A 288358-nucleotide genomic window follows, 5' to 3' on the forward strand; every position below is an offset into this window, starting at 1 on the left:
GCGTGGTGGAATACACAAAAAGGTGTGTAGCGTGGTGGAATACACACTTCTCCACAAAAAGGGAGATTCACAGGCTATTACTACTAAACAACAGTAAGAGGTTAAATTAATAAAGAGATTAAAAACAGAGATTCGTGAACAACAATTTGTGTATTATTATTAAAAATAAATTAATATTTTTTACGAAAACTATTTGTCATTATGTCTATGTGTTATAAATACCATTATATATAATACATAATCTCAAATTGTAACCGATATCAATTTTTTTATTTCACGTAACTTCCTTGTTCAATTTAGTTCATTTTATATGTATTTGAAGTATTTTAATGACTATTTTTCGTTTAGAAAATCTTTAGTTAAGTCAAGCCAAGTAATGCGATTATGTGTGGTTTAGTCACTTTTGAGGGAAGTAATTATCAAATGACGTCATTAAGCATCTTAAAAAGATTTTATAACTAGGAACTATGACAAAATATAACTATTTATCTATCTATATTACTAATTAATCAATAAGTTTTGAACGGTGAGTGAGCCAGTGTAACGACTTGCACTAGGGATTTAATTGGCGCATTGTCCATGTTAAACATGGTTAATATTTCTTAAAACACCAATATCTATGGGCGGTGGTGACCATTACTATCAATTAACCTATTTGCCAGTCTGCTTACCTGTATAAAGTAAGTTGATAAAAAAACAAGTTTTCGTTTTAATATATTCATTTAAATCCAAAAGAAAATATACTGTTTATAGTATTAATTTATGCAATGAAAATATTCGAGGTATTCCAGTCGCTTGAAACAGAATACGAATGAAAAATTGTCTTAAAACGAAGTACTTCTACAATACTATAAAGTATATTTAATTACAATGTTTAATTTATCTTCAATTTGTTATTATTAAAATTCTTACTAATAGAGAAAGAAAGAGAGAGATAGAGAGATACATCATATTTGCCAGAAGAAAATCGTATTAAATTTACGATATGCATTAATATTAAATTTAGGATGACAAATAAGCCATCTTTCTGATAATAAGGTAACCTTCAATTCAACTGCCTCGCTGGCCTAGTGCTTATAAGTTTAGTTTATAAAGATACAGACCCCGATTTACGAAGTCCAGTCATGGATCGCACTAATAAGAAAATGTTGAATTATTCTGTCAAATAATTAAGAAGAAAGAACCAATATGATCATTGCATTGCCGTGCTTCAGAAAGCACGCATAGCCGTTGCATCTAAACCTAAAGTGTACCTGGTCTTGACCAAATACCGCTTATAAGAGTGAAGAAATAGCGAGTGTTTCTGAGTTTGTGTACAAATACTCGCCATTGAGACTCACCTCCGTGAACGAAATCGCTCAAGAGGACTTCTCTTTGTTTCATATATAATACGTATGATATACGTAAATTATATGCGTATGTACTAAATAGTTGGAAATTTCTGTGTTCACAACTTTTTGACCAACAATTATACAACATTATATCTTAATACCTCAAATATATAAACATTTTTCACCAACATAAGTAGCCAACACCCAACTTGGTTTCAAATTACTCAAATTCACATTCTGTCTAACAGAATTGAAAGTCACATTAGGTATTTTAAAATCAATCAATTTTGGACTCCGGCCATACTATGGCATAGAAAGAAATTAATAGGCTTTGTCAATTTGCCAATGCCAAAAATAATATCAATCAAGGTCACTTTACTTGGCTCCATTATAAAGACCCATCGAGTAATACTTTTTACGTATTAGCATTTCAAACATTTATCTTTGTTCAGGGAGCAATTGATATGCAAATGAAATGGAATAAATATATTTATGTGTATTTTATAAAATTGTTTATTTTCATTACAAACATTATTAATTTGTTTGCGTATATTTTTTTTTATTTAAATGGGTCTTAGTAGTTGATGAAATTTTGACTTGAAATTGATAAATCTAAAATCTTCTATTATTATTTCAACAGACATATTGTTTCATTTCTCTAAAATAGAAAATTTAAATTTTACGTAGTATTTAAATACATAAATATATTAATTCAAGTGTAATAACAAGTTTGCCCCAAGATTGGAAGGAAGGAGGGCGGGTGCTAGGTACTCCATATCATTTTCTGGACTTCTGACAATGTGTAAACAAAATTTCATTATGTTTATGTAGTTAAGATGTGAAATCGTAACCAACAACTCACTTTTGCATAATATTGGTAAGAATTTAGTCAAATAATAAAGTATATTTTAAGTTTTGTATTCGATAATTTTACAAAAGGATTAAATTTGAGTATTTTTTATCAGGATCGCAAGGGTTATAAAGACATTTGTTTTATATATTTGTTTCTTTTTATTTATGTACCATACAAACACCCAAATGGTCATCTACAAAGTCTTACAATCAATGAAAAACAGATCCCAATGAATTTTAAAATTGGTTTTAAAATATAATTAAAAAGTTTTATAATCTTATTTTCTTTTGAAAAATGAAAGTGCTTTAATCTTGTTGAAACTATTTCAGTGTCAGACTACTTGGCTGCTCATTTTATTGGGGACATTGACGTCAGAACTTTGTCAGTATTATTATAAATTTTTGGTGAAAATGTTTTGTGAAATAAAGCCTGAATGGCTCTCGGTGTCGAATCACAAATTGTTTCAACTTTTAAGTACTACGATTTTGTTGAGCATTGATCTCGTAAACAAAACATTGGAAACAATAAACATTGAAAGAATGAGAACTTTAACAATATACGGAATGTCGCATTAACGTTATCATTTTATGATATACATTTTTGTAGTACGACTCGGTAAGTAATTGTCTGTAAATTTGGTGCAGGTTGGTAGACCAATGTGGCGGAATTTCATTTGACACATGAAGATTTGATCAAGATAAGAATTTAAGAATATAAAAAGTCAGTATTGCTTGTAAGCGTTGTTTCAAGCGTCAAAAGCGCAATGATTTATCTAAACTATAGGCCTAGCGATGTAAAAATTCGCAGATTCAGTTATTGTCGTCCCTACTCCAGCTTTTTTTAGTAATGCATTAAAAATAGACTTTGCTATTATTTAAAAAAAACATATTTATAGTTTTCTGCAAAGACATATCCATTGTGCGCCCGTGTTTTGAGTTACAATGTTTTCTTACTATTTCTTCAATTTTGTTCAAAAAGTTCATATAATTTAACAGCTACGCACTTATATTGACGTCTTATACAATTAGATGCTTTTAAATGCATTACATACAACTAGGCTTAATTTCTTATTTATAGCTTTCTAAACATATTTCCACAATAATTCATACCATCAATATTAAAAGCTTCGCTTGCTCGGATTATGACCTTCAACCTTCGTTTAAGATTCACGTCCCTTAGCAAGTTTTTATATAATATTTAGCTATTATTTACTGTAATGCGTATCACAGATACACACGTACGTGACGTACGTGTATATGTGTGTATCATGTACGTGATACACACGTATCATAGGTATGTGCATCACACATCACAATCGGAGTTTGTACTCCGATACGTACAATCCCTATGTACTACTTGGTTCTAAAACTTCTAAGATCCTTTTAGATTTAGAAATAGCAAATGTTAAGAAATTTCGAATTTCAAAATGTATTTTTTTCCAGTCTCATTGAGTACTAAAAGATTTAAAAAAAGAACGGGAAACTCGCTGGAAAAGAAACTTTGGCTGTCATTTATAATTGATATCATCAAGGAATTATTATTACCGTTCTTCGAGTTAAGAATTATTTACGAGTCAAAATAATCTTATAAAGGCGAGACAAAGGGCAAGTCTCGTCTGCGTCTTATAGAGCTATGTTAACTTTATTCAAAATTAATTAATTTCATAAATGTAGTAAGCTTTAGATAACTTACCTGTCTCTTATAAATCAGTCTAAGAACATAATTATATATTTACAAATAAAACTTATGTCTACACTATTATATCTATCTATTTATATTACTACTACGAGATGGCCAAGTGATAAGAACACGTGAATCTTAACCGATGATCGTGGGTTCAAACCCGTGCAAGCACCACTGAATTTTCATGTGTTTAATTTGTAATTATAATTCATCTCGTGCTTGACGGTGACGAAAAACATCGTGAGGAAATCTGCATGTGTCTAATTTCACTGAAATTCTGCCACATGTGTATTCCACCAACCCGCATTGGAGCAGCGTGGTGGAATAAGCTCCAAACCTTCTCCTCAAAAAGGGAGAAGAGGCCTTAGCCCAGCAGTGGGAAATTCACAGGCTGTTACTGTACTATTTATACCTATCTTACTATATCATTTGTAGTCTTAACGGTAAATAATTCATCGCATCAACAGAATATTCTAAAGAGAGAGAATTTCTATTTTGGTGTTTAACCTTTAAAATGCGATTCCTTAAAGCGAAGCTGGGGATACTCAGCGTTGGTTCATTGCGGTTCAGTGTCTTTCAGAATAAGCTGATTATCTTGAGCTTTTGAGAGGATAAAAATAAGCTAACCTAAGAGTGACTTGATTCTTGTTAAGACTAAATAATACAAGACTTACATCCATATCAATGGTATATGCATTTAATGTATATATAAGTGTTGGTAACTTATTTAAATACGAATATATTTAATAATATATCGTTATATGTAGATTAATATTATCATGAATTTCATTGTAATATTGTTTAGATTAATATATAAATATTATATAATAACAAATATGAATATAAACTTTGCAAGTAGTGTTACATTTTTTTAAGTTATATTAGATGGTATGTAAAAATTATTTATATTCATAGTATTGAATTCAAACACATCTCCGATATCTGAGATCAAAGTCGAATGAACTAATTAGTCTCTAATTTGAATGCTCATTGGTCGTAGCAACTGATGACGCAATAGGCAGCCAATGAGCGTTAAGATTATAGCCCAATTTGTTAATCTCACTTTGACTAACGTTCTAGAAGTTGCATTAGTGTTCCAATGAATGATGATGAACAAATGCCGAGATGGCCTAGTGGTAAGAACGCGTGAATCTTAACCGATTATGGTGAGTTCAAACCCGGGTAAGCATCGCTGAATTTCCATGTGCTTAATTTGTGATTATAATTCATCTCGTGCTGATGAAGAAGGAAAACACCGTGAGGAAACCTGCATGTGTATAATTTCACTGAAATTCTGCCACATTTGTATTCCATCAACCCGCATTGGAGCAGCGTGGTGGAATAAGTTTCAAAAACCTTCTCCTTAAAAAGGGAGAGGAGGTCTTAGCCCAGCCGTGGGACATTCACAAGCTGTTACTGAATACTGTTGTTTAAAAAAGATAAATATGGGGGTAAGTATTAATATTTTCATCAATGATGTTCTTTATAATCAATTTAATAATACATGGCTATCTGTTATATGACTTTTTACAAAACATAATAAGTTTTCTAAGAAATTGATATAGGATTTCGTTAAAAACAGTGAAACTTTTTTGATTTAGTAGTAAGTATAGTGTTTACAAGAGACTGTAATAAGTAAAATATAATAATACAATAGGCTCAAATTTTTATCTACGTTTACAGGTCACAAGAGCTCGATTTTGTATTTTTTAAAATATCTTTTAAGCCATACATTACTTACTTAATTTTTATCGAACAAAGTCTTATTAGAACTTTTTGTGACGTTTAGTAATTTTTATTTGATTTTTTTTTTGCTATATTTTGACTCTATTCTAATCTCAACTTTACGAGACAAAGTTTCTAGTCGGTTCATCTCGGTAGAATCCACATTCGTGGGAACTTGTAAAAGTCTATTTGAATAAAAATATTTTGATTAGGTTTTATTTGATTTGTGTTCATAAGTAAATATAACAGCTGATTTTTTAAACATATTATTTATTATGTGATAATTGGGTCATGGCGTATAATAAATATTAACTATAAAATTATCGTAATGATACAAACACAAAATACCCACAAAATGAAATATATTTTTAATTCCGTAACATCCTGTGAATGTCCCACTGCCGGGGTAAGGTCTCCTCTCTCCCTTTTTTTTAAGAAGATAACATTTTTAAATAAATGAAGTAAAATTAATAAAATTGAGTTTCTTTAGTAAAATATTATTTTTATTATTAATATATTAACTATAAAATGAATATAAAAAATATGAGAGCGTTGTCGTTACCGTCACGGTATACGAGTCGGTTTTATCCCCAAGGTACAAATACATGTTTCAAATCAAAACAAATGAAGCTTCATTATCACAATGATATAATGGTTAAACAAAAATAATACACATATCTTTCATACACCAATTTCGAAGGAATCAAATTATGCTATTAAACATCTTTCCCATTCAGGACGCTAAAATCTGGAAGTGGATCTAAGCTGATTTACGTTGGGAAAAATATAGGCCCATGTTGCATTAAGGGCGGTTGGTAAAGAGATTTCAAACTCATAAAAGGTTGTGGTAGGGTGACCACAAGTGAGATACGCCATTAGCACTTTAAATTTATTAATAATTATTTAAAACAAAACAAAATGAATCTATCAATTAAATCTGTTTTTTTTTTTAAATGTTATATGATAAATTGTTTTACCGATAAATATTGTTCAAAGTTATTCGTGAAATATTGCCGTGTCCTCTTCATTCGAATGTCAAATCAATGATGACAGAAAGAGAGAAATCATTGTTAGTCGTCAAAATGAAATTAGTATGAAATTATTGGATTGTCATTGTCTTTTAAAAATTACAAGTCAGGAAATCGAAAAATCTATCGGTAAAAAAATATTTGCTAGATTTTGAATAAAATATAGTTCAAAAATTTTCCACTGCAGTATAAAGGTACTCATCTTGATTACAATGTTTGTAGCTTATTCCTCACCGCTGTTCCAGTGCGAATTGGTGATCAGCTTTTAGGTATACTTAATATAGTCACTTTGTCTAGTGGCTTGATGCAGACCCGAAGGTCCTGGGTTCAATTCCGAGGTCGGGCCAATAAAAAGTTATTGGGTTTATCGGTCAGAAAATTTTCAGTAGCAGCCTGGAGTCTGGAAGTTGGAAGTGGGTGCCTCGGAAAGCACGTAAAGCCGTTGACCAACGCCTGCGCATGAACTCTTTCCGGTCGTGTCGGATTGCCGTCCCATCGGATTATGAGAGTTAGGGAATAGAGAGTGCACTTATGTTTGCGCACACACTTATGCACTATAATATCTCTTGAGTAGTTGACCGTGACCGAAATCGGTCTGGAGGACATTATTATTGTAATATTATAAATATTTTACCTATTAGATATGTCTTATATCAATTAGTAATTTCATTTAACCATATATGTAAGTGAAGATAAAGAAAAGTCCGTTAAAATAAGCCAAATTGTATGTACAATATTTATACTATATGTTGAATAATTATTATTTTGCACAATAAATAATACTTAATTCCATTTGAATTAAATTAAGGCTATGTTAGAATAATGTTTGCTTACATTCATTTATGTATTACATATTTTTTATAATTTTTGTGAAATGAATCATTTCGAGTTATTTAAAATTCAATCAAATGTTTATTTTTATTAATAAAGTATATTACAAGGATTATTTTGCAATTTGTCTGTTATAAAATAAGTTATCAGTTGCTAATAATCAGTAGATAAAAGTAAGTCTTTTCGAATTTATTATGAGCCAAGCAAAGAAGTGACGCGGTTAAATTACTGAACGATTCTGTAATTGGAAAGAAATAAACTAATGTTGAGCGTGTGTGTGTTTTATTACGATGGACTCTTACCTCGAAACTGAAAACTCTGGAGTATCGCCGACATATAGTATCGCCGAGTATACAAATAAAATATAATGTTTAAAAACATTCTTTGCTTTTTTTTATAAAAGAGCTAATCCAGAGCTCATTTAATTAAAAACTTTATTTTGGTACAAAATGTGTTTATATTAAGCTCACTATTTCTACAAAATTTTAAATTCGTTTAATTTACGTAATTAAAAATATGATTGCAAGAAAAACAAATTACAGAAATGGTAATATATATGCAAACTCCTATACTATATAACTATAATAAATATATAACTATAAGTGGACAACACATAAGACATCTGCGATTTGCCAACGACATTGTCATCATAGCGTAGACTCTGCAGGATTTAGAAGAGATGCTGAACAACCTGAGCGATTCGTCAAGACAAGTAGGTCTGGGGATGAACATTGAAAATACCAAAATTATGGCAAACCAACATGTATCTCTGAGACCAGTGGTCGTAAATGGCTCTCCACTTGAAGTTGTGCAGGAATATATCTACCTGGGCCAAACTATACAACTTGGCTGGCACAACTTTGAGAAGGAGGCTTCAAGAAGAATACGTTTGGGCTGGGCGGCATTCGGGAGGTTGCGTCATATTTTTGAATCACCGATCCCACAGTCCCTTTAGACCAGGGTCTTTAATCAGTGCATCCCACCTGTAATTCCTTACGGTGCCGAAACGTGGACACTCATCGTAGGACTAGTCCACATATTTAAGGTTGCTCAGCGAGCAATAGAACGCGCGATGCTTGGGGTTTCTCTGGCAGATAGAATCCGAAATGAGGACATTCGCTAGAGAACTAAAGTCACCGACATCGCGCGTAGCTCGCTAAAGTGGAAGTAGGCTGGTCATGTTTCCAGGCGTATTGATGGCCAATGGATCCGACACGTGTTAGAGTGGAAACCACGCCCTTGGGACTGCCTAAGATGGGGATGGTTGGCGTTCTATGGGGGAGGCTTTCGTTCAGCAGTGGATGGCAAAAGACTGAAAAAAAAATGCAAACTCCTCCATGCACTCAATATTTATTTCACCACCAAATCGAACAGCTGTTTATTGCTTTGTTTTGAAGTCAACAACTAAACGTATTTCCCAATGCATGTGAGTGTTAAAAATGACATTTCTTAAACTTCCTGATGTGTAACTTTATTGGTCCGATCAGGGGCTTGAATCCCAAGAGCCTTATAAGATATAGCTTATAAGGCTCTTAAGGCTGTACATGTAGCTACAGCCATCTTGGTGTATTGTATACAATCTTCTTCTTCTGGATCTTTAAATTTTTTTTGCTTACATTCGATGGGTCAATGAAACTAACCATCAGAAAGCCCTGTTTCTCGTCTGTCGTCATTAAATAAAATATATTATTTATTGTTAGCTTATCTATTAGTTGTACAAGTAACTTTTTAAAATATTATTTATTGTTTATGGAGTTATTGACATACCTTTATTCTTGGCCCGTCTATATATACTTAAGAAATTTCCATTGTAATCTCTTTTTTATTTTTAGAAAAACTACCTTATAATATTTTTAAGAAAAAGTAAAACATTTTGTATAATAAAAATATTCCCAATTTTAAGCAAAAGAAACATTTATAAACATACATACACATAAATACTTTACTGGTGGTAGGGCTTTGTGCAAGCTCGTCTGGGTAGGTACCACCCACTCATCAGATATTCTACCGCAAAACAGCAATACTTGATATTGTTGTGTTCCGGTTTGAAGGGTGAGTGAGCCAGTGTAATTACAGGCACAAGGGACATAAAATCTTAGTTCCCAAGGTTGGTGGCGCATTGGATATGTAAGCGATGGTTGACATTTCTTACAATGTCAATGTCTAAGAGCGTTGGTGACCACTTACCATCAGGTGGCCCATATGCTCGTCCGCCTTCCTATTCTATAAAAAAAATAAAATAACGTATAATTTGACTATGACCTAAAATTTGGGGAACGTGGTGTATTGCTTAAATTTGAACTATTTGTACAATTGTACTCTGTCAAATGAAAACTTGTTAATAATAGAAAATACTGAGAAATATAGTTATATTTATGAGAAATATAGGTTGGTTACCCTACTAACGAATGGAATCAATAGCTCACAAGGGTGAAGGGCTCAAATCAGAATGATACGCTTCAACATTCAGCCATTTAAGGGTTTCCTTTGGCTGAGTAAGGTTGAATAATGCTTTTTGATTTGTGTTTTAACGTTTAACGTCAAAATCATTTTATTCTTTACGCAAATCGCGTCAAACTCGAAGTGAATATTGAAAAGAAAGAAGATTAATAATAAAATAAAAGAATCAAATGCCATTCATAATTTTGACTAAAGCTTTCGACAGTTAGTTTAGTCGATGAAATTTGGGTGTTTATTATAACAATATTGTTATTGGTATAGCTTTAACTATTAACTATTATTATTATTATGAACTTATTAAACTTAAACTATATGTTTTGAAGTCCTTGGATCGAAGTCCAGGAGTTGGAAAGCAGGCAGAGGAATTAAACTTTATATTATTAAGCTGTTGGTTCTTCGCCTGATCTATTCGATCTCACTTGACTATTACTAAGTAAGACAATAAAGGAAATAGAGCGAGCACTTCTGTGTTCGCGTATACTTATGTTATAACACGCGTATAATTATGTTGAACACACTTACCGTAATTCGTATCCATTTAAAATCCATTGCTGTTAAATTAGTAAGCTGTAAAAATAGAATTATTTATTGGGCAGTTTGAAAAACCAAATTGAAACCAGATTTTTTATCCACTTTGTACAATTTATTATATTTTTATTATTTATTGTGCTTTGAAGTCAAATAATACTGTAGAGTATTGTATTACGGTCACCTGGTTCATATATTTGGAGAAAAATGTCACAATTTTTTTTTTACGATGTTCCTATAGTTACTCTGCTTCACACGCTTCAAATCAGTTCAAACAATAAGTAATAATATTAAGTATTGCTTTTGGCGGTTGAAATATGTCATAGTGTTACCTATTCAGATGGGCTTGCAGAAAGACCTACCACCAATAGTCGTTTATTGTCTATTGTGTCATCTACGATCTTTAAACAATTTTTACCAGCTTTATATGTATACGTGAGAGAGGATTCACGTTACCTGTTCCAATTCTGGGTCTCTTCTATTCTTAATTAGAAAATTTTGGAGCCTATTCCATCAAGTTGTTTCATTAAGGGTTGGTGAATTTGCTGATAGAATTTCATTGGGCACATGCGAATTTCCTTATTAATATTAATTAATAATGCCTCAAGCTAGTTAATTAAATAGAATTAAAGTCAAAAGTTTATAATTTGCTAGCTGACCAAATTACTGACTAGGGAATATTACAAAGTTAGAATAGGTTAATAGGCTGTTAGAATACATTTCACTTGAATTTGTAACCAAATTTGCCACCAGAGACATTTATTCCAGCCACGACGCCATTCCTAAAGGTATTAGCTCTTTAATGCGAACGATTAGTGGTTTTGACCCGACCCTTATCACCATGGTTACGAAATCTTCTAAATTATAACAATGTAATTGTTTTGTATTTTCCTGTAACAAAAAGCTGTTTATGCATTAGTAGAGTCGAAAGTAAAGAATAGTCTTAAATTAGAAATTAATATTTTTTAAAAAACAAGTAATAATAATGATTTTAATTCCCCAAACAAGAAAATGATATAATGTAAAAAAACCATCATAATTTTCGGCGATAAGTTTGCTTGGACTGGGCTTGTAATTGATGTCAGACACGCATATGCTGCCAACATGACCGATAATTTGCATAGTATAAGCTGAAAATAGACATCAAAATATTTTATAATATAAGTAGGCGGACGGGTATGGGGTGCATGTCAGTCACCTCCAATTGGTGCACCCCGGGCAACGGGGTCGACAAGCAATCCGATGTTTTTTCCGGATTGCTTGTCGACTGACGCGGCGGAAGTTCCACGGGCCGCTCCTGGTACTTCTCTGTTTAGCAGAGTGGAATAGCGAGCGGCTTCGTGGCAAGTAGGTGGACTCCGGGGCCCTTTTGGGCTGCCGGAGGCAGGAGGAGTTGGTCTCTGGGATCATTTCGGGCTGCCGGAGACAGGAGGAAGTTGAAGGAGAAGGTATAGATACGGTAAGTAATATTATCCAATCCAATAAATATAGCCATTAGACAATGTGCAATTAAACTTGGGAACATAAAAGTTATGTCCCTTGTGCCAGAAGTTTCAGTAGCTCACTCACCCTTCCAATCGCAACACAACATTACTAACTATTGCTGTTTGACGGTAGAATATGATGTAATGAGTGGGTGGTACCTATACAGGCGAGCTATAAATGGGGGAATAATTCAATATATAACAATAAAGAAAGTGGAAGAAATCAGGCGTATCTAATTAAATAAATAATATAACATAAAATATTTTATTTTTCTTGTCTTGCGTATTGTTCTATTGTTGTAATTAAGTTTTAGTACATAGTTACTTTACTACATTCAGTTTTATAAATTTTAGTACGTTAAGTTTTAGTTTATCTATATTTAGTGTTACATGAATTTGCTGTCGCTACTTTTTTCTTTTTATGTTTAATTACAAGCGGTGTTTACCTATAATTTGTTGTTACGCTATTCTATATATATATATATATATATATATATATTTTAATGTATTAAGTGTTGTATTCAGTATATACAACTGTTGGTAAACCTCAATAAATAAATAAATAACAATCTTTGCAAACACAGCATGATGATTTTCGCAAATTCGCGATTCTTTGTAATATCTAACGAAGCAAGTGCCTATTAATGTTGAAGTATCAGTAATCGTATTTTGTTAAAGCAATCACGATTTATCGTCTAAAGCCAAATTTCTGCAAATCATTCATCGCCTTAGGTGAGTGGCAAAGCGTGTACCTACGATATCATTACGTGACTTGAAAAAAATCTCGGTAACATGGAATCGCTTACACTAATACGATACAAAATAGAGTATTTTTATGAAAATAATATTTATTTTAATTGTCTTGATATTAACAATATTTGTATTTGATTGTTGACTAGTTGCAAAGAGGTTCTGGCAGAGTGTAGTAGTGATACCGTCACAAGCTGTGGTTGTCGTGGATATCAACTAATGGAATAACTCGTGAGCATACCCATGAATCAACTACATAGCCTTAAGTACCAATATAGTAGCGGCCGCCACCAAAAGTATTTCAATGACGGTTGGTATCAGGCCGGCAATTGGCTATAAAAGTAGCCAAATCCTTTTTCTTGCATTGTTAAAAACACAATAGCGAACACACATTAAACGATCGATGACTTAGATATCAGGAAATTTTATCCATTATAAGTATTTAGTTTTCATATAAAAATATATACAAATAATAATGTTCAGTAAGATTTATTTAATAAAATACTAATATCACAAAAATAAATTTCTAAGATAATGGGCTAAAATTCTGGCTTAACTTTTCAGGTTGGCTGACAAGTTAACACTAAAGGTTATAAGTAGGTCTGCTACATGAAAGTCAATTTGAAAATTCAAAGTCAAGTCAAAGTCTATTCGAGTAAATGAGTTTTGAGTATTAAAGAGTTTTTGTATTATTACTATGTTGCTTTATTTTGAAGCAATACAATTTTATCTTCATTTTCAATAAAAGGTGAAATCATATGAAGTGAATTGATATATTATAAAGTCCAATGACGCAAATCAATTATCAATACTGTGCTAATTTAATATGATCCAGTTGCAGAAAAATTTTAAATGCGTGCTGCGTACAGCATCATACTTTTAGCTATATTCTCGTATGATGCAATGACTATAATCTATATATGTATATACATTTATTATAAAAAAATATATATAGTAAAGCAATGTAGTTACTGGAAATAAAAAAACCCTAAAAACAAAATTACCGATTTACAATTTTTTAAATTAAAATTTCGTGGATTCCGAATTTGGAAAGAATGTGCAATTTTTTGGATATATGCGATTTCATTAGCATATATATTTTTAAAGTTTACATTGCTCGTTGGAATCTATATATAATTTTAAGCTCAACCTAAGTTAACCTAACCAGGGTTATAAATATTTGGAGCTGAATTATTAAAAAGAACCGTGAACATATAAATTTGAAGACGAGCTCGTAGAATAATGATTATTACATTAAGTCTACAAGTTTTAAAAAATTAAGGAATTATTTATAGAAAGCAATAAAAGTCAAAAATAATAATGCGTGTTCTCTTTATATTTAGTTTAATATTAACTCATTTGAAATTAGCACTGATTTGAATAACAAACAATTTCCATTGAAATAGCGAACTAAAAAGCGCGCCCACAAAACAGGTACGCTTCGTGAAAGCTCGTTATATCATAGCCTTAAGTTATATATTTTAGTTTGCTTATTATAATTAACATGTATACACGTTTTTATAGCTTAATAGGTAACTCAATACACTTATTTTGTGATTTTTACCAAACCATCAGGTATTATTTAACCATCATCTATTTAAAGATTGGAGACATATCGCATGCCGTGACTGAAGACACGCTCCCTTATGCCATCATACACTCTGAATACTATATTATATTTCGTTGCTATCTAATAATAATAAAAACATCCTGTGACATTTTTCACACACGACCATCCGATTCCAAATTAAGCTGAGCTCGTACTACGGAAACCAGAAAATTGATATACTACATATACTGCTTTTCTTTTGTAAATACATACTTATATAGATAATTACACCCAGACTCAGAACACACAGACATATTCATGTACACAAATATCTGTCCCGGGTGGGAATCGAAATCACAACCTTCGGCGTGAAAGGCAAGTATCTACCAACCACCCGGTCCGTCAAATATGTAAAAATATATGTAACTGTAATAATAAAAAATATATATTTTATTAACAAGTAACAATCATATTTTATATAATGATTATATTGTCATGATTATATATGTATATATAATTATAGTGCTAAAACTTACATCAAACATATTACGCCCCGTCTTGTTGCCTCTACTGGTGACAGGGGGGTTGGTTCATTTATCGTCTAGAAAATCAGAATTATAATTCAAAGGGGAAATGCTGCTAGCATTCTTGCCACCATTCCACGCGGTCACGATTTGTACAGTGTTTTTTTTAATTTTTATTTGTATTTATTTAAGGCTTTAATGTAAATAAATGTTTTATATTTAATGTTGATATTGTCCTCCTTCTACAGCTCGCACATACAAACGGAGTTGATTCCGAGTGCAGTGACAGATTTAGCGTTGAGAAAAACATAGTTTTTACATATTTTTTCCAACATCCGCAGCGTCAAAATAATAAATAAGATACAACATAATATTTTCGCTTTTACATAGGCGAATAGACCACCTCATGGTTTATAATAAATAGTCAATTCCGCTCATAGAAATTGCTTACTTAGCTAAAGTGCCCGAACCTTAAGAAACCTTTGCCTTTTAAACTTACAACCACTATTACCAGATTACGCAGGGTTAGTAAGTCTTTAATGAGACAGTGTTTACGCTTTTACAACAGAATCCCAGAAAACGTTCAAAGATATTCAATTGTGAAATTTAAAAGAATCGTTAAATAACACTCGTGTGCTAAAGTATATTACACAGCCGATGCCTTTTTAGATAACTGCACACCTTGGGAATGAAACGATCGCCAGGTTATTTAAAATAAAATATATATAATTCTACTATTGTGTAAATTGAATATAATTGTAAAGATGAAATATATAATAAAACCCGTTTGGGTATCTTTCGCCTGTTCTTCTCAGGTCTGAGGTGTTTATTTCCGAACTGGTGGTGGATTTATGACAATCAATGAGTAAGTGTAACGTTTCTATATTGAATAAAGATTTTTGACCTTGATATTTGACTTTTGACTGTCCTCTGTGACTGTAGTTACACTAGTTACTCACCCTTCCAACCGGAACACAATATTACTAAGAATTGCTGTTTGGTGGCAGAATATCTGATGAGTGGTACAGCTTGAACAAAGTCACACCAACTAAACATAACAACAATAACATTAATCATCCAGTTATCTAGTCTCAAGAGGATAGGTTTAATAATTTGTATTGTTTATGTATTACAAGAATATATTAGGTCCTTACATATGAAATTAGCGTTTTGTCGTACTGACCACTTTGATCTGTAATGTCTCCTCTTTGGTTAAGAATTCCAAATTTTAAAATTATAAATTAATTTAGCTGGTACATTTAAGTTTCGAAAACAGTCATTCATTTGTTTTTTCCTCATTTTTTTTTCTTTGGCGTCGCTTATTACCACATAATGAAAAACATGAAATATCGGTATATTTACGAGTACGAGTTCTACTGTGGCACCAGTGCTGCAGAAACAGCTCGAAGGTTTAATGATGTATTCGGTGCTGGTGTCGCAAAAGAAAGCATGGTACGTTTTTGGGTTCAACGTTTTCGTTTTGGAAATTTCAACCTTCAGAACCAACCCCGTGGACGGCTGGAGACCAAAGTGGAAAATGAAGCAAAATCAAGTCGATATTAATTATTACATAAATTTAAATATCTTATGTATATATATGAGTCACCAAGATGACTATATATTAGGTCCTTACGATATGATATGAAATTGGCGTTTTGTAAAGTCAATTTTAGGAGGAATATAAAGTCAATTTTTTTTTGTTAAATATATTTAATTAATCAAAGTATGCACCGTTGTTATCTATGCACTTTTTCCATCTCATAGGTAGTTCATTGATCCCTTCAATAAGAAAACCATGGGGGCGAGAATCAATAAATTACTTGAAAGCGGTTTGGACTGCCGCATCGGAGTTGAATTTTTTTCCTTGTTGTTTGTAAAAAGTTGTCCAAATTCCGGAAATTTTATTTAATTTAAAATTTTTTAAACCTTCATAGTACAAATATAAATAGTGAACTCTTTGTTAAATTACACATTAGTTAATAATTTACTTTCATAATATGTTAAAACTTCTGCTATCCGCTTACTGAATCACGTCATTAAAGCAAGCTAACTGGCCCCGAGTGCTGAACTAATATAGCTTAGTTTGAATAATAAGCTATGAGATTACACGAACTATGTAACTTTTCGTCTGCAAAACCTCATACTCGGATTTTGTTATATCTTGATAATTTTTAAAATTATACGCAAGGTTTTATATTATGAAAATCATGCAAATCGATTGATTTAAAATGTAAGTATTTTGTTAGCAATGTGTACAGAATTTAGAGAATTAATTAATAATATATAATTAATATATATACATATATCGTTAATATATATGTAGGTCTAGTGATACATGTAAGGCCGCGGACCCGGATTCAAATCCCAGGTCGGAACAATAAAGTTATTAAGTATTCCTGTCGAAAATTCTCAGTAGCAGAAAATTCTCAAGAAGACCGAAAAGAGTTCAAATGATTTTATAAAAACCTCGAATTGGTCTTTTAAAAAATATAACAGGAAATCATATAAATTTATGTAAATAACTCACTCAATTAATTTTAAAAATCCAAACAACACATTTTAACACATTGAACAAATTACAATTCGCGCCAATATTAAATTAAATACTGTACCTTTTTACCATTAACAAAATGGTGGTTTTAAATTAGCGCGCGTTTGTATTTAATAGCTATTAAATATTTCAAAAGCCAAACGAATTAAATATTCAAGAAATAACAAAATAAATCGCAGCAAAGCAAACCATCAACAAACAACAAAACAAGAGTATAGATTTTTTTATATCTCATTTCTACTTTCATAAAGTTTTTCTTTTTATTTTATTATTTTATTTTTAGGAAAAAGATAAAATTTATTGAAAAAATAAATATGTCTATACATAAAAACAAAAGCGTATACTAAGAAGGTCTTGTTACAAAAATTTTATTATGGAATTTTACGAAGAAAAACTTACTTTTAAAATGAGCCCACTACGTGATTTCCCGTGCCCGCAATTGCGACAAGAGTGAGACCTCTACGTGGGTCCCTGGCGTTGAATGGGTTGAGCACAAATGTTTTTATAAATTTAATCCAGAAACCTAGAGACATTCTGCATTCTAAGCTCTCCACTATACCAAAGAGACAATATTATATACATATATATGCATTTTTCAAAAATAAATTCTCTCAATGAAATTAGAATAATAGAATAAAACAAGAACTATTCACGATCAATAAGTTTATTTACTTAAATAACATCTTAAGCTACATATTTACACAACCACATCGTTTCGGAATTTAATTAAAAACAAATCGTCCACATAATTACAATCTTAGCCTTATTAATTTAATTACAAATTATATCTATCGTTTTATAGCATAGTAAATAATTATTACTTTAAAATTATTTATATTCTAACGGTTAATTTTTCATAAATGCCTTAAATGATTTTTTGAATCGACAAACTGATATCAGATTTAATCTCATTTTTATAAGACCTACATTCATTATGATTGTAGTAATCATGTTTTTATACATTGTGCTTTGCTTGGCAAAAACCACATAGAAAGGTTACAGAAAAAAAAATCAATACATATGACTTTTTAAGCTATACGTACTAGTTTGTATCAGCATAATACTAATGAATCTCACGATAATATTAATGTAAATGCTTCATTAAATATATCAAAATTAAATTAAGACTTAGCTTCAATAAACGTAAGAGCTATAAGAAGCATGGCCTCCTTTCGATTCGATTCTAGATCCACTATAATCTCGAGAACCTTCAACGAAAAAGGCTGGCGACTTAGCCCGAGTTCGCCATTTACCAAACCCTTACAATTTGCCTAAAAGGACATGTCAATTTTCGTGATTCCGCCAAATATCTTAATCCCAAATGGATGCAGACCAAACAAACGGCAAAACTTTCAAAAAAAAGGTACGAAAGACTATCTTGATAAACGAATAATTTATATCTCGTCAAATTTTCTCTCAACATCAAATTCAAATTAAGAACTTAGTTAAAAAAAATCACAATTAAAATAATGATACACTTTTGTTAAGTTGTTTTGTGATTCAATCTGTCGATTCAATGTTTAAAGTAACGTTAACGCTCCATTACAAGATTAATATTTACAATATTATTTAAATTCTAATATTTCTCTATTTATTAAAATTAAAACATAAATGACGAACATGACTGTTTTATTCAAGCCATTATATTAAACAAATAAGAATCGCTTATTATTCTTCGAAAGTCTAATGAAATAATGACAAAGATTTAAAAATGCGTAATACTAAACGTTCTAAGCATTGCCATTTAACTTATTTTTACATAATATTACAATAAGATTGTAAGTATTAAGTAATTGTACTTTTACCATTTTTGTGACGTCTGTATTTGTTACGTGTAAGGAAAGCAATTGATTGGTGATTACAGAAAGAATATCTAAGTAATAAGAAATATTTTTAGTTTATATTTGATTTTAACTCAATTTAATGTTTTTAAAAATAACCTTCGTTTTATTGCATTAATTATACTTAAAAGGGATAGGAAACCATCGAACATATGAAATGGTTCTCTTAGTGTATGTAATGACTGAAATTGATATCTCATCAATATTTCAAATATTCATTCTTCTATTGTCAATAGTTTGATTAAACAGTTGTTTCTAAGCAAATTAAAATGAGATTAAACTAAGAATTCGAATGAAAAATATGACCTGCTGCAATGCAACCTTAATATGTCTACTAATAACCCTTGAATTTAAAGTATCCAATAGCATTGCTTCGAGCTGCAGACATTACATTTCCTGAAACACCTCTCTTAGTGTAATGGTTTTATAATTAATATTGAACTTTAAATGCTTGTATTAAGGTTTAATTTTGTATGTTGTAAAATGTTTCATGTAATTTGAAGTAGACTATGGCTATCCTATTATGTACGTTGAATGATGAAGTTGCTAATATAGAAGCTTTCGGATCTTGTCACTTTACCTGGTAAATTATTACGCTTGCTATTTATTTAATAGAAACATTTATGACTTTAGAAAATAATCTTGACTTAAATTTAATTTTTGATAATATCAACGAAATGCTTTTTGTCTAATAACAAAAAACCGTTTAATTTTAGCATTAACAAATCGAAAAATCGATGATAAAAAAAACATTTTAAGTGTTAGTTGTACATTTATTTTGTGTTTTTTTAATTTTTTAAAGCAACTGTTGTTGCTAATACCACCACCTCCTACCATTTTCCGTCATTTTGCCACGGCCTGATTATTGCTTTTATCAAGATTTGGCAGGTGTTCAAATTTTATTGTAAGTTTGCCATCCGACCCTTTATTGGATAACCAATACCAAATTGTATTAGAATAAATTTAATCAGATATTTAAGACTGCCTTAATCTCGAAATTGTTTTGGAGAGATTCAGATAAACACCTGCGAGTTTCGTATATATGTATACATAATTATATATTCCATTCAAGAATCAAACGAAAATCTTCATTATTGATGAATGGTATTGGCGTTTCGCCAAATAGTTAATAATATAACTCTATTATGACTACATTAGATTGATATATTAATTGTCATAATGAAATTGTATTAGTATAAGTATTTACTGATGTGCATACTAAATTCCTGCATTAGTAAAATTACGTCAGGGACTTGCCAGTGTCATTACTTACTTTATATTTAATGCTCAGTCTACCATCGTAACGTGGAAATATTGTAATAATTAAAAAACAAATTGATCTTAAAATTAATAAATAATTTAAATTCAGAACAAATAATTACAAAAGAAAACAATGTACGTTGTTTAATGTCATAATAACTACTTCACATGTGTAGATATTAGAATCAAGTAGGGAGCTATGCGGAGCAGGATTGCAAATGACAATCGAGAAGCACTCGTTAAAAAGACGGCCGAGATACCCTCTTTTTTCCGTGTCAAGGCCCTGAGGCCAGATTTCCAAGTATTCAAGAGTCGATGTTTTATGTATTCCCATTTCTTGGAAAGGTCAAATGTTTGTTGCTGTCAGAGCGTTATCGACTTTAATGTCTTGAAATAAAAAGACATTTCGTTTCGATTTTTGTTGCGTCTTGTGTTATTATTTATTGTTCGCGAATCGCTATTTGTTATTCAAAGTTTTTCGTTTGATATATTTGTTTGAAAATATGAATATCAATGTGTGACGATTTTAGTCGAGAACAATTAAAGCTGATGGTCTTGTTCCATTTTAGTCAATTCGTTCGAAATTTGAAATTAAATTCGAAACATTTTCACTATTTAAATAATAAAAACGTATTTTCATACGTTATTTAAATTTTGTTGGTTTCTGCATTTAAACATTTTATTTTTTGTTGAGTTTGAAAGTGTACTCTGAAAATTGAGGTCGATTCAACATTTCTTTGTGCAAATCACATTGAAACGTACTGTATCAAGAGATTTACATTTATTCTGTTTACAGATTTTATTTTCGATTCATTTTACATAAATATTCATGGTTTTCTCTCGAATGAAATTCGAAAACCGATGGATCAATTTGCGAACCCTTGCTTTGCGGCCATATTCGATTAATTATAAATTGTCAATTAAAAGATGAAAGTGAACTTAAGGGTTTTCAATTTAAATATATATCAATTTCATAGCTTTACGTTTGTTTATGACACCATTAATTTAACTGCTTAATTATTTCCAAGTACTAACTCTTAAAAAATCCCTGTGCAAAAAATCACAAGGATCCGTCGCTTCGTTGCTTAAAATAAGGACAAACAGGCGAATGCACTTTTGCATTCAATATATCAGTAGTTACTTATTTCTTCTATTAATGAACAAATAACATTATATTAATTAATAATTTAGATAATATTATAATCAAATTAACATCTCATTGCGTTACTTCATAATTCATCTGAATCATTAAAATAGCTTAATGACACTGATGGAATTTATACCAATATGACTTTGAAAATATACGACTGAATATATTTTCCTTTGTAAGTTGAATAATAAATCTGATAAGATTTAATTTCTTTTTATTCTGTTTAATGTACCGCTAGGCTGTTTTACATAATATCTTTAATAGCATTTGGGAGTTGAACAATGCAAACGAGATAGATTTCGAATATGCTAATATATTCATTTACATATTTAGAAAAAAACATTCAAATAATCATCAAAAATGATTTAAATGAAGAATATTTAAATGTACCTGTTTAATAAAAAATATTATATAACAAGTTATAATTACAATTTTTCAATTAAATGATTATTTATTGATCAAAATATTAATACATATATACTTATATTCCAAATTGGTTCACAAAGTATACTATCGTATATAAAAACAAATGAAGTCGTATTATGCAATAATGTGTCAATAAATGCATTATTATATACATTTCTTATATCATCGTCAGCTCTGTATATTTGAACCATTTATATATTTTATTTATTTAAATAACGCTTCAAAATAACTCGTTCTATTTGTTATGTTTCTTGGCATATTATTGCATAAAACCATTTCTCAAATTATACTAGCAACCCATCAGGGTGACGATGACGCTGAGCAGTGCTGCTGACAGAGGGTATTGAAGGCGTAGTTGACCTCCATGCTGCATCGCTGCCGGATGCTCTCCTGTTTGGGTTGAGATATCAGAATAATCTGGTTAAAATATTCACAGGAAAAATATAAACGAGGTATTAAATAGTTCTCAAATTAATATTACATTCATTATAAGCCATTATTACATTATTTAAAGCCAGGCTTACTATATTAAAAATAATTCGTTTTGCTTACATCATCGAATTGTCTAATTGACGGTTTACATTTTTATCGGAACACATAGTACGTTCCGTTATTCGTAAGTAGCAAGCAAATTATTATATATCTTCTGTATGACGCCTCATATACAATGATACGCACCGGAAACCAAACGAATCATTTCCACGATAATCATTATAAGTTGATCATATTTTCACGCATCAAATGAATCGATTTTCTGTTAAATTTATATTTAAACAAGTTACATAAAACACATGGAAACTGGTATAGAATAATATGTATTATCTGATTCTTTTTGTGCAATAACACAATCGTAAATGATCTTTATGAGTACACTGTAATTCAAGAAAATTTGGCAACATTTTTGGATATCTCTCTGCAATTTTTGGACATGATCCAGTGATAAGAACTTGCCCACGAATCGTAAAAGAAGGTTATGGCAATCGCATGTATTCAATTATATTCCTTTGTTATCTTGTCATTTATAACATGTTCTCTTTCAAAAGGATTTTGGCAATGTATTTTCATGGATAACGAGTATCGTTTCAAATTAAAATCAAGTGTAATTTTTGTTACAAATACTTTATACGTACTTAGTCACAGTACAGTAATGTTATTGTATTATATCCTAGAAACAAACGTATGTACTTCAAACTCTTGGTTGTTTCTTAAAAGCATTCATAATTTATTTTATCAAACAAGGTAATAAAGATCAATTAGAATCTTAATATATATGTTTTTTTTATTTTAATTATCATTTAACTTACCACTTAATACATGAACGAGAACGGATCTCGGGTTAGCATTGGCCGGTGCACAGGTATACCGACCGGAGTCAGGTGTTCTCGCCTTCTGCACCAGAAGATGGGATGTAGTCATTTCCCCCTTTTCGGTGATCACCGACACGCCACCACGGGGAGAGTCATAGTTGATTTCCTGTAAATATCTTATAATTGTACGTTTCTATATGACCATATTATCTATTCTTGCCTTGTAGACCCGGATACCCGGACTCGACTTAGAATATATAGTTGCCGGAAAGACATTTTACACCATGCATGAGAAATGAAGAAATAACAAGACCTGATTTTGTCACTGGAATATTTTAATGGTGAATTATAACGTCGAAAGCTTGTAAAATTAAACGACGTAAATATTCTTGATATAGTTAATTAGTTGAAATAACACGAGAGAAAATTCGCAGGAAGTAGTTAGTTTTTCAAAAGATTACACAACAAGCTTGTTGAGTATTTTTTGATATCAGAAACTCGAGAAAAGATGCAAATGACGCTTTCATTTTCTCATCAATTTTCGTTCAAATTGTGCTCTGCTGAGAAGAATAATGCTTTTCATAATCTATTACCTGCAAGGAACTTTAACGATGTTGAACGTAAAATAAAAACAACTAAATAAAACTTAATGTCTTTCATATTATTAAATAAACTACCATTAAGACGAATATATTTTATTTAAAACCTTTGCACATAAACAAAAGCAATATACCAATAATTAAAAAATCTATAAATTTCTTTCTAAGTTGAAAACAAGAATAAGAAAACGCACCGGAACGCAATAACAAAGCAACATAATATATATAATAGGTAATTGTATAATTAAAAGTACAGATATAAATAACTGACAGAAAACAAAGAAAAAATATGAATTAATCTTAAAATCTAAATATAAGCAATGTCTGCAATTGTGGTGTGTCCTAAATAGTTGTACCCTTCAGTTTCTATGGTGGTATAAAAACCGAACAGTGATTAACAATGGTACCTTTGAGGCTGTGACAGGCTGTGACAACGTGTAAATAAAAAATAAATTATTAATAATTTCGTATTCGACATTTAATTTTACCGTAAAAACTAAAACGCGCACACAAAATTCGTATATAAAATTAGCTTTTCATGTCAAATTTAAGTATGAATTGGTTTTTCGTGATGAATTAAAGCAGAAATTGGTACTTAGCAGTGGTCTCATAAATCACTGATGCCTGAACTATTTGATAATGTACACTCAATGTGCAGTCAATGTGCTGCAAACTATTTCATGGCTAAAGACTGTAATTAACAAACCAAATGCATGTTAAAATTAATTTACTTTATAAATCTAATGTAAATGCAGATCTACAAGTAATTTCTTCGTCAACATTGTAATTGGCTTAGAAATAGTTTCAATAATTCTTCAAAGCAATATCGCCAGATGTCACAAGCAGTTTCCTTGAATGAGATCTTTAGAATAAAGGCATGCCCGAGAGACATGTCAATATACGTCAGAGCAAGCTTGAGCTGGATTCGATCTAACAATGGATTCGGGCTTTATTTTATTTTCTGGCAGCGCAATTGCGAGGTTGCTTGCAACTCATTTTGGCATGGATTCAAATAAGCCGTGAGTTTCTTGTGAATAAATCCAGAGGAACTTTCCTGGAGGGTGTTCGCCAAATGTTCTGCATCTCTGATTGCGTAATTCGATGCAAACAGATGTATGTGTGGTGGCTTATATGTGATGTAAGCGGATTTACGAGAACGCGGGCCATTTGACAAATCTCTTACTGTTAAAGTTGCGAAGTTGGAAGATTTTTCTAGAACGATACTGCTCAGTTGAGACGATATATGCGTATATTGTTTGAACACATTTTGTAATATGCACTTAGTAGAATGAGTTTTGTTGAGTGTCATGAATTTAAAACTGAAGTACAACGAACTTCTAATATATTGATTATACGTTTTGATTTTATATTAATATGTGTGACTGGAAAGGACATAGCGGCTGATCGACGTGGATCTTACTCTTTACAGTATGAAAGAAGACAAAAACGATTTAGAAATCCATTGTGAGAACATTTTAACTTTCATTAAATAGAGTAAAATTTAATTTATGCTTGTTTTTCTTAAGAGTTTCTTAGGTTTTCCTTATTATGTATAACGGATGACCTCAATTGTATATTAATTACGTAACGCATTAGATAAGGAAAGGTCACATAAATCTGTTATTATACGACGCCCTCCTGACCAATTTCGGCCAGGAGAGGCCATCTCTAGGGAGATTAGCCATCTATGCAGAACACATTATAGTGCACAATTATGTACGCAACCACAAGTAATCTCTCTATTCCTTCAATCTCATAATCCGATGGGGTGAGATATCTGACTCTACAATAAAGAGAATGTGCTTTCTGAGTCACAGAAGTGTAAGCACCATGTGTGCGTGTAGGTGCCATCTTTTAGTTCAATAATTTCTCAAAAAGAAGTTGAATAACTTTTCTATAGGTCCGATCTGGGGCTTTAACCAAGAAACTTAACATTTGTGGCTTTTTAAGTTATCTGCTAAGCCAACGAGGTAGTCATATAAGTATCAGTTTTGCTATTAATATATACTTTTTGCTAATATTACTTTTTTCCAATTTGATGAGCTCCGAATCCAATATAAGAATTTCCGTCAATAAAAGATTTATTCCCGATGTTAATTCTGTATAATTGAGCAGTAGCTGCAGCGTTAAAATTTATTCACCAAAATCTCGGAGACAATTAAGCATTGCTTGCATGAACTAGAATTCACAAATTTTGTTTCTAATCGATGTGTTCTATCGAATATCAACCAATCAGCTCTTGTTCTATCTATTTGGCAATCTCTTATATCATCCATTCTCGAATATAATCTGCTCCAATTTATGAACGAACTTTGTCAGGATGTTGACTTTTATCTGTGTTATTAGAAGCGAAAGTTGGTCTGTTTTCGGAACTCATAGATGTTATTTCTGATGTGATTCTATATAACGTATTCGTGATAAATATTATTTGATGAACTTAGCTATCATGATTTCTGTTTACGTAAATATCTCACAATTTAGCAAAGTATCTACTATTAAGGAGAATGATAAGATTATATATTATGAAAAGTTTAAAACGATGCTCCAAAGCGCTTATGGGATCCACGTTTAGCAGAATATATATTTGAATATAAGGGTTTTAAAAATATATATATTTATAATACCGAAAATTAATACTAGAATTGTTATCATTACATTTCTATACTACAATTAAATAATTTATGCTATTAATTTAAAGTTATTTAGTTAATTGAAAGAAGTGATATAGTTAATCGTTCATTACCTCATCATTGTGGGTCCAGCGTATCGCTGGTGGCGGTTCCGGCGAATGTTGGACGACACACGTCAAGTTGATGGTACTGCCCATATTGATGAACAACTCTGGACCCCCCAAGATCGTTGTAAGCGGTTCTGTATAAAAGCAATTTTTTATGCATACAACTTATTATTTATTTATGAATGCTGTTGTTAACTTATAATTATTTTTTATTCATTATTTATTTTATCATTAGCTTAGAGTAGGATGGATGGTATATTAAAAACGTACAAAAGCAGCCTTGTCGTTTACAGCGATTATTTCCGGGCAACCGTTGTGACAGCATTTATTTAAATCTTACAATTCAAAAAAATATGATTTATTATTTTTTTGTAGCAAATGGTATGTTTTATAAATTATTGTATTTCATCCAATTGTTTTGTTATATCAGCAAACATACCTTCGTCCTAAATAAACATGGCCTTATTCTAAATTTAAATTCTTAATTTATTCTAAAACAATGAATATAATGTATATTGAAATTTAATTAAAACGTAAGGAATTTATATGTAAATCTGGTGTAAATAAAATTAATGGATTTACCGACAACAGAGAGGTACATTCTGTGACCGATGGGAGGGGTGGTGCCGACTTGGCACTCGTAGATACCGGAGTCACGCCGTTGTGGAAACCTTATCTGTAGATATTATCAAACTCACAATTTATATAAGGAACACTTTAATATTAAAATAAACATTTATAACACTTAAATATAAGAATAGCACATTGTTAGAAGTCAAGAATAAAATATAAAAAAACACCTTAAAAAAAGAAAGATTTAATTTAAGTATTAAAATTAATAAAATAATGAAGAGTATTCAATATTTTAACTCGATCCGCTGGGACGGGCTCAAAATTTGTTTGCAAATTTTTTTCCACACACAATTATTAAAAAAAAATTAAATAACAGTACAAATAGCATCAAAGTCGACTTGAATCAAATGAAGTGTATCGAGAGATTTGATCCAGAGTACACACACATTCATGTCGCTAAATTAGTACACACCCTTGGGTGTTATAGTCGAGATTTTAAGTAGTGCTGTGTTGCAGCTTTGATAAGATTCTCAAATTAACATATTATCTTTAGATGTTACGTTTATTAACGGTCAGCTAGAAATTGGCTTGGAATTTGGTTAGTGAATTATTTAGCTTGCATGCGATGTGTAAAATACTGAAGCTGGGTCACAGCCAAAAGACTCCACCTGCTGGTGAAGCAGTGAAATTTGTGACCAGCCATTAACATCTATGAGACAGGAACTAGTATGATTTTATAGACGCAAAACACAAAATAAAAAGAATCATAACAGAACTAAACGACATTATAAAATCAGACATATAAACTAAATACATTCCCATTCAACATATTCGAAAATCGAAATAGAAGCAAAAAGTTATGATAAAGCTACTTGTATTCAATATTTTGTAAAAAAATTAAGCGATTCGAATTATTCAGCGTTAATTTAAATTACAGAAATTGAAAATCAAAAGGAGTAACTCTTCATTTATTTTAAGTTAAAATTATAATAATTTATTTAAAATTGCAAAATTAGGAAAACGTCTATCATTGTCACTGAGAATTATTCGAATGGAATCGAATCGTTCCAAAAAGGCGAAGCGTAATAATTATTTATTAGTAATAATTTTATTAAATTCATTTAGTTTTACGAAATGTGTTTAAAGATTACGACTGCTTTGAAACTGTTGAACCGGGAATGTGAATTTGTTTTTAATTAAATGAAACATAAGGCATAGAAACAATTTCATTTGTATGTGGTTTTGAAATGGAAGCATTTATTAAAATAGCTATTTAGTGAAATATCTGAAAAATTAAAACATTACATAACAACTAATATTAATCTGGATGCAATTACCGAACAAAATCATGGATGTCAAAGTTTCAGCAAAGCATCAAACGAGTAATAATATTAGTCGTGAACAAACGGAAAATGAAATTCAACTGAGGAAGACGCCATTTTGAACGGTCCGTTGTAAAGTTGGAGATAGTTTGGCTTACTTGTAAAGGTTCGTGGCGTTAGTTTCAAGTTCTATTATACAATCTTTAACCTAATGTTGGCAAACGACTGAACCACGATATTCGCCTAAGTTGGACACCATGTATTAGCTTATTTGAGGAGTTGGCGTAACTTTGTAGAACATATCTGATGCTACCTCATTGCGCAGTGCAGTACTTATATAACTTACAATAGTAATTGGTTAACGATCACGAAGACAATTGTATGACATTATTTGTTTTATGCCTATTTTGTATTTTTATAGCGAAATCCTTTGAACTTATTAATATTTCACCTTTAGTATCCAGTCTTCAGTGTGAGGATTGTGAACACTGATGAACCTCTGGTCTGAAGTGTAGGTCATCCTTCCAGAGGTCAAGAGATGTATGTCTCGATGCCTGATCCATGATACCTTAAAAAAAGTTAAGATATATAAACAAACGTTTATTGGTTTTATTAAAAGTATTTTTGACTTCTATTCGGGAGTGCTTTTTAATAAAAAAATTAAAAAGAGTATTTATTGAATTGAGTATTGAATTTATAAATTTTAATTTGTATGATTATTAAATATATGTATATAATTATGAAAACGAGTAATGACTTATTTTCTTGCAGCTATTCATCGTAGAATCTACATATCACCGCACCAGTGGTATTTTTACTTAAACTTATAGCGTTAAAGTACTTGTAAAGAGCCTATTTGAATAATGTATATTTTTGTTTTCATTTTGAAATAGATTTTCGGAATTCGATATTTTGAAATCTCTTGGATTCCAAACTCAAATTATTGAACCTCTTCTTATCTTTTCTAACGCATATCATGAAATTAAATGGTGATGTCAATTTAAAACATAATTTAATTTGAATTGTAATAGTATTAAAATGTTTTTATTCAATGCATCAGTTTTTATACTTGAAACCTCCCCACAAACTAAATGAATATTCTCTCTTATTTAAAATGGAACGTTATTAACTAAAACTGCGATAAATTGATAGTACTTCTGTGCATAGAGAAAATTGGAATTTCAGCACTATTTTCTGTTCTTCAGCAAAAATTATATTTCTAATTTGATTGTACATCAAAATCGAGCCAAAAACGTATGATATTTCAGTTTTAAATCGAAGATAAATATAAACAAATGTTGAGAACGTAATCCTAAGTAACCGATAAAGATAACATTGAATAATAAATTCTGCGAGAAAATTCAGGTCACAAAACTGGAATAAGGATTATTCTTTTATCTTAAATTGTAATATGATTGTATCCTTTAAGTGGACCCAAAAGTATATGGCATTAAATGGTACTTCTGAACATTTTATACGAATAAACTATTATTCGTTTAACGAATATACAACTAACCGAATTTGAATGCAAGATGAAAGGGCTCAGTGGTTGAGCACGTGAATGTTAACTAAGCATTAGAGCAGCGTGTGTGGAATGAGCTCCAAACTTTTACGGGAAGAGGAAACTAGTAACTATAGAGTTTCTTGCTGTAACTTTCCAAAAATATGGTAACTTTTAATTGAATCTCAATTCAGTAGTTGCCAAAAGAAAAAAAGCTTATCTTGATTTTAAATTATTGCATATAATCAATCTTCCATACCAACATATTACTTCTTATGACTTGTAAACAAGAGCTTAACTTGACTTAATGAAGACTAGTATTAAATAAAAAATAAAATATTTGAATTTAGAAATAGAATTTTTTTAATTAAACTATATACTGAATTTCCCAAGCAAGAGATTATTGCTTTTCTTCATTCAATCGTGTTATTCTTTTCCTTATTCAAATGTGAAATTTCACGAACCAAAATTCTCAAGTTATTAAAAACCTATGTAAAAAATATTATAACCGAAGGATTATTCAAATCTTGACAAGTATCATTGAATTTATTTTAAGTGATAATCATTATTCTCAGCAATGAAGGAAAATTGTGGAACAAAATCATTATTTAAGTTAAGTAAGTAAAGAAATACCTCAAACACGAGAAAACAACTTTGAACTTTTTATTTACAGGAATATTTTTTTATTCGAAACTCCTTGAAAAAAAAAAACGATTCCCTCAATCGTTTTTTCCAAGGCGCATATTACAACCTATAACGTCGTCAGTCACCTTTCGGCACAAATATTCCTAAATAGTTTGTCGAATTTTTGTAATAAATTATAAACGTTTTTTTAGAGGCGAAGCAAATACAGAGATTTCACTACTTCAGTCGAAACATTGTTGTTATGGCTTTTGAGTAAGAGAGACAACAATTTAATATTATTGAGAAAAAGAAAGAAACAAATGAATTAATCAATACAAAAAATAATACGACGAAAATAATGACATGACATAATGTTAAACGAATATATAAAAACAAAACATGTGTACTATATCGTCTGAGTGTGATTTACTTGGTGCTACCGCCTAACAGCAATATTTAGTATTGTTGTGTCCCTGTATGAAGGGTGAGTGAAACAGTGTAACTACAGACATAAGGGATGTAGCATTTTAGTTATGCGATGTAACGAATTGCTTATATTTCTTAAAGCGATAATATCTATGAGAGATGATGACCATATACCATCGAATGGACCATTTGCGAGGCCATCTGCTATGAATAAATAAAAACAATGACAAAATTAACCATCACTGTCTGATAAAAACTTCATGTTTTTTTTTTTTATAGAATAGGAAGGCGGACGAGCATATGGGCCACCTGATGGGAAGAGGTCACCAAACGCCCTTAGACATTGGTATTGTAAGAAATGTCAACCATCGCTTATACAGCCAATGCGCCACCAACCTTGGGAACTAAGATTTTATGTCCCTTGTGCCTGTAATTACACTGGTTCACTCACCCTTCAAACCAGAACACTACAATAACAAGTACTGCTGTTTTGCGGTAGAATATCTGATGAGTGGGTGGTACCTACCCAGACGAGCTTGCACAAAGCTCTACCACCAGTAGAGGTTGTTAAAAGGTTACTACCACTATGTTAAAAGGTTTTATATAACGTCAAATGGTGTCGTTTGTTGCAGTATAACAGTGTTTTTTTTTCAATTTATCACCCTTTAAATAATAAATAGTAAAGTTGGGGTTATATACTAATTCTTATATGTTCTGAAAACACCATATCTAAAAAAAACGATAGAAAACAATCACAAAATTATTATTGTTATTATATACACATATACAATGAACAATATTATCTAAATTAATTTCTATATAATAAAGGTACTATGTGATTTATTTTTTTGAAAAGATGTTTAATTTTTTGCAAGATATTAAACTGAAAATTACGTGTAATACTCAACTGTCCCTTACTCCTGACCCTCACAGCCGAACCAAGTTATTAGCCCCGGGCTTCGAATAGGGAGCTAGTGTCGCTTGCGCAAACGAGTGTATATACATGCGTAGTGCGTATAATAAGTGACATTTATTTGATGAACGAGACATGACCGCAATATAAATATAAACGACGGAAATGGAGAACAGAAAATTTATTGATATAACAAAATTGTATGAATTATTGCACCTGCCGTCTGTTTATTCAAAGTAAATGCTTGCATGGTGCAAGAGCTCATAGCTGCTAATGTATGGGCGTGAGGCGGGGTAAAATTTCAATTCAAACTGTATAGACTCTTAAGTTTAATGAATTAATAAATTAATATCCTTAATCAGCATATAAACCAGGCCACCCTTTAAATGAAGAGGCTCCTTCAAAATGACTAGCAGTTGTGAGTAATGGGATGTTAAAAAATATATTAATAAGGGCAACGGGAACCATACACTTCATAATACCTCGATTTAATAGCCATCATAAACTTAACGTCTAGTTAACGGACTGATGCCACTCAGGAAATATACTCGTAGTCCATAAAATTGAAAATGCTATTTTAAAATGAATTTTTGCTAAAGAAAACAATTCACAACCTTATTACATTCAAATTAAAATTTCTGAGCCAAAATAAATTTGCACATGAGATGACTTTGTGAGTTTTTATAAGTTTAATTTTTGTTTATAATTCATCTTGTGTTCAGCGTTCAGGTAAAACGTCGTGAGGAAACCTGCCTTTGTCACATGCAATTCTGTCATATACGTAACTACGAGTACTATGACTAAATAAGCTTCAAGCAGTAGTTCTTTGCACAGCAGATAGACTTGAATTAGCTATTACTTGAAAAAACTAAGTATATTGATTAATTTGTTTCATATTCTAACTCATTAATTTCTCTCTTTCTATCATAAAGAAATGAAATTTAACATTTTAAAGAAAACAAAAATTACGAAGCAAAATTTAATAAACTTAAATATAACAGAAGTGCACTAAAAAGTAAAAAAAAAAATCAAATTGCAATTCTTATTAAAAGGTTTTATATGTAGTACAAAACTGTCTGAAGTTGGTGCCAAGATATTTTTCCATTTTTAGAGTAGGTATAGAAGTAGGCTATTGTAGTTGTTTCTCTCGTAATATAATCAAATGCAAAATTACCATGAAAAATTCAGTTAGCTTATTAGTAAAGTTTTTTAACTATATAATGCTCGAAGAGTGAAAAAAAAAATTGAAATTTGTAACTTATACGTAAATTACTTAAAATACCGTCACAGCGACCTACGTGGACGCCATTACGTTACCTTTATGTCATATAATTACAACGGTATGACGTTTAAAATCGATAGAGTTAGAATATTTTAAAACAATCTGATTTACCAAGCGAGCGATCCGCTTGTAATGACGTGACGTTTCAAAAAACGTATAAAAATGACGTGGATCACTCCTCGTCATTTTTTATACGTTTTTTGAAACAACGTAAAATACTCGTATATTCGAAAGTAATATCCTAAATTTGAAAGTGTAAACGGTATTTTTTGTTCGTTTCACAAACATTGTAATGACTAACTTAATAATTAAAAAATACTTATTAATTACTAACCGCCTTACTTATAAGCGTTGCTTAGTGACTGATTAGTTAAACAATGCTGTCTTCTTCTTTCGATTGTCAATTAATAATGACAGAAAGAGATAAATGACTATCAACCATCCCTTGACTTGGACTATTCAAGTGTGAGACACTCCCAAGAAGATGTGTCTTTACGAGTAAGAGCACGAATTTCGAGGTAACCCCTTTCTATTCATTATAACACAGTCCACTTATCAACTGAGCTATTGCGAGTACATTGCTTGTTAAAAAAAATTGAAAAGATATTTATTTTTAATTCAATTGTTTACAAAGACCATCTCCGGAATGTTTGAGAGCTCTTTAATTGAAGCAGAAATGTTTTATTCAAAGGTCGAAATGAATTCAATAGGTTTCAGAAATATATCATTTACAGAGTGTTTTGTAATTGTAGCTTTGTATTTGTATTGTATATTAAAGTTGGCTTTATTATTTGGTTATTTTATGGAGAGACTAGATTTAATAGAAAGCAGTCAGTAGTTCCTTATATATAAACCTAAGTGCTTTAGTCGAGGGTAACGAGTTGTAACTTCTTCTGAATAATAATAGTTGTTATTATACTGATAAAGGCGGGCATAGTGTATTTTAAACTGGTAATAGGCGGGCTTCATCATTTTCAACCAGTGAGGAATATTCTATAATGCAAATAATGACGTGAAATAACAAATATAATACGCCAGAACCTTAGTAGTTACTTCTGACAAATGAAATACAAAGTATATGCAATTAAATTTAAATTTCCTGTAAGAAAATCAAAGAAATAGGAACTTTACGATTTTTATAATTTATATGATTTTGTATTATGTAATAAGCATTATATATTATTATTTTAAAATAAGATTTAAATTCAGGTACATTCAGGTTCCGGAGTCACCATCTTCGTGTTATATGTTGTTTGTGTTCTATAAAAATCGTTGATGGGCCAGTTGGCGTGGTTGGATGACTTGCCTTTTGCCGAAGTTTGTGGGTTCGATTCTATCCCAGGACAGACATTTGTGTGCATGAACATGTCTGTTTGTTCAGAGTCTGAAGTGTATTATATCTATATAAGTATGTATTTACAAAAGAAAAGTAGTATACGTAGTCTATCAGTTGTCTAGTTTCCATAGTACAAGCTCTGCTTAGTTTGGGATCAGATGGCTGTGTATGAATAATGGATCCCAGGATATTATAGTGTATATATAAATAAGGTTACTATAAAAATATTGCGAAAGAACGCTAAGTATTCTTAATTTGAAATATAGTTACGCAAGATATAGCCAAATATTATTCTAGAATTTTATTAGAAAAACACACTAACCGTTCTGTTACCAAGATCATGGACTCTGCAGTTCAACTGTGCTGTTTTTCCGACCAGAGCTGTGACATTCCGTGAATATGCTATATCGAAGTGTGGTCCTCTTTGCGTAAGTCCAAGGTCCACGTCTGTGTACTCCAACTCTTGGACACCATCTGAGCTAAGTCCATTTGTATTGTCTGTGCAACCTGGTGAAGAAAATAGAAGATTAGAATTATAAATACTTCTAAATAGAGATTATGCTTAAGTAATTGTATATTTTTTTAATAATTTAATCAATTGTGATGATTTGTATATTTTAGTTGGTAGTAAGGCTTTGTGCAAGCCAATACTTCGTATTGTTGTATTCCGTTTTGAAGGTTGAGTAAGCCAGTGTAATTACAAGCACATTGGCAATGTAAGGAATGTTTGATTTTTCTTACAGCGCCAGTGTTTCTAGGCGTTGGTGACCACTTACCATCAGGTGGCCCATTATCGGACCTTGAGAATAAAAATCTATAAATATAAACCTGAAGTCCTAAACTAAGAAAACCAATGAGTTTTACACGAGGAAATGAAATGACCAGAAATTATCTAATGTGATGAAAATACAAGTTTTATTTAAATACATATAAAAGCGTTTGTCTCTGATACAATAAAATGTGTTGTTAATTCTATACTCCAAGTACTATCAGTCCAAGTTCCTCACGAACTGTCAACGTCTCGAAGATATAATTCGAAATTCGAAATGAACTGCGAAATGATGAAAAATGCATTAGCAAGAAGAACCTCTGTGACATATCCGATCCGTTGTAGAATCTCCAATCTCCTTTTCACAGATAAAGTTTTTCCATCTCGCGAGATTAACGAGCTATTACAATTTATATCGGATTGTATACTCGCACAAAAATCTAATTCATTCGAGCATACATTGCATTGAAACTTTTTACTTGTGTATAGAACTGGATTTTTATGTCGGTTTTACTACCTTTGATATTTTTACGAATGTCTATTCTAGGTAACTCTCTAGTTAACGAGCTATCTCTATGCCAAAAATAACGTAAATAAGTTATATAGTTATATTAGCTATGTTAACTTTGGAGAAATACAAACTATCTACTCTTTGCGTTTATAATAATAATTTGAATAACTTAAAATAAGTGTGAGTTTTATTTTTAAATAACCTTTTTTTTAAAACTTTAATTTTAAATTAAGAATAATTTAATATATGTCTCACAAATGAAATTGAGTTATGATTGTATTTTATGTGTTTAACTGTTTCTATGATTGTTTTTTATTATTTTAACTTTTATTATTTTTAAGTATTTGTTTGTACATGCACACAGCATGTACAAACTCATATCATGGTATTAGTAGTAAGCTAGTTGGAATGGAACTTTAATTGTATACGTCCTTACCTATAACGTCCTTTAAAAGATCTTTAGTTAAAAAATATATTTCACTCTTTCTGCTATCATTGATTTAAAATTCGGAAGAAAAAGACAGCATTATTTAACTAAAAACCCCCTAATCACCATGAAAAAAACTTTCGAGCAAAATACACGAATGTATAATAATACATTCAATATTTTAGATAAATATTTTAGAATAAAATTATTGAACAACTTTAATATCAACATTCCATGCATTGTTACTTAAACGACATCGTTTATTTATTTATTTTTTTATAGAATAGGAAGGTGGACGAGTATATGAGCCACCTGATGGTAAGTGGTCACCAAACGCCCTTAGACATTGGCATTGTAAGAAATGTCAACCATCGCTTATAGCCAATGCGCCACCAACCTTGGGAACTAAGATTTTATGTCCCTTGTGCCTGTAATTACACTGGCTCACTCACCCTTCAAACCGGAACACAACAATATCAAGTATTGCTGTTTTGCGGTAGAATATCTGATGAGTGGGTGGTACCTACCCAGACGAGCTTGCACAAAGCCCTACCACCAGTAAAATATTTTAGAATAAAATTATTGAACAACTTTAATATCAACATTCCATGCATTGTTACTTAAACGAAATTGTTTAATATAGAAGAAAGAAAGCCGCTTATATAGTATTTTTTATTAGTAATGGAAGAATTCAGAATAAACAATTGTATACTACAAACGGTACTTAATAATATTAGTGCTTGAAATTAAGACCATAACCATTATTGATAATAATCTAACTACGTCTCCTCTTTGATGTTCATTTTGATTCGATGGCGTTCACAAAATACACGAGGCACTCACTTTTTATCTTGATTTGCAACAGGAAATCCCAAATAATGATATGCACTTATTAAAGATCCTACGGTCTTTTCTTTTTTTTAAATATAAGCTGTCTACAAACGTCGCAAAAACGACTACAACTTTGTTTACTCTTTCTACTCGACATTTGAATTTAATCCGAAACAAGATATTTGTCGCTTGAAGCGAACAAATGAATATTACACTGACGTCACCAAATAGGGGTAGGTAGTTGAAAAAAAAATTGATTTCAGAATGAAACTGTTACTTTTTTAGGCTTAAGGAAGGTAGGTTAACATATTTTTATACATTTCTTTCGGGGGTATAAAATTTTGTAAACTAGTGTAACTAGAGGGAAATGTATAAATTTACATGTTTTCTTCCACTATTATTTTTAATTTGTTGGTAAATATACGAAAGCACTAAGCTGCTTTGTCTTTATCCATTAATATATAGTATATATACTAATACATACTATGGTATAGTATCTATTAGTACATATTTTCTAATAAGAAATTCTCAGTAGAAACCCGTCGTCACGTCGCCTGTTACAACCCCGTGACTTGGAAATCATGTCAATTCCTTGGTCTGATTTCTCTTTGGTCGCTTCAGATTGTTATCCCGTTGGGAAATAAGATTGCATGTGTTTCCACACGTACACTTTTTGAGGAAAATTATCCAATATCTACATGATCTATCGGTTTTATTCCAAAAATGTTCTAAATGGTACAAATTTAAAAACGATATAATAGAATAAAAATAAAAAGGCGATAATTTTTAGCCTTAAAACGCGTTATATTACTTTTAATTTAAACGTAATTTTTTGAAAGTATAGAAATGGATTATTGTTTATTTGTACATCTATTTGCGTTAATGGCTAATTCTATATTTTGTCATGATAATTATTAAAATGAGCTAAAAGTTTAACATTATTTACATAGTCAGTGAAACACACAACAAAGAGATCACTAATCTAGTACAAAAGAGCGAACAGTTATTAGTAGTAGAACACGAGATATTCTTTATTTATCTCGTCTTCCTCCTTCGTTCCTCCTTCGTCCTTCCCAAAGGTTATCTGGAAGAGATCGCTCTTTTAGCGATAAAACCGCCGATTGACCGCCCTTTGCACATTAATAGTTTTCTTTTTTTGTGTTTGTAACTGTATGTTTCTGTAACTCTTTTGGTGTACAATAAAGCATATTCTATTCTATTATGTTCTAACGCCACATAATGATACTGTCTTCAGTGTCGTCTGTTTTGATTGACGCCAACGTTAACAAGCGAAGATGACCATTTAACATATATTTACTCGACTTGTCCTATATAATAAATAAAATGAAAATGCATATATTGTATATTATATATAGAATAGGGCTAGTTCATATTTGACCCACAGAAACTGCGTTACATTTCAACGGAGAAATGCTGTGAGCATTCTTGTTACCAGTCGCGGTGTCATTATTGTGTCATTATTATATATATATATATAATAATGTATATATAATCAATACTTATAATATTGAACACGTTGAAAACATTATTTTGATAAGTGACTTTTGTCTCAGCACAACATTACGGGACTATTCAGTGCAAGGACAGCTATTGTGCCGGCTGATTCATGGGGCAATACATCTTAAAATATAGCTACGACTGTAGATATTAAGGGTGAGTGTCCTTATAAACAGCAGGAGATAGCGTAAGGAGAGCTACTGGCAAGACGTTAATACTTTTTGGTTTATTTTTTTTATTGTAATATACTTATGTATGTAATTTGTTATTGTACATGCTGATTTAAAAATGTACAATGAAGAAATATTATTTTACGTGACTCACTCATATTTATTAGTTCTATTTCTTTTATTATTTGGGTTTTAAGTCATTGATTTTTTATTTCTTTAAATAGGTGAGCAGATTGACTAATGGATAACTTGATGGTAAATGTAAACCACTTTCAATTATTTATGATCGAATCTTTAATTAATGCAAAGATTTGTCCAACAATATAACGCTTAATGAGTATATCAAATGTAAATATGTTAAATTAATCTTCACCATTTGAATATTTAATTAATTGTATTTTATCTAATTATATTATGGATAACACTAATTTAATTATTGATCATAATTATTAAATACATTGAAGTAGTGTGGTGGAATAAGGTCTTAAATCTTTTCAATAGGAGAGGAGACCTTAGTTAAAATATTTACAAGCTGATATTAAACGCTTGTAATGATTATATAGCTGCAAATCGTGCGATGTACTGCTATATCGAATGGAAGCTTACTTTATCAGTTGTAATAGATCCTAGCTTTGTCGGACTTAAGTTGTAATCGCGCCAGACTCGTAGTTGCATAATGGAGAATTTGTAAGTACATTTGGACCGGAATATTTGCTTGCGATAAGCTTAAGAATATAAATAGACTCGGAAAGAAAACTTATTGTTACAAGTAATTAGGATGGAATTAACTTTGAACTTTAATTATATGACTTTAAAACATTTTTTTTTTTTTATGCAATTACATCCGGGGTTCTGTGAGACCGATTGAACCGTAAGCAGCATTGATGAGAAGACCGACACGCTGGTCAAAATACTGCAAAACACATCCCGCTAGTGTTTTTCGCCACAGAGAAGAGACAACGCACCAAAACTCTGCTGAGACACTCGAGCTCAAGAGAAAACGACGAGAACTACCATCGTTTTTGTCAGATAAGGCCTTAAACAAACAATAAAAACGCTGACGCGACGTGATCTCCGACGCTCCAATACCCGTGCCATCAAGGCTGCGATTGAGCAAAATCGGGGATCGAAAGTGTTCGCTCGCAAGTTTGGGAGGCCGCGTCTGACAAAACTTAAAACTGAAAATGGTGGGGTCGTTACCACTAGGCCTGAAATTGTCGGAGAAGTAGAGAGGTCTTATGGGCAGTTGTTCTCTTCAAGATCGGATAAGCCCGTGGGAATCAGTATTGATGACCAGCGCGCCCCTCTTATGCGCCATTACTCCGAGGAGCTCCCGGTCGTTGACCAAGGCGAGATTAGGGCGGCTCTAGAACAGCTTAAAAACAACAAAGCTCCGGGAGATGACGGAATCACAACAGAGTTGCTTAAGGCAGGTGGGACTCCGGTCCTGAAAGAGCTAGCAAGCCTCTTTAATTCCGTCATCCAACATGGCAAGACCCCGGAAACGTGGAGCGGGAGTGAGGTGATACTGTTTTTCAAGAAAGGTGATAAAACCCTCTTGAAAAACTACAGACCAATCTCCCTCCTGAGTCACGTGTATAAGCTGTTCTCAAGAGTCGTCACGAACCGTCTCGCCAGACGACTTGACGAGTTCCAGCCCCCAGAGCAAGCCGGCTTTCGATCAGGCTACAGCACCGTGGACCACATCCATACTGTTCGGCAGATTGTGCAGAAGACCGAAGAGTACAATCAGCCGCTGTGTATGGCATATGTGGACTACGAGAAAGCCTTCGACTCCATCGAAACCTGGGCAGTGCTCGACTCATTGCAGAGATGTCATATCGATTGGAGATATATCGAGGTACTGAGATGTCTGTACAACGCCGCTACAATGACTGTCCACATCCAGGACTGTAAGACGAAGGCGATCCAACTGCGCAGGGGGGTAAGACAGGGGGATGTAATATCCCCGAAACTGTTTACCAACGCCTTGAAAGACGTTTTCAAGACGCTGGATTGGACTAGTTATGGAGTCAATGTAAACAGCGAGTACATCTCACACCTTCGATTTGCCGATGATATCGTCATCATAGCAGAGTCGCTGGAACAACTTACCGAAATGCTGCGTAGCCTAATGTTGCCAAATGCAACAAGTTTGGCAGCAAGTCGTCTATACCGCAATGTTTGAAGACGAAAGTCTTCAACCAATGCGTCTTACCTGCCATGACATACGGTGCCGAAACGTGGAAACTAACTGCGGGACTAGTCCACAAATTCAAAGTCGCTCAGCGTGCTATGGAGCGAGCTATGCTCGGAGTATCTTTGAAGGATAAGATCAGAAATGAGATTATCCGGAAAAGAACCGGAGTCACCGACATAGCTTGCAAAATTAGCAGGCTGAAGTGGCAGTGGGCTGGTCACGTATGTCGTAGGACCTATGGCCGTTGAAGCAGACAAGTCCTAGAGTGGAGACCGCGAATCGGCAAGCGCAGCGTAGGGCGCCCTCCAGCCAGGTGGACCGATGACCTTAAGAAGGTGGCGGGCACCAACTGGATGCGGAAGGCGGAGTACAGGGAGCTTTGGCGCACCTTGGGAGAGGCCTATGTTCAGCAGTGGACAAATATTGGCTGTTGATTTTGATTTTTTTTTATTCCATTATAATAATAATGTCGTCTAGACCGATTTTGGCTACGGCGGCCAATCTCAAAAGAGATTAGCCAACTATGCAGGAGATATTATAGTGCACAAGTGTGTGCGCAAATACAGGTGCACTCTCTATTCCGGGCTGCTACTGTGAATTTTCTGACAGAAAAGCCCAATAACTTTTTATAGGCCCGACCTGGGAATTGAACCCAGGACCTCTGGGTCTGCAGCCTTACATCAAGTCACTAGACCATGGCAGATTATATTATACATATTTCTCATATCTACCTTTAGTAAAAGCATAACGCTTGAAAAGAGCTTTAAGAGGGAAAGAGAGAATAACAAAAAGAGAAAAAAGGCACTTGAAAATTATTATTACTTACTATTCATAATTAATATACTTGGTAGTAATTTGTAAAAGAAACTTCAAACCGAATATAATTCCCATTTATAAACAAGGAACCCAATAATAAGGTTTGAAAGAATTCCAAGTAAGTAGTAGAATTCAAAAACATTTTATCCAAGTTACGCAAACAGCATACTAAATTGCCGTACACTTTGATTATATTAAAATTCACGAGTGAGCTGCGACAAAATCAATTAGAACAACCTCGTAAAAATACGACTCTAAAAATATTGTTTCAACAGATTTTTCGTTTGAATAAAATAATATTTGACAAAAATATTTTCATTTATGTATATGTTATAATAATCTTAATTTTATTGGATGAATTGATATTCGAAAGTCAAAATAATAAATGCTAGGTTTTTTTTTATTACAGTAAGGCAAAGGCTATTTTTTTATTTATAAAAGTATGGACTAAGTATGTCTCCTCATATACGCCTGTAGACATTAAGCCATATGAAAATTTCACTATTCCTCATCATCAAAGCGTCACCAACCTTAGGAACTAGAAGTTAGATGTCCCTTATACCTGTAATTAAACTGTCTCACTCACCCTTCAAGCCAAAACACAGTAATACTAACAAAATGTTTGCATACAATCGAATCTAATTCATAGCATGTTAAAAGGTATGTTCACATACCCTAGACGCGACATGTGAGCGATATCATGCGAGACAGAATTTTATTGTTATTTACAATCACTGAATATTATTCTTATAACAGTCTTAACAAAACAATCACTATTCTTTCTATCTTTTATATATAAATACATAGATTTTCGTTGAAAAAATAACGATGTTTTACATATATGAATATTATATACAAAGTAACAGCAATAATAATAATAAGTGTGCTTTTACAAATAAATAAATAAATAATAATTGGAATATCTAATAATTCCGTATTGATGCGAACTATTACTCCGTACTTAATATGCTTAATCAAAAAATCTTTTACAAAAGCAATTTGACTATAATTATGAATCTTCATATAAATTACTTCTGTACACTTTTTAATATTTTTTTTTTCAATAATAAACACCAAAGATATAATATAAATATATATATATGTTAATTAGAAGTATTACTGTTTAGTGGTTTTAGGGTTCTGTAGAAGGATACTAGGACATTTATTGTACCGTCAAATAACATGTATTGCTATGTATGGCTTAAAGGGTGAACGAAAGGTTGGAACTCGTGAATCTTAAGCGAAAGGGTTCAAACCTAGACAGGGACTAAGCACTACTAATATTTATGCTAGTGCCACATATGGTTAATATCATCGTGTACTCGGTGATGGATTATATCGTGAGAAAACCTGCATATGTCTGATTTGGTGGATGGTGGTCCACATTGGAGCAGCGTGTTCGGATAAACTCTTAACATTTAGTAGGATATTTAAAGGCTTTTACTTTAATTTTGGTCCTGTAAAACTAAAGTTGATAATGCGTGGTCAGAATTGAGCCAACCATCTACTCAAAAAGGTAATGTCATGTATTAGGTCATATACATTACCTCTATGAGTAGATGGCTCGCCGAAAGATATATGGCTTTTGATTATGTTTTATTTTGTAGTCGGATCGTGACAACGATACATTTATAATATTCAACTTTGTCAAAGCGGACAAAAAAAAGAGCCATATAAAATGTATTGAAAAAATCTAAGCCACGTACTAAATTATACTAATCCTGAAATCGACAATACTCCTACTATTCGAAAATTCGCTTTAAATGAAAACATTCTAATTTATTTCTTACAAAAGACTGTAGTCCAATTTCGCTTCCAGCCTTCATTGTTATTTCTTTAAATTTTCGAAATCCTTATCCTGTCTTGTAATTTCCGCTTGAAATACATTTTCCATTTATCCTTAGATCATTTGTTCTTGGTTTTTTTTTATAAAGACTTATTTCACAGATATTAGTTAACTCAACTTGATTAAAGTGGTCGCATTTGTAATCCAGCAGCTTTAAAGACGCTTTAGAGTTTTAAAGCTATCATTTTAGGCGAGGATTCGTTTCATTAAGTCGTTTTAAAACCTCAGTTATATTTCGTCTCGCTTACTTAAATTAAATCCTTTGTAGATTGAGATTAGTTCATAAGCATTTTTTTCATTGACAATTTCTGTCTGTTGAGCTTTCATAGCTAAAAAACAGGCAGTCATAGGGGCTGTCGATAGAAGTGAAAACTTAAAACTGTTTAATATATTTACTACCAATTACTCCATTATATATTCGTGACTTTGCGTCACCGTTTGTATTAATATAATGAAATCGTTGTTGTTGTTCAAATTTACCTAAATACTAAAAGTATATACAAATAATATAAGTGTACATTAACTATTATTTTAAGTAAATAATAGATAAAATAAGCGGAATTAGTATTTTGTACTAAGTTTGCGACATACTGTGTATTTTGATAAATAATAATCTATATAATTAAAAAGGATAGAATTATTACTTGGAGTATTAAAAGTTGTTGAAATTGGACAAATATATTTAAAAGTTTTCATCATCATATATCATCTATTATCTGGCAGTCCCTAAAGTCCCTTAAATTTGAAGAAAAAGAAAATCACTTCAAAGTTCAAGGAAAGATGAAAACTAAACGAAAGCTGTCATCATTTGTTGTGTGCATATTTCTCTGTTTACTCAGTTTGTGAACCGATTTTATATACATTTTTTTTATTGAATTTACTTTAAGAGTTCCATACAAAATCAACGAAAGGTGATAAACTTTTCATTATTTATTTTTGATTAGAAAAGGCTGTTTCAATAGAAATTATATAACATCACACTTAATTAAGCTACTTTTTTTCTAATTTATTGTTTTAACAAAGAACACTGATAATCCAAGCACGCTGAAAATTAAGTCTGAAAGGAAATTCATCGTGTAAAATTATCAGTTTCATAGTTTCATCACGTCATTTTATTTCACGCTTCTATAGAGGAGTCTCTAAAAAAGGTGAAAAAATGTGTAAGTGTTAATACGTACTCTGTAAAGGGTTTGTTTACTCACCCGTACGGCTGACAAGGGCTAGCGCACCCAGCGCGCCGAACAGAAAAGCCATCGTCATAGCTAGATCACGTGTCCGTTCATAATCCCACTTTAATGCTTCGCTACACACTTATAAACCTCCAGCATATCTGTAAACAAAAATGAACTCTGTTATTAAAACATTAAAGTTAAATTTCGAAGGATAATATCGATGTTACGGTAATCCTAGCAGCTTTGTGTTATGTAGGCGGTTCCTGTTTTAGATTAGTTTAAAATGAGACTCGGTTTATGAAAGCCTGTTTTATTTTGTTCATGATGTAGTTATGTTAAGTTTGTATATATTTTTTCTTTTTATTTGTGTGATACAAAGATAAATGTATTCCTATCTGTATATATTTGCATTATGTTTTATTAAGGCACAAACAACATACAATAAAATAAGATGCTACTAAATTGATAAAAACTTAAGAAAACTCTGAATGTTATATTTCTTATTTCATAATATAATTTTATTATCATTATTTATATTTAATCATTTCTAATAGTTTTAATTGCATAACAAAGTTGCTTTACTTTTTCAATAAGATATAAAAGGTAATAGCATCCCTTTAGGAGTACCATACATCATTCGGTGCAACTAGTTACAGGTTAAATACCTAAACAGTCTTATATGATTTTATAAATGTATCTTACAATTTATAATCTATGATAGTTCATAGATTCGAGACTTATGTAAATTACACTGGCGGTAGGGCTTTGTGCAAGCTCGTCCGGGTAGGTGCCACCTACTCATAAGATATTCTACCGCAAAACAGCTGTACATGGTATTGTTGTATTCCTGTTTGAAGGGTGAGTAAGCCAGTGTAATTACAGGTACAAGGGATATAACGACTTAGTTCCCAAGGTTAGTGGCGCATTGGTAATATAAGCAATGGTTAACATTTCTTACAATGCTAATGTTTGTGAGCGTTGGTGACCACTTACCATCAGGTGGCCCATATGCTCGTCCGTTTACTTATACTATAAAAAAAAACACGATTATACGTTATGTAATAAGTAATATTATTTGTGTTAGTAAACTTATCAAATTAGTTTCCAACTTTTTCAATACATCTTTCCTGGGGCATGGTATTCGTTTTTATAATAAGTTTCTGTTATCTGTATTTCTGATATTATTTAGTTTTTTTTTCTAATTAATAAATATAAATTTCAGGTAACAAAATATTGATAAATAAGACTTAATCAATAAAACATTATAATATAGAAGAATCATTTTCCCTCATTACGCGATTTATGTCTTTTGACAGACATATAAAAAAAATTATAGTTTTTCTCAAAAAATATTTTGTGATACTAGTAATTAGCCTTATTAGCATACTAAGCTTTTAACTTTTGATAAAAATTCCATAATAATTATTGCATTGATAGAATTTTAAGCAATCAATAAGTATATATATCGCATAATATTTTTGTCAACATTGTCAGTTCAGTATTTGCGATTTTATTCAATTCATAAATTATATTCGGGTTTTAACCGCAATCATACGCACAAAATTCGGAAACTAACCACTTGATGGACCTTAATTAACGTTTAGAAAATTAAACATTTAAAACAATCACGATAATTTAATTGTTGACTACCTGGTACTAAATAAATTTCGTAAACTTTATGTCTCAAATAACCTTCGGTTCGATTCGCAGAAAAATACAATGCAAGTAGAGGCATATTCGTGCGGGCGACAACGTCATACAACGTACGAATCAGGCAGTTCGTGAATATAAGGTACTAGAATACTACTCTATTACTTTTATATCCTCTTTCTAACTTGTTAAATAGAGCCCAGGATGAAACACTTTTAAAAGCTTTCATTTAACTTGCAATGTTTGTTAGTTTGTTTAGGTCAAAACTTGCAAACTGAATCAGAACTTTTTATTCTAAGGTGTTGAAATTTGGTATGTTTGTTCATCTTCAATGAAAGTTATGTTTATGGGAAGCATGGCCTGGATCCAAACTTAGGATCGGCTCCAGACGAAGGAACTTCTCAAAGGTAACCAGAATGGACTTGTATATAAATCTTAATGTTATATAAGAAATTTATTAATTTTAGCTCTTTAATTATCATTTTTAACTTGTAATGTTTTTAATTTGAATTTAATAATTTATAATATTAGCTGTTAGTTGTATAAGATGTATGATATGGTTTCCTATAATTGAAGGAGCACATGGACGTAACTAGTGTAATGTGTAATGTAAGATTGTGATTCTTTGTGTATTCCTTGGAGATTTTTATAATATAAAAATAAAAATAGCATCAACCTGTTTATGTTGGGATATTGGAGTATAAAAATATTAGAAATTTTTAATCTTAAAACATATAGATGGAGAGTGTTATTACTTGTTACGTAACAATATAATTTGTTTTTCCGATGTATAAGACGGCAAGGAAACAGCAGAAATGTTTTTTTTTTAACAAAGTGACAATGGCTTCACTATATCATAAACAATAAAACTTGGAATCGTCTTCCTAGTGCGAAATTCCCGCTATAAAACGTGACCTTTTTATGACACGTTTTGTTTTTCGTTCATCTATACAAGATATTGTTAAAACGTCATATAATAAAATGTTTTTATATGTTGCAATACATAGAGGGAGCTGTTTCGTTGGTTTATTATTGGATGGATGGAAGTCCAGAGTTTGAATTCGGGTTCAGAATACAAATATAAAACTAGTAAGATTTTCTGTCAAAAAATCCTCAGTACTAAAGCATTTAAAAGCTGTTACTTTACTTTACTTTAAAATACTATATTACCTTAAAACTTAATCAGTGGTATTTGTATTCTTTCATTGTAAGAAATTCAAGTTACTTATGTCTCTTTATATTTTGCAATATAAAAGAAATTAGGCATGTAATTTTTGAGCAAAAAATATATACACGGAAGCCTGGAAAACTTTATATTTTGCGCTACACCTTAATTGCTGTAATTATTTAAATATTACAAAATATAATATGCGTGCTCACCTTCTAAATTCGCAAATTCAAAGATTTCATAAGGGTATAATCCTAAATAAATATCATATTATGTATATTCAGCGTTTAAAGGACCTTTTGTAAGATAAAGGAATTTATATATTCACAAAATACAATAGTAACAATGGTTGTCGGATATATTTTTAGGAAGACGGGTCTCTGTTGAAAGATAATAAACAATATTCACTATAAATATTTTCTTAACGCAAATAATAAATCAAGTAAGTAACTGTAATACCAACATATACCTCAAATATGAATAAATTAGGTACATTAATTTTATCTGTGAAAATTTCTAGATTTATTGTTGTTTAGAAATAAAACTATATTATTTTTTCTTCAGTTTTAAATACTATCGAGTTACCTTACTCTTATCTCATTTCCTTATGATTTGAGGAGAGTCTTCGAAAATTTAATAAATTTAACTATACTCTAAAGTAAAAGAAGTTGCCTACTGCCTTGTGCCCTTACATCAAACAACAGTAACATCCTCCTGACCGAATTCCAATCAAGGCGTCTTAACAAGAGCTATTAACGAATTTGATATTAGAGAGAACAAATATGTGCGTAAGCACAGATGATACTATGTTTCTTCATTTTAATGTTCGATGGTATGGCAATCCGAAATAAACAGAGAGAGATGACATGATACTTGCGTGCTTTTCGGGGCACGGAAGTGGATAAAGAGGAACTTCTTTCAACAGGATACCAAACAATATTTTTCTTCGTCACTAAGCAAGCGATAAACAACATGAGTTAAGCACAAAAAATATAGTAGTCTGAAGGTAGTATGCAACAATCGTTCATATATGTTGAATTTTTCCTCTTTCTTCCATTTAGCGAACTCCAATTAGTTACAGTTACTTCGAAATCCTAACATTGCTTTAAGCAATTTGTTCGTGTCGCTTAATTGCTCATGAAAATATAAAGTTACCAGAAATAAGCAAGTTTCCATTTAATTAATTTAAAATAGTCTCAAATTAGATTTCCCGAGAATTTTACCTTTGTGTAGTTAAATAATATAAATATAAATTGGGAAATGACGTCTAGTATAGTGAATGTAAACACTACGATCAATGTGTTCAATTTAAAATCACAATAAAGCGAATCTATTTGCTGTTCGCATTCAAACCTACAATGGAACCGGGATTGCAGCGGAATTAAATTCTTAACGCAATAAACAGGATTTCCCTTTTATCTTTTTTTTTTCCTTTGCTCTTAGGATTGAATATCAGCTCAATCGAGGTCGAGTGTACCGGACAACTCAATTTCCTTTTCGTCTTATTAACATAATAAGCAGAAATAGCCCAGTGGTTAGAACAAGTGAATCTTAATCGAAGGTTGCGGGTTCGAGACCGGGTAAACACCACTAAATTTTCGTGTGCTTGATATGAATCCCACATAACCTTGGTGCCGGGTAGCTAGACCAAGTGAATCTTAACCGAACCTAAGATTGCGGTTCAAGACTGGGTAAGCACCACTGAATTCTCATGTGCTTAATATGGGTTTATAATTCATCTCATGTGTCGATCACCAGCCTGCATTGGAGCAACGTGGTGAAATAAGCTCCACACCTTCACCTTAAATGGAGAGAAGCCCAGCATTGGGACGTTTACGGGCTGTCACTTACTATAACTATTATAAGAACTACTCGATAGCAGCAAAGTAGATACAGACATCTACATAATAGCAATTTTCCAGGAGATCTCATTAAGTAAAAAATAGTAACCATTTCGAGTTTTATGTACCAATTAACATGAAATTTCCCATGATGATTTAGCATAACATTATTTATTTTTTGTATAACGGGTTTTATCCCTATGTCGTTGTTTCTCTGAAATAATGTAGATGTATTTTTTTACTTTGTATAAGCCTCAACGTAGAAGAAGACATCTGCCTGATATCCGTTTATTCGTTTTATTCAAAATAGTTCTCATTCTAATTAAAATATTTAATAAATAAAGGTAACAACCTCCAGAACTATTTTTATTGATATTTAAAGAAATCTGAGCGACATAAAAATAGTATTTAACATTTTTAGACTAAAATTTTGTAGATGTCTTCATTAAGTAAATTATATTAGAAAACTATAAAACTATATAAAAATCAAATTTTTATTAATTAATACAAATAAAGTATAATGCTAATATACAAATAATAAAATGAATATCACTTTTCTTGAAAGTTAAATCAGCCTTGAAATTTACAGAATATCAGGCTATTTTTAATGACACAATTAAGTGTTTTATTGGTAACGAGCGGTACCCGCATATAACTTAAAAACATGACTAAAAGACGACTTATAATATTTCAGTAATAGCATCATTTTTAGTTTTATTTTCGTGGGATTAGTATTTATTGGTTTTCGCCGCATCCAGATCTAGATAGGGCAACATACAGTTGGCCATGAGAAAAACAGGTTTCCCTTAAATCTGTTTTAACGTCTGTTTCTGTGCTTTATTTGTTATGACTGCAAACGATACATTCATAAGGAATTGTATCCTTTTAAAACTGAAAGGTAAATCTATATTTAAAAAATAAGTACTTATGATTAACTAACTATTTAAAAAACGAGTAATTATAAATTTCACAAAACAATAAGAAGAAAATCTACGTAAATAATGGATTATGTGAGTTATCCTTAAACGAAACACATATGATATCGTGGACGCTTTTTTATATTTAAAGAAAAACAATTTTGGCATACGTGATTATTACTTAACTTTAACAGCTTAGACAGCGCACGCAACGGAAGCTCTCAAAAATAATACATTTTTCAAGTGTCTGCAACATTTTTTATTGGTGCTTAGCTCCTATTGGTTTTTGTTTTTGTTCAGCTTGATGTTAAATATAAAAGCCTATAGACTACTTTGATAAATGAGCTATTCAACACTAACATAATTTTTAATTAGAACCGATATTTCTTGAGATAAGCGCGTTCAACCAAACAAACTCTTTAGCTTAATAATATTAGTAAATATTAGTTACCAAGTATAAAATTTAAATAAATAATTCAATGGAAAAAAGGGATCAAAACGTTAACCATAAGGTGCGAATAAACTAAGGTATTCTTTAAATTTGGCGTCGTCAATTGCTCGATTCGTCTGTTGATTCTCCTACGCTACTGTGTTTGATATTTAAAATCATGGTAGGTATCTTGATAGAAACTAATATACATAATATACATAAATATAGAGTGCGATAAACAACATAATTTTAGCCATAAGTGCGATAAATTAACCGCGTACCCGCGTAACCGCGTATGCGCGTAACCGCGTATGCGCAAAAGTGTGACAGGTGACTGATGTCCTTGTTTGAAAAGCGGACAAATTTAAATATCAATTTCTACTGCGGCGTTTTTAAAAATTAGAGTGTAGATGTATTCATTTACGTACCATATAATTTTAATTACTTAGAAAATTTAAAAAACTTTAATACAGACTTGTAGACTTATTTAAAAAATAATGCACAAAAATGCAGTCCGTATCTACTTTGCTGTCACCGTACTTAGCGGGTACTAACTAATCCATAACAAATATTTTACTAAATAATATACGGAACCCTTACATGATGATATATGTGTTGTTTAGGTATGTGGACGTATTTCCAAGCAGCAACGGTTGGCCAGTTGCAAAATTCAGAATATCTCTGGAAATATTCAGATATTCTCACGAGGTTTAGCCTTTACTGCGAAACAGAATAGTTTTGAATTGCAAACAGAAATTAAAACAATTTGAAAAAAAAAATGTTGTCTCTATATAATTTGGTTTTGTTAATCGAGATCGCTTCAGCTAAAAACCATTATATAAGACGTAAGTTGACTATTAAGAATCGTTTCTAAGAGCCATTCTAAACAAAATAAGTTTAAATATTTGATAAGAGTTATCACAATTTATAACTGTAATTATATTCAATATATACAGTACAGTTGAAGTTCGATTAAAGCTTGTAAATTTGTAGAAATTGTAAACTTGTAATTTGTAGAATCACTGACTATGTTATTCTTTTATTTAAAAATAATCAAAAGTTTTCCACAAAGAAATTCAAATTCTTATCTCCTCGTATCTTACCGAAAGTGTTCAGCCATTAAGCAACGTTTTCGCTTACCTGCAGCGGTGAAATTCTTGATAAGATCATTCTAAACGATCTACAAATACCGGCTCGATCGTTTAGGATCTTCGTGTAAGAGAACTTTTTTTTTAAATTAAAAAAAATAGTATTCTAACAGTTACAAGCAATTAAGCCAGTATTTATACCTTAGGAAGTTACTTTTATTAAATTTTAGTTAGCTAGTAATTGCTATTGGAATTAAGACAGGTGGCCATGAATATACGTTTTTTACAACAAAAAAGTAATTATCTACACAGTCTGTTACGCTTTCACGGATACCCTCTATACCGATTTCGCTGAAATTTATGATGAAACAAGCTTGTACACCTAGATAGGACATAAATAGTTTTTTAAGCCAAAAACCGTCTCCACCCCCTCTAAAAAGCCACTGGAGGAAACTAGTAAATAATATATCTCTGACGAGTACGTATCATTCAATAAAATTAAGAAATTAAATATTTTAGTCTTTATATTTAGACTTACAAAAATGATGATTATACTTAGGAAAATACAATATTAGTTCGTATTGATTTCATAATTCTTTGATATTTTAATAATAAAAAGGTAACGTTCGAATATAATGCTTAGCTTCGACGCTAAGCATCCAATTTAAAAAATTCTCTCTCTAATATTTAGGATTATATAGGCATGACTACATCTGCCGGGCTTAAGTAGTAGTACTAATTTCTTTTGAATATATTTTCCTAATTTCTTTTGAAGATCAACCGAAATGGCCCTCCGGGTAAAAGCCGGCGATCTTAACTGAACATCGCGGCTTCCAATCCAAGGATTTATTATTTATTTATTGTGCTCATTTTGTACTTACAATTAATGTCGGTGATAAAAACATAGCGAGGATTTTTTGATGAACGATTCGAGATTTTAACTCATAATATACATTGAATGCGCTGCGGTATAGGCTCTAAGCCTAAAGATGAGATATTGTCCCACGGTGAGACATTAATTATCGGCTGTTATTTTTAAATAAGGATAGCCTATTTCCAATTGCAATTTTGTTTATCATTGTATAGGTAATATAATAGGGTTGGTTGTTGTGAATTTACTAGGATTCTTCAATATACAGTTCGATCATTTCTCTATTTACTTTGTATAACAATAAACATCGAACAAGTTCCATTTTTAAATCTTCTGTCATTATTTTTGGACTTATAATAGCCAGTACTAAGTCCTTGATATTTGCATTTTATACTTGCTTATATATCTTCTATAATACGGTTAATGGTGAAATCCTTTGAGAAATATAATACAACACTTAGAACGAATATCCTAAATAAATAAACTGAATTATAAGAGTAGTCTGTACTAATACAGTAAGAGTAGTCTGTACTAGTATTAGTACAGACTATCTAGACTATATATATATAGTAGATATATCTGTATAGATATATCCTTGATATGAAATAACTCGTAACTATTTTGTTGATAAATTGAAATACCAAATTTATTTACAAAGGATAATGTACATAATGGACATATTTTTAAATTGGAGGATTGATTGACTAAATAAATTTTTGTATGGTAGGACATTTTGCAAACTCTCAAACACAGACTACCCATTAGAAATACTGTGGATACTAATTTACTATAAAACAAAAACTACCTTTGACTGCCTCGTTGGTCTAGTGGCTTGATATAAGGCCGCAGACCTGGAGGTCCTGGATTCAATTTCCAGGTCGGGCCAATAAAAAGTTATTGGGTTTTTCTGTCAGAAAATTCTCAGTAGCAGCCCGGAGTCTGGAAGTTGGAAGTGTGTACACTCCCGTGCCTCGGAAAGTACGTGTAGACTACCCATTAGAAATACTGTGGATACTAATTTACTATAAAACAAAAACTACCTTTGACTGCCTCGTTGGTCTAGTGGCTTGATATAAGGCCGCAGACCTGGAGGTCCTGGATTCAATTTCCAGGTCGGGCCAATAAAAAGTTATTGGGTTTTTCTGTCAGAAAATTCTCAGTAGCAGCCCGGAGTCTGGAAGTTGGAAGTGTGTACACTCCCGTGCCTCGGAAAGTACGTAAAGCCGTTGGTCCTGCGCTTGAATTCTTTCCGGTCGTGTTGGATTGCCGTCCCATCGGATTAAGTTGGCTAATCTCTGTTGAGATTGGCCACCGTGGCCGAAATCGGTCTGGAGGACATTATAAAACAAAAAATAAAGTCTAACAATATCAATATTGAACGTAATTACTTCAGCAATGCTGTGTCTTCCTTTTACGAATGTCAAATCAATTAAGACAGAAAGATATAAAACTGCCTTAATAACACACCTTTATAAGTTAGGTCGTAAGTTGTGATATCACATGCAAAAAAAACTATTAAAATTTCTGTTCGTTGAGTCAGACCAGTAAAACAATATTTAACTTTGTATTTGTTGTATTTTCTCACAATACACAATTTTAATTAGTGACCATAAAATCAGTTCCAAAACCCTGAAACTCCCGCCTCTCGCTAAAAATGATCTTTTTCTTGGTATCCCTACTCAACAACTACTCGTATTATTTAAATTTATAATGAAGCATAAATTATTAACATTTAACATTTATTTTACAAACAAAATGCTCATAAAAAGTTTAGATACAAAAACGTTCACAAAAGTTAAGCAGTTAAATAAAGGCAGCACCTGCTGAGCCAGTTTTCTTATTCTACAATAAGTAGGGACAAATTTCGGCCGTAAAACACATTTTTGAACACTGAAGCTGGGCACTTTATAACAAATTTTCAAAAGTAAAAACGCTTTCTGTTTTAACGCATAAAACTATTAATTATTTTATCAATCTTTCGTAATTTTGTAATTGTAATAGTGTTAAAATTGATTATTATAGTATAGTAATTGTAAAGCGCTAATATTTTATTGGAATACCCTCTTCTCGCCAGATAATTCACGCCATATTATACAATCAATTACCCGTACCGCAATATGACAAAAACAAGTTGAGAGCGAAGTCTTTATATATATTATTGGTTCACATTTTAAGATATTCAGGATGAAGAAAACAATAAAAAAGTAAAACAGATTTAACAAAAAAAACATTTTAAAAGCATCGTGGAGATGTAAATACCTTCCTTATAAATTTTATTTCAATTTCTTATTAATTAACGCTTATATTCAGAATACAAAACCACGATCAAAATTAAATACCTGAAAAACTCACTCCATTAAAACTTAAGCCGCAATTATTTTACCGGTGTTATAAAGCAGTTAATGAAAATTTCATACGTTAGAACTTTGGAAAAAATCTAATAAAAGCAATACGACACGAGGATGAGAATTCCGAACATATTTTTATTGAATATACCGTCCGTATAAAGGTCAGTCCACACGAGGATCCAGCCATTATGAACTGTTAACGGTATAGAATGTCCTATTAATACTGGGAAAGTTCTTAACAGCGTCTATTGAAAGACGCTGAACGCTAAACTAGTTCAGAACTCTATCTGTGCTCGCTATTGGTGTGTGAATAATCCTTTGCAATGCAACGAAGTGGGTATTTGATCTAGAATGTGGTACGGTCTTGGTTTATATAACTGGGCTTACATTAAATGTTAACTTTCAAATTTTGTATGATCTTATACATTAAATAAGACTTAATTAATTAAATTAATGTGCTAATAATCATAATGGAATAAAAGTAAGCTGCTTGTGCGTGAAATATTTTTTATATTTTATTAATGGGATGTTTTAACAACAAATTGGCTGAAAATAAATATTTCTTAGTATATTTTGTCTATAGAGTGGAGACCGCGAATCGGCAAGCGCAGCGTAGGGCGCCCTCCAGCCAGGTGGACCGACGACCTTAAGAAGGTGGCGGGCACCAACTGGATGCGGAAGGCGGAGGACAGGGAGTTTTGGCGCACCTTGGGAGAGGCCTATGTTCAGCAGTGAACAACGATTGGCTGTTGATTGATTGATTGATTGATATTTTGTCTTGAACACAAAACCTCTTTATTATTTTTAGCTAACTTCAAACGTAATTTATAGGATATATATGTTCAATTTTGTGATAAGAAGGATTTTAGTAATTATTAACTGGCGAAACCTTTGTAGGCTTCTTCTCCTAATAATATAATTTTATAACAATGTATAGTTTTTTTTTATAACAAAAACTAATTGGTTTACCTCCTTGGTGAATATATAGATTATTATAGATTCAAACCTTCTACGAGTAATGGTCTCACATAGTCTAGCTGACGTCATTAGTGATTTTATCCTTTTACTATATTAAATTCTTGTGCTTCAATTATAAAAAAAAAAAACATTATATATATATATTATTTTTTACTGTGACTTTCTGCTTTGCTCCTTATTAAGTGCATGTGTGTGTACGTGTGGCTGTGTGTATTACTCCTTTGCCTTATGTTTTTATGTAAAGTTCGTTAGTATAAAATAAAATTTACATGGCGAACTTATAATACAATCATCAACAATTTAACATTCGATATAACTGACGATCACGTGATTTGATTCACACTAAATTTCGGTACCATGTGTTTACATTTGGAGTTACGGGTACAGTTTTATAAAATTAAGTGAGTGATATCTTTTGATAGTCGTGTGCCCAGGGAATACGACACAAAGATCTCAAGATAGAAACGCAGGTTAACAATCACTGAGTGCTACTATGCTTGAAGATGACACGTGACGTCATTGAAGCAGTGTAATGATATAAGCTCTTAAACTACTTAAGTTGTTTTGAAATAATTATGATAGATATGTTATGTATATGATATGTTTTACTTTGGTTTTTATATCGATTGCACAGTCACACTGTTTTTCAGATTCACTTTTACGTTTTTGAGGAAAAATTATTTGCATACTTATCGATCCACATGATGATGAAAAGTGAAAAATCAAGCTTCTTCTATATTTCATCTAAGCACCACCACAACCAAGCATTGGTTCATTTAGTAGCATTTGAGTCGTTAACTTTCTCTGGTATTCCATTTTTTATTTATTTATTTTATAGAATAGGAAGGCGGACGAGCATATGGGCCACCTGATGGTAAGTGACCAGAGTCACCAAACGCCCTTAGACATTGGCATTGTAAGAAATGTCAATCATCGCTTACATAGCCAATGCGCCACCAACCTTGGGAACTAAGATGTTATGTCTCTTGTGCCTGTAATTACACTGGCTCACTCACCCTTCAAACCGGAACACAACAATACCATGTACTGTAGTTTTGCCGTAGAATATCTGATGAGTGATTGGTACCGACTCAGACGAGCTTGCACAAAGTCCTACCACAGTTGTTCCAATAATTTGTCGACAATGATATTATTTTACTAGAACTTGATAACAAGCTCCTGTTAAACATTTTCACTCTTCTTAGAACTGTCGTCTCCAAATACAGCTCGTATCTTGAAATTGGTAGTTGTATCAACAAACAATACTGTTTTCCTTTGTCTGCCATATGTTGTTGTATCGGACGTAATGGAAAATGTTTGATTGGTGTATTGGTTTCCTTTGTGTTCGATTCTGAGTAAACTTTGCTTGATCAATTTTATGAATTACTTGATACCACATTACAATCGGTATAATTCGTTTGTCGTCTGTATCTGTGATAGATAAAGAGCAATCATTTTTTAGATATTTTTGTCACAACTCTATCAATTAAAACGATAGTTAAATATTATTGTAAATTTAAATCGTTAGACTTGGGAAAGGAAATTTACAAGTTGTCTAATGAATCCTGAAAATCATTTTGTGTGAAATTCGTGCTCTTTAAATTGAACTATGTTTAATTAACGCGTCGAAACTACACACATTGAAGAAAATTCATTTAAACCAGCTATAAAGCGCTTCGATTGAACTCTGAAGCGATTCTCTTTTCAACATTCCAATTATCGGGCTAATCTAGTTGCTTCCGAAACTATATAATCAACACGAACATTGGTGTTTTTAACAATCTACGCTTTCCGATTCAATTACTAGAGTTATTCACACAGGAGAAAAAAACAGCTTTATTAAGATTATAGGTAAAATGTATGTGATGAGTGGGTGGTACTTATCCAGGAATACGGATTTGAACGAGATATTACACCCTGACTAAGTTTATAAGTATTTGGTAGGGTTTTTACTGGTGGTAAGCCGAGATGGCCCTGGTAAGAACGCGTGAATCTTAACCGAAGATCGTGGGTTCAAACCCGGGCAAGCACCACTGAATTTTCATGTGCTTAATTTGTGATTATAATTCATCTCGTGCTTTACGCATTGGAGCAGCGTGGTGGAATAAGCTCCAAACCTTCTCCTCAAAAAGAGGAGAGGAGGCCTTTAGCCCAGCAATGGGACATTCACAGGCTGTTACGGATTACGGAGGGCTTTGTGCAAGCCCATTTGCATAGGTACCACCCACTCATCAGATATTCTACCGCAAAACAGTAGTACTTGTTATTGTTGTGTTCCGGTTTGAAAGGTGAGTGAGCCAGTGTAATTAAAGGCACAAAGGGGCATAACATCTTAGTTCCCAAGATTGGTGGCGCATTGGCGATGTAAGCGATGGTTAACATTTCTTACAATGCCAATGTTTATGGGCGTTGATGAGAAGATGAGAAGCTAGCCAATACCAGATCCCTTCCACTCCATACGCGGGCAAAACCATTGGCGCAAAATATTCTTAATAGTTAAAAATGAAAGTTTGTATGCTTTAATCTATGCGTTCCTGAAGTATGCGTCCGATTGTGATGAAACTTTTGTGAGGTTTTATGTTTACGCATGAAAAGGCCTTGACCCCAAAAAATAACAAGTTTTTTTTATTTGTATGTTTGATGTATGTTTCAATATAGACGTTTTATGTAACGTTTATCCCCATCCGAAGCTGGGAAACGTAGCTAGTATTTAATAAAAGAATCTTACTATTAAAATCATATAAGCAGTATACTAAATACGACATCAATCAAGTAAATATCAGCTGGAAGACAAAGCAATTCCAACTATATACATCATAAATCATTAAGAAATATGACACATTGTTCAAGTAAACAATTCCTATATATATATAAATATAGTACTAAACGAATATTCATATAACACTCGGAATTCCCTGCAACAATATAATTCAAGTTTTAAGCATAAATATTTGTGTCAATAGAAAAAGAAAGATATACAAGTTTCGTGATAATTGTACTATACAAATGTGTTTGTATTTTGTTTTTTTTTAATTTAGTGATATTACGTGTATGTTGTAAAAAAGAAAACAATTTTATGAATATTGAGGCTACACTTATATGTTATGTTATGGATATACAGGGTATCTATGAATGTACTTATTATTTGAAATAAATATATTTTATCTAAAACAACTAGTCGTGAAAAGCTAGACACGATTCTTTGTAAGAAATTGATATAATGATATACCCATATACTTGATGTAGCTTACTTAGTAATAGGATTTTGTGCAAGTTTACTGGTGGTAGGGCTTTGTGCAAGCTCGTCTGGGTAGGTACCACCCACTCATCAGATATTCTACCGCAAAACAGCAATACTTGATATTGTTGTGTTCAGGTTTGAAGGGTGAGTGAGCCAGTGTAATTACAGGCACAAGGGACATGAAATCTTAGTTCCCAAGGTTGGTGGCGCATTGGCTATAAGCGATGGTTGACATTTCTTACAATGCCAATGTCTAAGGGCGTTTGGTGACCACTTACCATCAGGTGGCCCATATGCTCGTCCACCTTCCTATTCTATAAAAAAAAGTCCGTCTGGGTACGTGGTACCGTAGTAGACAGTCATCGAATTCTACCACCAAACAATAATATTTAATATTTTTGTGTTCCTGTTTGAAGGTTGAGTGAGCCAGTGTGGACCTAGAGTCTAACTAATACTGTAAAAGCATCAGGGATACAGAAAAGAACAAAATGTACTTCCTCCCATTTACAAATGAAGTCGTGGGCGGAAATACACTTATTATCACAGACGTTTCAGTGTTTAAAATCTCATACAACCCAGCCCCAGGACTAGAGTTCCCTGGTGTCAAAAAAAATACAGAAGAGATCTCTTTCTTAAAAACACTTTTTATCTTCGTTTTAGATAAATTCATTGCAAATCGAGCGGTTAAACAATTTTACCCTTGTAAAGTCGAGACGGGTACATAAGCACGTTATGTACATCTGGCGCAAGATAGCGCTACCGTTTAAATTTTCCTTCCGTAACTTATTCTATCTGTGCCAGAACCCGCATGATCACGAATCTCATTTATGTCTGAATCTAACAAAGCGATAAGACTTATGTATACAAACCAAACTGATCTTTATTAATAAAACAGATACAGGTTAAAAATATAATAGAATTACATTAATGGAAAAACAAAATGACAACTTACTTGACTTCTCCCTTTGAGGTTTGGAGTATACGAGTATTTTACCGCCAAAATAAGCACATAAAAATTATGGGTTTGAACTCGCGATTAAAGGCCTTATTACTTAGTTGTCTACTGTGTTTTATAAGAGCATAGAAAGTTTTAATTGTTTTTAATTAACGTATTTATGTTATTTAATTACTACAAAAAATCGACTAAGTTTCTTGTTACTTCTCTATAAAAACAAACATTCCGCTATGGTTTTAAATATTTAATTAATTTTTATAAATGCCTATCCAAAAGGTCTCACAAGAAGCTACTTCAATTAATTATATTTGGTTAATTAAACAAATAAACAAAACCGTACCGGCTTGTAAACTGAGAACGTTCAAAACGTTTTATGGATGTTCTTCATTTTGGGACCATTTCGTTACGAAAGCGAAAAATTATTCCCCTAACTATATATTGCACTCGGGACGCATAATTATCTATTCAGAATCTGTACCTTACCGTAACAGCCTGTGAATGTCCCACTGCTGGGCTAAAGGCCTCCTCTCCTCTTTTTTGAGGAGAAGGTTTTGGAGCTTATTCCACCACGCTGCTCCAATGCGGGTTGGTAGAATTCACATGTGGCAGAATTTCAGTGAAATTAGACACATGCAGGTTTCCTCACGATGTTTTCCTTCACCGTAAAGCACGAGATGAATTATAATCACAAATTAAGCACATGAAAATTCAGTGGTGCTTGCCCGGGTTTGAACCCACGATCATCGGTTAAGATTCACGCGGTCTTACCTTCCCAGATCTAATTAGAGACGGATTGCTTTCGAACAAGTTGCTACAAGTTGTACCCTACGGTAAAATAGGTATTAGACTAAGAGTTCTATAACGTTAGGTATTCAAAGAAAACAGTTTCTCGCGATTAACTGATTTTGAACCACATGGTCCAGACAATAGAAGAGAAATTACAAGCGCAGAATTAAAAATTATTATAGTTTTATTTTATCCCATTATCTATTTAGCATTTTGTACAATGAGGAATTTTTTTTAGTAAAAATTGTTCACGTGATTGTGGAACGAAATTATCACTGAATATATACATAAAAAAACCACAAATCTTTCTTTGTAGTCGGTCAGTGCTATCTGTTACTAGTAAATATATTAATAAATATTCCAAAAGCATATTGTTATTATTATATTTATTATGTCTTTAATATTAAGAGACATTTGAAGTTAGTATATTGTAATTAAGCAACACGAACTGCACACATATTTCTCAATTGAACTCCTTAATTTTCTCGAATAATATCGGAAATTATTGGTAACACTCGTTTCGTTTGGTTACGATAATGGACTTTTATAACATTCCCTGTATATAATATGTAAGTACACATACAACAGTATTCATATATATTAATTATACATGTGTGATTATATTTGCTTGTTTTTATATGTAAAGGTTGTCTGTGTGCATACAGACAAAAATTGGATTGGCCTATTGGCGCAGTTGGCAGCGATCCCCACTTTGGGGTTACGGTTTCCGCCCTGTCTTCCCGGGTATATTACGTATAAAATTATATATTAATATATAAATTTATTTAAAATTATATTATACGTATAAAATATCTATATCGATCGGCTGATACCTATAACACAGGCATTAAATTGCCTACCTTAGGGACAGACGACCGTTTTTAAAAATATATTAATATTATTAGAAGGGTGAATCGTTGTATGTGTTTGTGATGGAGCGCTTTGCATATGTCCTAGGAAATAGCGCATTTGTAATGGTAAGGCATTCGTATAATACTCTCTGACATCTGTGTTTTAAAACGATTCTATTCAAGGTTCCATCCGTATTATTATGTCATGTTACGTCATGTTTAATCATTTGTATACCACATAAATACAATAATGTCGAATGTATTAACGTACTTCAAATTTTCAAAAGTAAAAATTAAAAAATACTTTATTATGCAAGTACTTTTAAATTGTAATTTTTCGATATAAGTATATATATCCCACAGCTGGGCTACGATATCCTTTCTCTTTGAGGAGGTTTGGAGTTTATCCCACCATGCATAAATTGTAGATATACATGTGGGATTTTTTCAGTCCGACATTTTTCGAAGCACGAGATGAGATTATTAATATATTAATTATTATGAAAACAAATTAAGCCAATGAAATTTACTGTTGCTTGTTAAGGTTTGAATCCATACACCTCAGTTAAAATTGACGTGTACATAACACGGGGCCATTCCAGTTTTATTCAAGCTTATATTGAACCTAGCAACAGTTCGGAATGAACAAACCCAGAAGAAACGCAAAAAGAATCCGTGCTTACTCTATTCTTCCGTTGCCATTTATTAAAGGATAACAAAGCTACTCTTAAAAGCGATATTATTATAAACGTCAACTAAATAATATGGGCAATTGTATACATAATATATGTAATCTTACTGTACCTTTCATCCAGCGATGCTATACGTAATTCAACGTTGAATTTCAACTAAACGCAATGCCAACGTCTCAACAAAAGTTGTTTCAGATAACTTCAGCGGGACAAGTATGAAACAGTATCCTTAATGTATATAACTTTACATCATGTCTTAAACGAAAACTCTGTTATAAGACTAATAAGAGTGTTCTTAAAACTTGTAAGGTTATTAATATGTTTTATAATGATAAAACTTTGTGTATTATCTAATTTTAACAGCAGATATGACGTGTAGGTGATTTTGTGACAAGTGATATGATATATGAAATATAACTGCAGTCGTGAAGCCTCAATGGTTAGAACACGTCAACCGTAAACGAAAGTAAAGAAGTATTGAATTCCGAAAAGACTAAAATATAGATCATTCTAGAATTCAAAATTAAGATTGAATGAGATTTAAGGCACATTAAAATAATGAAAATCGAACCTTAGATAAGATACAAAGGCACGGACAACACGTCTGTGGAGATACAATCACTCTGTTCGTCTGTGTGTCTGTTGCGCTTTCATGTCAAAATCACTGTACTGATTTTGATGAAATTATGTATGAAGCAATCTTGAGCTGCAAGGAAGGGAATAAGCTTTTTTATGTCTAACACCTACAAGCGCTCCTCTTCCCACAAACATTCGGACGAAGTCACGGGCGATAACTAGTGATAAATAATCCTCTGAATATCCACGTGGTTAGTCCGTGTTTCAATAAAAAAAACTGTACAATTATACCTTTCTACTATATTTAAACAAAACAGATTGTTTTTTTTTAATAGTAAATGGGGCTTAAAGATTTGACATTAAAATATACTCAAATTATTAAAGAAAACATAATAAATCAAATATATAATATCGTTGAATGTTTTGTAAACAATTCCCAAGATTTCAACTTAAACTTCAACAAGGTGATAAAGATATTATTTCATAATACCTTCACATTTTACGAGGATGCGTCCTCCCATCACGAAGTAAATGGTTAAGATAATATCAACGTTCCCACTGATGGCAGTGTTCAGGAAAATTAACAGCTCAATTGTGACGTAACCTGTTTTTGTTATACGAATAATATCAAAATAGAATCAAAAATATTTGAAGAATTATTGGGATCAGAAACTGATATATTAGTCCAGTTACCATAAAAAGCTTGTGCTCAATCGTGACGTAGCCTATTTTCGTAATTGGCATAATATCAAAATATAATACTGATATACTAGACCAGAGGATACCGTAAAAAGCTGCTGATCTCAATACCTTGGGTTCAAGTCCCATGTGGGGCCTAAAAATGTAACCTTTTTATATATATTTTATTTGATCATATTTTTCATTCCGTAAAAACGTAACTCACTAAATAAACTGTCAAAACGCCAGAAAAAAAATTAAAAGTATGATCGCTATGAAGATTTAAATTAAATATATTTTTGAAAAACGAATTAACGAAGAACTGCCTGGTATCAGACTCGTTAATGTACGTTGATATTGCCTGTTTTTTAAAAAACACATGTCAATTACATACAACCTTTTTTTGTAGTCATCTTAAACCACGGATCGATGAAACAATTCATCACAAAACTTTGCACAGTACATCATCACTTGTAGACCGCGCAATATCTGTTAGCACAATCTTGAGACGCAATCTCCCTTTTTATTGACTTACAAGAATATCTGGTTAGACTTTCGTAGCGCTCCTTGTGATACGTTGTCAAATGACATATATGTAACGGTCGTCCCAACCCACATGAAATGAATATTATGACGTAACTGGAATATTATTTGAATATCGAATGCAATTTCTCGTAACGCACTTTCTCAATCCGTGTAAACGTTATGTAGCTATAAAATATTGTTAGCTACGCCTACAGCCATCAAAATCATGAATACGGCTATTATTTATTTATTACGGTATATGAAATGTCGACGAAATAACTCTGCAAATTGTTTCAACGCACGAACACAATTTGCTACGGTGGCAACCCGTGCGTGTTGTGTCTAAGGTTATATATACACGATGGCATTTTTTCGCTGATAACAAAATCAAAATGTTCTTTATTTAGAAAGGTATAACATATACATCACTTGTTTGGAATTTTATCGAGAATAATCAGCAAGGAATAATATCTCCTGCACGAAAATGAACGAGTGCTAACTTCAATCTTTATCGTCATCAATATAATCTTGTAGCTATACAATATATTATATTAAAATCTGTTTTATAAATGACAGGTAATATGTATGACATTAAAATGTGGCCTTTACGGGACGATCGGTTGATATAAATTGAAATTGATGTTTGTTGCAATAATATTGTAATTGTAATTTTTTTTTTGTAACAGCCTGTGAATGTCCCACTGCTGGGCTAAGGCAAACTCTCCCTTTTTGAGGAGAAGGTTTAGAGCTTCTTCTACCACGCTGCTCTAATGCGGGTTGGTGGAATACACATGTGACAGAATTTCAATGAAATTAGACACATGCAGGTTTCCTCACGATGTATTTCCTTCACCGAAATGAACGAGATGAATTATAACCACAAATTAAGCACATGACAAACTTCAGTGGTGCTTGCCGGGTTTGATCCCACGATCATCGGTTAAGATTCACGCGTTCTTACCACAGGGCCATCTCGACTTATGCAATAATATATAAATACTGAAAACAAATAATTATGAGTAAGGGATTTGAAAAATATTTTTTTAATGTTTATTGAATCATAACTGACTTTAAATTAATTCATACGACGTCACATGTATATTTTAAATGTAATAACGCAAACATTCACAATTTAAAATTTATTCATTTAATGTAGATATTTTTAATGATATATGTTTACGTTTGAGGACCAATTCTGTTTTGAAAACTTTATTTTTAATCTTGTTGCTTCTGCATTTTTGCTTAACAATAACTAAACTGTTGCTTTATATATACATTTGTATATGAATACTAAATAATAATTCAATTAAATATATAAACTGCACTAGTTAAATGTATAATAATGCTTAAGGGATCGCAAATTGAAAGGTTTTTCAGAGTTCGTAAGGTGTCTTGGTTAATTTAAAAAAAGAATGGTTTTGCTTACAAATAGTAAAATAGCAAGTAGAACCAAAAGGCGCGGATAGTATACTCCTATCCGTTATTCTTGCCGTGGAGTACCGGCTTAGAATAGTACTCCCCCAATCTCATCCCGTGGGTGTCGTAAGAGGCGACTGAGGGACGGGGAAAAGGGGGGATGGGCAGCAGCGTCCCCCCTCCCATAAACATCTTACCCCCCCTACTGCGCTCGCCAACACGCCTGCCCAGCGCGGCGAGTATGGGCAAACCCCTCCATTAATGGCAGATGCGCCCAAAAAAAGGCCCCCAGTTACCGGCAAGCCCGCTAGGCCCGACCAAGGTAGCGGTCGCGGTATCGGCAGGGCAGGGGGTGCTAAGAATCACCGGTTCACGGCAGGCTACCGTATAAAACGACTGAACATGGCAACGTATAATGGACGCTCGATGAGGCTGGACCATCACCTCGCCGAATTAGAAGTAGAGTTAAGTCATATAAACTGGCATATACTGGGGTTATCTGAAGTCCGAAGACAGGGGGAGGACACGATAACTCTAGAGTCCGGTAACTTACTCTACTTCCGTGAAGGTGATAACCTCTCCCAGGGTGGTGTCGGTTTTCTAGTCAAAAAGGATCTCATTAGCAGCATTGTGGAAATCAGTAGTGTGTCGAACCGGGTAGCGTACCTTGTCCTAAAACTTTCCGACAGGTACTCCCTGAAGGTCGTACAGGTATATGCGCCAACTTCGACATACTCTGATGATGTGGTCGAAGCGATGTACGAGGACATCGCAAAGGCCCTCAACGACACCTCGAACGCCCACTACAATGTTGTTATGGGAGACTTTAATGCTAAAGTGGGAGTACAAGATAGCGGTGAATCGAAAGTCGGACCTTACGGCTTGGGCTGCAGAAATCACAGGGGGCAAATGCTGGTAAACTTTCTCGAAGCGCAGGGGCTTTTTTTGATGAATTCTTTCTTTCAAAAGAAGCCTCAGAGGAGGTGGACCTGGCGAAGCCCCGATAACGTGACAAGGAACGAGATAGACTTTATCATTTCGAATAAAAGGCACATATTTAGAGATGTTTCAGTGATCAACAGGTTTAATACCGGAAGTGATCACCGCTTGGTTCGAGGCACTCTAAATATCAACTTAAAAGCCGAAAGATCGAGAATGATGAGGTCTACTCTCCGACCTACCATGCTCCAAGCTGCTCAAGGCTCCGAAAAGTTCCAAATGGAACTTCAAAATCAATTCACCGCGTTGGAAACCATAAGCAGCATTGATGAGAGAACCGACACGCTGGTCAAAATACTGCAAAACACATCCCGCAAGTGTTTTCCGCCACAGAGAAGAGACAACGCACCAAAACTCTCTGCTGAGACACTCGAGCTCATGAGAAAACGACGAGAACTACCATCGTTTTTGTCAGATAAGGCCTTAAACCGAACAATAAAAACGCTGACGCGACGCGATCTCCGACGCTCCAATACCCGTGCCATCAAGGCTGCGATTGAGCAAAATCGGGGATCGAAAGTGTTCGCTCGCAAGTTTGGGAGGCCGCGTCTGACAAAACTTAAAACTGAAAATGGTGGGGTCGTTACCTCTACGCCTGAGATTATCGGAGAAGTAGAGAGGTTTTATGGGCAGTTGTTCTCTTCAAGATCGGATAAACCCGTGGGAATCAGTATTGATGACCAGCGCGCCCCTCTTATGCGCCATTACTCCGAGGAGCTCCCGGTCGTTGACCAAGGAGAGATTAGGGCGGCTTTAGAACAGCTTAAAAACAACAAAGCTCCGGGAGATGACGGAATCACAACAGAGTTGCTTAAGACAGGCGGGACTCCGTTCCTGAAAGAGCTAGCAAGCCTCTTTAATTCCGTCATCCAACATGGCAAGACCCCGGAAACGTGGAGCGGGAGTGAGGTGATACTGTTTTTCAAGAAAGGTGATAAAACCCTCTTGAAAAACTACAGACCAATCTCCCTCCTGAGTCACGTGTATAAGCTGTTCTCAAGAGTCGTCACGAACCGTCTCGCCAGACGACTTGACGAGTTCCAGCCCCCAGAGCAAGCCGGCTTTCGATCAGGCTACAGCACCGTGGACCACATCCATACTGTTCGGCAGATTGTGCAGAAGACCGAAGAGTACAATCAGCCGCTGTGTATGGCATATGTGGACTACGAGAAAGCCTTCGACTCCATCCAAACCTGGGCAGTGCTCGACTCATTGCAGAGATGTCATATCGATTGGAGATATATCGAGGTACTGAGATGTCTGTACAACGCCGCTACAATGACTGTCCACATCCAGGACTGTAAGACGAAGGCGATCCAACTGCGCAGAGGGGTGAGACAGGGGGATGTAATATCCCCGAAACTGTTCACCAACGCGTTGGAAGACGTTTTCAAAACGCTGGATTGGACTAGGTATGAAGTCAATGTAAACGGCGAGTACATCTCACACCTTCGATTTGCCGACGATATCGTCATCATAGCAGAGTCGCTGGAACAACTCACCGAAATGCTGCGTAGCCTAGGCGAGTCTTCCCGGCGTGTCGGTCTCGGTATGAACTTGGACAAGACCAAGGTCATGTTCAATAGGCATGTCGTGCCGGGACCGATATACGTCGAGGGGAAACCGCTCGAAGTTGTTAGTGAATATACCTACCTAGGACAGATAATACAAGTCGGTAGGAACAACTTCGAGAAGGAAGCCGATCGAAGAATTCGCTTGGGATGGGCAGCATTTGGCAACCTTCGTCAAGTCCTCAAGTCGTCTATACCGCAATGTTTGAAGACGAAAGTCTTCAACCAATGCGTCTTACCTGCCATGACATACGGTGCCGAAACGTGGACACTAACTGCGGGACTAGTCCACAAATTCAAAGTCGCTCAGCGTGCTATGGAGCGAGCTATGCTCGGAGTATCTTTGAAGGATAAGATCAGAAATGAGATTATCCGGAAAAGAACCGGAGTCACCGACATAGCTTGCAAAATTAGCAGGCTGAAGTGGCAGTGGGCTGGTCACGTATGTCGTAGGACCGATGGCCGTTGGAGCAGACGAGTCCTAGAGTGGAGACCGCGAATCGGCAAGCGCAGCGTAGGGCGCCCTCCAGCCAGGTGGACCGACGACCTTAAGAAGGTGGCGGGCACCAACTGGATGCGGAAGGCGGAGGACAGGGAGCTTTGGCGCACCTTGGGAGAGGCCTATGTTCAGCAGTGGACAACGATTGGCTGTTGATTGATTTGATTGATTGAAAACAAATAAATATAAAGTAAAAGTAGTAAAAGTAAAATTACAGACTTTCGTGTAATTTTACTATTAACTATTTTTGCGGCATATATAGCCATAAAAGAACGTCACGCCGTGTGCCATCACGGCATACGAGTCGGTCTCATAGCCTAAGCGCACCAATGTTTGTTGAGTTAATCAATTAAAAAAAAAATTGTGTAGTCGGGGAACCCACGTACCAGGAACGCAGTTCTTTGCGATATATTTTCGACTCGAGATTTTAATTGATTATATTTATTACTGTATTCTTGTCACACCTAAAAGCGCCTCAACCTCTTTTATTTAACTTTCTTTACTCAAAGAAGAAAATTTATAAAATTAATTTAACATATTTTTTAGAAAAATATTAATTTATTCAAATTTAAATAGAAAATAACTAATAATAAGTTATAAAATTGAATCGTGAATAAAAACTAAAACCCACTTAGTTTATTTTTTCACAATTACACAATTATTTTTTAACAGTAAAATAAATATTTTAAAAATATAATAAATATCAAAAATGTATTTAAAAACTTCAAACAATCAAAGCAGATTCTACTATAAATTCAATATTAATAGCTTAATAAATAATTGTCGAATATTTTCCAATAACTATTCGAATATATATTTCGTGTTTTAGACATTTATAAAATAAAATCATTTAAATGATAACTTAGAACAAAGAGATCAATAATTCAATATTCGAAACACTGGGAATCAAAAACCAAAATGATTTATGAAAATCCAAAGAGATAGTTTTCTTTAAAATTACAAATATTTGCATTAATATTATATATTAAAATATTATTCTACCTATCTACAAGATAAAGAGGCGAACTGTTTTGGTATCTTGTTTATTTATTTAGCCTCTTGGAAGTTTTGATTTACTTTACATATTTATTTTATATTAATCAATTTTTGCTAGTCATAGATGAAAAGCGCCATGTATGACATACGAACGCTTGTTCAAAAAAAGGTTATTATACAAAAAACGATTAACAAAATAGCCAGGAGCTTTTTTTTATACTGAAAAGTTGTAAGCAAGACATTTCGTTTCTTTCCTCGGTTCCTCTCAGGTCAGTGTATTTATTTTCCGCAACTGTGGTAGTTTCTAATTTGAGTAACATTACAATAAGTGTACTGCTGCTATGTTGAATAAAGTATTTTGATTTCGATTTATTTCACACAAACAAACAGTTGTGAAATCCGAATTATTACAATAACAGAACGTGGCTTTGTAGCAGGTTAGCGGTCGATGTTGGTTACGTCAGTGTAACATTTCACACACGTGATCGGCACATCAAAACGTTGTAATGTATATACGCCCTTAGGATTTACAATCAAAGGAACTTTGAATAATATTGAGGTATTGATTTTAGGGTTCCGTCATTGAATATAAATCATTGTCATTTTCTATGAAATAGGTAGGCGAACAGATAAATGGGCCGATGGTAAGTGGTCACCACCGCCCACAATCACTAGAGCTGTAAGCCATGCGCCAATCATCTTGGGAATAATCATATCTGTGTATGCGTATACGTATGCACGCAATATTAAAATTATATAACGAAATAACTATTTCTTATATTCAGATGTATATGGTAACAATATTTTAAAGATAAAGTCGCGACATACGTACGAGCTACACCGTGAATACGCTATGCTATCGTCTCAATCATGTCACCCAGTTCGATTTAGAAGATTGTAGTGCAAAAGTAAATTGCATCGCGCTAGCAACCATTCCACTATTGAATTGTGACTTTGTTGTTGCGATTTTTGTCTGTGTATAAAAATCTGAATTTATATAATCTCTGAGATGTGGTACAAGGAAAATATACACATAGACAAAATATGGACTGATTGAAAATATATTGGCCGTGTGGTGACGGTGACGAATATCACCACCATATTTCATCCCGTGGGGGGCGTATAAGTCGACCCGAGGGAATATACACCAGAGAATGGGCAGCAGCGTCGCTCTGAGTACTATCACCAACTTACTGCGATCGCCAACCCGTCTGCCAAGCGTGGCGATTATGGCATACCCCCCAATGATTGTTGCAACAAAACCACGGCCCCTAGTCCCCGGCAGCCCTGCTAACAATGAACAGTGTATCTATTTTACCGCCTAGTTATATGCCTTTGAATTATATATTGGCTGGTATTTTATATGGTTGCAGATTCTAAGGCTTAGGTTTAAACGCCCGGAGCGGACATATAAATCGTTATTTGGTTTTTCTGTCGAGACATCCCGGACTCTTGAAGTTGCCACTCCCGTGAGATACCGCTACCACGTAATAGGGGTGTTTCACGGAAATTTGGAACATAATCGTTTTACAAGAAGTTATGTTTTTTTATTTGTGGTCTTTTTCTGTTTTATATAGAATATTTGGTATAATTACTTATTTATATATATATTTATATATTTGCAACACATGTTTAGGACGCCCATGTGATGGATCGACCAAATAAAAACAACTATTGGCGGACCTTTGCACGAGTAAACTAGGCTCACCACTAATAGGGAGATATAGCGAAGGTTCCTGAGGCGAATAACATCTGCGCCAAACTACTCATAATACTACGACTGCTCTGACGAGAGTGTCACGAAGAAGAAGAAGAAATACAGGTTTCGTTATTAAATATTTCCTATTATTTTTCTTCTACTTAGATTGCCAACAGATTACCTTGGCTAGTTTCAATCAGCTATCAATTTGCAACAATGTTGATATCTATGGTAGACAATTAGCATTAGCTTTAGCATTTGCACTACAAGGATCTTTAAATTGAAAAAAAAAACATAATTACCAATTGTTGTATTTGTAAATTGTAGCAATTGAAGAGTGAATTTAGGTTCGAATTGGAAGACGCCGCTGGTTGATTTAGCAAAACGCTCACGTAAAAATGCACACCACAACGCGCTTCCAGTGGCTTTATTTGTTCTCACACTTCCTTCTACGTCTAGAATGTTAAGCATGTATGAATTGTATTTTACGATAAGATGTAAATTCGAAAGAGCTTATAGGTTTTTTTAGATATTCTGTATTGGAATGTTTGCAATAATTATAAAAATTAGATAGTTATATTTTGGTTTTAATAAATAAGAAATATTGAACATAATTCGAACAAGTTTGCATACTTACAGTAGTTTTACATTATTTTTCGTCCTTACATATGAAATTAGCGTTTTTTCGTACTGAACACTTTTATCTGAAATATCTCCTCTTTGGTTAAGAATTCCAAATTCAAATTTATAAATTCGTTTAGCTGGTACATTTGAGTTTTGAAAACTTTGTTTTTCATTTCAAATTCATTTGTTTTTTCCTCATTATTTTTTTCTTTGTCGTCGCTTATTACCGCACGATGGAAAATATGAAATATCGGTATATTTACGAGTACGAGTTCTACCGTGGCACCAGTGCTGCAGAAATAGCTCAAAGGATTAATGATGTGTACGGCGCTGGTGTCGCAAAAGAAAGCACGGTACGTCGTTCTGGAAATTTCGACCTTCAGAACCAACCCCGTGGATGGCCGGAGACCAAAGTGGAAAATGAAGAATTAAAGGCTATTGTGGAAGCGGATCCATCACAAAGTACTTCTGAGATAGCTGCAGGCTTCGAGATAAGTGATAAAACTGTATTAATCCACTTGAAGCAAATCGGGAAAGTAAAAAAACTTGAACGATGAGTACCTCATGAATTGAGTGAATCGAACTTGTAAACACGCGTCGACTGCTGTGTTGCTTTGCTCAACCGACACAATAATGAAGGGATTTAAAATGGAATCATTACTTGTGATGAAGTGGATACTGTACGGTAATCGAAAGCGCACGTCGCAATGGCTGAACCCTGGAGACCCAGCCAAATCATGCCCTAAACGAAAATTGACTCAGAAAAAGTTACTTGTGAGTATTTGGTGGACTAGCGCCGTTTTTTATTACAGCTTACTAAAATCTGGCCAAACGCTTACGGCGTATATCTATTGTCAGCCACTGCAAACTATGACGGAAGAACTAGCTGCTAAACAACCGAGATTGGTCAATCGCTCTTGGCCACTGCAACAAAAAACATCTAATCTCATTTAAAAATTTAATTTTAAGCTAATAAACACCCTGTCCATTGCCACCTTCTGTATTCGTATATTAATCTCAATCATCAATTTTCTTTATTTTAGATCCTCACGATCGTCATATGGGGATGATGATATTAGCTAAGTGCAACTTAAACGCGAAGGGAAAATTTGCACTGTGAAATGCACTGAAATGCCACTTATTTCTCACAATTTTCTTGTTTGGAACATACACAAACAATTTGTTACATGTTGATATGGATGTATTTTTACACAGAGGGAACGCACACCACTTGTAAACTTTGTAATTCATTTTAAACCTTAGGAAATACGCAATACTTTCTGATTTTCTTCGTCGAGTATAGACACAATACAATGTTTACTGTCGTTTACTGTGGCGTGACGTCACGTGCAGGCGCCATGACACCTGCGGGTGTTTTGGAGCGAAATTCAAAATAGGTAAATGAAAATGCAATTATTTGCGTAAACAGTTAGTTTATTACTAAAATAAAATGATTTTCAGTAATAGTAGACGTGTACCTACATTATAAAAGGTTATTTCAAAATCATTCATCATGCCTATTGAGGTTATTAGAGTTAACTTTTAATGTATCAAAACATGAAAATTATTTCTGAATTAGCAATAAAATATTATTACAAAGCAAGAACTATATTTAAATTAATGAAACAAGGCTTTTAAACAATTCGAATCACTTTAGGATTCGACCCAGGTCACTTTTACAAAGTCTATGTTCAGTTTTTGAATAAAATATGAAGAAATTGATAAAAATATATACTGAACCACGTGATGTATTGATTACATAATGTAATTTATGCATCAACTCACCTCAGGAGTGTTTAAATATGTAGAAATAAAATAATATATGACTTATATTGCAAGTGGCACGGTTTCGATACAAGGACAGGAATTAAACGAAGAATCGATTAAATACTACTCAAATAACAAATAATATGCCTCGACTAAAGGAATTTAATGTTATTTAATTTTATAATGTTAACATTAACATAATTACTTACGGTTTGGTAACCCAAACCTCTCAAACAAGTTTTATAAAGTAGATGACGTAGGTAACCCTCCATTAATACAATTTTGTATATAATCTGAAACGAATTTAAAAACCAATATACGAAATGTGCAAATAATATATTCAATGCCAAAGATCCACTATATGCAACGAATATACTTACAAAAAGGAATATATTTAATCGTTTAAAACTGACAGCGTCGGTAAGCGACCGGCGCCTGCTCAACGTTCAAAAGGTCGACCGACCGGCGAACAACTTAGTGCTGTCATCTCTCAAACCGCACAGATAATAAACGTCGAAGCAATGAATGCCGATTCGATAACCGTAATTTATTTTATAAACCGGTTAGGTTAGGTAAAATAAATATAATATTTTAATAAAATTAAAACTAGGGTTACACAGTCCAAACCGCCTTCAAAGAGTTTATTGATTCTCGCCACCATGGTTTTTTTAGGAAAGGCATCAATGAACTACCTATGAGATGGCAAAAGTGCATAAATAACAACGGTGTATACTTTGATTAATTAAATATATTTTACAAAAGAAAATTGACATTATATTTCTCCCGTCCAAAACGTCAATTTCATATGTAAGGACCTTATATATCAAAATAAATACTGGTTGTTAAAATAAGAACAGTGAAGATCATTGTATAAACATAAAAAGTATAGAGATAATAAAATACCTACTATGATATTTAAGGAGCAGATATAAAAATATCAACTGTGTTTTTTCCCCGTTTTTATCGGTAGAAATTAATATTTTATATCACATAGTATGTTTTAATAAGCGTTGTATTTTTGAAAAATCCTAATTAAAATATCTTATGGACTAATGGTAACAAAGATTACAATTCATGGGATGTGTTATTTCATAATTAACATTTGGATCAGCAATTTTCTTAAATAAAAAATAAATACTCGAGTTTAAGAAATGAGAATTAAGTACTGTTGGTATAACAAAACGCTCTCAGAGAAATTGTATTTATCTAAGATTGGATTCGAATTAAATAATAAATGAACTTCGGTCTACGATAAATTTAGATTAAAATAAAATAAAACTGTTATAGAATAACGTATCCTAAAATGTTTCTCAATCAATCAAATCAAGTCAATGATTGTTTTTCTGCGTTTGTTTATTTAGTACGTTTGTTTAATTTATATAATTATGACATATGTACATATTAAACAATTAAATAAATATTTGAGTTAAGTATTTCATCTGAAACTATACTGCATTGCGGTCTATTTCAATGCCCTCAATTTCGTCGGCGAGTAATGAAGACATTCTTTGTTTTTCTTCTTACTCAATTGAAGATACGCTTCTCTTTATTTATGGAGTTTAGTTTTAATTGACTTAATTTATTATATTATTTATTTTTTACAAGTAATGATTTACTTTAATATGATATTATTAATATTTAATATGATATTAATAATAAATATAAATTTTATATTAATAAAATTGAATTACTAGTTCGAAGTTAGATATAATTATTTACTTTAAGCAATTTTAATCTAATATTTATTTTATACAGAAAAAAAATTAAGGTCAATAAATATATAATACTTTACTGGTGGTAGAGCTTTGTGCAAGCTCGTCTGGGTAGGTACCACCCATTCATCAGATATTCTACCACAAAACAGCACACTTGGTATTGTTGTGTTCCGGTTTGAAGGGTGAGTCAGCCAGTGTAATTACAGGCACAAGGGACATAGCATGTTCCCAAGGTTGGTGGCGCATTGGTGATATAAGCTATGGTTAACATTTATTACATGCTAATGTCTATGGGCGTTGGTGACCACTTACCATCAGGTGGCCCATATAATCGTCCGCCTTCCTTTCTATAAAAAAAAAATAATAACACCACGCGGTAAAATTATAATTAAATATTCTTATCTGGTAAAAAAATCCTAATTTAATATATTTAATTTATGTTTATATATGATCTCAATTTAAACAGTTATCATGAGAAAATCTATATGCGCGGAATATTTTCTCCCGTATTATATCCAAGTCTTGTTACTAAGACGAGTGAAAGCATTATTAATTTTACGTACACTAACAGATTAAAATAAAATACTAGAAGATTAATAAAAAAATAGAGATCTTTGTGATACGGGATCATAACAGGACAAAGCGTCGGCTTGGCACAACTGTTTGTCTTTTCAGTGCTAATCTCAGGCTAATCATTAATCATTAATATTCCTCACCTTTGAGTATTAAGTAATTAAGTTAATTGACCTCTATATATTACAATTAATTATTGAGGGATATCATTATCTATCATCTACTTGATTGATAAGGCTCTGAATATAAATATAGTAAGTAACAGCCTAGTAGTTAATGATGACTGGTGAACAGAAACTTCTCCATTTATTTAAAAAAAAATGTTGACGCTATCAATGAGGAAATTTGTATCATGTCGGAGGAAATTCTGCTTTGAGAACTTGCGGTGTAGTTACAAATCTTCTCCATAGGAGGAGCGAACGTCTTTGCTGGCTAAGGAATATTTGAGGTATGTTACCATTATAAATAAATATGTACGTGTAAACAAGCCTCATTGTACCACAGCAGTACCACTGTTATGGAATACGTTCCAAATCTTCTTTTTAAGCGAAGAAGTGGCCTACGAATTCGAACATATAAACACTACTTTTTGTAATTTTAAATATAAATCTAAAATCATCTAAAAACATTAAAAGAAAACATTTTAATAAAAGTGATATGAATTCACAAATTTAAACAATGTTAATACATGTAAGAAAATACGATATACACAAATTTTTATGAATAAAATAAAGTATATAAAAGGGGTCTAAAACGTATTTCGAGATCAGTTTATCGTAACGCTGCCGGAAGGCTACTTAGTCGTGACAATATAATTAAAGACTAATAATTGTGAAAAAAAACCGTGTTATAATTGTATTGTCATTTAATAAAGTGATTGATGTGTGAAGTAATTTAAAAATAAAATCGTGTGACATTAAATTGATGTTCTGAAACTATAATCGCAACCCTCGATAGATATTATTTTTTACATTCATAACCATGCTATTTATTTATCTTGAAGAAAATTCTAGAAAAATGCTAACCAAAATTCTTTCAAACATTAAACGTAAATTATACCGAGCTCGGAGTGTACTGAAATTGGCTCTACCAGTCTTTTAAAAATATTTATTGTCTCTTAACTTCGCTGAATTACGCTTTGAAGATGTATAAGGGAGATTCAAATGATGATAAAATATACTTCTCGAAACTTTTTATTTTGATAATAAAGCGTTGAAATAATCAATGTTATGATCAAATTCATGAAAATATGCAGTCTATTTGACTGCAAACAATTGGATTAATTCTGTGAGACCGGTTGACTGCTATTTCAACGCTGGAAAATTGCTATCATCGCTTAATGTCCTGTTATTATTATAAGAAACGATTCGTTTGACTTACGGTTAGAAGAGTTATCTTTACTTTTTTCAAATGACAAATGGAACTATAAACGTACATAACATTTATATACTCAATGCGTTTTGCTTATATCTTGGCCGTATTATGCAAAATACACAAGCAATAACTATGTAAAACAGCCTGTAAATGTCCCACTGCTGGGCTAAGGCCTCCTCTTCCTTTTCGAGGAGAAGGTTTGCAATTTATTCTACCACGCTGCTCCAATGCGGGTTGATGGAATACACGTGGCAGAATTTCGATGAAATTAGACACATGCACGTTTCCTTACGATGTTTTCCTTCACAGAAAAGCACGAGATGAATTATAAATAGAAATTAAGCACATGAAAATTCAGAGGTGCTTGCCCGGGTTTTAACCCACGTTCATCGGTTAAGATTCACGCGCTCTTACCACTGGGCCATCTCGATTTTCGATCTCGATTGATATATATTTATGTATAATATAAAAAATTTCCTGTTAATAACTTATATCAATTTATTTTACTTCAAAATTTCTAATGAAAAAATTGACGTAATTTTTTTTACAAATCCACAAAGAATAACACGGATTATTTAAATCAGCCCAGCAGCGGGATTTTAACAGGCGCTTGCTCTTTTGTTATTTTTCCCTATAATGATTTCACAAATATGTATACCAAGTGACATTCGTTAGAAAGTCACAGAATGATGAACATGAAATTGATATGGAATGCTATTGGAAGGAGTAGTATTGATTTTATTCAAATTTAATATTAATATATGTATTTCAAAATCTACTAACTAACAACTTTATATAGAACACTCTTATTCATCGTTTTCCATAATCTTTAGGTAAATTTGTGTTCTATCGTTTTTTTAGAGGGTCGAAATTCAAATACATAATTCGGAAAGTGGACAAAAATATTTTAGGTCATAATAATCATGAATGGCAAATTTGAATGGTACCATTACTACGCAAGTGTACCCGCAAAAAATACTTGCATAACAATGGTACCATTCAAATTTGCCATTTCATATTAAAATGTCGAATATAACCAACGCACAATCTCGGAAAAAAGGTTTCGTTAATGGAAAATCGATACACTGAAAAGCGATATAACTTACACGATCAAAGCAAATAATATTTTGAGGCAAATTTTCGACACACTTCATGTATATATTGCATATATATCAGGGGACCAAGGACGGCTCCTTGCCAGACCCTTTTAGTTGAGTGTAATAAATCAGCTCATAATGGAGTGTGGCCTTTTGGTGAGGTTTATACGCATATTTCTGAATTTGAGCCTGACCGTTGGACGTATCTAGTACTAAATGACCTGAATATTGAGTGGATTAGTGTCGCTATTAATATACTCAGATTAGGTAAAATTAGTTTCGATATAGTTTAGTTGGAACACGTGAATCTTTACCGAAGATTCCTGGTTCAAGACCGGGTGAGCACCATTAAAATTTTGTTTAATTTGGCAATGAATGAAAACACATCATGCATCGTTTCACATTTATCATATGTGTATTCGTCAACCAGGATTGGAGCAGCGTGGAGGAATAAGATCAATATACGAAAGAAAAATGTTAAGAAAAAGATTAAAGTTTTTTTTTTTTAATTATTTCTTTTAATATCTATTGAAATGACCAGAATATTGTATCAGATACATGATGCTATTGCTTTTACATAGTTGAAAAATAGATTATAACGAAACACATGTAAAAAAAGCTACTATTAAAATTGATTTCAATTCAAACATTGTAATATAGAAATTATAAATTTCTCACATACATCATTTTCTTATAGAAATAATAAAAAACCTTTAGAGCCTTAACCCACTAAAATGGGGGCTGTTCAAATAAAGTGAATGTTCTTTCATAAAACGAAAAGTTCGACGCTTAAGTGCGAAAGGAGCTCAAAACTGTCTTTATAAAATTACATAATGAAAGTGATTACATAAAAGATACCGCATTATGAGCGGCTTAAAATGTTTAATAACAAGTAAAAATTAAAATTTGTTATATATAATGATTCATAAAATATTAATAATAAAATTAATCCAAATGACCCCGTGGTTATCCACGTCCGCAATGTGGATCTATATTAAAAATATAATAAAACTGGGTTATGTGCTTAATTTTTTTTTATTTACTTGACGTGACAGTTTTGTCAGCATTTAAATTAAGTGTTGTTGAATTATTATGCTTTTGCAATAACTTGGAGTGTTAGAGCTTCAAGTTATCTGATCAAGAGTACAGTAGGGCTTTTCCCAGAAGTAAAACATTTTTTACTTCTGGGACACAAGAGATTTATTTTACATTAACTTGCATTAGATCATGTTCGCATTAAAACCTTGTAAACAAACCTGAACTAATGAACTAACTGTTTTTAAATGTTATCATTTTTAATGTTTATATTTTAAATGAATATTGACAGGAATATTAACGTTATTAAAAGTTTTTGGTTGATATTGGAAATATTAATTCTATCATATTATATATTAATAAGTTATTAATGTAATAAAACCCTCACATTTAAAAAAAAAACCTGTATTTGCTTTAATCATATCGGGCCAAATTTAAAATTTAACAGCTCTTAAGGTTTTATTTGGGAATTTGAATTTGGAACTTACTTGAGGTTAAAACTTTTTGCAAGCCCGTGATAGTGGGAACCACATACTCATCATATATTCTACCACCAAACAATACTTAGTAATATTGAGTTCGTGTTTGAAGGGTGGGTAAGTAGTAATTGATACAGTGTAAAATATATGCGTATACTTAAACTTAAATATACGCTTGTATTTGAAAACATGCCTAATTTGCCATCAGTAATTTTGTGCCATAATATAGTAAAATCACCAGTAATTTTATATCAAGCTTATATACAACACTAAAAATAAAACCGATAAAATATTAATACATACAGTACTGTCAATCAATCCATCAACAGCCAATCGTTGTCCACTGCTGCACATAGGCCTCTCCCAAGGTGCGCCAAAGCTCCCTGTCCTCCGCCTTCCGCATCCAGTTGGTGCCCGCCACCTTCTTAAGGTCGTCGGTCCACCTGGCTGGAGGGCGCCCTACGCTGCGCTTGCCGATTCGTGTAATTTAATAATTTAATTCAGTACTGTAACAGCCTGTAAATGTCCCACTGCTGGGCTAAGGCCTAATCTCCCTTTTTTGAGGAGAAGGTTTTGGAGCTTATTCCACCACGCGGCTCCAATGCAGGTTGGTGGAATACACAAGTGACATACAGAATTTCAGTGAAATTAGACACATGCAGGTTTCCTCACGATGTTTTTCTTCACCGTTAACACATAGCACTGATTTATTTCTTATAAGAAAATTATCAGTGAAATGAATATAAGGTATAAATTAATATGGTTTTTATAAAATTGTCCAAGTCGCTGTTTATATTGTTATTTGTCACTCAACTTGTTAGGATAAAACCTTCTCCTCAAAAAGGGAGATGAGGCCTTAGCCCAGCAGTGGGACATTAACAGGCTGTTACTCAACTTGTTAATTGTTGATTTATTCTTATTTTATTCATAATTGTGTTCTTTTGAAAACTGTATTGATCTATGTTTTGTCTTTGTATTTCCTTGTATAATTTCTGTATGTATGTTTCTTCATACTGTTTGTTTCCTAAATAAAATAACCACAATAAAACATATTCGCAATTTAAATACTATTGTTATATGTTATACTAAACATGTTTATCCTTAATCTGAACAACAGTTATGTTAAAGCAAGGGTCTGTTTATGTTGGTATATTATAAACAATGTAGTTTAGGTTAATTTATTCAAATCTAACTTGGAATACACACATAGTTTCATATTTCGCAAATCGTAGCACAGTTATTCGTAATTTAAACCATTTCTCTATTAGTTACAAGACAAAATAGACTTTATCCCAACTACATAAGTATTGAAATTTATTGCATTCAGCAAATTACAAAATATAGCACATCACAAATTTCAGGGTCCAAATTTAAATCAAGCATGAGGAAGTTTTAAAAGGAGACGAATGTACGAGCTTCGTAATAATAATATGTTGAAGATGTTGATTCCGTAATAATTCCTAAATTTACAACCATTTCTGTGTGTTTAGGAAACGAGGTTTTCCTTTGTTTGTGATTTTTATTATGTGAAAGGTAAATACAAGCTTCACTCGTATATTCTCTTATTTATGATATTTAACGTATTTTACCTCGAACAAAACTCTTCTCTGTTTTATTAACATTTTAAATTTGTTTTAATTTGTTTGATTAAATTATTATTTTAAGAGATTAGATGAAAGTTTAAATAAAACCAATTATTACTTAGCCTAATATTATAATTAACATCAAACATTCATTAATGGAATTTAATTTTAGATTTTTTTAATGTAATTTTCAAACACGAACCGCCTAATGGCTTGTCACCTTCGTCTATAGATACACTGTAAATTCAAGCTTCGTCGTGATTGCGTTGCCAGTCATGGGCTTTACGATTTTATGTCTGTCTTTAATTATAGTGACTCACTTTCCATTAAATTGGAACACAGCAATACATACCTTAAGTGGTGGCATCGCTTTATGCATGTACATGTATGGACCTGTGTAATAGTTAAGGTATCATGTAAATTTTTAATGTTAAATTTTAAAAGTTGCTTGCTTTTAAAAAGGCAGATTCGGGAGTTATAATTCTAGGCCAGGCCAATAAAATTGTTAGTACTGTGCCTGATTAATCTCTGATCGTGTATTATACTATTATTATTTTGAAAGTGGTAACATACAAAGTGTACTGGGTAAGTGGTCTGGGTACTTTTGTAATCTCCTGCGTAGTTGGTTAGTCCATGGAAATGATTGATCCAACTCTACTTATAAAAATTATATTTTGCTTAAATATATTCAGTTTGTCGAACCATTAATATTTTAAGTCCCCATCTTGTTTTATTTTATTAAATCTTTCAAACGTTCTTATTTCAGAAATTTAACAAATCAAATAACATTTATTAAAAAATATTACTGTTGATTTCTGTAAATATTGAAATAAGTGAAGTGAGAATTACTGTATTCATTTAAATACAGTTTATAACTAGTCAAAGAAAATGCTTTAGTTTAAAAACTTTAGTTAACGATAACATTTTCAGCAACTTTGCACGCTGAACAAAAAAAGCCCTTGAAACTGAATTTATTTATTATACTGAATATGCTTGAATTGACCTCAATGACAAGAAACATCCACAGGCAACTTGCCTCTAAATCTTCCACTGTTGGTTTTAGTAAAATATGCGGAATAAAATCTTATAAAATAATATAGTGTAACTATTATAATATAAAATAAAATATAATAGTTAAAAATAATCCTCGATAAGAGCAACTATATTAAGTAACTAACATTAATTTTTATTTAATTAGTACCACTTAAATTAAACTACATTTTAAAACACTTAAAACTTGTGAATCATATTTAAATCACATCGAAAATTTTAGCAAACAGTTTTGCAAAACCGTAACGAGTTGTTCGAAATGCAACTTTTGTAGAATATGAAATTTTAAAATAATATATTTCACCAAAAAGTTTCATTTAGCCTTGAATCAATATTGCAATAATTTTTTTATTATATTTCGATTCCTAGATGTTTTTTTTTATAGTATAGGTTGGACGAGCATATGGGCCACCTGATGGTAAGTGGTCACCAACGCCCATTGGCATTGTAAGAAATGTTAACCATCGCTTACATCGCCAATGACTCACTTGTGCCTGTAATTACACTAGCTCACTCACCCTTCTAAACGGAACACAACAATAACAAGTACTGCTGTTTTGCGGTAGAATATCTGATGAGTGGGTTGTACCCACCCAGACGAGCCTGCACAAAGCCCTACCACTAGTGATGGTATTTTATAAGTGTCAAACGTTGACGTTTAATATATATAATATTAAGTCTATATACCGATTGTGCACTACCACAAACTCAGAAACGTCTCCAGTCTGATTTTGCTATAATAGGTTTAATCTTCCGTCGCCAATATTGTGATAAGTCTCGACAGTTTTAGGCTCCAAGAGTTCGATTATTAATTTTTAAGTCCGAATACCGTTTTATAGAAGTTCAATCATTAATAGTTACGTCTCGCGTAACATCGAATGTGAGGAGATTGGAATCATCCGTGCAGTGACGGAGAAAGAATACATTTCACTGCCCCTCTCTTTCCCATGGGTGTCGTAAGAGGCGACTAAGGGATATCTGAGCGACCATCTGCTCATCTGGTGGTAGGATGCTAACATCCGCCTGGCTTGTTACCACCGTACGCATGGTGAAAAACTCGTGAAGTGGCTTGCAGCCGCGTTTCGAGGTCAGCCAGCGTACAGCCAGAGCCCGAGCGAGTATTGCCGCGATTGGTGTTGGTCCAGTTGCTGACGGCTGTTGAACCAATGCCGGGGGAAACTGTATTGACCTGCCGGTCAGGGAGACCCGAAGAAACGGCTGTTCCGCTGGCCGCCCGTGGCATAGTACAGGGGCCCGAGCGTGCCTAACCAGCTCGTGAAGCTGCCCCACCAGACCACGCATAATCTCGGGGTGGACCGTCGTGCCGGTTGGTGACCGATAGGTGGGGTCCCGGTGGCCACTTCCGGGGGAGTTCGGGGGCCCTTCCGTCCGGCGGGTCAGTGTATTTTTCCTTTTGGCAACCACTTGGGGAAACACGCCTCCACACTTTGCCCATCCCTATCGTGGCAATACATCGCTCGCTTCACGTCTCTTTTCCATTTAATTTTTCCCAAATGGCGCAACAAAAAAGAAATAACGGTCGTACAGCGGTGCACACCCCCACCATACCCTCGCTGTTTGAGGTCGAGTTCTCTAACATCCGAGGACTCCACACTAACCTCAACGCTGTCCACCACCATCTCGAGACAGCACGGCCAGCAATGTTGTTTCTCACGGAGACACAAATACTCCGTCCTGCCGATACCAGCTACCTTAATTATCCCGGCTACACGCTTGAAGAATCCTTCAAAGCGAAAGCCGGAGTATGCTTGTTCGTCAGGACGGATGTTTGCTGTCACCGACTGCGCTGCTTGGAGGACCCCTCCTTCTCCATGTTGGTGGTACGTGTGGACCTGGTTCGTCAGAGCCGAGTCTACGTGTGCCTCTACAGATCCCACAATGGTGACTTGGAGACAAGCCGATTATTTGACCATCCTAGTCGGGTGGCAGATGCTGCGCAAGAGCAATTTCCTAACGCGGAATTGGTGTTTTTGGGGGATTTTAATGCTCACCACGAATCCTGGTTGAAATCCCTCAAAACTGACCATGCTGGAAGGACTGCTCATGCTTTTGCTCTCACACATGACTTGACCCAACTGGTTGATCAGCCCACCAGGATCCCAGACATTGATGGGCAAGCACCTTCTCTACTGGACCTTCTGCTGACTTCTCACCCGGTGGAATATCAGGTTGTGGTTCAGGCTCCTCTTGGCTCTTCGGATCACAGCCTTATTTCTACCAGAGTGCCACAGGCCAAGCTGCCGCCACTAGCGGTATGCAAACGTCGCGTTTGGCACTATAAGTCGGCGGATTGGGACGGTATGCGCGAATACTATGCGTCGGTCCCTTGGAAGGAACGTTGCTTCAGTGGGAATGACCCGACAGCTAGTGCCGCTGCTGTTGCTGGCGAGATCATGCTGGGAATGGAATACTACATTCCTAGCTCAGATCTCGTCAGTAGGAGTACGCGTAACCGTTGGTTCACTCGTGAATGTGCCGATGCTGTATCATCTAAGCAGGCGGCATATCGCAAGTGGATCAACGGCTGTATTAGCGGGGCATCTAACATTGACTCACTGAAAGCAAACTATAATAAAAATTCCAAGTCTTGTAGAAAGGCATACACGAGAGCGGATGCGGATGATCTCCTGGCTAAACTCTTTGCCGACAATTCCGTCATCGATGATTGTAGTGCACTGCCACCTGCAATACCTGCATGTGGCCATACGATGCCTGACATTAAAATCAGGGAACGTGATGTGCGTGCGGAGCTGCAATCACTTGATGTACGGAAAGCTAGCGGTCCCGATGGAATACCAGCCATAGTGCTGAAGAAGTGCGCAGCGGAGCTGTCTCCTATGTTAACGCACCTGTTCCAACTTTCTCTCTCTTCGGGAAGTGTGCCGGAGGCTTGGAGAAGATCTAATGTGCAAGCGGTTCCCAAAAAAGGTCTGACCCGGCAAATTATCGGCCAATAGCTATCACCTCAGTACTTTGTAAGGTGATGGAACGGATTTTAAACAACCAACTGATCCATTACCTAGAAGATCACTGTCTGATTAATGATCGTCAGTACGGATTTCGACCAAAACGGTCCACAGGTGATCTTCTAGCGTACGTAACACACCTCTGGGGTGAAGCTATCGACAACCATGGATCGTTGGCTGTCAGCCTCGATATCTCCAAGGCTTTCGACAGGGTCTGGCACAGAAGTCTTCTCTCCAAGCTACCGGCATATGGTCTGCCTGCTCAGCTATGCACCTGGATTGCCAGCTTCCTACACAAGCGTAGCCTTCGTGTTTTAGTAGATGGTTGCGCTTCACAATTCTATGTAGTGAATGCTGGGGTCCCCCAGGGATCTGTGCTATCTCCCACACTCTTTCTTTTGCATATCAATGATATGCTCTCCCTTGGGAACATACATTGCTATGCAGATGATAGTACAGTGCATGGTGGATACCACGGACGCGCAGTGGCTGGGCGGGCGGAAACTGAGGAGAGGCGGGAGAATCTTGTCATTGAACTCGATAGGACGTTAGAGCTCATCGCCAAATGGGGCTCTGATAATCTTGTTGAGTTTAATGCCAAGAAAACACAGGTATGCGCTCTCACGGCGAAAAAGTCAACATTTTCCCCTCTTCCCTCCCTCTGTGGTACTCCGCTGGTGATGCAAAGCAAAATCGCCATGCTGGGGATTGACGTTCGCTGCGACCTTAGTCCAAGGGATTACATCGAGGCTGTTATAAAAACAGCTTCACGGAAACTCGGAGTTCTGAACAAGGTGCGGCGCTTTTTCACGCCACAACAACTGTGCCTGCTGTACAAAACACAGGTACGGTCTTGCGTGGAATATTGCTCGCACCTTTGGGATGGCTCCGCTAAGTACCTACTTGAGGCCTTGGACCGGTTGCAGCGACGTGCCGTACGCATTATTGGCGACGTAAAGGTCACAAACACCCTTGAACCTTTACAATTGCGTCGTGAGATAGCAGCACTGAGCGCTTTCTATCGACTGTATCACGGCGAGTGCTCTGAGGAATTATTCTCTCTAATTCCTGCTTCCCCCTTCCTTCTTAAGTCCACGCGAGCTGGTTCTCGATGTCACCGCCTAACTGTGACATCAATTCCATCGCGAACAAAGAAATTTGGCAACTCCTTTCTTTGTCGCACTTCCAAAAAATGGAATTCCTTACCAGCTCACGTGTTCCCCTCCTCTTACAACCCGGGTTCCTTCAAACGAGGCGTGAAGAGGCATCTTGCGGGCCGGCAAGGCGACGGCGGCTAGTGCAGAACGTTTTTCCCGTCTGTACTGGCCGTCGTCGCGTTTGGACTCTACTACCACTTACTAAACTAAACTAAACATATTCACTTAATTTGAAGAGAAATAGAACAATAAACCTGTGATTAGATTTTTATTGTAACAAAGAAATAAGACAAAGAAGTTGATAGTGGGAACTGACATAAACACACTAATATTATATAATAATAAAATTGATAAATTTTATACTATTTTTATTTCCTTTCAGTGTTCAAACACTAATGAAAATCAGATTTAATAATCCGGCTAAATATCATTATTTATCATTCTCATTCATCATCATCATCACATCATCATATCATCATCATCATATCATCAATTTCGCTCATTGGCTAAACACAACAATTAACTAATTAGAATTCGGATTAAAGTAAAATTAGTTAACTTAGCTATGATTACTTTTCAGAAAGTAGAGGTAAGTATTTTAAATTTGTTTAAGTATATGTATAATATGTATAAAAGTAACGGACGCTTCAACACAGGCTTTAAGATTAAAATAGCAATGGGCTGGTCATATCTCAAGGCTTAAAGACAAAGATGGACAACAAAAGTGACACGATGGAAGGGGATTATTCCATCAGGGAAAAGAAGCATCGGCAGACCAAAAAAACGGTGGGCTGATGATATTGTTAAGAAAGCAGGGCAAGACTGGATGGTTCTGGCTCCAGATAGAGGATTCTGGAAGAAAAAAGAGGAGGCCTTCACCCAATCAGTATCCACATTTTTAGAAAATAACTAACCACACTAACACTAAATTAAAAAGTTAAAATATATACTAACACGACTAAGAAACATTTGAATTGTAAACATTTTAATGTGGAATACAAGGCTTATATATTATTCAAAAAAAAAATACTTCTAGATTATTTGGTTATTACGCATTTTTAAGAACATATATTTGAAGCTCGAGTGAACGTAAATAGAATCTAATTTTGAAATAAATTGAAGCAATACTTCAGCGTTTTAAAGGAGATTTATGCAAAAACCAACGAAATAAGTTATACTTAATATTACCTACGTAATGACAATCTTTAAACATTATTGCGTAATAAATTTTCCTTATTCCTGAACGAAATGTTCGAACAAACAAATGAAACAAATGCTTTGATGTTTGACGAGAGTCCGATGTAAATGCGTTCGTTAAAGCCTTTGAAAATCCTTTAATATTATTCATCTCGATGTCGCTTTGTGAATATAGATGTAGAAAGCTAAATAATTGTTCCAGTTTCAATGTAATATTCTTTGTCAAAATATTAAATGAGATAGTTATATACTAAAATTGCTTTGTACTTCGTACAAAATCGTCGTAAGTATAATACTGGAATCTGATCGCGGCGCTACCTACCGGGGCTCAATCTAAACCATCCAAGAACCCATTAAAAAAAATTAAAACACTAAAAGTAATTAAAATCGGTCCATTCGTTCATGAAGAGTTCAGGGACTCACCATTCCGATTTCGTATGGATGATTTTTTTTTTTAAAGCAAAAACCTCTTTATGCGCGTTGCGCTGGCTTGTCGTAGGGGATAGACTCGTGGCTTCGTGACACCGACATGCTAATGTTAATATAATGAAATCGGCGAAAGTACAAATAATTTAAGAATTGTGGAAATTAATGAGGATAATAATTATTGAAATTTATGTAAATACTAATGTATATAAAAATAATATAAGTGTACTTTAACTATTAAATGATTTATTTAAATTAAACTGTATTAATATTATGTACCAAGTTTGTGACATACTGTGTATTTTGATGAATAAAAAGCTATATAATAAAAAGCGATAGAATTATTACTTGGAGTACTAATAGATGTAGAAATTGGACAAATATATTTAACAGTTTCAAGTTTTCACTCGGTAGTTTCTATCGGTAGTTTCTATGACTGCCCGATTCTTTTTATATTTTTGTACAAAGGTAATCCTTAAACTAGGTAGCAGCGCCACTGGTTGAATTTTAGTGAAACCTTTATATATGTAGCATTAGAGTGTAAGGTTTCAGGGTAATATTAAAATTCTCTCGCGTGTACTAATCCAACTTTTACGTCCTGTCCTAATTCTTAATGTAAATTTGCCGCAATAGAACACGTGGTATGAATGATTCGGAGGTAAAAGCAGTTAAAGACAAGAAATTTCATATATAAAATTTGTAGTCATAAACATTTTCATATTTTAAGAATTTATTCGCATCTATTTTTCTCTCGCCAGTCTGGATGTTTTCTCTCTCAAACCAAATATAGTTTCAACTTATCAATATAATAATTTATGTAATATTTTATATTTGTAAGTTATCATTCGTGTTTCTCGTGTAACCAAAATAGATATTCCAGGAAAAATATTTATGTCTAGTATTTTTATTGTCAACATCTGATGCCTTTGTTGATATAAGTTTCCATAAATAGGACACACAGCCAGATTAAGTCTAGTTCATTCAGGGCATCGGAACACTAAAACTATTATAGTCTATATAAGCCGTAAAAGTAGTTATGGCTGAATGAAGTCATATTGGAAGGAGGGCTAGGATGATAGAGCGCATTTAATAAAATTGAATTATTGTCGTTTGAACTAAGGCGCTCCCTCGGTTTATTTAATACTAGCAGTTGCCCGCGGCGTCGCTCACGCTTAAGTATAAGTAAAGGTTAACTGATTGTTTGAAATCTAGATTGATCTGTGTGTGAGTAAGAAGCGCTAAAATGACATTCTGGTTAGAAAAAAGTATATTAAGGGTATTTTTTTATTTTAGAATGATGATTATTCTTTGAATAATCATCAGTGAACTTACTGTGAATTCCTAAAGTTTGACTTATTATATTTTATAGTGATTTAAATGGGTTGAAGAAAAATTTTTTTATACAAATATGTATTTCGGTCTACAGTTCTGTTGCTTATATACCTCGGTCATCTATCAACGCCGTTGAATATAGTTAACACTGTAAATGAGCAAGCACACGAATATATTTTTTTAGTATATAAAACTCAAATTAAACAAAACTATTCAACTCAATGAAACCTTTTTTAATAAATAATAATCGAAGTACCTGTATGTGAACGGTGGTAGAGCTTTATGCAAGCCCGTCTGGAAAGGTCCCAACCTCTCATCAGATATTCTACAGCTAAACAGAAATACTTAGTATGGTTGCGTTCTGGTTTAAAAGATGAGTGAGCCAGTGTAACTACAGGCACAAGGTACATAACATCTACGTTCCCAAGGTTATTGGCGAGGTGAGAAATGGTTAATATTCTTACACCGCCAATGTCTATGGTCGATGGTGATCACTTAATATCTGGTGGTCCATTTGACCATCCGCCTACTTATTGCATAAAAAAAGTTTGCAGTTTTTTTTTTGTGGCTAAAATTGCTTCAATCAATCAATCAACAGCCAATCGTTGTCCACTGCTGAACATAGGCCTCTCCCAAGGTACGCCAAAGCTTTTTTTTATAGAATAGGAAGGCGGACGAGCATATGGGCCACCTGATGGTAAGTGGTCACCAACGCTCTTAGACATTGGCATTGTAAGAAATGTCAACCATCGCTTACATATCCAATGCGCCACCAACCTTGGGAACTAAGATTTTATGTCCCTTGTGCCTGTAATTACACTGGCTCACTCACCCTTCAAACCGGAACACAACAATATCAAGTATTGCTGTTTTGCGGTAGAATATCTGATGAGTGGGTGGTACCTACCCAGACGAGCTTGCACAAAGCCCTACCACCAGTCAAAGCTCCCTGTCCTCCGCCTTCCGCATCCAGTTGGTGCCCGCCACCTTCTTAAGGTCGTCGGTCCACCTGGCTGGAGGGCGCCCTACGCTGCGCTTGCCGATTCGCGGTCTCCACTCTAGGACTCGTCTGCTCCAACGGCCATCGGTCCTACGACATACGTGACCAGCCCACTGCCACTTCAGCCTGCTAATTTTGCAAGCTATGTCGGTGACTCCGGTTCTTTTCCGGATAATCTCATTTCTGATCTTATCCTTCAAAGATACTCCGAGCATAGCTCGCTCCATAGCACGCTGAGCGACTTTGAATTTGTGGACTAGTCCCGCAGTTAGTGTCCACGTTTCGGCACCGTATGTCATGGCAGGTAAGACGCATTGGTTGAAGACTTTCGTCTTCAAACATTGCGGTATAGACGACTTGAGGACTTGACGAAGGTTGCCAAATGCTGCCCATCCCAAGCGAATTCTCCGATCGGCTTCCTTCTCGAAGTTGTTCCTACCGACTTGTATTATCTGTCCTAGGTAAGTATATTCACTAACAACTTCGAGAGGTTTCCCCTCGACGTATATCGGTCCCGGCACGACATGCCTATTGAACATGACCTTGGTCTTGTCCAAGTTTATACCGAGACCGACACACCGGGAAGACTCGCCTAGGCTACGCAGCATTTCGGTGAGTTGTTCCAGCGACTCTGCTATGATGACGATATCGTCGGCAAATCGAAGGTGTGAGATGTACTCGCCGTTTACATTGACTCCATACCTAGTCCAATCCAGCGTTTTGAAAACGTCTTCCAACGCGTTGGTGAACAGTTTCGGGGATATTACATCCCCCTGTCTCACCCCTCTGCGCAGTTGGATCGCCTTCGTCTTACAGTCCTGGATGTGGACAGTCATTGTAGCGGCGTTGTACAGACATCTCAGTACCTCGATATATCTCCAATCGATATGACATCTCTGCAATGAGTCGAGCACTGCCCAGGTTTCGATGGAGTCGAAGGCTTTCTCGTAGTCCACAAATGCCATACACAGCGGCTGATTGTACTCTTCGGTCTTCTGCACAATCTGCCGAACAGTATGGATGTGGTCCACGGTGCTGTAGCCTGATCGAAAGCCGGCTAGCTCTGGGGGCTGGAACTCGTCAAGTCGTCTGGCGAGACGGTTCGTGACGACTCTTGAGAACAGCTTATACACGTGACTCAGGAGGGAGATTGGTCTGTAGTTTTTCAAGAGGGTTTTATCACCTTTCTTGAAAAACAGTACCACCTCACTCCCGCTCCACGTTTCCGGGGTCTTGCCATGTTGGATGACGGAATTAAAGAGGCTTGCTAGCTCTTTCAGGACCGGAGTCCCGCCTGCCTTAAGCAACTCTGTTGTGATTCCGTCATCTCCCGGAGCTTTGTTATTTTTAAGTTGTTCTAGAGCCGCCCTAATCTCTCCTTGGTCAACGACCGGGAGCTCCTCGGAGTAATGGCGCATAAGAGGGGCGCGCTGGTCATCAATACTGATTCCCACGGGTTTATCCGATCTTGAAGAGAACAACTGCCCATAGAACCTCTCTACTTCTCCGATAATCTCAGGCCTAGAGGTAACGACCCCACCATTTTCAGTTTTAAGTTTTGTCAGACGCGGCCTCCCAAACTTGCGAGCGAACACTTTCGATCCCCGATTTTGCTCAATCGCAGCCTTGATGGCACGGGTATTGGAGCATCGGAGATCGCGTCGCGTCAGCGTTTTTATTGTTCGGTTTAAGGCCTTATCTGACAAAAACGATGGTAGTTCTCGTCGTTTTCTCATGAGCTCGAGTGTCTCAGCAGAGAGTTTTGGTGCGTTGTCTCTTCTCTGTGGCGGAAAACACTTGCGGGATGTGTTTTGCAGTATTTTGACCAGCGTGTCGGTTCTCTCATCAATGCTGCTTATGGTTTCCAACGCGGTGAATTGATTTTGAAGTTCCATTTGGAACTTTTCGGAGCCTTGAGCAGCTTGGAGCATGGTAGGTCGGAGAGTAGACCTCATCATTCTCGATCTTTCGGCTTTTAAGTTGATATTTAGAGTGCCTCGAACCAAGCGGTGATCACTTCCGGTATTAAACCTGTTGATCACTGAAACATCTCTAAATATGTGCCTTTTATTCGAAATGATAAAGTCTATCTCGTTCCTTGTCACGTTATCGGGGCTTCGCCAGGTCCACCTCCTCTGAGGCTTCTTTTGAAAGAAAGAATTCATCAAAAAAAGCCCCTGCGCTTCGAGAAAGTTTACCAGCATTTGCCCCCTGTGATTTCTGCAGCCCAAGCCGTAAGGTCCGACTTTCGATTCACCGCTATCTTGTACTCCCACTTTAGCATTAAAGTCTCCCATAACAACATTGTAGTGGGCCCTCGAGGTGTCGTTGAGGGCCTTTGCGATGTCCTCGTACATCGCTTCGACCACATCATCAGAGTATGTCGAAGTTGGCGCATATACCTGTACAACCTTCAGGGAGTACCTGTCGGAAAGTTTTAGGACAAGGTACGCTACCCGGTTCGACACACTACTGATTTCCACAATGCTGCTAATGAGATCCTTTTTGACTAGAAAACCGACACCACCCTGGGAGAGGTTATCACCTTCGCGGAAGTAGAGTAAGTTACCGGACTCTAGAGTTATCGTGTCCTCCCCCTGTCTTCGGACTTCAGATAACCCCAGTATATGCCAGTTTATATGACTTAACTCTACTTCTAATTCGGCGAGGTGATGGTCCAGCCTCATCGAGCGTCCATTATACGTTGCCATTTTCAGTCGTTTTATACGGTAGCCTGCCGTGAACCGGTGATTCTTAGCACCCCCTGCCCTGCCGATACCGCGACCGCTACCTTGGTCGGGCCTAGCGGGCTTGCCGGTAACTGGGGGCCTTTTTTTGGGCGCATCTGCCATTAAGGGAGGGGTTTGCCCATACTCGCCGCGCTGGGCAGGCGTGTTGGCGAGCGCAGTAGGGGGTAAGATGTTTATGGGAGGGGGGACGCTGCTGCCCATCCCCCCTTTTCCCCGTCCCTCAGTCGCCTCTTACGACACCCACGGGATGAGATTGGGGGAGTACTATTCTAAGCCGGTACTCCACGGCTAAAATTGCTTAGTTACTCGCAGATCTCACCCTGGAACGTACAACATAAAAACTGACAGTGATTAGCTAAACAATCATGTGACTTCTTCTATCTAATGTCAAATCAATAATGACAATCAACAATGACAGTGATCAGCTAAATAATTATGTGACTTCTTCCATCTAATGTCAAATCAATAATGACAATCAACAATGACAGTGATCAGCTAAATAATCATGTGACTTCTTCTATCTAATGTCAAATCAATAATGACAATCAACAATGACAGTGATCAGCTAAATAATCATGTGACTTCTTCTATCTAATGTCAAATCAATAATGACAATCAACAATGACAGTGATTAGCTAAACAATCATGTGTCTTCTTCTATCTAATGTCAAATCAATAATGACAATCAACAATGACAGTGATTAGCTAAACAATCATGTGTCTTCTTCTATCTAATGTCAAATCAATAATGACAATCAACAATGACAGTGATCAGCTAAATAATCATGTGACTTCTTCTATCTAATGTCAAATAAATAATGACAATCAACAATGACAGTGATTAGCTAAACAATCATGTGTCTTCTTCTATCTACTGTCAAATCAATAATGACAATCAACAATGACGGTGTCTAACTATACAATCTTGTCTTCTACTTTCTAATGTCAAATCAATAATGACAATCAACAATGACAGTGATTAGCTAAACAATCATGTGTCTTCTTCTATCTACTGTCAAATCAATAATGACAATCAACAATGACAGTGTCTAACTGTACAATCATGTCTTCTACTTTCTAATATCAAATCATTAATGACAATCAACAATGACAGTGATCAGCTAAACAATCATGTGTCTTCTTCTTTCTAATGTCAAATCAATAATGACAATTAACAATGACAGTGATCAGCTAAACAATCATGTGTCTTCTTCTTTCTAATGTCAAATCAATAAAGACAATTAACAATGACAGTGATTAGCTAAATAATGTGTCTTCTACTTTCTAATCACAAATCAATAATGACAATTAACAATGACAGTGATCAGCTAAACAATCATGTGTCTTCTTCTTTCTAATGTCAAATCAATAAAGACAATTAACAATGACAGTGATTAGCTAAACAATAATGTGTCTTCTTCTTTCTAATGTCAAATCAACAATGACAATCAACAATGACAGTAATCAGCTAAACATTAATGTATCTTTTTTTTTCTAATGTCAAATCAACAATGACAATCAACAATGACAGTGATCAGCTAAACAATCATGTGTCTTCTTCTTTCTAATGTCAAATCAATAATGACAATCAACAATGACAGTGATTAGCTAAATAATCAAGTGTCTTCTTCTTTCTTATGTCAAATCAATAACGACAATCAACAATGACAGTGATCAGCTAAACAATCATGTCTTCTTCTTTCTTATGTCAAATCAATAAAGACAATCAACAATGACAGTTATTAGTTAAACAATCACGTGTTTTCTTCTTTATGTAATTCTTAATGAAGACTGTCTCTATTATATCGTGATTACAATTACCATAACAAGTAGGTTACATATTTACCTCAATGAAAATTATATAAAATATATATACTGGTACTCAAAACTATTGAAAGAAATCTTCAAAAGTTTTATCAATCGACTATCAAGTCTTTCAAAGTTACAAACGATGACAATTGCTTGTTATTAGATAAAATATATTCGAGAATATTTATTCTGTAAAGGCATAGAGCTATGATTACACCTCACGTTCACAATATATGGTAATCAGGAGGTCTTTCGTCCTCCAGGGATTTGTAAAGCCCAAAAATTTGTCCGGGATTTATGCTTAGAAAAACATGAATGATATATTTTTTTATTTATCTATGACGTGTAAAATAGGATCTTATTGTAGTTGCTGATTATTTCCTCACTTACTTCACTTTAGGGAGATATATATACGAATAGACATCACCTTCTAAATATAAATAATATTAGCCGTTAGAGACTTTTTGTTCATTCGGCAAGAACTGCTACTTTTCCCCTGCAAGACAACAGAAATCTACATATATATCATCGGATAATTGTAGGAGCACTGTGAGTTTTTGTTTTTAATGAGATTGTTAGGTGAATAAAAATTGTAGGTGTTGGATCACGCTATCGCTCTCAGAGGAGAGTTCCACCGAGCTACGAAGAAAGCACAGCACGGAAGAAGCTGTGTGTAAGCTTTATATTTGAACGATACGTGCTGAAAACGGTCATTTAAAGAGTTTTTGAAAGTGAGAATAACATAACCTATTCCGAGGGCCCCGTGTACCTGATGAAACACAGACTAGTTAAGATTTAACTGAAATTCGCTCGTCATAATAATGTATGAAGTAAGAAAATTGGTAAAATTCATGCATTTTCAAAATCACTAGGAAATATTACATGCGTAACACGCTCACATATCACGCCCTGACAATTGATCTAGCAAACATGTGATATGGAACTAAGTTACAAAACAAGTCTCTTTTAAATAACCTTAAGCTTTAAATTCGTTGAATTCATGAAGCGTTACGTAAGCATTAACTCACTTTTCACTCGGAGTTATCAAGTTATCAAACGGAGGGCGCTCCGACGGTGATTAATTGAAATTCTGAAAACAGCACGATTCGAAAGTTCTGAATGTGATTTGAGTTTTAAAACTTTCTTTATTCGCGTTCAATAACTGTTCGCGTTATGTTTAATGAGAACAAATAGACGCGTTTTGTTTTTTAATTCAATTTTATAACTTCCTTTTCTGTTTAATCTAACAATATTAACTTATGACATAAAATATACGGAAAGACAATATTATTCTGAGGAAAACAACATTATTATTTTTCAAATAGCATTCATCTGTTTACTTATCCCGCAGAAAACGCCAGAGGATTTTTAATAAACTCGGTAATATTGTTATAGTCGAATAATATACTTTTAAGTCCATCCCTAGTATATAGATTAAAATAACTACCTCATTTGTCTGAGGTGTAGCTTAGGATAAGGTTGTAAATTCTGTGGTCCTAGGTTCAAATCAAAGGTTTGAAATTACTATAAAGTCTAAAGTTTAAAAGTTGGCCATTAGTCAAATAGGGTACGCAATATTATATGGAAAGTGTGTGAATGATGTGTAACGTGGAACTAACTTATCAACGTGGCTTAAACGTAGAATACCCAGATGAGCTTGCACAAAGCCCTACCACTAGTAAGCCCTACCACCATATCATTTAACGTAACGTTGTAACGAAATTGGCCCACTTCTGGGAAAAAACCTTTTTTTTTTTTTTATAGAATAGGAAGGCGGACGAGCATATGGGCCACCTGATGGTAAGTGGTCACCAACGCTCTTAGACATTGGCATTGTAAGAAATGTCAACCATCGCTTACATATCCAATGCGCCACCAACCTTGGGAACTAAGATTTTATGTCCCTTGTGCCTTTTGTCCAACACGTTTGAAAACGTGGATGAATAAACTCCAACCCATCCCTTTCGTAGAAGAGGTAATTTTTACCCAACAGTGGGATTTCACTAGCAAGAAATCTAAAACCGTTAACAAAATATACACAAATATAAATGCATTTTGACATAACAATATTATGATCAGATACAAGTTTTAATAAGTTTTATATGCAAATAAAGGTTATATCATGAAATATATTTTATTAAGCATAATAATTGGATGAATATTTGTTTTGTTGCCGCTTTCACCAGCGTCATAGCTAAGTTATTTTTATAACGAAAAATATATATTGATGCAGAGTATTTTTTCAAATTCCTTGAAAGTATTAGGAGACATTCTAGGATTGAACTATTTTCATTTTAATTTTTATTTATTAGCAGTGATTTCGACCGCTATATTAATAAACATTTTTTTAAAATAAAGCCGTTATTCCCTTTAGTTCTAAGAGATCAGATGACTGAAAATCGATACTGATAACACAAAGCCCGTTCTACGAAAAACATTTTATTAAAAAATTGCGGTACAAAAGTGTAAAGGATCATAATCAACACAACTTTATCGCTTATTTACCTAAATAGGGAGTCACGATTTTATTATCAGTTTAAGTAACTTGTGATTTTTTTAATTATATTACAAATATAAATAATAAATTATCGCAATCGATATCGAATTTCATATTTATTTCATTACGTGATTAAAAATCTGAACATGTCAATCATTTTGACACCTTTTTTCAATTTCCTTTAAATTTAAATCACATTATTGATAGAACATATCTCATCTGCTTTCAAATTCGTTACTTTTAAATTTCCGTCATTTTGTTGTGCGCCATACGCCATCCGAACTTGCTCGTCCTTTATCCCTGAGGAATCCACTTCTGGCATTGTGAAAAGTTCGCTTATTTGCTTCTATAATAAATAGATGTTTTTTAAAATTTGAGAAAAGTTAACCCCTCAACTGCTGCGCGTCAAAATAGCGATCCAACCATCCCAATCTGAACGATTGTCTTATGTCTCGTTAAACGGCAAAAATAACAAAAATAGTATAAGATTATCTTACTCGCACCTATTTCAATGTGCATGGGAAATAACAAGCGAACAAGCAAGCCAATAGAGACTTACAAGGAGGATTTTTTTTAACTGTGGACAACGTAAGCTTGCCGTGTGGCGCGAAATTTTGAAGGAAGTAGTATTATTATTTATAGTGAATTTTAATTTGTATGGTCGTGTGTAGCGATAATGATTTTTTAAATATAAGAGAATATAGGATCGTTGACGAGCCGGCTGGCGTGGTTGGTAGATACTTTCCTTTCACGCCGAAGGTTGTGTGTTCGATTCCCACCCAGGACAGATATTTGTGTGCATAAACATGTCTGTTTGTCCTAAGCTTGGGTGTAATTATCAATATAAGTATGTATTTACAATATATAAGTAGTATAAATAGTATATCAGTTGTCTGGTTTCCATAGCACAAGCTTTGTACAAGCTTAATTTGGGTTCAGATGGCCGTGTGTGAAAAATGTCCCAGGATATTATTATATTTAGCTATAAAATAAAACAATAACTGTACATGAAACAGATTTAATTTTAAATATTCTTATTATACTCAAATTTAATTTATTGAATTTATACTTTACACTTAATTACCAGTGACAGCAATATGTACATGCATACATATATATATATATATATATAAATACACAGAGAGCCACCAGATGCGAGGGAAAGGCAGATAGATAATAATATTATTTGTTATTTAAAATTTCAATTTTATGTAGAATACTTTAACTTAGAATTCCAGGCTTATCTTTAAAATCCCAGTATTAATACAGCACAGTCATTGTTTAGTTGTCTGTCTGGTTTTTGACAAATCATGTTTGTAATTACGAAAACGTAGATCATAAATTTTAATAAAACTATGAAACCAGCAACAATGACTTGGGCAATTACATACAATAGAGTCTTTTGAAGGACGATAAAGTGGCAGGATGTCTAAAATATGTTTCAAAAATTCAAATAAATGGAACGGAAAAAATGCTTGGTCATCTCATCCGCAGATTTAGTATCTAAACGATCGTTGGATTCCGTAAAACGTGACTATCATTATGAGTTGATTTATAGTCAAAATTGAGTTCCGTCCCTTGTCTACTGTAGCTAGCTTTTGCTCGACGTAAATTAATGTTCACGTCAGTTGTACCTTTTGAATATCATATCAATTTAACGACGTTACTCTTGTGCTACATATCCGTTGAAAATTATCACAGTCATAACTCTAGAAGGATAATTTAGTTTCTAAAAAACATGGGTACACTGGTGATATGAATGAACTACCTCTTTAGCTTAGTGGTTAGCTTTTAAGACTGCAGGTCCCATGATCTACGGTTCAAATCCCATATCGGACAACTTAAAAAACTACATTCTGGTTGCTTGATAGATATGTAAAGCTGCTGCATCTGCGCCTGAACTCTTTCTCCATTTGCCACACTGCTTTATTACAGTGTAGTTAAGGTACTGCGCTTATACTTGTGTTATGCGCAATAGTTATAGGTAGGCTTAAAAAATATGCACTGGCCAATACTAGAACATCACCATCTTTGTAATATACTGCTTACGCATTCTACATATATACTCGATTATCTACTGCAATTAATAGTGTAATAAATTATGTAAATAGACGTTCAAAAAATAATTTATCAAAAATATAATTAAACATATTTTTTTTGTGATCAGAATATTTGAATTTAGATATCTGAGAAATGATTAAGGTTTAATATTTATTTATTGCAAACGAATTCAAGGTTTTTTTTAGCTCTTATATACCTAGTACCGATGAAGATGATTTATTCTGTTAAAGTCGTCATTTTTGTCAACGCCAGTTCGAGAGTGTGGTACCTGTTTTACTTAATGGCCAACATTAGTAATGTCCGTCTCGATTCGTTTTTAGAATATGTAGACGATAGTTATTCTTATAATATTCAGTGTAAAGCTTATTTTTCTCTGGCTTGGTTTTGAAAAAGACTTGTGGGTAACACGTCTTGACATAATGTGTATGCGATTATAATAATCCTCTGTCACTTTTCCGAGAGTGTGCTCCAATTTAAATGAATAAGGCAGTTTGAGTTTTCGTGAGACTTGCTTCGAGTTAGATATACGTGTCAACGGCTTCGATAAAAGAGAAAGTAAAGAGAAGATATGACTAAATCATAAAGTATGTTGTAGTTAATGTATTAAGGTATAATTACTATCTTATTAATCACTAGCTTCTGCCTGCGGCTACCCGCATAATAAAAGAGGACGAGGGCAGCTATATAAGCTATCTCTTTTTCAAATTTAAACCAAAATCATTCAGGAGTTTTTCATGAAGTGACAAAGATCCATCCTTCTTCAAAAACTTTCACATTGATAATATTGGTACGATTTTCCATACACTGGTGGTAGAGATTTGTGCAAGCTCGTCTGGGTAGGTACCGCCCACTTATCAGATATTCTACCGCAAAACAATAGTATTTAGTATAATTAGCCAGTGTAATTATAGGCACAAGGGGCATAATATCTTAGTTCCCAACATGTGTTATTTATTTTAATAAATAAATAATATCCTGGGATATTATTCACAGACGGCCATCAGATTCCAAGCTACTACTACTATGGAAAGCAAACCACTGATATACTACATATGCCACTTTTTCTTTTGTAAATACATACTTATATAGATAATTACACCCAGACTCAAGACAAGCAGACATGTTCATACACACAAATGTCTGTCCTGGGTGGGAATCGAACCCACAACCTTCGGCGTGAAAGGCAAGTATCTATCAACCACGCCAACCGGCCCGTCATTTATTTTATACACATATGATACCGTCAGTATAATAAAAAAAATGATGCATATAATTATTATAGTAATTAGTTTAATTACTCTATCAGTTATTGAAAACTGATTCTTAAAAACTTATTTTATTATTTATATTTTAATTAATATTTCTTTATTTTATTCGAGATTATTCCACAAGTAAAATATTATTAGCTGTTATATTCGTTTATCGATAAAAACGAGTGCTGAATAGTTTTATAAATCATTAATTTCTGAACTGTCATAGTGTGAAGATCAACTGCAATAAATTATGGACGGAACTCTGTTTTATATTTATCATGGTACCAGAAACTCTTACATGTTTATTAATACTGAATATTATATAACAATGTAAAATAAGTTTAAATAAAGCTATAATCGTATAGTTTGAAGGGATGGGATAGATATATACAGGCAAATAATATTAAAATGTTCCATAATATTTATAAAGTAATAACCTCTTCGCCTCTTTAGAATAAAGATTGCGGTTTATTCCACCACGCTGCTTCAATGCGGTTCAGTGGATACACATGCGACCGAATTTTGTTCGACATATGAAAGCTTTTTCTGGATTTGAACTTGAATTTTTCATCATCTCGTCTATGAGACAATATTCTCCGAAACCACTGCGGAGTACGTTTTACACGATCTCATTAACTGAGTTGGTTTGCGAATGTTAAACTCGATTTACGTAATACTTAAGTATGCAATTAAATTGTTTGTTTAAATGCTTATAAAATGTTTATTTCATTGTACTTTTATAGGTTCCTTATGTATATAGCCATATAAGGAACCTATAAAAGTACAATGATTAAATTTTTATCGTAATAAAGATTACTGAATTGTAAGTATTCAAAATTTAATCGATAATACAATCATACAAGATTTAATCGCTTATTTTATTATAACCACTAATTAAATACCAAACATTTATTTCTTTTATATTTTTAGATATCACATCTGGATGTCGAAGGTGCGTCATCCAGCAGTGGATTAAGATTGACTGATGGCGATATGTAATAATGTTTCTTTGTTTACCCCATAGTCGTTCCTACTATTCAACTGATTGATTTGTAGCTATGTACATTTATATATTATTTTGTATATATTTCTGGTACCACTAATTAACAATAGGCACCTTATGTGCTTTAAGGTCGTTGCTTGGAATGTCTATAACACTAGATAATATTTTTTCTCAAAAATCAAAATGAATATTGTATTCAACTAAGGTCATATAATAATATTGACTCATTTTTTTATTTATTTCCAATAGATAGACAGACTGGGCTACTTAATGGTACACACATCATTGCTAAAGACATTGGCGCTGTAAGAAATATTAAATCAACTTTACATCGTCGTACGCCAACAAGCTTGAGAATTAAGACGTTACGTTCCTCTGTGCTTTTACAAGAAAATTTAATAAAAAGATTCCAAATATACAGATGTATAAAGACTCTTTTTTATCAAAATACCAGTTTAATGATTCACAATTTTTATGTATATAGTATGTAAATTAAGCGAATATGCGCATGTCTAATGCGACGCAATATTAGGTCACAAGGTTGTCAGTATATTAGCAATTTTAGATAAACGGAGACATTTTCTTTTAGCAGAATTTGGAACACAGTTCTTTAGAAAAGTAAATTTGTTTTATTTTTTACAAATAAATGAGACTAAGACTTTCTTTAGCTATGCCAAATAATAATTTATTGTGGATTGTATGTATTTGAATAACGAGTAAGATGTCATACCATATTTACTTAATATTTGAAAGTCCGATCAGTCATTTGCACTGTTCAATTATTATGATTTGTTGTTTTTAATAATTATTTATTTTCTACGGATTTAATTTTTACATTGAATTTGCAATGAATCAGCTGTTTTTACCGTCGAAATATAGTTTATAGTGTGACGTTTAACCTATAGATTCATTAATTCATTATGTATGGACCGAAAATTAACCACTTCAAAATCATATTCAATTCGATTTTCAACCTAATTTAGGTTAGATATGCCCAGGAACAATAAAGCATATTCATGAAGCGCTAGAGTAATTGTTTCAATGGCATCAAAATTACGTCTATCAGGTGATAGCATTCGCCAGGGTAATAAACATTTCATTTAATATTTTGGTTTGATACTAAGAATATGTACGTTAGTAACAAAGTTTTTGGTAAACAACTGCATAAATTCGCAATATGCTTTTAGCCCAAATTATTGGGATATTTTTAAACTTCTATAAGATTAATGATAACATCAATTGTAAGTAATTGGTGTTGTGTAGATGGTTGCTTTAGATTTACTAATGACTAAGAGTTTGTACCGTCTACTGAATTAGTCATTTTACTGTCAAATGCACTGCAAATTTCATATTGATTCATGTATTCAGCCTTCAGATATTTGTCAATAAGGATATATAGTTAATGAGTTTTAAGCATATATAAAAAAAATATAAATAATAATGTTCTCCAGACCGATTCCGGCGACGGCAGCCATCTCAATAGAGTTGGTCAACTGCACTGGAGATATTATAGTTCAGAAGTGTGTGCGCAAACACAGGTGTGTTCCCTAACTCTATTCCCGAACTCTCATAATCCGATGGGACGGCAATCCGACACGGCCGGAAAGAGTTCAGGCGCAGGGCCAACGGCTTTACGAGCTTTCCGAGGCACGGGAGTGTACACACTTCTAAGAAAAACCCAATAACTTTTTATTGGCCTGATCTGTGAATTGAATCCAGGACCTCCAGGTCTACGGCCTTACATCAAGCCACTCGACCAACGAGGTAGTCACCAGGCACCAAAAAAAAATCACCCAGACTACATATACAAAACTTTTTAGTTATGGAAATTACGAGATATAATTTAATTCCACAACAATATGCAAGATATAGCGAGATGCGTGTTCAAAATGAAAATATGAATACACATGAAAATAAACCGACATCTATGTAGTGACAACACTTGTATGAATATTGTTCAAAGTCACTAGACCCGAGCGTAATTTAATCATAGGCTAATGCTGTTCCTACCCTTATTCAATTGTCCCGTCATCCTCTATTCCACAGATACCTACATGGAAGCATACTATCTAGGCTTTTGTAATATAGATTGTTGTGTCCGCAACTCTTCACATAGACTTTGTATATAAGTTATAAATATTTATCACAAGGTCTTCAGTTCTATTAGAAACCATAAAACAGTAAGCAAATGCATCTTGATGGTAAATAGCACTCATAGACATTGACGCTGCAAAAATTTTTATCAGCCCTTGCATCGTCGATGGGCCACTAACCTTGAACTCAGATGGTATGTTCCTTGTGCCTCTTACTCTGGCTCACTCACCTTTTAAACCGGAATATACAATAATAAATTGCTGTTTGGCTATAGAATATGCGATTAGTGGGCGGTACCGCCTAGATGGACTTGCAGGACGCTCTACCAACGAGTAAAGAGATAATTGACAAATAATTAATCCAAATACAAACTATTTCTAATGATTTCAAAATTCATAATAATTTCAAATGAACTAAATTACGTACGTAAATATTCTATTTACCGGCTCCATAGTCATATATTTGACATAATATTTTCCCATTATCCACTGTTTGATATTAGATTTGTTTGCTATGAAATATTCCATAGGCAATAGATAAACAAATCGATTTCCCGATAAATAGTAATGAATGCCAAAGTATAACGTAATATATTTGAACGGGAGAATTCGTCCTGTTTTTATTGTATGATCAATTTGATTTAGATAAACGATTTGCTACTAACAAAATATTTTTCTCTCTCACATTTGTTTTGTTTGAAATGTTGATTTATGTTGTATAGTATTTTCGCCCGCGGCTTTACTCGCGTATTGGAAGAAGGCAGGTTTTAAGTATAAAAAGTATGTCCTATGATTCAATCCAGATTGTTTCGCATAAAATGTTATTAAAATCGGTTCAGCGATTTAGCGGCTAAAGCATAACAGACAGTTAAAAACATCAAGGCTTTACACTTCAACGAATAGGTTTGCGTGGATTATAAAATACGTACTAACTATTCATACCATTGTTTCCCAATCGATTTCCTTTTTTTTATGGTGGCGATTGATAGGATTTAATATTATCAATAAAAAGTGGAAATAAAATTAGAAAAAAACTGTCGAAACATTTTAGTGTCAATATGATTGTAGCCTGCAATGTTATCATTGAGTTATAATAATAATAAACATTTATTTCGACCAACACACATCTCAATTTAGAAATAACATACAGTATAAAACACAAATAATGCAAATAATAATACTATATGACAAAAATATTAATTGTATGGAATTTTATGGATATGAGATAGAATTGAGTTAATTTTATCTTTTATCCAACGAATATGAATTTGCGGGGCGGGGTTTTGAAACATTGGGTCCATGGTCATCCGATACAAAAAGAATCATAAATATATTTCTAAGAAACTGGTCCACACTTCTGATGACCCAAGAGCTGGCGCTTATTTAGCCCAAAGACTGAGTCTAGTGGTGCAGAGAGGCAACAGTGCCAGCGTCTTGGGTACAATGCCACAGGACAATCTTTTAGACGGCGTGTTTCTGCCTTAAATTTGTAATGTGTATTTAGTTTTTTTTATTTTAATTTTGTATTTTATAAAAATGTCTGTATAAACCTAAAATAAAAACTTAAATTAAGTTAAACGAATTAAATCAAATCAAATAAAATCTATCTAAAAATAAATCTCTTTAAATAAGATTATTGTTATTGTTACTTTCAATCAATTTAAAGATAAACCATTCAATTTAACTCAATTTAAGTACACATACTTTTATAAGTCTTGTAATATCTCAATGTATTATGTAAGCAATATTAATGTAAGCTTACATTTATAATACAAAACATGAAAATAAGTAAGACCATTTAATGCCGACATAATTGCCTCCCTAAACCACTAAATAAAATAATACTTTGATTTCACACAGAATACTAAGCAGTAATTGAACAGTTATGATAATTTTATCGACTTACCTCTATTATTAATGAACATTACTTAGTTAAAATTCTTTGTCTTCTTCTAACGTATTGATGACTGAAAGAGTTAAATTGCTGTGTTATTTTTCTCTATGATACATTCTTTAATTATTTTAAAGAATGCAATTCCAGTTTTGATGAAAATTACTAACATTTCCTTTTTATCCATCCAATTAAGCGTGAAGCTTGTATGAGAAATGCGAGTGACAATATCGATCGAACCTGCGACTTATTTAAAAGTCGCAAGTTTGCTAGGCGGCCCGTAAACGATTGGGTTACTGACGCTTCTATTAATAAATTAACCACAAAACTAACTATCACCACACTTTTAGTATGATGAATAATGTGATGAACCAAGATTGCTTAGAATATTGCGAATTCAAGCCTCTGAGTTTTCATTAGTTTAATTTGTGTTTATAATTCATTTCGTGCTGCGCGATAAGGGAAAACATCGTGAGAAAACCTAAATTTGTCGCATGAAATTCTGCCACATTTTTAACCTGTAGCCCGCATTTGCAGCGTAGTGGAATAAACTTCAAATGTTTTCCTCAAGAGAGGAGTTAGCCCAACAATGGGACATAAGAGGTTGACTTATTTTAATATTTTATAATATAGGTAAGTGGACGGACAAATAGCCCACGTGATGAATGATAGTAAGTGTTGACCGTAGATATTGGCACTATGATTTTTTTACCAATATTTATGTCACCAAAGAGCCACTTCCTTAGGGAACTATGATGTTATGCCTTCGCTTTTTTTTTCACGCAGTGAAAACCATCTCATCTTCCTAACACAACAAATCAAGTATTACTGTTTGGCGGAGAGATAGTTTTATATATAGATTGAATATATAATGTAAAGACTTGACAATATGACCTCAGTAATATCTATTTATTTATTTAGAAGCAATCAGACGACGATGACTATTATATAGATGGCTATTATACATATATAGACAAAGCTATGAGCTATGATCACATGGCTTGTTTGATTGCCTGATCTAAATAATAATACTGCAATTGTACTTTTTAATGACTGGTTGAACTATGAAAGAGAAAGATAGCAGCAGTGGGAGGTGTAAAAGAAATGTAACATTTTGGAAAATTTTTCATTAAATAATTATATATAAAAATATAACGACTTAATTCCTAGTTATTTTATATAGAGATAAATAGACTGTAAAACTAAGTTAGCTTGAGTAACTTTAGTAAATAGCAATTCGCTGTTTGAGTTAAATGGAATGAGCTTATAATTTTATGTAAATATTAATTTTATTCGCTTGCTATATTTCCCTAGACTGTTTCATATTTAAACTTAAAGCAATAACAAAGTTGTTTTGAATTTGTATTACTTGCGTTTATTATTTCCTTTTGATGGGAAAACTTATTGTTAATAAATATCCTTATAAATAAGACCTCTGTTCTTATGAAATACCGGTAGGGCTTTGTTTGTACGTCTTGTTGAAGGGTGAGTGAGCAAATACATACAAGGGATTTAATGGATTAAGTATGGCAACTCGAAACGATTCGGAACTAGCAGACGCAGGACATGTTTTCCGAGTGTAAGACTATCTATTTTCATTCCCCGTAGTTTCTCCGTAATGCTACGAATACAGAAGAAACCAACAACTTTTTTAAGATTAAGTCGTTTTTTATTATAATTTTTAGTATTATCTTATATTAATAGGTAGGGTTTTGCGTAAGCCCGTTTTTTTAAAGATATTCAATTACTAAATAGCAATACTTAGTTTAGTCGTGTTCCGGTTTGAAAGTAGTCAGTGTAACTACAGGCACAAGGGACATAACATCTTAGTTCCCAAGGTTGGTTGGGCATGGCGATGTAAGCGATGGTTAACATTTCTTACAATGCCAATATATATGGACGTTGATGACCACTTACAATCAGGTGGCCCTGTATGCTCACCCACCCACCTTTTCTATAAAAAAAACAACTTAATCATTCAACTCATCATCATGAAATTTTGTAAACTCGTTCTTACATAAAACCCTTATGTCTGCCATTCTTAACTAAACATCTATATATTTACATAAAAAATACATGATGTTTACTTAGGTACTCGACATAAGTGAGGCAATAAATTATACGCCCTACGGTTTATATAACGATTAGTGACATTTATATTAATAACTTTATTAACTTTATAAAAATTTATATTAATAACAAAATCGAATATATTATATAAATGAAATATAGCTGACTGACTTATCACGAGGTCTTCAAATCAAAGGTCCGATTGACTTGAAAATTATCATAGTTACTCCAGCTTTCACGGAGACTTTCTATATCTACAATATGTAATGTAGAAATAACGATATAGTACCTTATATACTTGTAGTTTTATATTTTTTATTATTTAGCCTAAAATTTTATTAAAAAAAAAACATAAATGTTTAAAGTCGACTAGGTATACACGAACGATATATATACATGTACATGTATATCGATTCACACGAAGCCAAAGGCACCGAGTGCGGAATTAATAAAAACTTGGAGATCACAATACCTCAGCAAAATACGCGAATGAAAATAGTTCGAAATCGATATCAACATTTGTTCTCAAGATATGCGATATGAAATTAACTTTCACGAACACGCTAACTCACTTTACATACTGATATACATATTCATTCACACAATGATGAGAGCCGTTATGGACCAGCGGTTAGAATACGTGTATTTTAGCCAAAATTTGTGGGTGCAGATCCGTGCTAACTGTTTTCAATTCATGTCTTGGTGTGATAAAAACCTGTCACATACGTATCTTCCAACAGGCTGTAGAATAGCATGGTGGAAAAGCTCCAAATCTTCTTTTTAAGAGAAGAAGCTTTAGCCCAGCAATGGGACATTTACAGACTGTTACTGATTACACATTATTTAATTAATAAGCCTGCATTTTACAATTAAAAGATAAATAAACATATTAATATAAATACACCTTAAAAAATAAAATTAACACACTTTTTTATAAAGTGAATACAATTTCTATCAAATTGTAAATGAATAAACATTTGATATTGTGTGTAAATTAATACAACTAAGCGATTTTAATTATAAATAATGAAAAAAGTTTCATATAAATTTTAAAAATTATGTATATTATATTTGAATAAACGTTGAAACTTTATTTATAAATGTTAAAACGTTGATATTAAAATAAATAAAGAACGCAAATAAATTGCATGATAGAATTATTATAGAATGTTTCTTAATATTGACTCTGGCTCAGTGAAATGAACATAGCTGCTAATAAACGTGAGTAAAAGTGTCATAAAAGTCTTTTTTTAATATAAAAAAACAATGTGTTAGAACAGAATAATTACGTACACAATTGCATATAAAAACACATTTCAACCTCAACTTATTTATACCAATAATAAAAACACTGAAGTTCCGCGCTCAAGCTATAAAAACGCAATCATTAGAATTGTTATAGTTCATTATATACTCGGGAAGCACGTTAATGGCGAACCTTGTGCCCGAAAAGCCATTTAACGAAAAAAAAACAAAACTTACATGCAGTTAAACGCAAAATTAAACAGATACCTTAGAACAGAAGTATTTTAGAAATGCCAAACACTTTGAAATTATTAAATCACACTACGTGTTCGAGGAGCTGACCAAATCTATAGTTGAGTTTCATTCTTCATTTCATTCATCTCCCTTAGCGTATGTTTAACTTGGAACTCATAACCATAATATACATAAATCTGATAACAACAAGGAAAACAAAATATTATTGTTTTATTGCCTCTACTGGCGGCAGGAAGGCTGGTTTAATTTTCACCCAGAGAAGATCGGAATTGTGAGGTTTTCGCACTGCTAGTATTCTTGCCACGATTACTTACCATATGTTCATGATTTGTATAGTAGCTATTTTTATTATTATACCATCGACGTAGACATTTAGCATTGTAATAAATATTAATCACTATAGCGCCATCAGACCTTGGGAACTAAGATGTTATATTCTTCGTGCCTTTATTTTCACTGGCTCACTCATCCTTTAAACCGGAACACTAAGTACTGCTTTTTACCTTAGAATATGTATTATATATTTATTTGTATATACTTAAGGTATTAATGTGTGTAATTCTTATGTTATTAAAATGATTATACGAATGTAACGGAGATAAAATATCAATATATAATAGCAATATATTGTTAGCAACCATATAACGACCTTGAAATAGCTTAAAACACATTTTTTTTTTTTTACATTTGCCGGGAGGGCAAATGACTCTACTCCACCTGATGGTAAGTGGTAGTAGAGTCCAAACGCGACGACGATAATCTAAAAAATATTACAATAATAAAAAGAAAATACATTTATTCGAGCTCCACATTAAAATTTTAAGACAAACTTTACTAAAATGAATAATAGAAATGCCCGTTTTAAATCATTACTAATATTCCTATTTACTCCTCCAATTAAGCGTAAAGCTTGTGTTAGGATTGGAGAGGTTATCTTAAGGATCAAACCTGCGACTTTTACATCGCTAATCGTTTCATAAATCATTGCACTAATGACGTTTTCTATATATAATATTATATTGTTATATATGTATATTATTATATTATCAGAGAAACCCCAATTTCGTCTTCGTCAGTAGAATTGCTCCGATCATTCACATTTTGTAATAAATGACGTGCATTACAAGAATTGATAGTTGCGTCATTTGTCAAAACATTCTCGTGATAAATATATCATATCACCAATAAAGGCGTGTTTAATACACACCAGGCGAACACTTATAAACGTTTGTTAGTGGCTGATTAGTTGAACATTGATTTCTTTCTTTCTAGCACTATTAATTTGACATGCAAAAGAAGAAGACAGCCAATTTAGAATTATAGGTAAGGTTTTAATTCGGTTTTAGTCACTGTGTGTATAACACAACTACAAACACAAAAATGTCTCCAAGATTAATGTGTAATTGCGAAAAATCCATGACATTTTTATCAATATCGTTACTGTTAAACTTTATCGTTTTCAAGCAAACATATCTGCAATTACATAAATTTAACCAACCAATAACAGACAGCACGATACGATTCAATATTCCCTGAAATTCACTCACCATGTATTCCAGATTCAAGCAATTAGACTTTGTATTCGTGTGCTCGAATCTCAAGGCAATGCAATTAAAGACAACGTCACATCCTCGAAATTCATCAATGCGCTTGGCATTATTTTTTTAATACTCAAAATATTTTCAGGGTTATAGATGAACTTCCTTTGTTTTTTGTTATTAAAATGGTAAGCCATTTGCAATACAATTGGTCTGATTTTTCGTATATGTGTCTTTTTTAGATCTTCGTTTTTGTCTCGTGTATCTTAATGTGTTTAGTTTTCTGGACTTTAGCAAGTATGTCTGGGTCGATGCCACCCACTAATCAGTAATTTTAGCGAAAACCATCAATGTATTGCATTGCTGTATTCCAGTTTGAAAATAAAGTGATTTGCAAGGCTTGCTAGACTAAAACTCAATTTAAATTTTAAATAGATAACGACGTCATTTCTAAAATTCTCAATTCTATGATTTACTTCACCGCACTTTTCGGTACATAAAAGATTATATACAATATGTCATAACGTTTAATGGCCCGTGGTTATAACTTTAATCGCGGTAGACAGCATGGAATAGGATGAAAGGCCTTGCCTTGCTCGAATTTATATACTTGAAAACTGAAAATGCTACTAAATTCGTAAATCTAGCATGTTTGCTGGGGAAATTGAATTTTGCGAACATGAACTTTATATTTATTCAACACTTAGTGGTCAAACTTAGTTTAGTTTGAATGTTTTATGATTCATAATATACGATGATATTCAATTTCATTATGTTAATATGTTGTCATGTTGGAATTTCTTCGTCATAGATAAATTATTTTATTTTTCGTATTACTTTAAATGTCATTTTTGACACGTTTTGTAAGAAATGAACGTTAGATTGTTATTTTAGTGTAAGACGCTAAGATTTGAAGTTGGCCTTACAACTTACCGTGCCTTAGAAGTCTTTTTTTATAGTATATAGTGGGTTCAAGCCCGGGGGAGCATCACTGAATTTTCATGTGCTTAATTCGTGATTATAATTCATCTTCTTCTCGACGGTGAAGGAAAACATCGTGAGGAAACCTGTAAGTGTTTAATTTCAATGAAATTCTGCCACATGTGTACTCCACCAACCAGCATTAGAGCAGCGTGGTGGAATAAGCTCCAAACTTTCTCCTAAAAGGGAGAGGAGGCCTTAGCCCAGCAGTGGGACTTTCTTTTTTTTTTTTTTATATTCACCGGGAGGGCAAATGACTCTACTCCACCTGATGGTAAGTGGTAGTAGAGTCCAAACGCGACGACGGCCAGTACAGACGGAAAAAACGTTCTGCACTAGCCGCCTTCGCCTTGCCGGCCCGCAAGATGCCTCTTCACGCCTCGTTTGAAGGAACCCGGGTTGTAAGAGGAGGGAAACACGTGAGCTGGTAAGGAATTCCAATTTTTGGAAGTGCGACAAAGAAAGGAGTTGCCAAATTTCTTTGTTCGCGATAGAATTGATGTCACAGTTAGGCGGTGACATCGAGAACTAGCTCGCGTGGACTTAAGAAGGGAGGGGGAAGCAGGAATTAGAGAGAATAATTCCTCAGAGCACTCGCCGTGATACAGTCGATAGAAAGCGCTCAGTGCTGCTATCTCACGACGCAATTGTAAAGGTTCAAGGGTGTTTGTGACCTTTACGCCAATAATGCGTACGGCACGTCGCTGCAACCGGTCCAAGGCCTCAAGTAGGTACTTAGCAGAGCCATCCCAAAGGTGCGAGCAATATTCAATATTCAATAAGTCTTATATACTAAGCCGCCAATTATTCATGCTTACTTATTTTATAAATAGCCTAGTTTTGTTGTTATTTTTTCTATTTACGAAAAAGTTCTCATCCGATTACAGTGGAACCGTTATTTTACGAAGTGGTTGTTGTTTGTGTTTTTCTCCAATTCAGTCATAAAATGATAATTTGTTTAACTTAAACATAAAGATAAATTATATTAACGAGATGGAAATAAGTTATTAAATATCTTAATATATCAAGTCAATGGTATTTTATTAATGTACCATAATATTCAATAATAAAATTATTGGATAAAATTTACTTTTCTTATTTAAGTTTTTTTGTAGGTTCCTCTTGATGACATATTTTTTTTTTTTTTATAGAATAGGAAGGTGGACGAGCATATGGGCCACCTGATGGTAAGTGGTCACCAAACGCCCTTAGACATTGGCATTGTAAGAAATGTCAACCATCGCTTATAGCCAATGCGCCACCAACCATGGGAACTAAGATTTTATGTCCCTTGTGCCTGTAATTACACTGGCTCACTCACCCTTCAAACCGGAACACAACAATATCAAGTATTGCTGTTTTGCGGTAGAATATCTGATGAGTGGGTGGTACCTACCCAGACGAGCTTGCACAAAGCCCTACCACCAGTATATTATACTGAATCTGTGGTAGAATTAAATTTAATATAATCTTGGTAAATTACGGTACACAAGTAGCTTATATTTGTTATAAATTTCAAGTGCGTGCAAAAATAACAGTCAAAAATTTTCTTTAAAATTTTAAATACGTTAATATTGTGGCTATATAGAATCATACTGAAATCATTATTTTTTTTATAACTTGTAAATAGGTGAGGAGGCTGGTGTTTTGAGAATTTCTTTGATAATAATTTATCACACAAATATTTACACAAGTAAAAAAAATTCCATTATTAATATTTATTTAAAAATATATACTTAAATTGAACTAAGTACAATTAAAACTATTGATAAGATATGAAAATTCGAAGGAATCGAAGGGAAAAACAAAAACTCATCGGTTTTGAACATACAATTTCACACAAACCCAATCGTAAACATAATACGTAAATACAATTAAAAGACGCACAGCTTTCAGATCTGAATCGATTCCGCCAATGTACACATCGATAGCAGATAAAGCAACAAATTTATCACAAGCGTACTAGTATTTGCGTCCCATACAGGAATCCTTTCATTTGTTATCGGATCGAAGAACAGACAACAATACCTATTGGATATTATGACTTTCGGGCAATATTTTCACAGAATGCGCTTGGTACAAAACTCATTGTGTTCGACGTCAAGGTTTTAAGCGTTTAAGGTTTTTATTTCAATTAAAAATTTATCTAAATATTTTTTAGGACCGGGATAATAGGCGCGCCTGTGAGGAGGCCTATGTCCAGCAGTGGATTAATGTGGGCTGAATATGATGTTTTGTGGTCTACAAATTTTGTATTTGAACATAAAATAAAATAAAAAAATAAAATGTTACTTTTAAAAAGAAAGATTTTTTCTTTTTTTAGCTATTCTTATAGGTTCGGTTTTTATGGTTTTAGGTTCAAATAAACATTCGATTTTTAATTTAATATTGTAGCATTATTTTTGTTTATTGGTCAAGTAAAAAATACGAACTAGTTCAGAAAATAAAACACCCTAATATAAGAAGAAAAGCGAAAGAAACTTAGTGTCTTTTGTTTAGTCGGAATCGTACATAATCATTTTCAATATAAGAAATGGCCTGGAACTTTACCAGGTTTAATTGTAAAGATGTGATATATGTGTTCCGTAATCGTTATAATAAATAACGTTATACAGAAAACATCCCTTTATATGTTTTATGAGTAGCAAAAAAGGATTTTTACTGATAGTTACTCACTATATGAAGTCGAGTAAGATGTAGTATGTTAATCAATTATTTTAGCCTATTTAAATAAATTATTTTGATTTGATTTCTTCAAAACAAAACATTGATTCTATTTTTAAAAATTAAATTTTATTTGTAATTGGTAACTTCAATATTGTGATACAATTATAAATTAAAAAGATAACATCGTGAGGATAATGTGTCGAATGAAGATGTGCTACATATGTGCGTTGGGGTATATAAAGACTTACTTACTTAGTTATATTTTATCAATTAAAACTCAACGCAAGTATTATAACCTACAAGATATATTATTCTTAAATCAATGCATAAAATAAATATAATGAGTCTTGATGAAAATAAATATATTACTAGTACTGGCGGTAGAATGTTTTATACATATATATTACTTTACGTAAAGAAAATATATTCTGTTAATGTTGAATTCACGTTAACAATATTCAAAGATAACAAAAATAATTTTTATTAATTATTACTTTCGAACATAAAGGAATTTTTTTCCTAGTGTAAATATTAAAGAATTTTTCATGTATATTCTTAAACGAAATATTAGAATCCAACTAGACTTTACAAATATGGTTCGTTCACCGCAGATACAATCCGTTATCTAGGAAAGCCTGGTAAAACGTGAGTAGCTAGAATTTATGACCATGAATAATGCAAAAAACTTCCTAACGCCACGAAAGAAGGGCTGATTTTTTTGGTCGGCATTTATATTTGCTGATGTTTTAAAAAAGCCGCTGATTTAAAAAGTTAAAAAAAAGTATATTGAAACATAATATTCACTTACTTACACATAAAAAAAGTTTAGAAAAGTTTTATTTGTAACTCAGAAAGTATTATAGAAAACATATAGCTAATACCCTGATTGTCTCAACTTTGGTAATGGTTAGCTTAAGACATGGGATTCCGAAGGCTTGGGTTCAATCCCCGGGTCGGGCCATTAGATAGTTCTTTTTGGTTTTTAGCTGAGAAATTCTCAGTAGTAATCTGGTAAATGGTAGTATTATAACACTCAAATGTCTTATAAAACGTTGGTTCTGCGCCTGAAGTATTTTCGGTCATATCGGATTTGCCATATCAAGAGAGAATAAAGAGAATGCTCTTGTGTTTTCACACACACTTGTGCACTGTAAGTTTTCCCGCGCTAGATACTCTCTTGAGAATGGACTCCCAACTGGCAACGCACCCGCAAGCCCTCGGGTGTTGCAGGTGTCTATGGCCAGTGGTATATTTCCATCAGGTGAGCCACGTGCTCGTTTCCTCTTTTTACATAATAAAAAAAAGAAATTGGTCAGGACGAGTCAAAACTATAATATGATAGGTGATAAATGTAATATGTGTATGCTGATAGCGTCGTTGCGCTTCTTATTATTTTCCTTGGAAAGCTGCTCTTACTAATACATATACATTACATTACTAATAAGAATACATAATACGTATACATAGATCTAGAGATATAGTAATATCCTAGTCCTAAGTATACTATTCCTGTGAACGTAGCTCAAGTGCGCTTCAGAAAATGTATGTAACAAATTCAAAAACTGTACATTAGTCGGTACGAGGTAGTTCAAATATTTAATTAAATTTATGTAATCTCGCAAATCCACTAAACATGGATTACAAGGAATTACTAAAATTTGTTAAGTCTCTTTACAAGTACTAATATATTTAACGAAATCAATTTAAGACAAAAAAAAAAAAGGAAGCTTAAGGAATCTAGTTACGACAAGAGAAACATATTATAATTTTTCCTTTGTAATTCTCGAAAATAAATGTCTCGTAACAGTCTTTCAACCTCATAATAAAATGTAAATTCTGAAATAATAAGTATAAGTAGATCTATTCTATAAGAACAAACTCAAAAGGCAGTGTAATCGTGAAATATCAGGAAGTGATATACGATATTGACTAAAATAATTATAGCATGTAGAATATGACAAAATAGCGAGAGGGATTCAGAAATGAAATCACTGGTAGTAGGGCTTTGTGCAAGCTCGTCTGGGTAAGTACCACCCACTCAAAACATATTCTATCGCAGAGCAGTAGTATTTAGTATTGCCAGTGTAATTACAGGCACAAGGGGCATAATATCTTAGTTACCAAGGTTGGTGGCGCTTTGGCGATGTAAGCGATGGTTAACATTTCTTACAATGCTAAAGTCTATGAACGTTGGTGATCTACCAACGTTCTATATATAAAAAAAAGAAATACGAAGTGACTTCTTACGGAATAAAAATGCATGTAATAAATGTTTCTTCATGCCTATAAATATAATATATATAAGCGCATTCATCATTAAGCGCGAACCCAACTTAAAGATTTCAGATAAAGTGTGCCCTATGCTTCAGTCCATTTTTAAGCGGAATACCACAATATAAAGTACTATTACAAAGCGATATTGTATAATTAATAAGTGGGTGTTAATAACCCAGGCGGGTATTTACAAACCAGTCTACAAAATAGACCGTTTGTCGTATAAGGTTGTAAATATTATACGTGCAATTAAAACAGCTATGCGTTTGGCCTTAGAATGAAGATAATGTGATATTGTATGTACTTCTTAAATTCACGACTTATGTGTAATACATTACTCTTAGTGATAAGACTTTTTTAAATATTTTGAATTTGGAAAGGTCACGAAAAAAACTAGAGTTATTTCAAATACATTTACCAAATAAATAAAAACAAAGATAACCAGATACATTGAATAGGTTCACAAACCTGATCGTATTTCTTTATCCAAGTTGATACCGTCATTTCATGTGGCTGAATGTGTTAATGTAATCAAGACAAACCCTTGGTTCATTACCCTATCTGAGTTATCAAGCCAAGGCTGTAAAGGAAATGGAGCGTATAAGGTCACTCACACACTAAAATATTATACCCCAATATCAAATGGAGAAAGGGTTTAGTTGGATGATATTCTGTTGAAGGTATTTTTTACTTATATTATAATTTATACTTATTAAATAAGTATTTTTTCTCTGCCTTATGATATGATTTAATTGTTTAACTAAGTTAAGCCCTTCTCCATTATAATATTAATAACATTCGAAAGAAAAAGACAGAAAACAGTAAACATTTAGATATAAGCATAAATCAATCGAAATAGATCCGAACGATTATATAATGTTATAATTATAATGAAGAAACATCAAGCTTAATACATTAACGGCCGCTAAAATTAACCCTTTATATAAAAACAGTTAAACATCGATTTGTTTCCTTCTGATATTAGCAATTTAATATTCGAAAAAAGCATTACAATACAACCACTATACAACATTGATTTGTAAGATCGTTAAAAACATAATAGAAAATGTCTGTCCTGGATAATACTATATTGACAAAGGAATATCGGACACTAAAAGCAGTCTGCTATTCAAAATAATATGTATCGATCTGGACGAGACTGTGCTAATAACGATATCAACATATTTTATCTAATATATTTAGTTCAATTCTGAAGGTTGACCTCGAAACTACTTTGAAATAAAAATATAATTCGAAATATAATTTGATATCGATCAAATCATTGTAAATAAGAAACAATTTTCATTACAACATATATATGTTTGGTTATAAGTAGATCCATTTCGATTCTTATATAAAATATTTTTTTATGGTAATCAAAAATTCTAATAAAAAAAGTCCCGCTAACAATTTAATATTCGTTAAAATCTACATTTTGAAAACGTAGCTTTAAATGTAATATATTGTGTTAAATATCTAAGCAAAAGAAAAACTTGAATAAAGTATATTTTTGATATAAATTTCGACTTTGGCTTAATATAAAAAAACTTAAGTTGATAACTTAATAAATTTGGTAATTTGTAAATGCTAAATGTAATAAAAACTATCAAAGGCAAATGAAATATTTCCCAATTCTTCTCTTCTTTTGAAATCTCAAACGTCCCCATGGCAATCATTTCTATTCCTTACGTCCGCACTTAATGATATAATTTCACCCGATTTGATATTCAAACAGAATTAAAATAACGTTTTCTCGAAACGTGCCGAATTATCCCTTAAAGCTGATAGCGCAGTCGAGGCGAAGCTAAACACAGTAATGGTGATTTGATTTTACGAAACACAAGCAGAAGAAAATCTTGTGTGAATTTTAACTTATCTTAATGAACTCATAATCATAATGCGAGTGGAGTCATTTGATCTTCGTTGGGAGTAAGGTCTTAATTATAACCACTGGTAATAGGCAAAGGTTTTGCTTTCAAATTTAATCAGTACGAGAAGTAATTTTACTTTTTTTATAATAGAAGCTTTTTTATATTAGAATTTATTTTAATATTCACATATTCAAATTACTACAATTATATCTATCTAATATATATTTTTCTTTTTAATAATATGTATTTTTCTAAATCTTAAATCCACGCTTTGTGCATTCACGTCTGTGAGGGTACTACTATTTATTCTTTTACCAAAAAGGTACCTTCTTTTGCTGTTCCAGATTGAACTATAAGTCAGACAAGTAAAGGCGTGTTATTCTGTGACTTCAATACCCGTGTCTATGGACGATGCAAAAATAAAACTGTAAAAAATATTATTTTCGGTATAAAATAAATTTATTACAAGATTATATTAAATTTAATTTACCACTGGATTTAAATCTATATAGTAAAATGACGATTAAAATGGTTTCCCCTTAACACCAGCTGGAGATTTTGCTCGACTGACTTCCAAAAAACGATTTAAAAAAAATTACAATAAAATAAAAGTAAATTAAAATTTATAATCTGTATTTTGGAATGATTGTTTCTTATCTTGATATCTAGTGTTTGTGAAGGTTTATTTTAAATGATGTTAAGATGGCGGGTTTCAGTGTTACCAGTTAAACATCGAGGAAGACGCTAAATATTATGTAGAATTATTTTCTCAGAAATTGGGTTGCTTGGGTTTGTATCGCTATCGTTCTTAATGTTGCGGATCACATCAAATTATCTTGATTCGTCAATGTTTCTGTAAAATCATCATTTCCATTCCCGTTTACGAGCCTAGATAACCCAATGGTTGGAACACGTGAATTTAACCGGTGGTTGCGGCAGCCAAGTACCATTGAATTTTCATGTGCTTAATTCGTGATTTATAGTAAAGGAAACATCGCGTGGAGACCTATATATTTCGGATGAAATGCCACATTTTTATCTACCAACCCGCATTACAGCAACGTGGTACAATAAGCTCCAAACTTTCCCAACAAAAGAAGAAGCTTAGCCCAGCAGTGGGGCATTTACAGGCTTTACTTTCCAATTTAAGTAATGATCACTTCTTATTATATTTCGATCGATAATTATAAAATTTAATAGAACATTCGAGAGCTGGCTGATGTATGTACTTGATAAGATTGGAGTATATCTAATACTTTACAATTATTAAGCTTGTATGTCAATTACTATTTTTTATACAGATTTTTTGTTTTGTTTCAATCTAGTAGCAGAAATTCAATAGAAAAAATTATATACCTAAGTACCTAGCAAAGCATTACAGATATATCGTCTTGTTTACTCATTCGTAACTCGTAAATAGATTTCTTTAGAAATAACTCGAGCTATTGATATGTAGGGCATCCGATACATTGTCCAGCTAAGGATAGAACAGATTTGCCTTCAAATGTAGGTAGGTATAAACAGATAAATTAGATACTTTCTCGCAAGAATACAAATTTTCTAGGTCATATTGACTTAATGAACATTATTTGTATATTTCTGTTAGCTAAACGAGTTACAATCATGAATTCATAATATGTAAATTTTGTTAGACATTTTTTGATAACAAATGATTAATTTATTATAATTATCGTATACGTTTATTGTTTTAATATGTCAAAATTGTAGATTTTAATCATTCCTTACAACGCCAATGCGCCACAAGCGTGCATGTAGTTCACACCTCAAGCCGGAACCACATTATATTATTGGCGATAGAATATGTCATACGTGGAAAACACCTACCCAGATGGACTTATACTACCAAGTGCATACGATTTTGACGACCCAGTTGGCGTGGTTGGCGGATGCTTGCCTTTCACGCCGAAGGTTGTGGTTGAACGAACATGTCCGTTTGTCCTGAGTCTGGGTGTAATTATCTATATAAGTATGTATTTAGAAAAGAAAAATAGTATATGTAGTATATCAGTTGTCTGGTTTCCATAGTACAAGCTCTTTATAAGCTTAATTTGGGATCAGATGGCCGTGTGTGAAAAATGTCCCAGGATATTATTATTATTATTATACAAATACAAGGAGCATTTGAAACCATGTCAATCATTAGATAATTTATCCGCTAAAATTGCACTTAAAATTAATGTGCTCGTCACGAGACGTCCAATAGATGTGATTTTTTTTTTTTATAGAATAGGAAGGTGGACGAGCATATGGGCCACCTGATGGTAAGTGGTCACCAAACGCCCTTAGACATTGGCATTGTAAGAAATGTCAACCATCGCTTACAGCCAATGCGCCACCAACCTTGGGAACTAAGATTTTATGTCCCTTGTGCCTGTAATTACACTGAAAAATCGAAAATGGCTGTATAAGACCATCATGCCGTATGCCGTGATGGTACACGAGTTGGTCTTACCTCTAAATGCGCCAATAGATGTTTCACATCCAAAAACCAAATGGACAAATTCAATAAAATCAAGTACTGACTTTTATACGCTCCAGAATTTAATTTTCTTTTTCTTTTGTCGAGTTTGATGAAGTGATCTTACGTTTTATTAGTCTAGATGACCCGATGCCTTAAATTTTTAACAAAGGTCGTGAATCCTCACGAACAGGACAAGTATCATTATGTTATTTGAGAGCCAAATTGTTTCAAATGAATTTAGCGATTTCTCATTCTTGTGCATCCGTGAATTATACAGGTTTTTATTTTGTTATTTTATTTTACTTCATTGCTTTAAAATTTGTTAGAATTTTGATTTATTCACTTTATTTTACTGTCATAATCGAATGGGACACAGACCAATACAGACAGCAAATAGCTCTTTGAGGTACAGGGGTGTAAACACTGTTTCTTATCAATTCCGGGCTTCCAAATAAATATCTCACTGCTGGGCAAATGACTTATCTGATATTGAGTAGAGCGTTTCTCCAAATGCTCACTCTATCACGCTGCTTCAAATCGAGTTAGTAAATGCAAATGTATCATAATACCGCCAGACATGCACAGGTTACCTGGCTTTTTTGGTGATTTAGTTTTCTCTTTATTTAAGCACACAAAAATAAAATGATGCTTGTCCGGGTTTGAACGTGCACTCATCTAGCCACTAGGCGACGAAATTATTTCGACATAATTCTCATGAATAGCTTTATTTCTGTAACATTATTCAAATTTGCACTAATCGCACCACCGGAGAGACTTCTGTCCGTGACTGCACATTTCAATTCAAAATTTGCAGTATTTTAACAAGTTTTCTGAATAAATTAATAATTTTCTCGCTCTAAGTTAAATTATATTTTTAACTACCGTTTTACAATTTTTAATTAAGCGGTTCCAATTTCTAGACAGACCGATTAATGATTTGATTACAAATATCCTATAGACGCATACTAACCTATTCACGGTACTATGTTATGTTTTTAATATGTACTTAATATGTTATGTTTTTGTATTTTAAAATTTAAATTTAAATAAGTTACATATAATAATAATCATCTCTTCTTCTCTCGTCTTCTCATAGTTACTTATTTAGTTATCAAGGTCAGGCAGATAAATGTAGTGTTTTTCTGTTAAGTAAATTTTAGCAGCAACATTCATTTCTAATGTTTGTCGTGTTTATACACCCATGCCTCAGACACACACTAAGTTTCGCCACCTGATATCCAAGAAGAGTATTGAAAGTGTAACTATGCTTAGACATACATGCACACACACACACGCACACACGCATACAAACAAACACACACGCATATAAGCAACATCTTCGCACTGTAAGAGACAGTAACTATTTCTTACACCGTCAATACGCAACTGACCTGGAACTAAGTTATTATATCCCTTATTACACTGGCTCACTCATCGTTCAAAAAGAAATATAACAATACATATTATATAAACAAATGCTTTATTTATCGGATCTTCGTCATTTTCTTCGTGAATTATATCTATGTACATAGCTCTTTGCGAAATAACCAATGTACGTGACGTTTAGGCTAATGGTTGGTTAATTAAGCTAGCCCCGTGTATTTTGCAGTCATCGTCGACTAAACGTGACGACGAGGAAGCGAAATGGTCGTTCAGCATTACTAGTAATCCCTGCATAATTAGTTTGATTTAACGTTAGTTAAATATGTTCGTGTTATGCATATATTTAAAGTTACGGAGAACTTAGTATCGATATTATTTAATATTGTATAATTTTGATATTATCGACTGCCTGGCTGGTCTTGTAGCTATAATGCCGCAGATCCCGTGTACCTGGGTTCAAATCCCAGGTCGGGCCAATAACTTAAAAAAGAATAGATAGAAAAGAGAATAGAGAGTGCACTTGTGTCTGCAAACGCACTTGTGCACTATAATAATATGTCCTGCGCAGTTGGCTAATCTCTCTTGAGATTGGCTGCCGAGGCCGAAATCGGTTAGTAGAACATCATATAATATTTACCTAACTACTTTTATCTACAAGATTACATTATTGAGTAAAAATTTATTATTTTTATTTATTATTTTAATAACAGAGTAAAACTTATTATTCCACCATGCTATTGTTGGTATATTATTATTTCAATGCGGTCTAAACAATATAATATAAAGTTAAAATTAAAAATAGCTACTGTACATGACCGCGATGAATATTGGCAAGAGTTCTAGCAGCGTTTCCCCATTGAATACCAATTCCGATTGTTGAAGCGCAAAATGAACCAGTGATCCCGCTTCCAGTGGGGAGACAATAAAACAAAGTGATATATGTTTTAGAAAAGTTTTTGCTCTAAAAACAAAAATAGTCGGTTTTCAACACTTCACGAGTGAGATAAAGTGAGTTCTTACAGAATAACACTGCTGTAATATTTTTTTTTTCAGCCTTTTGCCGTCCACTGCTGGACGAAAGCCTCCCCCATAGAACGCCAACCATCCCGATCTTGGGCAGTCCGCATCCATCCCGAACCTGCCACCTTTTTTAAATCGTCGGCCCATCTTGTCACAGGGCGTCCTACACTACGTTTGTGGCTGTAATATTACCATCATGCATTTTATGATCACCATAAATCAAGCAATAATCACGCAATATATTCGTATTAGATTGTTGATTACCATAATTATCGAATCATTGTACTACTAATGTAATAGATCACATTGCCCCCATAAGTCACTGGGGATTGATAGCGCACATGAAATGAGTTATGACAGTAATAAATACACGCTTGTGTAAATGTAACGAATTTGGTCACTTATAAGCACATTAGCTCAGCACATACTTTACTTGATTGATTTTAAACATGGATATTCTCTCACATTGCTTCTAATTTAATGCAAGAACAAAAAGAACTGGTTCGTTCCGGTTTTTCTCTGGCTCATGGCAACTAATCGAAATATTCTCTTTTACGCACGAAGAATAAATAACAACTATATAGAATATATGTCAAATTTCATAAATTAGTATTTATGTTATGTACTAAATAAAATAGAACAGCAAATTTTGCTTAGTCCAAACTGTCGTATAAACGATTCTACGCAAGGACAACTATGCGTATCAATAAGCCCACAATAAAGGCTACGTCGTTAATCCTTATCATAGGAGCGAGTTTATTATTAAGAGTTTTCTATTCGAGGCACGTTCCACACAGTTATTGAAGGGAAGTATTGTGTCCTAACAGTTTTTCTAGTCATGACTGTGAACGATTATGTATCCGTGAGCTTCTGACAGCAAAAAGTTTCCTATAAACGAATTTAATTATCATAAAATCATAGTTTCATTAATAGTTGGCTTGCATAAATTATAGCTATTATTAACGTTTACATTAAATTGCTTAGTTTTACTTAGTTTAATCGATATTTATAGAAAAGTGAACGAAAAAAAACAGTGTAACTATCACAGCCTTAGTTTCTTGCTTTCTCGCTTAACCAACTGCAAACAAGTTTTACATTTCGTTAAAGAAACAAATATGAATACATAATGTATTTAATGAAAATTTTACTCTAAATCATTATATTTAGCAAATAATAAAATAAACTAAAATATTAAATTAATAGAAATTAAAACGCTTCCCATAATTTCAAATACTATGAGTTCATTGAATAGAATATGATGAAGCAATTGATACTGTTAATGGGATAAATAAAACTATGAAAATAAACAATAATACTTTACACACAACAAAATACAAATTTACTTGAAAACGTTGGATAGTCCATCCAACGTATTCAAGTAAATTTGTAGAACAATTTCTACATATGCAATGAAAATGTATACGCACTTCTCATGGGCTTGTTAGCCTTGGGGTTCGCTAAGGATCTTTCGTAGGTACAATTGAATATATTATCTTTGACAATGATATCAAAACATAATGAGCGAGTTTATCTTTTATGTACTTTGTATTCGTAAAACGTATTAAAATATATCTCAAGGGATCTTAATAAGAATATAATTAAAACCATTTCACAAATTTCTACCATAATTCAATTAAATAAAGAATGAGATAAAATTGTCGAATAAATCTGGAACAAGATGACAAAACTGCTATCTTACTAAGGTATTACATATATATTTTGGTATTCATAATGTCAAAAATCTGAAACGGTCGGTTTTAAGGCTAAAATCTTCATAACTGCTATTATATAAGCTTATAAGCATGTATTATATAGAAATTATCTTATTTTACAAATAATTATGTACTACAATTGTAACAAAGATTTTCTCTATTTAAAATCATACATTGTTACCTTGAGCAATTTTCTTTAATCCTAACATAGAGCTTTGAGCCTAAGAAAGTCTTGCTCCACATTACAAGGCACAATTAACAAAGCGGTTTGTAATTACGTTGTGTGTGAAAAAAGGTACAAAGGAAACGTATAGACGTATTATTACACCTACATTCTTATACTGATGGGAATTAAGACTATATTTGTATAAAACCATGTGCTTTCACGAGGATCATCGTACAAAGGCCTCGATGTCGGTCTAATTTGAACGTCAAATTATAAAGCGGATGCGTGGTTCTGTCTGCTAATAGAAATTGGACCGTGTGGTGCGTTTGACATACTAAGTTAATTTGTATTTTTTTATATTTAATCAATAAATTACGCCGATATAACTTAGTTACTAAGCTATTAGCAGGTATAGATTTTCACCGTACTGTATACATAAACACAATTGCGTCATTAAAATTCATAAAATTTTATTTCAGTTGATTTTGTTACAACAATTTATTCTTATAAAATAATTATTTTAAAAATATCGCGTTTCGTAATTAAGGTATTTATTTCAATAATTAGCCCAAAATATGATATTATTCCTACTTTTATTGATATTATTCCTAGAATCGTTAATAAAAATAAAATCGGTAACATAAAAACATTACATCTGTATTTTAATAAAACAAATAGTTTAACTAATCAGTCGTAAATACCGTTTATCGCTAACAATGATTGCGATAAGGTTCTTATTTCTTTAAATAAAATTTCAACATTCCATTGTAGGCCTAATTAAGTTATCCCAAAATCTATTAATTTCAAATAATTAACAATTGAACGTATAGTAAGGTATAAGATAAAGCTTTTTATGTCCTCGAAAACAATATTGTGAATTTGTAAACGAAAATAATACATTTGCCTCGAATGTTTGCAAGGCCCAAAAATCTACATAATATCCTAAAGGATTACTTGGTGATCATGATTGTGTTAGGGAAATTCGACTTTAAGCGATGGAAATATAGTTTACATCTGTTTAAACTCAAACGTAATGTATAGTGCTTTTAACGTATTTTATGGTGGCTTTTAAAACTAAACGTCTTGGGAAAGTGGTTACGTGGAACATTACGTGGTTTTAAGACGGATAAATTAAATAAACTCATGTTAAATAGTAAAGATAAAATCTTTCATTCGTACTTTGAACTTGTTAAATGTAAAATATTAAATATTGATAATGACTTTATTTTAAATATAATTGAATTACGTTAAAATTGTCTATTTATGAAGATCATAATTACTGATGATAGATAAGAAGTAGGAGGCCATCGTGGGGATTATTGGCTGAACTTTGAAAAGCCCTTTGTACATCATTAACATCATTACCAATCTAAAATACCCAATGCTGGGTATATCATTATTTTATACCACACCCACAATTTTTGTAAGAGCATAGACCCTCGTATAGAGGATCTTCAGTCCTCAGTTGTTATTCGATTAGGATCGTGATAATATATATTTTTATATTTATCTATACTAATATACATTAATAAAACAAAAGATTTTTGCAATGTATGTTTGCAATTAATAAACTCAAAATCTACAAAACCGATTTTAAAATATCTTTCACCTATAGAAAGATAACACTATCAGCGAGCAACATAGGCTATTTTGTATTTTCAAAAGATTTTTGTGATCCCTACGAAAATTACAATAATATATCACATTTTTCCTATAAAAGTCGTTATTGGCGTTAAAAGATAATTGTTCAACCCGAAAGTCGGGGCGGGCCGCTTGTCAAATATATTATGTTTTTAATTTTGTTATTTCTATTACACAATTAGCTCATATAGTAATAGAAACGCTCATACAGTTTAAAGGTTCATTATTATTTCGTTTACAGAATCGGAATTGCAATACATCAGGGAAATACTGCTTGCAACTATTTTCCGCTAATTTGCACAGTAATGATTTTTGAATGTTTTTACCATTCCAGCTTAATTCTTTTTTCAAAAGCTATTAAATTTTAAAATTCTCTAATTTTAAAATAGATATTTCTATATTCAGTATATTATATTATCAAATCGTATAAAAAATTTGGAAGAATCTTCATAATCCCCCATAAATTTATCGTTTTCAATTAAATTAAATATTCTTACGCTTTTAATGATGGATGAATAATGGTATTAAAATAATCTCATTCAATTAATATATCACATGCTTCAACCGAACCTTATTTACTTTTTTATTGAATTAATCATCTAACGGTTTTATTTTTTAGAAATTTTATTTGAATTTCGAATACTACATTCGAATTCGTAAAATAATGATGGTTCTTCGAAAATCATTTCCAAATTATATGAAACCAACAACAGAGTAAACGTAACAGATGTTTTAAAATATCGCATTTAATTAAGGCTTTCTGAATAAGACATTTAGCTTCCAAGTTGTTACGGATCTTGGAGCCAGCGCTCACATAAATCACGATGTCTTAATACAAACCTTTGAACTTACAAACAGCTTAAGCGAATTATAAGCTGCAATTATTTACTGCTTACCTTTTATAGTATCAGTTTTCTGATTGAATCCGTTGTAATATTTATGGACGCAAATTATTCGCTAAAAATAGGAGTTCATTGCAGGACTTAAAGAGACATGGGTATTGTAATGTTACTTATGATAAACATATCAATATACAAAACATAACGATAATAACAATGATGCTACATTATAAATAGTATTTAACAAGTTATTCAAATCAGCTTTTATTTTATTGTTGCTGAGTTAGATGTGAGTACCTAATATTTTCCCGATTTTATAGTCGCTTGAATCCAATTAAGATAAAACAAAAAAGTATTTAAGAATGAAATGAAAAAATAGAGAATATTTTGGAATTAAGAAAACCGTAACTATAAAGTCATACCTGGTGTTATGGGTGCGCACTTTCTTATACTGATCGAGAAAACAAAGAAATCTCGATTGCCAAAGCAATTTGTGCCTTGATTAAAATTTATTGTTTTGCCTCTGTCTATTTTTGTCGCTTGATGAGTTTTTTCGGTAAAGTATAAATTAGAGATAAGCTACGCCCTTTGTTAGGCAAAAATGTAAGGATTTTGTTTCCCTTATTTATATCCAAATTACAATTTTCTCTCAGTTGGTAATTAGGAAACGCAAAATCTTATTTTATTTAGTTGAGATTATTTTATCCTTATATTAATATAAGTTGAAATCAGGCATTTTATGAGGTGGTGTAGATGTTATGTGAAGTTACCTCGTATGTCTATTGTTTTAGAAACATATTTTTTTTTATTGATATAATAAGTGAATCTTAACCGAAGATAAGCGGGTTCAAGCCATATCGTCTCCAGTAGGTCTCGTTCCGTTTGGTTTCCTCACGATGTTTACCTTTATCGTCAGTGGTGAACGTTAAGTAAAAAAGAATGTAAAGGTTTTATATTTATATTGATGTATTTATTAGTTTATTCTGTTATATGTTTATGTTATTTTATTTACTATTATTACATGACTAATTCTTTACGCCACTGATTGCCTGGAAGAGATCGCTATGTAGCGATTGATTGATTCGGTTGTATCCATGTTTTGTAAGTTTTTTAACTTTGTGGTATATAATAAAGTATAAAGCAAAAGTAAAATAAACCAGCCATAATTTTTAATAAACAAATCTTCTTCTCCAAAGAACGGGCGGCTTTCACCAAGCAGTGGAACATTTAATAAACTTTAATATTGATTGATAATTAGAAATAACTTTAATAAAATTAAATATATATTTTATGTTTCCTTATATATTATAATCAATTATTCAAATGATGTATTATTTTTTTAAGTACCTAATATAAATAAATATTCGAGTTTACTTTTACTTAGCGAAATACATGATAAAGCAATTATTCCCTAAATGATAAGAAATGGCGTTTTGCTTCGGAACGATTAATCTTAAAATATAAACAATTAAGTACAATTTACCTTTTAAATTATAATAATTTGCTTGTACAATTAATATGTATTGATTTTTTAATTAAGTTGCTTAACGTATTTGAATTTCAGGCATAAAGACAATTTAAGAATAAATTAATCTATTACTTAATCTTAATAAAGAAAGAGCGAAGAATAAGCAACCGAATTCATTACAAGAAACAATTCAGTCAGCCAATTTTTTAAGAACATTTTAGTATCTTCAATTAGCGCTTTATATAAAATGAATTTAGGTCTATCGCATAATTTTATTTAGATTTTGCTAGGTAGCCTAAAGAGATGTAAATTTCGTCGTAATAGTCGATTATCCGATATCCCATTATTTGAAATAGGTCGTTCATGTGATTATATCGTTTTTATAGCTCTATCGTCTATAAACACTGTTCCATTTGTTTTTCTACTTATTTTTCCTTTTCTGGATAAAACGTTTCATTAATCAAATGTCTGTTTTATTTGCTAGTCTATTACTTATTAGAATTTCCTTCTAACCTTTTAGTCGTTATAATGACACTACTTTTATTTATTCTATATATAAGGGTATATAGGTGTATATATAATTTTGTATATCGTTAAACTAGACGCTAGCTTATAATTCAGCCCGTAGATCAGGCTAATTAAATGGTATTCGGCATAGGAGGAATTCTTTGTGAGAACCTAGAGTCTAGAAGTCAGTAGTGCTTACACTCTCGTGCCACCATCAAAAGCAAATGAGGAATTTTATTTTTATCAATTTCTGTATTATTGAAGGATGTCGTCTGTAATTCAATAATAAAGATAAATATTTCACGCCACCTATCGAGCAAGATAGCGATGTAGAATATGATGTCTTGCCTAAGCGTGAATACATTTTTAAAGTTCCAATAAAAATTTTACTATAAATCCATAATCGTTAAATGGGTTTCTTTTGTAATCAAAATGTAAAGGTTCTTTTATTCAATTGTTATATTGTAATGTTGGCCAAAATAGATGGCCCAGTGGGTAGAACGCGTGAATCTTAAACGATGATCGTAGGTTCAAACCCGGGCAAGCATCATTGAATTTACATGTGATTTGTGATTATAATTCATCTCGTGCTTTTGAAGGAAAACATCGTGAGGAAACCTGCATGTGTATAATTTCACTGAAATTCTGCCATATATGTGTTCCAACAACACGCTCAGGAGCGGCGTGGTGGAATAAGCTTCAAACCTTCTCCTCAAAAAGAGAGAGGAGGCCTTTAGCCCAGCTGTGGGATATTCACAGACTGTTACGAGTTACGAGGAATGTAGATTTAGTACCCGAAATGGACGATCAACTAGTTACTAATTATGAACCCACAATTAAATTTATATATATACTGTATGAACATCTCGACATCGAGGGGAGGAATTTTAAACATAAACAGAGCACAAAAAAATCGTTAAGAATACAGATAAGATATTTATTATACTAACTAAAATTATTTTGATGAGTTTTATAATTTACAATTTGATAGACAATATTTAAATTAATTTGTTTACTAACATTTTCTATTACTTATAAATATGCTGATTTGTTATATTTGTACTTGGATGTTGAATCTGTCTCCAGAGAGCCATTTCTCTGTTTTGTTTTTAATATCCACAACAGACACCAACTTAATCCACTCAGCTTGAAAACATTGAAAAAAATATTCAGAAATCTAGAAAAATATTTGCCAGCTTCCCAAACGCTGCTTTTATTCTACAGCCCATAAAAACACTTTAGATTATAATATTTCGTATGATCCAGACGATTAAAGTCCTTTTGCTAAACGAAATAAAGTACATCTTTCTATGACAATATTGTTTACTGCTTAACATTATTTTTGACAAAGACAATACTTCTAAGTTTTCCGACGTCTAGAAGGTTGATCGTTTCTTTTTTATCTTTGTTGGGAAACTGAGCTGTTAATAAGTCTTGCAGAAGTTAAAGGTCGTTGACTTGAAACTTTAATTTATAAATGTAAGATATATTCGATGTATACGTATATTCGAGAGGACCTGCAATGGTTATTTAAAGAAAAATGTAATAGTAGGTTCGAATTCGTGCAAGTTTAACGATTTTCCAGTGATTTTGAATTTGTCAACATTATACTCACCGTGCAGTGACGGAGAAAGAATACAATTCACTGCCCCTCTCTCTTCCATGGGTGTAGTAAGAGGCGACTTAGGGATATCTGAGCGACCATCCGCTCATCTGGTGATAGGATTTTAATCATCCGCCTGGCTTATTACCACCGTACGCATGGTGGAAAACTCGTGAAGTGGCCACCGCTCAGGAATCCTAACTCACACTCCGCAGGACAAAGCCGATCTTCTGGCAAAACTATTTGCGGATAACTCTATGATCGATGATTGTAGTGCATTACCATCAACAATACCTCCGTGTGGCTACACAATGCCTAATATTAAAATCAGGCAGCGTGATATGCTTGCAGAGCTGCAATCACTAGATGTGCGGAAAGCTAGCGATCCCGATGGAATACCAGCTATAGTGCTGAAGAAGTGTGCAGCGGAACTGTGTCTCTGTGTTAATGCGCCTGTTCCAGCTTTCTATCTCTACAGGATGTGTGCCAGAGTCTTGGAGAAGGGCTAATGTGCAATCGGTTCCCAAAAAAAGGGGATCGGTCAGACCTGGCAAACTATCAGCCAATAGCTATCACTCTAGTACTTTGTAAGGTGATGGAACGGATCTTAAATAACCAACTGATCCATTACTATCCAATCCAATTCTATGTAGTGAATTCTGGGGTCCCCCAAGGATCTGTACTATCATCCACACTGTTTCTTTTGCATATCAATGATATGCTCATTCTTGGGAATATGCTTTGCTATACAGACATGGGGACATTGTGCAGTGCATAGGGGAAATCACGGACGCGTTGTGGCTGGGCGAGCGGAAGTTGAGGAGAGACGGAGGGATCTTGTTATTGAACTCGATAGGACGTTACAACTCATTTCCAAATGGGGTTCTGATAATCTTGTTGAGTTCAACGCCAAGAAAACACAGGTGTGCGCTTTCACAGTGCTAAACGCTTTCTATCAAATGTATCACGGCGAGTGCTCCGAGGAATTATTCTCCCAAATTCCTGCTTCCCCTTTCCTTCACAAAACTACGAGTGCTGGCTCTCGATGTCACTGCCTTACTGTGACTTAAATTCCATCGCGCAAGAAGAAATTTGGCAACTCTTTTCTCTGTCGCACCACTACAAAAAGGAACTCTTTACCAGCACACGTTTTCCTCTCCTCTTACTACTTGGGTTCCTTCAAACAAGGTGTGAAGAGGCATCTCGCGGGTCGGCAGGCGGGGGCGGCTAGGGCAAAACATTCTTCCAGACTGTTCTAGCCGTCGTCGCGTTTAAACTCCACTACCACTTACCATCAGGTGGAGTGGAGTCATTTGCTTTCCCGGTTTTTATTTGTTGATATTAAGCCATTACAAAATAAAATGTTCTGCGGGTTCTCTGTTATCATACAAAAACAATTCGGTGGATTCAATTTAATCCTTAGTTTTATGGCTTGATACGGTCAACATATGCGATGTAAATCAAAGGGTATATTATCCCATGAAATTCCATAGCTTATACAATGAAATTTTATATATACTGTAAACATCGTATCATAATATTTATAAACATAAAACACGTTATCAATTTTATTAATATACATTGTGATATTTGATTAATGAATTCTTCATTAAATAATTGTTTAATAAATATCATTGTAAATGTTTCGTGACACGACTGAACGTCACTTGACTTTATAAAGCTTTGAAGTAAGATGTTACTTATAAACGTCGCTTATCGATTGTTTAGTAAAACTGTTTTTTAATTCGCGATATTCTTAAATTATGAAATGATAAGTTATAGCATTATGTCATTTAAGATTAAGGGGCTTGATGTGACTTTTCTTTCCAAGTATTTTCAAAGTATTAAATTAAATTTAAGATAATTTTAAATTGAAATGACCATGTCTAAGACTTTTATAAAAGTTTTGTAGTGGTGATAAATAGAGTTAGCTAATAGAATAATACGAAAATAATTAAATGAAAAGTTCAAAGAACATAGCAGCTGTTAAAATATACAGAAAAATAAATTCAAAGAAGGTACATAAATAGAGGTAGATAGAAAACTTAGTAAAGTGGGAGACGCATTTGCCCATTAGTGGATTTGTTACTGACTGTTAGGCGCTTATGGTTTTATCAGTCGCTTGTCGCCCCGACAACTGTAACTCTGTTGAAATTCTTATACCTTTGTCTTCTGAATATTGGAATCTGGTGTTCATTAATTGTATTTTTTCTTGATGTTTTTATTTAATAATATTAATCTACAACTTGAGATTATCTTGAATTAAAGGGATCAGAGAATACCAACGGAATTATGTGACTAATTTATTGCATTTATATATTTGCCAGTCTTTTATCACGCGTTCTAACCACTGGGCCATCTCGGCTTTATGGTGAATCTTAACCGATGATCGCGGGTTCAAACCCGGGCAAGCACCACTGAATTTTCATGTGCTTAATTTGTGTTTATAATTCATCTCGTGCTTGACGGTGAAGGAAAACATTGTGAGGAAACCTGCATGTATCTAATTTCATTTAAATTCTGCCACATGTGTATTCCACCAACTCGCATTGGAGCAGCGTGGTGGAATAAGCTCAAAACCTTCTCGTCAAAAAGGGACAGGAGGCCTTAGCCCAAAAGTGGGACATTAAGTCTGTTATTGTACAGTCTTTTATTATCTTTCTCTATTGTGCAAGTCTTTTATTATCTCTATTATGCAAGATCTAGTTTAAGTACTGCTTCAATTTTTATTTCATTTTAAGCAATTACGTCGTTAGCACCAGAAACGGTCTTCATATCATGTGGAACACAATATAATCTAGCTTATCTATAACGAACAACTGAACCAGTTAGCTCATTGTTACGTTAACTATTAGTTATATTGCTCTTGTCAGAATTGACGCAGAAAATCGAAATTGTTAAACGATTCAATTATTCACTCAATTTTATGTCACGATGGAATATTTAGTTTTTATTGAAATAATTATGAATTCGTAAATATTACTTTAATGCTAACGATGATTCATTGATGATAAAACCAACAATTGGCCGTGGAGTACCGGCTTAGAATAGTACTCCCCCAATCTCATCCCGTGGGTGTCGTAAGAGGCGACTGAGGGACGGGGAAAAGGGGGGATGGGCAGCAGCGTCCCCCCTCCCATAAACATCTTACCCCCTACTGCACTCGCCAACACGCCTGCCCAGCGCGGCGAGTATGGGCAAACCCCTCCCTAAATGGCAGATGCGCCCAAAAAAAGGCCCCCAGTTACCGGCAAGCCCGCTAGGCCCGACCAAGGTAGCGGTCGCGGTATCGGCAGGGCAGGGGGTGCTAAGAATCACCGGTTCACGGCAGGCTACCGTATAAAGCGACTGAAAATGGCAACGTATAATGGACGCTCGATGAGGCTGGACCATCACCTCGCCGAATTAGAAGTAGAGTTAAGTCATATAAACTGGCATATACTGGGGTTATCTGAAGTCCGAAGACAGGGGGAGGATACGATAACTCTAGAGTCCGGTAACTTACTCTACTTCCGCGAAGGTGATAACCTCTCCCAGGGTGGTGTCGGTTTTCTAGTCAAAAAGGATCTCATTAGCAGCATTGTGGAAATCAGTAGTGTGTCGAACCGGGTAGCGTACCTTGTCCTAAAACTTTCCGACAGGTACTCCCTGAAGGTCGTACAGGTATATGCGCCAACTTCGACATACTCTGATGATGTGGTCGAAGCGATGTACGAGGACATCGCAAAGGCCCTCAACGACACCTCGAGGGCCCACTACAATGTTGTTATGGGAGACTTTAATGCTAAAGTGGGAGTACAAGATAGCGGTGAATCGAAAGTCGGACCTTACGGCTTGGGCTGCAGAAATCACAGGGGGCAAATGCTGGTAAACTTTCTCGAAGCGCAGGGGCTTTTTTTGATGAATTCTTTCTTTCAAAAGAAGCCTCAGAGGAGGTGGACCTGGCGAAGCCCCGATAACGTGACAAGGAACGAGATAGACTTTATCATTTCGAATAAAAGGCACATATTTAGAGATGTTTCAGTGATCAACAGGTTTAATACCGGAAGTGATCACCGCTTGGTTCGAGGCACTCTAAATATCAACTTAAAAGCCGAAAGATCGAGAATGATAAGGTCTACTCTCCGACCTACCATGCTCCAAGCTGCTCAAGGCTCCGAAAAGTTCCAAATGGAACTTCAAAATCAATTCACCGCGTTGGAAACCATAAGCAGCATTGATGAGAGAACCGACACGCTGGTCAAAATACTGCAAAACACATCCCGCAAGTGTTTTCCGCCACAGAGAAGAGACAACGCACCAAAACTCTCTGCTGAGACACTCGAGCTCATGAGAAAACGACGAGAACTACCATCGTTTTTGTCAGATAAGGCCTTAAACCGAACAATAAAAACGCTGACGCGACGCGATCTCCGACGCTCCAATACCCGTGCCATCAAGGCTGCGATTGAGCAAAATCGGGGATCGAAAGTGTTCGCTCGCAAGTTTGGGAGGCCGCGTCTGACAAAACTTAAAACTGAAAATGGTGGGGTCGTTACCTCTAGGCCTGAGATTATCGGAGAAGTAGAGAGGTTTTATGGGCAGTTGTTCTCTTCAAGATCGGATAAACCCGTGGGAATCAGTATTGATGACCAGCGCGCCCCTCTTATGCGCCATTACTCCGAGGAGCTCCCGGTCGTTGACCAAGGAGAGATTAGGGCGGCTCTAGAACAGCTTAAAAACAACAAAGCTCCGGGAGATGACGGAATCACAACAGAGTTGCTTAAGGCAGGCGGGACTCCGATCCTGAAAGAGCTAGCGAGCCTCTTTAATTCCGTCATCCAACATGGCAAGACCCCGGAAACGTGGAGCGGGAGTGAGGTGGTACTGTTTTTCAAGAAAGGTGATAAAACCCTCTTGAAAAACTACAGACCAATCTCCCTCCTGAGTCACGTGTATAAGCTGTTCTCAAGAGTCGTCACGAACCGTCTCGCCAGACGACTTGACGAGTTCCAGCCCCCAGAGCAAGCCGGCTTTCGATCAGGCTACAGCACCGTGGACCACATCCATACTGTTCGGCAGATTGTGCAGAAGACCGAAGAGTACAATCAGCCGCTGTGTATGGCATTTGTGGACTACGAGAAAGCCTTCGACTCCATCGAAACCTGGGCAGTGCTCGACTCATTGCAGAGATGTCATATCGATTGGAGATATATCGAGGTACTGAGATGTCTGTACAACGCCGCTACAATGACTGTCCACATCCAGGACTGTAAGACGAAGGCGATCCAACTGCGCAGGGGGGTGAGACAGGGGGATGTAATATCCCCGAAACTGTTCACCAACGCGTTGGAAGACGTTTTCAAAACGCTGGATTGGACTAGGTATGGAGTCAATGTAAACGGCGAGTACATCTCACACCTTCGATTTGCCGACGATATCGTCATCATAGCAGAGTCGCTGGAACAACTCACCGAAATGTTGCGTAGCCTAGGCGAGTCTTCCCGGTGTGTCGGTCTCGGTATGAACTTGGACAAGACCAAGGTCATGTTCAATAGGCATGTCGTGCCGGGACCGATATACGTCGAGGGGAAACCTCTCGAAGTTGTTAGTGAATATACCTACCTAGGACAGATAATACAAGTCGGTAGGAACAACTTCGAGAAGGAAGCCGATCGAAGAATTCGCTTGGGAATCTGAAGAAGGTTGCCAAATGCTGCCCGCATTTGGCAACCTTCGTCAAGTCCTCAAGTCGTCTATACCGCAATGTTTGAAGACGAAAGTCTTCAACCAATGCGTCTTACCTGCCATGACATACGGTGCCGAAACGTGGACACTAACTGCGGGACTAGTCCACAAATTCAAAGTCGCTCAGCGTGCTATGGAGCGAGCTATGCTCGGAGTATCTTTGAAGGATAAGATCAGAAATGAGATTATCCGGAAAAGAACCGGAGTCACCGACATAGCTTGCAAAATTAGCAGGCTGAAGTGGCAGTGGGCTGGTCACGTATGTCGTAGGACCGATGGCCGTTGGAGCAGACGAGTCCTAGAGTGGAGACCGCGAATCGGCAAGCGCAGCGTAGGGCGCCCTCCAGCCAGGTGGACCGACGACCTTAAGAAGGTGGCGGGCACCAACTGGATGCGGAAGGCGGAGGACAGGGAGCTTTGGCGCACCTTGGGAGAGGCCTATGTTCAGCAGTGGACAACGATTGGCTGTTGATTGATTGATTGATAAAACCAACAAACCAACTTTTTACCCTTCTGGAGTTTACTACAACTTTTAAGCTTGGAATAAAAAAAAGCATGATCATTAGTCATAATTATTAGTGTACGTAGATTTTCATACATATGTAATAAATTAGATGAAGAACAGTATTATTTTTCTCAGTAGAATCTCCATTCTATACTGGTATACGATTTATAATTGCTTGTAAAAACCCATATGTACAAGACATATATTAATTTTAAAATAAATTAATGTTACCTTTATAACTTATTATGTAATAAATAACGGAAACTGTGTCTATATTAGGAGGAATTTGAATGAAATTTTAGTTCGCGAAACTTTTTTGACGTCTACATAATATTCATCACTACCTATGTATTACACTATGTAATATAAATGATAACCTAGCGAATCTTTTTTTTAACGATATACAATAAAAACAAAATATTGTTTCTTTTATAAAATAATTAAGAAACACAAAAACATTTTTAATTTGTATCTCATCTCATGCGATCAAGGAACTATGACAGTGTCGTGATCCAGATTACCTCTGAATTTATAAAGATTACTCTCAAATGTTCAGCGTTGAAAGCGAACATCTTGAATAATTCTGCACTTTTATAAAGAAATTTTGAAAAATACAAAGCATGAAGCCGCAGAGTTTTAAGCTTTAAAATTTTTCATCTCAAAATTACTAATGGTAGTTTCACCAAGATTTCAATACAATATAAAAAACTTACCGTATTCATAACGATGACTGAATGTTCAAAGATCTGTGTAAAAGAGAAAAAAATATATATTAATTTTCATTGTAAAACATTATTCGTTGGTAGGGCTTAGTGTAAGCCCGTCTGGGTAGGTTCCCCCACTCATCATATATTCTAACGCCAAACAGCAATACATAGTATTGTTTTATGCCGTTTTAAGAGTGACTAAGCCAGTGCTGTTACAGGTTCTTAGGATAAAACATCTTTGTTCCCAATGTTAGTCGCGCATTAACGATGGAAGGGATGGTTTGTATTTTTTACAGTGCACAGTATATGAGCGGTGCTGAGCACTTACCATCAGATGGTACATTTTTCGGTCTGACTACTTATTTTAAATAATAAAAAATATAATATATAGTTAAAAATTAAGCGGTTTCCTAATGTTTGTCAAAAAATACGAATGTTTATACAAAAACATCGTTTTATATAAGATCATTTGACAATGTTGATGATGATGAATGACACAGTGAATTATGAAACGCTGGTTCGAAAGATTAGCATGTGAGTTGTTGTGAATTTATTAAATGTATTTTTGAGTACATCCATTTAATATACATATACATATCTCAAACAAACTTTTATTATTTATTTAAAAAAATAAGCTCCAAATCTTCTCCTCAAAAAGGAGGCCTTAGCACAGCAAGGTGACATTCAAAGACAGTTACTTACTTACTTCCTTAAAAAAATATTTGAGTGAAAGCTGCCATACCTAAAGGTAACCATGACATGCAAAGGAGACAAGCATCTTAAATAATAATGAAAATGAATAAATATATCAAATCAAATTTGAAACAATTTGGGAAAATAATAATAATAATAATGTCCTCCAGACCAATTTCGGCCACGGCGGCCAATCTCAAGAGAACTACGCAGGAAATATTATAGTGCACAAGTGTGTGCGCAAACACAGGTGCATTCTCTTTTGCCTACTACTACTCTTATAATCCGAGGGGACGGCAATCCGACACGACAGGAAAGAGTTCAGGTGCAGGACCAACGGCTTAATGTGCTTTTCGAGGCACGGGAGTGAACACACTTCCAACTTTCAGACCCCGGGCTACTACTGAGCATTTTCTGACTGAAAAACTCAATAACTTTTTATTGGCTCGACCTGGGAGTTGAACCAAGGACCTCCGGGTTTGCGGCCTTACATCAAGCTAGACCTTAGAGACTAGAGCAACGAGGCAGTCAGTTTGGGAAAATATAGAAATACTATGACTTACAATAATAATCTAGCAAATAAAATACCTAAATGGTATTAATACTACGTTACTTCTAGAAACTTTATAATAATAAAACATACACAATTGTATAAACTAACAAATAAAGATACCCGAAGAATTAAAATAAAAAAATCATGACCGCATATTTTAAGCAAAATAGTTTCAATATAACTTCTTTAAAAAATACTTTTAATATATTAATGATTTGCTAAATGTGAAGTACTGCGTTTGTATTAAAAACAACTTACCTTTTATCACTTATTTTGATTGGAATTTGTATTTTCATACTAATGAATTGAGTTGAGATAAATATTCATAGAGATAGTATTTAAAAATATCGAATAAATGCCGAATAAAAAAGAGCCGAGATGGCTCAGTGGTTTGAACGCGTGAATCTTAACCGATGATTATGTGTTCAAACCCGGGTAAGCACCACTGAATGTTCATGTGCTTAATTTGTGTTTATCATCTCATGCTTGACGGTGAAGGAAAACATCGTGAGGAAATCTGCGTGTGTCTAATTTCACCGAAATTCTGCCATATGTGTATTCACCAACCCCCTTTGGAGCAGCGTGATGGAATAAGCTCCAACCCTTCTCCTCAAAAAAGGAGAGGAGGCCTTAGCTCAGCAGTGGGACATTCACAGGGTGTTATTCAATAAATGCATATATAATGACCTAGTTGTCTCGGTCATTATATTATCCTTTGTTTGATTGGTGATGTCTCTCTCTCTCTTACAGTAAATGTTGTTTACACTTTTAAAGCCGAATCACTTCTTAAGAATATTTGGTTTAGTTGTTAATTTCATAGGTTTAGTGATAAGTTTATGGTGTAACTATCTCCATAAATAATAATAAATATGTGTATTTAGAACGTTAATTGCCTCCATAGTCTAGTGACTAGATATAAGGTCGCAGATCCCGAGGTCCTGGGTTCAAGCCCCAGGTCGAGTTTTTCTATCTAAGATTCTTAGTAACAGTTCGGAGTCTGGAATAAAGTTGTTGGTTCTACGCCTACACCCTCTCTGGTCGTGTCGGATTGACGAATTTTAAGGGTGAGAGTGCATTTGTATTTACGCTCATACTTGCACTATAATATGTCCTGCGCAGTTAGTTAATCTCTCATGAGATTGAACGCCGTGGCCGTAATCGGTCCGTAGAGCTTCATCATCATTATTTAGGTATTTGTAGGCTACATAGCTTTGTAATATAATTAAGGATTACACAAATGCGATGCACTTTAAACGCAAAAAAATACATTTTTGAAATGAATTCTTTAGCCACCTTACGCTGTTTTATCGAAAGCGATAGACTCGTGACTTCGCGAAACCGACATGCTAATGATAATAAAAAAAATCGTTAAAAGTACAAATACTTTAAATATTTTGGAAATTAATGAGTATAATAATAGTTGAAATTGATGTAAATACTAACATTATATACAAATAATATTAGTGTATTTTAACAATTATTTCTTTAAATTAAGCTGTATTAATATTTTGTACCGAGTTTGCGAAATACTGTGTATTTTGATAAAAAAGCTATATAATAATAAGGGATATAATTATTACTTGAAGTGCCAATAGATGTGGAAATTGGATTGAATGAATGCCTTCCCGCAGATGGTGCCACGACACTTAGTCAAGCTTAACCTACATTGCTTCGTTATTTATAATATTTATAGAACTTTATCGACCAATAAATAACCCGAAATATGGACCAATAAAAACTGGTTTCGATCAAGAACTGTGAATGTACGATCTCCGTCACAGTTAAAGAGAATACGAAATAGCGACATCAAAGTTCAGTGTATTATATAAACCGTTACGAGTTTGAGTTCCAACGTTGGTACCATTGATATCATGTCATCACGCATTCTGTTTAAGACTTGTCGTAGCGTGACGAAGGTTATTTTCTGTTTAAAAATAAAAGTAACAAATTATAATGTTAGGAGATTGCCGCTTATTCCACCACGCTGTTTCATTTAGGATTGGTAAATACATATTGTGGTGGATTACATCCGATACACGTTGGCATACTTGCGATGCTTCACCACCGAGCACGAGATCATTTATAAACAACTTAAGCACAAACACATATGTATATAAAAATTAAGCACATGAAAATACAAAACCCAGTAGTACTGTGTTTGAAATCTCAATCGTCGATTAAGATTCAGTTCCAATATTCAATTACACAGACATTCAGACACAAAGCAGGTTATTACACGTCGTTAGAAGAAGTTGTCTGTTCTATTATGATGAACGCAGCGAAGTAAACTTTTTTTTTATTAGAAAAGCAGACGGTAGTTGGCCACCTGATGATAAGTGGAGACCACCGCCCATACACATCGCTAACGCGGCGCTAATCTGGGAACTAAGATATTATCCCTTGTACACTGAAGATTGTTTACGTGATCTTCCACATCAGTTATAGAAAAATATTGACATCAAAATTGCCAAAGTTTTGATTATACCCTATAAACATCCCTTTAGCGTGAAAGTCGATCGTTCTCTTCAAATTTATAACGTGTCGACGTCATTATCTATTTGTTATTTTATTTACGATAAGTGAAAAAGTACAATATAAATTAGGAAATTAAACGAAAACAGACTTAAAATAAATGTTCATAGAAACAACATTTAAAAGAATATGCTAGTATAAAAATATTCGTCGTAAATTTGAATATAAATTTACTTTTCAAAAATTCAACATTATAAATGAATGTCACAATGTACTGCCAGCGTAAACACTTTTAAGGGCCCCTTCGCATTTCGCAAACCTTTTGTGTTTAAATTCTATTTACTTATGCGACGATACAAAACAGGTGCTGGCGAGAGTCTGGCAGTTACAGAATTTGCATATGACAGTTCATACGTGCATTTGTTAAAAGAATAAAGAAATACAGAAATCGCTGGAAGCGTTTTCAGAAAAGATAATAGTTTATACGTGAATTTTTTTTTCTTAACTGTAAAAATATTTTAAAATCAGCTTTTGATTAATATATTAAAATATATTGTATCGAAATACTTCGATACTCGATTTTTGTTCGAAACAAATAAATGAAAGATTAAATTATAATAAAGAAGTTGCCTATACACGTAGATTGGTAAAATTAGGTTTTTCATCCTGAATTACTTTTTACTCATGAGATAATAGCATTCGCTGACCGAGCTATTCGCACGTATTGATGTAATTAACAACAGACTCCGCATTTTTCAGGACATTATTATTATATTAGATAAATAAACTGTGATAATATAATCGCTGTTACTTTAATTTCTGAAAATCGTAAAAAAATACGTCTGTTATAAAGCGTCATTCTTTCAATAATGACACTACGCTTTATTACAGACGTATTTATAGAAAAATAAAATACGTTAGGAAATGAGTTCAGTGCTCTCTTTATCAATTTACTTATATGTATTTTGGAGCAAATAAGCAAATGGATAACTCCTTGGTAAGTCGCACCCTACTTTCATAGATCGTTAATATAAACTACAATATAAAAATTAATATTAAATATTTATCAGTAGTGTAGTATACTCGATATATTTTTTTATAGAATAGGAAGGCGGACGAGCCCATATGGCTACCTGATGGTATGTGGTCACCAACGTCCGTAGAAATTGGCATTGTAAGAAATGTTAACCATAGCTTTCATCACCAATGCGCCACCAATCTTGGGAACTAAGATGTTATGTCCCTTGTGCCTGTAATTACACTGGCTCACTCACCCTTCAAACCGGAACACAACAATACCAAGTACTGCTGTTTTGCGGTAAAATATCCGATGAGTGGGTGGTACCTACCCAGACGAGCTTGCACAAAGCTCTACCACCAGTAATTATGTACATAATTGGCTTGGCAACACACACTATGCGCTGATGCACGACAGTTCTCGCCGGCTCTCGCCGTATTGGCGTACGCTCCGCCTCAACACGAGCAGGGCATAGTGTACAGACAATATTGTATTTAATATAACAACACAAACACTACATGTCCAATTACCACTGTGTGAGTGAGTGGGTTCACCCACGTGTGCAAGCGCCGTTTTGAAAATTTCGATGGCACTAATCAATTTGTATGTCATCGTACGTGATATTGACATAACATACATATGTCATTTTTAAGAAGTCTCTGTTTTGCGTCTGCATTACACCCAAACAAACGTCAAACGTTGCACTTATATTTGATCTTAATATGTTATCCACACCAAATAATTTTTATTTTCAAATAAAGTCACATTTTCAGTAATTATCTATAAAAGTATGTATTTACAAAAGAAAAGTAGTATATGTAGTATATCAGTTCTCTGGTTTCCATAGCACGAGCTCTGCTTAGTTTGAGATCAGATGGCTTTATGTGTTCAAAGAATAAAAGTACATAAAAATAAATTAAGTCACATTCGAAACTCTATATCCATGTGGTAGAATGCACATAAAGAATGTATGCGATTATTATTTTCCTGTACGTCGTAAAATGATATACGGTAAAATGTGAATTACGTTCAGCGAATATTTTACACGTGTTTTAAACTGAAATTTATATGATTACCAAAATTATATTTTAATGTATAAAGAATATGCTTCGTGGGATCGATTCGTGAACAACTGGGTAGGTACACACTTATCACATATTCTACCGTCAAACATCAATACTTAGTATTATTGCGTTCCGGTTTGAAGGGTGAGTGAGCCAGTGTAACTACATGCACTAGGGACGTAGCGTCTTAGTACCCAAGGTGCATTGGCGATGTATATTATCTAGAGGCAGAGGTGACCACATACCATTAGGCCCATTAGTCAGTCTACCTACCTATTTCAATAATATATATTAAAGTTAATAATTAAATTTTAGTTTGAATTCAATAATTATTAACTACCTTTCGTTTCGTCATTTGCATTGACTCTTCGTTCGTGTTCACGCATTGTTTTTTTTTTAATTAAACGGTTCAATAAATAAAACAAATTCATTTGTGTGAGTATAATTGACGTACATTATTAAATAAACTCAATACATGAAAATCATAGCTTATGCCGGTGTAAATGGAATATTAAAAAATTAAATGGAAACATTTGACAAGACAGCCATTTAAATTAACGAAGAATACGTGAATTCAAATCGATTATTAAAAAAATCTTACCTCACAATAAAGTAATGAATAATAAAATTAAGTCATTATTTCATGAAAATAATTTGCCTTCGAAACGTCTTTGGCACTTATATGCATTAACATTATTATTACCGGAATCTACTTAATTTCCTACGTACATCCGACACGTAATTGATATTAATTAAATATTCGCCCTGATGTTAATAAAATAGATTTTCATTCTGGCAACATTATTTAGCAATGACGGTGAATTCACGTGGAAATGATATTAGAAACTATCAGCTGTAATTTTCGAGACAATACTTTCTTACTAGCTGATTAAGATTACCCCAAATTATGAATCTCACAGAAAAAGGAAATTGAGGAAAAGAGTTTCTGAAATTGTATCATAATTATGAAATACATGCAAGTTATAGAACTAGAAATAAAGGAGGGAAAAGGTTTATGACCGTACCGTACCGTAAAAGCCTGTGAATGTCCCACTGCTGGGCTAAAGGCCTCTTCTCCTCTTTTTGAGGAGAAGGTTTGGAGCTTATTCCACCACGCTGCTCCAATGCGGGTTGGTAGAATTCACATGTGGCAGAATTTCAGTGAAATTAGACACATGCAGGTTTCCTCACGATGTTTTCCTTCACCGTAAAGCACGAGATGAATTATAATCACAAATTAAGCACATGAAAATTCAGTGGTGCTTGCCCGGGTTTGAACCCACGATCATCGGTTAAGATTCACGCGTTCTTACCACCGGGCCATCTCGGCTTTTAAAGGTTTATGAAAACTATGATCATAAACCTTCTTTCTTTCAAAGGTTTATGAAAGAGTGGATATATGAATGGATGCGAAAAATCATATAATTACAGTATGGTAACCCGACACGTGACGCCGGGCAGATGTGAAACGATGTTAATTAATGAAACAATTTATAATTACACCAATGATTAAATTTGGCGTAAAGTAAATAAATATTTTATTGTAAAATATTATAAAAATATATTCAACGAAGTATACGCGACACGCACACACAAACGAGAGAGTGGAGTGAAGCACGAAATAAAAGAGCGTCATGCCGTTTGCCGTCACGGTATACGAGCCGGTCTTACCCTCACGGCCAATATTTGTTTCTCATCAATAATCTCAAATGTTTCAAAGATACAAATGATTAATTCGAAGTAAGGACTAAACATTATTTAAATCAAAAGATAAATATCTATACTAATATAATAAATACGAAAGTAACTCTGTCTACCTGTTACATCTTTACGGCTATTTTGATTTTGATGAAATTCGGTAAAAAGCAAGATTGAACCCCAAAACGGATATAGGCTATATTTACTTAATACCTGAGCCCCTTCCCTTAACACGCGGGTGGAAACTAGTAAGCTATATATGTAGACAATACGAAAACGCGTATTGTTATCGGCCAATGAAACATGTGTTCGATTAACACTTAGATTAAGGTAATCATGATGACGTCAGTATTGATCGCGTTCGTGACACAAATGTGATTCGGGTTGTTTCACTAGGACGAAAATTAGATGCAATTGATCATCAATGATTCTAAACTATGAAAAACACGTAATAGAGAATGACAAGATTTATATATTTTGTATAAAAAACATTCTCACTATCTTTCAAGAAGTATATATAATACATATACAAACTTGTCTTGTAATATAGCATCTTTTCACCAGTTTGGAAAATAGTATGTTTTTAATACTGTATTGAAGCGAAGTGGGTAGAACAGGTAATTATTAGCCGAAGATAGCGGCTTTATATCGTCATAATGTTTATAATTTATGTCGTGCTTAGCGGTGAAAGAAACTATCAAGAGGAAACTTGCATGTGTCAGATAAAAATCTGCAAATATGTATCCATTAACCACCATCAGACCTTCTTCTTATAAGGCGAACCTTGCATGCTAAAGCAATTGGCCCATCTGGGCTTATTCTACCACCAATCAGCAATAATACTTGGTAATGGTTGTATTGTGTATTGGTTGGTGGTGCATTGACGATATAAGAGATGGTTAATATTTATTTTAGTAGCAATGTATGTAATGTATAGGCAGTGATAATAAAGTACCATAAGGTGGACTATAGGCCCGTCCACCTATCTACTAGAAAAATACTGGCATAGAATCAAATGACGTTTTTATATTTGTTTCATAACCAAATAAAAGTAATTATGGAGCAATCGATCATTCAAGTCTGCTCAAACGTTTTAACAACTCAGCTTGAGAGAGTTTCGAAATGAAATACTCCTATCTTTTAGTGTATTGGAGTAAAATATCGTGAAAATGGTAACAGCGTCTGACACGTGATGCTAAAAGCATTTTTTTTATGCTCCTGTTTTAGTTGTAAGCAGAGTACAGGAATACACTTTATATCTGAATATGTGGTATGTTTTGATGATATAAAGTTATACTATACAAAGTCTTATGTATAAATATAGTTGGTGTTTGCAGTGCTATTCTGTAAGAACAGACTTCATTACTTACCCATGAAAAATTTACAACCGAATTATTGTGATATACTATTTTGATGGGTGTTTTCTTGAAATGTTATAATTGTTATGGTCAATTTTGAATATCATTTTCTGGACCGTTTCCTACGGTGAGTTTCGAGTTTGTGCTTACAAAAGAATTGTTTCAGATTAATAGATTCGAAACTGTTCGACCAAGTCATCATGAAAGTTGGCATTAACATACATGTTTCTGTAGAAGTTTATTATACTTTCCACTTTGTTGCAACTCGCCACTAGGTGGCGCTACAACACATCGACTTTATACGATTCAATCAATCCCCATGATCGGTCTTGAAATGACTCTTTAATATTTCCTATAGCACCATCTATCTTTAAGTGCCTGTGGGCAATGGTGACTTTGTATCATTCTCAAAGTTCACCTCTTACCTACTTTAATATAATCAAAAAAAGTGTTTTATTACAACTTTTTATGAACTATATATTTAATTTAAATTAATTTAAATTATAACAATTAAATTATACACACAATATAAATTGGAACGACGCATAAAAATCTATAACGTATGATGTAGTTCTCTCATGAACTGACCTATTTTAAGATCTGCTCATTCGAAGTTTCAACAATTCTTTGCCAGCAAATGACAAGAGACAGATATGTTCTATATATCAAGTTAGCTTGATAAAATATAAAAGTTGGAGGCATTGACAAATTAGATAGACATAGAGAAAGGTTTACGGTCTAAGCGTATAAAGTATGTTAAAATTGTCTAGCACACCAACTAAGCACTCTTTGTTTTATGCAGTTTCCATAGATGTAGTGCGTCAAGTCTACGATAATTGTACGCCAATTACTTCGCGATCATGCGTAAAATGTGGGTGAGCTTGGGAGTATGAGGTGGTAATAACAATGGCATTCTGTGGGCGTTTGGGAAACGGCTGGGCTATTGCAAGATATCAACCTACATGTAATATATTAAGTTTTATAAACCTCAATTTCATTGTGATATCTAGTCCTAAATATGTATATAGTTATTGGTAAAGCTAAAGCTTTGTGCAAGCTCCTCTGGGTATGTACCATCCACTTATCAGATATTCAGCAGCAGGACATAACATCTTAGTTCCCAAGATTGGTGGCGCATTGGCGATGTAAGGTATGGTTAACATTTCTTACATTGGCAATGTCTATAGGCGTTGGTGACCACTTACCACTCCGTCACTGCACTTTATCCGTGCAGTGACGGAGAAAGAATACATTTCACTGCCCCTCTCTTTCCCATGGGTGTCGTAAGAGGCGACTAAGGGATATCTGAGCAACCATCTGCTCATCTGGTGGTAGGATCCGCCTGGCTTGTTACCACCGTACGCATCGTGAAAAACTCGTGAAGTGGCTTGCAGTCGCGTTTCGAGGTCAGCCAGCGTACAGCCAGTGCCCGAGCGAGTATTGCCGCGATGGGTGTTGGTCCGGTGGAGACGGCTGTTGAACCAATGCCGGGGGAAACTGTATTGACCTGCCGGACAGGGAGACCTGAAGAAACGGCTGTTCCGCTGGCCGCCCGTGGCATAGTACAGGGGCCCGAGGGTGCCTAACCAGCTCGCGAGGCTGCCCCACCAGGCCACGCATAATCTCGGGGTGGACCGTCGTGCCGGTTGGTGACCGGAAGGTGGGGTCCCGGCGGCCACTTCCGGGGGGTTCGGGGGCCCTTCCGCCCGGCGGATCAGTATATTTTCCCTTTTGGCAATCATTTGGGAAAACACGTCTCCATACTTTGCCCATCCCTATCGTGGCAATACGTCGCTCGCTTCACGTCTATTTTCCTTATTTTTCCAAATGGTAGCGCAACTAAGAAATAACGGTCGTTCAGCGGTGCACACCCCCACCATACCCACGCTGTTTGAGGTCGAGTTCTCTAACATCCGAGGACTCCACGCAAATACTCCGCCCTGCCGACACCAGCTACCTTAATTATCCCGGCTACATGCTTGAAGAATCTTTTAAAGCGAAAGCCGGAGTATGCTTGTTCGTCAGGGCGGATGTTTGTTGTCACCGATTGCGCTACTTGGAGGACCCCTCCTTCTCCATGTTGGTGGTACGTGTGGACCTGGTTCGTCAGAGTCAAGTCTACGTGTGCCTCTACAGATCCCACAATGGTGACTTGGAGACAAGCCTATTATTTGACCATCTTAGTCGGGTGGCAGATGCTGCGCAAGAGCAGTTTCCTAACGCGGAATTGGTGTTTTTGGGGGATTTTAATGCTCACCATGAATCATGGTTGAAATCCTTCAAAACTGACCATGCTGGAAGAACTGCTCATGCTTTTGCTCTCACACACGACTTGAACCAACTGGTTGATCAGCCCACCAGGATCCCAGACATTGATGGGCAAGCGCCTTCTCTACTGGATCTTCTGCTGACTTCTCACCCGGTGGAATATCAGGTTGTGGTTCAAGCTCCACTTGGTTCTTCGGATCACGGCCTTATATCTACCAAAGTGCCACAGGCCAAGCTGCCGCCATCAGCGGTATGCAAACGTCGCGTTTGGCTCTATAAGTCGGCAGATTGGGACGGTATGCGCGATTACTATGCGTCAGTCCTTTGGAAGGAACGTTGCTTCAGTGAGAATGACCCGAAAGCTAGTGCCGCTGCTGTTGCTGATGAGATCATGTTTGGAATGGAATACTACATTCCTAGCTCAGATCTCATCAATAGGGGTACGCGTAATCGTTGGTTCACTCGTGAATGTGCCAACGCTGTATCATCTAAGCAGGCGGCATATCGCGCGTGAATCAACGGCTGCATTATCGGGGCATCTAACATTGACTCACTGAAAGCAAACTATAATAAAAATTCCAAGTCCTGTAGAAAGGCATATACGAGAGCGGATACACAGCGCATTGTACAGATTGGTCATGACCTTGTTTCGCATCCTAGGGGCTCCCGTAGCTTCTGGCGTCTGACCAAGTCTGTGCAAAACAATTTCTGCCAACCTTCGCTGCCACCGCTCAGAAATCCGGACGGTTCGCTAGCTCTCAGTCCGCAAGAGCAAGCTCATCTCCTGGCTAAACTCTTTGTCGACAATTCCGTCATCGATGATTGTAGTGCGCTGCCACCTACAATACCTTCATGTGGCCTTACGATGCCTGATATTAAAATCAGGCAACGTGATGTGCGTGCGGAGCTGCAATCACTTGATGTACGGAAAGCTAGCGGTCGCGATGGAATACCAGCCATAGTGCTGAAGAAGTGCGCAGCGAAGCTGTCTCCTGTGTTAACGCGCCTGTTCCAACTTTCTCTCTCTTCGGGATGTGTGCCGGAGGCTTGGAGAAGAGCTAATGTGCAAGCGGTTCCCAAAAAAGGGGATCGGTCTGACCCGGCAAATTATCGGCCAATAGCTATCACCTCAATACTTTGTAAGTTGATGGAACGGATTTTAAACAACCAACTGATCCATTACCTAGAAGATCACTGTCTAATTAATGATCGTCAGTACGGGTTTCGACCAAAACGGTCCACAGGTGATCTTCTAGCGTACGTAACGCACCTCTGGGGTGAAGCTATCGACAAACATGGAGAATCGTTGGCTGTCAGCCTCTATATCTCCAAGGCTTTCGATAGGGTCTGGCACAGAAGTCTTCTCTCCAAGCTACCGGCATATGGTCTGCCTGCTCAGCTATGCACCTGGATTGCCAGCTTCCTACACAAGCGTAGCCTTCGTGTTTTAGTAGATGGTTGCGCTTCACAATTCTATGTAGTGAATGCTGGGGTCCCACAGGGATCTGTGCTATCTCCCACGCTCTTTTTTTTGCATATCAATGATATGCTCTCTCTTGGGAACATACATTGCTATGCAGATGATAGTTCAGTGCATGGTGGATACCACGGACGTGCAGTGGCTGGGCGGGCGGAAACTGAGGAGAGGCGGGAGAATCTTGTCATTGAACTTGATAGGACGTTAGAGCTCATCGCCAAATGGGGCTCTGATAATCTTGTTGAGTTTAATGCCAAGAAAACACAGGTATGCGCTCTCACGGCGAAAAAGTCAACATTTTCCCCTCTTCCCTCCCTCTGTGGTACTCCGCTGGTGATGCAAAGCAAAATCGCCATGCTGGGGATGGACGTTCGCTGCGACCTTAGTCCAAGGGATTACATTGAGGCTATTATAAAAACTGCTTCACGGAAACTCGGAGTTCTGAACAAGGTGCGGCGTTTTTTCACGCCACAACAACTGTGCCTGTTATACAAAACACAGGTACGGTCTTGCGTTGAATATTGCTCGCACCTTTGGGATGGCTCCGCTAAGTACCTACTGGAGGCCTTGGACCGGTTGCAGCGACGTGCAGTACGCATTATTGGCGACGTAAAGGTCACAAACACCCTTGTACCTTTACAATTGCGTCGCGAGATAGCAGCACTGAGCGCTTTCTATCGACTGTATCACGGCGAGTGCTCTGAGGAATTATTCTCTCTAATTCCTGCTTCCCCCTTCCTTCTTAAGTCCACGCGAGCTGGTTCTCGATGTCACCGCCTTACTGTGACATCAATTCCATCGCGCACAAAGAAATTTGGCAACTCCTTTCTTTGTCGCACTACCAAAAAATGGAATTCCTTACCAGCTCACGTGTTCCCCTCCTCTTACAACCCGGGTTCCTTCAAACGAGGCGTGAAGAGGCATCTTGCGGGCCGGCAAGGCGGGGACGGCTAGTACAGAACATTCTTCCCGACTGTACTGGCCGTCGTCGCGTTTGGACTCTACTACCACTTACCATCAGGTGGAGTAGAGTCATTTGCCATCCCGGACATATAAAAAAAAAATACCATCAAGTGGCCCATTTGCTTGTCCGTCTATAATATAAAAAATAATAATATTGTAAACGTGAATGTTAGATCTTCTCATATTCACAACTCAACCATTCAACCGATGTTAAAGAAATTTTGCACATACGTTGTCAGGGATATAGGAAAGTACATAGAATACTCAACATCTACGCCCCTCACATACGTGCGAAAATGCGCATACTATTATTAAATATCTCTTAACATAGCCTTTCATGCTGGATTCCTATATTAAACGTGTCGGTTTTGTACATCAGTAAACGATAAAGACGTTCCTATATGTCACATATACACAACAACATAAATAATGCTTACATGTTATGGCTTCAGTATGTCCGATTTATAAAACTTCAAATGCTTGAGATTTTTCAGATAATTAATGAACAACAAAATTTATGCTAGCTGGTTTTATTTTGTTACAAAATACAAGTAATTGGTAAAATGATATACGATGTCAAAAAGTAAAAACCAAAAGCGCTGCTGCAAAAATCACTGCAAGTTTTTTACGAGCATTATACAGTATGCATATTATAGCAGACTCAAAGAAATGCTCTCCATCATACTGTATTCGTCTGTAAAGGCAATATTCCCATTTCGGAATATAGAAAAATACGACAATTTTTTCTGTGCCCGTCTTTGAAATGGACGCGATTAAAACATTTTAGAGTTCTTTGACGTTGTAAAAACTAGTTATTAATATTTTTTATTAATAAAATTATATAACTTTTAATGGTTTTTTTATATCAGCAATGAATAAATTATTTTAATTTCAATAAGTGTAAAGAAAATGAAATAAGTTCGAGAATTTCTTTTAATTAAATATGAAACGAATGTTTGCATCGATTTAGAGGCGACTTTTTACGATTCATTTCATGCTCGACTTAACAGTCTCAAAAAAAAATCTTCCATTTGTAATATATAATTAGCTCCACGTCTTAAGAATGCGTTAAAGTATTTCCCTCAGATAAAGTGTATGGAACTGTGCAACTCACCGGCGACGAGTGCACCGAAATACCTACTAAAAACCAGCGGTCCCTCGCCGTCTATTTGGAGGGCGTCACGGGGTCGCTTGCGCAAGCTACCGTGGTGATGCCCCGATGGTTGGCCCGCCTAGGCAAGGCCCAGTACCCCTAGTAGTAGTTTTAAAACTTCTTTCGTTTAAAACGTATCTAGTGCTCGAAAATTATTAAGTATATGCATATGGTAATATAAGTTCAAAATTTTATGTTAGCGTTCTCCCCATTACAAGTGTCAAGCCATTATTACAGTTCGGCTGTAATTTATGTATATAATATTTGACTTTAAAATATATATACCACTGCTAACAGTGAAGGAAAACTTCGTGAGGAAACCTGCATATGTCTTATTTTATTGCCACATGTGTATTCTACCAACCCGTATTGGAGCAGCGTGGTGAAATAAGCTCCAAAACCTTCTCCTCAAAAGGGAGAAGGCCTTAGCCCAATAGTGGGACATTCACGGGCTGTTACTATACCACTGCTGGGCTAAAGTACGCTCTCTTGTTAAGGAGGTTTGCAGTTTATAGCAGCTATATATTATAGCTTATCTTATAGCTAAGATACGCTAATATCTCGGCTTCACATTTTCTATTTACTTCAGTAAAAAGTATTTTAATTAGTTTTTCAGTGTCACAATATCATGGGCTAATAACCCTTGTAATTACAAGCTCAAAGGCGTGTCCCTCGAGTTAATTTAGATGTCATGTCACGCGCGTATTGTTAGATTGAGGAGTGATAAATATACTTAACAATATCAATGGTATATAATCTTTTACTACAAGATTACAGAATGTTTAATAAAGTTGTATAAAAAAATGTACATTATTTATTTTTATATTATCACAACTAGTGAAAACTATTTCTGCCCAGAAATTCGTTCTTTTTTTAAGTGGACAAAACATTGGCACGCCTTGGGGGTGAAATCGACTCGTATGCCGTGATGGTAAGTGGCTTGACTCTCTTATGCCATCATGGAAGCATGCAGCATACAAATAAACTATGATCCTATAAATTATATGCATAGTAAAGTAAAATAACAGCCTTTAAATGTCCCATTGCTGAGCTAAGGCTTCCCTTCGTTGAGGCAAATGCAAAAAGCTTATTCCACCGCACTGCTAGAGTGCATGTTGATTAATATATATATTGTGACATATTATCATTCGAGACGTGTAGGTTTTTACCACCGGGCTCTAGGTGAGTTATAAATACAAATTAAGCTCATGAAAATTCAGTAGTGCTATCTGGCTTTGTCTTCGAATAAGATTGATGTTTTCTAACCAGTGAGCCCTCTCGGTGCCCATAAATAAATATAGTGTAGAAGTCAGATTTCAATCTTTCATGTTTCTTTTACATATATCGTGATATTAATACATTATTTATTTTTTTGTTGCGAGTGGCTTTTACATAAGTATTACTAAAAGAACATATAATATAAGAATAATACTTGAACATAGTAATGCAAAATCATTCGACAGCAAACACAACTTGATGGAAATAAATTACTTTAAGCACAACATTACAATTTAGTTAAAAAACGTAAAAAGCTGTTAAAATCCGAAATAACGGCCGAGCTTATAAATTGTAAAATAAGCGAGAAACGCAATGATAAGCAAAGAAAACGAACCTTTTAAGAGTGTTAATCTTTTATTTTATTATTACAACATTTGTAAATGTAATATGAAAAAACACGACGTATCAGGTAAACTTGAGACTTTGAAACGAGAACTATCCAAACCGCTTTGAATTCATCGGGTCCTTTTCTCGGAAGATCATTGCCAGACAGAATATTGATAGGTGAATCGAAATGAACTAAAGTAGCAAGAAAAATTATGATTGTTATAGGACATTTTATATTTATATTAATTGTATTTTTTATAAGTAGTCACCATCGTCAATAGACATTGACACTGAAAGAAATCTTGAGAAGTAAAATGTTATGACCATTGGGATTAAATTAAACTGGCTCACTCAAACTGGAACACGAACATACTAGGTGTTGCTGTTTGGTGGTAAAATATATGATGAGTGCAAACTTTTATCAAACATGAGTAAAAACTTACTTAAAGAGTATTTTTACAAATAAATAATAGTACTGACTTTAAACCTATTTCGAAAGAAACATTTAATATTGTACGTCTACATAACAGCCCTCACGTTGGTAAGCGGCTGTATAACTATACAAGGCTTGGTCTTCTTCTCGCAAATGTTAAATTACTGATGATAGAAAGAGAGATATATTATAATACGTAACTGTTCTCGGCATAACGTTCAGATGATATTATATTATATTTCATTAGATTTTAATTAAATTTTCATTTGCTTCTAATGGCGTGAAATTGAAAAAGCTTGATAGTATTGACAGATCAAAAACAAAAGACCCAAAGACGTACTTCTTTACCCGATGAACTTGCTTTTATTTTTTTAACATTAAATACATTTGATTATTTGGCATGTGACCTACATGGAACCTACCTTCTCTGTTAAAAATTAAAAATAAATAAAATATATTTCATATGATAATTTGATAGGATTTTTTTTGTAAGTTAGATAATGGTTATAATATTCTGTTTCACTTTCATACTAAATCTTCGTCGAAATATATTTTGAAGCTTAATTGCTACTCAAAAAGTCAGAACGGTAAAAAATATTTGTCTGGAGGATTCGTAGAAATGGATGAAATAAAATTTAAACGTTATACTTTTTCATCAATATAATATATATAAGTTTGTATAACTTACTTACCTAGCGTAGAGTTAGAGTATTTAATATATACATTCAAATCATATCGTTACCAATAAAACAAAAAATAAAATCTTCGACCCAAAAAAGCCATCTTTTTAGAATTGTCCCATTAAATTGCGAATCGTGGTTCCTCTAGCTGATAAAAAACGCGGGCATTTTTTTCCCTTAAATGACAAATGATAGAGATCACTCCGCTATTTGTCGCGTGTCCACACACAGACCGCGTATCTCAATTTTTTATATTTTTTATAAAACAAAATATATTAGGACACTTATTTACCCTTATAAAGAATTTATGGGTTTTCCTTAAGAGCTTTACAAAGCAGCAGCTTTAGTATTTGTATCATAAGATCGTTTTTTACACAAATGTTTGTAATCTTACCAACATCTAATGATAATTCAAGATTGCATTAAAATTGACATTTTTTACATTATTACATTTACATTTAAATTGGCTTCCAAATCGTACAGTGACAAAGAAGTAAAGTCTTCACACATTTTTACTATTACTCAGTACACTTCGCATATATCAAAATACCAATGTGATTTTGCAGTCGTAATCAATCAATCAATCAACAGCCAATCGTTGTCCACTGCTGAACATAGGCCTCTCCCAAGGTGCGCCAAAGCTGCCTGTCCTCCGCCTTCCGCATCCAGTTGGTGCCCGCCACCTTCTTAAGGTCGTCGGTCCACCTGGCTGGAGGGCGCCCTACGCTGCGCTTGCCGATTCGTGGTCTCCACTCTAGGACTCGTCTGCTCCAACGGCCATCGGTCCTACGACATACGTGACCAGCCCACTGCCACTTCAGCCTGCTAATTTTGCAAGCTATGTCGGTGACTCCGGTTCTTTTCCGGATAATCTCATTTCTGATCTTATCCTTCAAAGATACTCCGAGCATAGATCGCTCCATAGCACGCTGAGCGACTTTGAATTTGTGGACTAGTCCCGCAGTTAGTGTCCACGTTTCGGCACCGTATGTCATGGCAGGTAAGACGCATTGGTTGAAGACTTTCGTCTTCAAACATTGCGGTATAGACGACTTGAGGACTTGACGAAGGTTGCCAAATGCTGCCCATCCCAAGCGAATTCTTCGATCGGCTTCCTTCTCGAAGTTGTTCCTACCGACTTGTATTATCTGTCCTAGGTAGGTACATTCACTAACAACTTCGAGAGGTTTCCCCTCGACGTATATCGGTCCCGGCACGACATGCCTATTGAACATGACCTTGGTCTTGTCCAAGTTCATACCGAGACCGACACGCCGGGAAGACTCGCCTAGGCTACGCAGCATTTCGGTGAGTTGTTCCAGCGACTCTGCTATGATGACGATATCGTCGGCAAATCGAAGGTGTGAGATGTACTCGCCGTTTACATTGACTCCATACCTAGTCCAATCCAGCGTTTTGAAAACGTCTTCCAACGCGTTGGTGAACAGTTTCGGGGATATTACATCCCCCTGTCTCACCCCTCTGCGCAGTTGGATCGCCTTCGTCTTACAGTCCTGGATGTGGACAGTCATTGTAGCGGCGTTGTACAGACATCTCAGTACCTCGATATATCTCCAATCGATATGACATCTCTGCAATGAGTCGAGCACTGCCCAGGTTTCGATGGAGTCGAAGGCTTTCTCGTAGTCCACAAATGCCATACACAGCGGCTGATTGTACTCTTCGGTCTTCTGCACAATCTGCCGAACAGTATGGATGTGGTCCACGGTGCTGTAGCCTGATCGAAAGCCGGCTTGCTCTGGGGGCTGGAACTCGTCAAGTCGTAACGTATGTTATATTTTTTATTTAAAAAACAAAAAACTCGTATAATAATTGTGGTGCTCTTATAGCCCCGGGGGCTTAAGTGTCAGTTGCGTCCCATGAAATTGACTGTGTGAATTACTCATAACCGAAATTTGAGGGAAATGTTATTTAATTACTGAAATGTTATTATCGCAATTAAATATTTATATCATTTAAACGAGGAAATGATAATTTTACATTTCAAATTAAATTTATATTCCGCTTAATATTTTGTATTCTACAATTAAGTCACTTTGTTAATATGATATAAATATATACTATTTAAAATGTCAATTGGAATGGAAAATAAAAAGAATCATAATTTAAACAAACTAATGTAGTTTTAAAATAATGGAAATTATTAAAAAAATAAAAAGTATTTGTGTTTATAATTCATCTCATACTTGACGGTGAAGGAAAACATCGTGAGGAAACCCGCATGTGTTTAATTTCATCGAAATTATGCCACATGTGTATTCCACCAACCTGCATTGGAGCAGCGTGTTAGAATAAGCTGCAAACCTTCTCCTCAGTAGAGAGAGGAGGCTTTACTTACTTAGGCGGTTACTGTATTTAAAATTGGAAATGTTGGCGGCGAAAATTGAAATACAACTTTTTTTCGAACGCAAATAAATAACGTGGTTGGAAAAATATATTTACATAAATCCAATGGAAATATAACATTTAAGACACAGTACTACCCTGTATTAAATTAATGTTTCCGTTTAACAATGTATTATATTAGCAAACCCTCGTGTTATTACGCATGTAATCAAGAACGTAATCTATTCATATAACAATCACGCGCTTACGAGATTCGAAAATTATCATTTATATGAACAGTAAATACAATATATTTTGTAATTTTCTGTAATTTATATGTTATTCGAACAATCATATCTCGATACAACTGTTTGTATTATAATATTATGTATTCTTCAATGTATATTATACATATGTATATTATGCGTGTTGTAATTTGATTACTACTAGATAAAATACGAAATCGTTAACGAAAGATTTTTTTTTGTAAATAACAATATGTATATTTATAAACAATATGTATATTTCAAAATAATTTTAACAATTAAAAAATATATTTTCACGATTGGCGCCCAACATGGGATTACATTTTTTCCCAATATTATTTTAACGGATCTATCAATTTCAGCTAAAAATATTTATCAAAGGTACAGAATTTGGTTGAAATTGATGAGTTTTCTATTCGTGCGTCACCTGTACTTGATTGACAGTTATCATTATAAAGCACGTAGATAAAGCTTGGATGTTTCCATACTGAAGATATCAATTTGCCTTTCTGACATATTAAATTACCAGTGAGTATTGCTATTATTGAGCCGCAAATCATTTTGTTGAAAAACAAATCAAAGACTAGACTAGTTTCACAGAATGCTACATAAAATTTTTTCAAGGTCGTCAGTGTTTCTCAAGAAGTTTTTCTTAACATAGAATTCTGACGAAATAATTTATATGACAACTTCAAATTAAAACGAATGAACGTGTAAACGTGTGAACGTGTATCTGTTATAAATATTTTTAGTGCAATTATATTTTACATATTTTGCTGTATATAACTATTAAAATTGCAATATTTTTTTTTGTTGCATATAATTGTATTGGAGCATAAACAAAAATGACATCTAATTAAATAGTTAACAGCATATTTCTTCTTCTGTTCGTACTTTCATGCCGACTTTCTTGGGAAGGATAGTTTACAGCATATTTATAATACAGTAAAAAGAACTAAACAACAACATTTTACTATCTAACTTCCTACTGTGAATAAATAAAAATACCTCAGTCCATGTATAAGTTTAAAATGGAGATTTTTTTTAAATGAAGAGTTAAATCTAAAATTATAATTACGTACATGGTCGCGTGCCCATATGAACGTTCAAAGTTTAAACGACCGTTGTTAAAACATGCAAACCGGTTTAATCTCAGGCATAGCCTCGGCTGCCAAGTAGTAGCTCAAATGTATACCGGTGAAATATTTGCAGTTATTTAAATTTTAAATTATATCAAACACAGCATATTATATTACATTTATCCAACAGTTTCACAACCACGGTGGTCTATAATAATTTTTTATTATTAAATTTATAAAGCATTGACTTTGAAGTGACATTTAGAAGATAATTTAATAATAGTTATCTGTATAACACTTCAAAAGTTTAAATAATCACATTAACAGCCTAAATTTATGAAGCTAAAACAATACCAGGTATCACTTTAGTTAACAAACAAATTTCACCGTTGTTTAATCAAGAAATGGAATGCATATGAAATAAACTAAGTTAGCCACGCCCTTCTTAAACCACATTTACGACATCTCAGACTATTACCATGTACATAAACCCCACTGTAATAGACAAAGGTCTGGCGCCATTATTTGTTTCCGTACGACAAAATGGCTGCTCTCCGAAATGGCGGACTCATCAGCGGCCCTCGTTTCCGAATCTAGACAAGATTATAGCTAGGAACAATGTATGCGGTATTATAAATGGACTCACTTTCGTTCGCTTCACTTTATCGTAATGTAGGAATTGAAGACATATTTTAATTTCGCTAACATTTTAAGCCCTTAAATTCATCGGAAGTGTCCTGCATTAAAACTAAGAATTATCGGTCTGTTAGAATATTCAAAAAAAACTTTGGCATTTTCATATTATTATACTTTTCAAGAATAGTAAATAGATGATTAGTAATGGATTTTATGTAAATAAAATTAATCAAAATATATTTAATAAATAAAATATAATTTTAAGACCTATATTAATTCTCGAGAACAATAAACTAACTATTTAAAATAAAGTTTCACAACCTTTGAAGTACTGAAAGTATTGAGGCGTGAAACTTTTGTTGAGCTAAGAAATACTACCATAACTTTGATGATTTGAATTTTTTAACATTTTCTATACTTTAAGAAATAATTACTATCGACAGTGTTATGAAGTTCATTTATTTTTTTGAGCAGATTTCTAGATCGACATAATCTAGACTTATACTAAAAAGCTGGAGTTGTTCGTAATCTTAAGAATTAACAGTAAAATTAAATACCACTTTAAAATATTTAAGGCTATATTGATACTTATAATATAATATATATGTAGTAGTAGCTGGTTGAGTGTTAGAAATAATGAATTGTGAACTGTCGAAGACATCCTGGAAAGAGAAGTTGAAGACAAAAAACATGAAACCTCCTCACGAGCCAAGACAAACGATACTTCAACCTACAAACCAAGGAGCATAGCAGTAACCATAAATTTAAATCAATTTAGAAAAATGCACTCATTTAATTAATTTGACAAACTTAGGCGATGTTCTAAGTCTTATGTATGAAATACGTATAAAGTAAAGCGATGTCTGCCTGCCGCAGACTCTTATCGTTCTGAGGCTAAGGTGTGAAGCGTATTCCACTGGCTGAAATATATTAAATAAACTTGTGTCAGATTTTCGTTACATTCTAGTTGACTTTCGATATTTTCCTTCACGGAGCACGAAATCAATAAATATGAATAAAATAATTGCAAGAAAATTTAATTTATTTTATATCCAAAATATATATAATTATTTTATAGCCAAAATTTAAATTAAATCGTGCATTTGAACGCCAGTGTTGTTTTTGTTTATATATAAAATTGTGTCATTTTACTTAAAACCAAAATAACTATAACAAATTCGACTCGGCCTTTGAAGTTCTCGACCTTAATTTATTGTTTTACAAGTTAATTAAAGTTAAAGTACCCACTGGTTCGGAAAAAAATTACAGAGAAAAGCTGGTTTTTATTTTCTTTTACTGACTACTCGTGATTCCAGTCATTTGTGATATTTTATCAAACAATCATACATAAGCACTTTTGAATATATATAATTATTGAATATAGAATAGGTATAATTGCTTCAATCACTCAATCCTTTAGGATAAATACCCAATATTTAAATTATGCATTCGTTTTCATTTGTTTAATTTGTTCTTATAACTTTATTTACATTATGCTTAAGAAAGAAAACGTTGTGCAAACCTGCATGGGTGGGATGAAATTCTGCCAGATGTAACCAGCCCGAATTGAAGAAGTGCGTTTGAATATTTTAGAGTTCCAAACTTTCTCATTGATAAGAAAAGAGCCTTTTCTAGAATATTTAAGGTTAGCTTACAGAATAGTTATATGGCATTCGTGTTACTACTGAACCATTCTATGTAAAAGTTATACCAAAGATATTGAAAATTGGCGCTTGGTTGAACTACGTTTGGAATACGTTTATTCGGGATAGTTTCACGTATCGCTTAGAAATACGTTACGGCAACTGAGAGCCATGTGTTGGCCATCGGAAAATAATCTTGAAGACTTCTTGCTTATAAAATGTATATAACTCAAAATTTTCGTTTATTTATTTAATAATTTTATATGTACCAAAATTCCAAAAGAAAAATAAATATAAAATGCGATTTCCTTCATTTAATTAACCATACTTCTATTTAATTTAATAATTCATTTTTCACTGTTATTATTCAGTAAAATATTTCCTGTATGTATGTAAATATGTTATGATAAATGTCTGAAAATAAAAAAGACGCAAAAAATGTGTTTATGTTGCTTCAAAACAGAGCTATGAATGCCGTAAAAATATAACAGCAAAGCATAAAATTAAGTGACAATATGTTGGTATGGAGTTATGTTGTAAAAAATTATGCAAATTCTCATCTATAATAAATTCAAAATAGAAACTTTCACGCCTCGACGCGGAGATGACGAGAAATTCTCTTTACAACCGTTGACGTGTTTTTTTTACCTGAATAATTTTCTCATAAGGGTAATATACTTTCACCATAAACAGAATGTAGATTTTACTATGCGCACCCGGATTAAGCTACATATACCACGGTAAAATACGCCTTAGCAGCCTTCTCTAATCAGCCTACACGAACCTACAAGCGGTTTTCTCTTTCATTTGCCAGAATTCGTTATCACATGCGATTCCCACAAATGCTATAAACTTTATAATCTCGTCTGACTACTGGCTTTTAACCTTGTCTATCTTATCTCTAGAAGTTTATCTACTCGTTTGCTTATCTAAAAACATATAAAATATTTACTCAAAGTTGATATATACATATAGTACTACTTGTCACATATCAATATTAATATAATGTAATGTTATTTAGCAACACATCAAAAAGGTAAGGTTCCTGTACCGTAACAGCCTGTGAATGTCCCACTGCTGGGCTAAAGGCCTCCGCACCTCTTTTTGAGGAGAAGGTTTGGAGCTTATTCCACCACGCTGCTCCAATGCGGGTTGGTGGAATACACATGTGGCAGAATTTCAGTGAAATTAGACACATGCAGGTTTCCTTACGATGTTTTCCTTCACCGTCAAGCACGAGATGAATTATAATCACAAATTAAGCACATGAAAATTCAGTGGTGCATGCCCGGGTTTTGAACCCACGATCATCGGTTAAGATTCACGCGGTCTTACCACTAGGCCATCTCGGCTTTTTTCCTGTGTAGACCCTCAAATAAATACTGGACAGGCTACCTCATTACCTCAACAATCATCGTCACCACCGTCTCACCTACTAATCTAGGTTAACAAACCTCAATCGATTTCTGAGGTCACATCCATGTGATTCAACTGAACATAATAATTGAATAGATAATTTTACCATTCAATTGTTATTTTATTTTTCTTTTCTTTCATTATTATTTTAGATCTTAGTGACATTTTTGCATGTAATTTAAATTTCTAATACTGTATGTCATGTCGGTCATCCTGAATAACTAAATAAATAAATTTAATTAAAGTTGAATTCATATTGTATCCAATTCTGATATATCCATATCCTATGTGTCATCTTTGGAGACAACATTTATCTATATTTATCGAATTTGTATCTTTAAGATTAGACCAACAATTTAATTGAAAACGTAATTAAATGCCAACAATGTCATAATGCGGCAGGTGAAATTGGTTTGTTGTCGATATTAAGTGATCGATAGTTCAGGTTGTCTGAAGAGATTGCTTATAAAATCACTTTTGTAAAATACCTACATATATTCAAGGCATAATATTTCATAATAAGATTATTGTTTTTTATCAACATCAAATCGAAATGAATATATGTAACAGCACTATTTAAGATGGGTTGAATAGTTCACTAGATAATTAATAAACAAAAATAAGCACAAGAAAAATCAGTTTTGCGTGTGTTTGTTTTATATACATACATTGTTTTAATACACATACACCCACAAAACAAGAAGTAAGCAGTAGTAAGTTTTCTTAAACAAAATATCTTTTCTTATTTTTTCAGCACTGGTGCCTTTAAACGACGCGCTGCTAATAAGCAGTTATCTAATTTACCCTTAGGTTAATTCAAGCATGGACAGAGTTGAGTTAAGTAATTATTATACGCTACGTTAACACAAATGAATATCAAATACCAAAAATGGATTTCGAACTTAGTAAACGATGAATAACGCTGTCTAGATACAGTAGAAATCTAATATTTTTCAGGTATATCTATTATGCTATATAATTAAAATCATTTTAAAGAGATATTTTTAGAAATTTAGACAACCATTAAATAATCTGAAAGACCTTCTCAAATTTTACGCTTGACAAAGTTGTCTAATATAATTAGAATCATTTAATTTTGATTATAATCTATTGGGGATTATGTACACCCAGTCAGAAATAATACTCACCGAACAAAAATACTATATAGTATACAATAGTATACTCTCAGATAATTAGAGGTCGATGAAATATTTTTTTTGCAACATATTATATCTTTATTCGCATACACAGACAATTAACTAGGTAGGTACCACCCACTCAACAGATATTCTACCATTAGATACTTAATATTATTGTGTTTCGGTTTGAAAGGCGAAGGAGCCATTGTCACTACAACAAGCGACATAACATCCCAAGGTTATTGGAGCATTGGATATGTAAGGAACGGTCAATATTTCTTACAGCACCAATGTTTATAGTCGGTTGTTACCATTTACGATCACGTGGCCTATTTGTCACTCTACCTACAAATTTTATAAAATAAAAAAGGCGGACCTAGTAACTATTTCTTATACTTAATTCGATTACTTACACTAATTTATAAATGTCAAAGAAAAAAAGATGTTTTTGTAAGATTAAATAAAAACAATATAAAAGAAAACAGCTTGGAGATCTGTCAGAATCTATAACATTCTTAAGTGACAAAGGAAGACCTAAGAAATATTTTTTAGAAAAATATTTTTTATTTCATTCATCATCTGTTATGATGTTAACTAGGATCAAAATATATTTTTTAGATACATTTTATGTTAAAAGCTTTAGCTTATAATTTGGGCGTTATTACAAACGTCTCAATATATCAGTTAATTTTTTTTTTTTTTTTTGTATCAAGTTTGTTGACTAATTGGGTTTTGACCTCGATTTGCAGTTTAATTTATATTTGCAAGTCAGACGAACTTATATTACATCTGATGGTGAGTGTTCTTCATCACAGACACAATATGTAAATCACGTTTCAGTTTCAAGGGTGAGCAAGCCAGTTTAATTGCAGACACACTAAACATCTTAGATAAGTATTAGAAATTATTTAAATTTCTTAGTTTCAGTATACCTTAGTTACAGTTACCTATAGGGTGAAAGTAACTTACCATCATGTGATCCTTGTCTGTCTTCTAAAATTACCCAAATCTCAAAGAAGTTTCAGTAGACCTAAGCAATTTTTTAGCACTAGAAACATATCACAACTGATTTGGAACAGGTTATGTCACATAAAGCAGTCACTCCATATTTTATAGCGACAGGAATATAAAAAATCACAAAGTATTCTACAGATATCTCCCCCAGGGACTTTTGCGATGTCATGTCGCGCATTTATCACTAAACCGTTAGTCGCGTTGCCGATTCGTACGTACATTTAGAGTGGCATCGCTTTGTCGCGCTGGCGTTGCTTCAATTTATGTGTCGCAGCATTCGCTTTACAAATGAATGAACCTGTTTTAATGTCTATTATTTTGATAATTAACGAAAAAAAAATTCTAAATTTGAATGTTTTTTTTTGTTACGAGTTCGAAATTTAAGTCATAAATGATCTCTTGCAGACACGTACCTCTGAATTTATTTCAGCATGTGTAGGTTTTAATATTTCTTACTTTTGTATACATGCTCTTAGACATGAGATGAATTTTACACATACATATATCTTTACTGGTGGTAGCGCTTTGTGCAAGCTCGTATGGGTAGGTACCACCACTCATCAGATATTCTACGGCAAAACAGCAGTACTTGGTAGTGACCAGGTGGCCCATATGCTAGTCTGCCTTGTCACTACCAAGTACTGCTGTTTGACACCATTGATGACTTTTTTTAAATATCTCTTCGAATACCAATCATATATATATTAAATAAAATGCATTTTCACTTTATATACATTATTGCTTAAAACGTGAACATCTGAACCGTTCCTGATATAAGGTTGTTGGTTTGTAAATATTCACCCTAACAAATTATTATAACGAGATGAACAATGGTTAAAAATTAAGCCTTATCGCTTATTGCACTAAATAGAATGATTTAACAGACATACCCTACATTGTAGTGACCAGACATATCAGACAGATTCAGAAGACCTATCCACGTCCTGAATGACAAAGACGTAAGGTAAATGCTCCCTTAGGAGGGATACGACCGATACAGACGCCACACTCGCACCGTCTTAGCTGGCGGAAACAAGGTCATGACGATCACACGAGCTTCGCATAGTGTACTCTATTCCGAACAACATCCTAAGCCGATGTATGTTCTCGCACGAGACATCTTTAAGACGTTCGTTCTCAGCTGAATTACTTCACTCGGCTCCTGAAACAGCGACGATGTCAATGCCAGAACGGCAAACAGTAATACATATTATAGAAAAAAATAAGTGACCGTAAATTCATTATTGGAAATTGTAGCTCACTATATTCAAAGCTTATAGTTGTATTTAATATCTAGTATGTAAATTCTGACTCAATTCGAGTCTTATCAATATTAGTAAAGACTTAAAATGGTCAGTGGAATACGGTTGCCACCTATTATTAAAGTAAGAAGTTCCTAAATAATTTTCTTTTAACGTTTCATAATAAAATTTTGTCAAGCGAATTTATTTTTACTAAGCTCGGAGCGTTGAGAAGAATTACTTTAATGAATCCTCGTTAGTCAAGAACTTTCTTACGAGTTCTCATAAATTATACGAGAACAGAACACGTATAATGTTATTTTAAAAGGATTTTTGAACTCAAGAGGAAATTTTAGTTTGCATGAATTATAAACGAATCTTACATCCCTTCAAACTAATTTGCTTCTTAAAATTAATTCGGATAAGATGAAAAAATAAGATTTTAATTATTATTAATAAGAAGATTGAAAATGATAAAAGTAGGAGCTCTTATCTTATATGAAGGCTTGGAAGACATTTCTTTCGATTGACACATTTATTTTAATGCAGTGAAATTCTTCAGTTAGGAAACGGGGTCCTGAGAGGGGGAAGCGAGTTATGTGGGATTCTTACTCACTAAAACTATACGACGGCCGTCTTCGGCTCGGATCGAAGAGGTTGCGGGATCCTGTTGATATAGAGCATCCAAGGCTCTTTACATGCTGTGCCCCACTTAGATCTCAACGGGCTCTCTTCAGGAGACGAATGTCATCCTCCACACTCCTTCCTAGTGCTTACAGCAGTATGAGGCCATCCAAGCTGCAGTCCTCCTCAGAGCCGTTTGAAATAGGATACGCGAGAACTCTAGTTCGCACATGCATTGCCCCAGGGCTACATCCTATTTTTGAAGCCCCGTCGTAGGGACTGTGAGGGCTTCGGAGGTGTACCGCTTCCGGGCCGAGGCGAAGGAACGCGCCGACCGTCCAGGGTCGGTGGAGGTCGGGCGGATCAGGGCTCTAGCCCAGCGCGATGTGGTGCGCCATTCGACACGGCGCATCACACCCTGACAGAGTGTGCCGCGTGGGGGCCCCAAAGGCATTCCCTGGCGGCGGTTGTTGGAGGAGATCTCTCCTTGCCAAGCATCATCGACGCGATGCTCGGAAGCGAGGGGTGCTGGTCGGAGATGGTCTCCTTCTGCAATAGTGTGATGTCGCTGATGACCGAAGATGCCGCTGCAGACCCGATCCGCCGGAAAAGACCGGTGAGAAGAAAAAAGCGCTATGCGCACCTTCTCCCCCCGCCACAATAGGCGCCGCCGGGACTAGGGGGGGTTAATAGTACCCTGGGAACCCTCCCTTGAGAATGGAGGCCCTCATAGGCGGGCCGGCAGTCAGAGCGCCTCGGTAGCGTGCGAAAGCGATCCCGTGGCGCTCCTCGTTAAAACGGAAAGGGTACCGCTGGTTTTTTAGTGGGTATTCCGATGTTCGGGGCGCACTCGGCGCCTTGGACACCGGCGAGTCCCACATACCCCCCCACGGTTCCCGTGGGGGAAACCCGTAATGCGTTTTTCCAGCGTTAAAAAAAGGGATTGTGAGGGCTTAGACGACGCTAGCGTCCTCTCTACCGAGTGGGATCGGCCGATTCCTATTCCCACTCCGCCGTTTCCTTCTGAACGTGCTCAGAATTGGAGGCTACGGTCCTTCCCGCCGATTCCATGCAAATCCAACTTTTGTACCGACTCAACCATCTTGACTTTAATATTTAATGTCTAATATAATCCGTATCAAATTATTTAATTCAAATATTACTACATGTTTTCATGAAATTCTCAATTAAACCTTGTAAGGCATAAAATAAATAAATTTTATCATTATACGTACAAGCTTCTATTTGAACTTTGTAATTTGAACTAATCTAACTTTGTACTTTGAAGATCCCAATGGGTGTTTTTAACGAAACGAATAAAAAAAACAGTGAGGCGAGTAGCCCGATGTAAATTTAAACGCTAAGTAGGTTAGCAAAAGTCTTAATTGAACTAAATTTTGAAACACGTACATACAATTACATTTGAAGAAACAGTCAACAAACTCAACATTGATCCCCGAAGTTACTTTTCAAGTGGGAATCCTTACACATGAGATTACAACTTTGTAATGACGTTTGAAAAACTTCTAAGTAATTACGTAAAGTTTGATTAGACAGCCGACGCAAAGAAAACATTATGTAAGCACATATTATTGACGTTTACTTCTGACGGCGTTTCGTGGAAATCGTTAATGGAAAGCTTTTCATTCATATACTCATTTTCCAGTAACACAGAAACATTTCAACTATGTGTGAAAAGTTTATATTTTAATGTACGTTTATTTTTTTACAGTTAAATAAAGAACAAGAAATTCATTCATTTGTGCAAACCAAACCATTTGTGCGTGTTTTAAATAAATACGAGTAACTAATACAACTCAAAATCCCTTATAAAATGATCTAAAAACAATGTCCTTGAGATGAAAAAGGGTATTAAAAAGAAAACAAAACTTTTCAATAGAAGAACAAACTTCCACAATATCTAAGAAGACTTAGATGATGTAAGGTGTTTCAATTGTTTTTAACAATTACCAGAGTTTGAAAGAGCTATTGTTAAAGTTTTCAATGATATCTATAACAAAGGAGGCGATGCGATAATCGCAATTAATGGCTTTGACACTTAAAACGATCCTAAAAGATTTACTTTAGCGAGCGTGCCAAATAATTGTTAAGGCGGTTATCTTGATTATAACTTAATATTTCATTACAGTAAAACTTTTAACAAAAGAACTTTAAAGTGATTTGAAAAGAATTTGATATTTATTATATTTATCTCAGTACGTTTTGAGTTATTTATTAACTTTGAATTGTCGAATCTAACTGGAAGCACATCGGTTCTTATCGAAGAAGAATCGTTAGTTATTCATTTTTAAAGTAGTAACGGTTACAGTTTTAAACTATTTAATGAATTTATAGACACTCAATTGCTAATTAAGATATCTAATAATTATTGTATTCCTTTTTTAATTATTGAAATAAATTCTGCTATAATATGAGTATCTATCAAAATGCATTGAATTATAGAAATTATTTATATATATGTATATATATATATATTTATATAAATAATTTCTATAAAAGTTATTGGGTTTTTCTGTCGAAAATTCTCAATAGCAGCTCGGAGTCTGGAAGTTGGCAGTATGTACACTCTTATGCCTCGGAAAGCACGTAAAACGTTAAGTATTCTATAGACTTAATATTCGCAAAAAAATCAATATAAGGTCTTTCCAATTGGACTATTAAGTCCAATTGGAAAGTATTTGAAAGTATTTTTTTATTAAAAAAAAATATATTTAAGGATACATTAATCAGCATACAATTAATATGTAATTTAACTGTCAAAAAAAATAAAATAATATTATCTTTCTAATGTATCTATTTGTTGATTTTCTGGAAGGATATTTATATTAATTTAAATGTAATTAAATAATATATGTATATATGTCATTTGATTTGTAAATATGTTCCTGACTTTCTCATCAGCTATTCTCGGTCAAATGTACATTTAAAACCAGTGGTATTTTAAATTTAATTAAATTTTTTAAGAGCCTATTTAAATACAGCACATTTTAATTTGATTTGATCGATTTTTGTTGCGATCAAATGTATTTCGAACTTCAAAAAGATTGTGTAATAAAATTCTTAGATCAAATAATTCCCATCAAATTGATGGCATATTCGGGAATAGTGGAAAAACTAAGTTCTCGTATCTCCGAAATTGGACCGACGCAACGTATAGAAGCTATTCTGTTTTTATGGCATTACGATGAACGGTTTCTGTCGAAGGAAAAATAATGAAGGTATTCTTGTTTTTCGTTGCAGGAATATAACTAGGTCTTGCTTTCAAAGAAGAGAAGCGAAGGTCTCTAATAAAATGTTAATAAGCTCAGACGTCAAAGTTAAGAAGTATAAATATAAGAAATGTTTAAGGTAATGCTTTCACGAAAACATTATTATAAATATGGAATTATTATTAAGAAAATATTTAATATATATTTAGTTTTTTTTACAATCAATTATACAATCCACGACATATAATATCAAGCTGCGATAGCTCAGTGGAGTAATAATATAAGATAATAAGATTTAAAAGTGCTGGTTTTTTTTTTATAAAATATGAAGTAGAAGGTCAGATGAGCCTGATGATAAATGGGTACACCACTCATATACATTAGCGCTTTAAAAAATATTAACCATCCCTTATATGATATGCAATATTCCTTGTGCCTGTAATTACACTGGCTCACTCACCCTTCAAACCGGAACATAAAAATACCAAGTACTGCTGTTTTGTGTTAGAATATCTGATGAGTGGGTGGTACCTACCCAGACGAGCGACAAAGCCCTACCGCCAGTAAACAATGGTCATATAATAAATTGAATAACGTAAAGACACCGCGGGCACCAGATTGTAATAATCTAAATATAAACAATCTAAGAAGAAAACAACGTATATAAGGAAAATGCTTAAAAATTAAAAAAGTGTACAATTTCTCTATTTTCAAAAGTTATGAAAAATATAAAAAATTAATAATGATGTCGTCCTGGCCAATCACGTCCACAGCGTTTATTCTCAGGAAAGGCAAGCCAACTCCGAAAGATGTATAATAGTGCATAAAACAACTCAGCACACTCAAGCACACTCTCTCTCACTCTCATATTCCAATAGGCACATTTGAGCCTTTTCGGAAACAAAAACCCAATAACGTTTTATCTCCTCGTCAGGACCTCGTGTTCTCGGTTTAAACATCGATATCGGATTACGTTAACCCACTAGACCGACGAGGCATTCAACAACCTGTACAGAGTTTATAACAATAGTTTACAATTTTACATGCAATCAATTCAAGCTATCATGTTAAAAAAGGCCCTTTAAATAAAAGAGCTATTATATAAACCGCGCAAACGCAAAACTTCTATAAAAAGGCTAGACTGTATCTAAAAAAAAATTAAAGAGAAAATGTTCTTCGGATTGGGTGTTAAAAGGGTACCAATAAATCTCTCAATGAGTTGTCCTGCTATGGCATTATTCCCTTACTTCGATATTTTTTATCCGTAGTTTTTTATCTGTGTTAAAATACCGGTCGGAGGCGGTTACCGCCGCCATGTTGCGTGAAAAAGGCGCCATGGAACTTGATGTACTTTTTATGCCACGTTTTATATCGTTTGTCTCCATTTCATTGTTTTGCGAAGAATATAAAATGTTATGTTAAGTTTCATAGTATGGATTATTATTACGTATAGATAAAAGTGAATAAGTGGATTTTTTTAAAGATTAAAAAAAATGCTTCGATATTTAAAATAAAAATGAATGAATTGCGAGTAAACGATAGAGTGTAAAAAAAACCAATTACCGATTTCCTCGCAAACGCATAAACCTATATTACTATTTAAAAATTACTAATATTGTAAATGAGAAAGTGAGTTTGTTTGTTACTATTTCAAAACTCAATTACTCAATGATCATTATGAAATTTTCCACACACGTATTCGGGATTATAGAAAAACGACATACAATACCTAACACCTCACCCTTCACACATGGTGAAGCCGCGGCCGGAAACTAGTTATAAAATAAAGGTGGGGAATTCAAATAAACTATAGTTACTAGTATATAGTATTGATTAATTGTCAGTTAAACTAAAGTTTTTTTTTTTTTTATAGAATAGGAAGGTGGATGAGCATATGGGCCACCTGATGGTAAGTGGTCACCAACGCCCTTAGACATTGGCATTGTAAGAAATGTCAACCATCGCTTATAGCCAATGCGCCACCAACCTTGGAAACTAAGATTTTATGTCCCTTGTGCCTGTAATTACACTGGCTCACTCACCTTTCAAACCGGAACACAACAATATCAAGTATTGCTGTTTTGCGGTAGAATATCTGATGAGTGGGTGGTACCTACCCAGACGAGCTTGCACAAAGCAATACCACCAGTAAAGTAAAGTTGACGGTCAGAGTTCTTTAAAGAAAATTTTATCACTTAAATAAACATTGTCTAAACATAAATAATCGGTAGTAAAACTGGTAAAATAAAACTGCAGCGTCAACCAGTGTGTAGCTTCAATTTATCTTGTCAACGCAACCCAAAAGTTGTTTAGCGTTAAATTGAAAAACAATCCACCCCATTTCATGGAACGTTGAACTACGCTTAATCGGCGACTCGTTATACCTACGTCAAATGAAAACTCCGTAATACGTCAACTAAACACGGCTTTTATCGAGTTATCTCTCCATTTAGCCCTAGGAACTTTTGGACATCCGATTTCAACTCAATTTTCTGAACTAATAGAGAAAAATGACCGCGTAAATCCTCTAATTAGAATTATATGGCCCAGTAAAAATATTATATGACTCATTTCAACGGCGTATTTGGTTATTTTTATATTGGTATATCATATAAAAAAATATATAATTGAAGTCTAAAAAAAACATTTATACATAAAACTAATGAATTTTTAGAGATAACAGAAATGATTGCCGCCAGGCTGTTTGAAGAAATAAAAAAAAAAATATTGTAGACATTGGTACTTTATTTTAAACACTTATTAAAAGGATCTAAAAAGTAGAAAAATAACTTTTAAGTAAAACAAGTCCGTTCTTTATGTTCAATTGTATATGATATCAAAACTTGTCGCGAGATTTTTCCGTATAAAGTTAATTTATTAATACTACATAAATTTCTACTTATAATTGCTTATTAAACAAACAATTATCAAGATATTTTTTTTTATAAAGATAATAGTTTTCACGACAAGCTATTTTTTCTCATATAATAAATCAAGTGTAATGCTATAAGCATTGTATAAAGATTTTGATATTGAATTTGAATGTCCACAACCTAAGTCCACACTAGGTAAACATAGATCCGGTTCATGCAAAGAAAATATATAATTCGATTTATTATATTTTTTTGTATTGCACTAAATTCGTATATCAAGTAAAATAAAGAAATGAGATTTTTTTATAGAAACGCAAAGTAAATGTTTAATGTTCTTTCAGCTAAGCTTCGTTACCGTAATCATGTATGGAATTTATTGTCAATATAGATTTAAATGAATACGTATGCAAATTAAATCGATTAATCTGAAAAGGTAGAAATCATTTCGTCCATATGCGGCACTTGGCGTGTTATTTCTAATGAATACATTATCACTTCCGGCTCACACTGGCTATATCTTAGTAATGTTCTCGATTGTGATGAAAAATTAATATTATATTTTGACGACAAAGATTAATATACCAAATAACCCATCCTCATGAGCTAGCAGTAAATTTTATTTAATTAGTATTTTTATTAATCTTGCAATTATAATCGTAAAGAAATATACAAGTGCCGGGTGATAATAATGCACATGTGTGCCACCAACCCGCATAAAAGGGGAACAATTAGCCCACCAGTGGGAAATTTACATGTTATCCAGTATATTCTAAGCAAATCTGGTGGTAGGATGCTAACATCCGCCTGGCTTGTTACCACCGTACGCATGGTGAAAAACTCGTGAAGTGGCTTGCAGCCGCGTTTCGAGGTCAGCCAGCGTACAGCCAGTGCCCGAGCGAGTATTGCCGCGATGGGTGTTGGTCCAGTGGAGACGGCTGTTGAACCAATGCCGGGGGAAACTGTATTGACCTGCCGGACAGGGAGACCTGAAGAAACGGCTGTTCCGCTGGCCGCCCGTGGCATAGTACAGGGGCCCGAGCGTGCCTAACCAGCTCGCGAGGCTGCCCCACCAGGCCACGCATAATCTCGGGGTGGACCGTCGTGCCGGTTGGTGACCGGAAGGTGGGGTCCCGGCGGCCACTTCCGGGGGGGTTCGGGGGCCCTTCCGTCCGGCGAATCAGTATATTTTCCCTTTTGGCAACCATTTGGGAAAACACGCCTCCATACTTTGCCCATCCCTATCGTGGCAATACGTCGCTCGCTTCACGTCTCCTTTCCTTATTTTTCCAAATGGTAGCGCAAGTAAGAAATAACGGTCGTTCAGCGGTGCACACCCCCACCATACCCACGCTGTTTGAGGTCGAGTTCTCTAACATCCGAGGACTCCACGCTAACCTCAACGCTGTCCACCGCCATCTCGAGACAGCACGGCCAGCAATGCTGTTTCTCACGGAGACGCAAATACTCCGCCCTGCCGACACCAGCTACCTTAACTATCCCGGTTACATGTTTGAAGAATCTTTTAAAGCGAAAGCCGGAGTATGCTTGTTCGTCAGGGCGGATATTTGTTGTCACCGATTGCGCTACTTGGAGGACCCCTCCTTCTCCATGTTGGTGGTACGTGTGGACCTGGTTCGTCAGAGTCGAGTCTACGTGTGCCTCTACAGATCCCACAATGGTGACTTGGAGACAAGCCGATTATTTGACCATCTTAGTCGGGTGTTTCCTAACGCGGAATTGGTGTTTTTGGGGGATTTTAATGCTCACCATGAATCATGGTTGAAATCCCACAAAACTGACCATGCTGGAAGAACTGCTCATGCTTTTGCTCTCACACACGACTTGAACCAACTGGTTGATCAGCCCACCAGGATCCCAGACATTGATGGGCAAGCGCCTTCTCTACTGGATCTTCTGCTGACTTCTCACCCGGTGGAATATCAGGTTGTGGTACAAGCTCCACTTGGTTCTTCGGGTCACGGCCTTATATCTACCAAAGTGCCACAGGCCAAGCTGCCGCCATCAGCGGTATGCAAACGTCGCGTTTGGCACTATAAGTCGGCAGATTGGGACGGTATGCGCGATTACTATGCGTCAGTCCCTTGGAAGGAACGTTGCTTCAGTGGGAATGACCCGACAGCTAGTGCCGCTGCTGTTGCTGATGAGATCATGTTAGGAATGGAATACTACATTCCTAGCTCAGATCTCATCAATAGGGGTACGCGTAACCGTTGGTTCACTCGTGAATGTGCCGACGCTGTATCATCTAAGCAGGCGGCATATCGCGCGTGGATCAACGGCTGCATTAGCGGGGCATCTAACATTGACTCACTGAAAGCAAACTACAATTAAAATTCCAAGTCCTGTAGGAAGGCATACACGAGAGCGGATGCACAGCGCATTGTACAAATTGGTCATGACCTTATTTCGCATCCTAGGGGCTCCCGTAGCTTCTGGCGTCTGACCAAGTCTGTGCAAAACAATTTCTGCCAACCTTCGCTGCCACCGCTCAGAAATCTGGACGGATCGCTAGCTCACTGTCCGCAGGAGAAAGCCGACCTCCTGGCTAAACTCTTTGCCGACAACTCTGTGATCGATGATTGTAGTGTGCAGCCACCAACAATACCTTCATGTGGCCACACGATGCCTGACATCAAAATCAGGCAACGTGATGTGCGTGCGGAGCTGCAATCACTTGATATACGGAAAGCTAGCGGTCCTGATGGAATACCAGTCATTGTGCTGAAGAAGTGCGCGGCGGAGCTGTCTCCTGTGTTAATACGCCTGTTCCAACTTTCTCTCTCTTCGGGATGTGTGCCGGAGGCTTAGAGAAGAGCTAATGTGCAAGCGGTTCCCAAAGAAGGGGATCGGTCTGACCCGGCAAATTATCGGCCAATAGCTATCACCACAGTGCTTTGTAAGGTGATGGAACGGATTTTAAACAACCAACTGATCCATTACCTAGAAGATCACTGTCTAATTAATGATCGTCAGTACGGGTTTCGACCAAAACGGTCCACAGGTGATCTTCTAGCGTACGTAACACACCTCTGGGGTGAAGCTATCGACAAGCATGGAGAATCGTTGGCTGTCAGCCTCGATATCTCCAAGGCTTTCGACAGGGTCTGGCACAGAAGTCTTCTCTCCAAGCTACCGGCATATGGTCTGCCTGCTTAGCTATGCACCTGGATTGCCAGCTTCCTACACAAGCGTAGCCTTCGTGTTTTAGTAGATGGTTGCGCTTCACAATTCTATGTAGTGAATTCTGGGGTCCCCCAGGGATCTGTGCTGTCTCCCACACTCTTTCTTTTGCATATAAATGATATGCTCTCCCTTGAGAACATACATTGCTATGCAGATGATAGTACAGTGCATGGTGGATACCACGGACGCGCAGTGGCTGGGCGGGCGGAAACTGAGGAGAGGCGGGAGAATCTTGTCATTGAACTCGATAGGGCGTTAGAGCTCATTGCCAAATGGGGTTCTGATAATCTTGTTGAGTTTAATGCCAAGAAAACACAGGTATGCGCTCTCACAGCGAAAAAGTCACCATTTTACCCACATCCCTCCCTCTGTGGCATACCGCTGATGATACAAAGCAAAATCGCCATGCTGGGGATGGACGTTCGCTGCGACCTTAGTCCAAGGGATTACATCGAGGCTGTTATAAAAACAGCTTCACGGAAACTCGGAGTTCTGAACAAGGTGCGTCGCTTTTTCACTGTGCCTGCTGTACAAAACACAGGTACGGTCTTGCGTGGAATATTGCTCGCACCTTTGGGATGGCTCCGCTAAGTACCTACTTGAGGCCTTGGACCGGTTGCAGCGACGTGCCGTACGCATTATTGGCGACGTAAAGGTCACAAACACCCTTGAACCTTTACAATTGCGTCGTGAGATAGCAGCACTAAGCGCTTTCTATCGACTGTATCAGGGCGAGTGCTCTGAGGAATTATTCTCTCTAATTCCTGCTTCCCCCTTCCTTCTTAAGTCCACGCGAGCTGGTTCTCGATGTCACCGCCTAACTGTGACATCAATTCCATCGCGCACAAAGAAATTTGGCAACTCCTTTCTTTGTCGCACTACCAAAAAATGGAATTCCTTACCAGCTCACGTGTTCCCCTCCTCTTACAACCCGGGTTCCTTCAAACGAGGCGTGAAGAGGCATCTTGCGGGCCGGCAAGGCGGTGACGGCTAGTACAGAACATTCTTCCCGACTGTACTGGCCGTCGTCGCGTTTGGACTCTACTACCACTTACCATCAGGTGGAGTAGAGTCATTTGCCATCCCGGACATATAAAAAAAAAAAATCACAAGAATTATAAGCATTGTATTGAAGATAAGCTAAAAAATTAAAAATACATGGAAATAATAAAGTAAACAGCTAAGGCTGAAACCATACCAGGTCTCTAGAAAATGTTGAAAAAACTCCGCATATACATCACTATTGAAAGCTAGAAAACTGGAGCAGATGAAACATTCAGCCGCGGACTTTGACCTCGATACGTTTTCAAAGCCTAGCATTTTTCAATGTTAGCACATCATCTACGTGTATAACTCATTCAATTTTACGTCTTGTTTCATCGTATTAAAGTGGCTGGGTGTGAAATTTGATAAGGCTCTATACAAACTCTTTTACACTTTAATCGTGTCTGCTTGGAGTTTGAATAAACAGTCGCTGGAGTTTGTTATTTTCAAAAGGTTTTCTACATTAGTCAATTTCAGTAGTAGACGATATAAAAATTAAAGGCAACTGTTTGTTATTTTTAACTTACGTAATGTTATGTTATATTTGGATAAGTTTCTAAATATAAAATTTCTTAGAAGTGAATGGCTAAAATAGGTTAAATATATACATACGTGAAAAAACAATCAGCCGACGGACCAGTTTATTATTTGTCTCAAGGCGCCACCCACTCACCTGGTATTTTATCGACAATCAATGATGATAGAGTAGTATTAGGTAAATGTCAGCTATGAAATAGAATCTCGCTTCTAGATGTAGTAACTACTACGTCTTTAGGCGAAATGGCTCGGTGGTTATGACTATGTGAGGAAATCTACATGTGTCTTATTTCACATAAATTCTGCCACGTGTGTCCACTAACCCGCATTGGAGCAGCGTAGTTCTAGAAGCTCAAACCTTCTTCTCAAAAGTTGAGAAGGCTTTAGCCCCGCAGTAATACATAAACAGCCTGTTTCTTCTTCTTAATTTTTACCCTTACCTGCCTACTCGTTAACCATAAAAATAAATTATTGTAAATATATACTAAGTACATAAATGTGATGAATTTAATAATCCCGCTCAGTAAAACCTTTTATAATTTATCCTGCTTAAGTTTTAAGCTCAACTCATAATATTTTATTCGACAAAAAGCGATCTGAAATTAAACAAAATAAACGACATTATTGATAAAGTCGTTGCTTTTGTTTATTTCTATGTGTAAAATACTTTGTTAATCAACATGGCTTTAAAAATATAATTTATATATACTTATATTGGATCAAAGAGACAGGAATATTGTTTAACATATGAGATTTTGTCTTGATTTCAGTAACATTATTATATTTATAAGAACATTTCATTTGTTTATTTTCTAAAAGCTTTGTCTCTGTCTTTGCATTAGATTCAGACAGAATAATGATAGCTTTTGATTATATTTTAGGCTGACTACATAAATATTAGTGTAGTAGACAAAAATCTTGAGAATATTTAAAGTATTTTTTTTGTTAAAGTCTTTGGATTAAATAATAATATCTAATAGACATAATGCTTTAAAATAAGATGTGACGTTCAATCATACTCCCATAACAGTTTCAATGCGTTAGAAATTGTGGTATCTAGAAAAGAAATGAAAGAAGAAAAGACGAGACCAGGTGAATTGGTATTCGATAAATTTATAAAAGCCTGTATGAATGTTCAAGCGTGTACGTAAATCAAGGGTTACCGAAGCAATGTGTCAAAGCACAATTTACGCTCTCCAAATTTATTCAGATTGACGTCACGGAAAAAGGAATTCGTCAGTTATTATTTAATATTTCGCCAGCGAATGTTTTTGGGGAGTATATTTTTTTCCCAATGAATGATCACGTAAGGAAACATTTTAAGGTTGAATTGAATTTATGTAACATACGATTAAATTACGCAAGATATATGTGTATAGAATTTATGGTTATAGAACTTTTTTGTCTCGAAACTACGTTGGAGCTAGATAACTGTTACAAGTTTTCAAATTATGGTAAAGTTGTACTCCACAAACGATAACCAAATAACGTGTACTCACAAATTAAGAACATCAAATAATTAAATAGTATGTAGTTTTGAACGGCTAGTTGTGCGACTGCGGACTTAGAGTTATAAACTGATTAAGGTCATATAATAGTAGCACATTTGTAATGACACTACGGAATAGCCCAAACTTCTGATGTCCAAGTCTATCATTTTCAATTCAAATTTCAAGTTCATCAGGGATGAACACTTATCATCTGGTAACATATTTGTGTCGTTGCCATTAATTTCTGAATAAAAAAAAAAAAAAAAACTAATAATGAAAACAATTCTTCAAAAATTGTCAACCAGTCGCTCTAGGCTGGATTTTCATGTAACGGCAATGTCTCACAATATTGGTAACACAATAATGGAAATTTCAAATTCTAGTAAAATGAACTTCAACATATTATTTTTTTCATTCACTTACATGTTTCAACCACTAACATTCAACATCAAATACTTTGCTCCCAGTATATTCAATAGAACATTAAGAAAACGAGAAACAAATGAAATTTTTAATAATATTGTTGTATTCTGGCAATTCTGTTTCAATGACAACGTGTAACTTACGATAATTATTATTTCTCTACAGGGTTTATATAATTCTGAAACTTTCATTATCAATTGTTCAGAAAAATAATTAAAGAGGTTTTTCTTATAGTGCAACTGTCCTAACAAAACAAACAAAGGGAGTCGCCCTTATAACTTTATATAACTATATTTTTGTTTATAACCCAAATATAATGAAATCTTTGAAATAAATAGAAATATATATATTTTTTGGTATTTAATATATTGAATAATGAATATATTTAATATATTGATAGCTTTTCTATTAAAAGAAGGCAAAAGTTTATTTCAAAAAATCCTACTTTAAAAAAAAAACCTAATAATAAAAAAAATTATTAGTTATTCAATCTTTTTAGCATTTTTGAATTATCATGTTACAGGATTGTATGGAATGTAAAGGCACTATTTATGTGGATCTTTTGAGAAAATCCGCCAAGAAACTAAGTATTTACTCTATTCCTCCAACGAAATGAAAAGTAAACTTTATATTGTTATATAATTCTTGTATGGAAACGAATATGAACTTTACTTTTTCTATTTTCTTTTTCTAGATTCTTAACATCAAATTGAAATTGACTTAGAGGTCAAATAAAAATAGCTGATATCCGCCTCGATGTTAGTTTCTATAGTCAAATTATATTATAAGCAAAACCTGTGTAGGATTAGATCAATTCATGCGCAGACGGAAACTTGTTATTTCCTACTTTACTACAAAAAAATACTTTATCATCTTAGGAGTGGCGCAGTGGTTAGAGTACGTCAATCTTAATTGAGTATTGTTGGTTTAAACACGGGCAAACAACACTAAATTTTCTCGCACTCGGCGGTGAAGGTAACTTGTGAAGAAACTTGTTTCAACCCTCCAGCCAAACCTCCTCCTCAAAGAGAAGAAGACACAAGACTGGTCTAAACCAGCTGTGGGTTAGTTTTATCATCTTTATTTATTTAACGTAATAAGAACTATTTGATTAGTATGACATTTTCTAAAATCAATAGAAATTTTATCCAAGGACATAAAATTGTTACTAAGTTAAGGTAAGAGTAACGGAATTGTGAAATGTCATTCCGGAAATGGTAGAGACATTGTTGTCTCTTTTGTTATTTTTGGCATTCATTGTCAATGCTTTCAGTATCAGATGGTTTGGTAATGGCTGTCTGTGTGTTATTTCCGGTATTCCGTTTTGGTATGGGAAGAGATTTATCATTATAAATGAGGAAAATATTATATGGAAGTATTTTCCGAGAATATTTTTTGCTTCGAAATATGTTATATTTTCGATTTTATTTGAAATGTTTATTTATTTACGTAATATGAATCGGAATGTACTGGTGGTAGGGCTTTGTGCAAGTTCGTCTGGGTAGATACCACCCACTCATCAGATATTCTGCCACAAAACATCAGTTCTTGGTATTGTTGTGTTCCGGTTTGAAAGGTGAGTTACTTTGTGTAATTACAGGCACGGGGGACATAATATCTTATTTCCCAAGGTTACTGACGCATTGGCGATGTAAGCGATGGTTAAGATTCCTACAATGCCAATGTTAATGGGCGTTGATGACCACTTACCATTAGGTGGCCCACCTACCTTTTTTATATATTAAAAAAAAAACAAGTAATTTTGCTTGTTAAAATTTTAGTTAACCTTCTATTTATATAAAACAAAATATTTAGTATACCAGTGTGACTACTGCAAGTTTTTCTTTTACTTCTTCGATAGCATTGACGTTAACTGTGATTTATATGGAATTCCGATTATTGTCACTAGACGGCGTTGTTTTCATTCCATACAAATACATATATTGTATTGTCACCAGCACTAACTATGTTTGCAAGACTCCTCTGTTTCTAAATTCAATATAACAAGATTTATCCCACATATACTGACATATGACGTTAATAGACGTTTTAAAAATCCGTCGCAAGCATAAATTACATTTTTGAAGATTGTTTTCTAAATGAAAGTGTAATTTCACCCGAGTCACCAAAATAACGTTTTATATGTAATTAAAAAAATATTTAACCGTTCGAAAGACACTCAGAAACGCGCATAATTTTATTACCAAGCTATGAATTAAGTTCTTCAATGACTCTACTATTTACATATTCAATGAAGTCCTTCCAAATTTGTAACAACTACTTCAAAATTTATAAGCTTTTGATCTTTTTTAATCACCTCTTTAAAAAAATACTTTATAATTTCACTATCTTTCACTCTTCCACGGATCTTTTGCTCTTTCAAAGGAGTTTCCAAGTTTTAATTACAAAACTTAATTGGTTAGGTTTGTTTGGCGAACCGACAAACTTCGAGCAAATTGACAAATAGTGTAAAATCTGTTTTTGATGTTGATCGAGATAAAATACTTATTCGAATAATTTTTCATAACCATTGTTATGAGTATAATTCAATACTACTTTTAATTGAAGCTGTTGGTCACCTTATAAAATGACAAAGTTAACTAGAACATGGCGGGTTTGACTCATTTATTAATATATATTATATTATTTATATTATATTATATAGCAAGCGTATGTGACGTAAACAGTAAATTATCGGAATTTACAAAGTTGCATTAGGTGTCTTAAATAAGCGATCTCTTCCAGTCCTTTCCAATCGCTAATTGCAAACGTGCAATGTAAGCTTTAATAGTGGGGCGACTCTTAGTGGATTAAACAAAATGTAAATAAAACTGCTAATAGAAAATTAGCAGTCAATAAAAGTTTATTTAAAAAAACATACAATTGAAACGATAAGGAAAAAAATATGGCGATCATAAACATCAAAATTGATAGTTAACGAAGTAATTAATAATTAAAGAAAATAAAGAGGTTAATAATATGCAGTAAAATAAATATAATTTGATTATTATCATAATAATATAATTATATTATATATTATACAAATTCTGACACACACAAGGGAGTAGGGAATGGTGGTTGAGAGGGACATGACGCCGTAATGGAGCGTCATGCCTTTTGCCGTCACGGCATATAAATGTATCGAAATAAAAACATTTAAAAAGTTACACAAAATATTATATTTTCATTGTAATAATTCACCTATAAGTTCTTGACAAATCAACTGAAATTTCCATATAAAAACAATATAATATCTACGCATATTACAATATATTATCTAAGCATAGACATTCAAAAATATTGTTATATCAGTCAGTCTATTTTATCGACAAGCCTTACTAATGTCTGAGCAAAATAATAGTAGATTTATTTCTATTGGTTTCGGCCCAAAGTTAATAATATATTTTCGAGATGATTTTAGCACATTTCTTGCCTGAATGGATACTTACTACGAACTCAATAAATGCTACGTGTTTTTATGTGTGATTGCGAAGGGTTGCGAGCGTTCTTTAATTACGCAAGGGACAAACAACTCAGCGAAGGTCGCAGTGCATTGAAATAATGAATCCTATAACATTGCCAATGCCAAGACGTGTCCAATTAAAACGACAGTGACTGTCTTTTATTAAACAAAAAACAAAAAGTTTGATAAACGTTTGATATTTTTAGTTATTTTATTACTTACTTTCTTATTTTAATTGAATATAAGTAGGCAGACACACAAGCCGACGGAAATTGGCACCACCAAGCTTGAGAACTAAGATTTTTATTGTGTGTAGTTACACTGCCTCTCTTTAAACTGTTATTATGAAGCCATTACCATATACCGACAATAATATTAATAGATACTTATTTGTAAACAGCTCATGTGTTTCCAGGAAAATGCTAAAAAATATCGAATACAACATTAAAAAAGTGTTTACAAAATATTATATTTTTAATTATTGACTGGTGGTAGAGCTTTGCAAGCTTTGGGTAGGTACCACCCACTCATCAGATATTCAACCGCAAAACAGCAGTACTTGGTATTTTTGTGTTTCGGTTTGAAGGGTGACTGTTCTAATGTAATTACAGGCACAAGGGACATAACATCTTAGTTCCCAAGGTTGGTGGCGCATTGGTGATGTAAGTGGTTAACATTTCTTACAATGCAAATGTCTATGGGCGTTGGTGGCCACTTACCATCAGGTGGCCCATATGCTCGCCCGCCTAGATATTCTATAAAAAAAAATATTTTTCATAAATTTAAACTTTAATGAAAGTCAAAATGATTGGCTTACATCCAATTTTAAACAGATTTTCAATACACAAATTATATCGAATTCAAAATTTCTTATAATTAAAATTGGACTATTGCAGTTCTATAAAAATAAAAATCATACCGACTTATTTTTGATTTACACTTGGTTAAATAGTCCTCTTTTATTGCAAACAACATTTTTTTTATTTGAAAGTAGCATATACTATAGATGTACCGTTGCATAATGCATTCAAAATTTGAAGTGCAGCTTTCAGGTTTTAGCTAGGGAAGCTAATCCTGTCCGTCTATTTAATTAATTTGTGCAAATACCTATAATCAGAAAATTGATTGTGTACCCTTTTTTATAAACTGCAAATTGCAATATTAGTATCGTATAGTGTAGTTATAGTAATTTGTAGTCAGTGTTCGAAATCGACTTACTGTGACCAGCTATTCCGAATTATTGTAGTCAAAATCGCATACATTTTAATGCTATAAAATGAAATGCTTTATTCAAATTCGACCTTGAAATTTTAATATTTTTCGCTATTAAAAGATCTCCATTAAAAAGTAGCTCAAATAATGTCTTAAAATAAAAAATATAAATAAGTAGGTATTCTAAAACATTTAAAAAAATCTCTTCTTAAATGTAAACTGGTTAATAAATAAGCGATTAAATTTCACCGGTTTTATCATTGCCACGTATACCGTTATCACGGCGCCAATAGAGGCATGCAATGGACATTTATTCATGAAATTGTATTTTATGATTTAGATCGTTAACTGTAAAATATTGCAATGTGAACTAGGCACTTCGAAAATGGTGTTTTCAGAGGAATTCAAACCTTTTAAACTAAGGAAGTAAGAGTGAATACGCTTGAATATATATTTGAAATAAATTATAATAAACATATTTGGCATCCAAATAGAATACAGTATTGAGACACAGTGTCAATATTTTAAAATATCTTTGCAACCCTTACATAAGCACATATATAACTTATAAGGTCAGTGTATAAACAAATCTCTCTTTTCTTCTATCTAAAACCCTGTTTTAATATCCATACTAAAATGACAGGCTGGTTCATTTTGTTCCAGAGAATCAAAACTTTGATTCAACTGGAAAATGCTGAAAGCATTCTAGCTAATATTTCACGGTGTCATTATTTGTTCATAACATATAAATAATTATTATGTATAGGTGACAATATAATAATTAGCTTTTATCATGCTTATAATATCCTTTTTTTTATAATATCCTGGGACATTTTTTACACACCGCCATCTGATTCCAAATTAAGCTTGTACAAAGCTTGTGCTATGGAAACCAGACAACTGATATACTACATATACTACTATTCTTTTGTAAATACATAATTATATAAAAAAATACACCCAGACTCAGGACAAACAGACATGTTCATGCACACAAATGTCTGTCCTGGGTGGGAATCGAACCCACAAACTTCGGCGTGAAAAGGCAAGTATTTACCAACCACGCAAACCGGCTCGTCCATCTATATCGTATATCTAATGATAATATAAATAAAAATAATAAAATACTTAACTGTTTGGTTTTTAAACACGAAAAGAATAAAACGGAACCATTAGTGATGTTTAGCGTTAGAATATATTATGTGTGGGTAGTACTTAACCAGACGGGCGTACACAAATTCATATCATATTATATATTTCAATGGGCTTTACCGTACACATATATATAATTGATCAAATTTTCATTTTAAAAAACCTAATTTTAACCATGAAATATACCAGTATACAATTATTCTGCTAACATTAGCTCGGGGCAGAATATGCGCTTCAACGGCGCCTGTTGGATATTATACTCTAGAGGAAACTTCATATATACAGCACACCATTAATTGATTAATACCTATAGCAGCGATTGCTTTCAATAATGCGATATAATTCACTTTACGATACATATCTGTCATGGATATTTGAAAGATTAAACAAGTTCTTAACAAATCTAACCGCGTGTTTCAAGTTAATCTAAAGTAACACTGACGAACCAGCTTTCGCCGGCGACTTTTCCGAACCGATATGACATAGCAACCTTCAAGAAAAGAGCGTTCTCATTCCTTAAATACCTACAAAGCACTTGCAAGCCCTCGGGTGTTGCAGATGTCCATGGGCGGATGTAAAATGATCCTGCTCGTTTGCCCCACTATTACATAAAAAAACACCCTGAAGAACATTTTACAAACAGCAAATATTTCGTCCAACATACTAACATTAATTAATGTATGAAATTAATAATAATAATGATTTTAAAGTCACCATAAAATTGATTTACCATAAAATATAACAAAGATTATTGAATTTAAGGCTTAAGATTACGAATGTTGCATTTCAATATTTATGTTTTGATAGAAATATTGATATGGAAGAGAGATTATTTCTGGCACAGGCCCTAATTAAAAAAAAAATTATTGACGCTTAAGTTAAAATATATCCTTTTTAATGAAATAAACAAATTATTATTTTAAAAATAACAGAGGAAAATATGAATATCACACTAATAAAACACAAGAAAATATTCTGATTCGAAATAATGTCATTCGAACTTCAAATAATTAATTGTAGATAGCACTACGTTGAACTTCAAATAATTTAATATTTTATTCTAAAATACAAAGATTTGCAGTTTAGTGGTTATATAAATGTTGGTGGTTCTTATCCAGCCAGCATATTTAATTAACTTATCATTTAGTAAAGCAAATAAAATACATCACATACACATTTTATAAACCTTTATGCAAACATTTTACATAAGTAAGCAGATGTGTTCATTTAATATACTATTTATTTTATGAGTTTTTATAAAACATTTGCTTTTTAAAATCTATGTCTTATTCCATTCATTTAATTTTGAATTTATATTTCAAAGATAAATAAGATTTACAAGCAGAAAATGTAATGAAAAATGTTGACAAAGTTTCCATTTAGCTACACAGCAATTTTAATATTTAAAAAAAATAATGATGAAAGACGAATGAGAAATCATTGGATCGTTTTGTTGTAGTAAAATCACATACGGGTCACTGTTTGTGTATTATATTGTGATTAGTAAACAAAAAACAAAATTAGGACCTAAAATTATTAATAATATTTAACAGTAACAGACAGTAACAGCCTGTATTAACAGGCTGTTATTTAGGACATTAGTCCTACTGCTGGGCTAAGGTCACCTCTCTCCCTTTTGAGGAGAAGGTTTGGAGCTTATTCCACCATGCTGCTCAAATGCGGGTTGGTAGAATACACATGTGGCAGAATTTCAATGAAATTAGACATATGCAGGTTTCCTCACAATGTTTTTCTTCACCGCCAAACACGAGATGATTTATAAAAACAATATTTTTTTAAATAATTTTCATTATTTTAAAACTACATTAGTTTGTTCAAATTAGGATTCTTTTTATTTTCCATTCCAATTGACATTTTAAATATATCATATTAACAAAGTAAATATATACATCATATACACAAATTAAGCACATGAAAATTCAGTGGTGCTTGCCCGGCTTGAACCCACGATTATCGGTTAAGATTCATGCGTTCTAACCACTAGGCCATCTTGGCTATATTTAACATTGTAACAACAGTTTGTATTATATACATATGAGACTCAATGTTACTTGCTCGAATTTGAATCAACGATACACACCTAAGATCCTTAACGTTTTATATGTTGAATCCGTAACAGCCTGTGAATGTCCCACTGCTGGGCTAAAGGCCTCCTCTCCTCTTTTTGAGGAGAAGGATTGGAGCTTATTCACATATATGTTGAATCATCTTCGTTCAACTAACAGAAACCATTATAATGATTACAGTATATTATATTTATATTATTTACAAGCGAAGCCCGCGTCTTCGTAACCGTAGAATTAAATTTGACGAAAATTCTTCAAAATCTGTGTAATAATAATAAAATCATGGGACATCATTTACAAACGGCTATCTGATCCCCAACTAAGCAGAGCTTGTACTATGGAAGCCAGACAACTGATAAACTATATATACTGCTTTTCTTTTGTAAAAACATACTTATATATATAATTACACCCAGACTCGGGACAAACAGACATGTTCATGCACACATATGTCTGTCCAGGATGGGAATCGAAACCACAACCTTCGATTTGAAAGACAAGTATCTACCAACCACGCCAACCGGCCCGTATTTACGTTAAATTTGCGTATTTGAATTCTGGAGATAAAATATTTAAAATATTATTATGTAGCAGCGGGAGTTGGGGGAAAAATCTCGCAAATAGCTACATTAACTTAAAAAAGAGGGAGTTTTTTTTTTAAAGTACAGACAAACATCATCATCATCACCATCCCATTTTCGTCCACTGCTGGACATAGGCTTTTCCAATGGCACGCCATTGAGCTCGATCTTCAGCTCTCAGTTACCATCCGCTGCCAGCCGCTTTGCGTATCTTTATTTATTTGCATAAATATTGTGTTCTTTAGTAGAAAAATGAGTTTATTTATCCTTAAGCACAATTTATTGTAAGTATTTATGTAAATAAATGTTTATTCTCGTGGCTGATTATACTTTACGAAAACATTATTCTACGTTCTTACGTTAAATACATTTCATTATAGAGTAATTTGTAAATGGATGCTCTTGTAAGAGTCTTAGTGGGAATACTGTTTCTTATGCGATTTCAATTGTTTTAATAGGATATTAATTAGAGTAATATCATAATATACATAACCAATTGTCTGGCTTGACTACTTACGAGTACAACGGAGGCTATTTTATATTTATGTTAGGAAGGCAAACGAGTAATTATAGAGAGAGATATAATTAGAAACCCATATGCACCAGATTATTTAGATAAGAGATCTTAGAAAACAAATAGTACAAGATTAAATTATAAAATTAAAATAACGATCAATAAAGTTTTCATAAGAAAATAATGTATATTTTATGATCTGACAATTATTGGTGCAGAAAGCGTAGATAGTTATCTCTATACTCCCATATACTTCGTCACTATGTAATATGATTAAAATAAGAAGAAAAATATCTTTCAACTATATAAATCCAATAAAAAATATTTATTGGGTTACTTTATTAATAAATTCCTACTTTGTTATTTCACATAAGCCGGACGAATAGCGACGGCCACATTTTTTTAAATAAGAACAATTGAACATTCAAGCTTTAAGGAAGGTACATAAATGGTTCATTATATACTTAGCTTAAAGTCAGGAAAGTGGATTATAGCTTTACATTTAATTTACATCATTACATTTAATTGGCATCATAGACTCATGATATGAAGACTTAACAGTGCTTGTAAAACTTAAGCATATATACTTGATTTTATCCTTTTTAAGCGCTTCTACTAAAGAAGTAGCCTGTTATTTATTTAATAGACATATACAATTTTAGCCAAACTTAACCGAGATAGCTCAGTCAATAGAATTTGTGAATCTTAACTTATGATTACGGGTTCAAAACTAGGCAAGCGTATTTCAGCAGCATGGGAGAATACACTTTGGATCTGCTTTTCAATCAGCGAGTCAGCCGTCCCCTAGAACAAACGCTTAAGACCTGGGTGCTGCTTGTCAGCACAAATCACCACCACGCCACAACATTTTATTCTATCACCAAACAGCTTCTCCGAGTTGCTGTTTGAATTATGTGTGAGCCACTGTAATTACAGCCACGAGGGACGTAACATTTTATATCCAGAGGTTGACAGAGACTAGAAGGCTTCCATGGGACCATGCGCAAGCGCTCTTCGTTAAGACGGAAAAGTTACCGCTGGTTTTTTGGTGGATATTCCGATGTTCGGGGCGCACTTGGCGCCTTGGACACCGGCGTGCCCCACATACCGCCCTACTGTTCCCTTGAGAGAAACGCGTAATGCGTTTATCAAGCGTTTGAAAAAGGCTATAAGGCTTTTCATCAACTAACTTCCTTAAATAAATCAAAAGATAAATACTCGCTAACTCAACCCTGGCTTTGGAGAATTGATATCACGTTAGCAGTTGGTATCCCGCTAATATAGCATAGAAGATTGAACGCAGATATCGTCGTAGACACTTTTAAGCTTCAAAGAAGAGTAACGATTTGTATTTAAAGGAATTGGTTGTCGATAAAAATAATGTTGTATCAAATTGATCAATAAAGATAGCTCTGACACGTCCTTTTTCTCAATAAGGCTCACAAGGTTTCGAAGGAAATGACGCTTCAAATTGCTGCAAATATTTCATGAAACCTTCATAAGCATTGCGTCGTATATTTAGGTAATATATTTTAACAGACCAGTTGTAACTGGTTTTGACCATTTAATATGATCTATATTTTAAAAGTTGATATTTCTACTGTAAGAAGTATTTTTACTCATATTTTTACTGTTTAAACGAAATCGGTCACTTGTTGTGGCTTGTTTTCAATTTATATTTATAAAAATAGATTTGTTTAAAATATAGGCTACCTTAAGCTATGTTGCATCTATTAATTCTGATAACAGGAATTATAAAATAGTCATAACCGGTTTTTACTGGTTTCATTAATTATTTTTTTTTTAATATGATACGTTTACTTTTAACACATAGGTTGAACAACTGAACTTGCGCCTATGTAATTAATTTGCACATTTCGCAAATGAATGTTTTAAATTAAATAATTCAGATGTAACTAGTTATAAGTGGTTTCATTGAAATTAATCTTCAAAATTATTTAGTGTAAGGAATTGCCAACTACCGGAGGGATCGCTACCTATGCTCATATTGTAACAACGTTAGTGGAATATGAGACAATATATAATATTGTCCTTGCCAAAGGAGGATTGGTTATTATGAACCGGATAGTTGCAATTACAGTTACCATAACTATATATACATCCTATATACCTAAGCATACGAGTAATTTACTTAATTAAAAACCTTAGTACGTACCTCCCCACTAGCCCAGTATTTTATACAACTATCAAGATGCGAGCAAGTAATATTTTTCGGGTTCTCAATTTATAATTTATCTCGTGCGATAAAAAAAATCCAAGAATCATGAAAGATAATAAGAAAATGTCAGATATTTACTGGCTGGGTGTTACTTTAAATATCAGTTAGTATAATATTTGTTCATTTTTTCTTGTTTACATTCTGAGTTAATTTTATGAACTTAAATAATTTTAGTGAACTTAAACATGAACTTAAATAACTTTAGCGAACGTTATGCAAAAATGCATAAACCTAAAATATCTAGTTTCAACGAAGAAAATATGCCTATAACTTAATTTTATTTACGCTGAAAATATGCAAAAGCGTCCAATTTAGCATGGAACGAAAAAGAAACTCGTTTGCATTACCAACCCTGGAAGAAATATTAGTTCAATTTGGAACGGACATTATTAGAAAACTTTATCGCGAATATGGCGAGCTAGGGTTGGCGCTTCGTATAAATTAAGTATATTTATTTAGAATATAAAAATTTTTTTTGCAGTTATAATTTAAATAATATCTAAGGTAATATTAAAAGTATAAGCATAATTTCAGCATATTTTTTATTTAAAATAGGTAGGTAAGTAATAAGTTCTGTTCATAAACATGTGCACTATAAGAAATATTAACCATCTCTTACGTCGTCAATGCTCTAAAAACCTTAGGAAATAAAATGTTATGTCCCTTGTGACTGGCTGACCCACCCTTCGCATCGCAACAATATTTAATATTTTTGTTTGGTGGTAGAGTATGTGATGAGTGGATGGTACCTACTCCGACAGGCTTGCCCAAAGGCTTTCTACTAAAGAAAACACTTGTTTTTGAATCTTGTAATACTTAAATACCATACACGATAAACTGAATAATTAATGAGTTGAATACTTTGCTATAGATTCAAATTAAGAAGGGTATATAATATGTAATATAAACGTTATTTACTAGACTTATAAGGTTGCTTGTAAAGTCGCTAATAAGGGCAAGCAATTTTATATTATACACTTGAGTGCTACATATTTTTTAATCTATATATCTAACTAATTTTTGTACATTACAAATACATGAGAACTTTACATTTCCAAGTCAGTGAAACTTAGTTTAAATCAACTTAACAAAAGTGGAGAAGATTTAAGACTTTGTATGTTCAAGTTAAAAGGATAAGTAGAAGCGCTCGTGTGGGATTCACGATCACTATATCGATCAAGAAACATCTAGTCAGATTCGTGTGTCTTTTAAAAAATATTAAAACGCATCTTTCGTTATTTTGCTTCTTAAAATTTTTAATATACTTAACTGTCACTTCTCTATCGATTTTTATCTTCATGAATAGCCTCAGCTCATAGTCTTTGCTGTCACGCTGCTGTGTGAATGAACAGTAGAGCTATTATGTAAAGACACACTCGTAGAAAACGGTCGAATAAAATGATATGCGGCATCGACCATAATTATAACATTTCAAGAATACACGCATCAAAATAGTATATCACCGTATGTCGGTTGTCAAAATTTCAGGATGAGTAATGATGATTAAATACATGATATTAAGAAATTATTTTTTAATAATTACTATTATTCTTATCCACCCCACCAATTTAGCGTTTAGCTTGTGTTAATAATGGGGATGACAATAGCCTAAGAGGTCAACATCGATTCTGCGACATTTATATCGCTAGATGGACCGTAAACCATTGCGCTGTTGGCGCTCATTTTTAACATAGTCTAATTTAACTTTTAACATAGACGATTTAAAAAAAAGAGCCAGTGAACGAAGATGAAACTTCGCCTCTGGATGAAGGTTACCATCGGGAGGATTAGTAAATCCTAAAGTACATTTTCCTCATATTAATTAAAAGAATAACGAGGGATATTTATTTCAATCATAACGGATACCGTTTAATGACGTACAAGCTTAAGTTCCCGAAAGGGTTACGGTAATGAAGTCATTAGAACTCGTAAGGTTTCTATATCATTATTACACCGCCTTATATGAAAGTATAAAGCCGCTTAAATAAAAGTTTAAAGCGCTTGTATTCTGGAGAGATGGATATCTAATTTCCAAACTTTAACTTTATTGAAGAGCTGCAATCGCTTTAAAAAACAGTTTAAAAATTAATATCTATTGGAAACGGTATCATTTACCGGAATAAAAATGGACGAATGAATTGAACTTCCTTGGACACGGTGAAAGTAAAATTTGAATGTCTAATTTATATGTAAGGTTTTAGTTATGCTAGCATTTTCTTAATTTATTTAATATTAATAGCAACAAGATATACACCTATATAAGCAACAAATAAAAATAATTTTCCAATAAATTTTAAATTAAGACTTAATTATGGGTATAACACCCATCTGAATTAAAATAGAAAATATATAAAAAAATGTATAATAATTAAATACAATTAAAAATGTATATTTACACAATTTACTATATAAAGCAATATAATTTAGAATTACAATTGTATTTCTAATACACATTCATAATTAAAATCATCATATAAGACTAATAATTTAAAAAAAAAAAACAAAAACAATTTTATCATAAACTATTACTTTAATATTATTAATTTAATATATTATAATATATTACTATATCTATATAATATACATATTTTTTTTAATTTAATCAAAGTGGAATTCGGTGTCAAGTTCAAAAGTTATAATTTTTTTTTATTTTTGTGTCGGAACTTAGTCGACTACATCGATAAATTATGATATCAAGAAGAACATACTAAAATTACGGATTATAAAAACGTGTACTGGTCCGTTATTAAACTTTTATAGCGAACGAAATGCTTTGCCGTATTTAGGATACTAGTTGGGACTAAAATCGATAAATCTTGTTCTAGGGTTGTCGGCTATTACTTATTTTTATATGATTTATTTTAACATCGTTACAGATTATACAGCATTGACTTCATAATAAAATAATAGAAATTATAAATAAATTAGCTTAAGAGCGTATTCAAAAGTGATTGAAAATCTGCAATTTTCATATTACAAAACTTATTCTTAAAAATGTATGTTAGCGAGGCCGTTTGCGTGTGTGCGTATGATTGAAAAAAAATAACGTATCGCACGTAGCTGGCTTCTTAAAACGTATAAGTATGTGAAAATATTACATTATATATGAGATTTTTTACCCCTAAAATGATTGTCAGAAAATAAGGAAATTGTGTCGCTGCTGCCAAAGTCTACGGACACAAATTGCTACCTCCCTTAAATAAAATTATAGGAATTTGTGTGACGTACAAGCCATGTCACGGTCAAATGTAATAACTTCAAAAGATTTATAAATATTCAAGCACCTGTGTATTACATAAAACCCTTCCTATTTACTCGAAACTGAAATTAAACACACCCAAAAGAGCGCGATTTGAACAAATAAGACGAATGAATTATATTTGCTCAAGCACAAAGTTACTTTCTCTCATAACTGGTCGTTATTTGACTTTTTGAACAAATACAATTTTATATAATGTATTTAGGAACAATACAAACACATTTGAAATTACAATTAATTAAATTTTCATTGTATATGCTTGTTAATTGTTTTGTGAAAACGTTTTGTTATTGATGGCAGTAAGTCGTATGAGTAGTTTGTCGTATAGATAGATAGGTTAGAAATTGTTATTTGTTTGTCGATACTATTGTGAGAACCATTTTAGCATCATCAATATTTAAACAAGTCTATGTAGTCGATTTTAACGTAACTACTAATTTAGTGATTTAAAACATTACAAGTAAACGTACTCTACTCTAAATGGCAATTCAATATATTTGTAGCATCGAGTTAACCAGGTAGTGGATATAGGAACTCTTCGTTAATTGCTATTAGGCAAGTATAGAAGAAGTGTGTATAGGTTACATTTTGTAACTAGAATGTACTTAAAAAAGCCTATTTGTATAAAGACTAAGAAGAAAAATATAATATATTTTTTAACAGATTCGATTTCACTTGCAATGTTAGTTTCTTTAAAACAAATCTTACAAGCTGAATTGAATATCTCCTCTTATACTACAGAGTTGAGTCGGTTCAGTTACTAGGTGGTAGGGCTTCGCATGCCCGTCTGGGTGCGTACTGGGTGCGTGGTGACCACTTAATTTCATGATAAGCATGACGGAGTCCCCTTATCTGAAGACAATCATGGCTACAGCTAAGGAAAATCCTCAACGGTCAGCGACATAAGCGACAAGCTTTTATAATATAAAAAATTGTATAGTGTAACAAATTAATGATAGTATTGATTTACTTTAAAGATTATTTACACTTTTTTATAACACAGTTAAATAAAAGTTAGTTTATAAAAATATTTATTCACTATTAATTTATTACTTTTTCACATTTTATAACCGTAACCGTAACAGCCCGTGAATGTCCCACTGCTGGGCTTAAGGCCTCCTCTCCTCTTTTTGAGGAGAAGGTTTGGAGCTTATTCCACCGGAGTGGCAGAATTTCAGTGAAATTAGACACATGCAGGTTTCCTCACGATGTTTTCCTTCACCGTAAAGCACGAGATGAATTATAATCACAAATTAAGCACATGAAAATTCAGTGGTGCTTGCCCGGATTTGAACCCACGATCATCGGTTAAGATTCACGCGTTCTTACCACAGGGCCATCTCGGCTTTTTTTTCTGTCACCTTTTATAAACCATCTTCCAATAAACAGTTGGAGTGTAAATAATTTATAAACCTTTAATACTTCATTGCGTACATTTTGATAGACACTAATCAAAGACACTTTGAAATATTAACGTTTTTTTCGCGATAAAATTTTTCGTATAAAATCAAGATTTGAGTTTTTTTGTTTCGCTCGATATTTCCTACCGGGACTGCTTTTTTGTTACAATAGAAATTGTGTTTGTTCTCCGATCACAATCTACAGAGGATGTTTGTATACCAGCTTTGTAGAACAGTTTTCTTGTAGGAATTTTTATTGGAAAAATAATATAAAAAACAACTTATACATTCGATATGAACTTTTCTGAAAAATGTTTTACAGAGTTGTTAAAGGAAATATGTTACGTGTTCAAACGCGTTTTCTTTTTATATTTTTATCGTAAAGCAAACGAACAAATTGGCCCTTGACACATACTCAAAGAGATAGAAGCCTGAATTTCTGACAACGTCAATAAACCTCCGAATACGGGGTCTTAGATGATACGACCCTTGTGCCTGTAATTACGCTGTATCAGATTTCAATGGTGACTGAGCTACCATTGAAACTGGCAGCTAGCAATACAAATTAATGCTGTTTCGCAATATAACTAGTAAATGGATGAGACTTACAAAGACGGCCTGCACACAACTAATATAGGTCATTACATAAATACAAATATAATGAATACAATAAAAGTAAAGTTGCAATTGATTACGTCACCGATTTCGGTTATGGTACCAGTCTCAAGAGATATTAGCCAGGAACTCGGGATCTGCGGCCTTATATAGACCAACGAGGCGGTTAAGCTGCAAATATTCCACTACTGGTCAATGCCTCCTCATCTTGAGATGGAGCTAATTTTACCACACTGGTCGTCCAGTCGATATATATATAACAGATTTTTATGAAACACATGCAGGTCTCCTCACGATCTTTTCCTTTGCCGCGCACGAGTATAATTTTATAAAAACAAATTGAGAACATGAAAACGCTATTCTAATAAGATCCAATTGTTATATCCATTGGCCAAAGTTTTAAGCTATTGACTACAGCGTGACATCAAAACAAAACATTTCTGAATAATGTGCGATGAATTTGATAACTGCTTTGTCCCGTCAAATGTATACAAGCTCTGTTGGAGGCGAAATAAATTCGATTTGAAATAGTATATATTCCCCGAATTGCCCAAATCTAATATTTTAACGTTTCGGCTTAGGTCATAATTTACGTCCCTATTTTATTATGTACGTACATATATCTGCATTTATCTTGGTCATGGGCTTGTGATATATTATTATACGAAACTTAGCCCACTGTATGTTTGTATTCTAACCCTGAAATAAATGGACCGAAAGTTAATGAATTATTGTAACCGTAATTTCAATTGTAAATATTCTGTTTGACAATCCAGGACTGTTTTCTACCAGCACAGTTAGCACAGTGTAGAGACAGTGTTCTTAAAAACCTATATCTAAAGCCAAAGTGAATGATGACTAACCTTGGAAACTAAGAAGATATGTCCCTTGTGCCCGTAATTACAGTGGCTCACTCTCGCTTCAAACTGGATCACAACAATACCAAGATCATGTATGGTGTGTATGTATGTGTTGTTTAGAATTAAATTCAATATCATTCAGTGGTTTGTGTGAAAATAAAGGATGAAAGATACTTTTGCAACTCAATACTGAACTAAGCACACAACGACAGTTTAAATTTAAAAGACAAATTTCCAACAAAACCACTATTTCAAGGCTATTTTTCGAAGAAAATCTAAACCACATCTATCTGATAGTTTACTCCGGCTGATTGGTTTGATTTTGATTTTCAAATTACATAATCTTACAAATAACGTCAATTCTGTAACAATCATAACATATGTCATCAATCATACAAAACAACTGTCCTCGCTATGTTCATTAATTTTTCTTACGCATTTGACACTTTAAATCACACACAGCTTATACAAAGATTAAAAAAACACGAGAATCTTTTTTAACGTGGTGTGAGAATTACCTTTCTAATAGAAGCTATCGTGTTTAAATAGGTGATAGCTATAGTATCCCGACAAAGGTCACTGAAGGAACAGCGCAAGGGTCTGTGCTTGGGCCTTTGGATTTTATTGCATATGTCAACGAAATGAGCAATATTTTAGACATTGCTCATTTCGTCTTATCTTTTCTATCTTATCAGTATGCCGATGATACTTGCATTTTAATTGCAGCTTCAGATGTAAATGAAGCTCTCACTCTATTTCAAAAAGATTTTGGTAGCTTAATTCGGTGGTGTCATGATAATGGCTTAGTAATTAATGCACGTAAAACAAAATTGGTGCACATTCATTCGCCTAAATTAATCTCCAAAAGCGTAATTGAAAAAGACATTATGGCTCATGATCACGTGTGCTTACATAGACCACAAATCAAGTGCTAAGTCCCTATTGATTTTGTTTCATCGCACACATACTTAAGTTTAATCATTGATAGCATTTACCTGGCATGAACACATTGACTATATATGTGATAAGTTAAGAGCATTTCTGGCAAATATATACAGTATAAAGAAAAAATGAACTATAAAACAAGGTTAATGCTTTATAACGCGATGGCTAATTCAATTATATCATATGGGCTAAGTAGTTATGGACGAACTGACAAATCGTATCTAGAAAAAAAATTATCGTTTGCAAATTAAAATCTTAAAAAACATATTACCTGATAACATTAAAATTAAAGCAAAAGTTGATGAACGTAACATTTTTAGGCATTGTCAAATAATACCCATACAGAACAAAGTTAAGTATCATAATTTAAAAGAACAATTATTCTTCAATAAGGATTTTCAGAACAACGTTCCGCATGATATAAAAAACCGGTTAGGTGACACAACAAAAAATAGTAACTATTTCAGCTAACAATAAATATAAAAACGAGTTCCCCCCTAAATTTGGGAGTAAAAATTGTTTGTTGGTTTGCAAAGTAAGTTGCTGTATAAAATATTCCGGGTGTATTATTTCGACTATTTCGTTCAAAATTGTCATAAATTTATTTATATTAGGTACAAAATATTTACGTAAAAAATAAAACACATTTTTTGTAATTTCTTTATTTGGCATTCTCCATTTACTCCGCAGAGAAAATTAAACTTTCCAATATAGTTACGAATTCCAGATATTCAACGAATAATTTCGAAACATAAATTAATTTACAATAAAATAGTAACAAATTCAACAATTTGCTCGTATTGTTATTAGATATAAACATATGTATGTATATAAGCGAAATTGAACGATACAAAATGAATGCCAAACTAGAGGGTTCGAATTGTATTAAGGGAAAAAGGGGGAAAATGACGCCGATAAGTCTGTTAGATGAAATTTGCTTTCTTGACGGCATGCGTAAGCATCGAGGCTCAGTGTGATAGATGTTTTACATGTTCGCTTGAATACACATTGTTTAATTAAAAACATAGTCTTTATATACGTATATAAACATATTATATACTATATGATATAGCGAATATAATAAAATTATTTGTTATAAATAACAGTGAATAAGTCCATAATTTACATATAATTGCAATACTGATACATAAAACTGTATAATAATAAAATTGTTATTAATATTTCAAAACTTTGAATTGTTTTCGAGATTACTTATTTTGATAAGTATCCTAATATAATTTTATAATATAAAGAAAAAAATATCACATTATGACGTACCACTGAAATTCGACCTTGAAACCTTTCGTTCACTCGTCTCGTCGGATTGTTTGTTTACGCTCGAAGTAATCGATGGACCTTAATATGAAGAATGATGAAGAAATATGTTCCATATAATACTGCCGTAAGCATAATTACATATACTTATTATAAAAAATCAAGGCAGCGCGATTTAGAAAGACAAAAAAACGTGAACTAAGATATATCATCTAGTTAAATTATAAATGCTTAGCGAGTCATTACTCAAACAATGCTGTGTCTTCTTCTTTGGAATGTCAAATCAATAATGACAGCAAGGGTGAACTCAGTGTTTAACTAAGCAGCCGCTAAGCAACGGGTATAAGTAAGGAAGTATATGTTGAGATGAATATTAACTATTCTGTAACTAGATGCGGCAAGCGAGCGTAGTAAATCAAATGTTAAGTTCAATGTTAACTCAACTGTCTGCGTTGATTGCTAACTTGATGTATTTGAACGTACATAAGGCTAATAAGACTACACTTGTCATTGTCATTTTTCAAGTATCACGACCGTCATTTTTTTTTTTAAATAGTATATTATTATTTCTATATTCTATCAGCTCATGCATACCTAAAGCATCTTGTAGACATTGTTTGTATGTACTTATAATGAAGTATTTGAAATAGTAAACTGTTATTTTTAATTTTTTATCAGACACGCGCCACTGATTTTTTGTTTGCTTAACAGCGAAACGTGCGTTGTAAATGAGCCACATGCATGCAATCAACCCAAGCAACGTGGTTGAATATGCTCAAAAACTTCTACCCAAGAATAGACTCCAGTGAGAAAATTCAGGCTCTTTAATTTTTTTTTTATTTTTTTTTTCATTACAAAAAAAAACAAAAGAAAAATAACTGAATTCATTATTTTCAACTTAGATAGTGAAGTCGTTTAACTGATTCGTCGACGAACGACTACTAATGGCGAAAGTTTACGATGAGATGAATCATTTTTATGGACACTCGAAAACGTGTCCGTATATTAAGTCCGAAAATTCCTTGAAAGTCCATAATAGAGTGCGGACTATTAAACGGCAATGAACTTCTTTACACCAACTTCGAGTATGATAGCTCTATCGTAAGTGCTCGCTTAATGAATTGCTTATTTGAAACTAGTTTCTGCCCACGGCTTCGCCTACGTGTGGGAAAGAGCACATGTGTTACGTACTCCATGTCCTTTTCTCTATCCCTACTAGTCTCTTCAGTGCGGATTTCTTACAAACAACGAAAAAGTTGTGAAGTTTTATTATCTTCAAGTTTGTATTGAACATTATTAGCTGTACAATCGAAAATATAGTCGAGCTACAACTCCTCAAGGTCCCAAGCTTTGAGTTTTCATCAGAGTGCAAACCTAAGCGACATATTTTAAAAATTGTTACTATACCACCTTTTGCAAATCAAAGGTCTTTTTTATCACATCTAACTGGACTATTAATACACGTTGTATGCAAAGTTACCTGATCGGTTGAGTTATTAAGACGTTATAGCGTAACAAACAAATAAATACACTTTTGCATTTATAATGTTAGTAAATATATTTTCTAGTTGTTTAAATTTTTGTAATAGTTAGTAGATTACATGATTAATACGTCAAGCAGTTACTTTGTAAATAAAAACGAAATTGTGATATTTGTCATTTATTAGTGCATTTTTTATGCCACCAACTCTGCCACCATACCACTATAACAGAGAGGCATGTATTTATTATATGTAACAAACTTGTAGCACGTAAAGCCAAAAAGTTGGAACGACGGCAAGCTATGTATGTATGTACATCTGTGCCTGTATATCTCCTAAACTATATGTCACAATTTTACAAAGCATTAGAAGCGTCTTGATTATGCATTATGACGTCAGAATAAAGTCTCAGCAGCCTCTACATGAAATAAGGTCCTTTATTTTTATTTTTTTAATGAAACTTTTTCGTATCAAATAAAAGAGCTTAATCAAAACATTTCCAGGATAAATATTTTATTAGCACACGCCCGCTGGTTTTTATAATAATATATTCTCTCGTTTGAATTATATTTAAAAACTAGCGTTCGCCCGCGGCTTCATCCGCATGTAAGGTAAGGGTGAGAGATGTTTGCGTTAGGAGAGATTGTTATAAAAAAGTAGCCTATGTACTCCATCGGGGTTCAAGCATGATTCATAACAATTTTCATCAAAATTGGTGCAATGTTCTAGCTGTGAAAGCGTAACAGACTTTCTTTTTTTGGCATTTATGATTATAGTTTGAATAAAAGTCAATAAAACATAATATTAGCTTTGCGTGAACAAGCAGGCTGTTATTTAATTTTCTATTTCTTTATACGTTTCATTTCATTTTTCAATTTATTATTCATTTTGTTCCATTATTGACGTTAATATTAAATAATTTTCATTTAAATAATAGACTGCAGGCCTTTTTACGAGTGGAAGATGAGAGTGGCTCATTGGTTTGAACGCGTGAAGTTTTAACAAAGGTACCGAGTTCAAATGTGATACTTTGAAGGTTTATCACCTTCAACAGAAACTTAGTCAGACGTAATTCTGCAACATATATATATCATCAGTAAGTCAGTAACAGCCTGTTAATATCTTCACCCACGTGGGTACTTCACCCACGTTTACAGAGGTGAATACAATGTCGTGTACGCCATAACATAGCCGTTCACTTGTTTTACGAGATACGAGTGTATTACTCATGTACCATTTTACATTTCCGTCACATTGTCTATGTAGTTTCTGTTGGGTGTAAAATATCACAAAATATTGTGTGTGTCACCATGAAATAACATAATGAAAGAAAGATTTGAAAATAATAAAATACCTAAGCCTAGTGATGTTTTAATCAAAAATATGGCTAAATAAAAACGCACATCAAATTCAATAAAGCTGAAATAAAGGTATTGTTAGTTGGAAAAACAGTGTCATCTAGTTTTAGACATTCTCGGTGATATTGAAAACAGATAGTACGTGTCATTGGGCATGTTTCCAAATATTTCTCTCGTTTATCTGGAGCGGAGATTCGACGTAATAAAATTTCGCGTAAACATTTTTTTAGCCAGACAATGTTTTTTTTTACTCATAATTTATATTATAGTTAGCCATTTTATTAAACCGAGATGGCCCAGTGGTAAGAGCGCGTCAATCTTAACCGATGATCTTGGTTTCAAACCGGCACAAGCACCACTGAATTTTCATGTGCTTAATTTGTGATTGTAATTTATCTCGGGCTTTACGGTGAAGGGAAACATTGTGAGGAAACCTGTATGTTTCTAATTTCACTGAAATTCTGCCACATGTGTATTCCGCCAACCCGCACCGGAGCAACGTGGTGGAATAAGCTCCAAACCTTCTCCTCAAAAAGGGAGAGGAGGCCTTTAGCCCAGCAGTGGGACATTCACCGGCTGTTACGGATTACGGATTTTATTAAAGTTACTTGGTGGTAGTGCTTTGTTGTAGGTACCACTCACATATCAAATATTAATAACTAATAATAATAACTGCATGTACAAATGACATAACATCTTAGTTCTCGAAGTTGGTGGCCCATTGGCGATGTAAGGTATCGTTAATATTTCTTACTTTGTCAATGTCTATGGACGGTAGTGAACACTTACCAACAGGTAGTTCATTTGTACGTCCACCTACCAATTTTATAAAAAAACAAAACTAGTGACATTATAATTGCGCGGAATATTGTCATTCGACACCATTTTAGTAAAATTGTAATTTTACTGAAGAAATATAGTTTATTTATAAATAGCCCTGATAGTCCAAGAACTGATCAGGAGCCAAATACGCAGACTGGTGTATAATATAGTAGAACAGTTACGTGGTATTTGTATTATGTCACTTGGTGGTAGGGCTTTTTCACTCACACAAACTCGTCTGGGTTATTACCATTCTTAAACATTTAGTCTACTGCTAAACTTCTAATTAGTATTGTTGTGTTCCAGTTTAGAGGGTGAGTGAGCTAGTGGCGCATTAGCGATAAATAAAATAATAATAAATAATTATTTCAGCACTCACTATGGATGGTGGTGGCCAGTTATCATCAGGTGACCTGCAAGTATACTTACCTATCCACCCATTATATACGAGAATATCTGCCTGTCATATAAATTCACAGCCCAACTACTAAACTTAAAACTATGAACATTTTGATACGGGTTACTTTTACACACTAAATTAGCACTAAGAAAGGATTTTGAAAATTTTACTACTAAGGTAGTGTTGTTGTTGTTGTTAACCAATAAATTTGATGAATGTTTGTGTTTTAAAATCCTTCATTGTTGAAGAATTAGCGATTCTGAATTATGACACGAGCAAAGCGGCGCGTAAAGCGCTAGTTATAAATAAAATAACATATTATATTTAATATAATGGTGATATAAAACAAATCAAGTTATACTCGAATATCAGCTGTAATATTGTAAGGTTATTGTCCGAGCCTCGAGAAGTAATTACTGAAACCAATATAGTACGAGAAGCATTTATTGTTTTATCTAGTTACATGAGAAAACTGATAAGAAACATTATTGGTGTAGTGGTTGAACTATAAGACCGCAGATCATTAGGGCTAAATGGTAATTTTTCTGTATAAGGCAATTCAGTAGCCCAGTAGCTTTGAACTTGTATTTGGAAAGCACGTGAAGCCGTTGATTCTGCATGGTGGTGGTGGTGTAGGATTTCATTGTTTTTCTGACTTACGCAATGGAGAGTACATCAAACAATACGTGTCAATGGACTCATAACAGTTTGATAGATTGTCAACTATAGTAACCGTGGAAGTTATTTAAGAGTTTTTTTTTTATATTCGCCGGGAGGGCAAATGACTCTATTCCACCTGATGGTAAGTGGTAGTATAGTCTAAACGCGACGACGGCCAGTACAGACGCGAAAAACGTTCTGCACTAGCCGCCTTCGCCTTGCCGGCCCGCAAGATGCCTCTTCACGCCTCGTTTGAAGGAACCCGGGTTGTAAGAGGAGGGGAACACGTGAGCTGGTAAGGAATTCCATTTTTTGGAAGTGCGACAAAGAAAGGAGTTGCCAAATTTCTTTGTTCGCGATGGAATTGATGTCACAGTTAGGCAGTGACATCGAGAACCAGCTCGCGTGGACTTAAGAAGGAAGGGGGAAGCAGGAAGCAGAAGATTATTTCATCATCACTTTTCATTTAAATATTTTTTTTTATTTTTATTGAGTAGGAAGACGGACGAGTTTATGGGCCACCTGATGGTAGGTGGCGACCAGCGCCCATAGACATTGGCATTAGTAGAAGTGATAACCATCGCTTACATCACCAATGAACCACCAACCTTGGGAACTAAGATGTTATGTTCCTTGTGCCTGCAATTACACTGGCTCACTCACCTTTCAAACCGGAACACAACAATACCAAGTACTATTGTTTTGTGGTAGAATATCTGATGAGTGGGTGGTAGGTACCACTAAGTAACGGTAGATATTAGAGTGGTGGTACTCTACCACCACTAAAGTATTCGTAATATAATAGTTATATTATGTGTTTTAGTAATATTCAGGTGAACGTTCAAATTATCATTAAATTCATTTAGTATATTCAACAAATGTACTAAAAGTTTCTCATTTACTTATACTAATACTCATTGTATTAAATAAATATACACTACAAATACGATTCATTAATTGTAATGGTAATGAGTTAGTACGAAGCGACGATTATTTAGTTAAGTTATTAAGTTACTTCAATTGGAGATTGTTTTTTTATTATTGCAACCACGTTCTTTTTTGGTTGTTCTCAGTAAAATCTGCACGCCAAAATGTTAGTAACTTTGCATTTAATTCATTCATGTGGCATTATTCTCATGATGGTCAGAAGAACTTGAACGATTTCGGAAAGCTTTTGTTTTATGAAATAGGTAGACATTGGCGCTGTATGAAGAATGCTGTATCTCCAACGTTCCTTACATTGTCCTTGCACCAGAAACCATGGGAACTAAAACGTTATGTAATGGTTCACTCACCCTTCAAGCTAGAACGTAAAAATACTAAGTATAGCCGTTTCGTGGTACAATATCTGATGAGTGGGTGGTACGACCAAGCAAAAGTTTCGTATCAATATTTAATGTTACCAGCTATTAAAAGCCTTTGATAAAATAATATGTCTTAATATATATATATATAATTTATAAATCAATATATTCTATTTATATAATACTCGCTCCTCCCACGCCTCAACAATAATTTTATCGAGCTCAACACCAGTCAGTATTGATTGTCGAGCGAACCCTTTTCAGCCGATGTCAATTTTATGTGACAGTATTATGTATTGTTTTATTTATTTATTTTTTATTCGACATATATTTAAATTTATTTACATTGAATAGAAACCAAAGAATATACAAACTTGTATTATATATTAGGTAGATAAGAAGAAAAATGTATTTTGAGAAGAATTTGAATGGAATCCGTTCTTAGTGAAGGAGGAATGGAAGGAGTAACTGTGACAAATTTCAAGTCAATCGGACGGATAGATAAGATCTCGTGATAAGTGGCATTTCGCTTATAAATAGATCTTGTACTCTTTAATATGCTTTGTCTATGGTTAATTTGGAAATAAAATATTTTTTCACGTTCTTACTAAACTTACACAACGTCTGTATAGTAGGCGACTGCACCAATTTCTCTCATTACATCATCAATAAGTTGATTCTAAAGACAAAAACAAAAACAATAGGAATAAAACAGTCATTAGTACGACGGTTTACGCGAAGTCAGTGTTGTTGCAGCTTCTTTTTATACTAGCTGTGCCCGCGGCTTCCTCTGTCTGTATTCGTGAAATTCAGTTAGAACCTGGGAGATTTATTATTATTAAAATAAAATATATTCTGTCCTAACTCCGGATAAAGAAGATTTTTAATGGTAAAACAATTATTCAAATCGGCTCAATAGTTTCAGAGTGTATGAATTACAAACGAATATTATATCTTTTAAATGTATCAGTGTATATATAGCAATATACATAATTAACATTAGGCTAGCAATCAACGTGGACAGTTGAGCTAAATTTAACATTTGATTTAGTACGCTCGACTTGCCGTTGTAACTGAATGTAGTTAGAGAATATTTACTTCCATTTCAATTAATATTCATATGAGAGTTTAATTCAACTGTGATAAGACTGAATTTATTTAACCATCCGTTTTAAATTCACACGGATAAAGCAAGGATTTTTAATTACGTGATTTTTTTTTTTTAAATAATTTCATGTTATAAATATTCGCCTCTACTGACGACTATCGATTTGAATTTAAGTGTGAAAATCTATATTTATCTACTTTTAAAATTAATATTAATAATTAATGAATTAAAAAAAAACAATAAATAACCGGTAAATGTGAGAATTGGTTATTAATAAGTTAAAGGTACTTAATATAAATATATATAGTGTTGACTTTTGTTTACACATTTTGAATATTTACAAATCTTGTACAGTAAGATTTTGCAACGTTCGCTTCTAAAGTTTCTGGACTTAAAAAATGACTCCTCTCTCTCCGTCCACGTTGGAATAACATACTACATAACATAAAAAATTGTTTTTATGAAATTTCATATCACATACAAAAATACCTTCATAGCTTGGTTATTTTTATTACTTGCTTATGACTCCTTAATCATAAACATAGTATTTTAATATAACATTATATATGATTTATTAATATTTTGATTAAAATTTAATATAACAAACAGTTAAAGGAAATAATTCCGAAACTTAGAGTGTGTTTCTATCTTATTACATTCAACGGTAGATAAATCATAATAAAAATAATAATATCCTAAGACATAATTAACACACGGCCATCTGATTCCAAACTAAGCAGAGCTTGAACTATAGAAACTAGACAACTGATATACTACATATACTACTTCTCTTTTGTAAATACATACTTATTAGATAATTACACCCAGAGTCAGGACAAACAGACATCTTCATGCACACAAATGTCTGTCCTGAGTGGGAATCGAATCGACAAACTTCGGCATGAAAGGCAAGTATCTACCAACCACGCCAACCGGCCCGTCAATTTGTAACAGAAAATATTCGTAACGTAAATCCAATTCGAAATAACCAATTTCTCATTCAAAGCTCGCGTCAGACCACCGACTAAATTAACTTACACGCACGCTAGAACCGCAACCGAATTCTCGTATGGATGTCACCACTATCGAAAATTAAAAAAAAAAAAAAGCTCGCGCTACTAAAATCCGCAACCCGCAAAATAACCTGACGTCATACGTAACGGAAATTAAATCCCTTATGCTTCAAAAGCAACTTAACTCAAACGTTGTATAAATATAATGTTGCACTCACATTCACAAAAAATGAAGTGTAACTTTGATTGAATAAATTCAATGACAGCGCACGTTGCATTGCTTCACGCAGAACTTACTATATTAAATGAGAAATTCCTGTATCTTACTGCGTCAGGAGAGTTTCACTCAAACGTAAAATATTACATTGAATCAAATTCGACCTTGAAATTATAGTCTAATCACGGACAAAGAAATTTAACTTCGAGAAATTTTGTCACGTATAACTCTGTTTGATGTCTTCCTGACCGATTTCGGCAAGGTGGCCAATCTCAAAGGAGACTAGACAAATGCATACACTAAACAAATACATACAACAATACACACACTTGTGCATTATTATATGTGCTACATATATAATAATGGAAAAGTGTGTGCCATAAACATAGATGCACTCTCAGATTCCGATGGGATGGCAAATCCGATACGACCGGAGACTTCAGGCGCGGGACCAACGGATGTGCTTTCAGAAGCATGGGAGTGTAAGCATTTCCAACTTCCAGACTCCAGGTTGCTATAGAGATTTTTTTGACAGAAAAAACCAATAACTTATTTTGGCTCGACCTGGAATTTAAACCCAGGAACTCGGGATAATTCATCATTATCATCATGATTGGATTGATTATTGGGTTTTTCTGTCAAAAAAAAAGAGTAAATAAATTCTAAGGAGATCTCTCTATCCATCCTTGATGATAGAAATTATGACGTAAATACTGTTAATGCCATGAACAAGTAAAAGTTACTCAACTTGTAGTTATGTCTTCAGAGTTAATAATATAATTATTCTTTGCAGAAAGGCTTACTAATAAAACTAATCACTTTTAATATAACACACCTATGGTATAAAAGGATATCCTTCAATAATAAATCTCGCTGATTATATTTCACCGGCTCTTATTAAATCTAAGTTCCGATACAATAAATAGGTGTATTTTCTAAACTGAATAAAGGTACGAAACGATTTGCTTCCTCGTTTCTGATACGCACAACAAGATCTGGAATAGCCTCCCCGTTTTCCCCACCACCTTCTAGTCTAGAGTGAATAGGCATCTTCTAGTCAAGCGTGCTCCATCTTAGACTGTATCATCACTTTCCATCAGGTCTGATAGAAGTCAAGCGCTTGCTTATACATAAAAAAAAAAAAAAAGGTTTTGACTTTGATTCACGACGTGGCACATCAATTTGACCTTGAAATTTTCCTCTGATCATATTCAAAGAACAGTCGAAAAACTCCCACCAAATGAAAACCGATGATTGTAATTTCAGTGAAACGCTAAGGCAATTAATCTTGGGCAACTTTCAACAGCATCACGCAATCAAAAACGCTGAACGATCATTAATAAGACTTCCACTTGATAGTTTGATAAACGAAACGTCTCAATCAGTTCGTAATGGAGTTTTAACAAGTAATTACAATGGATGAACTTAGAACATTTAAAAATCATGAAAGTTTTGTAACGAATTTCGTTCTGTGTACATGATTCGTGAGTCATTATTTTTTTAATGTGACATTACCGCGTTGTTTTTGTTAAGTCATTAAATATTATTGGATGTGCCTTTCACGAAATTTCTGATCTCTTTCTATTCGTGTATGATTGGCGTCATATAAAGATGAGTACTTAAATACTTTTGTATATGATATCTCATACATAGGCCAGACTTTACGACTGACGACCTTGGCGGAAATTCAGTTAGGAGGACAATGCCATATTTGTTTGTGTGTGCGTTGATTTGTCCCTCTGGTAGATATGGATCCGCGTGATCTTTTGTATGGAGATAGTACATAAACCGATGATTCTTTTTCTGGTCTATTTACTTGGTCGCTTTGTGCGAGCCTGTCTGAGTAGATACCACCCACTCATCACATAGTTAACCCCCAAACGGGTTTAACGGGCCAGTTGGTATGGTTGGTTGGTTGTGGTCGGCACAGACATTTGTTTGCATGAACATGTCTGTTTGTCCTGAGTCTGGGTGTATTTAGAAAAGAAAAATAGTATATGTAGTATATCAGTTATCTGGTTTCCATAGTACAAGCTCTGCTTAGCTTGGGATCAGATGGCCGTGTGTGAATAATGTCCCAGGAATTTAATCAAACAGCAATATTCAGTATTGTTGTATTCCTGTTTGAAGGATGAGTCAGCCATTGTAACTATAGAGGTATGGAATATAGCATCTTATAGTTATAAAGGTTAATGGCGCATTTACGATGTAATCGAAAAACCAGACAAGGCATTAAAAATAAGAATTGAGGTATTTTTCTTATTTTACAGTAAAAACATTACGAGCTATTAAGTTATACAGATGACTATATAAATATTTTAAAAAGTGTTCTGGTGAACTTTCGTAAATACACGTTCCTTAAAGTTTTTCATAGTTTTATTTACTATACGCTTACTCATTTTATTAAGACGGCTTAGAATTTTCTCGATTAAATAAATGTATAGTAAACTTTAACCGTAATAATGAACACTCAGTTAATATAAAAAAGTTAGTCAATTAGTTGGTTCAGAACTCGCTGCGGCTTAAAATTAGCTGTACTTTAAAATAGGAATAAGTCTAAGATTTCTCAGTTAATATTTAAGTGTTTAACACAAACGAGTTGGTTACATGAATGGAAACTTCTAGTTTATAAAAAGGGTCATTACCCCCACATAAAAAGATAGCCTGTATGTGTATACTGTAAATGGTATTGATTTTTCAAGTATTGATTGTTATGAAAATTATTTATGTATAATGCGGTCCTTTGAATATAGTAGAATATCATTTATAAAATAATTTGATACTATATATTTTAATGTTTTTTATGCTGTCATTGCATAAAACATACAGGCATGTTACTGTATCGTATAACGTTTATTCATACACACACTGTTGTGTATGTGTCCGGTGTGAAACAGTTTCATGCGGTATAAGGAAACATTAATGAATTAAAAAGATAATTTTGCGAGAAATATAGCTTTAATCCCTTACATTAAAGTTCTTTAAGACAATGTCGTTGAATTTTTTCGATGTACCGATCAAGTTATTCCACTCTTAAGGGATAGAATTTGTTTTTCAAATTAAATGAATCCCTCAAAATATAACCGCTTGATTAAAAAGAAACTATATCAATCGGCTCAAAATCGGTGAACATATAAAGAAATATCCAATAACACCTCATTTTTGTAAGTCGGCTAAAAATATGAGCCGGTACAAAATGGCTGCAAAAATACTGTTATTTTTGTACAGATCCATATTAGAACACGACGTCCAATGGTTTGGAAAATGATCAAAGTATTCCAACATTTTTTTTATACATTTCGAATGCCGCGATAAATTTATTTTGATTATTAAATTGTTTTGTTTTATTATATTTTATTTTAATTAAATTCTTCACGAAGTACAAATATGCAGAAAATTTCGAGAGCCATCGCACCCGAGAGCAATTCACATTTTAAATACGTCTACAATTTAACGAACCGAAAAATGTTTTGACGAACATTAAAATATTAAAAAAAAAATTATGTCATATTCTCAATGTCATGTAATACAATTCAGCATAACGCGTTAGGTCGTTGCTTCGTGTCCTTGACGAAACAAAAGAAAGAAAAAAACAAATTATACTTGTGAAGTTAAATAAGACTTCGTCGTTGACATTTTCGCATTTTACAATGGAAATATATCAAGCAATCTAAGGGGACTACCAACTACATCAGAATGCTATTACTAAAACAAAAATCCCCCAGAATACTGATAAGCGCAGTAAGAAACATTACTAATTCCTCGCCAAGGTGCTACCAACCTTGAGAACTATGATATTATGTTCCTACACTAGTGTATGTAGTTACACTGGCTCACTCACTGTTCAAACCGGAACAGAACAATATTGATTATTGCTGTTTGGCGGTAGCATATGTGATAACTGGGTGATACCTACTCAGACAGGCTCGCACAAAGCCACCAAGTAAAAAGATCAAAAAAGGATCAAGCCCTACTACAAAGTTTTATAGGATTACATTAAAACTACACCACCACATATGTAGATAATTAAAAGCTCGTAAAATGAAAAACCAGTTTTTTTTGTAATAACATAAAAACATACAAAGACAAAAACCGTTTTTTTTTCTTATCAGTAAGTTAACTAACATGATATTCGTGTCATTCCGAAATTTTGACGAAAAACTCGCGCGTGACGTAAAAAAATATCTTTGCGTAATGACGTCGGAAAATAATTACTTTAGAGACCGAAGAATTTTCGCATTTAGCTAATTAGAGGCGACATTATGAGATTAAATATTTTCAGCTAAAATAATTCTTATTCATTAATATCTGGTGTGTTCGACACTATTTCTTTTTTTAATTTGCGTACCCGTTATAATATCCTATATCGTATCATTATATACCGTAGAATACTATTTACATCATCATAAGGTAACAGGCCAAAGGCCTACTCCTGCTACTCTTGAGTAGAATAAAATATTCTAGTAGAATAGGTATAGATATACATATATTATTCTACTCTCTCTGCAAACATCTGTTTGCAGACAGTTCTAAGTAGGGTTCTAACGGCTGCACACCGACTGCAACTTTGCGGCTGGTGTGCAGTTGTAATGCAGACCGTGTGTGTACACACACACAGACACAACCACATGTTTGAAACACCTACTCAATACCTACACTATATACATGTATGGATAGTGGATTAATGTCATAATATAATTTTAATGTCATATTTATTAATTTATTTATTCTTAAATATATACACGTATGTTTCATAAATTTCACCAATAGATGGCGTTAATAGTATTTTAATTCGCGCTATCGTCATGCTGTCTTAATAATATAAGGAGTATTTGTTTTTTTTTTATTAAAATTAATCATATATTCAAACAATATATTCAATGTATAGTATATAATTCACTGGTTCTCATTTTTCCGCCCTGAGGAAGATTTATTTTAAGTGATTTGTGACGTGAAAAGATAGCATAATGAGTAATTGAATAAGGTCTTTTTTTTCAAAAAGTGTGAACGATGTCTTTATTCACGTATATAATACATTTGTCGGCGAACGAAGATCGGAACGTTAAATCTAATTGAATTGGGCGTATTCGGATGGCGCGATTGGCAACTCAGTGGTTGACAGCTCGCTGTCAAGATCGTTGGTTTTTACTAAGCTGGTGAATTGTACGTGAAGTTACCGTTCAGTTTATTTCCCGGAGACAGAGCGGATGATGTAAAAACAGCCAATCTTATTTCAACTTCGCTGCTTCCCGGATAGTAATCACACGTGTGCATTTTTAAGTATTTTTTATTAATTCAAAATTAAAAAAAAATTAAAGCTATTTAATGCACACTGATTTTTATAACATTCATTTACAATGGATGAAGAATTGAGTAGCGGATGCTTGCCTTTCACGCCGAAGGTTGTGGGTTCGATTCCCACTCGGGACAGATATTTGTGTGCAAGAACATATCCGTTTATCCTGAATCTGGGTGTAATTATCTATATAAGTATGTATTTACAAAAGAAAAATAGTATATGTAGCATATCAGTTGTCTGGTTTCCATAGTACAAGCTCTGTACAAGTTTAATTTGGATCAGATGGCCGTATGTGAAAAAATGTCCCAGGATATTATTATTATTGAGTAGCAATGACCGCCTACAGCCAATCACGTTATATTTATATAGGCAGACTCGTAAATGAGTCCATCTCAAGATCTTATGTATAGTGGTATAATATTAGTGTGATTTGTGACTGCTTGCATTGAACTAATTCAAAAGGAACTCAGTAAGTGCGCACCGTACTTTGAGTATGTATTGTATTTATCTTTACATTTTTTAAAAATATAGTGTACATTTTTTTTAATCTATTATGACAACTCTTTTACAAAGAATACATTAAAAAAAACACCAAATTCAGAATATTTTTAATCGGTTAAATAAACAAGCGAAGGATAAAACATCATTATATTTTAATTAATATCTTAAGAAAAAGAAACCATTTGAAAATAATTAAAAGGCTAAAGTACTAATTCTTAAACTTTGTTTGAATTATAAAAATATTTATTGATAAGAGAACATTTTTCTTAATTAATTACTCCTTTGAAATCGAATTAAGATAAAAAATATTATAAAGGAAATAAGATGAACAAGCCTTAGTAAAAATACGAGTGAGCCTTTCAGGAAAATGAGTATAGATAACTGAGGTCACGAGTTGATATGAGTTATAAAGCCTCAGAATATAAAGGCTTTGTTAACATTATAAAGTGAAAGCGTTGGCGGGGGCGATTTAACAATTAAACATTTTATTATTATTTCGATGCGAGTTGGATACAACGAAGTGTTTTTTTTTCCTACGATTATAAGAAGATTTATTGTGACGTTGTTTGTACATTTTATTATTTGCCATTATATGTATCTATCCAAGTTCGAAATAAAGAAATTGAATCGAATTGATATTAGCAAATTTTAAATGACTTTATATTGCCATAATGAGCTTAAGTGTTTTGAACTAAATGTGACAATAAAAAGTGTATGTGTATAAGTGTAATAGATAAAGATTTATTATTATGAAAAAAAAAAACCATTTCTCTTTAGTCTAACTTATATAATTTTAATAAAGTTATGGAAGTTAAATTGTAGTTAAAATTTTAATATGTATTGGCCTATTAATTAATTTTTTTCAGTAATAGTTCATTTAATGATTTAATAACAAATAAATATTTGCAATTTTAAGATTAAATTTAAAATGGTAACGATTCTTTGTTATCTATCAAAATGTAACGTACATGTGACGCGCAGTATAAATAAACATATGAAAATACATTATACATATACAGATTATGAAATACATTCACTTCTCATTTTACTAACATTCTGAGTAATATGGAATTCAATATATAATATTGTATTCAATCTTAAATAAGATCAATCATTTCCCGCTTACGCCTCTAATAAATGTACTTGACCTAAAAGTCCCTTGAGAGAGATTAGGCGAAATACGGGCGCATATTATCAGCTAGCTCATAAAGATGTTTAATTTATAGCGTAAATATAAGATAAGTACAGAGTAAGTAAATGAATAAAGATTTCAGTAAGCCCGTTATTTTGGTTGAAAAATATCAAAAATATTATATATATACCTTATATACTGTCTTTAAGGGTAATCGGCTTTTGACTTGTGGATCTAGTTTTTGCATCACATTTCGTATCATTTAAATCCATGAATACGGAGACTTGAATAGTTTTGCTAAGAAATGTCACGATTTGTACCTATGTCTGTAATAAGATATTTTAGACGAAGCCTCGTTAAATAAAAAACTTCTCCTCTTCAAAAATAGGAGAGGAGGCCTTATCCCAGCAATAAGGCATTCACAGATATTAGAAGCCTCGTCATAATACGACTACAATTCCAATTCCTTAAAAAAAAAAATTATATGGCTGTATAATCTATATACAAGACTTACAATATCAGGATCGTTAGCTTGCTTTATTCAAAAAATGTATTAGTATTGCTATGGGCTATTATATAAACGTAGGTGGTATTAAGTCTATTCAAAACGACAAAGGTTACACTAACACGAGCTGATAATCGATCGATTTACCACATCGCTACAACTACTTTCAAGTTGACGTAACCTTGTCAAATGGTAATGCACAATGGAATTTATTGACGTGGAGAAACTGGTTAATAGGCTACAAATATCGACTACCAAGGACTCGGGACTTATACTGGCAATCCATAATAAAATGGACGGGCTATCCGATCCCAGATCAGCCTAGGTTACAAGAATCCCACTAAGATCAAGCTAGAAATAGAAATACAACTGACACGAAAAACAGAACACAAAGTAAAATTGCAATTCAAAACTTTTTATTGTAACGATGTCTGGAAATAAAAAAATACACATCAAACTAACAAACTCTAATTAATAGAAAAATACAGAGAAGGCACGGAAAAAACTTATGTGGAGAGAACGAAACAAAAAAATAATACATTTAAAATAGAACGGTTTTCTTTGAATACAATATAGTTTGCTAGAATGAACTTTGTAGTTTAAGCGGCGACGGCCGTATAAAAGGGTGGTCATAAAATATAAGAACAAAAATACACTCTATTACCTTTTGGATATTAGATTAATAATAAACCATTGGTCTGGCGGTCTGTACCTTGACTAATTATATTTTTTAATATTTTTTTAAATTTTGGTCAAGTATTATAATATTATTAACGTGCAATATCCCAATTTTATTCAAAAGAGGGATAAAAAACAATAAAAAAGTTATCGTTTGATTTTGTTTTATACCTTATATAGAAAATTTATCATTGCAATAAATATTTTGAGGGTGATCTGGCAAACAGTTGTGTCGATAATAAGGGTGCCAGTGCCGAATAAAAAAATTTGCATTTATGTTTTATAAAAATATCTAAAGAAAAAAAAATGTTCAAGTTACAGACCACCAGAACAACGGTTTATTATATATCTAACACCCAAATTGATCCCAAAAAGTAATCTATGCACAATGTATAATCACAAATTTTAAATATGAAACATTAAATAAATACTGTTTTTTTAAAATCAATTCAAAATTTGAATCGAGCGTATTTTTTTTAATACTGTGATATTTACTAAAAACTTTTATGACAATGAACAAGACATATAAATTTTATCTCTTTTGAATTTTATTAATAAAAGGACCAATACTCGATTAAATTTTAATAATAATCTGAATATAAGGGCTTGGTTTCAATTGATTTTTACGCGGCGTTCAAATCGTGATGTATGTATTCACTTTTTATTATGATAATTGTCTGGGTTGGATATATATAATATAATGATGATGAGGTCCACCTGACCGATTACGGCCACGACGACCAGAAAGAGTTCAGGCGGCGAACGAACGTTTTTACGTGCTTTAAGACACGAGACAGTACCCAGAGGCATCTTGCGGGCCGGCAGGGCGAAGGCGGCTAGTGCAGAACATTATTTCCGACTGTACTGGCCGTCGTCGCGTTTGGACTTTACTACCACTTACCATCAGGTGGAGTAGAGTCATTTGTCCTCCCGGCAAATATAAAAAAAACACTTCCAACTTTCAAACAAGAAAAGCCAATAACTTCTTTATCCGGAGATCTCGAAGTCTTGGGTTCAAGCCCTGTGGATTGAATGTATACTTATGTATATCTAGTCGCTAGATCAACAATACAAGTATATGACATAATGCTAATTAAAAAAAATTTTACAAAAAGCCGAGATGGCCCAGTGGTAAGAAAGCGTGAATCTTAACCGATGATCGTGGGTTCAAACTCGGGCAAGCACCACTGAATTTTCATGTGCTTAATTTGTGATTATAATTCATGTCGTGCCTTACGGTGAAGGAAAACATCGTGAGGAAAGCTGCATGTGTCTAATTTCACTGAAATTCTGCCACATGTGTATTCCACCAACCCGCACTGGAGCAGCGTGGTGGAATAAGCTCCAAACCTTCTCAAAAAAGTGAGAGGAGGCCTTTAGCCCAGCAGTGGGACATTTACAGGCTGTTACGGTTACGGTAATTACATCCATCGCAATAGTATAATCTACGCGATAAAAGTTAGCCAATCAGAAATATGTCATTAATGTCTATGCAAATTATATATACATATATAGATTTAAGGTTCAAACGCATTGTTAACGTATTGTAACTAAGACTTGACACTTAATACATAATTTTTCACATTACAGAACCTGCCCTCTAATCTTCAGGCAAACCAACATACAAAGCGTGTATTTCTTTTTCTTTAAACATAAGATATTTCTATTTGCCCCGTATGTATTTTTTTACTGATATAATCTGTACATTTTATGTATTAAATTAATAATAAAAGATACATAGATGTACTAAATGCGTTTATAAAAGAGAAAATTTTAGAAGGAATAAAATTAAATAGAAAAACTAACGTTCATTATATATTTTCAATATGTACTTTTAGATGTTTAAAGTTACCAATACGAATAAATTTAAGTTCATAAAAATATTCACACCTTGTTACAATTCAATCAAATCCATTTTATATAAAATACACAAATATTTTTCGAGAATATAACGACTTTGTTTTATGATATACTGTTCAATGTTGAAACAGTTTGATCAAATACACTGCTACTATTACTTTACTGGGTAGTAGGGCTTTAGGTAGGTACTACCCTTTCATCACATATTCTACAGCCAAACAGCAGTACTTAGTATTTCCAGTTTAAATTAGTTCCATCTTAGTCCCCAAGGTTGGTGTTTTATTGGCAATGTAAGGAACTGTTAATATTCCTTGTGCCAATTTGTTTAAATGGTTTTGAACACTTAATATCAGAAAGCCCATTAGCCCGTCAGCATACGTATATAATAAAAAAATCAGGCAGTCATAGGGACTGCCGTTAGAAGTGAAAACTTGAAACTGTTAAATATATTTGTCGAATTTTTTATATTTTTATATTACGCCAAGTAATAATTCTATCCATTCATCAAAATACACGGTATGTCGCAAACTCGGTACAAAATATTAATACATCTTAATTTAAATAAATAATTGTTAATAACACTTATATTATTTATGTTACTGTTAGTATTTACAATTACAATCATTATTTTCCCCATCAATTACCACAATACTTAAATTATTTGTACTTTAAACGATTTCAGTATATTAACATTAGCATATCGGGGTGACGCGAAGCCACGAGTGTATCCCTTACGATAAACCAGCGCAATACGCCTAAAGAAGTTTTCACTTTAAAAAAGAACAATTATAGGATACTGCCAATGCTCATTATATATTGCAATGGCACAAATATATACAAGCCGTTGGATGGCACATAATTGTATGGAAACGTTATTTATTAATCAAAGTGAAAAATATGAAAGCCTTCTCGGTAAACAAACATATATAAATGCTACGTTCGTTGTGTTTTATCAAAAATGTGTCAAAGTCTATTATTCTCAAACAGCTATACAACATTTTTATATACATAATAATTCAAAAATACATACACATGTATAACAAATTATCACGTCTTCTGTCTTTGTAAAATTTGTATTTTTTATAGTATAGGTAGGTGGACGAGCATATGGGCCATCTGATGGTAAGTGGTCACCTTTGCATGGATTGCAGTGGACATTGGCATTGTAAGAATTGTTAACCATCGCTTACGTCACCAATGCGCCACCAACCTTTGGAACTAAGATGTTATGTCCTTGTGCCTGTAATTACACTGGCTCACTCACCCTTCAAACCGGAACATAACAACACCAAGTATTGCTGTTTTGCAGTAGAATATCTAATGAATGGGTGGTACCGAGCTATCACAAAGCCCTACCACCAGTACCATGTACGAAACATTATAATATTATAAATAGTTAATAATTATTTTCCACAATCATTATGCCGTTTGCAGAAGCACTTGGACCCTAGAGTAATACTGCAAAGATACTTCCAAATAAAACATGTAACACCCCTCATTGCCTCCACTGGCAACAGAAAGGCATGCAACATTTTTCTCCCAGGGAATCGGAAAAGTAACTTTTGTCAATATTACAATAAAGTAGTAGAGTCGAATGCGTAGTATTGAGTAATAAAAGGGTAGTATTTAAGTTATTTAAACAATGTAAATAATTCATATTATATAAGACTAGTTTTTCTTTCAACAGACAAACATACTACCAAATTTATTTCGACAATGTACGCACTAATTACCACCGGACAACCAGAGACATAACGATTTAGTCATACGAATGATATGGTATGTTTTCATTAGTGTATAAAGAAAACATTTCATAGAATTGAGCCATAACATGAAATTACTTTCTTTGTCGTAACGGAAAGAACCTAAACCAACCCTCGACTAAGTTCTGATCTCCTAAATCCGATAATTAAAAAACTTCGTACCCACCTACCATATTAAAAAAGTTTTTTCAACGTATTCACGATATTTTATTTTCTACTGAATTTGGTTAATAATTCGGATTTTTCCGGTTCTTTTACTTAATCTAGTTAACGAGTGAGAAAGTGTACACACCATGAGGAATATGAAATCACAAAAGTCTTAATACATTTTATTAAGGCTTCTAGAACATTTGAAAAAATATATTACATTGTAATATATATGTTTCTTAAGTGTGATTCTATTGAATGTTCGAAATTTAAATTCTCAGAAGAGAAAGAGAAGAAGTTAGTATATTTTACGAAGTGATCTATAATATATTGATAATAATTTACAAACAAAATTACATTGCTTGTTAGTTTTACAAGCGATAATAGCCCACCACAAACCACCATTTTTACATATCTATCTATTATATACATTTTACTATTATAAATAATTATTATTACTTAATAAATGTAATGTTATCTATTATATATTTAAAAGAAACTTTTATCGAGAACTCTACAAAATATTCCCAATTTTTATTTATAAAAATATAATAAGCCGATTGATTAATTGTGCAATCTCCAAAAGGCTTAAAAGGATAATTTTAACACGCATTGACCAGAATGAAATTAAAAACATGGCGTTCAAATGAAAACATTTAAAAACGATAAATTTTTTATTTATATATCAAAGTAATTATGTACAATCCTTGTATATAAATACAGCTTTATTTTAATATATATAAATTGAGTGTTGTTAACTTTAATCGTCATTCGTAATGAGCATGTACCGTTATTAATTTTAGGTATATTTGTAATAAATATTTATTTGTTCCTGTAATATTTAATCGTTAATTGTCACGCTAATTAATATTTTTAATTTAATTATTTGTTGCTAATTTTATTATCAGAGTTATCTACATACATAGGTATTAGAATAAATCATTCGTTTATTATTACAATAAATCGATCATCAGTTGTTACTAGACCCGTGAAATATAATATATGTGCAAATAAAAAAACCCGCCATTCGTATAAAACCTACTTTTTATTTATAAGAATAGGACAGATAGAAGAAAAGATCGCCTGATTGGATTACGTCTAATAAAAATAGTAAGCTATTCCAATTTCAAATAAATTTATTTTTTAAACAATTCCGATCTAATTGTTTTTAAAAAGTATATCCACCTAAAATAATTAAATAGTTACAAATTAAATAAAGAACATTATTAAAAAACTTACATCATAGTATTCCAAATTCGAAAAGCACAACACAACCACACACACAAGTCACAATTTCACATTTGCGCGTGAAAATCAATCGCTCACTGTACGGGCGAGCCGGGTTAGGGCAAGCGCGAGACTGCGGGAGAAAACGCCGGCGGCGCCACCTTCGTACTCGGGCGATATTCCATTTTCAAACGATCAAAACTTCTTTGATGCTTTTTTTAAACCAATTACATATAACTATGAAGGTTTAGGTTCTATATAATACATGTGTCGTGTCGATAATTAGTTAATTATGTATTTATTTTTATAATTAAATGTACGTATCTATTTAAATTTAGACATTTGTTATTATATTGAAATCATTGTTTTTACTTATCAATAACCACCTTTAAAACTCATGTTATTTTTTTTTTAATAAATATGGCTTGTAATACTGTACTTGATTATCTAAATTATAAAAGAGTTTGAAGTTAGTATTTGTTGATGTTCATACGCGATATATAAATATAATTGTATATGATTATTACATGTAATTTTTTTGATTGCTAAGAGAGTATTGAGTTTCTCGCCAGTTCTCGGTAGAATCTACATAGGTAGTCGATTTGTATTAAAAAATGTAAAATGACTGCTATAATTAGTTATAAAATAAATGCTACAATTATTATTATTATAGTTAATGTTGCATAACACTTTAAATATGTTCTGCGTTGAGTTTCTAGATTGTTCATACAGAATAGCTCTACTGATATAATAAGTTCTATGTATTTTTTTTTTTAATTTATTAATTTGCAGCGAATACATTCGATTTCTATTAATAAGTGCCATATAACGTAACTAAATTTGTTAACATGACAATTATCTTTTTTGTAAAAAAAAATATATTTACGATATAACAATATCTGTAAAAAGTAAATAGTAAAATAAGATTAGACAGCTTTCGTATATATTTTACTAAGTAACTGATAGTTCATGGTAATGGTAAGCCAAGAATCTTAACCGACATTTCCGAGTTCATGTCCGTGCAAGCATCACTGTGGTTTAATGTGATTAGTTTGTATGTATAAACCCGCATTAAAGTAGCTCCAAACCATCTCCTCAAAAAAATAGGGGAGGCCTTAGGCCAGTAGTGAATCGCACGCTGGTACTTTATTTTACTTTTATAGTTATTTTATTAAAATGCGTTATAAATTAACATTTACGAGTGAGCATACATACGTACAAGTATAAAAGAGAGCAATATACATATATAGCAATTAACTCTCTTTCAACAATTAACTTCGTAGTGTCTAGGTAATTTTCGTTTAACCATAAAATTTTACTGTCTATGCCTAAGGAAGTATAACATCAAATGATAATATTTTGTGATTGATGAATGTTATATTAAAACTTGCGTTCAGTTCAACTAATTTTCATTTATTTCATCCCATCCTTATTGCTTCTTTCTTTGAAAAATGAACTTGCATGCAAATTTTCAAGGTGCCAACCATAGTAGTTTGGGATGTGCGTTGATATGTGTGTGTTAATCAGTCAGTTATTCTTTTTATCACTCTTTGATATTTCCGGACCGTTATCTGCTGGGAGTTTCGAGTTTGTTCTTACAGAATAGCCCTACAGCTAAAACGCTTTCAATGCTATTTAATCGTTTAAGTAATTAATTCTTAAATAATACTCATTTTAAATTATATAATTTTAGCGCATTGATTTGTAATTAGAATTTTATTATAATATTATTTGAATAGTGCTTAGGACACATTATAGTGCACAATCTGACTGACTCGTTGGTCTAGTGGCTACATGTACTTACGCAGGTAATGACCCATCATGCTTGATTTGGAGAATACCTGTGTAAGATCGGACGCGAATCGACGACGATGTGTCATCACCATGGCGCGGACCGGGACACAGTGAGCTGTGTCCCGGTCATACGATAGAGGCGTGCCCCGCGTGGAGTGAGGAAAGGGAGATCCTGGTCTGTGAAGTCGGACAAGACCTGTCCTTCCGAGCAGTGGTGTCGGCGATGCTCCGCAAGGAATCGGCATAGAGGGTCGTAGAATTCTTCCGTGAGACTCCCACAGCCCCGGCACCCGGAGCTTAAAAGATAGGGCGTAACCCTTGGCAAATGGATGCGTGAGGTGGGGGCTTCGCGTGTCCTATTTCAGACGGCCCAGAGGCTGCCGGGAGTTGGAAAGTTGGAAGTGTGTAAGCTTCCGTGCCTCGGAAAGCATGTAAAGCCGTTAGTTGAAACTCTTTCCGGTCGTGTCGGATAGCCGTCCCATCGGCCATTATGAGAGTTAAGGAATAGATAATAGAGAATATAAGCAGTTATTAATATGAAGATGTAGATATCAATAAGTACACCACCTACACTGTTCTTAAATTTTTATAAGACCTAACCCAAAAATTGTCGTCAAGAAATCGGTAGTAAACGATACGTCTTTTGCGCTCATTTTTTTATATCTTACTTTTGGCTTATTTTGAATTTATGTAATGTGAAGTACTATAAATAGTTAATAATAAATAAATATGATCTTAATGTCACATTCAAATGAATATCCACTCTCAATATCCACATCATCAGCTTGTCTTTAATAAGCTAGCAAAGCAATGTGTGCTTACGTTTAATATCATCTGGATAAAAGTATGTTACACTAATAATATCAGCTTTATTAAAAGAAAATGTTGTAGTAATATGTGTAAGAAAAAATGTGACTGTCAGGGGCCCCACAGATGTGGAGCATCGGAATTATTGGTGGATATATATAATTATTCTTACTTATATATAAGCTTGATTTTAATTATTTTATTTGTATTTAAAATCCAAGATGGCGTAGTGGATAGAACACGTTGGTCTTAGCTGTAGTCGCGGCTTCAATTCCGAAAGTTTTTACTTGCTTAATGTATTTATAAAAATTAATAAGTAAATTAGTTAATTATATACAGGTCAAATTAGACATCCAGAGGCAACCGAGGCGCTTTCTTGCAAGGGAGCGGCGAATACATCGCGGATCCGAGTTCATATTCTGTGTAGATAAATAATAATACAAAATGTAGCTAATATATTTTAAGCATTTGTATAGTCGTTGATGTACTTGAGTACATTATACTATTGTGTTTAATCATTTGTAATTCGGAGGAAATATTTAAAATTAAGAAAAAAATTAACCCAAGGCATATGTCTGTGAAGTGTTTTTACCTGGTGGAAGGGCTTTGTGCAGGCCCGTCTGGATGTACCACCCACTCATCAGATATTCTGCCACTAAGCAGCAATATTTAGTATTGTTGCGTTCCGGTTTTAAGGGTGAGTGAGCCAGTTTAACTACAGGCACAAGGGACATAACATCTCAGTTCCCAAGGTTGGTGGCGCATTAATGATGTAAGGAATGGTTATTGTTTCTTACATCGCCAATATCTATGGGCGGTGTTGACTACATAGATTCAGGTGTCCCAGTTGCTTGTCCGCCTGCCTACAACGTAAAAAAAGAAAGACATAATCAAATAAATATATAATATTTATACCATGTCTCGATATGTTTTAAATACTGTAAGTTAAATTGTGACGCTGATTTGTAATAAACATACAGGCACATTCAAATAATGTTAAAAGAAATTAAAGATGAGATACAATAAAAGCAAGGCCGTCTGTGGTTACAAATATAAAAGAATATATGCAAATATTTTTTAAATATGTAATATTTAATGAATGGTGGCAATAGTCGTATTTCTCCATGAAACACGATTCAGATATTCTGGTCGAAAGATTAACCAGCCCTCTTGTTATTAGTGGAGGAAATAAAAGGCGTTGTTAAATCTCGAAACTTTTTTCATATTATGTGAATAATGCCTGTTTTTATTCAAAATATTTTGATGACTATTGGCGTTTTATTAACTGACTTCAAAAAAGTATGTTTTTTTCAATGTCGCGAACTCGTAATGATAATATAGCGCTGTATGTTCTGTTCTTATTTTAAAAGTTTTAAAAAAAGTAATAATAATAATAATATAATAATATCCTGGGACATTTTTCACACACGGCCATCTGATCCCAAATTAAGCTTGTACAGAGCTTGTGCTATGGAAACCAGACAACTGATATACTACTTATACTACTTTTCTTTTGTAAATACATACATATATAGATAATTACAGCCAGACTCAAGACAAACAGACATGTTCATGCACACAAATGTCTGTCCTGGGTGGGAATCGAACCCACAACCTTCGGCGTGAAAGGCAAGTATCTACCAACTACGCCAACCGGCTCGTCATTTTATCTTGCCATAAAACTTCATTAGTATTAGACAAAAGTTCCGCTCAACATTGTCATGGTTATCAAATAGTTTTTATGTATTTATAAGTTATTGATCCCAAGAGAAAGAATTATTGGTAGTAAAAACTTACAAGGCATTCCCTCTCGATCATTCCTTAGAATAAACAATTAAGGTATTTAGAAAACACATATTATTTTTTAGAAGTATTATAGTAACAGTATGTGAATGTTTCACTGCTGGGCTAAGGCTTCCTCTCTTTTTAGAAGAGAAGGTTTGGAGCTTATGTGACCACGTTGCTCCAATACGGGTTGGTGGAATACACATGTGGCAGAATTTCAGTGAAATTAGACACATGCAGGTTTCCTTCACCAACAGCAAGAGATAAATTATAAATACAAATTAAGCACATGAAAATTCAGTGGTGCTTGCTCGGGTTGGAATCCATGATCATCGGTTAAGATTCACGCGTTGTAACCACTGGGCCATCTCGACTTTTTTAATATATAAAATACTTATGTATTACATACTTATACATATTTTGTATTATATACTTTTTACTGATCTGATCTAAGGCTTGAATCTAACATATCAAGATTTGCAAACTAAAAGTGCAGTTAAAATAAATATAATTAAAAAAAAACATTTTATGTTTCAACATTGTTCAAACATTCAATTTAAGCTTCGATGCTTAAAGACAATTTTTGTCTATTCCCGAAACATAAACAAAATGTAAAGATGCGGAAAAATTGAAGTCCTTTACTAATTCCTAAATTGAAGGTGACATTTATCCTTCCTTTACCAGAATCTCAGCCTTCAACTTTTACGAGGAAATAAAGACTCTTATCATGTCTCTAATGAGTTCACATCAAAGTGACAAAGTAATTTACGTGAAAGTTTTTAAGCTCAGAAAACATAATTGATTATTAATGTGAAATTTTGATTTTCCAACAAACTACGATCTAGATGCTTAGTGAGATTTTATTGAACATACAATTTTTCTAATTTTTAATTTTTTTCTTTTAGGTATATTCAATAGACTGCATTGAAGGTGTTCAATAAGCTGCAAGACTTCTCCATATCAGGAAAAAAACTTTAAGTCCAGCACTAAGATATTACTAGTATTTTTTTTTCGTTCGTAAGTATTTTTTCCGTTCTAAGATTTTAAATATCTATTATGTATAGATTAAGTGAACTGTTTGTATGTGGTTTATGTAATAAAAAAATATATATTTTATCGGTATATAATACCTATCCTACAGTGGTGCTTATGTGCTGTTTCAAATATTCTTTTATTTATTAATTACTTCTACTAAAATTAAGTTATTTACATAAACAAATAAATTTCCAATAAAACAATAAAAATATAAATTTAGTTTCAGCTTATTGCAAAGTATTCAATGTTAATAATCACAAATTGGCATAAAGCAACGTCAGCTCCAAACAATATCCTCAATACAATTCACTAAATGAAAATGTTACCTAATGAATGAACCATTTTAAATATTATACTTAAATGTAAACATCTGTTTTTGTGGAGTCTAAGGGAAGGGAAGTAGATTTCCCGAGAGATAAGAGATTGGGTAATCTGTAAAATATTAAACGATTCTATTTCCAAGACTCCTGTGTTTATACAATTTATACGTTTAACTTGCCTCGACTGCCTCGTTGGTCTAGTGGCTAGATGCAAGGCCGCAGATCCTGAGGTCCTGGGTTCAAATCCCAGATTGGGTCGAAAAAAAGTTATTGGGTTAATTCTCAGTAGCAGCCCGGAGTGCGGAAGCTGGTGTGTACACTTCCATGCGTCGGAATATACGCAAAGCTGATGGTCTTGCGCCCGAACTTTTTCCGGTCGTGTCGGATTGCTGCCCCATCGGTTTAAGAGAGTTAGGGAATAGAGATGCACCTGTGTTTGAGCACACACTGGTGCACTATAATTATGACTTGCGCAATTGGCTAAGCTCTCTTAAGATTGGCTGCTGTGGCCGAAATCGTTCTGGTGGACTATATTATTATTACATTTAATTTGCCTCTTTAGTTTAGTAGCTACAGTTTAGACGCTGATTCTTGAATCCTTAGTTCAAGTCTTTGGCTAAGTCAGTAAAAATAAAGGGTTTCTTAATATCAAAACATCTTGCATAACAATCTAATAGAAGCGATGCAGTGTCACAATACTGTGCCGCTTAAAGTACGTTACTTCTACTTGTTGTTGTTGCACGCGAAGGATGTTAAAACGATTAATATCGTTAAAATATAATATAAGCTCAAAAATTAGATTAACTACTGTTAATATATAAATATAATTAAACAGAAAATTATCGGAAATCTGAGATAATAAATGAAATACTTAAACTAATTAATGAAATCCAGTGTGTAATGTGCACACCACTCATGTATAATATTTCTTATTACAATATTATGTAGCGATTTAAGTATTTGTATTTTTTTAATGAAAAACAGAGCTTGTTATTAGAGATTATTTATTTGATAAGGGTTAAACCCCTCCCGAACTCGTAGCAGTAACTTTAACGTGGATAAAACCGCGCTGGGGAGCTGGTTAATATTATAAAGGCTCAAAGTTTGTAGCATTTCAAAAACTACTAGAATGAATCGAAAAGCGATATATCAACGAACAGTCAACATACATAGAAAACTTTATAAAACAGACATAAATATAATATATTTCAAATTTAATATGGACGAAACCAGCACAGTTAGTAATAAATAAATATTAATACGAATTTGAATAAAAAACCTAAATCACAATTTTTAAGCATTTATACTTCGAGCTTAAAAAACATAATAAAATACCCCTATTCCATTTATCGGATGTTCAATTAAAGCTAGAATCCTTGACGAGATAAACAAAGGGGTTGTTTTAGACCGGCGCACTTGTATAGGACTGGATGACCCTCAAACCCGATCGTTAGGGGTGTTCTGAAACCCATATTAACGATTCCATTGTTTTCTACTTGGGATATTAAAAATACATGCTCAATTATAAGCGGACACATTAACAGGCTATTATGGGTTTTTAGTATTATCTGTGCTTACTATAAATATATATTGTAACAGTATATTAAATTTTTATTACATTACAGGTATGCTCTGATGAATTATGGTTTTTTTTATGGTTAATTTTTTATGGTTTTAGAGATTGACAAGTGGGCCACCTGATGTTAAGCGATCCCTACTGTTCATAGATATTGGCATTGTAAGGTATATTAATCATTGCTTGCATGGGCAATGGTATTAAGATGTTATGTCTTTTGTGCCTGTAGATACACTGGCTCACTCACCGTTCACCGGAACAAAGGAACAATAAGCATTGCTGCTTGGCGGTAGAATACATGATCAAGTGGTGGTGGACCCAGAAGTAAAGCAAGACCTTTATATTTTTGCTTTTCTTTTGTAATTCATTAATAATATCTATTGTACGCTTGTAATGTATTTTAATGCCATTGAATATTTGTTTAAATATTTTATTCAAATATATATAGTGACTAAACATGTGTACTATGTTTAAAGTAAATAAATTATATTTGAATTCGAAAAAAGTCTTTATAAAAACATTGAAATTATAGGGAATGTAATAAGCTACTGTATATCAAATTAATTGCTCCTGTTTACCTGAAAAATATACGGACTTCGCCGCCCTACGTGACCCTAGCATGTTAACTATCACTTGTCACGAAATAATGTCAATTCAATACTTCGTTGCTGTTTACAAGAGAGGAAATTATAACACACTTTTGCATATATAATGTAAAGTGAAGTAACAGCCAGATCATGTTCTATTAACGCAAAGAATTCTTGTCTTAAGAAGGCTTGGAACTTATGATATAGTGGAGAAAGAAGCTGAAGACAAAGAGATCGAGAGGTCGAATACCTGTTAAATCTAAGAAGCTTGCTTCCTCCCTCAATTGAGGAGAGTCAACGGGAAAACCGGGCTCTTATAAGCACTATCCTTATTTGCAAAATTTAATGAAATATAAAGCTACCACTGGCTCGTGTAAATTTTACCATGAAAACAACCAAAAATTCGATAGTTAATCTTTTTCATAACTCAAATTACTTATATTAATAAGTTAATATAAAAATTGTATAACCTCTTATATTATAATCTTATAATGGAAAATTCTCCTTACTATTAATGTTTCCTTAACAAATTTTTATGATTACATTCGGAAATGTAAAAAATTTCCGGGATCTTATAAAAGAAACGAAACGATTTTCCCCAAGACGGATGTATTGGCTTGGCAGAGTTGGCAACCTGCTGTTACCAGTTTATCTTTGCACTTCTCGTGTACAATATATATATCGAATAAATTTTATCAGATGTAGGATATGTATAAAAAAATCAGAACATACCAAGTCGAACAGACATGAAACCGCGGCTTCTTTCGCGTGTAGGGGGGGGGGGGGGCTGGTGTTAGATATCCTATACCTTTTTCTGTATTCCTGACAACGTGTATAAATCATTTTATGGTGATCGGTTGAATAGTTAACACGTGAAAGATTAATAAACAAACAAACAAACTAACTTACTTGAGCATTTATAATTTATAATTATCAGATATAATATATCACAAAGTCAGATATAATATAACACAACCATATTACATATGCACTATATGGAAGCTTCTGCAACACTGGAATTAATAGAGTAGCGACGAAAGAGCCTTTGAAACATTATCATCAATATCCACAATTTAATTTAGGTTGCGTAAATAACTCGAAAGCCTATCTATTTATCAAATCTAAATCCGTAACAATTCGATTCAGATAAAAATAAGGATCTATTTATAGTTTCTAAAGCACGAGGAAAGTCCATCCAAGACGTCCTCTCTTTTTATGGAGAAGTTTTCGAGCCCATTCCACCATTCTGCTTCAAGTAGCTTATAGTGTTAAGATATTCCTACGGTATGATGATGTTCTCCAGGCCGATTTCGGCCACGGTGACCAATCTCAAGAGAGACTAGACAACTGCACAAGACATATTACAGAGCACAAGTGTGTGCGTTAACACAGGTATATTCTCTTCCAAAGCTCACAGCGGATATCCTATGAGGTGGCAACCGTCCTAGCGCGCTTTCCGCCCATGGATATTCTGGTGGATATGGATGCGAGGGTCTACCGAAAGACCTGCATTCTTCGCCAGAACAGTGAAAGCGCGCCCACTTCGAGTGCGCTCGAGGCATTGAAGCGGTAGGAACACCGGAGGGCTCTTGCGACGTGGCGCGACCGTCTCTGTGAAGAACGGTACGTACGCAAACGCTTCGTTGGAGCGATCCTACCAGCCTTCGAAGCCTGGATGAGACGAAAGCGACGAGTCACCTTCCGACTACACGCAGGTAATGACCGGTCACGGTTGTTTTGGAGAATACCTGTGTAAAATCGGACGCGAATCGACGGCGATGTGTCACCACGGTGGCGCGGACCAGGACACAGCTCAGCATACGTTGGAGGCGTGCCCCGCGTGGAGTGTGGAGAGGGAGATCCTGGTTCGTGAAGTCGGAATCGGCGTGGAGGGCCGTAGCCACCTTCTGTGAGACCGTCACTCCCACATAACCTGGTTCCACCCCCATAGGACCTTTCTGAAGGTTTCCACTGCGAGAAAAAAAAGGTATATTCTCTACTTCTTTAAACTTAATATTATTACTAAATATTATTATGATGGGATGGTCATTAGACACGACTGAAAGAGTTCAGGCGCAGGACCGACGGCTTCACCTGCCTTCCGAGGAACGGAAGTGCACACACAGGCAACTTCCAGACTCCGTGCTGTTACTGAGATTTTTCGACAGAAAATTTCAATAACTTTTTATGGGCCCGACCTGGTGTTCAAACTACGACTCAAGTTAAGGAAAAATCTTGATAATATAAAAATAACTATAAAATATTAAAAGATAGCCGAACAAACGGAATGTATTGCTTAATTAATTAATTTTCATAATTTTCGTAGACGACCTCATAGACATACAATACTCATATTTAATAACGATTCCTTAAATAAAACATTTCGTATATAACTTATATTATATAACTTATCCCAACAAATAGTATATAAAAATATTGTAAATAAAATGACCATCAAAGGCTGTCTGTTCGTAAAACGGGAAATATTCCAATAACATTTTTTTTGTTTCCTTTGAATATATCGGCAGTACTATAAAAACTTTATGGTCTAACAGCTGTGAGTTTATTATGTGTAGGAGAGATAAAAGAAAACGTCAAACAGAACCATCCCTTCGATACGTATTAGGAAATACCGTCAACATAACAATATACAGTACAGTGCGCATAAACAAAATATGAAAAATGGATTGAATTAAAAACTAATAATTTAATTTATATATTTCAAAATAATTTTGTTACATTTAAAATTAATAAATTTAAATATTATGTTAAAAAAAAAACATAAACAATTACTATTTCTATAAAAGACTAACGCTTTACCCGCGGCTGCGCTTACGTCATAATACAGATTTGATAAATGTCAATTTCTATTGCTCTTTCTTTTCAAAAACCTGTACTGTAAAAATCCTTAGTACTAACTGTAAGTAAAGTATAAAAGGAACTCGTATGTAAATTATGTTGGTGCTAGCCCCAGGCTTATTTTTTATAACATTACAATTGAAATTTGCTTATGTCTATTTGAATAAACTATATTTTGATTTGATTCAATATAAAAACCGGCGCATGCAGATATATAGTTTCAACGGAACCTCACGAATTGATTAGTACAAAATATGGTCTATAAATTAGTACCCTGAGAAATATATCTTACCTGGATTAGCTGACATTCAAATGAAAGCCATAGTTTAGGCATTACTCATAAATGTTGCTTAAGGGGTGATTACATGAACAATGCTATGTCTCCCTCTTTCAAATGACAAACCATTGTTAAAAGAAAGAGATAAATCACTGTTTAACTAAACATCCGCTAAACAACAGGCTGTGATTTTAAGTCCTTTGTTTAACGGATCAACAGCATAAAGATTATGGGTTCAGAGGTAGAATTGCAAATGAGTGGCACCTAAGCAAAATTGGTAAGAAGTATTTTCTTGACATTTTCGGTTGGATCGCATTTTAAACTGTAAGCCAAGGGGCGAATACGTATATTTAAACGAAATTAATCTAAGTATTAGAGATTAAAGTATGTAAATAGACCATTTGATAGAACTTGTATATATTAAATTAATATTTAAATTTCTTAATTGTAAATAACTGTTTCTTAATACTGGCAGTAGAGCTTTGTGCAAGCTCGTTTGGGAAGGTACCACCCACTCATCGGATATTCTACCGCAAAACAGCTGTAGTTGGTATTGTTGTGTTCCGGTTTGAAGGGTGAGTGAGCCAGTGTAATTACAGATATAACATCTTAGTTCCCAAGGTTGGTGGCGCATTGGTGATGTAAGCGATGGTTAACTTTTCTTACAATGCCAATGTCTATGGGTGTTGGTGACCATTTACCATCAGATGGCCCATATGCGGACGAGCATATTCCTATTCTATAAAAAAAAATTTGAATTACGCCCGGATATAAAGAAAAAACAACATCGCTCACTTTTATAAGCTTAATATTTATTTTAAATTATCGTTTCCTTGGTATAATCTGTAAGCACCGAGGAGGTAACAAGCAAAAAGGTTTTAAAATTCATCATTTCCTTAACGACTGACAACAATGGCGCAGTAAAAAGAGCCAATTTGTTTTGGTTTGTATTAAAATAGTGACAATGTGTTTTAATTTAATTTATTTCGACAAAGAAACCGACACATTTATTATGACATTTATATAATTATATATTATTACATTTATTTATTTTTAATCTTTTGTTGCTTGGGCAATTAAGCAAGTCACATGCGCCATGTTGAAATTTATAGAAAATTGATACGTTAGAAGCTGTATGGGAACAAATGTATATATATATATATATATATCGGTGAATCGTTATCGTCACGGTCACTCATGGACAAGAGCAGGAATCCGATAGAGAAATAAACTTATCAACAGATTTTATTTCAACACGCAGAAATGTAATATTCACACTTTTTACAATACACAGAAAAGTTCCTAGGCTAGTGTCACTTTTAGAGCGAACAGAACGATAAGTAATGCATTTATACAGAATGTATCCCCTTTTATTACGTTTCTTTCAAATTTAGGCTCTGTACACGTCACTATGACGTTCGCGCGTTGATTACGGCTTTTTTAGTAGTATATTGAAATACTACTAAAATCATAATAATTACTCACTTTTAAATGTGTGAGTGTATACAGATATTTTCAGACAATACTCAATAGATTTTATTAGAAATAAATTGCGATTGAATGAGTTTTCCGAGGAAAATAAAACGAGAATAAAAATATATAATACAAATGAATTATAAGTGTTATAGTTGTTATATAAAATATAAGTAGGTACGGTATTCTAAGCGCTCAAATATGACAGCGCTGTAAAAAAAAGCAAAGTTTTTCACCCTTATGGGTAGAGATTTTTCTGCACTAGTATATCGTGAGTATATAAAATATTTTAGATTTATCTTAATGTAAAAAAAAATACGAGGTTATTGAACTGAAAACGCGTTTATGAAGTATGCTCTATTTTAAATAATATATCCGTGGTTGTCGTGAGGGTTGATTGAGGAAATGTTGATGGTAGTATCGATATCAGCTCTTACCATCTTAACAACCGGAAGTTTTAGGGTTTAGTGGCGGAAATCTTTCTGCGAAATCTTTCAGTCCTGTGAAACACATTTCGCCAACCCAAATTTCATGTAATAAAGGCACTGGAATTATTTAGAAAAGAGAAAAATCAAAATAATAGAAAATATAACTTATATGTTCAAAAATTAAACAAGACTTTATCCACCTGTTAACATTTTAAAAGACAACTAGCATGAAATTCACACAATAGTAAACATACAAAAATAAACGGATGGCAATTAAAATTACAATCCTGAAATTTTGATTGTGAAGTTGCCTGTAAATAGCATGCTTACACATTGAAATACTAAATTAAATCAAAGAACTGTTGTCTAAGATTCAAGCAAAACAAACGAGTAAGTATATGTTTCTTGACGATTATTTTTCTACATTTGATACCAGTGGTAGCTTTATATTAAAATTAAAATTGTAAAATGTCCATTCAAAAGTGCCTTTGAGCGTATTTGAATAAAGTAAACTTTGATTTTGAATTTGAGTTGTAAACATAACTATAAACCTGTTAGGAATTAATAATGTTGGCAATAGATTACTTTCAATTATCTATTTTCTATTATTACAGTATCAGTTTGTCCATAATCCTTAGGAAAGATTAATATACAAGGTTCTCGTTTTAATAATTGAAAATGAATATTCATTTGTTTGCTTGTCCTCTATGCACTATACACAAAAAAACAATACTATATCCTTCAATATACAAGTTTTATGTTTATACCTCTTATTCTATTATTATAATTAGCGAAGCAAGAATATGTTCTTGCTTCGCTAATTATAATTCGCTACTATTATTATTATATTGTATAAAAGTAACATGAAACTTTTTTTTTTTATAGAATAGGAAGGTGGATGAGCATATGGGCCACCTGATGGTAAGTGGTCACCAAACGCCCTTAGACATTGGCATTGTAAGAAATGTCAACCATCGCTTACAGCCAATGCGCCACCTACCTTGGGAACTAAGATTTTATGTCCCTTGTGCCTGTAAATACACTGGCTCACTCACCCTTCAAACCGGAACACAACAATATCAAGTATTGCTGTTTTGCGGTAGAATATCTGATGAGTGGTTGGTACCTACCCAGACGAGCTTGCACAAAGCCCTACCACCAGTATACACTTTTATATCACAAAACATACAGCTTTTATGCATTCTTTAATCTTCCTACGTGTGTTGTACAGTTCGGCGATAGGACACTGTCAAACGTGTTTTTGATACATAGCACCTGAACAAAACACGAACGTACTGCGCGGATAAAACACATTTTTTATTAACATAAAATAGATTAGTAATGCACTTTTTACAATGACGGTGTACATACATTAATATAATGTAAGAAGTGTGGTAAGAGCGAACTTTATCCAGTTCTCAATTAAATAGATGTTTCAGGAGACCTTGATTGAGATTGATCATGATATACGGAATTAATTAAATAGAATAAATAGAGTAACATAGAATAATTATGAACGATCTAACAAATATTAGATGTACCACACTGTCTACGTTCCTTCTTCGTCTAGAGATCATTTTTTTTATTTTAAAATTCAAATGATAAATTGGGAAAAAATTCAAAAGTATTCCAAGAAAATGATTGTATTAATTACACTAACAAAAAATACAAAATCCATTATTGCAAGCTTATCCAGTATTAGAAGTAAAACCAGAGTAAGAGTCATAAAAAAAAACTCTAAACATTACTCTATACGACTAAATTAAAATGACTTTAATCATCTTTAAACTCCATAATATGTATTTTTGATAAGCGGAAAATAGGCTTTGAAGTTTATCATCACACGACATATTTAAAGTGGTTCATTTATGTATACTATGGAAACGAGAGCATTCATTTTCTTTCATCACGTTGCTTGCGTGCCCTAAATAAGTTTTGACTCGAATTTGACACGAAATTCACTCAAAGTATTCCATAGAGATGTTTTACACGATTATATAAGCCGATGCTTGTCCCGCGGGTAATAATATTATATTATGGCTTTGTCAACGTGACATTACGTTTCTCTAATGATCACATTTATTTTAAAGGTTAAGTAAAAACATGACCGTTTTTGTTCTTGTATTTCTTTATAATTACGTGTTTTAAAAGTATGTTATTAAAAACAAGTTTTTTAGCCTTAAGAACCTGCTTGCATTTTATCTCTAGCCAAAGTCACAAGCCGAATGGCTTCCAAAAAATTTATTCTGCGATGCCATTATTTGCTAATTTCAGACCGGTGAACTTAAGTCATTGCTGTTATTGTTGTGAATTCAAATTTCCAGCCTCAAGAACAGCTTGTATTGCACTAAGCAAATTCAAAATCCGAAATTATTTAAAAAAGGAAATCTGCGCAGCCATTCGTTGCTAATATCTGACCGGCAAACTTAAACCGTTGCCGTCAAACACAGTCATAAAAAAACGAAAGTTTTATAAGTAAATTTTACAGGCATTCTGATTAAAACAAGTTCCTTCAATATTTACAACGGAACCATCGATTGGAATTAACAGTCAAGCGTTGAGGTTTGACCCATTTCATTGTTAAAAGCGAACTGCCCGTATTTAGATGAGTTCTCTAGAAGTGGCAATGTGATACATTTTATTTTCTAGGAAATAAATGTATTAATGTAAAACTTGCGTATCCAGGCTAACGTATATCAATGTCCGTCATAATTGTGTATGTATAGTACACTTAACTTTGATAAAAGCTATTTATGATTTTTACCAACAGTGAGTGAAAAGAGTAATTATTTCGTTATAAAATATATATTTATATTAATTTGTCAATAGTATGTATTTTTTATAACTAATTAGCAATATTTATTTATTTATTTATTGGAAATAGTTACACCATCGACTTATCACTAACACATTCACTTAGCATTAGATACAGGGTATTAAATCTAGGTGAATAAATCATTACAGGTGTAAACAACATTGACCTTAAGATAAGACTATACTAACCTAATTATGTCTTAACTAAAAATTAAAAAAGATGAATAAATTATAGACAATTAAACAAAACATAAAATAAAATTTAAATACAACAACAAAAATCTACAAGGGTTGAAATAATTAATTTATGAATAAAATGGTTTTAAAGTTATACTATGAGATCTTTACAGAGCTTCACAAAAGTTGGCTTGCTTTGGGCAAAGATGTCGATATTGCCGTTAGAAGAATATTCATTATAAGAATTAATTATTCTGTTGAGGGGTGCATGTTTACCTAAATTTGTTTTAAAAGCTGTAGTTCTAAAAGGTTTTTTTATTGGGTGTCTAGGAATTTTGCGGGGAACAACTAAATTGATTTGCTGAAGTAGTTCGGATGACATTATTTGACCATGGATCAGTTTGTGTAGGGTCAAAACATCGCTGATTTCACGGCGACTTTTAAGTGATATCATTTTAAAATGTTTTAGCCTATTGTTGTAGTTAGCGCGATAAGGACAACTAGTATCCTTGTATGCAAGAAAACGGGTAAAATTTTGTTGTATTCGCTCTAGTCTTTCGATATGAGTGTTATAAAAAGGGTTCCATATATTTGATGCATACTCTAAATTGGAACGTACAAGAGAATTATAAATGCAGAGCAATGAGCGAGTATTCTTAAAATCCTTGCATGTTCTTTTTACAAATCCTAACATTTTCCAAGCTTTTGATATTATTTTGTCTAGATGATTAATAAAATTTAAATTGCTATCGATAAGTCCACCTAAGTCTCGAATGGAATTAACCTCGGATAAAGGATCGCCAGATATAGAGTATTTAGATAATATCGGTTTTCTGCGTCTTGTAAACTTTATATGAAGACATTTTTTAACATTTAATTCCATGTTATTTTTATTGCACCAGCTAGCGAGAGCGTCTATATCTGCTTGGAGAAGGTCAGAATCGGATAACGTTTTTATAGGTCTGTAGATTTTGAGATCGTCGGCGAATATTAAGCATTTGCTAAATTTAATGCTGTCTACTATATCATTAATAAAAACTAAGAAAAGAATTGGACCTAAATGGGATCCATTTATATCAATAATATAAATGGATCCCATTTAGGATCAATATCCAAAGAGCATAATATAAAAAAATATTCATTCGCACAAAATTACCCCATCTTTCTATTGAAATTTCCAAAAATCTTTTCTTAGCGAACGTTTACCTTATAACTTTTTCTTTTCGTCTATTCGGTTTGGGTTCCAATAAGCTGCTCCAATGCGGGTTAGTGGAATACACATATGGCAGAATTTCAACGAAGTGAAATTAGATACATGCAGGTGCATGCCTCACGATGTTTTCCTTCACAGTAAAGCACGAGATGAATTATAATCAAAAATTAAGCACATGAAAATTCAGTGATTCAGTCGTGTTTGAACCACGAATATCGGTTAAGATTCACGCGTTCTAACCACTAGGCCACCTCATCTTCGCTATGTAGTGATAGCTTATTATTATATTTTGGCTTAAACAATCTGACAGATACTTCATCACCGTACTATAATATACCTTTGACAAGGAACTGTATAATGATTAATTTCGGTGAAATATGTGTTTATAATATCATTATAATGGCTCAAATTATATCGCAAGTTATAGCATATTTCAGATAGCTGAAATTATCATAGTTTATGTAGCAAGTAATTCACTTTCATCAGAGGTGTATATGTATGTACTCAGTTAGCATAATTTCGTCGATGCAGTTAAATTTTCATTTGGCACAATAATTCGTGTGAAAACTGAATTTATTACGAGTATCATCCGTTAGATATCGCGACGCGTGACTACTTGATACTTGCCCTTGATTCTTACAATAAGTATAGTAATAGATTAAACGAACGCTAATGATTCCAAAATCATACTGATTTTTTTTAATGTTTTTCGTAGCATGCAACATTCTGTCTTTTCAATCGTGAAACTATTGTATTAAATACAGAAATTTATCATAATATTTATCTTCAAATTGAAATGAATTTAGGTTACATAAATAATAAGTAAACAAATGTAATATGAACTTTGGAAGAAAGTCTTGATAACTTAGAACAAACAACATGTTATATAGAGTTTTAATACGCGGTCCGACTTTGAGCGGCAACGATTTTAATACAATGATTTGTTTAGTATATATTATCAAAAATATTATCCAGTATCAGTAGTCATTTTAATTATTTCGCGAGTCAAAATAAAAAAAAATAAGTTAATTACTTTACTTACGTTACTTTGTCCTCAATTATTATTATTCATATATATTCAAAGGTTATGTGATAACTTATAATTGAAGAGTTAAAAAATGTTTACCTATTTAATCGTCTGACTTAAAAATTTTCCTCGCCAAAATAACACATCAAGTTTTTCTACTTCCATGTAGGCACAGGACCGTTGGCAGCGTACATTATATAAAATAAATTACCAGCTCAAGATGATCCTTATTACAACCGTTAAAAGACTATTTTCGATCGACCAGGACTGGAACCGCTTTATCTTAAGACAAATTCCTGTTCTCTCATCGGATGGATCTTTTGAATAAGGAATAAGGACTATTTTGGTTTCTCTCCAATTCTTGTAAACTAGTATAACTACGAACCTGCTTCGTCTTAAGACAAGCTTTCGGTTTGCGGTAATGTAAGTCTTTGTTACAATGGTATAAGATTGATAATGGTTTAAGTATTATTAAAAAAACATTGTTTTTACTTCAATAAGTTTTGCAATGAAGAATCAAAGTTGCATCGTGAGCAAACGTAAGCACAATACAATTTCTTAAATCATTGCAAGACTAATTGTAGTACATTAAACTTTTCTCCTAAACTACATTTTAATGTTTATCGGAAAGTGACCAAATCTTTATTATATTTGAAATTAAGTATTGCTTATCTATAATTCCTTTTGTAAAAGTAAAGATTTCACAACAAATGATATGTATTTAATACTAGTAACAGCCTGTGAATGTCCCACTGCTGGGCTAATGCCTCCTTATGTCAAGCACAAGATGAATTATAATCACAAATTAAGCACATGAAAATTTAGTGGTGCTTGCCCGAGTTTGAACCCATGGTCATCGGTTAAGATTCACACGCTCTTACAACTAGGCCACCTCGACTTTTTGTATTTAATATTATATATTATTGAAACATATAATAAGTCTCTATTATCATTCATCTATGTATTATGTTTAGAATCTTATATCTTATGCGGTAGTTACTTATCAAATGCTATACAAAATCTTTGGCCAAATATATTTTGCGAGAGTACTTGATGAAAGGCCTTTCATCAGCCTTTAAATGCTTTACATAGTTTCCGCTTACAGAAGCGGAATAAAGATTCAACTACATCTCCAATAAATCCGTTCTAGTAATTGTCAAAGAATTTGGTAAATTAGATTGGACGATGAAGATAAAAACCGACCAAACGTATATGTTACCATGTCCGATTCTTTGACGCAAGCTATTCGTACGGATACCTGAGTACTTAAGACTGTACTTAATACTTAAAAAATACTTAACTTTGTACTAAGGGATTCTGCATCTGACTCTTGATTTTTAGACTTTGGATTTAATTCTAATAATGTTTTAGCTCGAATCATTTTAATTATAAAATTATTGTACAATTACTTATTAAATACATTAATAAGACAATTTTATAAACATAATGATTTATATGTTTAATATTCTCGCCTCTTGACAACTAGATTTTGTAAGCTTATACGCCGCTCTAGAGCACGTTGGTTGATAAACATGTGGCGGAATATCATAGTTTAAAGAATTTATTTCTCATAAAGAATTACAGAAATTCACTTACATGAGAAAGTTACAAACTAATATAAAAATCTAAGCATACAGTGTTACAAAAATTCCTAATAAAGAAGGTAGATGTAGAAATTTTTTCTCGTAATTATATATATCGAATATCATCCGAAACAAACCTGTATATATTGGTTTATATCGCGATGTTTTTTTTTCATTTCATTTCATTTGAAATTCCATCGTAAATGTAACTCAAGCCTTCGCTAATTTGCAAAAAATATACGTATATCATATTATACCTGAAATCTTACTCGTAAATTATTCTGTCTGTTAGTGAAAATATAATAAAAATCCCTCCATTGGTAACTGAAATAAACTTTTTTTTATATATTATACGGAGGCGGACAAGCAAATGGCCCACCTGATGGTAAGTAGTCACCAAATCCCATAAACATTGGCAATGTAAGAAATGTTAACCATCGCTTACATCGCCAATGCGCCACCAACCTTCGGAACTAAGATATTATGTCCCTTGTCCTTATAATTACACTGGCTCACTCACCCTTCAGACCAACAATACCAAGTACTGCTGTTTTGCAGTAGAATGAGTGAGTGGTACCTACCCAGACGAGCTTGCACAAAGCCCTGCCACCAAGTAACACTCAAACCTATATACAGACTGGTTTGAAAATTTCAAATATTAATTGTAATGAAAATTATCAAGATATTATCAGTTCTGGTTCTCTAAGCATCCGAAATTGATTCATCTCGCGGAACTTTCGAATCTAATTTATCTTCGTTTCGCTAGGCCGAGTCGAACTCGACTGAACTCAAAGAACTGACTTTAGTTACTTAACACAGACTCTTAATACGAATTTAAGGGCGAGGTCCTTTTAAATTTAGTATTAACAACTTATTACTTCCTACAGTTGAATATTTCGAACTTGTAATTTGGATTTGAGTGCAAATCAATAGAGTTATATTTTATTTACTTGTAAATATTGTTTTAATTGGTTTTTGTATGTTTGCGTAAAACTTATTATTGATATGGAATATCGATTGGCACGCCTTGCGGGAGACACCGACTCGGGTGCCGGCAAACGGCATCACGTTCTCCACAGCCGCTCTTAACTCCCTTATGTGTGCGTGGCACATATATTTCATTGCTACTACGTTTGATTGTATTACTATTAACTTTTTTTACATATTTGATCGAAAGTGGTCTCAATGGATACCTCACTCGCCCTTCCAACCGGTACATATAAAAATAAGTATTGCTGTCTGACGGTAGAATGTGTGATATGCCTGGGTAGGTTGATACCTACTAGACGGGCTCGCACCAAGTCTTGTTTTATTATGTTATTTGAACACATTTATTTATTTATTTTACTCCGTATATTTGTTGGTTTTATATAAATAAAATTCATGATGAGTGAAAAGATGTTTTAAATTTGCCATACGTCACGTGTCTACGACATTTGTATAATAATTCTAATACAGCTTATATTGCTGTAGAAATGTTTTAAATAACCTAATTTATCTGCCTTTGTTCTTTAATATAGTGTTTAGAGGGTAAAATTTTTAAAGCATTTTAATCACTAACGTCCATTGGGACGACCACAAGCTCTACAAGGTATTAAAAGACCCCTGGCTTTAGTGAAAAAAAAACACAATTAAAATACGTTGGACCACTTTTAATGTCTGAGATATTCTTTGTTTAATGGGTTTTAGTTGGAACAACAAAATTGCAATTAAGATTGGTAACTTGAAGCTTTACTGAGGAATCGCTGTCTTTCAATTAGGTCGTGTTTTATATATTTTTCAGTCATTTTGATACAATAATATTCATCTAAAAATAACAGTGCCCTGTAATACGTTTTTGTAAAATGAAAATTATAAGTACCAAAATTTAAATGTTCCACTGTTGGGATAAGGCTACTTGGAATTTATTCAAGGCGTTTCAATGAGTTGGTTAATATATGTAGCGGACTTACATCCGATACATACAGGACTCCATGATGTTTTCGTTCATCACTTACCACGACGAATTATAAACACAAATTAAGAAAGATTTCGAGTTAAGATTTATGTGTTCTCTGTTGGCTTGTGCCTCTAAGTTGGCTAGTTGTCTCGGCACGGAAATTAGTGAGTACTTAATGTTATAATTAATTATCATCATTAATTTATACCGTGCATCTTACAGAAAAAAGGAATTCGGTTCAAGTTTTGTATTTAAATAAAGTTTTTCTATGTAGGAGATAGGAGACGTATAATAACAAGAAATTTTCTATGAATAAAAAAATTATAACAAATTATTATAGCCGAGCGAAGGTCCTTATAATAATTCCGTTACAAGTAAATGAAGTTCATTGTATTACTAAAATATTAGTTATTTTTTCGAGCTTGTCAGTGATGTTATATAGCTTTGTGGTATATACAAAACCTTATTATAACAAGTCCTATTAAGTAATATTCAAATTTTTAGTCAATTGTCTGCTATTTATAATATCGTTTTAATATTTTTAATTTCATTATGAGGTTACCATTATGTACATTTATTTATAATTTAAATAACAGTCAATTTTCCTCATAATACGAGTAGGAAATAGACGAGATAGATTAATTGCTCTATGCAATTAATTTATTTCAATATTCATATATTTTTTTTTTATATGCCCCGGGATGGCAAATGATTCTACTCCACCTGATGGTAAGTGGTAGTAGAGTCCAAACGCGACGACGGCCAGTACAGTCGGGAAGAATGTTCTGTACTAGCCGTCCCCGCCTTGCCGGCCCGCAAGATGCCTCTTCACGCCTCGTTTGAAGGAACCCGGGTTGTAAGAGGAGGGGAACACGTGAGCTGGTAAGGAATTCCATTTTTTGGTAGTGCGACAAAGAAAGGAGTTGCCAAATTTCTTTGTGCGCGATGGAATTGATGTCACAGTTAGGCGGTGACATCGAGAACCAGCTCGCGTGGACTTAAGAAGGAAGGGGGAAGCAGGAATTAGAGAGAATAATTCCTCAGAGCACTCGCCGTGATACAGACGATAGAAAGCGCTCAGTGCTGCTATCTCGCGACGCAATTGTAAAGGTTCAAGGGTGTTTGTGACCTTTACGTCGCCAATAATGCGTACGGCACGTCGCTGCAACCGGTCCAAGGCCTCAAGTAGGTACTTAGTGGAGCCATCCCAAAGGTGCGAGCAATATTCCACGCAAGACCGTACCTGTGTTTTGTATAACAGGCACAGTTGTTGTGGCGTGAAAAAACGCCGCACCTTGCTGATAACTTGCCGGGTCAGACTGATCCCCTTTTTTGGGAACCGCTTGCACATTAGCTCTTCTCCAAGCCTCCGGCACACATCCCGAAGAGAGAGAAAGTTGGAACAGGCGCGTTAACACAGGAGACAGCTCCGCCGCGCACTTCTTCAGCACAATGGCTGGTATTCCATCAGGACCGCTAGCTTTCTGTATATCAAGTGATTGCAGCTCCGCACGCACATCACGTTGCCTGATTTTGATGTCAGGCATCGTGTGGCCACATGAAGGTATTGTTGGTGGCTGCGCACTACAATCATCGATCACAGAGTTGTCGGCAAAGAGTTTAGCCAGGAGGTCGGCTTTCTCCTGCGGACTGTGAGCTAGCGATCCGTCCGGATTTCTGAGCGGTGGCAGCGAAGGTTGGCAGAAATTGTTTTGCACAGACTTGGTCAGACGCCAGAAGCTACGGGAGCCCCTAGGATGCGAAATAAGGTCATGACCAATCTGTACAATGCGCTGTGCATCCGCTCTCGTGTATGCCTTCCTACAGGACTTGGAATTTTTATTGTAGTTTGCTTTCAGTGAGTCAATGTTAGATGCCCCGATAATGCAGCCGTTGATCCACGCGCGATATGCCGCCTGCTTAGATGATACAGCGTCGGCACATTCACGCCTGAACCAAAATTGATGAGATCTGAGCTAGGAATGTAGTATTCTATTCCTAACATGATCTCATCAGCAACAGCAGCGGCACTAGCTGTCGGGTCATTCCCACTGAAGCAACGTTCCTTCCAAGGGACTGACGCATAGTAATCGCGCATACCGTCCCAATCTGCCGACTTATAGTGCCAAACGCGACGTTTGCATACCGCTGATGGCGGCAGCTTGGCCTGTGGCACTTTGGTAGATATAAGGCCGTGATCCGAAGAACCAAGTGGAGCTTGAACCACAACCTGATATTCCACAGGGTGAGAAGTCAGCAGAAGATCTAGTAGAGAAGGCGCTTGCCCATCAATGTCTGGGATCCTGGTGGGCTGATCAACCAGTTGGGTCAAGTCGTGTGTGAGAGCAAAAGCATGAGCAGTTCTTCCAGCATGGTCAGTTTTGAGGGATTTCAACCATGATTCATGGTGAGCATTAAAATCCCCCAAAAACACCAATTCCGCGTTAGGAAACTGCTCTTGCGCAGCATCTGCCACCCGACTAAGATGGTCGAATAATCGGCTTGTCTCCAAGTCACCATTGTGGGATCTGTAGAGGCACACGTAGACTCGACTCTGACGAACCAGGTCCACACGTACCACCAACATGGAGAAGGAGGGGTCCTCCAAGCAGCGCAATCGGTGACAACAAACATCCGCCCTGACGAACAAGCATACTCCGTCTTTCGCTTTAAAAGATTCTTCAAGCATGTAGCCGGGATAGTTAAGGTAGCTGGTGTCGGCAGGGCGGAGTATTTGCGTCTCCATGAGAAACAACATTGCTGGCCGTGCTGTCTCGAGATGGTGGTGGACAGCGTTGAGGTTAGCGTGGAGTCCTCGGATGTTAGAGAACTCGACCTCAAACAGCGTGGGTATGGTGGGGGTGTGCACCGCTGAACGACCGTTATTTCTTATTTGCGCTACCATTTGGAAATTAGGAAAAGAGACGTGAGGCGAGCGACGTATTGCCACGATAGGGATGGGCAAAGTATGGAGGCGTGTTTTCCCAAATGTTTGCCAAAAAGGAAAATATACTGATCCGCCGGACGGAAGGGCCCCCGAACCCCCCCGGAAGTGGCCGCCGGGACCCCACCTTCCGGTCACCAACCGGCACGACGGTCCACCCCGAGATTATGCGTGGCCTGGTGGGGCAGCGTCGAGAGCTGGTTAGGCACGCTCGGGCCCCTGTACTATGCCACGGGCGGCCAGCGGAGCAGCCGTTTCTTCGGGTCTCCCTGTCCGGCAGGTCAATACAGTTTCCCCCGGCATTGGTTCAACAGCTGTCTCCACTGGACCAACACCCATCGCGGCAATACTCGCTCGGGCACTGGCTGTACGCTGGCTGACCTCGAAACGCGGCTGCAAGCCACTTCACGAGTTTTTCACCATGCGTACGGTGGTAACAAGCCAGGCGGATGTTAGCATCCTACCACCAGATGAGCAGATGGTCGCTCAGATATCCCTTAGTCGCCTCTTACGACACCCATGGGAAAGAGAGGGTCAGTGAAATGTATTCTTTCTCCGTCACTGCACGGATAAAATATAATAAATATTTATAACTAATCGCGTAATTATAAAAATACTATATATTTCCTAAACAAATTAATGTAGTTAACTTAATAATATTATAAAATAATAATAATAATAATAAATACAAAAACTACTCCGTAAAACGTTTGGATTCGTACAGTCGTAGCACTATACTAGCTACGGTCTGCTACGAGGTGCTCCCTTGCGTGTCATTTGGTTGAACGTTATAAAAATATCATCACCAAGCTTCAACTAATTAAACTACTGCAAGTATAATGATTTATTACGTGAAAATCATTTAGGATATATTTTAAGTTACAACTTTATTACTCTTTATTGACGTTTGAGATTATTAGTCTTTTCGTTTTGTTTACTTTGCAAACGCATATGAATAATTAAGTCACCTCATGGTAAGACCCTTTGGCTTGATTATATATTCCAATCGGAAAAAGCAGTGCAGAAATATCAAGACCATTCATTAATTAAGAGTGATCAGTCAACAGCGTAGGACGTATTATAGCACAGAAGTGTGTGCGCAAACACAGGTCTAATGTCTCATTCTCATAATCCAATGAAAAAATGAAAAGAAGACAGACTGCGGGCTGTAATTTTTTTTACAGAGAAACCCAATAACTTGTTAAAGGCCCCACTCACGGTTTGAATCCAGGATCTCGAGATTTCTGAATTTATAGCTAGACACGAGACCATAAAGCCAGTCAATATTATAGAAAATACTTCAAGCTGGAACACATCTCATTATAAAATAACTGCTCAGTATCATGCGTTACGACAATTCATAAAATTTACGGATTAAATTTTTGATGTTCGCATAATAATTTTATTATATTCATGTTTAGGATCAGAGCTAAAAACGGTTATGCTCTGAGGAGATGCGATCATCGTAAAGTTGATCTTTACTCAGGATAGTTGGACGTGTTCTCAATTCTTATATTTTTTTAAGTTTAATTATTGCTAGTGAAAAAAATCTAATTTTCACTGTCCCGTGTCAGTACGGTTTATATATCAATTATTCTGCCAAATAGTTATATTTGTTTGATGCTACCGGTTTGAAAGAGGAATAAATCAATGGCAACATGCAAAAGTTATATCAAATTAGATCACATGTTTTGGGACACATAATAATTGCCGCGGCATATTTTTTGCCTGGTTATTAGAGCACGTGAATAAAACCCAAGCAAGTACGACTGAAATTTTATGTGCTTTATTAGCTTGATAATAAAAAATGTGGTTGGAAACTGTCGTAAAGTAGTGTCGAATGAGACTAATTAAATCTTATATTTAAAAAAAATATAACTATTGGCAATATTAATAAGGCTTTTATAACATAATAATATAAATTTATATGTAAGAAGTTTTAAAGACACAGACTATTAATTTATTAAATCTTATATTTATTCAATAATGATATTGAAAATGTATCTACGTCGAGTACTGAGATTTGATTATTAAATAGATCATAAAGAAATCACTTTCTTTACTCCATCTGACTGTTGTTGTATATTGTGTTGTGTATTATATAAATATTCGACCTAACTAGTGACTTTTTATTTCGTGTTCTTCTTAGTTTGACTATTTACTAGGCGTTAGTTACGCAATCAACGCAAAGTGAGGGCCCTCGCTGCGTAAAATATAATCAAAAATATAATAAAAATAAAAAAATAGATCGCATGTTACATATTGAATTAAATATCAACCACCAAATCGGAACGTAGATTCTACCGAGAAGAACCGGCAAGAAACTCAGTACTAACTCTTTTTAATTCTTTTAATTACAAAATCAATCAAATACATTAAATGTTGCATCCTGCTTGGAAATTAACAAATGCTAGATCCACGCTTTTTTATCATTGATATAATTTGTTGATAACCATATTTATCACAGTTTTTTCGACAAAAGATTTAAATTTATTAATAAGGGTAAGTTGAAAACAACCTCTGAATCTTATTATAGAAACGAACGCTGTACCTGGGAAGGATTTATTGACTTTGCAAAGTCGGAACTAGATGTTATAAGATTTATCTATACTTATAAAACGATTGTCACCGTTTCTTTTTATTATAATGAGAGGTGAATTTTAATTAAATTACCATTTCTCTCTTTATCACAAATGCACTTGTGTGATGAATTTTAATAAAATAAATACTTGTTAAACACAATGTGTTGTCTTAATGGACACTTTCTCTTACTAGGCCTTTATTCCCTTTAATAAATTTGTATCCCAGGTAGTTAGAAAAACATTAATATATTATATTTAAATTCATACAAGACTTCAATCTTGTTCACATATATAAGACTTTGTACGTCGAATTCCGTTATTTGTCTGTTAACTCATTTCGCAAATAAACTAAATCCCGTACGGAGAATACTCGAAGTAAAACAAACGACAAATTCGGTGAGGGACCATCTGTCTCGTGTTTACCTTTGGACTTACACTCAACGCCTTACCATGCCACCCTTTTAAGGTATGTTTTTGAAAACATATACGGCCGTACTTATAAGCGTTGCTTAGTAACTACTTAGTTAAGTACTGGTTTTTTTCTCTCTGTTATTATTCATTTGACATTCGAAAAAATAAATAAAGCATTGTTTATTAATTACCCTCTAAACTTAAGTTTATAAGTACGGATAAAACTAATAAATATATACTGTAAGATTAAGTCATATTGTAATATAGTATAATATTTTATGTAATACGAATTATTATTAAATATTACTGGAGTGTCTGTCATTTTTATATTAAACAATAATAATCTAAATTTTTAATCTGGCAACAAAAACATCGACAGGTACTCTTTATGGCGGGAAACTGATAGACTTTGAATTAGTATTACGAACATTGCGGATTGCGTGTTGAGATCTATTTCTTATAAAACTGACACGAAAATGTTGACAAATACTTGTATTATTTCGGAAAAATATTCCCATAAAACAAAGATAAATTAATATAGATTTTGAAATATTAATAATTTAATTTAAAATTACTTTAATTTTAAATAAAAATCAAAATTTCTTGATAAAACAATAGAATTATTTATAAAGAAGATTAAATATCTGACGAATGCAAACATTCTACAAAACAAAAAAGTGATTTTGAACAGAATCTTCTTCAGGTCTTGAGCGCAAATTTCTCTATGGAACATTTTAGTGAAACTTGACGCATAAAACGACGTGTGTATCATGCGTTTAATGATTTATTTTTAGTATGAATTATGTAAAACGATAACTAAAGAACATAAAGCTTTACTAAGAAACAAAAGCTTACACTAATGATATTTATGAACAAATAATTCACAGAGATGATTGTTCATGACTTTAATTAAATGCGAATGGTAAAGCCCTCACGGCCGCCATCTTGATTTATGGTGCAATCTCTCTGTTATGGAAATAAAACGTGCACTTGGCGCTTAATTACATAAGCAACGCCACGTAGCAAATATTTAAATTTCCCAAATAGTTTTAGTTAATACAAATTTTTTCACAGTAATTATTAAAGTTTAAATTCAATACCAAAATAGTTTAAAGGCTTCTGTTTTCTGTTTATTTAATAAAACAAACCTACAGCTTTGCATTATTGAATATATTAATAATAATATATAATAAAGTTTTTGAATAACTTCGACATTATAATATTGAAAATGAGAATTTTGGTTTTTTATAAAAATCTGTTCTTTCAATAAATGTTCCTTGTTGATTGTTAATTGAGGAAAACATTTGGTTGCATAAAATCCGTTCTTAGTGATTGTCCACGTCCACAAACTATAGTTTCGAAGAGCTCACGATTAATCGATCGAAAGTGATCTTACTCCCACCTCCCACGTACTTCTCTTCTCTTCTCTTCTATAGATATTCGAATCGTATCGCAATATTTGCATCACCAACAATATTGTATAGAAAATATTTCACAAAGCGCTCGTTAATGAAAACATTTTCGCCAAGATAAGTGTTGATTGTGTCTGGTTGAACTGTTTACAAGGAACAGGTTAAAAACTTGGACTCATTTATTCATAGAGACTTGAATGCCATGTCATGGGACGCCATATTGGATGGTGTATTCAGTCGGTGAGATTGGCGCTGTGAATAGTGTAGTCTAGTGGACGGAAATGAAAAGAGCGTTTTAGGTTTTTTGAAATATTATTTTAATTTTTACCTTAAATATAATTAAAAATGTTTATCTATATGCAGTTTACAAATAAATATTTTTGACGTTCTGCTTTAGAATACTACAAGAACTTTCATTAGCATAACTACGTCCACACTACCTAATATTTTAGGGGTATACTTGAGTAAGGAATCTGGGTAAACAGGTATGGTATTCCATATAAATATTTACAAATGAATACTACACAATACAAAAGTTCCTAAAGAATTCATCCGATGGAATAAAAATTAGGTGGGTTCTTCTACGTTGGCGCAAAAAGGTTTATGTTCAAAAAAACTTAAGATAATTTTTGTATAATTTGATTTATATTTATCAATTTAAACGTTTTATGTAAGACTTAATTCTACCCGTGCGAAACCGGGATGGTAGCTTGAATAAAATAAAATTATAAATCATACGATTAAAAGGACAAGATAAAATATATCCAGCTTAGAGTTTAACATTTTTAACAAAGTAGGCAAGCTTATATTTGTTTAGTTATTTAAAGATGCTGATTTTAACAGCTCATTAATAGCCAATGTCTATGTACGAGTACTTACGACGATAGGCTCTAGAAAATTCACAAATCTATTGAATAGTATCCGATTCTAATCGAATTTGTTTGTACAAAACACAATATGTAAAGCAACGGTATAAGTATTTATTACTTTAAATAGTAACAGCCTGTTAATGTCCCACTGCTGGGCTAAGGCCTCCTCTCCCTTTTGAGGAGACGGTTTTGGAGCTTAATCCACCACGCTGCTCCAATGCGGGTTGGTAGAATACACATGTGGCAGAATTTCAATGAAATTAGACACATGCAGGTTTCCTCACGATGTTTTCCTTCACCGTCAAGCACGAGATGAATTATAAATACAAATTAAGCACATGAAATTTCAGTGGTGCTTGCCTGAGTTTGAACCCACGATCATCGTTTAAGATTCACGCGTTCTAACCACTAGGCCATCTCGGCTCTATAGTTTAAAATGAAAATAATATCAATCGCTTCAACTCGAATGAAATGTTCTAAGTACCTCATTAGCCAGTTGTCGTGACTTATACAAAACAAATCTCGCTGTTAGTGGCCCGAACATAAGTCTCCGTTCACAGTATTGCTTGATTTCAAACTTCAGTATTTGTATTGTTAACAATATAATATAATCCATTGTTGTATGGGAGCTTTAAATAAGGTGAACAATTTATGAATATTACAAGTACTAAAAAATCTCTTTAATATATATTTTTTAAATTTATTGTGGTGTTTAACGAGTACTTTTGGCGGGATAAGAGGTTCAAGGTCGAATTTCAAAGCAATTTGTACGTGTAATGTATGCGTTTTTTTTGACACAAACATATTTTATTATTATTGAAGTTAAGAAATATGATCACAAAAAGAAATCAGTACACACGTGAATTTTGTGAGCATGTACACTAAATATTAAAACCAATTCATCTATGTCAATATATTTTTATTTACGCGTTTCCCCATATGAAGTGAGAAGGAATAAGGGCAAATCTGCGCTGATTGCGCCGGAAAACCCACTAAAAAATCAGCAGCACCTACTCCGTCTATTCAGGGACCTGGACAGTAGAGTCTGTAGACCGGAGAACCCACGAGAACTCTCGCCGAATATTAAACATAAAAAATACTAAAAATAAATAATTAAACGCATGATACACATGCGTCGTTTTATGCGTCAGGTTTCACTAAAATGTTCCGTAGAGAAATTTACGCTCAAGACCTGAAGAAGAATCTGTTCAAAATCACTTTTTTATTTTGTAAAATATTTGCGTTCGTCAGATATTTAATCTTCTTTATAAATAATTCTACTGTTTTTTCAAGAAATTTTGATTGTTATTTAAAATTACTGTAATTAAATTATTAGTATATATCCAAGACACCGTATTGTAAACACATATCGCCCTCACCGCTATGATCCTCTGTGCACTCCACAGAAGGTCTATATCAAAGCCACTGTCAAGATAATTTTATTATGCAGCGTTGTTGAATCAACTCCAAACCTTCTCCTCGGAAGAAAGCTGGTAGAAAAAGTGGGACATGCATAGGCTGTTACTATACTTTTTTATAATTAATTGTCCATGTCTTACAGACAAATATCTACAAACGAATACTATCTAATACATAATAATTACATAAATTATAAATATTTTCCTCTGTGCTCTGTATTAAGTGTAACTTTGTTACATTATATAATAAATAAAAAAAATCGATATTTTTGTAAAGACGTATACAAAAATAAAAACATACGCAGCCATACATACTTAATATGTACAGTACAAATGGTGCTAAATTATAATATAATATGCATGTTATTTCAATTACAAGGGACCAAAGTTTGCAGATATTTGCCACCCGATTTAACAATTTCAGTCACGGCTTTTGTGAGGCACGTGAATATGCTACCTATATCCTACCTTTTAGTGGTTATGCTAGGTATAATCTACATTCCTAACAGTGAAATAGATTTAATTTATCTTTTAAAATGATAATTAAAAAGCTCTTAAATTTTTTTTTGTATGTGCAAGCGATCTCATGACACCCCTCGAAAAGACGGTATTGGCACCGCTGTTTTTAGTAAATATTCCGGCGTTATCCGTTAATATCCCCTTCTCACTTATCGTGTTTTGGAATGCTTAATATTTCCTACAACGCCAATGGTCTATGGGCGTTGGTTACCACTTACCTCAGTGGCTCAATTTCCAGTCTGCCTACCTAATAATATACAATAAAAATATCTGTTCAGTTGTCAATAATACGTATCGCACAAACAACTTTACAGACACTATATATTTGATAGTGAACATAATATAACCTAATTTGAAATTAAATCCATTACAATTCAAAGAAAATGAGATTTTTAAAAGTATGTCTCTTTGTTACATTACAGAATATATTTTACAATAGAAACTATTGTTACAATCGAAATTGAATTGTATTCTATCTCAGACACTTCTCTTGGCATTGTAGGTTTTGAAGAATAGAAAATATATTGAAAAACACCATTATTACAATATTTACTGTTATTTAACTCAGACTGGCAAATAGATCGGATTGTGAGACCATCATCTGTAATCTTAGAGAAATATTAACCATCCCTTATATCGCCAATATTATGTCCGTTGTGCTTGTTACGCTAGCTTACTCACCCTTCAACCTGAAACATAACGATACTAAATATTGCTGTTCGGAGGTAGAATACGTGAGGTGGTAAGTAAATAGGTTTTGAAATAAAAACTTTTAATTATGTAGATTTTTTTTAAATAAAATCTTAATGATTGCTTAAAACTAATGTCGTATTTACTGAATAGTGTAAAACGCAATGGAAATGCTAATAAACTTCATCAATCTTATATTATATTGCTTTATTTTATGGCGGTATTTGACTTGGCATAGTGTATTTGCCATAATTGTATACGGCTATGTATATATATATATATATATATAATTAATATATATATATATATATATATATATATATATATATATATAAAAAATTGTAGATTACTGAAACTAATAATTAACTAAGATAATCTATTTATCACCCAGTGTGTGAAAAAGTATTTTCTTCATAACAAATATTATCAAAATCGGTTTAGTGACACATATTTTAAAATTAAATATTTTTGTATGTTTTTTAATTCACCATTGGATAGGATTATAGGATTATAATAACGAATACTATAACGTATAAGATGCTCATAATTAATATGCTTAACATTATTTTTTTATGAACCAGTGTAGATGAGACTTAGGTTTTAGTGAATGGTCTTTTCACGGAACCCGAGTTCAAGAGTGTGTCAGCAGCACTTACATTTTGAATATGAATTTAATTCGTTAGTTTCACTCCTCTCTCAATGGCACTATGATTCCAGCCATTTTAAAAATTGTTGTATGATCATTAGAAAAAAAATACATACGAGTAAACGGTAGGGCTTTGCAAGCCTGTCTGAGTAGGTACCACCGCTTCATCATATATTCTACTGCCAAACGGCAATACTTTGTATGGTTGTGTTCCGCTTTGAAGGGTAAGTAAGCCAGCTAGGCGCAAGCGTTATAACATCTGAGTTCCCAAGGTTGGTGGCATATTGGAGATGTAAGGGATGGACTATTTTTTACAGTGCTGATATCGATGTCATATCGATTGGAGATTTATCGCGGTACTGAGATGTCTGTATAACGCCGCTACAATGGCTGTCCACATCCAGGACTGTGAGACGAAGGCGATCTAACTGCGCAGAGGGGTGAGACAGGGGGATGAAATATCCCCGAAACTGTTCACCAACGCGTTTGAAGACGTTTTCAAGACGCTGGATTGTACTGGTTATGGAGTCATTGTAAACGGCGAGTACATCTCACACCTTCGATTTGCCGATGATATCGCCATCATAGCAGAGTCGCTAGAACAACTCCCCGAAATGCTGCGTAGCCTAAGCGAGTTTTCCCGGCGTGTCGGTCTCGGTATGAACTTGGACAAGACCAAGGTCATGTTCAATAGGAATGTCATGCTGGGACTGATATACGTCGCAGGGAAACCTCTCTAAGTTGTTTGTGAATATACCTACATAGGACAAGTCACACAAGTCGGTAAGAACAACTTCGAGATGGAAGCCGATCGAAGAATTCGCTTGGGATGAGCAGCATTTGGCCAACCTTCGTCAGGTCCACACGTTGTCTATACCGCAATGTTTGAAGACAAAGTCTTCAACCAATGCGTCTTACCTGCCATGACATACGGTGCCGAAACGGGGACACTATCTGCGGGACTAGTCCACAAATTCAAAGTCGCTCAGCGTGCTATGGAGCGAGCTATGCTCGGAGTATCTTTGAAGGATAAGATCAGAAATGAGATTATCCGGAAAAGAACCGGAGTCACCGACATAGCTTGCAAAATTAGCAGGCTGAAGAGGCAGTGGCCTGGTCACGTATGTCGTAGGACCGATGGCCGTTGGAGCAGACGAGTCCTAGAGTGAAGACTGCGGATCGGCAAACGCAGCGTAGGGTGCCCTCCAGCCAGGTGGACCGATGACCTTAAAAGGTGGCAGATACCGACTGGATGCGGAAGGTGGAGCACCGGGAGCTTTGGCGCACCTTAGGAGAGGCCTGTGTTTTGCAGTGGACTACGATTTGTCGTTGATTGATTTACGTCGATGGGCAGCGGCGACCACTTACCATCACGTGGCCCATTTTAGTCCGTCATTCATAGACATTCCACCAACCTATATCAAATCAAAAATAATAATAATGCCTAATCTCCCCTCAATAACGTAGTTTAGAGCTCAGCACATCACGGCGATCTATTGCTGGTACGTGAATACATACATGATAGATTTTCATCAGATATTTGATGAATTATAAAGATAAACGCATAAAAATTAACTGGTTCTTGCTTAATGCTTAAAATACATTTCATTTCCTAACCATATTTAAATTAAATTACAAAATATTATATCAAATGATACGAGTACAACACCGATACAAGTCCTTTTGTACGTACTTGTGTTATTGATCAATCGTTCAATTTGCTGAGTAATTCAGAACTGACCGATGCGTTTGCGAAATTTTGTGGGAATTTACACTAAATAGCATATTACGCTAAGCCGACGATGATATAGGACGATTAGGTCAATTTCACACTTTAATGCTGGCATCTCTGCCGCATTGTAACCAATGCAATGAACACGGGCTACGAATCTGTTGTACTATATGGAATAGGGTAATCTGTTTAGCGTGCTGTATTATATGTATGTACATCGTATTCAGATTGGTCGATCACTAATTTTGACAAGTACTAATTTCCGCTTGCGTCTTCGATTCGCCCGCGTTTGAGATGTAAGGTAATCAATGTACTTTTCTGTACCTCTGTAATCGTGAATAACGTTAATGCATTACAAACAAACAAACACAGTCCCGTATTTATAATATTATTATAGATTAATATGAGATACTATATCAATGTGTTATATGAAGCTTTATAAGAATTTTAGATGCATATGAACAACTTCCTTTTATTATTAGATAAAGGTTTTTTTTATTTGTTTCTAGAATAAAATGTTGTAGAAGCGTGTGTTTTTTACTGGTGGTAGGACTTCGTGCAAGCTCGTCTAAGTACCACCTACTCAACAGACATTCAAACGCAAAACAGCGGTACTTGGTATTGTTGTGTTCCGGTTTGAAAGGTGAGTGAGCCAGTGTAATAACAGGCACAAGGGACATAACCTCTTAGATCCCAAGGTTGCTGATGCATTGGCGATATAAGCTAGGTTAATATTTCTTACAATGCCAATGTCTATGGGCGTTAGTGACAACTCACCATCAGGTGGCCCATATGCTCGTCCGCCTAACTATTCTATAAAAAAAAGTTAGTAATAAACTTGTAAATTCTTAACCGATCTATACATAAAAGAATAAATGACTGACATATAAACGCACAGCCCAAACTATTGGAAAATTTGCATACAGGTTTTACATAATAGAGGAGTACTAAGGAAGCATTTTTGAAAATATAATCCGTATAAATATATAGGTATAAAGGTGATGAAGGTTGGTATGAAAGTTTTCCATTTTTAAGAAGAGGTAGGTAGGAAATTGCTCTATCTCTTTTCCGAATTATGAAGCGAACGAAGCCGTAAGTGAAGTGATATTTAAAATAAATGTTGCAAACATTATTCATGTTAATTAAAGTCTAAATTAGCCGTGGAGTACCGGCTTAGAATAGTACTCCCCCAATCTCATCCCGTGGGTGTCGTAAGAGGCGACTGAGGGACGGGGAAAAGGGGGGATGGGCAGCAGCGTCCCCCCTCCCATAAACATCTTACCCCCTACTGCGCTCGCCAACACGCCTGCCCAGCGCGGCGAGTATGGGCAAACCCCTCCCTTAATGGCAGATGCGCCCAAAAAAAAGGCCCCCAGTTACCGGCAAGCCCGCTAGGCCCGACCAAGGTAGCGGTCGCGGTATCGGCAGGGCAGGGGGTGCTAAGAATCACCGGTTCACGGCAGGCTACCGTATAAAACGACTGAAAATGGCAACGTATAATGGACGCTCGATGAGGCTGGACCATCACCTCGCCGAATTAGAAGTAGAGTTAAGTCATATAAACTGGCATATACTGGGGTTATCTGAAGTCCGAAGACAGGGGGAGGACACGATAACTCTAGAGTCCGGTAACTTACTCTACTTCCGCGAAGGTGATAACCTCTCCCAGGGTGGTGTCGGTTTTCTTGTCAAAAAGGATCTCATTAGCAGCATTGTGGAAATCAGTAGTGTGTCGAACCGGGTAGCGTACCTTGTCCTAAAACTTTCCGACAGGTACTCCCTGAAGGTTGTACAGGTATATGCGCCAACTTCGACATACTCTGATGATGTGGTCGAAGCGATGTACGAGGACATCGCAAAGGCCCTCAACGACACCTCGAGGGCCCACTACAATGTTGTTATGGGAGACTTTAATGCTAAAGTGGGAGTACAAGATAGCGGTGAATCGAAAGTCGGACCTTACGGCTTGGGCTGCAGAAATCACAGGGGGCAAATGCTGGTAAACTTTCTCGAAGCGCAGGGGCTTTTTTTGATGAATTCTTTCTTTCAAAAGAAGCCTCAGAGGAGGTGGACCTGGCGAAGCCCCGATAACGTGACAAGGAACGAGATAGACTTTATCATTTCGAATAAAAGGCACATATTTAGAGATGTTTCAGTGATCAACAGGTTTAATACCGGAAGTGATCACCGCTTGGTTCGAGGCACTCTAAATATCAACTTAAAAGCCGAAAGATCGAGAATGATGAGGTCTACTCTCCGACCTACCATGCTCCAAGCTGCTCAAGGCTCCGAAAAGTTCCAAATGGAACTTCAAAATCAATTCACCACGTTGGAAACCATAAGCAGCATTGATGAGAGAACCGACACGCTGGTCAAAATACTGCAAAACACATCCCGCAAGTGTTTTCCATCACAGAGAAGAGACAACGCACCAAAACTCTCTGCTGAGACACTCGAGCTCATGAGAAAACGACGAGAACTACCATCGTTTTTGTCAGATAAGGCCTTAAACCGAACAATAAAAACGCTGACGCGACGCGATCTCCGACGCTCCAATACCCGTGCCATCAAGGCTGCGATTGAGCAAAATCGGGGATCGAAAGTGTTCGCTCGCAAGTTTGGGAGGCCGCGTCTGACAAAACTTAAAACTGAAAATGGTGGGGTCGTTACCTCTAGGCCTGAGATTATCGGAGAAGTAGAGAGGTTTTATGGGCAGTTGTTCTCTTCAAGATCGGATAAACCCGTGGGAATCAGTATTGATGACCAGCGCGCCCCTCTTATGCGCCATTACTCCGAGGAGCTCCCGGTCGTTGACCAAGGAGAGATTAGGGCGGCTCTAGAACAGCTTAAAAACAACAAAGCTCCGGGAGATGACGGAATCACAACAGAGTTGCTTAAGGCAGGCGGGACTCCGGTCCTGAAAGAGCTAGCAAGCCTCTTTAATTCCGTCATCCAACATGGCAAGACCCCGGAAACGTGGAGCGGGAGTGAGGTGGTACTGTTTTTCAAGAAAGGTGATAAAACCCTCTTGAAAAACTACAGACCAATCTCCCTCCTGAGTCACGTGTATAAGCTGTTCTCAAGAGTCGTCACGAACCGTCTCGCCAGACGACTTGACGAGTTCCAGCCCCCAGAGCAAGCCGGCTTTCGATCAGGCTACAGCACCGTGGACCACATCCATACTGTTCGGCAGATTGTGCAGAAGACCGAAGAGTACAATCAGCCGCTGTGTATGGCATTTGTGGACTACGAGAAAGCCTTCGACTCCATCGAAACCTGGGCAGTGCTCGACTCATTGCAGAGATGTCATATCGATTGGAGATATATCGAGGTACTGAGATGTCTGTACAACGCCGCTACAATGACTGTCCACATCCAGGACTGTAAGACGAAGGCGATCCAACTGCGCAGAGGGGTGAGACAGGGGGATGTAATATCCCCGAAACTGTTCACCAACGCGTTGGAAGACGTTTTCAAAACGCTGGATTGGACTAGGTATGGAGTCAATGTAAACGGCGAGTACATCTCACACCTTCGATTTGCCGACGATATCGTCATCATAGCAGAGTCGCTGGAACAACTCACCGAAATGCTGCGTAGCCTAGGCGAGTCTTCCCGGTGTGTCGGTCTCGGTATGAACTTGGACAAGACCAAGGTCATGTTCAATAGGCATGTCGTGCCGGGACCGATATACGTCGAGGGGAAACCTCTCGAAGTTGTTAGTGAATATACCTACCTAGGACAGATAATACAAGTCGGTAGGAACAACTTCGAGAAGGAAGCCGATCGAAGAATTCGCTTGGGATGGGCAGCATTTGGCAACCTTCGTCAAGTCCTCAAGTCGTCTATACCGCAATGTTTGAAGACGAAAGTCTTCAACCAATGCGTCTTACCTGCCATGACATACGGTGCCGAAACGTGGACACTAACTGCGGGACTAGTCCACAAATTCAAAGTCGCTCAGCGTGCTATGGAGCGAGCTATGCTCGGAGTATCTTTGAAGGATAAGATCAGAAATGAGATTATCCGGAAAAGAACCGGAGTCACCGACATAGCTTGCAAAATTAGCAGGCTGAAGTGGCAGTGGGCTGGTCACGTATGTCGTAGGACCGATGGCCGTTGGAGCAGACGAGTCCTAGAGTGGAGACCGCGAATCGGCAAGCGCAGCGTAGGGCGCCCTCCAGCCAGGTGGACCGACGACCTTAAGAAGGTGGCGGGCACCAACTGGATGCGGAAGGCGGAGGACAGGGAGCTTTGGCGCACCTTGGGAGAGGCCTATGTTCAGCAGTGGACAACGATTGGCTGTTGATTGATTGATTGAAAGTCTAAATATGTATAATATTATTTATTTAATATAGATAAAAAATATGCTTAAAATTTCGTTTTTTGTGCATTTTCGTTGGTAGGCAGACTATTTTATTTTTTATTTTTATGTTAGAGGGATAAACAAAAAAATATAAAAAACTGCAATATGGTCTTCTGATAGTAAGTGGTCACCACCGCCCATACACATTGTTACTGTAGTTACACCAGCTCACTTCGTTCGAATCGGATCATAGTAAAACAAACTATTGCTGGTTAGCGGTAATAATAAATGATGAGTACGTAGGTGTTCATCATTTGAGTTTGAGTAGACAAAGACCTACCACTAAGAAAATTCATTTTAAACTGTTTAACAGTAACGGCCTGTTAATGTCCCACTGCTAGGCTAAGGTCTCCTGTTCCTTTTGAGGAGAAGGTATGGAGCTTATTCCACCCTGCTGCTCCAATGCGGGTTGGTAGAATACACATGTGGCATAATTTCAATGAAATTAAGCACATGCAGGTTTCCTCACGATGTTTTCCTTCACCGTCAAGTAAGAGATGAATTATAAACACAAATGAAGCACATGAAATTTCAGTGGTGCTTGCCCGGATTTTAATCCACGATCATCGGTTAAAATTCACGCGTTCTAGCCACTAGGCCATCTCGGCTTAACCTTAAACTGCTTAATACTTCTGAAATCCTATAACTATAATTTCAAGATATCTTTAACACAAACTAACAGTATCCGAAGTGTTAGGTCAAGTGTTCTGGCGTTAATGTAGTTTTATTTTCAATATTTTTAATAACCGACTCGGTACAGACTAAGATGTCAAGAGATATTGACACAGATTTAAAAAATGTAACGAATGTCAACACTATTTAGATATTTATAAGAGAAATTGTAACTCTTTTTTTTAAATAAAATAGTCGAAGGTGTTAAGTGGTTTTTAATATAATTTATTTAAATATAATTAAGAAATGGTTTTTTTTAATTACAGATTTAATAAAATGTAAATTCGGCAAACGTTTGTTCGAAATTTTCTGATAATTAATTATTCTCATATACGAAATATTGTTTAGGAACATTTAAAAATTTGTTGGAACTCATCAGATATACCGCTAAACAGCAATGCTTAGTATTGCTGCGTTCCGGTTTGAAGAGTGAGTAAGTCAGCCAGGCGCAAGGGACATAACACATTAGTTTTCAAGGTTGGTAGTTCATTGACGATCTACGGATTGATTAATAATTCTTATATTTTCAATTTCTCTGGGCGGTGGCAACCACTTACCATCACGTAGGCTACGTTTTGCCGACATTCTACTTTTAACTTGAAAAAAAAATCCATCCCGTTCCATACTCTCACTCTCGTTAAAATCAGGTTTTAAAAAATCCCAATTAAGAAAATTATAATAAATTTTACGTGGAAAGTTAATTATAGCTTAAAGCGCATGTTGTTGTTTTCGTTAGAACATGTGGCACAATTCCAGGCAAACAGTCCTAAGTTTTCCAAGTTCTAGTGTTTACAATTCATCTCGAGCTTGGGGTGAAGCAAAACATAGTGAGCAAACACGAATTAGCTAGATGTTCCAAAAACGTCCAATCTTCAAAGTCAAAATCTTCATTGTTTACGGCATCATATATTGGAGAAAGAAATACTAGTTACACGCTGGATTGAAAACGGTGGATGCAATACAATGTGTTTTTTTAAGCATGGGGTTTTTAATTAAGCTTAATTTAATCACTTTTTGCACTTGATCATATATAATAACCAAATCCATCCATCCATCAATGCAGTATAGGCCATACCCAAGTAAATTACTTCACACTGCAAAATAATTGAACTCCAGTAGAAAAAAATTTCAAATAAATTCTCTCTTCTGGGACATCCAAATCAACTTAACTTGGATGTTAATGAAGCTCCTTTCACCTTTCACCAAGGAAATAAAACCTTCAAGTATCCTACTTAAAGCGCATTTTGTTTTAACGCGACAGGATACTCGTGTCGCGAGTATCAATTTAGTTGACAACTTTCAGACTACCTTATTATCTTCCTTCTCTTATACTTTTCTCGGTATTTTGCTGAGCTTCGCTTAATATTGTTACTAGAGTGGTTTGAAAGAGTAGTGAACACTGATTCCTATTCAATCAGTTCATATAACATGGTCAAAAAAAAATTCCATAATCTATAAGCTAAATTGTGTTATTTGAAATACGTTGCCTTGAGCATGCCCGTTAAATTCTTAAACCAGTTCTTCAAATAATAACCCCTGCTGACTTTCATTTTAGTTTTTTTTATACCTTGTGTAATAATAATAATAATATCCTGGGATATTATTCACACAAGGCCATTTGAAACCAGACAACTGATATCCTACATATACTACTTTTCTTTTGTAAATACATACTTATATAGATCACTATACCCAGACTCAGGAAAAATAGACATGTTTATAAACACAAATGTCTGTCGTGTCGTGTCAGCTTAAAAAAGTCTCAAGTGCCCCATAAAAAGTGCATTTCAATGTAACGAGACAGTGGACCCGTGTTGCGAGATTCATTTTACTTGACAAATTGCAGACTGCCTTATCTGAACGGTTTGAAAATTAAATTCTCAATTTCTCCGCGGCAATATGCTACAATATATGTAATTCCAACAAGAATATCATTATATTTAGAGTACAATAGCTGTGTCACAATGTACTCAATTTCAATAAGATACTTCTGTTAAACAATTGTGTCACGCCACTATATTGAGAGACATACATTATAACTGTTTACCATATCCACATACATTTACATTAAGTAATAAACAAATGTATCTTTCCTTGAAAAATTTATAATAGCTAATCCATTATCAAAGGATACGAGTTATTATGAAGAAATGGTTGAAATAGTAATTAAATTAGGAAGGGTTAACCTGTGATTAGAACACGTGTCACCAAATACCACCGATTTTTCATGTGCTTAATTTGTTTTTACAATTCAACTTGTGTATCATTAAGGGAAAACACCGTGAGGAAACTTGTCTTGAATGAAAATCTGCTACACGTGTGACCACCAAATATTGAAGCAGCGTGGTGAACTGAGCTTCAAGTCATTTACAGATTTTTTAGAATGTATATATAAGAATACTTTTCTAATATTGCATTTTTTCCGTTCTTATATTTTTCTAAAAATATCTCGTCTTTTGCTAGTTTCTTTACAATTTCGAATAACTTATGTACATGAAGAAGCGTGCGAGCGAAAATTTATTGAAAATTTTCAAACAACTACCGTCTGATACTACATACATAACGTCTGATAACTGACACTTAATAGATACATCGTAGTAATTTAAGCAACGAAGCCTTTGAAATGTTGACATTGTTATACATCAAAAGGTTTCTAAGTGATCTCACGACGTTGTCTATAAACACATTTCTAAGAATTCCAAAATTTAATCAGCTTTATAATTATCATTTTTCTCAAACTACATTGTTGTTGGTTATAAGCGTGCAGATGAAGAAGTATTTAGTTCAAATGTTAGGTCAGGCCTTAAGGAGTTATTTTAAAGAGAAAAACCTCTAAAAAAGCGAAGACTTTCGAAAATTACAGCGCCTACACTTCCAAGGCCACCGTGGTTAATTTAAAGGACATCACAATTCACTTTTTATTGTTGAAACAAATAATCATTTAAGCTTGCAACATATATTTTAACTCTCCTGTATTATTATTAAATTATTACTGGTGGTAGGGCTTTGTGCAAGCTCGTCTGGGTAGGTACCACCCACTCATCAGATATTCTACCGCAAAACAGCAATACTTGATATTGTTGTGTTCCGGTTTGAAGGGTGAGTGAGCCAGTGTAATTACAGGCACAAGGGACATAAAATCTTAGTTCCCAAGGTTGGTGGCGCATTGGCTATAAGCGATGGTTGACATTTCTTACAATGCCAATGTCTAAGAGCGTTTGGTGACCACTTACCATCAGGTGGCCCATATGCTCGTCCACCTTCCTATTCTATAAAAAAAAAAAAATATATATACTCAGATAAATAAAAAAGAAAAAGTAACAGCCTTGCTGGGCTAAGGCCTTCTCTCCTTTTTTGAGGAGTTTTAGGATTTATTCCACCACGCTGCTATAACGCTGGTTGGTGGAATACACATGTGGCAAAATTTCAGTGAAATAAGACACATGCAGGTCTAAATAATAAAACGGCTCAAATATTCGCAAAGCAGATCAACTTGGTATCGTAAAATAATGAAAATCGACTTACGAGATACGCTGTTTTGATATTTGTACTTTTTGTTTCTAATATCGCATATCGAATATTACTTCGCATTTCGAATACAAAATATTTATTTTTCCATGTCGCCAATATACCATTTGCTCTGGTAAATCACAAAATATTGTCAAAGTTTTTTATATAATGAATTCCTAAAAAAATCATTTCATGACCTTGACATTTTCTAAGTACGTTAACAATATTAACAATACTGGTAATACTAAATATGCTCGAATCAGCTCTCAACCGTACCATTTCCGCTCGAACACTTAAGGTATTAATTATTAAAAATAGAAGCAAGATGTTTCTCTATCCATTAACAAGACAGTTTAAGCTTCATTAAGTAGACAAGAAAGACTAATGTAATAAATTAATCTTAATTCAGATATGCACAACAAAATACTATAAAGGTATGGTACTGAATCATAACGTATAATTTCAATATAATTCACTATTTAGCATATCCTAATTCATTTTTAATATTTAACTATCGCTATCTCAACTCACACGAAATTTTCGACTTCGCAAAGTCAATACGTCTTTCCAGAGAATGAAAAGATACAGCAAATTATTTCAGATGATAAAAATGTTAGTATATTCGTTGCTTTGTATATTGTTTGTATGTAAATATATAAATATTGTCTATGATGGATGATAAAAGAGTAACTATTGAAATTCTTATGATTTTTTCTCGGTAGAATCTAGATTCTAATTCAAATGATTTCATAAAAGTTTGAATAAAGCATATTTTTGATTTATTTATGGCATAAATAACATTTAATGAAAATTGATATGGCAGACCGCCTTTCTGATACCAACTTGGAAACCTTTTTTCTGGTTGATTGGATTTCGAACTACACTGGTGATTGAGCCGAATATTGTGCAATAGAATCGGCTCAACGAAAATTTACTGAATCGGATTTTAACACACCACCTGGTTGAGATGGCTTTACTTTGATTCTACTGAACTCAAACAACTCTTCTATATCTATTATGAAATTTAACTGTACATATTCCAAAAACATTGAATCACTCAATTGAATAATATATTAAATTAATCATTATATGTATTTGTCATTTGAATAGCAAGAGATCTAACAATACAGCAGATAATAATCTTCTTAGAATATTGTTGATCTTTATCATAAGTATAAGTTATTTTATAACTAAATTACAATTATATTTTATATAGAAACTATGTACAGTCATTTTTATAATATATAAAATTAAAAAAAATACATATTATATTTCAAATTTGTAGCAAAAACTAATGAAAGTAATAAATTATTAATTTAACGGTTTATTTATAGTGCTAGCGTCTTGGGTACAATGCCACAGGACAATCTTTAAGACAGCGTGTTTTTGCTATAAAATTGAAATTAGTATAAATTAGCTTTCTATAATTATTTTGAATCTGATAATTCTTATTATACAATGGACTTAGGTCTTGAGGTCTCAACAGTTATACGATGCGTTACTGAGAGACTTAATCATATACCCATTACAGTGGGATTGCCATTTGTATATGTCGCGGATTCAAATGGATTGCCATTTTAATAGCCACCATTGTCGTCCAATATGTTGATTTTATGAAATCAGTCAGTGCACACGTCCGGCGCTGGCGCTGTCCTGAGAGCAAGAGATCAAGAGACCAATGGGGTCTCTAGACAATATCACACGCGCTACTGACAGATACACCATTATATTTTATATTATTCGGCTGTACAATAAAATAGGCACCCGTCTTTGTGGTGTTGCTATTCAAATAAGTGACTTCGTATACCCGATTAAATTTATTATCTCTGACATATATATGCTTTCGATGCAATGTCACACGAAATTCTATTGAACAAGTTACATCGAAATGGTATGAGAGGAACTTTTATGATTGGATCGAAAGTTATCTTAGAAATATGCAACAGTACATCAAAATAACGAACATCGCGGGTAATTATAAAAAAAACTTTAAGTCACATAAGTAAAACATTGATTTATATCTTTCTGTCAATATTGATTTGACATTCGGAAGAAGACACGACATCGTTTAAGTAATCACCGGCTAAGCGATGTTTATATATACGACCGTTATATTTCATAACTAACGATAAAATATATACATATATACTCGTAATTGTCAATTTAAGTATAATTTTAGTATAAATTCTATTTACTTAAATCTTTATATTTGAAATTGGACGCATACAATTTTTTTTTTATATAGAATAGGAAGGCGGACGAGCATATGGACAACCTGATGGTAAGTGGTCACCAACGCCCTAAGACATTGCATTGTAAGAAATGTCAACCATCGCTTACATATCCAATGCGCCACCAACCTTGGGAACTAAGATTTTATGTCCCTTGTGCCTGTGATTACACTGGCTCACTCACCCTTCAAACCGGAACACAACAATACCAAGTACTGCTGTTTTGCGGTAGAATATCTGATGAGTGGGTGGTACCTACCCAGACGAGCTTGCACAAAGCCCTACCACCAGTAGACATAATACTATAGTATTCCACATACTATAATATAAGAAACTATAGGTACGGTTTGAACATAGTGTAATTTTTTGTTGTGAGACAGCTATTAGCGCACATTGGGAACAAGACCGTTTCGTATACCGTGACGGCAAACGGTATGACGCTCTCGTATTCTCTCCGCTGCCACTCTTTACTGCTACGCTTGGTGCGTATATACCTATTATGATACTAATAATAAATATACATTTATTTTATAAAAGAGACTATGATTTTATTTACTTTAAATAACATCTATGTGTCGGTGTTTATTTAATTATAAATTCATTCAATAACCAACCGATATTTCAAATTGTGTTTTAATTTATTTTTCTTTTCTTTTCTTTCATTATTTTTTAAATGCTTAGTGTCATTTTTGCATGTCATGGTTACCTATAAATATGGCAATTTTTACCCTTAGACCTATTTATATATATTTAGCTTATAAACTTTTAATCTGTAATTATTACTGTATGTCATGTTGGTGGTGATGGTTGGTGAGTGAAAGCAATTTTTTTTTCACATCCTTTTCCTAAAATACTCTAATTTAAGAGAATTTTTTTTCATTCTATTCTCTGGATTTGCTATTCAAAAACGACTACGCTTAAAAGCTTAATACTCTAACTTCCATTAAGCACAAGCACTGCGTTAAGTTTTATTTTTTTGTTTCTGAAAACCCGAAATAGGTATTGAATTTATTTATGCAAAAAAATATTTGAAAAGTCCAAATCGCTGCCCCGAAATCTAAACGCCGATTGGTCAATTATCTATCGCTGTTTAGAAATCCAAATGTTAGAAGATTTTTAGACTTTTAAATTATAATGGGGATAAAGGTTTAAGGACATTTACCGTAACCGTATCAGCCTGTGAATGTCCCACTGCTGGGCTAAAGGCCTCCTCTCCTCTTTTTGAGGATATTTGCAATGCTTTAATTTATTTTGATTCGATTTTTATTACAAATTTCCTTAATATAATTAATGGTTAATAGGTTAACTATACGTGCCACGATGTTCACAGGTTCGATCCCCTAGAGATGATAAAACAAGTTTTGCGGTTAATTGGAGAAAAGTAAAAATATTTGTAAATCCATACATATATATATATTTATATATATGAAATGGTAAATACGGTAAGTATGTATTTAGTAATAGTATGTTTCTAAAGATGATAATATCAAATAAATGAGGAGATGTTTTTCTTGTGATTCCCGACTAAAAAAATACTTTGCCATTATGCATAAAACTTTTATTTGAAAACAAAGCGTTTTTCGTAGAAGATTTTAGTATTTATATTTAGTAGTTATTATTACACAAGCAACAGCGCTTTGCAGTTTAACCCGCTTTTAATTTCCGTCTATTGACTTGACAAGCGTAAATTTCATGTTTTTGTTTTTATATAATTTATTAGAGTTGAGGTGGCCCAGTGGACAGTGGTAACCCTGAGGAAAGCTCGCCCGTCAAGCCACGAGCGGACCGCAGCACGCGAGGGGCCGCGGATGTGTAGCGTCGACACGACCTCGCCGATCCGTTACGAGGACGGTCATCGCAGTAGTTATAGTGGGTAAGAATCCCACATAAACCGCACACTAAGCAACCCCTCCCCCCGTTACTTTTGGATTCTACTAATAAGCTATAAAAGTTTTAATTCACAAAATTTTCATATATGTTTATATTTAATCGCACACTTGACGGTGAAGGTGAATATTGGAACCCTGCTCATTGAAGCAGAGACTTATTTAAATATAGAATCTTTATTTATTTTTTTAAATAATCCATCTAAAAACTACAATCTAAACCTCGAATGACATGAATAACATGCAAAAAAGCCCACCTACAAACACTACCCGTGTCCCTTTTTCCTATCTAAATTACCTTGTTTGAAACCGCTAAAGCATAATTTCCCTTTGTTCGCAGTCAAGATTTTTTAATAAGTACATGATTATTCACATTGTTCTTGTTGAAACAGCGTAGGCATAAAATACACTCAACTGAATCACATGGGACGTGACGTGTGTACATCTCTACGTTATGACTACTACCGAGCGATAATATTTGTTGCACATTATACATTGCTTTTTTTAATACTAGGTAGTTCAAGCTGTGCTGATGACAAAGTCAAATCTCTATTTAATACAGATATAGAATCACGCTTGCTTATTGATTGATATGAAACATTTCAGACCTGATGAGAGATGCCAATCAAAATAGCTTAAGTTATAATTACTATAACAAACTTATAATTCAATTATTCTAAACATAATCGTTTAATTCTAAAGCTTTTTATACAAAAAGTTGAAACAAAAGAGTAATGAATGATAAACAATTCAGAAATATTTAGATCGCGTTGCGGCTGCAAAAATAATAGTGTAGGCATTGCTCCCACAAGCTAAGTGTCAAGTCTTAGTGACCGTGCCTAGAATAATAAACATCTTTGCAATTTCGTCTTATGTCTTTGTCAAACAAGGGGAAGACCGCACATTTAAAAATATCCGTCGCATTTTAAGTCTTATTTATATAGACATAAGGCAAAAAGAGATGGATATGATATGACCAATTTATCTCTATTGGGTGTTTATTAAATGTTCCGGTTTAGATGACACCAGAATTCATGGTTTTATATAGTGACGTCACGAAATATCGTTTGACATATATCGAGCTGCTTATATTATTAATACAGAATTTATTATATTGACAATTTTGAAAACTTATTTCTCTCTATACAAATATTATCAATGCCAAAGTATATCTGTCTATCTGTTATGCTTTAACGGTTAGAAGACTGAATCAATTTTGATGAAATTTGATATGAAGCAAGTTTAAGCCCCGAGGAAGTACAAATGCTACTTTTTTACCTAATACCTACCCCCTCCCTAAAACGCGGGCGAAGCTGCGGACGAAAACTAGCTTAACTATAAATTACTTAACAAATTTTTTTTCCGAAGGTTCATTCCTATACAATTTATTATATATTATTGTATAAATAAAATTAAGTATATTGATGGGAATCAAACAATTGAACACATTTTAAAATAGATTATCAACATTTAATATAGATTTTAATCAGATCAAGCGCGAGTCCAACATGGTTTCCGCAGTATAAAAATAGTAAGTGTGACGCTACTCACTTATTAACTATGTTGTTAAAGCTTACTGATCAAAAAACCTAATAAAATTTTATTGGAACGATCAGAGATTCGAATTTCGGAAAATATCTATCATATCTACATAAAGACTAAGTACAAAATTAATGCTTATTTACAATTCATGTAAAGCCTAGGAGTAAATAATCTTGAAGATAGATTACCTGGTCTAGAAATAGCCTTCTAGAAATAAATGCAGTTACATTAAAACCTAAAGCTGGCTGCTGTCTACTTTAACGCTTAAACAAAGTGTTTTATCACAACCGTCTGTATAACAATCACTAGCTTAACAGAACAATTGAGGGAAATGCACTCAATCTACTATTATTATTATTAGATTCTTACTAAATTGCCTTTAAAAAAAACAACATATTAAGCGAAATATTTTCTACTATTGTCGATGCATTGCCATTTTAATGAAAGTACATTGTCGTTTGTCGTTGTTGAAACTCGATGGATTCTTTAAAGGCGTTTTTGTCTGATGTTATGAAATAAAAAAAACGTAATGTGTTTTTTACCTCACTAACTCACGTCATCGATATAACGTAAATCCGATTTTTAACATGGAATGTGGTCAAAGATTTTTTGTAAACAAAAGCTAAGCAATAGTAATAATAAGCAATATCCTCTAGTCATCGCCTATAATTAGTACGTAGACGCCTCTCATCGTCAATGCGCGAAGGAACTATATTTTTTTTCATTTGTAAGTGATTATACTGGATTACGGAACTATATCGCTAACAGCCACTATTTCATACAAATATATATATAATAAGTTAAGTAATACCCTGTAAATGTTTCACTGGCTTAACGTTTCGAATTCTTTTGAGGAGGTTTGGAGCATATTCCACTACGCTGCTCCAATGCGGGTTGGTGGATACCTATGTCGGTTTTTTTTGTCTACCAATACCATTGAGTCACCTCGAACAACAAAGAATAAATTTATAATATTTTTGTTTTTATTTTTTATTTACACAATAAATAATAACAGTTATTTTTTATTTTAGTATTTTTTTTTTATTTTAGTATTGTTATAATTCAGTGCCAGAAGCAATTATTAAGAAAAATATGATCTTGATTATAAGGAGCTATCAATTTGACGGGCCGGTTGGCGTGGTTGGTAAAATACTTGCCTTTCACGCTGAAGTTTGTGGTTTCGATTCCCACCCAAGACAGACATTTGTGTGCATGAACACATCTGTTTGCCCTCAGTCTGGGTATAATTATCTATATAAGTATCTATTTACAATTAATTACGTTTAATTGTCTATAATTTATTCATCTTTTTTAATTTTTAGTTAAGACATAATTAGGTTAGTACAGTCTTATCTTAAGGTCAATGCTGTTTACACCTGTAATGATTTATTCACCTAGATTTAATACCCTGTATCTAATGCTAAGTGAATGTGTTAGTGATAAGTCGATGGTGTAACTATTTCCAATAAATAAATAAATAAATAAATACAATGGAAAAGTAGTATATGTAGTAAGTATATCAGTTGTCTGGTTTCCATAGTACAAGCTCAACTTAGCTTGAGATCAGATAGCCGTGGGTGAATAATGTCCCAAGATATTATTATTATTATTAAATATTAAAAATGACTAACCAATTTATATTCCTCACGGATATTAAGACCTGATAACAACAGAGTATGATAAATTATTTGACTAAAAACCTGTTTTTTACTACGAAAATATTTTTCATCGTTCCAAATGGAAATACCTTGGGCCAAAGTGTGCTTTTATTGAAATAAATGTCGAGTCAACAGGAAGTTTAAGAATAAAAATATAATCTTATATTTTGTATACTTGAGTAAATGATTTTAAATTTACTTAATAACTTTAAATGGGTAATTTAGAGAATATGGATCCAAGGTGGCTTACTTGGTATTGTTGTGTTCTGGTTTGAAGGGTGAGTGAGCCAGTGTAATTACAGGCACAAGGGACATAACATCTTAGTTCCCAAGTTGATGACGCATTTGCAATGCAAGCGATGGTTAAAATTTCTTACAATGGCAATGTCTATGGGTGTTGGTGACCACCTACCATCATGTGGCCTATATGCTCGTTCGCCTACCTTTACTATAAAAAAAAGATCGCGTCAAATTCGAACAAGCGATAGTTACACAGTGCTTTATTTGCAAATATAATTCATCCGGTGCTTTGCAGTTGGAAATCGGAATGGTGTGTTTTTATGATATACTGATATTTATAGTGTGCGGTCACCACTGCCTATACTTACGTCACGTATTGTGTGTTATAAATACTTAGTATTGTCCTGTTCCAAAAGCGGTTTCCAAGAGTGTTATGAATGCCTTACAACTAATTGAATTATTAAAACTGATAAATATATTTATTAAAATATTTTTACTTTGGTTATATTTTGTTTAATGACAGTATCAATGAGTTATTATAAAAATAGTATTTCAACATAATAGCTAACTATAATATTTAATATTGTAACTCTTTTCGTCCTGACAGCGTGCTTATAAGGGCGTGTTTTACTCTGTGCTAAATGATCCGTGCTAACGACGGCCATTACAAGTAAAAACTCCACATATCCAAGGCCAATTTTTTACATAAAAAAGAGTAAAAATTGACAAAACGTTACATCACAATATTTAAAACAAATGCGAGTCAAAAATCACAGTTATCTTTATTTCAAAAATAATTTACTTTAAAACTAATCCAATCAGAAATAGCAAAGAATAAAACAAATATAAAAAAAAGTAAAGAAAACTCGGTCTTTTCACGGCTGGTATCGTTTCGTACTTGAATACCGGACGACTTCACGATCGAGCTTTTAAGTCTAAACGCTGTTGACTTAAACACACAACTCTTAAATACATCGAACTTAATTGTACCTGTAATAAAATTATCTATATGTTACTACATATTTGCTTAAAATTAAAATGTAAATAAAACACAAAAAATGTGGTCTCCACTAGATATTGGTAAAGCAAGATATTTTAACCCAACATCGTACGCATGTACTATCAACATTAGGAACTAAAATGGTACGTCCAAGGTTCCTGTAGTTACACAACAATACCAAGAGTAGCTGATTAACGATAGCTTGTATGTCGAGTGAGTACTACCCAGACAGGCTAGCATAAAGTTAGTTTCGTTTTGCGGACACATGATAGATTAACAAACCCATGATTGAATAAATAATAATATTCAGTTTTATTTATGTAAATGTTTCACAATCTTTCCAGCAATGTATCACAGGCGGTTATGTTAAGCGACTAAGCACTCACTATGTATTGCGCTTGTAAATGTAGCAAGGCATTATGTAAATGAAATACAAGATAACGCGGCATCTACATTCAAGATACTATTCGCATAGTATCATTCCATTGCAGTATGTGAGGAAATAATTGGAAAAACTCCATAACATCCTTGTTTGAAAGTCCATCTGGGTAATATCACTTATCAATTATTCTACCACTAAACAGCAAAGTATTAAAATGCTGTGTGCTGGTATGTAGAACGTCAATATAATTACAGACACAAAGAATATGAAATAATTGATAGGGCGAATTATATTAGTCACGGCTTATACTTTTTCAGATCCAATGATAGACAATTTAATAGAAAATTTTAAAAAGTATATAAGGTCTGTTTTTTATTTGAATTTAAATAAATACTTATTTAACTGATAAGAAAATTTTATAATTTTAACTCGCTGAGTTACTTTCGCCGGTTCGGTTAGGTCAGGGTATTTTTTTTCCGAACTGGTGGTAGTTTCTAATTTGACTATCAATAAGTGTAATGCTTCTATTTTTAGTTAAGTATTTTGATTTTAATATTTAAGTTTACAGTTTCAGAATAGAGACCCATTATAAAGTATGTTTAAGCTGCTTATATAGCTATTAAAATTGTCGAGTACATCACTTACTTGTATAGCACTATAATACTAAACTTACTCCTAAGCTTATTACATCTCCTGGCGTAAAATTTATGTATATTTGTTTTGGGATTTTCATTAGTACAACAAAATCATTTCCTCATTAATATTATTGATAATGCTAACTTAGGAGGAGAAGAGAAAATTCAGGAGGTTTGCTGGAAGTGATATATGGCAACAAAATGTTAGAATAGAAAATTATTTGTATTTAAAATTACATTTTCATCTTTTAAGTTTGCAGGACGTTAATCTCTGGCTCTACGTTAATGCTACAAGTGCTACGTCGCTACTCGCTACACTCGTAGCCTGCTACGTGTTACGAGTTGATATATTGTAAAAATGTTCATAAAAGGTAAACATTTATTTTAAAGACTTTTTATTTGTTTTTATATGGATATAAAAGGAAGGCAATACTGCTTAATATTATATATAAACTAGTAACCGTGTGGCTTTGTGCAGTCCTGTCTGCTTAAAAGCGATAAACACAATACTTGGTATTGTTATATATTAATAAAATTTAAATGAGTAATTATAATTTATTCCGGTGGTTCATAGGCTTGTATTCGCAGAGATTTATTCAATTGATAGCAAAATAATGAAACTTATTAAAAAAATTGTTTTATGAATTATATATGTACATATAATAATCATTTTAAATTAAATTATATATTGCTATGTTTTTTTCTATAATTCTTTTAAAGTATTAAGAATGTTATGGTAGCGTTGGTGCGCTTAAAATAACATTTCGTTGTTAAAAGAAACATCTTAATTTTAATTCCGTTAAGACACCCTCATCCCGATGTTAAAACTAAATACTAATAAACGAAAGAACTCATTAAATGTAATTCGATTGAAATCTTTATTCGAGTTGAAAAACTCTTGTTTTTATGCTACGAGATTGCGAACTTTACTACTCCCTTATTCATAATGGTTAGTTTTTAAACTATTACAATATTGTCGTGCGATTGTCGTAAGACTTAAATTATTTACGATAAGAATATAATAATCCTACATTCATAATTATTATAAGCAAGGCGATATTGATGAACTTACATAACGATAAATATGTAGTGACTTGAACAGTACCGAGAAGACGGCAGCTGTTCTTATATTAAACAAATAATAACCTTGTTAAAGCGTATCACTTATATTTATCCATGTAAAGTAACTTAAGCATAAGAGCCGAGACAGCGCAGGAGATAGAATACATGGATCTTAACCCAAGATAATAAGTTGAAATATGATGATACGTAATAATTTATCTCGTACTCGGTGGTGAAGGAAATCTTGCATGTATTGAATAAAATTATGCTAAATGTGTATCCACCAGATTGAAGTAATTTAGTGTAATAATCTTCAAAACTTCTCATTTCAAGGCATGAGTGTAAAACTGGCAAACTTCTTACTGCAGGCTGCTACTAAGAAAATTGTATGCAGTCATTAGTTATACACATAAGGATTATAATCGACAAGACTCTTAACATCAGAAACGTTTTACTTCGATTCGAGCGGGACGTCGGGAAGCCGGGCTGTCGCATCTTATTGTTGATTCGTGAATTCGTTAGAACTGGAATCCATGGTGGGCGTTATACTCAGGAAACGTTAAAACTTTTGACTTTTGTTACTAGTTTAAATTAGACACTTAAATTTCTTATACACTAATAATTAGCGACTTATAGCCACTGGGTTTGTTAACCTCAACTTATAAAATTAATAATCTATAATATATGATATATATGAGAGTATAGGTAGGTGGACGAGCAAATGGGCCATCTGATGGTAAGTGGTCACCACTGCCCATAGACATTGGCATTGAAAGAAATAACCACCATCATCAATAACCGTCGCGTACATCGCCAATGCGCCACCAACCTTGGGAACTAAGATGTTATGTCCCTTGTGCCTGTAATTACACTGGCTCACTCACCTTTCAAAGCGGAACACAATAATATCAAGTACTGCTGTTTTGGCAGTAGAATATCTAATAAATGGGAAGTTCCTACCCAGACGAGCTTGCACATAGCCCTTCCAACAGTAAAAGCAAAATCATATAAACGAAAACTATTGAATCAGAAATCAATAATTCCGATTTGCGGTTGAGAATTCGTGTCCTTAGGGAAGTTATTAGCTGTGGTAATTTATCACGTAGTATAACAAAGTATTAACCGTAAAGCAAGCAAATACGTTAACTGCGAGCATGTAATCGTGTTTCAAACACACGACATAGATATTTATAATGCAAATCTCAAGTGAAACCACGATCTCGGTACCATTCAACCAATCGTTGTAAATACCCGTCGCAATAAGTAACACACAGCCAAAAACAAAGCCAAAATTATAGTAGCATTAATTAAATAAAAATAGAATTCACATGATACAATTTTTTTTTATAGAATAGGAAGGCGGACGAGCATATGGGCCACCTGATGGTAAGTGGTCACCAACGCCCATAGGCATTGACATTGTAAGAAATATTAACCATCGCTTACATCACCAATGCGCCACCAACCTTGGGAACTAAGGTGTTATGTCCCTTGTGCCTGTAATTACACTGGCTCACTCACCCTTCATACTGGAATACAACAATACCAAGTACTGCTGTTTTGCGGTAGAATATCTGATAAATGGGTGGAATCTTGTAGAGATTATTATATAATTTAATATGTTTGTATAATAACAATCAATAAAACGTCGATTGTGGATGAGTCCTAATGTCTGCACTCGTTTTTATTAAACGATGAAAGCAATTTTTAAATAAAGCCGCATTTATCGGAATCTTAATTAATCCACAGTTTGCATGCGAGGCAATTTTACAGAGCAATCTTCGTAGGAATTTAAAAATTAAAACATAAACTAAAACCAATGCAGTATGAATAAGGACTTAAGTATTAATTAAAAATATTTCTAAATTAAATTCAAATTTAATCTAAGTGAATTGTAGATTAAATATTATATATTTTTTTATTGAAATAGAACATAAATATAAAAATATTTGCATTATATTTAATTATAATTACACTGTACATACATATCGTATACACTATTAAAGAACGTTTAAATATAACCGTACAATAATGTCACATAATCTTAGCATAAGTATAAAATAACCCTTATCTTATACTAAGACGGTCAGCAAAGTACACCATAGGCAATCCCGAAAAGCTTATAAAAATATGTGCTACTAACTTCCATCTTCTTTTTCTTCAAGTGCCACTCCGACTAGCAAAGGTTGGCAGTCAGCTGTGAATACTCCTTCTTTTTGTTCTTCCTTTTTCCTTTCCATTCTCCGATATTGCACAGCCAAGACTTTTTTCTGCGACCAACAGCTCTCCTTTCGGCAACTTTATCATCATAATGAGACTAACTTCCATAGACCGCAAAAACAATTAGAGTTATCACTTATCCAAACGTATCTTATAATATAATTTATTATTCTTCTATACATTTATTTATTGTGTATCTTGGAAACGACTCCAACGATTTGATTCGGATTGTATTTAGATAAGGTTTTTATCTTTGAAGCCCAAATAGACCAGTAGTAAGAGCGCGTGAATCTTAACCGATGATCGTGAGTTCAAACCCGGGCAAGCAACCACTGAATTGTAATGTGTTTAATTTCTGATTATAATTCATCTCGTGCTTGACGGTGAAGGAAGACATCGTGAGGAAACCTGCATGTGTCTTATTTCATTGAAATTCTGCCACATATATATTTCACTAATCCGCATTGGAGCGGCGTGATGGAATAAGCTCCAAAACCTTCTCCTCAAAAAGGGAGAGGAGGCCTTACCACAGCAATGGTGTTACTGCTACTGTTTGGTTTTTAAGTTTAGCTATATAAGTATCTATCCTGACAAAAGAAACTATAGCTAATTAATTATTTGGACTAAGCAAAACTCAATCGCTCAGTTACTTGTACATATATGTATTTTTATATCTCGGAAACGGCTTTAACAATTTGGCTCAATTTTCGTATTCAAAAGATTCAATAAATAAATAAAGTCGTCCAGGTACTATTTAATATCATTGGGCGACTATTGACATGCATTAAAATAAAAGAAGGTCCCACCCCACTTTTTGACTTTAAATAAGCAAATATCCACGTGTTGTCCACTGCTGTATGATTATACTATACTTGATGCTATATTAGCATATTATATACTTAGTGTGATATTATATAGTAATGAACGCATATACGTGAATGCATTTTAATCGAATGCAATTTCTGGTGCACGATACTACAGAACCAGTAGATGTGTTTACTTGGTGGTAGGATTTTGAGAAACCCTTCTGGTTATTCCCACTCGTCACTCATTCAAGTGAAAGAGCCAATGAAACAACACGCACAAGTGGCATAACATCTTAGTTACCAAGTTTAGTGGCGCATTGGTGCTGTGACCAATCACCACACTCCTCCCTAATGAGTACGGTACAGGAAAAGATCTCGGCTGCCTATTGAGTGGTAATATAAGCTGCTAAGACCAACGAGACACTACTACTCAAGTCACATTAATAGTTTGATAACTTAAGACGAACATATTCAAACTAATCCAACACGTTGTGCAATTTCACGCGAGTAAAACCATAGACTAATGCTATTAAACTTCATCTACTAGAACATTATGAAATACTCCGAAGATATTATTAAATATTTAACCTAAGTCATGTTCAAATATCCAAAGCGCCTAGACGTTCTGTTTGATTAAATTTTAAACCATAAATTACTTGACAAAGTTTTGAAATACAACGCTTTCATGTTTTACATTTTGAAATATTAATTAAAGGGATTAATTTAGTCTGTGGCATTGTAATAGATATGCGTTTAATCATTTTGGCCATTTTAATCTGAATGGTTATTACGAATAAGTTGTTTTAAATATATATGCGAACAATTATTTGGTAGGGCTTTGGCAAACCTGCCTGGGTAGGTCCCTCCCCCTCGTCTTTTATATTCTACCACCAAACAGCAATACTTACTATTTGTGTGTTCCGGTTTGAATTGTGAATGACCCTTTATAAGTAAAAACACAAGGGACATAACTTCGTTCCAAAGGCAGATGTTTTCTCAACACTGAGCATGTATGATTAATTATAAACAAAAATAAAGCACATGAATATACATTAGTATTTGCCTGGATTTGAACCCGTTGAACCCGCAATTATTGGTTAAGATACACGTTTCTATAAGGGTCACCACATCTACACACAAACAAATAAAAAAAAAATTATACAAAGCATGCTTATCGCTTAAATATTTATCTCCTAGCACACCTAAGAAAAAGAGAACTTGATGCAAGCATCCTTTAAATATTATTAATAGAGCATATTTTTTACATTACACGATTGAACTCTTTTTTTTAATGTTATAGACAGGCGGACGAGCCAATGGGACCCCTGATTGTATGTGGTCACCACCGCCCATAGATATTGGCTATGTAAGAAGTATTAACCATTTCTTACATTTCCAATGCGCCACCAACCTTGTTAATTAAAATGTTATTTCCCTTGCGTCTGTAGTTTCACTTGCTCACTCATCCTTCAAGCCGGAACGCAACAATAGTAAGTATTGCTGCTTTGTGGCAGAATATATGATGAGTAATTGGTACCCACCCAGAGGGGATCGCACAAAGCCCTTCCTCCAAATAAATATTTTTTTTTCATGTATAATTCAAAGTATTTTGTCTTTGTTTCTTAAAAAAATTTGATAATATTTAAATCAATTGCAAAATTTTGTTTTGCATGAAATAAAGCCATTTTTGACAGTGGAGAAATAAAAAAAAAAATTCAGTGGGTAATATGAATACTTATTTTCTTTAAAAAATCCGATCAAATAGATTAAGAATCCGTTTTAGATTTATATCTTTTGGTATAAAGTTTGATATATATTTACAAATAATCTTTAAGAGTATTATTGCCAATGATATTTTATTTCTGAACATTATTTGAGTGTTTTTAACAAATTTACAACGTTGTTACTTATTTCGTTTCGGTGTTGTATAAAATTAATATATATATATATATATATATATATATATATTATATAATATTATATTTATATATTAAATTTTGAAAATCAAAATATTATCCGATTTTAATGTAATGAGTTATATTTTGATTCATCATTCTTAGAACATCTCAGCTCTCAAAATGGTTAACATATAGTACATACCAATATTAGAGGACGGTGGCAACGAATAACTTTCTGTTGGCCTATTTGTTCGTACACCTACATTATAAAAAATGATTAATACGTCGAAAAAAATACACACAAAAAATATAATAAAAATTAACATTAAAATTGCTTTATCTAAAATTGAATCATTAAACTCATACTTTAAGTCAATGTAAAAATTACAACCCAGAAAAGAAACCAGTCCTAAGAATAACCAGCAAAAAACTCAACTATATTTAATAAATAATTTTATTTACAGCTTAGAGTTACAACGCGTTATTTATTCAAATAATTATTCGAAATCAAATTAAATATTTCCATATATAAGACATGTGGGTGAATTAATAATATTATAAGCAATAGTATTATGTCTGTACGTGTCCGATAAGAAAATCCACTTAACATGTAAATATTGCCGATCACGCGATACGTGCAGAAACTTATCCTGCGAACCATCGTTTTATAAAGGTCGAGAATTATATTAAGACTTATTTCTTCTACATACCTTGATACTCACTTCTATAGAAAAATAAAACAGCCTTTTATTCTCAGAAAAGTTTATTTCCTGGATTTGAATTTAGGTCACAAACTTTATTTAAAAAAAAATCGAAAATTTTCGTTAGATTTTTCTTAGGATTTACTTAAAATAACACAACATTCACATACCAAAGATTGTACGAAAATTAACTACCACAAGAGAGCAGGTAAAGAGACAGTCAATCGGTTATGGACTATATTATATAATATATAAAATGAAGTCACTTAACTATTTTATATACAATTTAAAAAATAAGTCTACTACTTATATATTCACAACAATTACTATTCCAGTCCCGAATTGCACATATTTCATAAAAATCACGAATAAAAATGCAAAAAGTCATGAAAGGACTTTCATATCGTAAAAATAAAATCGCAAACAATTCATAAATAAAAATACGAGCGCAAATAATGACGATGAAATTACAATAATCTTTTGTCATTTATACACTTATTATTCCATTTTTCACGTGACGATAAATGAGCGTTCCAGACAAACAATAAAGGCAACGACTGTGATCATTGACCATTGAGACGTCATAAAATTATACTATGAATAAAATTTTATCCGGAATGTTTCGATTGAATTAATATTTCGTGCTTACGTTAAATAATAACTAGGCGTTTTTATTCCAAGGGAATCTTTTTTTGACGTGCATTATTAACGATGACGATCGATTATCAAATTAGCATTCGATGTAATGTAATAGTTTGAATGCTGTTCGATATACGACCGACAATTTAAATTTCCGTTGGTCTTGTAGCTAGCTTATAAAGGCGAAGAATTACGAATTCAAATTCGGAGTTGAATTAGTAAAAAGTTGTTGGGTTTTATGACGTTAAATTCATAGAAATAGCTCGGAACATGCGAGACTGACAGACATCGGTCAGTCATCAACATGCGACTAATCGCAAAAAAATCACCAGTTCTGAGAAAAATCAAATTGTTAAAGGATATAAACACGTATAATAAGCTACCAAAATAATTTTCTAAAATCATAATTTCCAAACACGACGCTGTACATTAAATACTAATGTAATTAATTAATTCAGCGGAAATTACGATATTTATTAACAAAACTGACAATTTGGATTAGTAAGATAAATTACAATAATTATAACCATCATGAAATACAGAGGCTATCAACTATTATACATGAAATAATATGAGCTCTGTGACAGTTATGGCCTGTGTTATTTAACGCCTCTAAATGATATTTAAAGACCACTGACTAACGCTAATAATTTAATATATAATGAAAAATGTGCGGTCGGGGCACCATCAGAAACGAAATTCTTTGCGATATTTTTTCAACTTAAAACGTCTTTTAAAATGTAGATTGTTATTTATTGTATTACTGTATTTTCTTGAACTATAGTTTAATATTTAAAATAAATATTTTATTGACTTTTACATAACTCGTGATGATTTATATTATGATATTTATATATGACAGAATTGAGTTTATATCAATGCTTTTCAAGCAAATTACGCGAAACAGAGACATTTTTATTTAAAAATTCTTATCTCACATGAATCAATAACGATAAATTCTACAATTAGCATTCAATTTATTATGATTTGAATAAGACTGCATATACCACGATGATTGCAAATTTGAACTCGAGTTCAAATATGTATGTAGATTTCGCAACCAAGGTACCAATTAGCCTGATATGTCCAAAAGACACTTGTCTCCAACATTTGACAACGCACCTATGCTTCTATAGAAAACGCTTCCGTCGCTTAAATCCAAAATGACTGGATATATTTTGTATGTATTACAATTTGGCAGTTTTATAATTAAAAAGTCCATCGTTTTACTTTATTTTTTGTGAAACTGCACTCAAATTACTCATTCGCTTTGAGGATGTTGATATATATATTATATATTATTCTGTAACTGTTTTTATTTGTAATGTAAAAAAGTTTATATGTTGGGTAAGTATTTTATACAGGTAATATATAATAGTAATTATCTTAGTCGTGCTATTTTATGAAAGTGTGCCTGTAGTTACACCAGCTCACTCACCCTTCAAATGGAACACAACAGCAATAAGTATTATTTTTTGGCAGTTAAAAAAATAAAAAGTAATCATGCTAAATATGCAATGCAATATTTTAAGTAAATGATAGAATATAAGGGATATATAACGATCACTAAGATTAAGTGAAAAATAAATCAAATACGCAAGTTAATTTGCGTAGAAAGTGATTATTTTAAACGAACGTCGAAATAAAATATTACATCATATACTATTCAAATGATTTTTATATTCGCAAAAACTTAATTTATATTTTAAATAATTCACTATTCATGCATTCATGCAATTCTGATATTCGATATCATATGCAGCGGTCGACACTGCATAAATTTATTACGTTTTAACGCTCACTGAAATACATATTTTCGCACTTCCATATGCATTCATTTGACCTGTGGAGTTATATATAAGAACACACTTGAAATTCGATGAAATGACATAAAGTCAGCTATGTTGATGTGCAATATTCATTACAATAATTCGTGCAATATTGTAGTGGCAATGGATCGTGATGATGTAAAAGAAACGTGCTCACAGTGACGTGCTCAGATTTGGAAAATACTAATTTACAACGCGTATTAATTTTACCGTGACGTGTAAAAAGCATTCTTTTTCAATATTATGTAATAATCTTTATTTAATATATCATAGGAATCATGGTATCACAGAAAGGCAAATGGACCACCGATGATAAGTAGTCACCTCTGCGCATAATGTCCTAGGATATTATTATTATTATAATTGTTACTATATCTAAGCACTTATCATCATCATCTATATAGTATTGTTGATAGTATTCCATTAATATTTTTATTATAGACTTTTAATTTATTTCTTGTTAAACATAAAATTAATTTGAGCCGAGATGGCCCAGTGGTACGAACGCATTTTCAGACGGCCCTGTGGAGGACGGCAGCCGGGATGGCCTCGCGCTGACCTAAGCACTAGCGAGGAGTGCGGGGGGGCGAGGTTCGCCCCCCGATGAGAGCTCCGCCACGCCACGAGTGGAGCAAAGCAAGGAAGAGGCCGCGGATGCATTATATCAACACGATCCCGCAGCTCTCTCTCCGATCTGTGCTGAGGACGGCCATCGCAGTGGTTTTAGTGGGTAAGAATTCCACATAACCCGGTTCCGCCTCCATAGGACCCAGGTACCTTTCTGAAGGTTTCCACTGCGAGAAAAAAAAATGGTACGAACGCGTGAATCTTAACCGACGATCGTGGGTTCAAACTCGGGCAAGCACCACTGAATTTTCATGTGCTTAATTTGTAATTATAATTCATTTCGTGCTTTACGGTGAAGGAAAACATCGTGAGGAAACCTGCATGTGTCTTATTTAACTGAAATTCTGCCACATGTGAATTCTACCAACCCGCATTGGAGCAGCGTGGTGGAATAAGCTCCAAACCTTCTCTTCAAAAAGAGGGGAAGGTCTGGAGGTCTTTAGCCCAGCAGTGGGACATTCACAGTCTGTTACGGAAACATAAAATTATCTTGTCTATCTTTGGAATAAAAATCTTCATGATATAATATGAACTACCGTTTTTTTTTAAATTATTACTGTTTACCCACAGTGGTTTTTATATTAAGATACGAGCTTTTATTTACTACATAAACAAGCTATTAAACTTACAATGTAAGTTGCTTTGGTTCTTCTACATGTAATTACGCTGTTTCACTCACCCTTCATACCGGAACATAGCAGCACAAAGCAACGCTATTAAGTAGGATAATAACTGTAGACAACTGTCAGTGAAAATGCTAAAAAATTAGAACTAAACCGTTTCCTAGAGAACATAAAATTAATTTATTATTTTTTTAAATAAAATAGTCGGAATGGCAAACGGGCCACCAGATGGTAAGTATTCCAGACCCATATATATTGGCACTGTAAGATATATTAACCTCACCATTGCTTTCGTCGTTACTAAGTTTTGTAACTAGGATGGCTCAATGGTTATCCTACAAACCAAAATAATTAGAGCCTGTACTTTCTTTTAGAGGTGATACTTTCCTTACACCATAATTAAAAGTTAGAAATCATTATAAAATTGTAACCGTTAATAAAATACAATTTATTTTATTGCAGTATGTAAGCAAAAGTAAGATATAAATATTAAATTATCTTGCATTACTCGCTTTGCTCTGAATATGTTTAAAAACTCTTTTTGATTTTATAAAAGTGAAAAACTAGACTAAGACATGAAAAATACTGAATGAAACGGCTAAGTACGTAGTTGACTAATTGCAAACGTGTCATAAGTAATCAAGGAAAGCTCAACTAAGAACATTGTATGTTAGAAGTGGCATTGGGATGATTATTTTTTATTTTATGAAAAGTTTACGTAAAAGTATGTATATAATTTATTTAATAGAAATGAAATTAAATAAACATAGTGTAAATATCATCAAAAATAAATAGTATTTTTTCTAAAACAGTGACGCCAGTAGGCCATTCGATAATTTTATAAAAAAAGGCTTGGTGCGTTTTTATTTAAGCCCTATATATACTGTATATACAGGAGTCTTAAAAAAAAAACAAAATTTATGATAAAGTATCTTCAATAATAAAATTCTATTGTTTGTATTTTTGTTGATTTCATGAATATTTATTTAGCCAAAAGGTTCACTAACTGGGTTGGAATGCCTTCAGGCATTAAGTCCTTCTGTTCTGACTGAACACAATTTTGCTGGTCAATATAGATTTTATATAAATAAAATAAAATCAATACCGTGAATAGAATACGATTTCAAAACGAATACGATATTTTTTTAGTAGTATGAAAACGTCAATAGCGCTAACAGGCATTCAGCGTCAGCTTATGGCAACGCTTCGTCGCTCGGATGTATAAAAACTTATTGGGTTTTACTAAAGAGCATTTCTCAGCAGCCAGACGGATTCTCAAAGCTGGGTTGTTTACTTACCCATGCCTCGAAAAGCACGTAAAGCCATTGGTCCTACACCTTAACTCTTTCCAGTCGCATCGGATGTGTTCGATCGAAAGTGCACTTGTATTAAGGCGAGAGTGAATAGGAAGTTTCTATATTACAAAAAAATTCTGAAAAAAATATAACAAATATAAATAATTCTGAATATAATGTAGCTTAACAATTTATAGTTTTGTTTCATTTTAACCAGCACTCTATTTTAAAAGATCAAGTAAGTTCACTGGAATACTTTTTATTAAAAGTTACTTTTAACCCAAAAAATTTAAGTGTTACGTTGAAAAGTTTCACTTTGGAAAGATTTATATAAAACGGTGTACTCAAATTTGACCGTTATACCGTAAGACCGTATATTTATCGTTCATATCATCATTTATAAACAACGAAAATTCACTTTCGAGATGGCTGTTAAAAAATAAAAATGGAAGACTCTGCTCAGAAGTATACTGTGGAAGAGGCCTTTGTACATCAGGCAACAACAACGTGGTTTTGGTGTTACCTATATCATTTTATTCTAAGCCGATAGTAGCATTACATTTAATTTAGTACAGTGACATGACAAATCAAAAATGCATACAAAAGACTACTGGACTGTTTACTCGTAGATTTTGACAAAGAAGACAAAACTATTTTAAAGATTATCTATGTAACTATCTTTAATCCAGTATTACTCTCTCTTCTTTTTTATATTTTATGTCATTTCTGCTCTATCCTCTATGCTATGTTTGTAACAGTTTTTATCCGTAATTACCGCTCAGTCCTGAAACAGGAAGCGAAATGTATTCCTTTTTCAAATACTAAGTCGTCCCGAATATAAAATTAATGTTGAAAGATTTTTATAGTACTGTTTTTGGTACGATACATTTTTTTTGTTTTTAACTTTTTTCTCTGGTTTCATCTACTTTCAAGGTTATTGAATGTTATTATTAACAAATAACGGCACAAATAGCGAATATTTTATTTTATTAAAAGTCATACTGAGTAGCAGAATTTTTGTATATGTTTTGTAAACAGCAAAAATATTGACGAATAATTACTATTTGGTTGTTTCATTTAAACCTTTTACTAATATTGACTGTCGTTGGTCTAGTGGCTTGATGTAAGGCCGCAGAGCCGTAGATCCTGGACTCAATTCCCAGGTCGGGCCAATAAAAAAAAATTGGGTTTTTCTGTCAGAAAATTCTCAGTAGCAGCCCGGAATCTGGAAGTTGGAAGTGTCTAAATTCCCGTGCCTCGGAAAGCACGTAACGCATTTGGTTCTGCGCCTGAACTCTTCCCGATCGTGTCGCATTGCCGTCCCATGGGATTATGAGAGTTAAAGAATAGTGAGTGCTTACCTGTGTTTGCGCAGACACTTATGCACTATAATATCTTCTGTGTAGTTGGGTAATCTCTCTTGACATTGACCGCTGTGAACGAAATTGGTCTGGAAGACATTATTATTTTTATTACTAATATTAGGTCCTGACATATGAAATTGGCGTTTTGTACGGGAAGAATATAAAGTCAATTTTCTTTTTGTAAAATATATTTAATTAATCAAAGTATGCACCGTTGTTATCTATGCACTTTTGCCATCTCATAGGTAGTTCATTGATCCCTTTACTAAAAAAACCATGGGGGCGAGAATCAATAAACTCTTTGAAGATGGTATGGACTGCCGAATCGGAGTTGAATTTTTTTCCTTGTAAGAAGTTGTCCAAATTCCAGAAAAAATGGTAATCTGTTGGAGCAAGGTCCAAGGAGTACTGTTGGAGCAAGGTCCGGGGAGTATGTCTCAGACATTCCAATTGTAGCTCATCTAACTTAGTGGTTGTTTGTTGTGCAGTGTGTGG

General features: G+C 33.9%; 1 protein-coding gene across 3 annotated transcripts; it reads right to left on the bottom strand.

Annotated features, from left to right (window-relative positions):
* Positions 1 to 22046: 22046 nt before the first annotated feature.
* Positions 22047 to 221876, bottom strand: LOC126775011 (zwei Ig domain protein zig-8-like). Of its 3 annotated transcripts, XM_050496724.1 has the most exons (9): positions 221773 to 221876; positions 139050 to 139082; positions 44885 to 45012; positions 34917 to 35101; positions 28964 to 29080; positions 27200 to 27293; positions 26624 to 26751; positions 23279 to 23447; positions 22047 to 22364 (listed from the first exon to the last, which is right to left on the bottom strand). In XM_050496724.1, exons 3-9 carry the CDS (start codon positions 44940 to 44942, stop codon positions 22264 to 22266), a joined length of 852 nt encoding a protein of 283 aa, XP_050352681.1. In that variant the 5' UTR covers positions 44943 to 45012; positions 139050 to 139082; positions 221773 to 221876; the 3' UTR covers positions 22047 to 22263. The 3 variants fall into 3 exon arrangements, with proteins under 3 accessions (XP_050352681.1, XP_050352682.1, XP_050352683.1); XM_050496725.1 differs by lacking the exon at positions 139050 to 139082 and having other exon boundaries at positions 221773 to 221870; XM_050496726.1 differs by lacking the exon at positions 28964 to 29080 and having other exon boundaries at positions 221773 to 221870.
* Positions 221877 to 288358: the final 66482 nt, after the last annotated feature.

This window comes from Nymphalis io, chromosome 17 (genome assembly GCF_905147045.1).
Source record: "Nymphalis io chromosome 17, ilAglIoxx1.1, whole genome shotgun sequence".
Lineage (NCBI taxonomy): Eukaryota > Metazoa > Arthropoda > Insecta > Lepidoptera > Nymphalidae > Nymphalis > Nymphalis io.

Coding starts and splice junctions, on each gene's coding strand:
- LOC126775011 (XM_050496724.1), bottom strand. CDS start 44,942: ATGACGATGGCTTTTCTGTTCGGCGCGCTGGGTGCGCTAGCCCTTGTC. Junction 35,102..44,884: donor AGCCCTTGTCAGCCGTACGG/GTGAGTAAACAA, acceptor TTTCTTCACCAG/GTTGCACAGACAATACAAAT. Junction 23,448..26,623: donor GCTGGACCCACAATGATGAG/GTAATGAACGAT, acceptor AGATATTTACAG/GAAATCAACTATGACTCTCC.